The sequence below is a fragment of the Cydia strobilella genome, chromosome 5 (genome assembly GCF_947568885.1).
Source record: "Cydia strobilella chromosome 5, ilCydStro3.1, whole genome shotgun sequence".
Classification (NCBI taxonomy): Eukaryota; Metazoa; Arthropoda; class Insecta; order Lepidoptera; family Tortricidae; genus Cydia; species Cydia strobilella.
The window spans coordinates 21,865,119-22,111,372 of NC_086045.1; the positions used below are offsets into that span (position 1 = coordinate 21,865,119).

The following is a 246,254-nucleotide window of genomic DNA, read 5'->3' on the forward strand; positions in this document are numbered from 1 at the left end:
ATTTTGGAAAAAAATGAAAAATAAAAATTTATTTAATTTTTTTCTGATTATTTTCCAAAAATTTTCTTATTTTAATATACACACAAAAAATAAAAAATAAACATGAAATAGCCCCATTGTTCCTCATTATAACAAGTATACACATGCCATATTTATTTTAAAAAATGTGGACAAAAGAAAATAAAATTTAGACCTACCTTACTTTCGACCACAAGTTCACTGAATAGAATACAACGATGTGATTTACAGCTTACAGCTATAAGAATTACGGCGTTTGATGATGATGAGATACCCTTCAGCATAGTGAGTCATTAGAACCCTTAGATCATTTTAGGAAGGGGAGCCACCTAGATTTTTGGTGCGTTACGTATGAATTTAGCATCCCTGAGTTATACGAAAATAATATCAAGCTCGACCATATAGCAAAACTTTATTTTTTACAAATAGCTAGCCATACACGCACGGATTTGCCCGTCGGATCTGCCTGAAAGATGTGTCTGGCGGACAAATCCGTCAATGTGTGGCGAGAAATAGACACAGATTGGTCCGCAGGCAGATCCGACGGGCAAATCCGTGCGTGTATGGCTAGCTAATTTCGGGGGCACCCCTTCCTAAATTAATCTGTGAGTCAAAAGGAGCAACTGTGCAAAAGGAAATTCCATCATCATCATTTATTTATCATCAATTGTTTTGTTTTTATTTCTGTCATTGTTAATTGTCATTTATTTCTGCTCCATTAGCAGAAATAAATGACAATAAAAGTTCTTTCATCTTTCAAATTCATCGCTGCACTTATAGTAAGACCAAGATAAGTTTGCAACGATTTTGATAAAACACGCAGTGCAAGTGTTGATTTAAACATCAAATTTCTATGAAATGATGACGTATAAATAACACTTGCACTCCGTGTGCTATCAAAATCGTTGCAGTCTTATCTTGGTCTAATGACTTTGCGATAAGGTTCCAAACTGTCAGTTAATTTAATAGTGGAACGATGGTACAGTCGCCATCAGATATATCGGAGCGGCCGAGGTGCTCAAAAATATCTGAACACGCACTCTAGCGCCTTGACAATAGAGGCGTGCTCAGATTTTTGTGAGCGCCTTGGCCGCTCCGATGGCGACTATTAAAGACATTTGGGAGAACGCGTACACTCGTACAGTCGCCATCAGATATATTCGAGAGGCCAAGGTGCTCACAAATATTTGAACACGCCTCTATTTTGATTGACGTGTTCAGATATTTTTGAGCACCTCAGCCGCTCCGATATATCTGATGGCGACTGTACTTGCAAATTCGGAGGTCGCGATCTCCGCAGGTCGTAGAACTTGAGGCGAGGACAGTGAATGCGTCACACGTGTCGCTGTCGGACGAGTAAAATGGCAAATAGCGATAATTTTAATTACTCTCCCAAGATCCTTTGTCAATAAACCGTTCGAACAATTATCGCATTAAGTGAAGTGCCAAGGGGGAACTTGAGAATAATTAATAGGAGAATGAAGATTAATTAAAAAAACCGGACAAGTGCGGGTCGTACTCGCCCACCGAGGGTTCCGTACTAATTTAATTTTTAGTATTTGTCGCAAGCGATTGTCTCCTTGGCTCGGCACTATGAAACTAAAATCAATCGCTGTACGGAATTTCTCGTAGACGGACTTGACCGCATTAACCTCACATATTTCTATACATTTGGGGCATTTTCTATGAAAAGGGACCTTATTGTCGATGGCGCTTACGCCGCACAGCGTCGCGCGGCATTGTATTTATATCGGAGCATCGTTAATAATGGCGTAAGCCCCTTAGACAATAAGGTCCCTTTTTATAGAAAATACCACATTTTATTTTAAGACAAATAATAAAATGTGACACATAAGATAATGTGATTCCGGTTCGTCACAGCCAAATATCATAATAACGTGTTCCTAGAGAATGTCAAAACAGATTATTTTCATAATGTCTATAGCTCGAAATGACTTACGCCTACTTCATAAATTACCGTACTCTTAATAAATAAATAATAAAAATGTTTATTGAGCTCGCACTCTTAATATGACTATAATTCATTTAGAGTCTATCGCGTTTTGATGACTTTTCAATTATACCATTTCCCAAAATGTCTAAAACTTGATCATGTTTTGATGAATTTTCAATTAAACCATTTCCCAAAATGTCTAAAACCCAAATTAACTATCTGGTCAAGCAAATCTTGTCAGTAGAAAAAGGCGGCAAATTTGAAAAATGTAGGCGCGAAGGGTTATCGTCCCATAGAAAATGTTCGAAAATTCTCGGAAATCCCAATATTCCGTCTTGTTATTATTTTTTCACCTCAGCGGCTCGAACAAGCCTACTTTCGTGAGTGAGGAAAGTGCGACTTGCCTCACTCCAGGGAGTGAAACAATGTAACTTTTTAATTTAGTGAAGGCCATGAACTTCATACTACGGTACGGTCGGTACGGTACGGTACGGTACGGTCCGGTATCGTATCGTATCGTATCGTATCTTATCGTATCGTACATATTATAATACTTTTTTTTTCCTGTTTATTCTGTGTACTGAGGTGAAAAATTATGTGTTGCACAAATAACTATTATTCTGTACAATTACATTTTAGGTATTATGAGGCAGTGTCATTTTGATCTTTGGGCCTGTCAACAAAAGGCATTTTTGAATTTTGGTAATTATGAAACTAATGCATATTCACTTTATAATAATTCATTGTTTGAAGTTATTGTTCATTTTACCAACTATAAAATTTGGATATCGGATGTAATGTGTAAATGTTATTATACAGGGTGGGCCAGTGATAAATGCATTTAAAAAAAAACATAAATAATCAATTTTTGTTTTTAAATAAAAATTATAATTAGAATTTGGGATAAAGAAATAAATTTTACGTTTTAAAAATTAAATCATCAAGATGTCGTCCGTAGCGGTTGCGGCAACTTCTAACGAAAGTCTTTCAAAATTTACAAGCAAGACTGGAAGAGTGCCGCAACCGCTACGGACGACATCTTGATGATTTAATTTTTAAAACATAAAATTTATTTCTTTATCCCAAATTCTAATTATATTTTTTATTTAAAAACATAAAAATTTATTATTTATTATTATTTTTTTAAATGCATTTATCACTGGCCCACCCTGTATATGGCATTTTATGATTTTATTGACAAAACTTCCGTGAAACACAGACATATTAAATATACGTAAGTGACCCGTTATTAATATATTTAATATGAATTTTTATTGTTTTGAAAATAAGTCAATTTGGGAATTTAGGTATTTTGGAACTAAGACAAATTAATCCCCCACTTGGCGGTGCGGTATCGGTGCAGTACGCAGTATTTCTTCCTGACGTGACGCGCCCGCGTGTCCGCGCTAATCAGGAAGAAGTACTGCGTACTGCACCGATACCGCACCGCCAAATGGGGAAGCGGCCTTAGTAAAATATGTAAAAGGGCATTATTAATGAATGAATGATAATGATAATGTTAGGTCCCGTTTCTGCCACGACTCTTCTTTCCGCACAGACTATTAGCTACCTTCGCAGGTGGATTGATTGAAACTCGTCAGCCACAGCTACACAGGACCATACATAAAGGTGGTACATCGCGGTTGCGACACAGTCTTCGCACGGACATCATTCGTTGTTGTTGTTCCGAGTGACATTGGCACGATGATCGCGTACAGAATAGTGTTTTTGGTTGCGGCATTTTGCAACGTAAACGGCGAAGACGCGTATTTGCGTAAGTAATTTTGATATTCAATGATATGCGTGTTAGAATTAACTTTAGTGTAGATAAGACAAATAACATTTTACAATGACTATAATCAAGATCTAAATGGTGGTAGGTAAAGAAATCTCAAATCACAAACCTTACTTTACAATAGCAATAGGGTATTCCACAATTTTTTATTAATGGTATCAGGCGATCAGGTTTGTTTTGAGAATCAAATGTCGGTATGGGACTCATTGTCTTAAAGCAATACAAAAGTCATAAATGATAGTCAAAGTCTGACACCCGCACTTTACTGACGAAACGCTTCTAACAAATTGGCATTACATGGTGCCGTCAGCATGTAACGTCGCTATAGATTGCTTAGAAGCCGTGGAAAACAAGGAAATTGCGATTTTGTCGGTGAAATATTGCGTTTATGTATATTGTTGCAATACAATATAATTTTTGATAACATGTAAGGAATCGAATGGTTCCATTATTTTTTTCCTATTGGGAAGCAATTTTTTTTTTAAACTGAAGTCTTGTATTTATTTATTATTCCCATATATTTTTCATTTTTTAAGTTTCCAATTTATTGTGATAAATTGCCCATTTTCTATTTATATAACTAGATTTTGACGACCGGTCTGGCCTAGTGGGTAGTGACCCTGCCTGTGAATCCGATGGTCCTGGGTTCGAATCCCGGTTAGGGCATTAATTTGTGTGTTGAGCACAGATATTAGTTCCTGAGTCATGGGTGTTTTCTATGAATTTAAATATTTATATATTATATATATCGTTGTCTGGGTACCCACATCACAAGCCTTATTAGTTATTGAGCTTACCGTGGGACTTAGTAAATTTGTGTAAGAATATGTCCTACTGTAAATGTGATTTAATATGTGTTCAAAACGCGAAAGTTTTAAATGTTATAATGTCCTATAATATTTATTTATTTATTTTATTTTATTTATTTAGTTATGAAATTGAACATGTGGAAACAACGGGGTCCCTTGTTTGACATAATTATTGATAGTCATAATGTAATAATTGTCATATTATCATTAGTCATAATTCAAAAACTTAACTTTTCAGGATTTTCCTCGGGTTATCCTATAGATAGGTTAGGTAATAATTCTGTTTTTTTATTCCGTAGACTAAAATGACATGTGGTACTAAGAAATGTCATGTCTTACACATGAATCCATCCATCCATCGCCATCGCCCTACGCGAAAACATTACCATCCTCACCACTTAGATGGTTGGCAGTCCTCAACTGTACGTTTCTCTAGAAACTTCCTGCCTCGCACAGCTAAACTGTGGAATGAACTGTCGCCTGCGGTATTTCCGGACCGATATGACCTTCAAACCTTCAAGAAAAGAGCGTATTCCCATCTTAAAGGCCGGCAACGCACTTACAACCCCTCTGGTGTTGCGGGTGTCCATGGGCGGCGGTAATCGCTTTCCATCAGGTGATCCGTCTGCTCGTTTGCCTCCTATTTCATAAAAAAAAAAAAAAAAAATGAAACGTCATTTTAGTCTACGGAATAAAAAACAGACTCTAGGTTAGGTTTGTTTTATGGCAATCCTGAAAAGTTACGCGTTTCTGAAAAAAACCGAATTATGACTAATGATAATATGACAATCATTACATTATGACTTTCAATAATTATGTCAAACAATAGAGAGCCGGAAACAAAACCCTATTAGTTCATATTGCAAAGCACGTCTCTTCTTTAGACATATACAAAGTTAAGGGCTGATAAATCTAATTTTCTGATTAAACCCTTATCCCTTATGAGGGTACCTACTCATTTTGTGAATAACAATAATTGTGCCATTTTCAACCAAAAGGGCATTGTCGCTTGTCAGTAAGGCGCTTTTTCCATATAGCTTCAATTAGAAATCAACCTTATGGACAAGCGACAATGTGGTACCTTTTGGTTGAAAACGTCACAATTATTCTCAGCAGTGACAACTATTGTTTAAAAATCTGTGTATGAAACGATATACCATTTAATCCTCTACGTTAATTTCAAAATACAAAATATAAATACAAAATGTTTATTTCAGAAATATAATATATAATAGTGTTTCATTACACTTATGCTGTCTCTCACACTAGGGTACAGGGCATGGCTTTTCCTGTGGGAGAAATAATACCTACGGGTACATTAATACCTACGGGTACATTAATACCTACGGGTACATTAATACCTACGGGTACATTAATACCTACGGGTACATTAATACCTACGGGTACATTAATACCCACGGGTACATTAATACCTACGAGTACATTAAAAATAATATCGGTTAGTGGAAACAATGTGGTTTGAAAAAAAAAAGTAATTATTTAGTCAAAAAATATAAAATTTAAAAGAGGTTCAGAGTCCGGCTAACTCCAGGAGTTGAAAGAAAACCATTGTTTTACTTGTAATTGTAAAGTTTAAAAAAAAACGGCCAAGTTAGAGTCGGACTTGCCCACCGAGGGTTCCGTACTTTTAGTATTTGTTTTTATAGCGGCAACAGAAATACATCATCTGTGAAAATTTCAACTGTCTAACTATCACAGTTCATGAGATACAGCCTGCTGACAGACAGACGGACAGCGGAGTCTTAGTAATAGGGTCCCGTTTTTACCCTTTGGGTACGGAACCCTTAAAATCGGTAACTATTTGACATAATGTGCCTAAGTATGTATAGTACCTACTTATAAATATTATTAAATATCTCCCCTGACGCAGCGTCTTACGTAAGCGAACAACTCGCGAACGCGAAGCGAAGCGTTTTTTAGAACCATAGGTAGGCTCTTAAACCTACATATCTACGCTACGCTAGTAGATGAGCTATGGGCGATTTCTGAAATACCTATTTCATAAATTGTGGTATTTTCTATAAAAAGGGACCTTATTGTCGACGCCATTATTAGCGATGCTCCGATATAAATACAATGCCGCGCGAAGCTGGGCGGCGTAAGCGCCATCGACAATAAGGTCTCTTTTAATAGAAAATGCCCCAGTTAATTAAATACCTAACTGAAATGTTTTAAGTTTCCAAAGGCAACATTCGATATTGTTTTTATAAATATACGATATTCAAATAATTGTTAATAACGATATTTAGGTAATAATAGTACAATGTTTTATATTTGCAAAACAATACAATGTGTACAATGTTGTATGAAGTGGGTTCAATAATAATAACAAAATCCATTCTAGCAAATAAAAGCAAAAAAAAACACGTCTTCATAATATCAATGTCATAATGTCACAGAATTAATAATATAAAAGTTTCGAATTCCTTACTTGTTGTTTTCTTATTTTTTCGCAACTGTATTAAAAAACGTCGTTCGATACACGTGCGGAAATGTCATTCTTCACTTGTCCCGAGTCTTGCCACTCGCCTACAGCTTGTGGCAAGATATCTCGGTACTCGTGAAGTATTGACATACTTTCCGCACTAGCATCGAAATGTACTATTAAACACGGAGGCCACTTATGATAAATGAGAAAATTAAAGAATAAAGTTTTTCAAGCTATATCGCTTTACATATCAAATGAAAGAGCTCACTGTGAGAATTTCAAACATATCATCTTCCTCGCGTTATCCCGGCATTTTGCCACGCCTCCTGGGAGCCTGGGGTCCGCTTGGCAACTAATCCCGAGAATTGGCGTAGGCACTAGTTTTTACGAAAGCGACTGCCATCTGACCTTCCAACCCAGAGGGGAATCTAGGCCTTATTGGGATTAGTCCGGTTTCCTCACGATGTTTTCCTTCACCGAAAACCGACTGGTGAACATCAAATGATATTTCGTACATAAGTTGCGAAAAACTCATTGGTACGAGCCGGGGTTTGAACCCGCAACCTCCGGATTGAAAGTCGCACGCTCTTACCGCTAGGCCACCAGCGCTTTCGAGAATTTCAAACATATTTTTTTTTGTGATTTTAAAATAATCAGTTTTGAAATTATTTAAGCAAATAGGCAAAAAATTACCATTCCCCCCTTTATCTCAGAAACTACAGTCTAAAATTTTGAAAAAAATACACAAAATAGTTATTTACCTATAGATGACAGGAAAACCTATTAGAAATATGCAGTCAAGCGTGAGTCAGACTTAATTACTAAGTCTTTGACCCGACCCCCTACGCTTTTAAAAAAAATGTTTTCTCCGAAACTACTTGACCAATTAAGTTTAAATTTGGTACACGTATGTAAGTTTGTGACCCAAAGACGGGCATTTAACGCAAACAAATGAATTTTAAACATGGAGGCCACTTTTGGGGGGTAAATGAGAAAATTAAAAAATTAAGTTTTTCAAACTATATCGTGTTAGTTTTACATATCAAATGAAAGAGCACACTGTGAGACTTACAAATATATATTTTTGGTAATTTTAAAATAATTAGTTTTGAAATTATTTAAGAAAATGGCCAAAAAATGACCATTCCCCCTTTCACTAGACTTATATTGACCGGGATATAGACCGTGATTACCTTTTGAATCATTCAAAACTCATTCCCCCTTTATCTCCGAAACCACTGTCTAATTTTTTTTTTATATATACAAAATAGTTCTTTACCTATAGATGACAGGAAAACCTATTAGAAATGTGCAGTCATCACACAAATAAATGTCCTTACCGGGATTCGAACCCAGGACCATCGGCTTCACAGGCAGGGTCACTACCTACTAGGCCAGACCGTGACGAGCGTCGCGTTATGTCTGTTTTTGTATGGCATTTGGGACAGCGCGCCAAGCGGGACGTTTTGGAAACTTAAAATCCCATACAAAATGACGCTTAACGCAAATACATAGACGCCTATCTTAAATACATAGACGAGAGGTTAATAAAACTTGGCTATTAGGTACCTACTTAATTTAAAAAAACTCACACGTCTCATTACGCGATGGGTGATGGATGACAATGAGATGGAAATCGATTTCCTCGTAGTCAGTCAAGGTTTCAGTTCCCGTCTCGTCGTGGGGCTATATGGAACCCGTGGGGGTATTTAAAATGTTACACACATATATAGGTATAAATCCTCTATTATATATATATATTATATATATATAAAAACCGCAAATTACGGCCAGCATAAAGATACAAATTTCTTATCCTTAAAATAGTTATTTGTGCAACAAGAGAGGAAAGTTGGTTTTTCTTGCGTGTCCCGAGAAAGCGAAAGATTCTATGTTAGAATCTTGAACGTAGCGAGGGACTCAAAAACACGAGATGTAAAATAACTTTGCTCTCGTGTTGCACACATAATTTTTCACCTCAGTAGTGAGAACATATTAAAGGTTAAAATGTATTTCGAATTAAACGGAATAATACATAGAAAAAAAATGAAGTGGCAGTTCATGGCCTTCACTAAATTAAAAAGCTACTTTGTTTCACTCCCTGGAGTGAGTTTCCTTGCTCCCTGGAGTGAGTTTCCTGTGACGAAAGTAGGTTTGTTCGAACTGCTGAGGTGAAAATGTTATTATTTCGTAACAATGACGTTGATATCGAGTTTATACTCACTACACCTTTTAAAACAAAGTCCCCTCCGCGTCTATCTGTTTGTATGTATGTATGTTCGCGATAAACTTGAAAACTAGTGAACGAATTTTCATGCGGTTTTCACCTATCAATAGAGTGATGCTTGAGGAAGGTGTATAATTTGTTAAGGTTTTGTGTAACCCGTGCGAAGCCGGGGCGGGTCGCTAGTGATATTTTAATTTCGTACATCTCTGAAAAACAAAGGAATTAGATGTAAGCTTATTTCTAGTATCAGTCGAAATTAAATGTCAATAGGGAATATTACGCGAAACTATGCGCAGGTGCCGCCACTACCACAATCTGAAGGTCTATCGCGAAACAAGAAAATCCAATTTTCGTTATCTAACATCTCTGTCACTCTTGCACATTAGAGCGATAAAGGAAATTTCGGATTCGTGTTTCCCGGTAGATCCTCTGTAAACAAACCGCCTTGATTCCAAAAATGTCATATTTTATTATCTCTGAAAACTTGTCAAAAACCTGTTAAAGGTACAGTATGTATAAGTTACTTTATGATTTACTTAACAGGCTAGTGTTGCACTCTGGTGGCAAAAGCAGAACATTACAATCATATCCCCTATTGCAAACAGTGTGCATATTTGAATAGGTACCTATAAATATAACATTTCTCGGAAACTATTGTACGTACTTTATTACAAGTAAATCGTAAAAATCATTACCATACTACAAAGTTCAAGCAATGATCATAAATAGCAATTGCATGTGAACTTGTAGGTAATAGCCAATTATTGTAAACTATATAGTAGGACTTATGATATATGTACCTACTTGGATTGACTCAATTTGGTAGATAATGTATTTCCTAATGTGGGTTTTTCTATAAAAATGAGTTCTTAAATAAACGCCCTACGAACAACACCGTGTCACAGATTATATAATAGTTCTTACGAACAGATACTTATCTCTCAAAGAATACGCAAATACCTACCGTTTTGATACCTACACAAAAATACTAGGTTTTCCCGAGGGGCTACAGTATGGGGTTCTTCAAAAAAGGAGTGTACAGGTTTTTAAAGGGTCGGTAATATCTCTGGTGTTGCAGGCGTTCATAGGCTACGGTAACTGCTTACCATCAGGCGGGCCGTATGCTTGATTGCCACCGACGTGGTATAAAAAAAAAAAAAAAAAAAATACAATGGAGTGACATTCAGCGCGCGACTCCTCACACCCCACACCGCGCGCACCGGGACAACTAAATTCATTCATTTACAATTGTTTTACTTTTATGTACTTAATGTATGATTTTTTTTTTCCTTCTCTAAGGGATCTGTTACCAAACTTGATTGTGGCTGGTTTTAGTGTAGGTTTTAGGTTATTTGAATGCCTCTTTTGCGACAGTAGGTATTGCGATTATAGATTCTATAGAAGATACCTACCCACTTAAATACAAGTACCTATAAATTTTAATTCTTGTGAAGACCGGTCCTCTCTAATTCGATTGATCAAACTAACATTAGAACTTGCCATAAGGTAGGTATAGGTAGGTAACAGCATATCGTAAAATAGCTACATATAAGCATGTTTGAAGTTGCAATAATTATAATATTCCGTTTATGCGTTAGTGTTTGCGAAAATATTTAAAAGATGTCCCTGCAGTAACCGCAGTGTTTACGCCGTTTTATAAACCGCGCAATGAACCCAGCAAGAATTAGTTTTAAAACTTCGTGTATTTTTAAACCAGATAGAGATGATTGTTACACAATAAAGAAAAATTATAGAGAACCCATGAATAGGTACACGTAGATATCTAACTACAAATTTGTCGTAATAAACACTAAATGTTTAATTAAAGAAATTCAATAGTAAATACCTACGTAACTTGAAATTAGTTGAAATTATCATAAAAATTGCCAGTGCGGCGCGCGGTGACGTGCGTGCGTGAGCGCGTGTGACTTGTGTTTATTTGTTTTAGCGTTGGGACGTTGGGAGGGTGGGAAAATTAATTTGCATGTAAAAAATACGCAAGTGTATAACGGGTTAGCTCTGATTAACTAGCACGTTATCGTTTCGCGGCGCAAAGTTATATTTTTGTATTAATTATTTAGAAATATTATGTATGAGAAAAAAATTGAAGACTTAACGACTACCTTTGATATGATTCCAGCGTCGTACATCAAACAATGCGGCTACAACGACCCCGACTTCGCGTCTTGCGTGCAGCAGCAGGTGGTGCTGTCGCTCCCGCAGTTCACTAAGGGCATCCCGGAGCTTGGGGTGCCTTCGATAGACCCCATCAACCTGGACGACATCATCATAGACGGCAACGGGCTGAAGCTGTCCTTGAGAAAGGCGCAGATGCATGGCCTTAGCACCGTCCACGTAACTGATCTCAAGTAAGGATATTTTTATATATGTGACGTTTTCAACCAAAAGGTACCACATTGTCGGTTGTCGTTAAGGTTGATTTCTAATTGAAGCTATATAGAAATAGCGCCTTACTGACAAGCGACAATAAGTATCCTTTTGATTGAAAATGGCACATAATTATGTATGTTTGATGCTGGTAAACCCAATCCACTCATTAGAAATAAATTATTGTCGCTATCAATTTTAAAAAATTGGAAAAGTAAAAAGCACCAGTTCGCGAAAACTATCTTTCCGCACGTTAAACAGCTACGTAAAGTAGCACTTTTTGAGCAACTGTATTAAAAAAGAATGTTTCCTTTAAGCAGAATGAGCTAACTTAAGGTTTTGAGGTACTTTCCCTCCAGGGCCCATTTACTAAGACTCCGCTGTCCGTCTGTCCGTCTGTCTGTCACCAGGCTGTATATCATCAACCGTGATAGCTAGACAGTTGAAATTTTCACAGATGATGTATTTCTGTTGCCGCTATAACAACAAATACTAAAAAATACGGAACCCTCGGTGCGCGAGTCCGATACTGTATGTAAAGTTTCATAGTAAACCGTTGATAAGGTTCAGTCGCTCAAATGTGGTTGGCGCAATTTAGCAACTGGCCCTTAAACACGCAGTGGTAACTTAATAAATTTACTATATATAGTACAGTCACCATCAGATATATCGGAGCCGCCAAGGTGCTCACAAATATCTGAACACGCCTCTATTGTCAGGGCGTTAGAGTGCGTGTTCAGATATTTTTGAGAACTTCGGCCGCTCCGATATATCTGATGGCGACTGTACTTATATATAGTAAATTACTATATATAAGTACTAGATACTTACTCTGTAGTTTGTATGGTTCACATCATATTATATCTTCACAAATCAACATAAACCAAATAATTTAACCTCGTAAGGTAATGTGCACTACAATGTACACTGTTTCAATTTAATTTGAACCTTACGCTAACTAAATTAAGTAGCATTTCTTTTGTTTCAATGTTTTCTAAAACAAACGAAAGTCACCCTAATCTTCTATACGACAAGGTTCAAATTCAAAATAGGGAAACTTTGTATAGTGGGCCTTACGAGGTTAATAAGGGGCAGTTCTTAGCAGCATGAGCATTATCTACAGTGCAGATACAATGTAAAAAAAAAAATAAAAAAAAAAATCATTTATTCAGACGAAATAAACCCTATCTTACATTAATTTCTTCTGCCAAACTGCATGACAGTTTGTTGGCAGAGGGGACTCCCTTAAAACAGGTGGGTAGTCTTATCTAATTACATACTATAGGTAAGTTAAACATAGCCTACTTAGGTACATCTTAGTGTTTACGGTAACTTCAATTTAACTTTGTCTAACAGAAACATTTTTATTTTACGCTTAAACATCCTAAATGACTTACATTCCCTTATATCATACGGTATATCATTATACAATTTGGGGACCAGGTACTTCCTACTTCTTTTTCCATAATAATTATTACCACACGCCGGAACCTCTAACATTTTTTTACTCATTGTTCTTGTTAATCTAGGGCGATTTATATAGGTTTTAAACTCATCTTTACCGAACTGCTCCAGCGCCAGCAACCTCCCCACCTCCTCATGCACCGGCAACATACGGCATTCCACAAATAATTCTTCATAGTCGCTTTTTTTGCAGCGAGTTTTAGTTTTTTTATCGACTAATAGTTTCATAAAGCGTATTTGTAATGATTTAATCCTGTCTAGATAAGTTTTAAATGTCCTACCATAGCATGCCAGGCCATAAGAAAACAGAGAGTCTGCCAGCGCATAGTATAAGGTAAACATCGTGGCCCTGTCCAATACATATTTTAACTGGTGCAGTTTTACTAGTACAGTTCTTAATTTGTCACATAATTTATTGATTAGTATGTAGTACATTGTAGTGCACATTACCTAACGAGGTTAAATTATTTGGTTTATGTTGATTTGTGAAGATATAATATGATGTGAACCATACAAACTACAGAGTAAGTATCTAGTACTTATATATAGTAACTTACTATATATAAGTACTATATATAGTAAATTTATTAAGTTACCACTGCGTGTTTAAGGGCCAGTTGCTCCATTGCGCCAACCACATTTGAGCGACTGAACCTTATCAACGGTTTACTATGAAACTTTACATACAGTATCGGACTCGCGCACCGAGGGTTCCGTATTTTTAATACATCATCTGTGAAAATTTCAACTGTCTAGCTATCACGGTTGATGATACAGCCTGGTGACAGACGGACAGCGGAGTCTTAGTAAATGGGCCCTGGAGGGAAAGTACCTCAAAACCTTAAGTTAGCTCATTCTGCTACATACTATGTAGTATGGGTAAAATTGATAATAATAACATATTTTAGAGGTGTAGTGAGAAATTCCCAGTAATCTTTGTCTGTAAATATGTATTATTATTTGGCGACTCGTAATAACCCGCCTGTACTTAACCTTTTGATGACTATGTACCTTCAGAAATTCAGAACCTACTCAATTACTTTAAAATTAGGGTGTATTTTCCTCGATACAACAGTGTTGTAAATTATAGACAATTAATGAGCTCAAGAGCAAGTAGCTACTATAATTAGATGCAGCAAACTGAACATTGATTTCAGTTCCCGTTAGCTATTCATGAAATATAAACAATTTAACGAATTAAATCGCTTATAATGAATATAAAATATATCCCGACGTTTCGGACCCTTTACAGCGTTCGTGGTAAACGGATAGAACTGGTTTATTTTTTATTACAGCAGTTTTATTGTTCATTCTTGCCTTTCTCATAGCCGTAGCGCATGCTTAAATGATATAGGAACGTAACCGCAAAAATTTAAGATCTAGAATGATATCATGATTACGAGGGCTGCCTTTTAAGTTGTGTCGTTTGGAAAAACTAAAGACAATTTAAGTGTTCAATGGTATTTATTGTTTTTCAAAGTAATCACCGTGATATGTAATACACTTTTTCATTCGATCGAACCAGTTTTCGAAACACTTATTCCAGTCCGACGTCGGGGACTCCAAAATGGCCATTTTGTATGCCTCAACCGCTTCTTCACGCGTCTGGTACCGTTGACCACGAAGTCGTTGCTTGATTTTTGGAAAAGTAAAAAAATCGTTAGGGCTAAGTCTGGACTGTACGGCGGGGGTGTTCCAGAATTTCGACGTTTTGCTCTTTTAAAAACGCAATTGTTTGCCGGGCGGTGTGCGAGCTCGCATTATCGTGGTGCAGTCTTATACGACGTCTTGGGTTATTTTTTCGAAACTCGCCGATGACTTCTGGTAAACAGACAGTGGTATACCAGTCAGCATTAACCGTTTTACGATCCTCGAGCACGATGGTGGCAACGTGGCCACTTTTCGCCACAAACGTGGCCACCATTTTTTTCGAAGTGCTCCGTGAGCGTATTACTTTGGTCGGTTTTGGCTCATCTTGGAACACCCAAACAGTCGACTGCTGTTTAGAATCGGGATCGTAAGCATATATCCAAGATTCGTCACCACTGATAATGTCGTAAACATGTTTCGAGTTTCCTCGGTTGAATTGCCGCAGAGTTTTGCGACACCATCGAACGCGAGCCGTTTTTTGGTCTTCACTGAGTAAATGTGGTATCCAGCGTGAGATCAACTTAATATTGTATTGAATCGATAGTATATTTAAAATGAGTTGTTTAGCTTGCGACTTGAAAATTGAGAGAGGAGAACTATTGAGTTGCTCAAAATGTAAAGATTGTTATCACTTTAAATGTTTCAACTACACCTCGGCCTTTTTAAGGGAGCATGGAAATGAGTTGAGAAAGATTTGGACATGCCCTAAATGTGATAACATAACGCGCAGGCGTCGCGACGATAACACACCTGCGTCCCCTGCCGGCCTCGCCGGTCTGAGACAACATATGCATGCTTTAGAAGATACAAATATGTCATTGGATGAAAGTAACGTTTCATGTTTGGGGGACACATTGCCTACCGACATCGTGCATAAGGAGATGTTGATGGAAAGCGGCCTGCAAAGCAAATATGAAAATTTCGACAATAAAAGTTGCAAAATATCAAACCAAAACGAAATAACAGCAACTATTCTTACAGAACTTAGAAGCTTTCGCTCTCAAATCACAGTCAAACTAGAACAACAGGAGCAAAAGTTCACCAGTCTCATTCATAAAATAGAAACTAGTATATACGAATTAAACGATAAATATACGACCTTGAAAAATGACATCGACAACATTAAAACCATCACGGACCAAAATAATATAGAAACGGGCAATATTCGACTGTTAACAACCACGAATATAAATGACACAAACACAAAAATCACAATTTTACAAAAAGACTTGGTATCTTTAAAAGAGCATACTCATAAGCTAGAACAACGCATCAACAACCCTGCTACCTATTCCAATGTTCTTAAATCAAATGTTGCAGTTGAAAATAATATCTCATCTAATAATATAAGCATACATTCCGAACGCCCGAAACAATTACTTAAGCCAAGTAGCGCTAATTATTCGGAAAGCGCAAGGCGACTTGTCCTGTATGGTTTAAATGAATTTGATCATGAATCGGAATCTACATTAATCGACCGAATTGTAAGAGTCTTTTATGATATTTATAATATTGATTTATCACTACAAATCGAAGAAGCTCGACGAATGGGGCGCAGAGGCCCAAGGCGACCAGTTGTTATGGAGCTTTTAAGTAAAAGAACTACAAAATATATTATAGAAAATGCTATCTACTTTAGAAACACAGGTTTATATGTGTCGCAATTCTTAGACCCAGAGAGCTTGCGAAGCAAGAAAATACTTAGAGAGAAAATGCAAGAAGCTAGGCGAAGCGGACAAAGAGCAATGCTGAGAAATAATAAATTATACATAAATGGAAGAGAAGTTACAGTGCCACCCCTAAGAAATGACATACAGAGAGAATCCCAAAGTATATCATTAAATACACAAAACGTAACCTGCAACGACTACAACGCAGAACCGGTACTCCAGAGCCACGTCGAAGAAGAGCCACAACAAACACCACTAACAACCCACTCGCAACCACCAGCGCCATCTGTCAAAACTTTTCGTCCATAAACCGAACCAATCAGCGATACTGTACCAAAATATGTGTAGTGTGCGAAACAAAATTCACCAAATTGAGTCTCTTATAGATGATAAGCCGTCCATTGAAGCTTTTTGTATATCTGAAACCTGGATAACTATGTCAAAACTTGATTTATTAAAAGTAGAGGGCTATAATCTAGCGAGTTCTTACTGTAGGTCAACCCACGAAGGAGGTGGAGTATGTATATTTTTAAAGGATACTGTAGAGTACATAGAGTTAGCAGATATAAGAAAGTTATCCGTAGAATGTATTTTTGAAACTTGTGCAATTGAAATTCGTAACCCAAATTTAATATTAATTGTTGTATATTGGCCTAACAATTCAAGAAAACCCGACATATTTTTTGAACAACTAGATAAGCTCTTACAACTCGTAAATATAAAATACAGTAAAAAAAAGGTTATTATCGGAGGAGACCTAAACATTGACGTTCTAAAAACAACAACCCTATCTCAAAACTTATTAAATCTCTTTCGAAACGCAAATTTTCACCAAAACGTAACAGAACATACTAGAATAACGCCAAATTCACAAACATGCTTAGATATTCTATTTACAAATTTTGGTATAAAAGATACTGAAATTGAGGTAGTTGAGCTAGGTTTTTCGGACCATCGAGGAGTTTTAGTAACCTTGCAAAGCATATCGGATAAGACAAAAGCTCAGCGAAGTCAATACTCATATGTATCCCGTCTTTATACTGAAAATAACATTAATAAATTTAAAACAGAACTACAAAATACAGATTTTGCATCTTTATTTAACCCTCAAAGTACCATAAACGAAAACTTTGACCGATTCCATGCAAAAATTAAAAACCTACTTGATCAATGCATTCCAAAAAAACCGTTCAAACCAAAACTCAAACCTAAAAGGCAATGGTTAACCCGGGGATTGAAAGTTTCATCAGAACACAAACGCCAACTAAAAATATTAATCAATCAAGGAGGCGACCCAGTTTTAAAACAGCATTTTAAAACATATGATAAAATTCTAAAACGAGCAGTATATATATCAAAAAAAATTAACAATATTAATAAAATTAATAAATCCAGAAATAAGGTAAAAACAGTGTGGCAAATTATTGGCGAACAAACTAATAAAGCCAAAATAAAAAAAAAAGAAAATATGAGTCTGAACATAAATGGTAGTATTATAAACGATCCGCAACTAGTGACGAAAACATTTAATAATTTTTTTGCTTCCGTAGGATCAACTACTGCTAATAGTACACCGCGCGGCCGCCCGGTCATTAACCAAACCACCAACACATTTTTCCTGTCGCCGGTACATCCCTGCGAGACATTTAAATGTATTAAACATTTAAAGAATAAGAACAGCTATGGAATTGATGAAATTCCCCCTTCACTTGTCAAATTATGTGCCACCGAGTTAACAAATCCTCTTACAGACTTGATAAATCAGTCATTTTCCTCAGGAATATTCCCAGAGAGCCTTAAAACCTCACTAATAAAACCAATACACAAAAAAGGAGACCACTCAGACACCCAAAATTATCGACCCATTGCCTTGCTCAATACTTTTTCAAAGATTTTTGAATCCATTATGGCGAATCGACTCACATCATTTTGCAACAAATTCAACGTGTTTGATGAACGACAATACGGATTTAGGAAACAAAGATCTACTACCCTAACAGTATATAAATTTGTTCAAGAAGCCTTAACATTAATTGACAATAAAAAATATGCGTTCGGGTTGCTCCTAGATATGAGCAAAGCATATGATCGAGTCCGACATGATATACTTATAAATAAACTATACGGAGTAGGTATTCGTGGTACTGCGTATGAATGGTTCAAGTCTTACCTCAGGAACCGCCAACAAATAGTCGAAATAGAGTTCTACAATGACAATACTAAAACATTATCTAAAGTACGATCATCCACTATAAAAACAAGTTGCTCTATCCCACAAGGTAGCGTATTAGGTTGCATCTTATTTATACTATATATAAATGACTTACCTAAATTACTTGACACTATTAATATCAAATCCCTACTCTATGCAGATGACATCTCTATCATATTCCCTAGCACGAATTCCACTGAAGTTATTAATACCCTAGATACCATATTTAATACTGTTTTACCTTGGCTTGAAGAACATAACCTAATTATAAATCTGCAAAAAACGAACTTAGTTCAATTTAGACCCCACCAAAGATTAGCGTTACAAATTAATTATTCATACCAATCACAAAATCTTGAACTCACCAGCACCTGCCCACTACTCGGCTTGAGCATCGATGAAAACCTTAACTGGAAAGCCCACATTGATAAAATCTCGGCCAAAGTATCAAGTTTTGCGTATGCGCTCAAGCAAATATTATTAAGCACCAATCTAAAAACTGCTGTATCTGCGTACCATGCTTTTGCCCAGTCATGGCTCCAATATGGCATAATTTTGTGGGGAAATAGTGTAAACGTTAGTGACCTATTTTTACTACAAAAAAGATGCATACGAGTTCTAGCCAAGACAACAAGTGAAGAAAGTTGCAGACCACATTTCGCGAAATTAAAAATACTCACCCTCACATCCTTATACATCTTGGAAACTTGTAAATTTGTGCGAAAATACGAAGACTTATTTAAAATCCAAAACCCCAAACCACGACTACATAACTTACGTAATCGAAATATTTAAACTTGTGCAAGCAAATCCAGCTAACCTCCAAATGTTCAGTAAAGGCCCTTACTCAATGTCCATTCGAATTTATAACCACGTCCCTCAGTTTATAAGAAATGAAACCAAATATTATAATTTTGTAAACAAGCTCAAGAGCTACCTTCTAACTGAATGCCCATACACCCTACAAGAATTTATGAATAATTAGACAAATAATAATAATAATAATGTACTTAATAAAAATGGAGCATGATAAATGTAATAGTGATATAATAATATAGACAATGTATGATTTTAATTATTGTAATACTATAAATATTTGATTTTAATTATCTATTCTATTTGTTATTATTGTTTATAGATTTATTTTATAAGACTACCTTAGAAATAAGTAGATATAAAATGTTGCTACGCCCTAGTAGGGTCCATGATTGTACTCACTTTATTTTAAGAACATCTGTAATACCATGGTTGCAACGAATAAATGAAATGAAATGAAATGAACTTTTTTACGCCTAATTGATCATGCAAAATACTGTGAACACTGGTCCCTGAAATACTCAAGGAAGCTTCTATCTCACGGTATGTCGCATGGCGATCTTCGACGATCAGTTGCCGTACAGCATCAATGTTCTCCTGGGTTACGGCTGTTTTTGGTCGACCTTCACGATGTCTATCACCAAGACTAGAGCAACCACGTTGAAATTCTAAATACCAGCGTTCCACAGTCCGGAGGCATGGTGCTTTATCATTGAAAACCGTAGTCAACTCTTCGAAGCACTGAAGTCGCGTTAAGCCCCTTTTGAAGTTGTAAAAAATTATCGCACGTAAATTTTCCTTCGAAATTTCCATTTTCACAACTGACTTGTCAACTTTGAACGAACGCTGTACTAAAACGGTTGGGCCGATTTCGAGTCATTCTTTTGTTTTGGAATTCTAAATTCAAATATTTTAAGAAGACACTAGTTCTTTTTTATGCAATCACGGGAGGTTTGCAAACGACAGAACTTAAAAGGCAGCCCTCGTAATTGTTGACTGTTTGTCTTCTTATCCTTGCTTGTGGTTGCGCAAACTATCGATTCCACATGATTCACAAACAATGAGTCAATCATATAGATATCGACGTAGATGCTCCACTCCAGTATGCTCATTGTATGCAAATAATTGCTCTGTATTGTTGTTACGTTAGTAAGTAAGCATTAAGAGTAACTCGTGTACCTCGATCTGTAAGTGATCCAGAAGGCTTAAACTACATGAAAACCATAGAGTAACTTAAGATATAACTGATGGAAACTATGTATATATATTGCGTTGAATGATGTCCCTATAACAGTTTCTTCAAAATATTTAGATCAGTATGGTACTCACTATTTAAAACCGTACTAATCTAAATATTTTGAAATATGTCTAAAGGGGCCCACTGACTATCAGTCCGCCTGACGATATCGGCCTGTCATTTGTTCGGAACTGTCAAATTTTTGTTCTGACAGGCCGATATCGTCCGGCGGACTGATAGTCAGTGGGCCCCTTTAGTAATGTTAGTAAAAAGACACGTCATGATAGTTTACCTTTTTTCTAATGCTAAAAAAACCGAACTATAAAATACCGCTCAATAGTTTAGGCACCAGAACAAAATATATGATTTAATATTCTGTGTCCCCTTTAGTTTCTTCGAGTCTCTTTTGGTTGGACTTAATTTATAGGATAATTGAAGAAATATTATTTCGCTGTATTTTTTTTTATTTTTCCCATTTTCTACAACTATGCCAAAATACGCTTATACACGAATTATTTCCCCCTATTGGCAATTTTTGGTTTTCGGTTGGTGAGCTATAATAGTTCAAATTTTCGATTGTCAGAAAATGACAATTTGTTGTTGTTCCTTAATCTACCAACGGAGCGGCAGCTGGCGTTAGCGTACCTAGCGTCATAATATGCCTCCTTTAACCACTTTACGAGATATGACCTGCCCGCGCAGCATGGTTTCCCCTATCACTAAGTCCGTCACTTTCACACACATACCTGTTAGAACATGACAGGCATGGTGATAAGCGTACCGTGCTACGACTCCTGGAAAGAAATTGGTCATAAATATCTGTTTTTTTCTTGCTGTTCATATGTAATCGAGTAAATTCAAGTTTTTAACAAGCTTATTATTAACTTGCAATGTACCTTACCTATGTACTGTCCGCGCGCCAATTCCGTGCATTCGGAGGTCGAGGAAGTGGGGGGGTGTGCGCCGCGCCCGTACGTACAAAATGACACCACTCTGTCATGACGCCCAACATTCCTAACATTCCTCAGCCGTGCACGGAATTCGCGCGCGGACAGTACGGGTCAAATCTTGCAAGTAAAATTTGCATTGACCCATTTTCCTACTTCCAATGAAGCTGAAAATTTGCATACATATGTAAGTCGGATGACAGTGCAATATTATGGTACCATCGAGCTGATCTGATGATGGAGACAGGAGGTGGCCATAGGAACTCTGTGATAAAACGACGTAAACTGTGTTTGGGGTTTTTACAAATTTCTCGATGAGTATTACCTAGTTACTTGTAGGCCGAGCACATGATTGGCGCGACAGTATCTCGCCGCGAGATAGACTACCCGTCTTTTACTACTGTATGAATTAAAGAGGGACTGGCAGTCTATGTCGCGGCGAGAGAGAGCCCCGCTGTGTAAAGAAAAGTACAGTCAGCGATAAAAGCTTATACCAAAAATGAAATTATTGCCAAAAAGTTATTTAAATATATTTATCTCTTTTGTTTCAGAGTAAACTTAAAAGACGAGAGTTTTAACCTGACATTTGTTGCTAATATGAGTGTCTCAGGCGTATACAACATCGATGGGCGCATCCTCGTGTTGCCCATTAAGGGAGATGGGGATTGTTTGATATTAGCCGGTAAGAGAGCCGGTGCAAGACGTTGGTTTCACCATTACCAAACTAAAATGGAGTTGGGCGGGACATGTTGCTAGGCAGAGTGATGGCAGGTGGACTAAAATGTTAACGGAATGGTGGCCGCTTTCGAATGAAAGAAGCCCCTGGCGTCCGTCGGCTCGTTGGGTGGACGACATCCGGAAGATTGCGGGTCACTTCTGGTTGAGATTAGCTCAGGACCGGGACAAGTGGCGCACTGGAAGAGAGGCCTATGCTCAGCAGTGGGTGATAAAGGGCTGGTATGATGATGATGAAGAGTAATTGTTAACAGCTAGCTAGTCTCCTAACCCACAGACCTCATTAGTGGAAGAGTGAGTCGTGGAATTTATGGGAACCGACACATTCTATGACCAGTCTTACCGCACACTCTATAAAAAAAATTAAAAAAAAAAAGTTTATTTCGGACAATTTGGAATCCATATATCACAATTCACATATCAAATATAAAATATTAAAATTCAAACAACTTTAGAAACCTAATCCCTAATTACTTAATAGCAACAAATAACTTACTTTATATCACGTCATAATATTTTCTGTAATTAATAAACGTGAAATGGCGAAATAACAATTTTTACAGTACATCTGGTGCTCCATTACGACACCCTATGCTTAATAAGCACATTACGTAAATACGTCGAAAATTAAAAGGCCATTATGTACTGCAAAACGTTGTACGATACACGTGCGAATAGGCTAACAACTCAAAATATTTAATAAAATAATTTGATTTGTTTCCAAAGTTGTGTATTAGATGGCAGCACCAGTCTCTCTCGCTGTATCTTAATTCCGTAAGGAATTCGTATAGGAGGTGCAAGCGCGCACTGCTTGTCCTTAGAGCTGGTCAAAGGCGCCTAGTCTTAGTTATATGGCATATAGTCGAGAAATTGGGACGGGTTCCGCCGTGGCGAGGTGGCCTAGGGGTTCAAGGCGTTAGCCCGGATTGCTAAAGACCGGCCGGGTCGAATCCGGCCTTCACCACTGGAGGGCTTCGTCACTTTTTCTTTAATATATGACATTTATTACAGTTTTTAATTGCTATAATTGAATAGCCTATTTAACGCTGATTCTAACGATATGTGATTTAATATATACTTTCAAACAAAGATAAGCTTAATCAACGATTTTGTAAAATTCTCTTAATCTGCGCTGACCACCCATCGGGGCCCCGCCACGTGACTGTTTTTGCGCAAATCCGCGGCGCCACTTGACTACTTTTAGTTTAGTAGGTACTTTCCGCGTTTTCGCTGGCGCCACTTGAAAGTTTAAAGAATTATATTCCTCGGTCACAACTATCAATTATTTTAGTTAAAGTATATAGTTTAAATTTATATTTTACAGATGCTAATTCTTTACTCCTACAGATAACACTGAAGTAGAAATAAGCAGCAAATTGACTTTTGTAAAGGGCAAGAACGGGGAACACTTGAAACTAGTCACCCCGAACTACAAGTACCAGATAGAGAAGACCACCTTCCAGTTCGAGAACCTGTTTAACGGCAACAAGGAATTATGTAAGTATAGTCATATGTAGTCCAGCGATGCCAGAGCACTGAAAACTAAAATACGACCCCGATCTAAAAAAGGTACGATTTTACCAAAAAAAGTACAATTTCATTTTTTGTTCCAAAAAACAATATAAACAGCAAAAGCGTTTTAGAAACGGGTGATTTTTTGAAACTGATAATTCACGAAAACTACATTAGTACGCAAAAAAGTAAGGTACAAAAATACCAAAACAAAAAAGTCACAAATTTTTACGCAAATAAATCGTACTTTTTTGGTCTGTCACTATTATTTCTACGCTATTTTGGCATATTTTTGAACCGCTCATACGAAAAGTACGTAAAATCGTACTAAAATGTACGGTTTAGCCAAAAAGTACGATTTTAGTACGGTTTTGGGCGGGGTACGTTTTAAGTACGCATGCTATTCAAAAAGTACGTAAAATCGTACTAAAAGATACGATCTGGCAACACTGATGTAGTCTGTGATTGGACGCACGCCGCCGCCGCCATCGTCCAAAACAGAGGAAAATAGGGACTACGGTTGTATACTCATACTCATACTTTATTGGTAATATAAATTACAGTTCAAGATAGAGAAGCGAAGCGAAGAGTGTATAGAGAAATGGCCGTCTCCTTTCTAAATGTTTGGAGATAACCTTCGTTATTTAGCCTCATTTACTGCGGGCTAAGTACCTACTTGCTCGATTAACTTCTCAACAGATTGTGGATTGTAAACAATAATACTTCTAGTAGGAAAACGGTAATACTTCTATTAGGAAACGTCATTGTCATCTGCTTATTAGGTACCTATTGTACCTAGAGGGCCTATTACCGCGAACGCGAACCACGTTCGACGTGTTGCCTCCCTGTCACACTTACGTACGAATTTCGCACACAGAGAGGCAACACGTCGAACGTGGCTCGCGGTAGGCTCTCTGATCATTATTTCTATTGTTTAGTGCGTGTAGGTATAGGTACTGAAATTAATGGTTACGATTACGACATAAAAATGGGGCATTTTCTATGGAAAGGGACCTTATTGTCGATGGTGCTTACGCCGCACAGCGTCGCGCGGCATTGTATTTATATCGGAGCATCGTTAATAATGGCGTAAGCCCCATCGACAATAAGGTCCCGTTTTATAGAAAATACCACAAATCATCACAGAATTATTTTTTTTATGCAAACGTCCGTAATTTTTTCAATATAGGAATTGTATATATGTTATTTCTACTCAGAATTATGTTCTTTTTCTCGTTCTACCTATTTATTCTCATGTCGAGTTAAATTTTTTTCCAAATAGTATGGTAATTAAATATGGTGATTTAACACTCAAAAAAATATTTATTCAAGTAGGCCTAGCAACAAGCACTTAAATATAGTCCTACGTCCTATACCAATATATAATCTTAATCAGAGCAATTTGTGCTATTTTCTATAAAAAAGGACCTTATTGTCGATAGCGCTAACGCCATTATAAACGATGCTCCGATATAAATACAATGCCGCGCGACGCTGTGCGGCGTAAGCGCCATCGACAATAAGGTCCCTTTTCATAGAAAATGCCCCAAATATCGGCAATATTAATAAGAAATTGGGGATACTTATAAATAGTTGTTCTTTCAATAAATGTTCTTAAACTGACGTGACGTTATGCATTTGTTTTCTAGGCTCTATACTTCTCTCATTTATGTTTTATTTGACCTTACAGTAGGTAATTTAGCGGCCAGACAGCATTAATTATAGTCCATTAAGAATTAACAATTTGCGATGAGACAAAATTATTGATGCGGAAATCATTTCGTATAAGCTCAAGCGCATAAAGAACCAAGGCAGTCTTGGTGCTTAATGCGTTATTTTTTAAAAGACGAATTGTGTCCTGACCGGTTGCTGATTGTGTTTTAATAATCTGAAATGGTTTTCCTCTAATTTTAATACGACCTTCAGTCGTGTCAAGTCATATCGTAGGTACCATTTTTGAATCTGCATAACATGCTCAATAGCTTGACGTTATTTGCTCATTACTTTTCTAGTCCATTAATTGCCAAACCAAAATGCTGGGATATAAATGATATACTGGCTACCATAAAATTAAATATGGCCGACGGAGTTGGTTCCTATCAAAAACTTAAAGCTATGGACTTCGGTTACCGCGATAGTTACTCATGAAATAAAACTATGAAAACGGATTATATCGCGTATATTGAATTTATAATACATCCCGACGTTTCGAACTCTTTACAGCGTTCGTGGTCAACGGGTGACTGAGGAAAAATTACAAAATGCAAAAATACCCACATACTAAAATAATGAACAATCATAGACTACAAACTTTAAGGCTGGTTGTACATGCAAAATCGGTTCATAAGGCTAGTTATACACTATAATTATTTTTCAAGTAAAGATATATATATATACGCGATAAAAAAACTATGCCGGCTCCAACCCTACACCACGGACCCGAGAAGATTTAATTCCCTCCTAAATTGTAGGAGGGTATCCCAATATGGGACCGGCAACAAACTCGGCGGGACACATCTTTTCAAAACATCAGAATGTCCAGCATCATCCAACACTACGGTCTCACAGTCTATGTCTCGCTTGCTCCTTTATCAGGTGGACTACAGGATCCCAAGCTGGTGGTAGAGAAAAGCCATCTTCCCTATTAAAGTTTGGATATTTCTTAATCTCAATGGCCTCGCGCAGCATTCTGGGTATGTAACGCTTCTCCTTGGCAAGAACCAGAGGCTTATCAAACTTGATTGAGTGATTGGCTTTATCCATGACATGCTCACAGACAGCAGACCTAGGTCGACGGTGCTTGACATCAGCTATGTGTTCCTTCACCCGAGTGGAAATGCTCCGTTTCGTCTGCCCGACATATGATAGGCCACACTCACAGTCCAGCCTGTACACTCCTGCAGTCTGTAGAGGGGTATTGCATTTTACAGGCCTCAGGAATTGTGACATCTTCTTCATTGGCTTGAAATATGTTTTTATGATTGTTCATTATTTTAGTATGTGGGTATTTTTGCATTTTGTAATTTTTCCTCAGTCACCCGTTGACCACGAACGCTGTAAAGAGTTCGAAACGTCGGGATGTATTATAAATTCAATATACGCGATATAATCCGTTTTCATAGTTTTATTTTAAAGCTATGGACCTAACAAGTACGTAGGCTACGGTAACTGCTTACCATCAGGCGGGCCGTATACTTGATTTCCACCGACGGTATAAAAAAAAAAGTACCTCAAAAAAATTGGTGCTTTTGTCCAGCGTGTTCACATTTACGACAATGCGAGTACTGCCCCATTATAATAGGTAGTTTGTTTTTTATACTTAGGTTCTTTTTTTCTTTCTTTATACTTATTCTATTTGTCTTGTCAACAGCGGACTCCATGCATCAGTTTGCGAACGCGAACTGGAAACAGCTTATGGACGACCTCGCCCCGCCGGTCATCAAGCAAATCGTGCGCACGGGCGTCAAGGCCATCAACAAATTCTTCAACAAAGTCACCGCTCAACAACTCATTAATGATTATCCGCATAATTAATTTATTATTAGGTATAAAAAGGAGGATCCGTCAGATCTTTCAAAGTTCAAAGCGTTTTTGTTTCGTCTTCGCAGTGTCTACATTTGTTGAGGGCGTCAGGAACCTGGCGCTTGCACAGAGCGGGCGTATCTACGCACGCGGTTGCTATTGTAGTAGACCGCGAGCCAGGAACAGATTTCCATGACCAATCGCCTCCCGGGCGATAACTCGTATAGTGGTTAACGGCTATGATGAACCCTCGTGGACGTCAGCTGCCGCTCCGTTGGTGGGTTGAGCGATGGCAGCCACCGAAATACGTAAAAAAAATTGTCATTGCCTCCCGTGTGATACTTTGTCAAATGATAGTTTAGATGCTATTGTGAATAAAAAAAATCGTCTGCCGGTTGTATCGCGGTGGAAACTACGTCAGCTGGTGACCTGGACATGTAAAAAAATCTTATAATAGTAATACTACACTTATGAAACTTTGATTGTAGCATTTCATCAGGGTTTCAATAGTTTCAATTATCGGATTACGCATTAATACTTTGCGGATATAAAATGGTAGGGTGCGTATTTTTTACAAGTTCATGTGGACAGATGACGGTTTTTCCACCGCGATACAACCGGCTGACGGTATTTTAAAAATAGCATTAAACTATCATGACAGAATATCAATCGTGAGGGGGTGACTGAAAAAAATTTTTTTTTACTTGTTCATGTCATCAACAGTCTTTCCACCGCGATACAACCGGCTGTCATTTTTTTTAATTCACAATAGCATCTAAACAAACAAACACAAAGTATCAGCCGGGAGGCGATGACTGACGATATATGTTCCTGGCCCGCGGTCTATTGGTAAAACTTCACACCTATACTCTGATTTGTAATTAGATTCCAAAAAACTAACCTCACTTTTTCTCTTTTGCGTATGTTTTAAGAAACTAAACAAAGCTAAAAGGATACATCTATATTTATTTTAAATGCTAGAGTATGCAAAAGGGAAATTTGAGTTTACTTCATTACATATTTTCCATTATTACGAAAGAAAAAGGATCTGAGTGAGGTTAGTTTTTTGGAATCTAATTACAAATCAGAGTATATAAATCGTTTTTTAAGGATTCAGGAAGGTTGTATTTGTTTCAAAAATATAAATAATAAGTAGGTATAGTTTGTCAAAGGACTGTCTCATTTATTTCAAACATAGACAAAGAGAATCATACTATATTTGTCTTACTGTCTGTGTGGGTAGTACTAGCACCCAAAAGAAAAGGATGAGTATAGTTTTTTTTGTTCTTATTAACTGACAAGATTTGCTATACCAACTATACTTATTATATTATTAATTACAAAAATATTCTTTTTTTTATGTACATAAACCTAAAAAGCCTGGAGACTATATTAAAAAGTAGGCGAGCTGACCGTGACGTCACTATACTCGTATTCATATAAAATCCATATTAGGCCTGCATATACCTATATATAATATCTGTTAAAAATAATATCCCGCACACATATCAATGTGATTCAGTAAGATTGCGGACTGAAAATCAGCGCTGTGCGGTCAATTCCTAATGAAGTGGCTGGCGCAGCATATGCGAAGCCCGTTCCTTTTGTCGCGCATGCCAATTTTTAACCTTATTTGTAAATATATTCCTGTAATTTCTCTTTTGTTGTGTGACAATAAATGTTTTCTTATTCTTATTATTATTCACTATGTTCTTTGCGAGGTTACTGTAGGCAAATCTAAATCTTCCAACACACTGCTGTTCGAAGACCCGCTGCTAGTGGTTGATATATTACGCAGACTGAACCCAACTGTCTGGTCCGTGGATCTGTCGGACATCTTGGGGGGGAACAAGGAGTGCCGTTTGTACCATACGACACCCCCTAATGCGGCGAGCACAGCTGCTAGGCCTATCACCATGCCCGCTATGCCGGCTTGAGAGAGGGTCCGAGCGTTGAACGCTGAAGCTGGTAAAGATAAAGAATAGTCAGAAACCGGCCAAGGTAGGTATTACATGAGCTGTCTCGTACAAAAGTTATTTGTGCAACAAGAGAGGAAAGTGAAAGAGAGGAAAGAGAAAGCGAAAGATTCTATAATTGAAGTTATTCTAAGTTAGAATCTTGAGCGTAGCGAGGGACTCAAAAACACGAGATGTAAAATAACTTTGCTCTCATGTTGCTCACATAATTTTTCACCTCAGTAGTGAGAACATATAATGAACATAAGGTTAAAATGTATTTCGAATTACACAGAATAATACAGAGAAAAAAAACAAAAACGTATGAAGTGGCAGTTTATGGCCTTCACTAAATTAAAAAGCTACTTTGTTTCACTCCCTGCATGGAGTGAGGAGAGTCGCACTTTCTTCACTCCCTGGAGTGACGAAAGTAGGCTTGTTCGAGCTGCTGAGGTGAAAATACATTTTATTTTACATTCATTGTGGCAGAAGAAAAATCTCATTAACTTGCAAATCGTCAGAAAATTCGCGTTGTACGGGACAACGGTAGATTTTTTCGTGGAATGCTTCCCAACGCAAGTGAAAGTTGCACTGTTTTATGTAATAAAATAACACATCTTTGTACGTTACAATGTTCTCTTTAAGGCTCACTCTACCTATAACGAATATATCGGTTCATGGGATTGGGCGGACATCGTATATTTAGTAATAGCGGCCTATGGAACTCTCCGCGCGAGCTCGGATTTATACCTACGAATCGCCTCCCGTTCACGGTAGAAAAGCAAGCCAGTTGGTTGCCACACGCGCTCACGCACACACGTCACCGCGCGCCGCACTTGCCATTTTTACGATAGTTACAAGCTACGTAGGTACTTACTATTGAATTTCTTTCATTAAACATGTAGTGTTTATTATGACAAATTTATAGTTACAAAGTAAAACAGTTGTAAATGAATGAATGAATAACTAAAATACATAATTTAAGATGTACATTCATATTATTTCAATCCGCTGTTAGAAATGAAAATACCTATTGGTATTTATAATTTCTAATGATTCTTATAATAAATACCTATTGGTGTTTATCATTTCTAAGCGTCGGCAACCCTAGCGTTGTGCCGGTGCGGGCGGTGCGGGGAGCGGCCCGCCGAAGGTTACTGCATTGTATTTTTGTGTAGGTACCAAAACGGTAGGTATTTGCGTTTTCTTTGAGAGATAAGTATCTGTTCGTAAGAACTATTATATAATCTGTGGTAATAGTAGATATAAGAACAAGAAGATCCGGCAGGAACACTGCGAGGAATCATCTATTGCTAAGATTAGATATTAAAATTATCTGTTTACTTTTCAATTTTCACGCAAATGTTATATCGACGTAGGTATCATGATTTGTGCGTGATGGAGATCGATAATACTTAATAATACAGACGGAATCTTTACCTGATAAGTGTTCCGAAATATCTGCCGTTAATTGTTGATGATTGTAATTATAAATAATAATAAATAATCGCCCAAGAGCATGTCGGGCCATGCTCAGTGTAGGGTTTCGTAGTTAGTAGTTACTATTCTGTCAAAATAGGCCAAAAGGGGGCTATTAGTAACATTTACATTACAAGCAGGGACCTTTGCAGCGCTTTGTACGTTTATTTACTAAGAAAAGAAGGTTTTTTGCAATAAGTCCTAAACTACCGATCATGTTCGCTATAGTTTTCATTGAAAGTATTTATAAGCTTTCGTTTCACGATTTTTTTTATATTCTTTGGCCCCGTGGTTCAAACATTGGAGGTGGGGGGGGGACATATTTTAGAATTAAAAAAATTGTATGTGAGGTATCCTACATATAGTTTTTATATAGTTTGTCAAGGGACTGTCTCATTTCGGGCGTAGACGGAGAGTCATACTGTCTTTGTCTTGCACTGGTGCTGGCGCCCAGAAGAAGAGGATGAGTGTAGTTTTTGTTGTTCTTATTTACTGACAAGATTTGCTTGACCAACTATAGTTCTTATTTTACCGTTCTATCGTAATGCATGATTTATGTATCCATGCCAAATTGCAGCTTTCTAGCACTATAACGATCACGGAGCAAAGCCTCGGACAGACAGACAGACAGACATGGCGAAACTATAAGGGTTTCTAGGTGACTAGGACCTAAAAACGTTTAATTAGGAAAGAAAACTAAAAATTAGCTGTCAGCGTGTTTTTGCGCCGCCCTGTAAAAGGCCGAATGAAGCGTCCATTTTATGAAAAAAGGCCGGTTATTCATGTCCAAGCAAGAGCAGCTTAGGTCCGTATAGTCATCATAGTGATAAAAAAATGCATACTTACTTACTTAAGTACTTACAACCAATAAAAACCTAAAAATTACTTGTCACGACGCTGCGAGAAACGCGCGCTCAAGGTCACTTTGCATGTTTGAGAAAAAACTAATTAGGGTCAGTTGCACCAAAGAGTATATAATAAGATAGAGCGGTACTGTCATAGTAAATTTTGTAACCACTGTAAATTCACTGCCATCTATCGACACACCTTAAAACTAAAAATGAAGATTTATAAAAATACGATAAAATGTATTTAAATATGGATAAATGATTTTTTTGTTTGCATTCATTATTTTTATGATTTTGACCCATGTTCTTTCACTGATATGCGTTAAAATTGTTAAATAACAAACGAAACCGTCAACGCCATCTATACGACAGTAGGCCAAAGCTAGTAGCGTCCTCTGATCGAGAATCAAATTTTCTTGATTTTCGAGGCACGTTTTTTCCTTAGACTATATTTATCTATTACGGAGTTATATCTATCTTTGGTTGCACCAACTGTTTGTGATCGTTAAAGAGTTCGCTAAATTTTATTGTATGGAAAGTTTCATAGTAAACCGCCGCGGCGCGCCAGGTGACGTTGATCAGTCTGTCAATATCTGTCAAATCTGTCAAAATCTTATAAACTCACCGCTAACATACAGAGTGACGGTGTCCCTCGCTTCTTCGGTGTCCCCGTCGACCACGGCAGCGCATGTCCATACTCCTATGTCCTCGTACCGCACAGAGCTGATGGTCAGCGAGCAGTCCCCATGGTTCAGCTCGCGGCCAGGGGTGAAGTAGAAGCGATTCAGTATCGCGCTATAAGTAATACAAGTAGATAGATAGATAGATAAGACATTTATTTGTTTGCTGCAAACACACACAATTTTCGAAATCAATCGACAAACATTAATAGTGGTATTTTCTATAAAAAGGGACCTTATTGTCGATGGCGCTTACGTCATTATTAACGATGCTCCGATATCAATACAATGCCGCGCGACGCTGTGCGGCGTAAGCGCCATCGACAATAAGGTCCCTTTTCATAGAAAATGCCCCAGTATATAATACACACTTAACAAAATAAACAATTAGTAGGTACTTAATACAAAATATAAAAGAAAACAAATTATACATAATAGAGACATGAGTAACAGAATAATTTGTAGAAGGTACACTGTGTGCATTGCAGCAAAAAAAAAAGGGTGCCGACGTATATATATATGTATATTTTTGACAAAATCGATTTCGACTGGCAAATCATGTTACTTTTTGGCAATCGGGTTTTTTAACCTAATTTGACCCCGCTGAATTTTAATTTGTCGGTTGCCCGATCGAAATCTTGACCGGAAGTGAGATATTCAAGATGGCGGCCATTATTACCGACCCTAATGTGTTCCTTGTATGGAGACCCATATTTTTTTAATATATTTTTTTTAAATTATTATTGCAGAAAATAGCAGTAATAATAACACGTATTTTCTGAAAGTTTGGAGTACCCATCTGCCATGGTTCCAAATATACAGCCCTTTAAAGATTAAACAAAAGCTTTTTTCAGTTTTTCGTAAATAACTCTTAAACGGTGGCGCATAGCAAAAAATATTCTTCTACACAAGTAATCTACATAAAATTACCTACAAGAAATATTTCGCACAATTTTTCGCGAGACCAATATTCAGAGAGATATTAACGCGGGAAAGTTAATTACAATCAATTCTGTCCCTTTTGTAGGTTTTCGTAAATAACTCGTAAATAAAATTGGCTACAAGAAAGATTCCGTACAATTTTTGATAGGATTAATATTCAGAGAGATATTAACACGGTAATTATAATCAATTCTAAGGTCCCTTTTTTTCAGGTTTTCGTAAATAACTTAAACGGTGGCGCATAGCAAAAAATGTTCTTCTACACAAGTAATCTGCATAAAATTTTAACAAACTCTGTTTTAACTCACCTCGGTCTCCCCTTTATACGATTAAGTCGCTTCACGGCCGCACGGACGGCCGCTTCTTCATACAAACGTAGTTCCCATTTTCCTCTCTGGATATTGACATTATGGTAATTATTTTTACATAATTTCATGTATTACCCTAGCTATAACGTAGGAGAACTTTGACTTTTTAAAATTTTTTGATTATTGTAAAAATTAGGAGCGTTAAACAGATTTCATACAAATTTTTAAATGCTCGTAACTCTTATAATAATTTAAAATTCGAATAAAATCAAACGTAGGGGCATAGCTGTGGTTCATATACAACTAATTATGTCAAAATATAACAGTTAGCTAGTAACTTGAGCTCATAAATAATAGAAAAGGTAATCACGGTCTATATCCCGATCACTGATTTAAACTTTCACGATTTTTACTCATTATTATTTATCTCCACGGCCCCAACCGACCTACCTACCTACCACCTACGGCCTAGAAGATGTTGATGTCAACTTTAGCCAGTCTTCTCCGAGACCACGGGGACAACGCCGTCCTCGAAACGTCGGAGGTACATTTTAAAACTATTTTACGCGATTATATCCCGATCAATATAAGTCTAGAAAAAACTCTAATATGTCAAAATATTTTCAATAATGTTCACATCCAGAGAGGAAAATGAGGACTACGCATGTATGAAAAGGCGATCTCACTTCACTTTCGTCCAAGTCCAGTAAATAATAATACTTAGATACTTACTTTTCTTAGCAAGAGGAGGCTCGGAACTGAAGGTGGCAGGACCGGAGCCAATCCTACCTCTGCCATATGCCTGGCTCCGGAACATGCTGCGACACAACACCAAGGTAAAACACCAACAGTACTGGACTAACCTAGGTACTTGCAGACAGGCGAAGGAAGCCCTCCCGACGATCAACCCAGGTCTGTCACGGAGGCTGTGACTGCTGAAGAGGCCACAGCTCCGGCTACTAACTGGAGCCATAACTGGCCACGCCCCACTAAACAAGCACTTACTAACCATGCGTGTTACAGATAGCCCCCTTTGCAGGGCATGCATGGAGGCAGAAGAGACAGCCGCCCACGTCATCCTCGAATGTCCAGGGGTGGCACAATACCGGGCACAATACCTCGGTTCGCCGGGGTCTCTCCCAGAAGTCGTCGGCAACATCAAGGGTCTGCTAGGCTTCCTGGAAGAGTTGGGTTGGCAAGAGTAGTGCCGTCAACCCATCACGCAAAATAGGCGCAATATATGACGTCGAGTTGCGGAAACCAAGCCCGCGAAAACCTACTTACTTTTCTTCCGTAATTGTTTCATCCACGCTGAGCCCGACAAAACTGGGCGTCATGAACCGACAATAGTCTAGTGGTCGGACACCGTTCGACGTACGGCAATACACAGTGACAGTATCTCCTACTACGGTCCCTATCTGCTGATAGTTGGCCGCCAGGGGCCCCGTGACCCTCACGTTGAGTTGGTCGGTGACTTCCAAGCCAACTTGGTCGCTGGGCCCCATGTGGCACGTCCACAGGCCGGCGTCTCCTTCTGTGGCGTGAGAGAATGTTATTCCGCAGTCGCCCGCTTGAAAGTTCTCGCCGGTATACCTGTTGTGAAAAAAAAAAAAACGGAAAATTGATGGGCGTTTTCTAAAATAAAAACTGATTCTCACAGATCCTGGTATTTTTGGGTTCTTTCAACTCAATCACTAGCATATTCAATCCTCGCACTTAAACTCCTGATGATAAAAAAAAATGTCCCAAAAATTTGAATGAAAATTGTACATTCAACTACGTCACGCACATACAGGAAAAAACACACTAAAACGTGACGTAATGGAATGGACATTTTGGGACATCTTTTTTTTATGGCAGGGTGGAGAATTCTGTCGATTCTGGACTAGACCGAACTATTCCCTAATGATTCTGCTCTTAGTACGTTTTAGTACACTACACGCAAACGAAACAGAATGGGAGCGAGGACCGAGGAGTGACAATGACAGCAAAGCAATCCGAGTGATCCGACTCATCCGGCCGAACTAAAACTAAACGTCGACTCTCTGTACTAAAAGAACCGAACTAGTACAGTTGTTAGATTGTACTAGCTGGAAGCGATCTTTTCAGTGAACGAGCATGCATAACTCTAGTCAGGAAGGAAGAGGTTCGCTCCTTCTGCTCTACCGACCTACTTTAAATGGAGTATGTATACAAACGCAATTAAAAGCGACGAAAGATCTTGTAGACCTTTGACGGTCTTACCCACATTTACCTTATCTAGAGAACTTATAAGAAGCGCTGGTGGCCTAGCGGGAGCGTGCGACTTTCAATCCGGAGGTTGAGGGTTCAAACCCCGGCTCGTACCAATGAGTTTTTCGAAACTTATGTACGAAATATCATTTGATATTTAACAGTTGCTTTTCGGTGAAGGAAAACATCGTGAGGAAACCGGACTAATCCCAATAAGGCCTTGTTTCCCCTCTGGGTTGGAAGGTCAGATGGCAGTCGCTTTCGTAAAAACTAGCCTACGTCAATTCTTGGGATTAGTTGTCAAGCAGACCCCAGGCTCCCATGAGCCGTGGCAAAATGGGATAACGCGAGGAAGAAGAATAGAACTTACCAAAACTGTTGGTTTACAAAAGCAAGCGGCAGTGGCGTGTACTGCGTCCCGTTAGGATGCTGAAACCAGCAGTAACGCAGCGCGCGATCCGCACGGCACATTACCGTGAACTCTTTGTCCACTTGTGTGAACACGGTCTGTACCTCTGTCTCCTCGAGAGGACGTGCTGTAAATATCGATAAATCCTGTAATACGGATGATGATTATATATGGCACATCTTAACCTTTCGTATGCTTAGGAGCAGATGTGCTCCATATATTCAACTTAAACATGAAGTTGTCACGATTGCTATTTATATGGCAATTTTTTGACATGCGCATACGAAAGGTTAAGTATATATATCGTAATAAAGTGGAAATTAAAAAAACAGTTTCAAAAATTTTAAGAAATTTTTACTTTTACCTAAATAAGCCGCCACTAATAAGCGGATGTGCGTTTTTCAGGCGGGCCGTATGCTTGATTGCCACCGACGTGGTATAAATAAAATATTCGAAATTAACTATCGTGAGATATATTTAAAAATATTTAGATCACTACGGTTATGCTAAAAATACTAGTGAGTGCAACTGTAGCGACCTAAATATTTTAAATAAAATATATATATTTTATAAATATAGGTAAATTACCCAAAACCCAAATCCGCCCAAATTGCCCAGATCGTAGTCAATGGAAAAACAAGATTCGAGCCCTACACCCCAGCAGGGGGTAACAGGAAATGAAGAGGAGATAAGAAGATAAATAAATTATTTTATGTCAAAGGTAATGTTATATTTCAATCGAAACAGCATATTTCTTGTTCTTCCATACATTACGACGACTTCGGCTTCGTAGAGTAAAATAGGCGCACGCCCCACCTATGCTTCCTTTAGATTGAATGAATGTTTATTTGCATTAAACAAGCTTATATATTATATACAGGTGTTGCATTTATGTTTTCAAACAATCCTTATTTTGCCATGACTGGCGTACAAATATTGTTATTATACTAAATTGACTATGTACAAGATACTATAAATCTACAGACTACGATTAGTAAGAAGCGTTTCGAGGATCGAATTGGAATTCTCCTCTTTCTAAGGTTTTTGAACCATTATCAAAAGCCGTCCTACCTACCTTTGTCCTGAGTCGTCTGTGACACGATGGGTGTACCTACCCTGCCAAACAGTGTACTTACAGATTCTATTATTCGATGAGACACTGATGAGAGCCTGCAGAGGGGTCTGTTGCTCGATTAAGGCACCCACCCACGCCTGTACGCCCACAGTGCAGCGCCACGTGCCAAAGTCTTGAGCTGTCGGCTCCTCAATGGTCATACCGCAGTGGCGTTGGTCGAATCCTTCCCCGTAATAACTAAATGACGATATGAAACGTATCTATAATGATGGTCAATTTGAAGAGGACACATATTTTATTGGAACTTTTAATAAGATAAAAAGAGCAGGAAAACTCAAATGTTAGCAACCGGGAGATATAATCTGATACAATGCAGCAATGTTAACACATCCCCTACAACATTATAGTATAAATTACGAATGTACTATGATACCAACCCAGGTAGCATTTATACGTCATTACGACGTCCGTTACGTCTTTATGACGTATAAATGACGTCATTATGACGTCGATGACGTCACTTTGCTACCTGGGAATAGAGGGTACGCTCACAGCTTGACTATCAGGCGTATTTGAGTTTTAGTTATTAGATCTGTTTCCGATATGACACTGACAGATCAGTATCATATCAAAAACAGATCGAATAACTAAAACTCGTATTGGCCTATATGTCTATTGGGTCCACTGACCCCTAGAGTTAGACCAAGATAAGTCTGCAACGATTTTGTTAGCACACGCAGTGCAAATGTTATTTTAAACGTCAAACTTCTACGAAATTATGACGTAGGTATGAATAACACTGCACTGCGTGTGCTAGCAAAATCGTTGCAGACTTATCTTGGTCTAACTCTAATTGGACCCGGGTATGTCCTTAAACTACGTCCAAAAGAGAGGTATGGGCACTGTGAATGACATCTCGCTTTGTGTGGTAGGGCACAGGACAGCGGATGTCATTCCAGATCTAGAGCAGAGACCAACTGGGGAGGTACCTCCACCTTACAGAAAACCGCAGCCAAATAACACTAGACCCTCTACTAATAGTGTTGTGTTCCTGCCGGTGAGTAAGGTTGCCAGAGCTCGAGGGAGAGGAGTGTTAGGGTCGGCAACGCGCATGTAACTCCTCTGGAGTTGCAGGCGTACATAGGCTACGGAGACTGCTTAATATCAGGCGGGCCGTATGCTTGTTTGCCACCGACGTAGTATAAAAAAAATTGGTTTTATTGTCTGTGTTGGTTCCCATAGATTAGTATATGTTATTACTTGGGTCCTACGTCCTACGTCTTTGTGTAACACCAAAGATAGATATAACTCCGTAATAGATGGATACAGTCTAAGGAAAAAACGTGACTCGAAAATCACGAAAATTTGAATCTCGATCAGATGCTGTCTGCTTTTGGCCTACTCTCGTATAGAGAGTGTTGACTGTTTCGTTTGTTATTTAACAATTTTAACGCATATCAGTGAAAGAACATGGGTGAAAATCATATAAAAATAATTAATGCAAATAAAAAAAATCATTAATCCATATTTAAATACATTTTATCGTATTTTTATATTTTTTATAAATCTTCATTTTTAGTTTTAAAGAATGTCGATAGATGGCAGTGAATTTACTGTGATTACAAAATTTACTATGACAGTACCGCTTTATCCTATTATATCCTTTTTGGTAACACTTATTTACAGGATTTCTGGTCTAGGTTTCATTATTGGTGCTACTGCCACGTCCACTACAGGGGTGTTTACCTTACCCAAGGGCCTGACACTCTTTGATAGATAAAGATAGTCTTATTGCGATTCCTATAAGAGGAAAGAGAATATAGTGCCATGCTTTGTCCTTATCACCGACCGGGTTTTTTTTCATGGTCGGGTTATGGCAGCATAGGAAGGAGGCGATGGCGAAATACCGTTTTTTTTTTTAAAAAAATTATACTACGTCGGTGGCAAACAAGCATACGGCCCGCCTGATGCTAAGCAGTCTCCGTAGCCTATGTACGCCTGCAACTCCAGAGGAGTTACATGCGCGTTGCCGACCCTAACACTCCAACACTCGAAACACTCAAAATTTATATGTGAAAGAGAAAAAGGATTATGCTGTCAATACATGAATATGTCTTTCTCTTACGCCTGGTCGCTCGGTTTCATGCATGGACATAGTATATCCCAGGTAGCAAAATGACGTCAGCGACGTCATAATGACGGCATTATTACGTCATAATGACGTCTCTGACGTCATAATGACGTATAAATGCTACTGGGGATACAACGATTTATTTGAGTCCTATGTCTTTGTGTTAAACACTTAGGTAATTTATACGATTTCTGGTTTAGATTTTATAATTGGTACCACGTGGTACCACAGTGTTTACCATACCTATGTTCGCCATCACCCAGCCCATCCATAACGTTGTAGCCAGATGCAGCATTAGTTCTTTGGAAGCGACAGAAGGTGATGTTTTTCTCGGTGACCATGATGTTACAGTACAAATGGATTTTGTTAGCATTCGAGTCGTGGATGAAGCCGACATCTAGACGCTCCGCTAAAAAATAAACAATTGGGGCATTTTCTATGAAAAGGGACCTTATTGTCGATGGCGCTTACGCCGCACAGCGTCGCGCGGCATTGTATTTATATCGGAGCATCGTTAATAATGGCTTAAGCCCCATCTACAATAAGGTCCCTTTTTATAGAAAATACCACAATTTATTAATACTGCACTGGCTGTTGCCCGCAACGTTTTTCGCGTGGAAACTTTATGCTCTACCGGCGTCTAAGTAGTTTGCAAAACACTGATTTAAACTCACGACTCATTATTATTTACAACGACGGGACTTAATCGCGTAAAATAAGTTTTAAATTTACCTCCGACGTTTCGAGGACGGCGTTGTCCGCGTGGTCTCGGAGAAGACTGGCTAAAGTTGACATCAACATCTAGACGCGCGAGTTTTTCGAACTACCCGCACTTGGTCTTGTTTATTAACTTGATCGTTTTTCGCACTAGGGATGTCACCGGGTCGACACACAACACTTATTTGAGCGACTAAGTCCCGTTTGTAGTATATTAGTTAAGGGTATTTGTAAAATCTACACCGTCGTTGTGAATAATAAATATAATAATGTCTAAGTAGTTCTTAATAAATTATTTAAGGACTATATAATTTGAGAACCTAAGATAAGATAAGATAAGATATTTCTTTATTGTACAACCGTGTTACAGAGGTGTTATGTGGTGTGATACATGTGAGTTTCAACGGTAACCCAATTCGGGTATACAATGGACACTTAAAACTAAATTAAAACTAAGAAACACTTAACTATTATACACGTTGTAAAGATGGGACCCAAGACAGAAGTAAAACACAAGACTGTCGGTTAAATACTGAAGATATAATGCCTTAATTTAAAAATACAATCCTTTATATACTAAATTATCTAGGTTAACTATGAATCACACTACTTGGGAGGTCTACACGTGAAAGGTGTCAAATGGTTGTTAGAGAGTCATCTTACATTACTTTCCGTATATGGATTACATTCCTAACCTAATATGGGGAAGAGTCATCTTACATGACTCTCCGTATATGGTACCGCTAAGCTATATGATCCTTATGATCTAATTACATGTTATTCGAATCCTTACCTAATATTCTATACCTACACTTCATCTCCCTCCTTCTGGAAAAGGAAAAATATATTATTGAATATATTTTTTCTTTTTTTTCACATTTTTTATATTATTTTTTTTATATATATTTTTTTTACATTCTCTTTTCTTTTTCTTTTTTTTCACATTTTTTTTTATAATTATTTATCCATAACACAAAAATAATATTCATATGTCTTCCACTATAATAAGTATGGTTCATAATTATGCTAACATAAAATTTTACTTACATGTTAAAATAAAACCATTAATAATACAAAAATCTCTTATCTTAATAAAATTAAACTTATTTGATAACAAAGTAATTCTTAATTCAATCTCCTTTTCTATTAATTCTCTTATTTCTCATTGTCATTGTCATTGATTAATACGCGTATTTGTCACAATCCTAGGTACCTTAAATTACACAGGTTTTTTTTCATATTGTCAGTATGCATAACTTTTCATAGTATCGTCTTTCCTATTTACTTGCAAGAAAATAATGTTTCACAATTTATTTATGTATCTCTTTCTCTTTTATGACGTCTTCACATGCTTATTATGTTTATTATTTGTGTTCATACAATTTCTTTTATAAAGCATGCACTGTATGCGATTCTCATTGCAAGGGTATACAGCATAATTATCTATTCTGTAGCGCTACAATATCTCTTCAATATATCATATATTCACTCATTTATTATTTTATTCATTATTTCTTTCAGGATACAAGGTATATTATTATTATTATTTATTTCTTTTTTGCGCATATATTATTTATACCATTAATTATTACTTAACAGGCAGTTCTTTTAACACTTCCTTTCTTTAACAAACATACCACGTGTCCAAGGACCTTCACGAAAGGTAGCTCGACCGAATCATGATCAGGTAACAAGGATTTCGTGCCTGCCCTTGTATCCCGGTGTACCTTGCTACATTGTTTTAATTCGCACAACAGTTCCCTTCGGGCCACTGAAGCTAACGAATATCATTATTACCGCTCTCATTATTCTCATATAATCTCTTTTAAAATAATTAATTTTCCTCATAATCTAAAAACAATTATTATCCGCTTCATATTACTCACAAACCATCAAAACTACTACATATAGGTATTTAATTCGCTTTTAGGTGATCAGGCTAATTGCATCATAAAAACTTATCTGCTTAGCTTTGCCATCTTTAACACAACTTTATAATCCTCACAATTTTAACCTTCTATCTTCGCGAATTTTCTCTTTAAACCAGTCCTTTACATTATAATAACTTCATTTTCTAAAATAATCATTTAACTTCACTTTACAAAATGTTACCTACGAACATTTAATTTTCCATATCCCATAGTAAAATAATATCAAGTTTTATTTCATAGACATATCATAATATTGAACCTTTTTTCGTTTAATCTTTGTTACATATATGTATTCCACGTTTAATTTTTCTATATATATATATCACTTATTTTCTTCCTCGTTATTTGTTTATTATGCATCAAGTCCGTGTTAACAAAGTAAAATCCGGTAAAAAAATTTTCTTAATATAAAGTGCAAGTTAAATATCCACATGTACACTTACAAAAATAATTAAAATCTCGAACACAATTATTGAGTGTACCTTAATATTATAAGTCCATTTCTTCTTGGATATTTGAGTCCACGTAGAGTCATCCAGCCGCGCCCATAGCTTTCGTTGCTGGCTAGCAATGACCGTCATCACATACACATGCAGTCTTAATTCGCGGATATGCACAGTACTTTATTTATCCGAATAGTTGAATCTTAATTTCACATTCACGTCGATAGCTGATAGATTGTCATAAGCATAGTTTTATTTACTTTATATTGACAAACCGGCGCTGGTATATCACTCGCCTTCTTGTCCACATACATGTCTTGTTTTATTTAATTTTACGTATGTTTATCACTAGAGTCCACTTTCCCACACATTATTTTAGTTTATTTAAATTATTGTTTGTTTTTCACTTTCAGTTTTTGCTTTTTGATATTTTAGTTTTTCACTGTTTTTTTTTTTCTTGCGAATGTCCACATATTAAGAGTTTTAAATTATTTTCTTGAATTTTTGCCATTGAAGCGCGCCCTGCCAGTGCAGACCATCTACTGCACCGGCAGGCGCCATATGGCGTAGACTTTACGCCACTGGCAGGATCGCCATGTAAGGATGGGACCCAAGACAGAAGTAAAACACAAGACTGTCGGTTAAATACTGAAGATATAATGCCTTAATTTAAAAATACAATCCTTTATATACTAAATTATCTAGGTTAACTATGAATCACACTACTTGGGAGGTCTACACGTGAAAGGTGTCAAATGGTTGTTAGAGAGTCATCTTACATTACTTTCCGTATATGGATTACATTCCTAACCTAATATGGGGAAGAGTCATCTTACATGACTCTCCGTATATGGTACCGCTAAGCTATATGATCCTTATGATCTAATTACATGTTATTCGAATCCTTACCTAATATTCTATACCTACACTTCAACGTACATAGCATAGCTATCTGTACAGGGGACACAGTATCATAAAGAATATAATTCAAAGAAATCCTTTAGTGAATAGAATTCATTCTTAATAAGCCTAAAGAGTAAAAGAGCGTTGATAGTCTGACGCAAACCATAAAGCGTGAAACTTTCAAACCGTAGGTCGCTGGTTCGAACCCAGGCTCGTAAATAATATGAGTTTTTCAGTAGGACCCCAGGCTCTTTTAGTAAGCAACATGCCGAGACAACGAGGATGATGATGTTCAATCGCTCCTGTCAAAACGGACTCATTCTTAGTGGTTTTAGAAAGATCAACAGTTTTGAAATTTATTCGAGGTGAAATTTTGTCATGCCCACCTTCAACAGCGACCTGTCTCTGCACATGCAGCTCGTTAATCTTCCCCGGGAGGGCCAGGAAAACGTCCCAGTTGCCTTTAACAGCGCGAGTAATGCGGTCTAAAGTCACTTCACAATGGCCGGCAACCAGCGAGCTCTCGGAGGCCGGCTGGGCAACCATACAGTACAGGTTGTCTAGAGTAGTGAGCTCAACGTTCGCGTGTATTTGGCCGTCTTGCAGCGAAATGGGTGACGCGGGGTAGGATGTTGTGTCATCTAAAATAAAATAAATGTACGTAGTTTTAAATCAAAAACAACCTGCCATTATATATACGTATCGATTTACACATAATGTAGAGTAGCCAAAAGGGCTTATCTATGTGAGGGAGAAGGGTGCAGGGAGCCTCACTCAGCTCACTCTATACGGAGTGTTGGAAATGAAATCCCATCAAAAACATTACATGTAAAAAGATGCAAGTCTCGCTGTTCTTCTACTTCTACTACAAAAAAGTCTACACTGACTAAAGAAACCAAGTCGGTTATTTTAGTCAGTGGCAAGGGGTGTTAAAATCGTATCAATATTAGACATCTTTCTTTTTTATTTAATATAATGACTTGGTCATCGCATGGCTGCATAATGCATAAAGAGAGACGCACCGTGTCGCGCCTGAACTCTCCGCTGCTCCGTGCCCTCACACAGTTGAATGCTCTCTTGGCATCAGCAACCGAGTGCGACCTGTTTGCGTGGCGATGGGCGTCTGTGAGAAATGAATGCCTGAGATTCTGTGAGGTGATGGATGCGAGGCCTACATCCGTGAAAGTTTAATTAGTAATAGTTATTTGTAATTGTGTTATTTGTAAATATTTGTTTGTACCTTATTGTTATTTTTAATAACCTGTTTGTTTAATGTTAATTTTAAGTTTCATGGCGCATTGGATTTCTGTAAAGTCATGTAACATATTTTCAAATAAAATAAAATAAAATAGTGATATAAGGATCATCGTCAAATTAAAAATAATCCTAATTGAACATTGCGCTAGCCCTAATCAATATTTGAGCAATACACAAACGAGTATAAGTAAAACATTGTGTGCGATTGCTAAGTCATTATCTCTAACGTATTAAAAATAAAGATATCTAATCTAATATTGATACGGTTTTAACACCCCTGGCACTGAGTAAAATAACCGACTTGGTTTCGCATTACATCTCAACACTTTTTTTGTATCGGAATCGTCTCCGGCGGCAGCGCTGAGCCTCCAGCGACCCTCGTCGGCCAACACCACGTTTCAGACTAGAACACCGCAGCTCACTCCAGCTCTCAAAGCTTACCTTCGATGTACACCTCGATCCACCCTGAGATGGAATCGTCCCCGGCGGCAGCGCTGAGGCTCCAGCGACCCTCGTCGGCCAACACCACGTTTCAGACTAGAACACCGCAGCTCACTCCAGCTCTCAAAGCTTACCTTCGACGTACACCTCGATCCACCCTGAGATGGAATCGTCTCCGGCGGTAGCGGTGAGCCTCCAGCGACCCTCGTCCGCTAACACCACGTTTCGGACTCGAACACCACAGCTATCACTCCAGCTTTCAAACCTGATTACAATGAGGATTTTTTAGGCAATTGCTTTGTCATCGTCTGACTACTGCATATTTTCATACACGTAGGTAAAGAGTTAGGCCCGACGCCCACTACCGGTACGGGTACGGCACGGTAAGAGATCATTCAGCGGCTTCAGCATATTGCCGAGGCATCCTCAGGCACGCAAGCACTCGCCGCAGCCCGACATTGTCCTATATCGGATCGGATGTGAAAACGCTCCAGACAGATGGAGATAGAAATTTGTGACGCGCGACTGCTGTCTCTCGCGGCGCGAGTTATCCCGCGTGTTAATCATGTGCTATAGTAAGCCGTGCAGAGTATCTTAATCCAATACTGGTTAACAGCAACAATTACCTGTTATTGGGTGGGGTCCGAACATCGAAAGTCACTCCCATAGGTGTAGTGACCGTACATGTGTAAGGATTAGGCACTACCCTGCGAAGTTTCATCAGTGCCTCGTGACCTGTAGCCACCTGCAGCGAATGCGGCAAACCCAGTCCTTGCTGCATCGATAGGAGATTATCCAAATGTATATCGATTTCGTCCTGTGCCAATGCATTTTGTATATTGAAAGCTGCAAAATCAGTTTAGTGGTAAATCGAAACTTGTCCCAAACGCGTTAACATTGTACTTAAATGATGATGTGCTCGTCTCATGAACCGTGAACCGTGATGCGAAACGTCAGATACTTAAGTAAATCCGGCAAATTCCTCCGACAATAATTATACTTAAATTAGTTCTGGTCAACTTTACTGCCCACATAAGAATCTTTAATTCGGCTTTGTATTACGCCATATCAGATACGCTCGAACTGAGCCAGGGTCGGCGTTGCTGGTGACGGCTTGGATAACTCTATTTATATGTCGTGGCCAGATAACAGAATTTGATCATTAGTTTTTTTTTGAGTGGGAAATGCATTTACGCACCGTCCCCGGCCGCGGGAAGGCCATTGATGGGGGGGGGGGGGACTCGCCGCTCCTGTCCTCTCTCAGCTGGCGAGAGGGGAGGGAGAACTTGGCCCTACCCACTAAACCCACTCCGGCGTTTCACCATCTTCGCCATGGGATCGAGTACATTTCACTCCACCATGACCATAGTAAACGCTTAGGTGACAAACTGAAAGCCAATCGCCTAGCACAGTAGTCAGTAACTGACGAGCATGTACCTATATGTCATGCAGAGATGAGTGTCATGTCATGAATCGTTTTAGCAAATGGTGGACGGACCATGTGAGAGACTATAAAAAAAAAGGAAACAAGTGACAAGATGACAGGCGATAGAGGTACACTAGCAGTTCAGCACCAAATAGTAGCGGCGTAGATAGTCAAATATATCTGCCGGAACAGTATTTAAGTTAGTAGAAAAGGTTTTGCGATATAAGTACCTCTATTACGTAGTAATATGATAGTGTTAGTTGCTGTAATATATCTGATGCTGACTGATGACTTATGAAAAAAAATTAGAGTCCGACCGAAGTTTCGGTCTTTCGGTTTCGGCAAGGTTTCATCATAAAATCGTGTGTAGCCTAGCTGTTTGTGTTCTTTAATAATGTATGCTGCAGGCTACATTAGGGCCACCACACACTAGCGTCGTTTGAAGATTTTATTACACTATCTTAATTTAGTGACTAACAAGAGGGACGCCGCTATACGTGAGAAACGATAGGATGAATCTCTTAATGCGTCTCACGTATAGCGGCGTCCCTCTTGTTAGTCACTAAATTTAGCAAAGTGTAATAAGCCCTTGAGCGTGGGCGTCTAGTCAGCGATATGGATAATGGCGTCGCTGCGCAGCGGCACCAAAGTTGCAAGCAACAGGGGCCCGTTTCTCAAAAGCTGGCTTGTAATACAAGTGGAAGTCCCTTTCTAACAAAAGCTGTCAAAAAGTGACATCCGATTGTATTATAAGTTACAAGCTTTTGAGAAACGGGCCCCAGGCCAACAGCCAGATTAAAAAACCTTCTCCGAAATGTAACAAACACTTTTCTGAAAACAGCATCAAAATCGGTTCAGCCAAACGCGAGATAATCGCGAACAAACATAGATACATACGGGTTAAACTGAGAACCTCCTTTTTTTTTGAAGGCGGTTAAAAACAAAGATCATGCGAAATAATCAGATGATACAACGCCCTAATCAACTTTTAGATTTAAAGGGCATTTATACCCTAATGAAAATAGTACCAAATTAATTAAAATACATACCGCCAAAGAATAAGCTTAACACAAGTACTTTCGTAGACATTGTAAAAGATCGTAAATGATTCAAAACACTAAAACATGTAATGCGAACTGCAGTCCTAATTTCCGGGAGAGGTGCGAGCGCGACGGACTGACTAATGATATTCTAATTTGATATCTTTATCGAACATTAAGATTGATTGATTTACTTATTGTTCCTTTATCAACTGATTAAGCAGTATGTACTTATCTGGTACTTGCCACAAGATGTCCGATTATGAAAATAAGCAGCGTTTTAGCACAGAATAACTAATAGTAGATACGTTTTAGTTACGCGCTGGCATAGACTAATAACACTAGCTAGACCACCAATCCCATTGGCCAGCGCGTAACGTAACCAAAAAGCGGCAAGTAGCGGATTTATCAGTACTATACTACTCTACTCTACTTGACACTAAATCAAAAGCATGTAGCTTGTAATACAAGCGGAACTCCCTTTTTGACAGCTTTTGTTAGACAGGGACTTCCACTTGTATTACAAGCTACAAGCTTTTGATAAACGGGCCCTAGATGTCGCGACGAACGAAAAGTCTTACTCAACAATAGGGATGTTGACAATTTTGAGCTTTTCATTTTATAGGCACGTAATTATTACAAAAATAATTATCCAATCTGTATATCTGTATTAAAAAAAAAATTCATAATCTTTTATATATATTCGACGGACTTTATAGTTCCTGATTATTGTACCGTATAAACACACTTTGAAAACCAGCAAACAGCAATCCCATCATACTCTGTCCGTCTGTCTGTTACCTCTTCACGCGACCGCTAGTGATTTAGATGGAATAAAACTATGAAAACGGATTATATCGCGTATATTTAATTTATAATACATCCCGACGTTTCGAACCCTTTACAGCGTTCGTGGTCAACGGGTGACGTCGGGATGTATTATAAATTCAATATACGCGATATAATCCGTTTTCATAGTTTTATTTCATGAGTAACTATCGCGGTAACCGAAGACAATATTATGATTTAGATGGAATTTTGTATGCTGATAATTTGAGACCCGTGGAAGGACAAAGAGTCATCATTCGACGTAGACGAAGCCTCAACTTAATAACTTTATGCCACCTAAATATTCGTTTGACTTTTTTTTAGGGTCCCGTACCCAAAGGGTAAAAACGGGACCCTATTACTAAGACTCCGCTGTCCGTCTGTCTGTCACCAGGCTGTATCTCATGAACCGTGATAGCTAGACAGTTGAAATTTTCACAGATGATGTATTTCTGTTGCCGCTATAACAACAAATACTAAAAACAGAATAATATAAATATTTAAATGGGGCTCTCATACAACAAACGTGATTTTTTTTGCTGTTTTTTCCGTAATGGTATGGATCGTGCGCGAGTCCGACTCGCACTTGGCCGGTTTTTTTATGATATAGGAGGCAAACGAGCAGACGGATCACCTGATGGTAAGCGATCACCGCCGCCCATGGACATTCGCAACACCAGAGGCGTTGTAAGTGCGTCGCCGGCCTTTAAGATGGGAGTACGCTCTTTCCTTGAAGGTTTGAAGGTCGTATCGGTCCGGAAATACCGCAGGCGACAGTTCATTCCATAGTTTATCTGTTCGAGGCAGGAAGACTATTACTTATGAACATCAACAGTATGCCAAAATATGTGCCATTTTCAACCATAAGGGTACTTATTGTCGCTTGTCAGTAAGGCGCTATTTCTATATAGCTTCAATTAGAAATCAACCTTATCGACAAGCGACAATGGTACCTTTTGATTGAAAACGTCACATATGGTTCTGGATTATAAAACTCTGGGAAGTGATTGTATGCTAGATGATACTATGCGAAAGGTAATTATGCCAAACGACATTTCTGCCAACTAACATTATGAAATATAAAAATATGTCAAAAAACTTTCTGCAACACAATAGGGAACCGGGGAAAACAGATGTAATGACGTTTTTATACTAGACATACGCACTTTATTACATAACTTATAATACAAAAAAAAAATATTTACTAAATTTTTACTCATGAAATAAAACTATGAAAACGGATTATATCGCGTATATTGAATTTATAATACATCCCGATGTTTCGTTTCGATATAATCCCTAAACCGGCAAGCGTGTATGAGGAATGTTATGAAAGTGAAGGAAGCGAAAGAGGTATGTCAGGATCGTAGCAAGTGGAAATCCGTTGTCTCTGCCTACCCCTCCGGGAAATAGGCGTGATTATATGTATGTATGTATAATCCCTTTTCATAGTTTTATTTCATGAGTAACTATCGCGGTAACCGAAGACAATATAAAATTTTTACTGTTAATGGATAAGTTTGTATAAAAATATTGTTATTAACTACAATTCGAGTCTGAATGAACTATCAGTTTGTGAAGAGTCCTCTCTTTAACTGGAAGAAATTGAGTAACATCGTCTGCCTCCTTCATCTGTGATGTGGGAATCTGAAAATTAAATAAAAGTCGGTTATTAAAACGTCCGTGGCAAATAAGCATATAAACCGAGTGATGGATAGCTAGCTGTTACCGGTATTGAAGGACCACTAGATCTTGTTAATTATACAGCCTCAGCGTTCGTGGGAGAAAATTCCTTTTAAAATAATTCTAATTCGATATAAATGAGGTTATATAAAAGGACCTTTTATAGCATTTTTTCAAACTCGATGAGTGTCATCCATACTTTCCATACTAATATTATAAATTCGAAAGTCTGTCTGTCGGTCTGGTCTGTCTGTCTGTCTGTCTGTCTGTGTGTTCCCTCTTCACGACTAAACCGCTGAATCGATTTAGATGAAATTTGGCATAGAGATAGGTTGAGTCCCTGAGAAGGACATAGGATAGTTTTTATCCCGAAAATCATCCCTTAAGAAAGTAAAAAGCGAGGTGGTATTGAGATAATTAATGAAGTGTCTGCTAATTTGTGTGCATAATATGCTCAAATTGAATAATTGCTATAAGATTTTCTCCAGGCGCTATTCTTACTCTAGCTGGGGTTACTAAGTCCACGCAGACGAAGTCGCGGGCAAAAGCTAGTTTCTTTATAACCTGGTCGCTATACTTCGTTTTATTTAGCACTAGCTTTTGCCCGATGCAGGGGCAAAATGGGCAAAAGGCAGCAGCAGGGAAACTTTTGTCAGTCGTCAGGAGGCGCAAATTTGGTGACTGACCCGGGCGCTATATCCTCTAGCTACGCCCCTACCGCCAAACCCATAGTGAAGCCCTATTTTGTAGAAAACTTCTGGGCCATAAATAAACGATTTTTTTACGCGATTAAGTCCTGTGTTAGTTTAAAATTATGAGTGAAAATCGTGTTAGTTTAAATCAGGGACCGGACAACCCTTTCCGCGATAAAACCCTTTCAATGGGCGACACTTAAACACGGCTAACACATTGAAAGACTTTCCCTTTTGAACTGCAAGCCCATTCATACCCTTACCTTTGACTAACCCTTACCGAAAAGCTAACCAAAAATAAGGCTAGCTCTTAATAAGGGTTACCCTTATCTTTAAGCGCTTTTTATAAAGGTTTCCCTTTGCGTGAAAGAGACAGGATTGGTATATATCTACGGTAGTGTATGAAAAGGAAAGAAAATACGCGCCTAGTCAAAGAACGCCGCCGTCACCGCCGACGATCGCTCGGATTCGAAGTAATGTGTGTTTTATAAACAAGGTAGACGACTTAAATTAGCACGCTTATATGCTAAAAGGGAAGCCCTTTATAAGGCTAACCCTTATAAGCAATATGCAAGGTGTTGGTGAGCGGATGATAAGGGTTTTGTAAGGGTATTTGGGCTACCGATTACTCAAATGTGGTAGCTTTATATAAGGGTTTTTAAAAGCAATACAAAGGGTTTCGTCTGGCAAAGGGTATGGTGAGTTAAGCCTTATGCAATACCCTTATAAAACCCCGATAAGGGATAGCGGGCCGGTCCCTGGTTTAAATGTTTAAATCAATACAAACTTCTGGGAGTTTCATGAAGCCTTGTTATACAACATTCGAAAAGAAGTAAAAAGAAACTTTGAATTATTTAGATTTTGAGTTGCTTAAATAAGTTGGCTGGTAGAATGGACTTTTATATGATGATTTTGAATGATAAATATTTGTGGTATTTTCTATAAAAAGGGACCTTATTGTCAATGGCGCTTACGCCATTATTAACGATGCTCCGATATGAATACAATGCCGCGCGCGTTTAGCCATCGACAATAAGGTCCCTTTTCATAGAAAATGCCCCATTTGATAACGTTCATTTGGATTTGATTTTTGACGAGTGGCCTGGCTTAGTGGGTAGTGTGTAAACTTAAGCGCTTGCTAGACGGTCGCCGACAAGCCCCTCGGACCGCGTGGCCTTGGTCTGGACGGACCGTGTGGACAGTTGTTTCCAAATTTTGTTGGACATACAAACATTACCAAGATCAGACCGTCTAGCACACGCTTTAAACAGACCGGTCTCCAGCAGCACACGTTCACGAGTATGAGCAGTATGTCGCGTCTCAGCCATCGTCTCCAACCTTCATTCGGGAAAGTGGGGACCCGATCAACGACACCACCGTAAGCAGACTTAAACGCACTTACAACCCCAGAGGGGTAGCGGGTGTCCATGGCCAAAGGTAATCGCTTAATATCAGGCCATTCGGCTGCTCGTTTGCCTCCTATATCCTTTTATAAGTCATAAGGGTATCATAAATTATGCAAAATTGAGCCCTATCACTTTGGAACAAGGTTCAAAGTTATGTGGGAAATATATTCCGTCTACCTTATCTTCTTCTTCCTCGGTCCCTCATTGCTGAGGATCGCGACCATGTATGCTCCGTCTCCATAGTGTGCGGTCATAAGCCACATGAGTCACGCACTGCATGTTGCCGCCAACCACCCTCTTCACACCATCAGACCATCTCGTGGGTGCTTTTCCTCGCCCGCGCTTGCCATCCATTACCTAAAACCCTACCCCCTACCCTACCTTATAAAGGCTTAAAAAAGCTTAGAAATATTACCTGTAAATCTTCAGCTTTCGATTCCTTTGCCGTGTATTCTCGTATGACATAGTTAGTGTTTGACATGTGAAACATTCTAGTTTCGTGAGATCTCACCATGACGTCATCAACTCTTAGGAAGTATCTGAGTAGTACGAACCAGTAGCTTGGCATCACTCTCTGAAACATATTAAACAAGGTAGACATATTTATTTTCACCTCAGCATGCAGCTCGAACAAGCCTACTTCGTCACTCCCTGCACTCCAGGGAGTGACGAAAGTGCGGTTTCCCTCACTCCAGGGAGTAAAACAAAGTAGCTTTTTAATTTAGTGAAGGCCATGCACTGCCACTTCATACTTCTATTACAAATTAGTTTTTTTTTTCTCTGTATTATTCTGTGTAATTCGAAATATGTACATTTTAACCTTTAATGTGTGCCATTCTCAATCAAAAGGGTACTTATTGTCGGTTGTCAATAAGGCGCTATTTCCGTATAGCTTCAATTTGAAATCAAACTTATTACAAGCGACAATGTGGTACCTTTTGTTTGAAAATGTCACATATGTTTTTTGTAGGTTTTTTTTTGGGCACGTATGAGATGGTTGAACGCTATGAAGAGGTCGGCTTACGGCAGTCTGCACGCGGCTTATGACCGCACATAATGGAGACAAATCACATGTGGTCGCGATCCTCAGCCAGGGGGGGTGTCACTACGCAGTTTAGGTACACTTGGCCGGCGCGCCTCCCGGGCAGGCGTATGGCAGTGGGCTGCCGCTCGGCTCGCACGCGATAGTCGTGTCACGTGTCGCTCGCGCAAAATTGAAAACACACAATGGCTTCGAAACCTAAATCTCGATCTAATCCGTATAAAACTTTCCTTTATTTATTGAATATTGGTTGCCTAGAAATAATATTAGGAACTGACTGACATAGTTTCAAAGGAATACGGCAGTGGCATACCTACGGATAAAATTTTTATGTTTACAGAATCAACGCTTGTAATTCCTACATATTTATCTTAAAAATAATAAATCAGTAGGTAGGTATAGGTACAAAAACTTGTGGCGTCACAACCCCGTGCCGACACTCACAGCTCGGTCATAAAACTGCGGCGCGCAAAGAACATTCACAGTTCGTGTGCGGTTATAAGTTTCAATTTTGCTTGCAGGCGGCGAGTGTAGGTATAATTTTATACCTAAATCTTACTTTTGTGAAGGAGTGAATTTTCTGTACGGTAGTACTATTAGTTATTCTGTGCCTCAGCAATGAGGGTACGAGGAAGAAGAGAGAAGAGATTTATTTTTAAAGTAGTAGAAACATTAGTGTGGACTTGTTTTTACCAATTTTAAACATAATATATGGTTCAACAAGTCAGCCCCTTAGAGCCACTTGCACCATTCCACTAACCCGGGGTTCACCGGTTAAACCTGGCGTTACCATGGTGCCCGCGTAGGCGAAAGATTCCAAAAAAACAGGTACCTACCCTACCCAATTACATTTGCTGCAGATTTTGTGCAGTCTTGGGCCTCCCATATCCAGTTGGCATAATATAAAAAATATATACAATATTAAAAAATCATAGAAGGTTGCTTACAATTTTGACAGATAGCTTGGATATGCCATGGTCGTGCAATTCATCCTCAAACAGTGTAAGGTCATGGTAGAACAGTATCTGGTCTTTCTGTTTCAGTAACTCGTAGTTGATGTTCTCGTCGGTGGGTTCAATACTGATGTTGTCGGTGAGGGTGCCCTTGTAGTCGGTGGAGAACGTCCAATCGAAATTTCTCTTCTTCTTTGTTGCATCTGGTCTATATAACAAAAGAAAAATATCAATATTCGACGTGAAGAGTCCATCTAACATAACTCTGCTCTAATTTGAACAGAATAAAAAACCGGCCAAGTGCGAGTCGGACTCGCGCACGAAGGGCTCCGTACCATTACGTAAAAAAACGGCAAAAAAATCACGTTTGTTGTATGGGAGCCCCATTTAAATATTTATTTTATTCTGTTTTTAGTATTCGTTGTTATAACGGCAACAGAAATACATCATCTGTGAAAATTTCAACTGTGTAATTATCACGGTTCATGAGATACAGCCTGGTGACAGTATTAGTAATAGGGTCCCGTTTTTACCCTTTGGGTACGGAACCCTAAAAAAGGAATGTTGTTATATAGAAATTAGCAATTAATTAAGACATTGCCACACTTTGTCATTGCAAATAGTTTCGGTTTAAAATGTGATGAAACAAAACAAAAACATCTCTGTTCCATTTAATAATGATTTAAATTTTAAAGGAGAATGAAGAATTTAGTACACTGAGCGAGCAGGTCAGCAATGTATATGTGTGTGCGATAGAGATAGGAACAGGAAGGTTAGTGTAGGAACGTATTTGTGGTTAAGCGGGATTTACATTACGAAATTAGTGTCATGCATTTTGAAATCAGTTTTGAGGGACCAACTGAAGAAGATGCGAAAGTAATTTCGTGAAATAATTAGTCATAAAATTCACAGTATCGCAGCGACCATGGCCCATCAGCATCGAAGCTACACGTCTGCATAGCGTAGGCACTTTAGCGACACTAGTTTTCACGTCGCGTTTACACTACGAAATTACGAAAGTAGAGAAAAATTGCGCAGGGCACTAATTTGATTTGATTTCATGAAATTAATGCATGCATTACGAAAACATTAGCCCATCACTGTGCACACTATCGCCACTGCTAAATAATTGTGACTATTTAAATTTAGCGATAGATACTTACATAGCGGCCTCCTTTTTTAAATATCTGTCGTTAAATTAAAATAATCACAATTATTTAGCAGTGGCGCTAGTGAGCACAGTGATGGGCTCTTAAACTACACATGAAACTTGGTAAAACTAATATCATGAAATCAATTTCACGCCACTAATTTCGTAATGTAAATCCGGCTTTAGCGTCTTTACTTAAGGATACAACACCCACCTTGCAACCTGCCAAGCTTCTGCACAGGACACTTCTATAGCTTCAGTAGTACAGGCTACTAGTTTTAAAGCATCCAGCGGGTTAAAACTGATTTTAGCTCCATTATTATGTGTCAATGATAAAATATTCTTTGGAAACACCATATCAGGAAAATGTGGAATTGTCAGCTCTTTGCAGTATCTGAAATTAACATGATGATTGATGATTATACATGGGGCATTCTATGAAAAGGGACCTTATTGTCGATGGCGCTTACGCCGCACAGCGTCGCGCGGCATTGTATTTATATCGGAGCATCGTAAATAATGGCATAAGCGCCATAGACAATAAGGTCCCTTTTTATATTTTATTAGAAAATACGACACATATATAGTTGGTCAAACTAATTTGTCAGTCAGTAACAACCAAGAAAATTGTACTCATCCCTTTCTTTTGGGCGCTAGTACTAGTGTAAGACAAAGATAGTATGATTCTCTCTGTCTATGTTTGAAATGAGTGTGAGACAAACTATAAGTGGTTATATTGAAACTATCAGAAGTAAATATAAATATATAGTAAGATTTTGCCTGAGCGGATGGTATTATCCTGTTTTTCCCTATTTACTTACACGCAAAATTGACAAAACTGATCATCATCCCTCTCGCAAACAACCTTTGTAGAGCAGACGCTGGGTAATATACAGCTTATATCGTAGGATATATGCCATGGTCCAAATTCTATAGACTTCGAGTTACTAGTGAATCGCCGGGCGTCGACTCGAGACTCCTGCAAACCAAGCGTTTACGCTATAGATTTGTTTTGTACCGTAGATTACCGCAAGGAGACAACTTTCAATACAAACCTCTAAAGTCAGCATTATTAGGATTTGAGAAACACAAAAAATATTGTGAACAAGTATTTAAAAAGAGATAATAATCCTATAGATGTAAAACAAGAAATCGAAGACCATTGACCCAAGGGCCAAGCCAAAGTTTGACAGTATTTGACACTTCATTGTGCATAGAATAGACATTGAATTGCAGGTAACGTTCATAAATCACAATGTACGATTCCTTGTTGAGCGACATCAAATAATATAATACTAGCGACATATATAATAACGCTTGACTATTCAATATTGTATGTAAATGTGTTCAGTTTTTATTTTATTTCTAGTTTTATCTTTTTATCACTTTGATTTATAATATTTTATAATAGTTAAAATATGCAATAAATGTTTTTTTTTTATCGGCCTTCTGGACAGGCGGACAGGCTAAGACCATAGGCCATACTGCCTGCAATAAATGTTAATAATTTTGAACGACCTCTTATCAATTTGACAATGACAGTAATATTTCAATTCACGCATAATAATATACTTGGTCAAACATGAAATGAGACAATCCTTTGACAAACTATAGATTGTAGACTGGCAAAAAAGAGTAGAAATTAAATAGTGGCAACACTGTAGCGTCGTCCCTTTCAAATCAATCTAAGAAAAACGGGAGGACACTACAGTGTTGCCACTTTTTAATTTCTACTCTTTTTGCCAGACTGTAGCATCGTGTGAGATATTCGCTCAGAATAATGACTAAAGCATAGAAGTCGGGCAAAAATGCTTCGCAAATATGTATACCCGTACTTTACTTCCTTACGAATTAGATAATGTGCCGAAAAGAGATGCATATATGCTTGTTATTTCTCATTTACGTACGGTGTCATAAGTTTGATAATTTGCTAGGGATGTAACTGTGTCGACTTCTTATATCGATAAATTATGCATAAGTTTATGTGCCGTTTAAAATAATAATCACGAAATTGGCAAATTGATAATAGTCTGGCTAATGAAAGTTGAACCTGAAAAAACGCGGCAATTTTAAGAAATCTGTAGCAGGCGGCTCGTTGAAATGAAATGCGTGGAATACAAGGATTGCATAACATTTACACTTTTTATAATTTTCATATTCTAAAAATCATTAAAAAGTATAAAAATTATGCAATCCTTGGAATCAAAGAGCCGCCTGATATGAGGATTAATGCATGTACCTAATATAGCTTTTATCTCATTTGCAGTCTACCACTCAGAACCGTCTAACTATACCTCTCGTTTTTTTATCATTAGAAAGAAGGCGAGCGATCTTAACGTGTCGTTTTATCGAAAAACACTTTGAAAATAAGTCACAACAAATATAATATACGATCATTTACATACTTTTGCTTTCATAAGTAAAATATTGTTATATTTATAAAAAAACTTGTCAATAAAAAGACACGTGGAAATGGTTTACCGTTTTTTCTAATGCTAAAAGACTAAGTATAGTTTCTAGTCATGTACAGTCAGCTGCAGAGAAAAGGCACCCCCTGCATACAAAGTTCTGTAAATTAGTATGGACGTGGGGTACCTTTTCTCTGCAGCTGACTGTACCAAATAGGAAATAATAAAAAAAAAACGTTCGTGTAATATTTTATTATTATTTAATAATAGGGAATATTACGCGAAACTCGGCGTAGGCGCCACTATCACAATCTGAGGGTCTATCGCGAAACAAGAAAATCGAACTTTCGTTATCTAACATCTCTGTCACTCTTGCGTATTCGAGCGATAAAGAGGCAGCTAGATAACGAAATTTCGGATTCGAGTTTTCCGGTAGGTCCCCTGAAAACTTGTCAAAAACCTGTTAAAGGTACAGTATGAATAAGTTACTCTACGGTGCACTAAAAAAGCTAGTGCTGCACTGGTGGCAGAACATTGCAGTAATATCCCCTATTCCTCGTCCTTTCGAAATCTGAAATAAAAAGTTGAGTTTTGTGACCAACAATATTAATAAAAGGAACATTCATCAATGATCATTAATGTCTTTTTTATTAGGGTTCCGTACCCAAAGGGTAAAAACGGGACCCTATTACTAATACTTCGCTGTCCGTCTGTGTGTCACCAGGCTGTATCTCATGAACCGTGATAGCTAGACAGTTGAAATTTTCACAGATGATGTATTTCTGTTGCCGCTATAACAACAAATACTAAAAAGTACGATCCCCTTGGTGCGCGCGTCCGACCCGCACTTGACCGGTTTTTAGTATTAAACTATAGTCTGGCAAACACAATCTGTCAGTAAGTAAGAACAAAGAAAACTATAGGTACAGTCGAAGGCAAAAATATCGATCCAGACAAATGGCTTAAAAATATGTGAACACGATTTTATTGTCTGAGCGTACACATATTTTTGAGACTTTGGGAATGTATATATATTTATGCCCTTGACTGTACTCATCAATTAAAATGAGACAGTCCTGGGCCAAACTATAAGAAAGCTGTAAATGTCGATAGGTTATTGATCTGAGGTCGATACATCACTATGCCAAAAATATAACCTTTCATACTTAGCAGAAAAGTTCGAAAATATATGCAAAAATCTATATAGACTTGAATGCAAGTAATAATTACATAAACAACATATCGATTTCTATGTTTAGGGTCAGGTCCTATAAATAAATTTCTTCAAAATTGAACAAAACTCACCGATTAAAGGTTATCGGTTCGTGCGTATTTTCTTTTCTTCCTGTATGCGATTTACAGCCCTCGATCACACAAGACATTATCACAAAGGGAACTTCAAACCATTACAAATAAAAACTCAGCACGATTTCCAACAATCTTTCAGGAATAGCAAAAATATAATTAAAATAAACCAAGATGACCGCTGAAACATCCCGAAATATTTCAACTAAAATAATACGACTATGTCAAGTTGTTACAGTTGACACCTACCTGTGAAATAACGAACATATATTTTATTTGGCTGGATTATATTATAGAACCACATAGGACCATTTGACATTTCCCTCAGTTTATCTTATGACAATACTTGAAAAAACGAAAGAACTTGCGGATTGTTGTCTCACTCACTCATAGACAAAAAGTAATAATGTGTTGTGAATACGATATCTTTTACCAAGCTTTTATTTTTGCCCGGCTTCTTTGCTTTAGTCATTATTCTGAGGATATTCGTAATAATGGTAATAATACACATTTTTTGCAACAGCAACCCTGATGTCAAATTTGGATTCTGGAATCAATATGGCCGATTTTTACCGGTCGTGTGTTATTGTATTTACGTAAAAGTTCGTTATTAATAATTTCGGCCCGTAAAGTTCTTAACATCACTCTATAATCGTATTTACTGCGTGTAAGAGAGCTGATAGACAATAATGGAAGCACTTATACCAGTTATCAATAAATTGCAAGATGTATTTAATACGGTCGGAGCAGATGCCATTCAGTTACCTCAAATCATAGTTTTAGGAACACAGGTAGATATTATTCTTATTGTTGCGTAACCATAAATTTGATGTTTTACTGAAGAAGTTATTGAAAAGAGCCATGAGCTACGGTGGCTAATAAATGGGTTATTATGTCACATAGAGTCTTTGTCCCCATTTCATTTCAGTGAACTGGGTAATCTGTCATTGACCATTGTCCAGTCTCATTAGCGGACGTAGTTTCTAACGTTACATGAAATTTGAACTTTCCCTGCATCGTATGTACAATGCAATTGCATTGGCAAAGCAATTGTATTGGCTAAGATTACATACATTACATAGGTAAATTTTATCTGTATCCTACAGAGTTCTGGCAAAAGTTCAGTGATAGAGAGTCTGGTCGGGCGTTCTTTCCTCCCCCGTGGTCCCGGCATCGTGACGCGACGCCCGCTGATTCTGCAGCTGGTGTACAGCCCCAAAGATAGCAAGGAGCATCGGTCTGCAGAAGAAGGTATGATTGCTTTTCCTTTCACTTAATAAAATGTATATGTTCACTTTTTAGGGTTCCGTACTTAAAGGTTAAAAACGGGACCCCATTACTAATACTCCGCTGTCCGTCTGTCTGTCACCAGGCTGTATCTCACGAACCATGATAGCTAGACAGTTGAAATTTTCACAGATGATGTATTTCTGTTGCCGCTATAACAACAAATACTAAAAAGTACGGAACCCTCGGTGCGCGAGTCCGACTCGCACTTGGCCGGTTTTTTATAAACTAATGTTGCACAGTATACTAAGTCCAGAAAATTGTGCCATTTACACAACATAAGTAAACTATTGTTCTTTAAGTCTAAGGAGAGACTGCCTCTTTGTGTGTGTTCTACCTCTGAAGAATTGTTTGATATGATGCCAACGGCCGCTTTCTATCACCGCACTGCTCTCGGTCAGCAGGGTGTTCAGTCTCACAACCTAGAACCTTAATGGTCGTGTAAGGTGAAGAGCTAAAGTTTAAGTCACTTATTTACTATTTTCTTGATTAACTTCTTAATTGTTTATCCTAAAATTATAACAAATATATATTTTATTTAAATTCTTACAAGGAGCTCAGTTTTCTCATTTACCCCCCAAAAGTGGCCCCCATGTTTAAAATTAATTTGTTCACGTTACATGTCTGTCTTTGGGTCAAAAACTTATTAGGTATACCAAATTTCAACTTAATTGGTCCAGTAGTTTCGGAGAAAATAGGCTATGACAGACGGACATACAGACAGACGCACGAGTGATCCTATAACGGTTCCGTTATATTCCTTTTGAGGTATGGAACCCTAAAAAGTAGTGTACAGGTTTTTGAAAGGTCTGCAACACGCATGTAACACCTCTGGAGTTGTAGGCATCCATAGTCTATGGTTACTGCCTATCATCAGGCGGGCCGTATGCTTGTTTGCCAACGACCGACAAAAAAAACTAACCTGGTGCCCTTAACAAGAATGCAAATCATGTTATACTTCACTAGTTTTGTTTACACTTTTTTTAGCATGCAACATTGGTTATTATCATTCCTTTGTAGTGAATCTTCAATGCCAACAATGATTATGCATTGATCATGCCATTGTGTGTAACAGCTTGCAATTTAATTGACCTCAATCTGTTGTGGGAAATCAGCATGTCAACAATCACTTGTTATTGTCACTGACTAAAATGATTTAATATTGTCTTCGGTTACCGCGATAGTTACTCATGAAATAAAACTATGAAAACGGATTATATCGCGTATATTGAATTTATGATACATCCCGACGTTTCGAACCCTTTACAGCGTTTCAGCTAGGGAATTAAATCTTCTCGGGTCCGAGGTGTATGGTTGGAGCCGGCGTAGTTTTTATCGCGTATATTTATATCTTTACTTGAAAATAGTTGTATTGTATAACTAGCCTTATTAACCGATTTTACATGTACAACCAGCCTTATTAACCGATTTTGCATGTACAACCAGCCTTAAAGTTTATAGTCTATGATGGTTCATTATTTTTAGTATAGATATTTGATTAACAAAGAATTACACTCATTTTATTTTATTTTTTATTGTTTTAGACTATTATTATTACTATTTGTAGAATTTCATGACAAATTAATCTGTATAATTATTCATTATTATTGTAATCGAAATGACCTCATCAATTTTAATTTATTGGGTATTTATTTTATTTTAAACTTTATTGCACAATATAACAAATAAAGTACAAATGGCGGACTTAATGCCTAAAGGCATTCTCTACCAGTCAACCACCAGGCTAAACAGAAACAGTGATAGGTGCAGGCATTGAACAAAAAAAAAGCAGAATAGGTAACTTAAAACAAAAAATATAGCGATAAATAATACACACTACCGAAAATAAACTTACATATACCTATACATACTATAATTAAATAAACTTACATATATATTACTTCATTTTATGTACCCAGTGCAAATAATACTATGCCTACGATGGACAACTAACCAGTGAGCTTGTCGAAAAAATGCTTGCGTAACATGCGCTTAAACGAGAGCTTGGTTGGAGCCTGTCTGATGTTGAGTGGGAGTGGGAGATCATTCCAAAGCCGGATCGCGTGAAGGGTGAAGGAGTTAGAGACAAAACCGGTGCGATGAGAAGGAACAGTAAGCTTGAGACTACGGGACTCACGGAGGGTGCAACCTGATCGGGCGGTTATAAAATTAAATTTCGAACTAAGATAGCCGGGCGCTTTCCGATCAAATAAAATAGAATATAGTGTGCACAGAATACGCAAGGACCTCCGTTCTCGAATAGGGAGCCCGTTAAGTCGGCGGCGATATGCAGATATGTGGTCATATTTACGGAGTCCGAAAATAAATCTGATGCTGTTATTAAGAAGCCGATCTAGTTTGCTCAGAGAGACTTCTGTGATATTCGTGTAACACACATCAGCATAGTCTACAATAGGTAATACAAGAGCTTGAACAAGGAGAACTTTAGTGCCAGTCGGAAGGAAATGTTTAAGCCGGTATAGGGCTCTTAGTGTGTTAGGGTATCTATATTTTTCACATGTATAAAATTAATAAATAAATAAAATAAAAATACAATAAAATAAAAAGCATTTTTATTCCATAACTACTAATAAAACATTTACAATCTTAAAAAAATATATTTAACCTTACATACTATAGTGTTAGGACCCCTGTCGGGTATAGGCCTCCTCCAACCTCTTCCACCGTTCTCGGTCTTGTGCCTCCGAAAGCCAGTTGTGGGATATCTTTTCAATATCGTCTGCCCAGCGCGCGCGCGGGCGCCCTGCTCCGCGCTTGCCTCCTGGGCCGAGCCAAGTAGTGGTTCGCTTTGTCCATTTTATATCGGTCATCCTTGCGACGTGTCCGGCCCACTGCCATTTTTGTTTGAGTGAGTGCTCGAGAGCATCTATCACTTTAGTTTTTGCTCTTATGTTTGTGTGGCGTATTTTATCCATCAGTTTGATTTTTAATATTTTTCTCTCTATTGCCCTTTGACAAACTTTAATTTTCTGTTGTATGTTGCTTGTGTATTTCCATGTCTGACATTCGTAATTCAATGTGGGGAGAAGACAAGAATCGAGCACTTTTCGTTTCAGATATAGTGGAAGAGTGCTCAAAAGGACATCTGCCATACTCCAAAACTTCTTCCATGTCTTGTTTATACGTCTCTCTACCTCTTCTTCGTTGTTTTCTGGCCTGAAGGATATTTGTTTCCCTAGGTAGATATATTCTTGTACATAATCTAATTTGATGTCATCTATAAATACGTCTCTTTCTATATTGTTAGTCATTATTTTGGTTTTTTGTAAATTCATTTCTAGACCAACTTTTTTACTAGCTGTGTTTAGAGTGCTAATTAAAAATTGCATCTCCTTCCAATTTTTAGATAGCAGTACTATATCATCTGCAAAAGCAAGATATGTAAGATATTTTCCTTGGATATATATTCCTCTATGTTCCCATTCTAAGTTCTTCATTACATAATGCAGGACGCTTATGAAAAGAGTTGGAGAAAGCGGGTCTCCTTGTCTGACTCCTCTTTCGATGCTTATATATCTGCCGGTGTTTTCTAGCTTGATTCTACTTCTGCAATTTGTGTATATGTGTTTTAGTATGTTTATGTAAGTTTCGTTTATCGTTGCTTCACTCAACGCTTTCCATATAAATTCGTGTTCTACAGAGTCAAACGCCTTCTGGTAGTCTATGAAAGCTATGTATAATGGTTTCCTGAATTCTCTATGCTTCTCTATGAGCTGCTCTACCGTTTGTAAATGGTCGATAGTACTAAACCCCTTACTGCATGGATTCGTCCTTATTAGCAATAAAGATATTGAGTATTGAGTATTCGAGTATGTGGGTATTTTTGCACTTTGTAGTTTTTCCTCAGTCACCCGTAGACCACGAACGCTGTAAAGGGTTCGAAACGTCGGGATGTATTATAAATTCAATATATGCGATACAATCTGTTTTCATAGTTTTATCTATTTACTTGTTGAGTAATTCTACCACATTGATAAGTTTCATACTATGAATGGCTTCACTACATAGTATAAAGCAAAGTCGCTTCCTGCTGTCTGTCTGTCCTTATATATGCTTAGATTGAAATAAATGTCACATACGAAGGAAAAAAATGACCAAAGCCTCCAGTGTCCAGAGCTGGAATCGAACCATCGTACCCCGTTTACCGGACAGGTGCCTGAACCGCTCGGCTATCCAATATCAAAGACAATATTTTCATAGAAAATAATTTAATTTGTTCTTAGAGTATGCTTAGATCTTTAAAACTACGCAACGGATTTTGATGCGGTTTTTTTATAGATAGAGTGATTCAAGAGAAAGGTTTATATGTATAATACATCAGCAGTGCTCCCGTGCGAAGCCGGGGCGGGTCGCTAGTTTACTATAAGGTGACAGACACAAAAATTGAATAATAGTTTCCATAGTAAGGACATGTTCCCTTAGTACACTATGTTTTTATCTTAGAATTATTGAATAAGCGGCCCTTTTAAATGTCATAGAGTTTCTGGCCACTAATTTTGATGCTTATACAATTACCAAAAATACTTTCCTATTTTATTAGGTAATGTTGAATTTTGTCACATGGAAAATAAATATAAAATTCGCTAGGAACCTCATACTATTGTCATTGTGACAAGGTACGAAATGGTAATTTAATTAAATTCCTTGACCATACTAGAATAAATACTTAATTTATTTCTATTAATTAATATACTTGCAGAAAATTATGATTTACTGTATGTTTACATATTAAAATTACTTTAAAACGGGTCACTCACGTATTATTAAGTCGAATATCTCGACATGTTTCGATCTAATTTACGAGGATCCTCTTCCCGGAGCAACGACACGTCTTCACGTGCAGGGCAGGGCGCGCCGTCGGTGTGCTGGATCGAAACATGTCGAGCGATTCGACTTAATAATACGTGAGTGACCCGTTATAAAATAATTTTAATATGTTTGAGTCTCACGGGAGTTTTATATGTAGTTAAAATTGTATGTTTACTTATTATATTTATACATAGAGCTAAGACAGCGGATACCAGTGCCAGCATCATGGAATCCAATATCTCAGCTATCAAACTCAATGTTTTCTTCAGGTTGGTACTTATTAGAAAAACAAATTTGGATGCTGTTTCCACTTATGGCTTGTATCTGCTATAATGTTATGTTTAATCAAATTTATTCAAGTGAAACTTCTTATGGGACTTCCAACTGACAGTTGCGTTTTAAACGTTTAAACGTTTAACGCTACCATAGATAATTTAACATTACGAAGTTTCACTTCTTCCGCGCGGAGGGACTCCACGCACTGTTTTTTTTTTTCATGTTACTAAATATTTGTTATCCTCTCCTATTGTTTATGCTTTGTATGCATTACATCTTACTATGTATTTACAATTTTCTTAATGAGTAGTTTAGTCTTTTCATATTGCCATTTTAAATTCTGACTGTATATTTATTTATTCATGATCATCCTTCACATGCTTATGTAAACTGTGCCTTTTTTTTTTTTGGAGTGGGAAATGCATTTACGCACCGTCCCCCCGGCCGCGGGAAGGCTATTGATGGGGGGGGGGACGACGACGACTCGCCGCTCCTGTCCTCTCTCGGCGAGAGGGGAGGGAAAACTTGGCCCTACCCACTAAACCCACTCCAGCCTTTCACCCTCTTAGCCGTTTGCGAGAGCGCCATGGGATCGAGCAAAGTAAACTGTGCCCGCGGCGTACTGGCAGCAATTGACACATTAGTCGTGTCCACATAGAACGAGTCGCCTGGTGTGGAAATTGCCGCGCGAGGCAGCTCGGTCTGTGTAGACTTGCCTCGGTTGCATTGACCGAGCTGCTTCGCGCGGCAATTACCTCTGTATGGACGTGGCCTATTGACGAAAATGTTTGAGAGTTAAAATGTACTTGAAGTAGGTTAGTTTCCTCACCAGTCAAATCAGCTACTCTTTATGGAATGTCAAAACAATATGTTACTATAAAGTCAAAAAAATGTACAGTCAGGCTGCAGAGATAATTGACGCAAACAAATTCATATACAGATTGGGTCAGTTATCTCTGCAGGTGACTACTATAAAGTACAATATAGTTTCTGAAATTAGTAGGTATAGGTATGTGTAATAGTAAAAATATCGAATATGTATTTTTTTATAGCAATATATCCAATAATTGATGTCATTACTATACACACAACATACGTGAAACACGTCAAAATCGGCTGGCTAGAAAATAAATATCGAAGAAATATCATATTTAGTTTTTTTTTCTACAAAAATATATGTATAAAGTTTTGGGGTCTAAAATTTTATCAAAAAAATTACAAGCCAATACTCGCTGGGGGCAGATTCACTTAGCCTATCCTGGCATGGCCTTTCATTAAACTTAATAAGTATGTACTATACAAATCTTCCGTGAGACACAGACATATTAAATATATTAATAACGGGTCACTCACGTATTTTAAGTCGAAAAACGCTCGATATGTTTCACTCCGTACCGAGCGTTTTTCGACTTAAAATACGTGAGTGACCCGTTATTAATATATTTAATATGTACCATAGGTAGGATTGTGAGTAGGAGGCTAGACTAACAATCCACCCACAAATATTGTTTCTCCATTGTTCCAGGGACTGTAAACTTAGAAGAATGGGGCAAGTTCCTGCACACGAAAGAAAAGATCTACACAGATTTCGACCAAATCAGGCAAGAGATAGAACGGGAGACGGACCGGATGGCGGGCAACAACAAGGGCATATGCCCGGAAGCCATCAACCTCAAGATTTACTCCACCAAAGTTGTCAACCTCACCCTCGTGGATTTACCTGGTATCACCAAAGTGAGTTGCTCTTTGAACTTTATATATCTTATTATTATTTGTGTCTCCTTGGATATCACGGGCCTATAAATCCCGGCCTTTTGATAGGCTTGCGTGGGGATATAGATCCAACACGTAGAGGCCCCTTGGAGAGCTTTAATGTCATGTAGAACGCCTGCTGGAACCCGTTCACAGACGCAACAATAGACACCCATGAACCGGTCGCAGCAGGCATTGGGACTATTGTAGAAAAAGTGAACAGTATACCGGTCTATGGATTGAAGCTTGGGTGGACAATGAGACTGGGCTATTGTAAAGAAGTCCGGACACCTGCCATAACAATGCTAACACACGTTATAACTTATTATTATTATTTATACGAACGAACAGGCAACTTAAAATAGCTGATACGTGCATATACTGCATATCAATGTTTTGCACTTGTGTGTGTCCATATTCTACAAATCAGTCACCTCCTGCCTCGCACATCTAAACTGTGGAATGAACAGTTGCCTACGGTCTTTCCGGACCGATACCACCTTCAAGAAAAGAGCGTACACCCATTTTAAATGCCGGCAACGCACTTACAACCCCTCTGGTGTTGCGGGTGTCCATGGGCGGCGGTAATCGCTTTCGGTAATTCGTCTGCTCGTTTGCTTTATACACGGTGGCTAAAAAAATAGGTGCATTCCCGTTGCCAGGGAGGTTTTGGGATTATACTGAGCAACTTTTACTATGGGACCAACCACGAAATCGCGAAAAAAATTATGATCTTTCATACATTTTGGCTAGTCCATTTTCTATGGGAGATGGGAGGTTAAATTTGTTTTACTATTTTTAACTACAAATACATGAAGTTGTTTCTTTTGATGTTAACAAAATCCTTCACGAGTGTATAAAACACGTAAAAATTATGGAGATGCAACATTGGTCACTCAGCACCAAACCAAAGTCGTTTTTTTAGGGTTCCGTACCCAAAGGTTAAAACGGGACCCTATTACTAAGACTCCGCTGTCTGTCTGTCCGTCTGTCACCAGGCTGTATCTCATGAACCGTGATAGTTAGACAGTTGAAATTTTCACAGATGATGTATTTCTGTTGCCGCTATAACAAGAAATACTAAAAAACAGAATAAAATACATATTTAAGGGGGCTCCCATACAACAAACGTGATTTTTTTGCCGTTTTTATAGATAATGGTGGATTCGTGCGCGAGTCCTACACGCACATGGTCGGTTTTTATATGAAATAGCTGTCAAGTAACATGCTTGTAGACATATTTTGGAAGTTTTGCACATTAAGCCCGGCAACGCACTTACAACCCCTCTGGTGTTGCGGGTGTTCATGGGCGGCGGTAATCGCTTACCATCAGGTGATCCGTCTGCTCGTTTGCCTCCTATTTCATAAAAATATATATATATATTTAGAAATGTTACATTTGAGTTGAGTAATAAAAACAGTAGGTATATACTGATTTAAACTAACACGATATTCACTCATAATTTAAAACGAATACGGGACTTAATCGCGTACAAACTTACGTTTATTTATGGCCTGACGTTTCGAACGTGACGTTACGTTCGTGGTCACAGGCAGACTGGCAAGGAATTGTATCAACATCTTGCCGCGCGGGTTTTGCGAACTACCCGCACTTGATTTTGATTATTAACTTGTACGCTAGGGTTGTCACTTTGCCTACACACAACACTCACGACATCCAATGGTATGTGGCGGGATGTTTTTTCCACCTTACATTTGCTAATTACTGGATTCCACGAAGACGAAATCCCCTGTCCCTCATTTTGATTGAAATAAACGCCATAAATGTAAGTTTGTACGCGATTAAGTCCCGTATTCGTTTTAAATTATGAGTGAAAATCGTGTTAGTTTAAATCAGTAAACTTTTTGGAAGTTTTGCACATTTATTTATTTAGAAATGTTACATTTGAGTTGAGTAATAGAAAACAGTAGGTATGTTTATCAAATAATTCTTATTCTATTTTTAGGTACCTATCGGTGACCAACCCGAGGATATAGAAAACCAAATCCGAAACCTGATAATGAAGTACATAGCTAATCCGAACTCGATAATTCTGGCCGTGACCGCAGCCAACACGGACATGGCAACCAGCGAGGCTATTAAAATGGCGAAGGATGTGGACCCGGATGGAAGACGGACCCTGGCTGTTGTAACTAAGCTTGATCTCATGGATGCCGGTGAGTATATAAATAATATAAACGACCGGTCTGGCCTAGTGGGTAGTGACCCTGCCTGTGAAGCCGATGGTCCTGGGTTTGAATCCCGGTAAGGGCATTTATTTGTGTGATGAGCACAGATATTTGTTCCCGAATCATGGGTGTTTTCTATGTATTTAAGTATTTATATATCATTGTCTGAGTACCCATAAAACAAGCCTCCTTGGGCTTACCGTGGGACTTAGTCAATCTGTGTAAGGATGTCCTATAATATTTATTTATTTATTATTCCTATAATATGTATTTATTATAAAATTCCTCTTGTTTCAGGAACCGACGCAATAGATATCCTATGCGGGCGTGTGATTCCCGTGAAACTCGGTATTATCGGCGTCGTTAACCGATCGCAGCAAGACATTATCGATAAGAAAACCATTACGGTAAAATTATCTTTTGATTTTGCCATTATAGCCATAGCACAGGGCGACTTTTTATATACTACATGGATCGATATAACATTCACTATTCTTTTACCTGCCGCATATAGTTTTTAGGGTTCCGTACGCAAAGGGTAAAAACGGGCCCCTATTACTTAAGACTCCGCTGTCTGTCTGGTAGTTAAAAACCCATAGGTAATGGGAGCAGAGTGGCAACGGACCGGAGAGAGTGGAGAAGGTTGAAGAGGCCTTTGCCGAAGGGCAAGCAGGCAGGGAATTCTAAAGATGGGAGATAATAGAGAGATAATGTGCAACTATTCCTTGTTCAGCAAATAAAGGCTATTTTATTTATTTATTTTTATATAATGGGACTGAATCGACCTACTTAGGAACTACAGTACTATACTGTACTGTTTGAACATTCATACAGAACAGCTTAATTAAGAGGACGTTCAATTTAGACTTAAATAAAAAGCAACTGGTAATACTCACAAAGTACTGCATCACTGCAAAAAAGTTGTGCATGGTTCTCAATCTTAAAACAAGTCTTGTTATTAACTTTTAACGACTTGTTATAGTGGAAAAATTACTGCCTTGGGTGAGACTTGAACTCACGGCCTCTGGATAGATACTCCAGCGCTCTGCCAACTGAGCCACCAAGACCTCATACATAGTCAGCAAATATTCCCACTATATGGGTCTAGGGGACCCTAGCGACATCTACCGTAAGAGCGTTATACTTCTTAAACGGCCACCGGAGTTCCAAGCAGGGATGTTGCGAATATTCGCATCCGCAATCGCGGAACCTCCGCATTATTTTCAACATCCGCATCCGCATAAAATCGATGCGGAGCTTAATGCGGATGCGGATGTGGAACAGGTAGGTACAGGAACGTCTTAGCGGCGGCGTAAGTGCTAGGTAATTTCGTCATTAGCCAATATAGGAATCTCGTTTCGTTTTTGTGATTCGTCGATCGAGCACTTTAGCCTATGACGGAAAGCGACAAGAAGTGAATAATTTGTTTTATTTGGACTTTAGTATAGTAATGCGATTGTGGGGCACCTATATTCTTGTTCAAATACTAAGTTTCGTTTTTTTAAATAAAAATTACTAAGTGTAATATTTGACGTTTTTTATGTGCCTAAATCAACATCCGCATCCGCATCCGCGGATGTGAGCCTTTAAAACCGCATCGGCGTCCGCGGATGTTAAAAAATCGGCATCCGCAACATCCCGGGTTCCAAGTCATATTGGAAACTCACCAGTTACGATGTGCTGCCCATTCTTAATACATTTTTAACAAGCAGAAACGTCTGCGAACGATGCTATTAATGCTATGCAGTGAGTTCAAGTCTCACCCAAGGCAGTAATTTTTTCCACTTATAAATCTAATCAAGTATTGTTATTAAAACATTTTAATCTATCAACACAGGATGCTCTAAAAGACGAAGCCACATATCTTCAAAGAAAGTACCCGACGATTGCGACGAGGAACGGAACGCCATACTTGGCCAAGACCTTAAACAGGCTGCTCATGCACCATATCAGAGATTGTCTGCCCGAACTCAAGGTAATCATGCTATTTATAACAATAATAAATACCTGTTACCACTGGTTATATTTTCCTGTGCATCGCATATTATGTCGTTATTGTTATACAGCAGTGTTGGGCGCAATTACTTACTTGTGTTATTTAATTACTAAATTAATTGCATGTATTTTAATTATTTTTTTCACTACATTAAAAATAAAATACAGAATTTGAGAAAATCTTAAAAAATAATATAGTTACATGTAAAAAATCCGTAAGGCAGGCTTCGTCAGGTGGCCACAAATACAAATCAGCAACATGCTTCGTCCCAAAAATACCAATGATGATAACCGCAACAGGCTTCGTCACTTTTTTTTTGTTTAAATAAAATAACCGTCACGAATCGCACCTGGCTCAAATGTCCCCATTACACTGGCAGCGTTACCGCGCTGAATGGCCAACGAGATCTGTTGGACCAGGTACGATCCGGACCAAGGGTCGCACCCCCTGTCCCTCAGCCGCCGACCCAAATCCCTCACACTGTAATTAAATTAATTGTAATTGAATTACATGGAAATTTAATTACATGTAATTAAATTTCCTATGTAATATGGAAATGCAATTACAACAATTATAAATTAAATTACTCAATTACTGAATGTTAACTTTTTTTCTAATTTACAAAGATGAACAAATGTACTACATTCACTCTTACATTTTATACATTAACTTAAACACGATGGTATAAAAATCTAACATTTTTATTCTTGAATTTCCCATACATAAAACTGTTTTTTATTTATTATGAATTTCCGCTTGTACAAAAACTTGCAAAAATACTCCTTTATGTTTTTTTTTTTAAATACAAAAAGTCAAATATTGTAAGGTTAGTCAAATTTAAAGCTCATCCATAATTTTGAATATGATTTTGGAAATGAAGATGATCGAAAACTTGTATCCAATAAAAGTAATTAAATTTAAGAGTAAAATAATTAATTTCTAATTTCAATTTCAAAATGTAATTAAAAATTGAATTGTAAATTGAAGGCGCAATTACTATTTACATGTAATTATTATTTTTTAATTTCCATTAACAATTGTAATTGCAATTGTTAATTAGTAATGAAATTACTTTTTGCCCAACACTGTTATACAGTGTGGAAAGAATGAATGGGCCCTAAAGGCTCATTAACTCATTTTGCTCAAAGGAAGCATTCTTTTATTTTTTTAAAGAAACAATACTGCATACAAATATACTTTGAAATTCGCCTGTTTCACCCGGGAATCGAACCGACTAATAATTCAAAAAATTAATCACGCTACTTTATTCTACTATTCGATACAGTTAATGTTAATGATAACATTTCTCCAAGAAACATTAGGCCTTACACTCGTCTGTCGTACAAAATATCCATAAAATCGAATATTTAGTATTCACGTATATTTTTAGACAAGCAAAATGGAAAAATAATGAAAACTCTTTGAATGCAGTTTTGTTTATTTGAGTATTTCGCAAACAGACGAGTTAGTGTCGCGTTCGCTAGATTAAAAAGCACTTAGGGTGCGGTCACACATATCGGGATTCGGCGAATATTCGTGATGGTGTCTCTTTCATTTCCCTTGGATAGCGAGAGACGCCATCACGAATTTTAGCCGAATCCCGATATGTGTGGCCGCAGTATTATTATATAGTGGACGACCGTTTCTCCATACATACGTAGTCCCCGTTTTCCTTTATGGATATTTATTTATTTATTTATTTATTTTTCGGAGAACCAACAGCTATCAATTATACAATAGTTATATAAGTAAATAACAAAAAGCCAATTCTATAATTGACCTATCAATAAGCCAATTCTATGATTGAACCTATGTTCCCACCAATAGCAACAAGTTAACACATAATTGGTGCACATATTAAAATTAAAGTAAAATATTTTTATCACTACATAGTAAAAAACAAAGACGCTTCCTGCTGTCTGTCTGTCCCTCCTTATGTATGCTTAGATCTTTAAAACTACGTGACGGATTTTGATGGTTTTTTAATTAGAGTGATTCAAGAGGAAAGTTTATATGTATAATACATCAGCATTGCACCCGTGCGAAGCCGGATCGGGTCGCTAGTACATTATAAACTGAAATAGATGTCATATTCATATTCATAAAAAAAAACATATACGGTAGCCGACTACCGTCCTCTTAAAGCAACATCGTCCGCTACACATTTTTAATACTCATCTACTGCATTAGGGCTACAGTATGGGGTTCTTCAAAACTCAAAAAAGGAGTGTACAGTTCTTTAACGGGTCGGCAACGCGCATGTAACATCTATGGATTTGCAGGCGTTTATAGGCTACGGTGACTGCTTACCATAATTGGGGCCGTGTGCTTGTTTGCCACCGACGTGGTATATTAAAAAAATCGTCTCGTTGTTCAGGTCCGCGTGAACGTAATGATCTCCCAGTTCCAAACCCTACTGAACTCGTACGGCGAGGACGTGTCGGACAAGTACCAGACGCTGCTGCAGATCATCACGAAGTTCGCGAGCGCCTACTGCTCCACCATCGAGGGCACGGCGCGCAACATCGAGACCACGGAGCTGTGCGGCGGCGCGAGGATATGCTACATATTCCACGAGACCTTTGGCAGAGTTCTGGATTCTATTCACCCGCTAGTAGGTGAGTTACCGAGCGTTAGCAAAGGTCTCCGTTGATCATCACACAGTTCGCGAGCGCCTACTGCTCCACCATCGAGGGCACGGCGCGCAACATCGAGACCACGGAGCTGTGCGGCGGCGCGAGGATATGCTACATATTCCACGAGACCTTTGGCAGAGTTCTGGATTCTATTCACCCGCTAGTAGGTGAGTTACCGAGCGTTAGCAAAGGTCTCCGTTGATCATCACACAGTTCGCGAGCGCCTACTGCTCCACCATCGAGGGCACGGCGCGCAACATCGAGACCACGGAGCTGTGCGGCGGCGCGAGGATATGCTACATATTCCACGAGACCTTTGGCAGAGTTCTGGATTCTATTCACCCGCTAGTAGGTGAGTTACCGAGTGTTAGCAAAGGTCTCCGTTGATCATCACACTGCTCCACCATCGAGGGCACATTATAGTTATAATATATTGCAGTGCCCAACAGGGTTCACAAAGACCTAGCTTATAAGTTTACCACCTGTACAACTACTTTGTGAATTTGCAATAGAATATTGAGTATTTTAAAAAAACGCTCTTAGGCGCTCATCCCCTCTTGACTTTGGCGCGTTGCACTTGCAGGCTTGACGCGCATGGACATCCTGACGGCGATCAGGAACGCGACGGGACCCCGGCCCGCGCTGTTCGTGCCCGAGGTGTCGTTCGAGCTGCTCGTGAAGCGCCAGATCCGCCGCCTCGAGGAGCCCTCGCAACGTTGCGTTGAACTGGTACGTTCAATTGAAATAGGTATAGTCGTCATCAGATATATCGCAGCGACCAAATATCTGAACACGCCTTTATGAGGGCTACCGTTTTTATGCTCACCAGTTGGCGTCACTGTAGATGTAGGTCCAGAAAAAACAGATCTCAAAATTCTTCTATGCTTATTTTTATAATATCAATACGTTCTAATATACACAAAAGTCTAACGTCTAAATGTGCCATTTTTTTCAACATGTTTAATTTTGCATATATTTTAGTTGGCACTGTTTTTAACACAAATCAAAAGATTTATAAAATGATTTGATTTGATTCCAAAGTCATATTTTCACTATCATTTTCATTACGGGGCAGAGTTATGACAAAACAGGGGCTCGAGTGGTTAATGGCAGTTTTCAGAAAATAGTGTACCCAATTAGCGTGAGTTGTTAAGAAAAGTTATCGCTGTCAGTTCAGTGACGATAATTAAGCATTAGATATCAATAAAAACTTGGTTTTGGTGTTCGTTTCATAAACTATAAGTAAAATAAATATTATAATGCAAAAAATGGCACAAAGTTGATTTCCATAAAGATTTCATTGTATGTTTAATTGTCGTCACAAAACTGACAGCGATTAACTTATCTTACCTACTCACGCTAATAATTGGGTACACTATTTTTTGAAAACCCCAATACAAATGAATGCAAGGGGGTCCCTTTGTTTGACATAATTATTGAAAGTCATAATGTAATGATTGTCATATTATCATTAGTCATAATTCTGAAACCGTTAACTTTTCAGGACTTTCCTTAGGTTATCTTATAGATAGGTTAAGTTTGTTTTATGGCAATCCTGAAAAGTTGCGCGTTTCTGAGAAAAACCAAATTATGACTAACGAAAATGTGGACAAACAATACATTATGACTTAAAACTATATGGGAAACAATAGAGACCCGAATGTAAGATTGTTTATGTGTAGGTGCACGAGGAGATGCAGCGGATAGTGCAACACTGCGGCACGGAGGTGCAGCAGGAGATGCTGCGCTTCCCGCGCCTGCACCAGCGCATCGTGGACGTGGTCACGCAGCTGCTGCGCACCAGGCTGCCCGCCACCAACGCCATGGTCAGTGTCGCATATAGTAAAGGAAAGTCTGCAGACACCCCCCCCCCCCCCTGCATACAAAGTTCTGTAAATTGGTATGGACGTGGGGTACCTTTTCTCTGCAGGTGCAGCAGGAGATGCTGCGCTTCCCGCGCGTAATTAAGACCAAAAGGGAACACAATAACGACACTTATTTCACGATATTTCTTGTTCGTTAAGTTTGCTCAGGAAGGAACGGCGAAGGCCTCCCCTCTCTTCCGCGGCCGGTCTCGATCGGTGCAACGCGATGTCCATTCGGGGGCCGATCGGGCCCATCGATCTGAGCGTATTCGGCAGAAAAGTATTTAAATGTGAATCATTTTGGCAGGTGGAAAACCTAGTGGCGATCGAGCTAGCGTACATCAACACCAAGCACCCGGACTTCCACCGCGAGGCGGCGCTGGTGTCGGGGCTGCTGCAGAGCACGGACGACGACGGCGCGGTGTTCCGGCACAAGGCCCGCGCCACGCCCTCGCCGGTATCCACCCTGTTCAAAGTAGATATACGCTTTTGTTTTTTGCATGTGGGGCTAATTCACTAATGTAAAGTAAGTAAATTCCCGAGGACTGTACGTTCAAAGTGGTTTGACCCTGGCGTACTGGAATAGGCGGGTCCGCACAGAATGGTGTTGATAACTGTCAAAGGTTTGCATGTATAGCGCCGGCATAGGTTTTACCTTTAATTTTGTACTATGAGATTTAGCTTAAAGGGCTAATCCGGGCCATAAAATTCGAAAAAAAAATTACACACATTTCTAGGTATTGTCAAGAAAACCTATGCCGGTGCCGTCTGTAAAATACTACGACCGGCTAAACCGATTGTCACCTCATTTAGCAAGCCGATTCTCTTGAACGTAGCTCTGACGTTGTATTCTTGTATTCCCTTGAAGATTCCCCGTTCGACTACTTTTAAGAAAATCACACAAATGCAAAGCGTGTGTGACTGACTTCATTCGAGGTCATGTAATATATTGACTCTCAAATTGCCTAGACGCGTCCAATTTGAGCGTAAGGTCCTAAGTGACTAATCATACTACTTGGTAATGGGTTTCGAGCAGTGTTGGGCGTAATTAATTACTTGTGTAATTTAATTACATGTAATGCAATTTGCTGTGTAAATTGCAATTGTAATTACATTAATTAGTAATTAAATTCTTTAATTACTTTTCGTTAACCTTTTATTAATTTGCAAAGATGAACAAATTTACTTGGAGTAATTATTAGAAAAAATATTTTTTATTCCACTATACCCTGGATAACGTTATAACATATTTTTTATCCCGGGAATCATCCCTTTAGAGGGTAAAATGTGACAAACCACGTCGAGGTACCTTATGGCGGTCGGCGCTTACGTTGCATAGCACCGCATACTAAAAGTATTGGGTCGCCGCGCCCCTAATAATGGCGTTAGTTCCGACCACCATAAGAACATGTAGTTCAATATTATGGTTAGAGTATTGCAACTGGGGGGGTTGTAGTAGGTACAATAACATGTCTGTTCTTGATCGCGGTTAACCTAAAACTCCTCCTCACTTCACTCGTCGTCGCACCTATCTTGCCTCTGTTACTTAAATTTAGTAAGTTCCTAAAGCCTTAAAAAATTGTCGATTACTACCCCGTCTATCTTCATAATGGTTGATCTTAGAGAAAAATGATACATAACAAAAGATACTTATTTTAACATTTCTTCCATAATGAAGTAATAAACAGTTGGTGTTACGTTCGAAAAAAAAATGACACTGACATTTTCTGTCCCAAGAACGGCCCGTTCTTGGTACTTAGAACTTAGACATAGGACTTAGACTTAGAAATTTGCTATACCCCAACCAAATTGAAAGCTCATTCAAAATTTTCATCTGATTTTGCAAATAAAGATGATCGAAAACTTGCATTCAATCGTAATTGAGTAAACTAATTAATTATAAATTTTAATTTCGAAATGTGATTAAATGCAATTGTTAATTGAATGCGTAATTACTTTTTACAAGTAATTAAAAAAACATTCCATTACTAATTGTAATTGCAATTAGTAATGGAAATTAAATTACTTTTTGCCCAACACTGGTTTTAAGAAGTATATTACTCCCGGGTATGGTTTTTGCCACCGTTCCATTTCGCTCGGCTGCTGCTTATACATTCATTTAAGAGGCCGGTGTCGATTTTAGTCGCAAAAATGTAAAATTGATAGATTTCTTCGATGAAATTGTACACCTTTTGTTACCAAATTGAAATAACAAGTACTGGTTTCTATTAGCACGTCTTCTTATCTTGCCTTTTATCAGATCAATTTTTTGAAAACAGACTCACTAAATTAGTAATGATTTTTTTTCTGAAGGACGTTTAGGTAAACGCGCGTAAAGCATTGATTTTGTCGGTCTTATTTGTAAATTTCGTAAAGTTTGGACTGCTAAAAATGGTAAATTTGTATTACACATATTCTGTACTTGGCCTTTATCAGATTACATTTTTGTTATATGACTTAGAGTTCGAGGAAATGAAAGTTAAACGAATTCAATTTTCTCCAGAAATTACTTCAAAACAAGTTACAATTTCTCTGAAAAATCGACTTAATTTCAACCTAATTTGGATACTTGAACAATCTACAACATTTGCTGAAACTATTCTTATACATCAATTTGTATAATTTACCACCATAATTTTTTAATGAATTTTTAAAAACTGCCCCTTCTCTTCACATATTACCGGTGACGCACGCTCGCGACCTCATTATTAAAAGGCAAGATGAGAAAACGTGCTAATAGAAACTAATACTTGTTATTTAGATATTACGTAACAAAACAAGTATAATTTCAAAGACTAAATGTATCAATTTAAAATTTTTGCTCCAAAATCGACTACGGCCTCTTAATCGGTATGGTTATAGAACGCTCGTGAGGCGTCCGACTCCCAAAACGAAGCTCGTCAGTTCGAACCTCGACTCATACAAATGACATTACATTAGTTCCAGACCTAATTTCAGCACTAAAATTTAGTCACATTAATTATATTAGTTCGCAACATAGTTTTTACCTTCATGCATTTGTAAACAAATGATAAATTCCAGCTTTCTACAAATTGGTAACTTTGTAATTGTAGTCTTAGTGCACATTTGCTTTATAAGTCGTTGCGTGTGTTTATTGTTGTTTGCGGACCTTTTAAACGCCAAAATTATGTCATTTGTCAGTTTACAACTAGCGACGTGACAATAGGGGATATTACTGCAATGCTCTACCATCTGGCCTCAATTTCACCACGGTGACAGGTGCGACAATTGTAAAACATCAATGTTGCTGACGTCACAGGCTTCCATGGGCTACGGTTACCGCTTACCATCGGGCGGGCTGTATTCCTGTTTGCCACCATCATTGTGATATTTAAAAAAACTTTATTATATCGGCAAAAAACAGGTACGTTTATGACGATGATGATGACAATTGTCACAAGATTTATAAGAATTTTCGGTAATTCTTGACAGGAAATAAGTTCTGTGTCGGAATTTTGCGACAATTGTCGTGTTTCTTGTGACAATTGTTTTTTTAATTATTAAAATGTTGGTGGCAAACAAGCACACAGCCCGTTCGATGGTAAGCGGTTACCGTAGCCTATGGAGGCATGTGACGTCAGTAATAGTGATTTCGACAATTGTCGCACCTGTCACCGTGGTGAAATTGGGGCCAGAAGCCATTTTAGTAAACCACTTAACTGTAACTTATACATACTGTACCTTTAACAGGTTTTTGACAAGTTTTCAGACAATAAAATATGACATTGATGCGTCAAGGCGGTTTGTTTACAGAGGACCTACCGGGCAACGCGAATCCGAAATTTCGCTATCTGCCTCTTTATCGCTCGAATATGCAAGAGCGACAGAGATGTTAGATAAAGACTTCTTATTTCACGACAGACCCTCAGATTGTGGTAGTGGCCTACGCAGAGTTTCGCGTAATATTCCCTATTGTGAATGATGTCGAGATAGCCTCCTAAGTCCCAGCTTTTTTTAAACGTCATAGCATAGAGTAACTTATACTAGAGCGGTACTGTCATAGTAAATTTTGTAACCCCAGTTCACTGCCATCTGTCGACACACTTTAAAACTAAAAGTAAATATTTATAAAAATACGATAAAATGTATTTAAATATGGATAAATGTTTTTTTTATTTGCATTAATTATTTTTATATGATTTTGACCCATGTTCTTTCACTGGTATGCGTTAAAATTATAAATAACAAACGAAACAGTCAACGCCCTCTATACGAGTGTAGGCCAAAACTAGTGGCGCCATCTGATCGAGAATCAAATTTTCGTGATTTTCGAGGCACGTTTTTTCCTTAGACTGTATCCATCTATTACGGAGTTATATCTATCTTTCGTCATAGTCCTAGAGGCCTCTTGTTCATTTTTTTGCACATAAAAAAAATTTTTTTTTATATATTTTTTAGTTTTTATATAAGAAATATTTGCTGTCAGTCCTGAACAGACTATATACAACTCTATGGACTGTCAGAATACTCCGCGCGAGCATTTAAATTTGAAAACGGGGGGCATCTAAACATTTTGTACCGAAATATGTACTATCGGTGTTCATTACTATAGTAATTTACTTAATGCTGGGACTGAAGGGTGACTTTTATTATGTACAAAGTTTGGTACCGCAGGACTTGGGAGGATAGGGCTGAGGCCGCGCGTCCGTGACGTCTCTGGCGGTCAAAGGGTTAACTGAAATCGTATTACTGTAACTTTTGATTTTTTGTAGCTGCTTCTCCGCCAAACGGGTGAAAGAGGGTCCATCCTAGTATTCATGACGAATATCTGGGATGCGTACAATCAGGTAAACTATAGCGTGTGAGCTAGGACATGTCCAAACTCATCATAGTAACACATTTCATGCCCGTGGCCATTGCTTGTGTAGAAATACTATGTGGGCTCTCTTTCAACCGGCATCTGTATAAAAGACTCGTTTCCTTAAAATATCCATTACTTTCCTAAGATCAATCACATACATCGTTATAATATTTTTGACCTACTCAGCACGTTTTACCGTCCCGATAAAGCAGTAGGCCTAGTAGACCTGTACCGCTGGCTATATTTTGACCCCTAGGTTATAAAAATATTAAAGTCAATTCTGTTTTCGCTTATGAATACTTTGTTAAGATGTAAATCTTACATTTTGTTTTGTGTCATATATATAATTTGCTTTTCTAGTAATTTGTTATTTTGTGGTAATTATTATTTATTTTGAATTATCTTGGAGAAAAAAATATTCGAGAGAAAACATGTAACTGTGTTGCATTTAGGATAGTGTTTTTAGTGTGAAAACATAGTTTGTGTCAATTACGTCCACTGCAATCTGATACTATGTCATAATATTCTAAATGACACAAAAAAAAATTAGAGTTAAAAAAAATTACTTAGGTCGAATTTAATCGTTTAAATAGGTCCATTAAATGATTTTGTGTCTTATTAAGGAATAGCTTCATAAGATATTTGATGATTTTGTTGTAACAGGCTGTCACCGTTACAAAAGAATATTAAAGATATTAGAGTTTACATCTTATTAATTTGAAATGCGGGATAAATAAGATGTATGAATTTGTGTCACTTGCATCCACTGCATAAACAAATATTACAAAAATATTATTTGCGTTCAAACGAAGCTCGCGGGCGGTCTGAATGGGCAACGGAGGCCGTGCAGGGTGGGGCCGCGGCGTGACCTTGCCGTACGCAACGCATGTTTACTTCGCCTGTGCGCCAAATTAACGCAACTTATTCAAAGAAGTTACGCAAACAACACAACAACAAGCAACAAGCAAGCAAAGAATGCGTCGAATTATCTTTTACCTATTTAAAACTCATAGATATTGTACAATGTCACCATTATGCAAAAGAACTGTAAGTACATGTTTGATTTGCGAGCGAGCTGGCAACATTGCGCAGGGAAATCTTAAAAATATCGCGTTTACGTGAACGCCACATACATTTGTGACAGTGATAGGGAAAAGGTACCACTAAAGTAAAATTTGGTTATTAATACCGTGACTTTCTTTCATTCTTTGATAAAAAAAATTGCTATTTATGCAACAAGTGCGGAAATCATCTTTACGCACGTGTATCATACAATGTTTTACTATGCATTGTGCGAGTAAATAAAAAAACATGTCATGGCAAATAAGTTTAATTATTAAAAGGAGTGTTTTAAATCGACACGAGTTGCGAGTTACCTATTCGCACGTGTATCGTACGTTTTACAGTACATATGGCCCTTTAAACTTTCGACATATGCACGGTAAGTGCTCTTTTCCGCACTAGTGCGAGAAAGTAGCACCATATGTACTGTAAAAAAAATTGAAAACAAAAAGCACTAGTGCGGAAAAGCAGTACTTTCCGCACGATATGGCTCCGTAGGAAACGCACTTTTCGAGCACATGCATTGTTAAAAAATATATAGGACTGTATCTCCTAAACCATGCGTCGTAGCGCAAAAATAACAAAATTTTCGTTCCCCTCTATGTAACCCAAAAGTAATACATGAAAAATACAATGAAAAAAAAGAAACAAAATCTTTATAGGGCTGTATTAGCTGTATCTCCTATATCGTGCATCGTAGCGCAAAAATAATCAAATTTTCGCTCCCCTTTAAGAAGCCCCTAATTAAGATTTAAAAACGCAAAAAAGAAAAAAAAAGAGGAAAAAATCTTTATAGGGCTGCATCTCCTACACCGTGCATCGTAGCGCAAAAATAATTAAAAAAAATCCCTTTAAGAAACCCCTAATTAAGATTGAAAAACGCAAAAAAGAAAGTGGAAAAAAAAATCATTTTAGGGCTGTATCTCCTAAACCGTGCGTCGTAGCGCAAAAATAATAAAATTTTCGTTCCCCTTTACGGAACCCCAAAATAATATACAAAAAACACAATGAAAAAAAAAAACAACAAAAAAAATCTTTATAGGGCTGCATCTCCTAAACCGTGCATCGTAGCACAAAAATAATCAAATTTTCGTTCCCCTTTAAGAAACCCTTAATTAAAACTTTAAAAAAAAACCAGGAAAAAAAACTTTATAGAGCTATTATAGCTATATATTAGAGATCCACGCCGCAGCCAAAAAACCCGGCGTCGCCGGCGTGAGGTAATTTTTTAGGAGGAATAATTTAAAAAAACATAACTATGCTAGGAATAAACATTTATTTCTTATCTCCATCAATCACTGACTAAAAATTGTTTACAGTACAGCTACAGTGGTTGTAATTATCGTGAATAAAAAATATTTTGTTCACCTTTGCCGGATTTAAGCGCGATCGCTTAGCAGTCAAAACCATCCCAGCTACAGAAAACACCCTTTCACTGGGTGTACTTGTAGCTGGAATGCTTAAAAGTGACCGCGCCAACCCTGCAAGCTAAGGAAACATTTTTTTTTGTTCCCAATACAATATCGCCTACCCTGTTCGTTCTGCATATCAATGATATGTTATTTACTAACAATATTCATTGCTATGCGGATGACAGCACTGGTGATAGCCGTTATACAGGTCGTGCAAACGCCCCCCCCTGAGCAGGTGTCGGAGTGCAGGATGCGACTTGTGTCTGAGATCGAGACGTCCCTTGAATAGGTCTCCGAATGGGGTAGACGTAACCTCGTCCAGTTCAACACTAGTAAGACACAAGTCTGCGCGTTTTCCGCCAAAAAAAAACCCATTTGTCACGGCGCCAAAGTTTCAGGGCATTCCCCTTACCACCGCTAAAAGTATCGCGATACTTGGTGTCGACATTACGAACGAAGTCCAGTTTCGTAGTCATCTGGAACAAAAAGCCAAACTAGCCTCAAAAAAACAGAGCCAAACAGTACTTCACACCGGGTCACCGACTTTTGTTATATAAAGTGCAGGTTCGACCTCATATGGAGTACTGTTCTCATCTCATCACTGGTCTGGCGCTCCACAATACCAGCTCCTTCCCCTTGACTCCATCCAACGGCGGGCAGTTCGTATTGTCGGCGATCCCGAACTTACTGTACAATGGGGAATGTTCCGAAGAACTTTTTGATCTGGTGTCATCGTCTCGTTTCTATCACCGCACGCACCTCCCGCCAAAGGAGCAAAACTCATCCTCACTTCTTAGACACATGGCACACCAAGAATAAGCGGGCATCTCGCTCGTTTCTTCCCAGAACGTGCAAAATGTGGAATGAGTTGCCTCCTGAGGTATTTCCTTTGCGCTTCGACATGGGATTCTTCACGAAGCGGGTATTTAGGGTTCTCAAGGGTCGGCAATGCTTAATGGCTCCTGTGTTGTTGCTTATGTCCATGGGCGACGATGACTGCTTCCCATCAGCCGGCTCGTCTGCTCGTTTGCTGACTATCACATAAAAAAACTAGTCAAGCCAAGCACTGCAATGAAGTGAGTGAGCCAGCGTTCGTTCTTTCACTTCACTCACGCGGCGTGATGGATAGATGATGCGGTGGGGATGGGGGTCAGTGGAGCGGGCGGGAGTGATGCATGCAGCGACCAGTCGCTACCGCACGGAATGGCGACAGCGCATTGTTTGTTTTGGTCGGTTTGTTCATCATATTTATTCGAATTTCGAGGTCGGCGCGAAATTTTGAACGAATATAATATCTCCTAAACCGTACGTGGTGGCGCAAAAATAATAAAATTTTCGTTCCCCTTTATGCAACCCATAATTTATATTTAAAAAAAAAAACGCAAAATTTAAAAAAAAAATCATTATAGGGCTGTATCTCTTAAACCATGCGTCGTAGCGCAAAAATAATTTAAAAAAACCCCTTTAAGAAACCCGTAATTAATACTTAAAAAAAAAAACAAAAAAAACAGGAAAAAAAACTTTAAAGAGCTGTATCTCCTAAACCGTGCGTGGTACCGCAAAAACAATAAAATTTTCGTTCCCCTTTATGCAACCCATAATTTATATTTAAAAAAAACGCAAAATTTAAAAAAAAAATCTTTATAGGGCTGTATCTCCTAAACCATGCGTCGTAGCGCAAAAATAATAAAATTTTCTTTCCCCTTTATGCAACCCATAATTTATATTTAAAAAAAACGCAAAATTAAAAAAAAAAAACATTATAGGGCTGTATCTCTTAAACCATGCGTCGTAGCGCAAAAATAATTTAAAAAACCCCTTTAAGAAACCCGTAATTAATACTTAAAAAAAAAACAAAAAAAAACCAGGAAAAAAAACTTTATAGAGCTGTATCTCCTATACCGTGCGTGGTACCGCAAAAATAATAAAATTTTCGTTCCCCTTTATGAAACCCGAAAGTAATATACAAAAAACACAATGTAAAAAAGAAAAAAAGAAAAAAAAACAATAAAAAAATCTTTATAGGGCTGTATCTCTTAAACCATGCGTCGTAGCGCAAAAATAATTTAAAAAACCTCTTTAAGAAACCCGTAATTAATACTTTAAAAAAAAAAACAAAAAAAAACAGGAAAAAAAACTTTATAGAGCTGTATCTCCTAAACCGTGCGTGGTACCGCAAAAATAATAAAATTTTCGTTCCCCTTTATGAAACCCCAAAGTAATATACAAAAAACACAATGTAAAAAAGAAAAAAAGAAAAAACAAAACAATAAAAAAATCTTTATAGGGCTGTATCTCTTAAACCATGCGTCGTAGCGCAAAAATAATTTAAAAAACCCCTTTCAGAAACCCGTAAATAATACTTTAAAAAAAAAACAAAAAAAACCCGGGAAAAAAACTTTATAGAGCTGTATCTCCTAAACCGTGCGTGGTACCGCAAAAACAATAAAATTTTCGTTCCCCTTTATGCAACCCATAATTTATATTTAAAAAAACGCAAAATTTTAAAAAAAAAATCTTTATAGGGCTGTATCTCCTAAACCATGCGTTGTAGCGCAAAAATAATAAAAATTTCGTTCCCCTTTATGAAGCCCCTAAATAATATACAAAAACACAAGAAAAAGAAAGAAAAAAATAATAACAAAAACACTTTATAGGGCTGTATCTCCTAAACCGTGCATCGTAGCGCAAAAATAATCAATATCCGTTCCCCTTTAAGAAGCCCCTAATTAAGATTTAAAAACGCAAAAAAGAAAGAGAAAAAAATCATTTTAGGGCTGTATCTCCTAAACCGTGCGTCGTAGCGCAAAAATAATAAAATTTTCGTTCCCTTTTATGAAATCCCAAAGTAATAACAAAAAACGCAATGACAAAAAAAAGAAAAAAAAAACAACAAAAAAAACTTTAGGGATGTATCTCCTAAACCGTGCATGGTAGCGAAAAAATAATCAACTTTTCGGTCCCCTTTATGTAACCATTAATTTATACAAAAAAAACGCAAAAAAAGTTTTTTTTTATAGGGCTTGATCTCCTAAACCATGCGTCGTAGCGCAAAAATAATTAAATTTTCGTTCCCCTTTATGAAACCCCAAAGTAATATACAAAAAACACAATGTAAAAAAGAAAAAAAGAAAAAAACAATAAAAAAAACTTTATAGGGCTGTATCTCCTAAACCGTGCGTCGTAGCGCAAAAATAATCAAATTTTCTTTCCTCTTTATTCAACCCTTAATTTATATTTAAAAAAAAAACGCTTTCACTAAACTGCTGTAACTCGGAAACTTAGAATCCACAAAGGGGACTTTACTAAATTATGACACATATTAAAGCCTGACCAGTAATATATGATCATTGTCAAGAGGGCGCTGTTCATTCTCATGTATAGGGTGACAGTTCAGTATAGTATGAAAAAATATTGTATTTAATGAACATCATCATCAATGTAATTAATGTTGCTTGCCACGCTTAAACATAACAAAAATCACAATAAATTGCGTCTTAAAATAAACTTAAAAAGTCTACTAAAAATCGAAACAAAAGTAATTTTTAAGTCGCTGTTGTGACATTCTCAATCAAAAGGTAGGTACCACTTTGTCGTTTACCATAAAGACGAAATTTGATTATATCTTTATACAAATAACCTGTCAGAGAAAGTGGTACCTTTTGATTAGGAACGTCACAAATGTTGGTCAGTATGAGGAGTGCAGCCTACAGTTTATTTTTAATTATATTTATATACCTACTACGGTAAGATTGATAAGACAATGTAATTATGCCTCCGAATGAAATAAATACACTGTATCGCAAAACTAAGTGGCGAGACAGCTCATAATGCCATCTCTTGGTTGGTCTTAACAAGGGTAAAGGAGATAGTATTAAGATCTCAGTCGCCAGCTGATATTGCGGCAAGTATAATAAGCACCCCACCCGCGTAGGTACCCTTCCCCGCGCACGCCCTTCTTGCTCAATTGAGTTTTATTTTGCCAGATAGTAAAAAAACCGTGGATCAAAATGACCCAAATTATGAATGATGTCTCAATGTGGTATTATAATATTGTAGACGTAAACTTAATAACATGAATTTTTTTTTGTGGCAGATACAGGGTGTTAATTAGAAAAAAAATTTTTTTAAATAAAAGCGGTGGATGAATTTGACACAGATTTGTTTGAATAACATATAACAATGTTCTGTAAAGTACAACACTTCACTTACCGACTCTAATATTTTTTTAGGCGTTTTAGGATCAATATTAGGTATTTATTAAATGCCATTATACCCGTGGATGAAAATGACACAAAATGCGTGTGTACGTCGGAAACCACTTTGCCTTTACAGGGAAACAAAGAATTTCGTCTCGAATATTTTTTTTACAGAATGCTGATTGAAAAAAGAAATACCTAAATTTCACAAAATATTATTTTTAGGTTTAGTATATGGTCTGGAAACTATATATAAAAAATAAGCAACATTAATATTCTTATAACCTCAGAAGTTATTGGTACAGGTCTATAGCACATAATTAGCCTCATGCATGAAGTTTATATTTGAACGAAATATGTTTTATTCGGATGTTTGTTACCGTTATATCATGTTACAAATGCATTTCCGTTTTTAAATTACCATTTAATTACTTAAAATTATAAATAAAAAGTACAAACATTTCCCCGCGAAAAGCTAGTGAGCGAAACGCTCGAAACGCCACGTGACGTCACGCGTTCGACAGATTAGTGTCATTAGTACCAAACGTCAGTTGGGCCGCCCAACGTGTGACGTCATCACGCTCTGTCGAATTCGCGCCAAAAATTATGAGCGTTTCAACCGCTCAAAAATTTTCAACATTTTAAATATTTTTTAATAAAATAATGTTAAGGTTTACAAAAGTATTTTTATCATTTCCGGTGTTCCAACGATATAAATTATGAATCCAAAAATAAAAATAAATTCATGCATGGAGCTAATTGCCGCGACAGTATCTCGCAGCGAGATAGACTACCCGCCTTTTTATAACTGTACTAGCTTTTGCCCGCGACTTCGTCTGCGTGGACTTAGTAACCCCAGCTAAAGTAAGAATAGCGCCTGGAGAAAGTCTTATAGCAATTATTCAATTTGAGCATATTATGCAAACAAATTAGCAGACACTTCATTAATTATCTCAATTCCACCCCGGTTTTTTCCTTTCTTAAGGGATGATTTTCGGGATAAAAACTATCCTATGTCCTTCTCAGGGACTCGACCTATCTCTATGCCAAATTTCATCTAAATCGATTCAGCGGTTTAAGCGTGAAGAGGGAACACACAGACAGATAGACAGACTTTCGCATTTATAATATTAGTATGGATTAATTAAAGAGGGACGGGTAGTCTTATCTCGCGTCGAGATACTGTCGCGCCAATCATGTGCTAGCCCGGCTGGGGTCCTAAAGATATAAGGGCCGCCACACACTAGCGTCTTTTGAGAGTCTGCGTTTAGTCAGGGCTATGGAATATGGCGTCGCTGCGCAGTTCGGGAGACGCTAGTGTGAGATTGCATGCTTTTAAACTACCTCTTATGCCGCTACAGTCTACGGTAAATTGAAATCACCTGCGTACAATATTATACATTTAGTACACCAGCTTTATCCAGTAATACGGACCGTGAATGTGGACAAAAAGCAATTACGAAACTAAAACGACCTGGTGCTAAAATCATTAACATTGCCTTGGTGAAATAGGGATGTTGACATGAATCGCGAATAATATAAAATGTTATGTTTTTACCATAGCAGAGAATATTAGAATGCTGAAAATCATATTTTGTAAGTGTAAATATGCGTAATAAATTAATTAAAAAATATTAAAAGTATTTAAAATAATGTCCAGCATCACGTGAATGCAAACGCAAATCGGAGCGCGTGATTATTTAGCGCGTAATTAGTAAGGTTGATCTTCTATGTTTTGGATATTTTATTAAACCAATCATCGGGCCCAAACGTTTCGACCATGTGATTGCTAATAATTTCATTAGAAATCATATTACTTTTGTGGTAAAATGCATGCGCTTCGCCATGTCGTCCTCTGCAGCGTTCCACGAAATTATCTACCGTTGTCCCGTACGAACTTAGGATTTGCAGGTATAGTATGCGGTCTATCTACTGAGCTCGTTCACTTACCTGTACTAACAATGGCATTCTGTTAAACAAAAGCCATTATTTCTGTTGTGCCTGAGCGCGTGGCCTTTGTGCCTGAGGCTCACACACAATGGCCACGCACTCAGGCACAAAGGCCACGCGCTCAGGCACAAAAGAAATAATGGCTTTTGTTTAACAGAATGCCATTGTCAGAACAGGTAAGTGAACGAGCTCAGTAGATAGACCGCATACTATATACAAGTTTCCTTTTCTGTGACAAATGGTCAAAAATATGCACAGAACAATAATCATCTCCTTTAAACTCCGAAAAATGTGCCATTTTCAACCAAAAGGGTACTTATTGTCGCTTGTCAGTAAGGCGCCATTTCTATATAGCTTCAATTAGAAATCAAACTTATTGACAAGCGACAATGTGGTACCTTTTGATTGAAAACGTCACAAATAAAGTCGCAACACAGGAAATAAAACGCGTTTGTACGGGATAACCCGTGGAATGCTCCCTCTGAGCACAGAGCGGTATTAAAACAGCTATATGCGGTTTCAGCACGTACCGGCCATCACGGACGGCCACGAGAACAAAACTCCGACACAAAATCATAACAGTGAATCTCCAGTCACACCCCAGGTAAACATTGGAACTAGCCTAACTAGATTTTGTCTGTTGTATGCACAGAAATAAAAAACGTATTAATAACGGAAATAAAACTATGAAAACGGATTATATCGCGTATATTGAATTTATAATACATCCCGACGTTTCGAACTCTTTACAGCGTTCGTGGTCAACGGGTGACTGAGGAAAAATTACAAAGTGCAAAAATTTTTTATCGCGTATATATAGGTATATATATCTTTACTTGGAAATAATTGTAGTGTATAACTAGCCTTATGAACCGATTTTGCATGTACAACCAGCCTTAAAGTTTGTAGTCTATGATTGTTCATTATTTTAGTATGTGGGTATTTTTGCACTTTGTAATTTTTCCTCAGTCACCCGTTGACCACGAACGCTGTGAAGAGTTCGAAACGTCGGGATGTATTATAAATTCAATATACGCGATATAATCCGTTTTCATAGTTTTATTTCATGAGTAACTATCGCGGTAACCGAAGACAATATTATGTATTAATAACGGGTCATTCACGTATTTTAAGTCGAAAAACGCTCGACATGTTCGACTTAAAATACGTGTTACCCGTTATTAATATGTTTAATATGTCTGTGTCTCACGGAAGTTTTATTAGAAATGAATATACCACGTTGTGCGCCCTTTTAGATTAATACTAAAAAAAATACTCGTAAAAACGCAAATTATCATGAAGTGGTTATTAGTTTATGTTTACAGTGTAAAACTTGACAGGCATTTCTTTCGATAGTATCGTAGTTCATTTGGTATTTTGCATTTGTGACGTTTTCAAATAAAAGGTACCACATTGTCGGTTGTCGATAAGGTTTGATTTCAAATGGAAACTTCATGAAAATAGCGCCTTATTGACAACCGACAATAAGTATCTTTTTGGTGCAAAGCGGCACATTTATTTACTTAATTCACTTAATAAGTATGTATTGTGTCTATTATCGTGTTTGTTGTGTGTCTCCATTAAATGTTAATCATGTCCACACAGAGCGAGCATACGCGCGAGGCAATTTCCTCGCGCACAAAACGGCCAGTGTAGACGTGCCACGGCCGAGGCACGTCCACACTGGCCGTTTTGTATGCTCGCTCTGTGTACCCGGCTTATAAACAAAATACTCAATACATCGTACTACCAATACTACCATCAGTAAATACAATACCAGAAGTTGTTTGGCTTTGATAATTGTGTTTGATTTGATGTGACTTTCATTTTCGTTTTGGCTACTAGCAGTTTTTGAGTAGTGCTTGTTAAAAGCTTGTTTTCAGATAAACTTTATTTATGTTAATGTGTCTATGTTGTTTTGGTTAGTAGTTGTTACCTATACTTAAGTATCGTTAAGCATGTGTAGTGTAGTCTAGTCTGTACAACAATATGCTTATGAAACGGATAATTTTTAAAATATTTAGATCAGTACGGTTTCACTCACTATTATTTTTAGTCGCTTTTGGCGACATGTTTCGGACTCTTCGGGAGTTCTTCCTCAGGCGCTCGTGTCCGCGGCGGCTGTACTCCGTGCACTGCCGGTATGTATGTATGTCGCCTGATCTAAATATTTTGAAATATGTCTCACGATAGTTTGTTCGTATAATTTTTGTATTTTTATTCTTATAATTACTGAGATCAATTCTAACGTGATTCTGACCGCAGAAATGTATATATCACTACACTTTATAAAACAAAGGTCATCCGCATCTGTTTGTGTGTGTATGTTCGCGATAAACTCGAAAACTACTGAACGGATTTTCATACCGTTTTCACCTATCAATAGTGATTCTTGAGGAAGGTTTAGGTGTATACTTTATTAAGGTTTTGTGTAACCCGTGCGAAGCCGGGGCGGGTCGCTAGTGTAGTATATAAAACCATACAAAATGACGCAGTTTTGTCAGCTAAAGTAGAACGCGCTGTATGGTGTTTTAAAGGAACGATATATTCAAACGATAGCGCGTTTACTGAACCCTACAGCACCAAGACTATAGTCTGTATCTTTAGGTATTTAACATTTTCGCAACCGGGCAAAATTTTGAACAATACCTAAGAAACCGGTCGTCTATAGCTGCGTATAAAACAACCCGCTCGGCGCAAAGTCTACGAGTGCCTACCAGGCGGGTTCTCGGTAGTCAAAAGTGTTAAAAGAATGTAAACAAACCACAATTAGGTATTTTATTGGGCAAGAAAATTCTTCATAATAATAATAAGTACTGATCATCTGTTTGACTATTTAATGGACTATGCCTTCATTTGATATGGCAATTCAATTTTTTTTTTTTTAATTTATAACTCGACATCTAATGGAATTTGTATGCAACATTGCAGTCCGGAGACTGCATTGTTTTTAACTTTTTAATTTTTGACTGATCGTAAACTACGCACTTCGCGACCTGTTTTTTAACCGGTAAAGTTGTGCCGTCCATTCTTGTGAAAATGAAATTTTTCCAATTTTATTTAAAGTTTCTGCAAGTCTACATTTAAAACTTTCGCGTTCTGAACACATATTTTTTTTTTTTTTTTTTGTGAATTTGTTTTGTTGTGTTGTGTTGTGTTGTTTTGTTTCTGCAAGTTGCAATAGTAACCGACATGTCCCATGTCCAGGTGAACGGTGGGACTCCGCCGGAAAAGGTGCTGACACCGCAGAAGCCGGTGAACCTGCTGCCCGAGGTGCCGAGCCAGCAGTCGCGCAAGCTCTCCGACAGAGAGCAGCACGACTGTGACGTCATAGGTACTCTACCCTTCTCTTTTACACACACACTACAAATGTCACATTCCTCATTATAACACTTTAAAGGATGCGGTCAGCGGTCAGGTTAAACCCGCATTATGTATGAACAACATTGTCAGCAACCTTTGAAGTTAAAGTTTGACCTGACCGTTGCCAAATCCTTAAACTATTACGTTTACTAGTAGTTTATGTGCCTGCTACATAATGAAAGGCATTAAAATACGAGTGTGGGTTTATGCAACGAACGAAATGAGTTTCATAAAAGGATTTTTATTTAATTTTCAAATGTCTATATTTGCAAAAGCAGTAGAATGAAAAATTGCGAGAACTTTCAACGATGAATTAACAGACATCTTTTTTCCCCTAGTTTGTATAATAGTGCTAAACATGTTGTAATGTTTCACGGTGACAGGTGGACGGAGCGACAAAACGGCAAACTATATATATTACTCAAAGATTGAAGGCATTAGCATGATGCACTTGAACTCTATGGGTGATTTAGTCGGTGAGGACAGCTGTAGTGGCTATGTGCAAGTTTCGTTTGCTACCTTTGCTATAGCTCGTTTGACACTTGTCTCGGGGGAGGTTACTTAAATGTCACACGACCCTAGCCGCCGCCCATACAATCTCAATTACGCTCTTTCAAACGACAGTGGAATAACATGAAATTATTAAGGTGCTCCCTGTCGCCAATGACCTTCGCTCTGAATCCCTTAGTTTTTTAATGTTGTTTTTAGCTTATCATATTAACAGCAACAGCTTTAAGCAATATAGTATCATATTTACTTCAAAGTTCATTGTCTTCGAGATATTTGGCATCAAAGTTGAATTTTAGGCCAAAAACTGGTCTTCTGGCCATAACCATAACTTTTGTGTTAATTAGTTTGAAATTTAAATCTCCGACCAGTTTTTAGAGACGTTAAAGACGAACCCAGATATGCAGATTTTTGAAATCAGAAATCAGAAATATTTATTTGCTTAGATACAGTAATGGGATGTTACATATTTATAAATGTACTGTGTATCTTGCCTGCATGCAAGTATATTTATTTATTTATAAAATTTTTGTATATATATATATATATATATATATATCTATGACAGAACCCCTAGTCTAAATTTCATCGACAGCGTGAGGGACGCACCTCACGCACGCGTTTGGGTTAAGTCTCATTTTGTATGGGATTTTGAACAGCGCCCCAAACGGGACGTTTTGGAAACTCAAAATCCCATACAGAATAATACCCGGAAATGATTCCCGGTAGGTCCTCTGTAAACAAACCGCCTTGGTGCATCAATGTCATATTTTATTATCTCTGAAAACTTGTCAAAAAACTGTTAAAGGCACAGTATGTACAAGTTACTCTATGGTTTACTAAAGGGGCTAGTGCTGCACTCTGGTGGCAGAACATTGCAGTAATGCCCCTTACTTACACTAGGGGTACTGGTACTAGTTTTCGTTACTAGAAATTGTAATACAAAGAAGTTAGAGCGATGATTTGTATGTAAAATGTAAAACCTCTACTCGGTCCATTTTCTTTGTATTTTTTTTTACCAGAGTGTGATTTTCATGTAATTTAAGCATGTCGTTTTAATATTAGAGCGTGATTTTGATTATATGGGAGCGGCTTTTTGGCGGTCCTGTGACTCTTAACACATTCACAGTTCACATGAGACTAAAAATGTTCTGTCTTACTAGACCGCGGGCCAGGAACATATTTCCATGACCAATCGCCTCCCGGGCGAAAACTCGTATAGTGGTTATCGGCTATTTATGATGAACCCTCGTGAACGTCAGCTACCGCTCCGTTGGTGGGTTGAGGAATGGCAGCAAATAAAGTCTATAAAAAAATGTAGTCATCGCCTCCCGCTTGATACTTTGTCAGATGATAGTTTAGATGCTATTGTGAATAAACAAAATCGTCAGGCAATTGTATTGCTGTGGAAGGACCGTCAGCTGGTCACTTGAACATTTAAAAAAGAAAATTATTTTCAGTCATCGGCGTCATCGCCTCCCGTTTGATACTTTGTCAGATGATAGTTTAGATGCTATTGTTAATAAAACAAATCGTCAGCCGGTTGTATCGCAGTGGAAAGACCGTGTTACGCGTTTCGGCGGCTGCCATTTCTCAACCCACCAACGGAGCGGCAGCTGACGTTCACGAGGGTTCATCATACATAGCCGTTAACCGCTATACGAGTTTTCGTCCGGGAGACGATGACTGACGAAATTTGCGCCTGGCTCGCGGTCCATACTATTTGATTACTGTCGTGTATCGGTGTCATTGGCTGAATTTAGCTCTTTAAACTCTCGCGTTTTGTACACATAATTAATGTAATTACCGGGTCTAACGCCACCCGGGGGTTTGCTGGGACCAGTCTTCCATGACCACAGCTAGTGCAACCTACTCTAAGAACAAATTAATTTATTATTTTCTATGAAAATATTTTAATTTGTGTTTTTTCAAGTAGACACACTATTATTTAAACTATAAACTGAAATGTCATATACGAAGGAAAAAATGACCAAAGCCTCCAGTGTCCAGAGCTGGAATCGAACCAGCGTCCCCCGTTTACCGGACAGGTGCCTGAACCGCTCGGCTCCGGTCACGGTGGCATGGGTCGAAATTTCCAAGTATATGACAATTTCCCGAAGGCTTGTGACGCCCCCTGGCCATCTCTAATCATCTTTTTTTCCTTCGTATATGATATTTATTTCAGTTTATAGTGCAACCTAGCTGAAACGTCGGAAAAAAGGTAAAATAATGAGATTTAATCGCGTTAGACCCTATAATGACATTAATTATGAATTTAGCTGTTTATCGTACAGACGATCATTTCCAAGAACAAGTGCCGAATAGAGCTGACTGTCGCTGAGCACATGCTTCACCCATCTTTCAGTAGTTTTCCGCCCACCTGCCATCTATCTGTTTGTGATCTTTGCCTTGACGTTGTATATCGCCGATATGCTTACTTAACCTCGTATTTGCAACACTCATGTGATGACAAAAACACCCGTATTCCGAATGAAAGAAAAGCGACATTTCCATCAAATGATTGTTGCAGATATGAGGTTGAGTAAGTATAGCGACGATATTCTACTTACGGTTAAGCGTCACTTGCACCGTCGCACTAACCCGGTATATACAGGTTAAACCGCTAACCCAGTGTCAAATTGTACTGGTAACCATGGTAACTCCAGGTTTAACCGGTTAACCCCGGGTTATTGAATGGTCCAAGTGGCCCTAAAGGAGATAATTATTTTTGTAAGCGAATGGGCGCAACATAAATTGTGACCCATATTATAGAAATGCATAGTAATTTAATTTAATAACTAACGGAATATTCACACCATCATCAGGTGGGATCGTGGTCAAACGCCTGTTTCAAACGCGCGTTTTAAGTCATATGAACGGGCGGGTCAATGTATAAAATTAATCGTGCCAAAGATAGATATAACTCCGTAATAGATGGATACAGTCTAAGAAAAAAACGTGCCTCTAAAATCAAGAAAATTTGATTCTCGTTCAGAGAGCGCTACTAGTTTTGGCCTACAGTCGTATAGATGGCGTTGACGGTTTCGTTTGTTATTTAACAATTTTAACGCATATCAGTGAAAGAACATGGGTCAAAATCATCAAAATAATTAATGCAAATAAAAAAAATCATTTATCTATATTTAAATACATTTTATCGTATTTTTATAAATATTTATTTTTAGTTTTAAAGTGTGTCGACAGATGGCAGTGAATTTACTGGGGTTACAAAATTTACTATGACAGTACCGCTCTAGTATAAGTTACTCTATGATCGTGCCTAGCGTCCTTGTACGTTAGTAATACCATAGAGTAACTTATACTAGAGCGGTACTGTCATAGTAAATTTTGTAACCCCAGTAAATTTACTGCCATCTGTCGACACAGTTTAAAACTAAAAATGAAGATTTATAAAAATACGATAAAATGTATTTAAATATGGATAAATGTTTTTTTTTTTATTTGCATTAATTATTTTTATGATTTTGACCCATGTTCTTTCACTGATATGCATTAAAATTGTTAAATAACAAACGAAACCGTCAACGCCATCTATACGACAGTAGGCCAAAGCTAGTAGCGCCTTCTGAACGAGAATCAAATTTTCTTGATTTTCGAGGCACGTTTTTTCCTTAGGTTGTATCCATCTATTACAGAGTTAGAATCTTTGGTAATACTGGGCATTCTCCGCAAATCGACAACCATTGTGCCTATTTTGCGTGTAACGAGGTAGCGCTACTCTAACTACCCCAGCTCCTCCACGAAGCCTAGCAAAGTCTTTATGTTGCTAGCTGCCTCCTTCAGTGTGCATAGGTTTCCTAGGTATTGGTCCTACCTGTTTGCAGTCTAGGAGAATATGTTTTGTCGTTTCTTCTTCCATGCACGCTCTGCACATGGGGCTGCCTGTTTTTCCCATATTATGTAGGTGTTTGTTTAGTTTGTTATGTTATTTCATTTCATTTATTTATTATCTCACAGTAATGTACCAAATCGCTTACACGGTAAACATTATGCATAATTAATTGACAAATACAAGATTCTGACACAAATAACACCATAGAATTAACAACTACATAAAAGGACAACAAAACACTAATTACGGTTAAACAACCAAGTGTACTGTAATTGTGCCATTTTAAATCAAAAGGGTTGGAATTGTCGGTTTTCAATAAGGCGCTATTTCCATACAGCTTCAATTTGAAATCAACCTTATTGACACTGTGGTACCTTTTGGTTGAAAATGTCACAATTAATCCTACTATTTTGCGTAGTTGGTGTCTATGTCTAAGTGTTTTCAGTAGTATTTTGTTGAGCTTGTAGTTTTGTTCCGGTAGTGATTGTTGATTTATTGGTAAGGATACTCCAAAATAAAACCTGCGATGTCAGCATGGTTACATTTTTATCACCTGTCACTATGCCTGTCACTTTCGCACTTACATACTTGTTAGAACGTGACAGGCGATAAAAATGCTACCGTGCTCAGCCCGCAGGAAATGGAGTTACCGTTTGCCGACCTGTCTCCACAAGTATTGGCTCGCCTTTCCTGTGGGAACGTGAAGACGAGAGGGTAATGCAGGCTCTGGGCATCCCTACGTTTCCTTAACCTTTTCAGTTCAGTTCATTTATTTTGTTAAACATAGGTTACATGAAGGATGGTGGATACATAAATATACGTTAGATTTCTATGTTTTATACCTAAGCAGGTGTACAAAATTGTCTCGTGCGGTTATCAAATAAACGCATGCTTATGTCTAACCTAATTGAAAACATTGATATTATAGGTAATACTACAAATTTACAAAATACAAATACAATGACAATGGGATTTTTTTTTATTAATAGTCTTACAATAAAACTATGAAAACGGATTATATCGCGTATATTGAATTTATAATACATCCCGACGTTTCGAACTCTTTACAGCGTTCGTGGTCAACGGGTGACGGGTGAGGTAGTTTTATTTCATGAGTAACTATCGCGGTAACCGAAGACAATAATAGTCTTACAATTCTAATACAAAATTTAAATAAAATAAAAATACAAACCCTTTATGTCATAAACAAAAACGTCACTGTCACGCCAAGATAACGGGCGATAGCGAATGTAAACTTGAAAGTGTCAAGGTAACTTTGACAGCGTCCGCCATGTTATAATGGTGATGAAGGAAAGACGAACTGACTTTCTTATATAATTTATTCTTATAATATATTTGTGGAGCTCAGTCTCAACACTTGTACAGCGACGCCATCTTGGGTAGAAGAGAGAGTTGCCATAGATAACACTAAATGTCAAACTAAACTAGTGATGTTATTACCAACCTAACATCCCTTTCCTTAAGTTTATATTATAATTACATTGATGACCAGTCTCTTATTGAACTCATCTTTACAATATGTTATGTTAAAGTCTTTCAGTTACCTAAGTATTAACAATTAAATAATCTTCACATTTAAACATGACAGTCTGTTCCTTTAACTGGTCTCTATGGTCATTACTAAAATCAATGTATTTATGTTTATAGTTAACAATAAAATATTCTACAAATTATGATACAGTCTTTCCATTAACTGGTCTTTACAGTTACACAATTTAGTTTACATTTTATGAAATAGCTTAATTGCAAAACTACATTTACATTCAGTTGACTTAATTAAATTATATTATATCTAAATTTCCGTTATATAACGCTTTGGAGGTTTAACAATACGTCCTGATCTCGTCACTCTGTGATCAGTTATTACTGGTGCTGGAGTACCCGTCTCCTGTCTTGCCTCTGCCACTTCCATACTTCTTTCCCTTCGTGGTGAGCAAGATCGCATGGGAGACGATTGTGTCAAGTCACTATTCAAGATACTATAGTTATGAATAAGATGAATCCTATTTCTTACATAAGTTACATCATTACTAGTTTTTATCACATATGACCTATTATTACTTAACCGTTTAACAATTACAGCCTTTTCCCAAGTACTGTGTGGATTTTTCTTATAATACACCTGGTCTCCTGGATACAAAATGGACATTGATTTAGCATTCCTATTATAATATCTAGACATATCTTCATTATTTTTAACAGCTGATTGTTTGTATTCCTTAAATGTCACAGCTTTAGGTCTGAGTTTGTTAAAGTTTACTGGTATCTTACTTCTTAATTTTCTAGACATTAATAACTCAGCCGGTGATAACATATGATTTTTAGCTGTATTTCTATACTGTAATAATGCTAAGTAAGGATCTGATCCATCTTCCTTACATTTTTTGAACATATTTTTTAAAATTTTCACAGCACTTTCAATTTGGCCATTAGAGTTTGAATGATAAGGAGCTGTTACTATATGTTCTATGTCCCATTCATATAGAAATGATTTAAATTCTGATGACTGAAAGGGAGGACCACCATCTGACACTAATGTCATAGGTATCCCATGTCTGGCAAATATTGACTTTAAATTTATTATGACATTTTGAGCCGTACTATTATTTTTTAACAATGCTGTCTCTATGTACTTTGAGTAATAATCAGTTACTACAATGTAGGTTAAGTTATCAAAGTGCATTAGATCAATGCCAACTCTTTGCCAAGGATATTTGCTAATTTCATAGTTTTTTAAGGGTTCCTTTTGATTACATTGCTTGAACTTGGCACAGGTGTCACATTGTTCCACTACATTTTTTATATCAGCAGACATGTTAGACCAATATAATGAATCTCTAGCTAATCTTAGACACTTATTTATCCCTTGATGACCTTCATGCAATTTATTTAATATTTCTTTTTGCATGGACTTTGGAACAATTAAATTTGACCCTTTGAACAATAAATCTCCTATGACATGAATTTCACCCTGCATGTTCCAATATGGCTTCACTAATAAATTGATTTTATCTTTACTACTTGGCCAACCTTCAAAATAATATTTTTTTAACAATTGAAGGGTTTCGTCATCAATGGTTGCCTGTTTTAATTTATTTTTGTACTCTTGACTGATCGCTAAATTTGACTCGACTAAATTGACATGGTAAGACATATCAGATTCATTTTCTGGAATAAAATGGTCTTTCATAGCTGCTCTAGACAAAGTATCAGATATATACATTTCTTTGCCAGGTATGTGAATAACTTCTAAATCATACTTCTGTAAAGTTAGCATCATACGCTGCAGTCTTGCTGGTACCTCATGCAAAGGCTTTTTAAACAGATAAACCAATGGTTTATGATCCGTGTGCACAATGACTTTACGTCCATAGACATATTGATTGAATTTACAACATCCGAACTGAATTGCAAATAGCTCTTTTTCAATTTGTGCAAAATTTTCTTGTGACTTAGTTAGTGTTTTTGAACTGTATGCAATTGGCTTATTATTCTGTAAAATTACAGCACCTATCGCTGACTTTGACGAGTCTACTGATAGAATCAGTGGCAAATTTACATCATAGTGTGCTAAAACTGGCGTGTTACATATTATTTCCTTTAATTCACAATATTCTTTTTCATAGTTACTGTCCCACTGCCAGGGCACGTCTTTTTTTAACAAAGTTCTCATGAGAGTGGTCTTTGCTGACAAATTATCAATGAAACATCCTACAAAATTTACCATCCCGAGAAATCTTTGTAATTCTTTAAGATTACTGGGACTTTGCATCTCTTTGATCGCCTTGACTCTTTCTTGACTGACTTTGACACCATCTCGGTTAAAAATATATCCTAAAAATTCTACCTCCGACACTCCAAATTTGCATTTCGACTTATTTAATTTTAAATTGACTTGTCTAGCCCTATCTAGCACTTTTTTAAGTCGTTGATTATGAATCTCTGGGGTCTCACCATAAACTAAAAAATCATCTACAAAAATGAGAACGCCCTCTATGTCACCAAATAACTCATTAATGACTCTATAAAAAATCTCTGTTGATGCATTTATGCCAAAAGGTAATCTAAGATATTTATATCTACCAAAGGGAGTTTGGAATGTGCAAAGTTCAGAACTCTCCTCATCAAGTTTCAAAGACCAAAAACCTGAGAACGCATCCAGATGTGAAAAACAAGTAGCACCTTTCAATTGCGACCTAATCTCATCAATATTTTTTAATGGATAATGTTCTCTCATAATATTTTTATTCAAATTTCTAGGATCTAGACATATTCTAAGCTGACCTGTTGACTTGACGGTGACTACTACAGAGTTGACCCATGCCGTTGGCTTGGTGACTTTTTCAATGACTTTCATGCTCTCCATGCGATCCAGCTCATCCCGTAGGTCCTTCAGTAGCGCAAATGGTACCTTCCTCGGAGGATCAATGCATGGCACAGCATCAGACTTCAGTTTCAGATGGCAGACAGGAGGTAGACACCCCAGACCCTGAAAAACATCATTATATTGTGTAAGAATTTGACAATTATTTTTTTCTATTACTTCCTCAGTTAGCTGATAAACACGTTTGACTATACCAATTCGATCACATGTATCTAGACCTAAAATGGTTTCACCATTTACAGTTGTCACTGCAAAGGTTATTTTCTCTACTCTGTTATTGAAATGACATTCCAATTCTGTTTCCCCTATTATTGGAAGTTCACACCTATATGCCTTAGCAGTAAGAGTGGTTTCAACTATATTGTTGAGCCCTAAAGTTTTGTAAGTTTGTAACGACATCAAATCAAGCTCGGCCCCAGTGTCTAAAAGGCAATTTATATCTCGACCATTGACATTGACATTTAAGTACCAAGACTTTTTATTTCTGTTTTTGTTCTGTACTTGCCCCACAAATAACCTCTCAGCGCAGTAAGCATTATCATCATCGAGGTTTTCTAGCTCTAATTGTCTTACATTTTTATTTTTAAAACAAAATTTTGCAAAGTGACCATAAGAGTTACATGACCTGCATTGTACGTTGACTGCTGGACACTTGAAGCGATGCACCTGCCCACAGCGCGTGCATGTAGATTGCTGACCTCTCTGCCATGGCCTCGACGGAGCTGACTGGGTGTAGTGTGGTCGACCCGATGACTGATATTCTGATGTTGACTGATTTCTTGACGTTGACTGATTTCTTGATGCTGACTGACTTCTTGACGGTGACTGACTTGACGTTGAATATCTTGACTTTGATCTGTGATGACTGTTACTGCGGTTGTTGCTTCTGCCCCTCAGTTGCAACACATTCTGTGTGCCGGTGCTCTCCTGTACTATTCTGTCCGAATCTTGTTGAGCCGCAATGACAGCTTTTGCAAGCTCACGCATCCTAGCATATGACAAATTGGGCTCTTGTAACAACCTTTGTCGAACATGTGACAGCTCAGAACTCATGTTTGCAATAAAAATATCCCTGATAAGAGACTCTCTCAGCTCTTTAAATTCACAATCTTTGCTCTTGTTCTCTAAATCAGTTAGGAAATCATCGATGTTTTCAGATTTACTCTGCTTCCGTGTGAAAAACATATAACGTGTCATGGTAAGATTTTTTTGAGGTTCAAAATGAGTGTCAAATTTCTTTTTGATTTCCTTTAATTGGCATTTGTCGAAGTCTACGTTGAAAGAATTAAAGATTTCCAAACCTTTAACGCCCATGGAGTGCAGCATGATTGCAATTTTTCTTTTGTCGTCCGCCTTGTCAAGTCCCGATGCCAATAAATATATGTCAAACCGCTGCCACCACCTCTTCCATTCTTCCGCATTATTATTTGTGGTGTCCGACGAGATCATGAGCTTCGGTAAAGATGTACCAAGTCCATGCGACTTGATTCCGACATCTTCACTTCCCTCCGCCATTTCCGTTGTTGGAGGTGCAAGTTCGGCGCGTGTGACTTTTTCTTGTTTCCGTTTGACTTCTGTCTGATCTTCTGAATCACTCATCACGACACTTCTGACACCATGTTATAATGGTGATGAAGGAAAGACGAACTGACTTTCTTATATAATTTATTCTTATAATATATTTGTGGAGCTCAGTCTCAACACTTGTACAGCGACGCCATCTTGGGTAGAAGAGAGAGTTGCCATAGATAACACTAAATGTCAAACTAAACTAGTGATGTTATTACCAACCTAACACGCCATAACCGCTATAGTGGTCCTCCGACTCCGTCCGACTAGTAAGGGTTTCAAAGGGTTAATTCCGTCCCAGGAGAGGAGAATGTCCGTGAAGTGAAACTCTGGTGTGTCTCCGGTTTTACACCATAAATCGTTTGCAATAGACACAATGACCAATGTTGATCATCAGTAAACATGTATTTCATTATTATTCACAACGACGGGACTTAATCGCGCAAAATAAGTTTTAAATTTACCTCCGACGTTTCGAGGACGGCGTTGTGCCCGTGGTCTCGGAGAAGACTGTCACAGGGACAACGCCGTCCTCGAAACGTCGGAGGTAAATTTAAAACTTATTTTGCGCGATTAAGTAAGTCCCGTCGTTGTGAATAATAATGAGTAAAAATCGTGAAAGTTTAAAACATGTATTTGTTTTGCATGTACACCCCAGGCCAAAAGTATGGAAACAAGCTTGTATTTCAATAGAAAAGTGTGATCTTTTAAGCGATGGATTTTATACTACTCATTGACAATTTGGTAAAAATAATAATAGAACATTTCAAAAGTAAATTACTCTGGCTGTGATAGTTGCCAATTCAACATTTTGTCATGTAATTAAAGGGTAGGTATAATTATGTAACTTTTTCCTACTTTATTTTTTTTAACTTTTTGACAATATTTTAGGATGTTTTGATATTAAGCGTGTATTTTTAATATTTTGGATTTGCCTTCATCCTTTAATCATGAGATATTAAAGAAAACAACGTTGTTTCCATACCTTTGGCCTGGGGTGTATTTATCAGTAGATTTGTAGAAAAAAGCATAAGCCGCTGCTTGCTCTATCTCATTCTTATCACAGGATTGTTGTAAAACAAATCAGCACAGACCTTTACATCATTTTTAATAGCATAGAATATGTAGGTGCTTTTATTGTTTTTAACTGTCGTGAGGCAAAACAAACCATTTAGTCAGTCTGTAAGAGCGTTCGTTTCCACGGCGTTTTTCTTCGCTGACAGTCCGTCATTCGGACTATGTTATAGATTTTTTAGTTTTGACCGACTACTTGGTTCGTTCGCTTGCTTGAGGCTCTCGCGAGTGCTGCCCACGACAAACCGTGACTATTTTTACTGAAGTTACAATGGTATAATAATAACAAGGTACTCTACACAAGCCTGCGTCATCATGCTGTTCACAGGTTCACGATGACGTAGGCTTGTGTCAGTCACGTAGTTCGCGAGTCTCGGAAGAGAGTACCAGGCGGACTATATGTGGTATTTTCTATAAAAAGGGACCTTATTGTCGATGGCGCTTAGGCCATTATAAACGATGCTCCGATATAAATACAATGCCGCGCGACGCTGTGCGGCGTAAGCGCCATCGACAATAAGGTCCCTTTTCATAGAAAATGCCGCATATTATTATACCATGGAAGTTACTTTATTATACATACACTGCTATTACATTATTATTATCTGTACCAAGGTTCTATTATGAACACGTTAATGTGCATGTTTAGATATTTTTGAGTACCTTGGCCGCTCCGATTTATCTGACGGCGACTGTATCCAAAACGTTAAAGAGAAAAAAAACCGTTACCAAAGAAACAACTTTGCTAGACCTTACCTTACCTTTGTTTATTTTTTCCAGAGCGACTTATAAAGTCATACTTCTACATCGTCCGCAAATCGATCCAAGACTCGGTCCCTAAGGCGGTGATGCACTTCCTGGTGAACTACGTGAAGGACAACCTGCAGTCGGAGCTGGTCACGCACCTGTACAAGTCGGACCAGGCCGACTCGCTGCTCAACGAGTCCGAGCACATCGCGCAGCGGCGCAAGGAGGCCGCCGACATGCTGCGGGTGAGTCCACACACACACACACACACACACACCACACGCCCACAGTACACACACACACACACACACACACCACACGCCCACAGTACACACACACACCACGCCCACAGTACACACACACACCACGCCCACAGTACACACCTACACCCACCCTACGCCCACAGTACACACACACCCACCCCACAGTACACACACACACACCACGCCCACAGTACACACACACACACCACGCCCACCCACACCCCACGCCCACAGTACACACACACACCCACCGCAAGTCCACGTTGTCTGATCCAACCCTACATCCACGATGTTGGGTCGCGGGGCGTACTTGTAACGCTGCGCCGTGCCGTGCCTACTTCAGTGTAGGGATGAAAATTCCGGAAAAAATCAAATGTTTTTTTCGGGAATTTTACAAAATTTCGTTTTTTTTTTTCGGTTTTTTTCCAGTTCTATTCAGAAAAAATAAATACGTCACACACAATGCCACTGATGAGTGATGACAGTGTCAATGCCATAAACAAACACATTAGACATTCAACCTTAACCTAATAATTAATTCCTTATTAAGTATGTTGTAAAAGCAACCTTAACCTACCTGTTTAAATTCCTTATTAAGTATATTGAAAAATAAATTGTTTTTTCGAAAGAAACTTGAAAAAAACGAGCCGTTTTGAATTTTTCCCAGTTTTTCCGGTTTTTTCAACGCTACTCCAGTGGAATACTACACCAAACATTATTCCTGACCAAGTCCATATACATTTAAAATACATATAATATTAAATAGTTTTATTTCAAAAACAATTAACAAAAACAAACATAACAAAACTTAACCTACAGGTAAAAAATTTGGCCTAAATATTAAATTAGGTATATAATACATTACATTTATTAGTAGCAGTATGAAATAAATTATTAGCCTTCCGACTAAGGTAAGTGAGTATACACAATTAGCCTCGTGCATGAAGTTTATATTTGAACGAAATATTTTTTATTCGGATGTTTGTTACCGTTATATCATGTTAAAAATGCATTTCCGTTATTAAATTATCATTTAATTACTTAAAATTATAAATAAAAAGTACAAAAATTTGCCCGCGACAAGCTAGTGAGCGAAACGCCACGTGACGTCACGCGTTCGACAGATTAGTGTCATTAGTAGCAAACGTCAGTTGGACCGTCCAACGTGTGACGTCATCACGCTCTGTCGAATTCGCGCCAGAAATTATGAGCGTTTCAACCGCACAAAATTTTTCAACATTTTAAATATTTTTTAATAAAATAATGTAAAGGTTTACAAAAGTGTTTTTATCATTTCCGATGTTCGAACTATATAAATTATGATTACAAAAATAAAAATAAATTCATGCATGGAGCTAATTGCGATCATACGATCTTACCCTCTATCCGATCTCACCCGGGTATACGTTAATAAGTTGTTAATGCATGTTTCCCAGGCTCTGCAGCGTGCGGGGCAGATCATCAGCGAGATCCGGGAGACGCACATGTGGTGATGTTTCGCCGACGGAGAGGACTAGTCTGAATTAGTTAAATGAGCTATGCTAGTGTGTTCCCAATAGTCCCCCGCCGAGGCACAGATGGGAATGTGTGTACTCAAAATCATTCCCACTGTCCCCGCTTCATGGGAGGGGGACAAATGGGAATACACCGCGATGCTCCGTACTCTGTACATACTCCTAGCGTAGGTGAACACGTGACGTGCATTAGGCTTCGTACATACAGATGCTTTTACTTCAATCACAATTTGTGTAGCTCTCTTTGCTAAATCATAAGTATTGTCACAATTGTGTTAGTGATGCTATCAGATGTCTACAAGTATTTGATTTGAAACCAAAAAAGGAAGTTTTTTTAACTAATTTTTAGACTGAATATTAGTCGTATTTATGTCCACTTATTGAATGTGACACTGTATGTCTGATAATGATAAATCCGAACTATTATTTGTTGAACAAATGTTTCAGATTATTGTTGATTGTTTGATACGTGCAGGTTGTTTCTGATCATTTTACGTAAATACGAGGATTGGGTGAATATTTTATACGCGTCTGTTATAGAAGTTCTAAGATGTAAAGTGCCAATAAAATTCGAGTTATTTAGTCCCGCTCGCAACAATATTTAAACTGAGTGATAATTCCTCCGTAGTAAACCAATTTTTAGTAACTTAAAACTGGTGATTAGTGATTTTGATTAATTCACACATCAATCGAATAAGTGTTTTAAGGGCGGTTGCAGACTAGCGTTATTTTTCTGCGCGTAAACGGTCTTTTCGGCGTTATAACGCGACGCGCGGTCTATACGCGCCCACACGCGCTTCCAAAAATGCGCTTATAGGCGCGTATAAAACGCGCGTCTGTAATCGGCCTAGATGTCTCTTTGATATACAATGTGTGGCCTGTAATAGGAGCAAAAAATTAAACTGTGGGCTATACTCCTCAAACTGACCAACATTTGTTCAGCGACTTTAAAAAAAAAAATGAAGACTAGACTTGGATGCCAATCTCTTATGGCATAATTGTTGCAAAAGTGACCGCTTTCAGCTTTAAATAATAGTTCCTAATCTCTCCGGTGGCGCTAGTTAGGCTCTGGGACATGAGTATAACATGAACCATATAAGGCAACAAATAACCCGACCAAATTACGTAGGTTGTTTTTGGTAGTATTTCGGTGTATGGTGGCGCCGCCTAATTACTGTTTTTTGATGGACACTTTTCATACATAGAGATTTGGCTCCTTTATATAGTCTCCATGCTTCGTATTTTTCATACAAAATAAATATTATCTTCAATGTACGCCATTATCATTGTGATTGACGTTGCCTGTCACACCTTAAACATAATAAAATTCGCAATATATTGCGTCTTGGAAAATACTTTAAAGTGTATTAAAAATCAAAACACAAGTTATTTTTAAGTCGCTGAACAAATGTTGGTTGGTATGAGCAAAGATAGATATAACTCCGTAATAGATGGATACAGTCTAAGGAAAAAACGTGCCTCGAAAATCAAGAAAATTTGATTCTCGTTCAGAGGGCGCTACTAGCTTTGGCCTACTGTCGTATAAATGGCGTTGACGGTTTCGTTTGTTATTTAACAATTTTAACGCATATCAGTGAAAGAACATGGGTCAAAATCATAAAAAATAATTAATGCAAATAAAAAAAATCATTTATCCATATTTAAATACATTTTATCGTATTTTTATAAATCTTCATTTTTAGTTTTAAAGTGTGTCGACAGATGGCAGTGAATTTACTGGGGTTACAAAATTTACTATGACAGTACCGCTCTAGTATAAGTTACTCTATGGTATGAGTACAGCCTACAGTTTAAATTTTTTGCTCTTATTACAGGCCACACATTGTATATATTAAATATGAATCGTAATACTAAAACTTTTATGCATTTTATTGCTATGCTATGATTGGCAAAGTAACCTTACCATTAATTAATAGTTATTTGCACAAATCGCTTTATCAGTTACCATATTTTGATCTACGCTAATATTGCTATAGTTATTTTCGATACAAGTGCGGAAAAGAGGAAATTCGGAACGAGTGGCGAATTACCTATTCGCACGTGTATCGAACAACGTTTTACAGTACATATGGCCCTTTAAACTTTCGACGTGTGCACGAAAAGTGCTCTTTACGCACTAGTGCGAGAATGTAACACCATGTGTACTGTAAATACATTAGGTAAATAAACATCAAGTTAATGTAATTAACTCATTGATTACAGTGATATTATGTACTAAATGTACTCGTATTTAGGCATGTATTGATATTTTTATTAGTGCTGATTGTTGATGAATTTTCGATAATTATTTTGCTATTGTGCGTGACCTTCCACATGTGGGTTTAGAATGACTTGTTTTGCATACAGGGTTAGTTTAGTGATGAGACATGTTGTTTTGATCATAAATGTATGAAGTTATTCTTTAAAATTAGTTCGTTTGTTACAATGAAGTGATATCGCACATGCTGTGCGAGCTCAACACGGTCGAGTCATTCGGTGTCATGTCTACACTATTAGTCATTTATTTGTTTAAGCATGGTATTCCACATTTGTTTCTTTGTCAAATGTGTATTGCGTCTCACATTTTACTTTGAGTGAAATGCAATTACATTATTGGATAGGAATACCATCCTTACTTAAATCGCCGCTATACAACCTCGTATCTGCAACACTCATTTGATGACAAAAACACCCGTATTCCGAATGAAAGAAAAGCGACATTTCCATCTAATGATTGTTGCAGATATGAGGTTGAGTAAGTATAGCGACGAAATGTAGCGTAGCAAATATTACACTGTATTTATTGTTATCTATAGACAAGTGTGATTTGCTTTATTACCGATAAACAATTTGAATGTTATGAGGTAAATTGTATTTAAAAGTCTGTTATACATAAAAATAGAATAATTTCAAGGTCCATCTGTTGTTTTATTGTGAATTCCACAGGTAAAAAAAACATACTTGAATGTATTAGTTTGGTTTATTAAAATGCCAACAAAGATGTGTATTTACATTTTACAATATGCAAGAATAAAACAAGAAAAACTTAGCTCAGTGATTCAAAATATTTGTTTCACACTAACTCTGGTTAGCACATGAATGCTGAAACAGCTTCAACTCCGAAATATTGCCGAGAAGACACTTTGACAGTAATACAAAAAAATACAATGAAATAAAATAAGACTAATATACATGGAGCATAGTGCTGCACTCTGGTGACAGACCCGGGGTATTATGTTGAGTATATAATATAGAAAGAGCATTAGCGTATCTAATAAATGTAAAGCAAATAAATGTAACGAGTACAAATCATAAAGGCTCGTTAAAAACTGGACCATAGTTGTACTTAAGGACTATAGTTAGTATAGTTTTTTGATTTCACAGTAATTACTTTCCTCGCATTGGTGTTGTGAATGATTTTGTGTCTCACCCTTTAGCAAAGTTTGTTTAACCCTTGTCCCTTGAAACCCTCGCAAGGCTCTAGACTCCAGTTTTCAATCTCGCTTGCTCGTATATCAATATTATCACGAGTGAGTGAACTATATTAATTTAGAGACAATAACCGAGATATACAATATACATCATACCAGATCATAAGATCACAATGGGAAAGAGACTAATAAGGCTAACGCGTATGAATTCGCCGCTAGGGGCGCTAGTGTAGATGGTGGTCTTTTCCATAGTTCGAAATGTCAAATGACACTTGTCACTTCAATAACTGACAGCTGTTCTTTAGTCTTTTGGACCACCATCAACAGAGGCGCCAACTGGTGAGCAAAAAAACGATAGCCCTCATTGTGCCCTTATTTTAAAGAATCAAAAATTAATGGAAAAAACCTTTTGAGCGCCACGATTATCCATACTAATATTATAAATGCGAAAGTCTGTCTGTCTGTCTGTGTGTTCCCTCTTCACGCCTACACCGCTGAACCGATTTAGATGAAATTTGGCATAAGAATAGGTTGAGACCCTGAGAAGGACATAGGATAGTTTTTATCCCGAAAATCATCCCTTAAGAAAGTAAAAAGCGGGGTGGAATTGAGATAATTAACGAAGTGCCTGCTAATTTGTGTGCATAATATGCTGAAATTTAGATTGCTATAAGAATTTTTCCAGGCGCTATTCTTACTCTAGCTGCGGTTACTAAGTCCACGCAGACGAAGTCGCGGGCAAAAGCTAGTTTTGAAATAACACACAAAAGTCCATCACCGGAATGAATGGAGGGTTATTTTAAACTACCCGTGGTTTGTGGCGGTCAAAAGGTGAGTGTATTCCCATTTGTCCTTGCCCCACGTCACCGCCGCTACATGCAGCAATGCTGCAGCAGCATACAGGGACAAATGGGAATACAGCAGTGGACATTACATTGAACACACGAATCTGGAAGAACATTTCACAACAGATCCATACGTTTATTACTTCTACTATCTAATGTCATGGCCTTTATTAAATATATTTAACAACTAGTACAATGGCAAGTTAATTTGTGACTTAGTTGATAACGTAATGATAGAATACTGAATTTAATATCAAAAATACTGTGAACGCTGTCAAATTGAAAATTCATTGTACCGATTACAATTCCCAAAATATGGACAAGACCAGGCCTCCTTCACTCTCTCAAGGCCACGCGCTATATGCCTACTGCTCAGCGTATCGTGGACGATATAACCGACCGAGGGCCGCCGAACGCCCGCCTGAGCGCTCGCACCGCACGTTTCCCGCGCCTACGCTTCGAAATTCCGAAACCACGTAATTTTTGTGCATTAGATGGGTGTAAAAGTAAAAAAACAAAGAAAAATTTGTCGTATTTACCGAGCAGTATTTTAAATCTATCTTTGTGAATTTTGTAACCATTTATTTCTTTGTACATAAGTAGGTAAATCGTAAATTAAGGAGTTTTTTGAGTCAGGTATTATACGTGTTGTTTTTAAATATTTGATTGACTAATAAAAAATATAGTTGATTCGCAACATTCGTTTTATTACAATAATAACATAAGTAACAGTTCAACCCTAGCGCATTCTTACGATGACGCGTTGGCACGTGACTCGCACGGCGAGCAAGGCAGTCTCGACTCTTTGTGCGCATACTTATGGTACATTTCTTCTCGTCCTGAGCAGCAGGTATTATTATTAAGATTTTGTAGGCTATTATAGCGTAGGTATTTTCGCTTTTGTATGGGAATGATGTATCTGTTACGTAGTAACTATTTATTAATCTGTGACAAGACCGTGAAAAACTATTGTTACTATAAAAATATTGCAATGATTGAGAGATTCTAATACGAATAATTTGTACTCATGTAACCAGTTAGTGTACCTACATTATTGCTAAAGTTATTAAATTTATGAAATTCAGTATTTTACATTTGACTATTATTTAGTTAATAATTGTAATATTAATATTAAACCGGACAAGTGCGAGTCGGACTCGCCTACCGAGGGTTCCGTAACTTTTAAGTATTAGTTATAGCGGCAACAGAAGTATATCATTTGTGAAAATTTCAACTGTCTAGAAGACTTGCTAAGACTCCGCTGTCCGTCTGTCTGTCACCAGGCTGTATCTCACGAAGCGTGATGGCTAGTTGAAATTTTCACACATGATGTATTTCTGTTGCCGCTATAACAACAAATACTAAAAAGTACGGAACCCTCGGTGCGCGAGTCCGACTCGCATTTGGCCGGTTTTTCACACTGCTGAGATAGATTTTATTATAACACATTGGACTACAAATACCGTCACTAAACTACCTACCGTTAATTTTAAAGTAAAATATTTTTTTATGTGACAATTTTAATTGGCACTGAATTTATATCGGACCTTTTTTTATAATTGGCTATTATAGTTAATATTGCCAACGACGCTGTTTCTGACATTTTACAAAATGTCCACTTGAACTTAAGACAAAGCTAGACCAAACCACAATCTCGGGTCTAACAATATACTTGTGATCTTGCCATGCGGACCCGTAGGCTACCACCGTATAGTTTGTAGATAAAGTGTTAGTCTCTCTAGCAAGTTGGTGAATGCAAGAAAATTCAGTATATTCCTATTAGTCTGCCTGCTTCGCACTAGGTAGACTGCGACGTAGTCTCGACCCGGCCAATGTCAGGAAGGCCTATTTTGGCTACGCCCATTCCTTACTTACATATGGTGTTGACCTGTGGGGGGATGCCGCTGACCGAATGAGCCCATTCCTTATGCAGAAACGCCCGATCCTTTGTATATCAGGGGTCCCATGGGACCATCCGGCTCGAGAGCTATTTAAAGCCCCTAAAATACTCGCATTACCGTGTGTATACATTCTCGAGGTGGCAAAGTACGTGCGACGTAATCTTTCGCACTTTCCTACACGCGGTGACACGCGAGGGGCGAATAGCAGGAGGTGCGACGAACTGCGACCTCCTCGAACACGGCTTGCCAAATCGAGAAAATGTCTACACACGATGGGACCCCAGATATACAATGCATTGCCACACGAGATAAGAAATGCTACAAGCTACTGCTCGTTTAAAAATAAACTTAAAAATAACCTAGTGCGTGAGGCCTACTACTCGTTGGACGCCTATTTTCGAGTGCCAGACTAAGTAATAAAGATTGGATCCTTATGACAAATAGAAACTGGTTAGTTAGCCAAGTAATTTTTAAGACATAATGACATGTAAAAATATTTTTTATCAATAAATGATCGTATCGTATCGTATCAGTATTAGAGTAAATTGACAGTTACTGGCGTGTGTTTAATAAGACTACTGCGTTAACGTTTAAATCTTATACTCTTTAGGACTTAATTACATAATTTATTTTTATTTACGTTGTTCCTGAATAAAAATATACTTTAACTAACTACTGTCAGTTTACTCTTCCTAATTTAAGATACCTATCAATTTTGTTGAATTTAGAGCTGCAAAAACTCCGGCAGTTATTCACACCTAAACGATCTGTACACAAACCACACACATTGTGTGGTTTAACATTAAAAAATTGGAAATTGCGCACTGTGACATACTTGTAAAAATTTTAATTGAATGACACTAGTCGAATGACAAAACTTTAAATACTCGGTGGCCTTTTGTGGTTTGTTCATTTTATTTAGCCTAATGTTATGTTTTCTCCGATTCCATGTAAAAAAATAAAGATATCATTAACATGTGTCAAATAGGGAATGTTTCCTCGACATCAGGCGCTCTAGTCGGTTCTTGCTTGTGGGGCGGCACAAAAATACTTCTTTATCTCCGAAACTACTGGCTCTAAAATTTTGAAAAAAAAATACACAAAATAGATCTTTACCTATAGATTACAGGAAAACCTATTAGAAATGTGCAGTCAAAAAATCCATTGTTTAAATTGTGTAATGTACGGAACCCTTGCAACGCGAGTCCGACTCGCACTTAGCCGGTTTTTTTTTTACTGCGACTTGTTGATAATTTTTACAAATACTTGCCTTTGTGTATCAAAAGGATAATATTGTAAAATAAGTTTTATTTAAATTCATGATTATAGTTTTTTTATAACGGCCTTTTAACCTAGTCAGTGGTGAACCTACGAAGCAGGACGTCCCGGGTTCAAATCCGGGTGAGGGCATTTATTTGTATTTTTTTTTACAGATATTTTGGTGAATTAACTTTTAAAACAACTTTTTGCTGAATTAACATTTCGTGTCCATAGACTAACTAGCAAAGAAAAGTCGATTTTTCAAAAACCATGTTAATTTTTTTACTTCTTTGTTTACACTGGCATTATTAGATCCATTAGTATTCATTTAACACATTCAAATTAACAACTTGATCAGATAAAAGTTACTGCTGTGCTGTTACCGTACAAAATGTAACTTTTATTTGATCAAGTTGTTAATTTTAGTGTGTTAATTAAATACTTATGTATCTAATAATGCCCGTGTAAACAAAAAAGTAAAAAAAAAACCCGGCCAAGTGCGAGTCGGACTCGCCCACCGAGGGTTCCATACTTTTTAGTATTTGTTGTTATAGCGGCAACAGAAATACATCATCTGTGAAAATTTCAACTGTCTAGCTATCACGGTTCATGAGATACAGCCTGGTGACAGACAGATAGACGGACAGCGGAGTCTTAGTAATAGGGTCCCGTTTTTACCCTTTGGGTACGGAACCCTAAAAATCAACATGGTTTTAAAAAATCGATTTTTCTTTGCTACGGAGTCTAAAACACGAAATCAGTGTTCTAAAAGTTTATTCACCATTTGTTCCTGAGTTATAAATGTTTTCTATGTTTTAAGTGTCTATCTATGGTATACAGGGTGTCCCTAGCCATTGGACAACGCCGAAATGTACATGTGCATTAGGGTATTTAGAACCGCCGTGGTGGAATGTTATCGATCCCAGTGCGCCCTCACGAACGGCAGAGGGTGAAACGCCGGAGTGGGTTTAGTGGGTAGGGCCAAATACTCCCCCCCTCTCGGCAAGAGAGGGGCAAGGAGCGGCGAGTCCCACACAATGGGAGTAAGTGCATTCCCACTCCGTCAAAAAAAAGTATCATAACAACTGGTGTAGCGGTTACGAAGAAATTAACAAATTACGATTTTTTTTTAATTTGGAGCAGCCTGTATGTGTTAATAGCTCCTGGGGTAATAAACAGTATGAAACCTTCTTCGACCTTATCGATTATCTTTTTTATTTATGACATTAAAAAGATTCTGACTTTTGACTAATGTCATCATTGCCGCACATTTTCGAACAAGTTGTCTATGGATGGTATAGAAAAGGATGCCAATCTCTTATGGCAGAATTGTTGCAAAAGTGACCGCTTTCAGCTTTAAATAATAGTTCCTAATCTCTCCGGTGGCGCTAGTTAGGCTCTGGGACATGAGTATAACATGAACCATATAAGGCAACAAATAACCCGACCAAATTACGTAGGTAGTTTTTGGTAGTATTTCGGTGTATGGTGGCGCCGCCTAATTACTGTTTTTTGATGGACACTTTTCATACATAGAGATTTGGCTCCTTTATATAGTCTCCATGATTCTGACTTTTGACTAATGTCATCATTGCCGCACATTTTCGAACAAGTTGTCTATGGATGGTATAGAAGTTCAGTGTAAACAAAGAAGTAAAAAAATTAACATGGTTTTTGAAAAATCGACTTTTCTTTGCTAGTTAGTCTATGGACACGAAATGTTAATTCACCAAAAAGTTGTTTTATATAGTCTCCATGAAGTTGTCAAAAACACTGCCAATGATTAATACAGTATGTTTCTTTTTGTTATTGATTATTAGAATTAATTTTTGTTTAAAAATTGCACTAGGTCTATGTGTGTAAGATTGTCCCATAATAAGTATAACGAGATTTTGTAAAAGATGTGTAAGAATATATTTAGTCAACGTATCTTTGGTCCACACGTAGCGCATGGCACACACTAAACACCCGTGTCACACACTACACCGGCGTGATGAGCTTGCTGTGCGAGCGCACGCGCACGCGCACGGCCTGATGCTAGGAGGCGGCCTTATCGCCGTCCAGCATCTTGTCGTCGCTCCAGAATTTCTCCAGCTGCTTCGCGTAGTATGTGTTGAAGTTCAATCTGGAAATATTTAGGATGTTATTTGCATGATGCGCTCATCATATGTGGCATTTTCAACCAAAATGGTACTTATTTCCGGTTGAATTTAAACTGTTGTGAGACATACTAACATTAAATCATTTTACGGTTTAGACTCACTTGTTTTAGTCACTCGCGCGACTGTTTCGGAGAGCCTAGGTCTACTTTCTCAAGCACTAATAGTGCGAGCAGCGTTTACGATGACCGTGTATTGCGTACTGCCGCTGCGCGCGCGCTGAGAAAACCGGTTGGGGGAGGTCTTGCGCTATCGTTGTAGGCGGGCACAGTGGTGTGTTTGGGTTTGGGTTAGGCTCTCCGAAACATGTCGCGCGAGTGACTAAAACAAGTGAGTCTAAACCGTAAAATGATTTATTGCCGGTTGTCAATAAGGCGCTATTTTCATCAATCAATTTGAAATCAACCTTATCGACAACCGACAATGTGATACCTTTTGGTTGAAAACGTCAAATCTCGTCTCGTTTTGATCTGATTTTAACTATATGACTGTATTTACTAACACTAAAGATAGATATAACTCCGTAATAGATGGATACAGTCTAAGGAAAAAACGTGCCTCGAAAATCAAGAAAATTTGATTCCCGTTCAGAGGGCGCTACTAGCTTTGGCTTACTGTCGTATAGATGGTGTTGACGGTTTCGTTTGTTATTTAACAATTTTAACGCATATCAGTGAAAGAACATGGGTCAAAATCATAAAAATAATTAATGCAAATAAAAAAAGTCATTTATCCATATTTAAATACATTTTATCGTATTTTTATAAATATTTATTTTTAGTTTTAAAGTGTGTCGACAGATGGCAGTGAATTTACTGGGGTTACAAAATTTACTATGACCGTACCGCTCTAGTATAAGTTACTCTATGCTAACACATAGCTATAATGATGATACAAGCGCCATCGACAATAAGGTCCCTTTTCATAGAAAATGCCCCACTTAATCGCTCGTGCTGATAGCCGAGCAAGCAAAATTGAATCGAAAAATGGAATCTTGAGCGTTGCGAGGGTGGACCTTGTTTCGTGCCTAGCTCGTTTTAGGGATAGATATACTGAAAGTTTACATAGGTATAGTTAACGCTATCTCTACTGAGCTCGTTCACTTACGTACTAACAATGGCATTTTCTTAAACAAAAGCCATTATTTCTTTGTGTGAGCGCGTGGCCTTTTTGTGCCTGAGGCTCACACACAATCGCCAAGCGCTCAGGCACAAAAGCCACGCGCTCACACAAAAGAAATAATGGCTTTTGTTTAACAGAATGCCATTATATTGTCTTCGGTTACCGCGATAGTTACTCATGAAATAAAACTATGAAAACGGATTATATCGCGTATATTGAATTTATAATACATCCCGACGTTTCGAATCCTTTACAGCGTTCGTGGTCAACGGGGGAATGCCATTGTTAGTACAGGTAAGTGAACGAGCTCAGTAGAGATAGCGTTAACTATACACTTCTTCTGGACCATACCTGGAGGAGATGTTGAGGAGTTTGTTGGCGTTCGTGTCGCGCACCATCTGATCGGTGATGGCGAGCACGGACAGCAGAGCGGCCGTGAAGCGGAGCGCGTAGCGCGCCACCGAGCGCGAGAACGAGTCCGCGCACCCCGCACCCCCCGCACCCGCACCCGCACCCCCGCCCACACCCCCGCCCGCACCCGCCCCGCACCCGGCCTCCTGCGACCGACCACATCCGTTACTATTGTGTTTCCAACTTTAAACTTCAAACTAAAAATAGATGTCACGTCGAAATGTGACCGGCCCTCCGGTGGCCGAGACCGGAAATGAACCGACGTCCTTCGGCTTACGCGGCTAAACGTGAGTGACCCGTTTTAATATATTCAATATGTCAGTGGTTCACGGAAGTTTTGTTATTAAAAATGAATTTATCTCTCAGGTTTTCAGAAAAAAAGTGAACAATTTACTTTTTTTCGAAAAACTATCAACAACTACGGTTAATACAATATTATGATATTTTATGAACATACCCCGGAGTTTTGGGTGCGGGAATGATGTCGTGTATCAACTTTGTTTATTGTAAAGTAGACAAAGTAGTTACCAAACTATGAATTCAAAATAGTAAGCTCTAAATGTTTCAACTATAAAACTCCCGTGAGACTCGAACATATTAAATTGTTTTAAACCGGGTCACTCACGTATTATTAAGTCGAATACACGACGCACGGTCGCACGCCCACCCTCACACACGCACGCCCTCGACCAGTGAAGACGTGTCGTGCTCCGTGAAGACGGTCCTCGTAAATTGGACCGAAACATGTCGAGCTATTCGACTTAATGATACGTGAGTGACCCGGTTTAAAATAATTCAATAAGATGTGCTTAGGATTGTTAAAATAATTTCTGTTTTTACAGTTTTTACCAATTTTTTAAACATTCCCGCACCCAAAACCCCGGGGTATGTTTATGAACATTAGTTGATGAACATGTTTATACAGGATGAGAGTAACGTGTGTTGTTTACATGTGTATATGTAGTATTTTCTATAAAAAGGGACCTTATTGTCGATGGACGCTTAGGCCATTATAAACGATGCTCCGATATAAATACAACGCCGCGCGACGCTGTGCGGCGTAAGCGCCATCGACAATAAGGTCCCTTTTCATAGAAAATGCCCCATATGGAATCTGAAATACTTACCGCAGATATCTAAAACAGAAAAGACATGAATGTATAACAAGCATGATTTCGACATCAATCACAAATACTACATGGAAGCATAACACGTGACAGAGCTCTAACAATTAAAAGTGAACACAGCCGCGAGTGGGTGTGAAATCGGAATCATAATTACAACTTTATAATATTATCAATACACTGTCTTCGCCTTGTTAAATAAGTAAAAAAAAAGTAAGAATAAGTTGGTAAACATTAAACATATATGTATAACATTTGGAGACAATACTGTAACCCTCACTGCACAACAATTTAAAAAGTATTTTATACAATCGTGAGAGAGCTTTTCAGTCGAGGACCGTGTTTAGGCAACGAACCTTGCTGAGTTGCCTAAGTGAGGTACGAGATTGAAAAGCTTGATTATATCACTATGGATACAATACGTTTTCTACGAGTCATCTATAATAATACTTTTTCTACTATAAAACCTAAATAATTAATGAAAATTGGTAAGTATCTCATACAAAATAGTCGCGCGTTTATGTATTTTCTATGGGAGCGCGGCGACACGTGATTGGTCAAATTATTTTATAGTTGACTACAGCTAGTTGTTTAATGTATATTTAATATCTAATGTAATGTGTAATTGTAAACCGACGGACGTATAAAATGTAAAATTTTATGAATAAATAATTGAATTGATTTGAATTGAACAGCGTATCGAAATTAATATTATAGTCGAGTTGGGAGCCCATACATTAAAAGTACCCAATTACAGTTTGGTATACAAAATCTTAATTCAACTATTATAGTCGAGTAGAAAATTTTTTTTTCGATTCTCAATTTCACACCGAACGGTACGAATTAAGTTTCGGCTGCGTTCACACACACTGTTGTCTCATGAAATGGTATTCCAAATCGAAACTCGTGTACAGATGTGCGTGTAACTGTCGAGTGCTAGTGACATTGGCAGTACCTCGCTAACCTCGCTACAGTCTGAACTGTCATACGATGATCCGAGCATACTGTTAAGCTCTGCGTCCACGAAGTACTTGTGCATCTCCTTGCCAATTTACGTGTATCGGTAGCGTTAAAGGAAAACACAAAGAAATATGTTAGAAACGGCATCTACGTAATGGGTGATAGACGTACGATATTCGAATTTTGGTGAATCAACTTTTAGAACACTTAATTTCGTGTCCCTAGACTCCCTAGCAAAGAATTTTTTTTCAAAAACCATGTTGATTTTTTTTTTACTTTTTTGTTTACACGGGCATTTTTAGATCTCCCTTTTTTGTGTAGGTACACGGGCATTATTAGATCTCTCTTTTATTTGTTTACACGGGCATTATTAGATCTCTCGTTTTTGTTTCCAAGGGCCATTATTAGATCTCTCGTTTTTGTTTCCAAGGGCCATTATTAGATCTCTCTTTTTTGTTTACACGGGCATTATTAGATCTCCCTTTTATGTTTAGGTACACGGGCATTATTAGATCTCTCTTTTATTTGTTTACACGGGCATTATTAGATCTCTCTTTTTTGTTTACAAGGGCCATTATTAGATCTCTCTTTTTTGTTTACACGGGCATTATTAGATCTCTCTTTTTTGTTTACACGGGCATTATTAGATCTCTCTTTTTGTTTACACGGGCATTATTAGATCTCTCTTATTTGTTTACACGGGCATTATTAGATCTCTCTTTTTTGTTTACACGGGCATTATTAGATCTCTCTTTTTGTTTACACGGGCATTATTAGATCTCTCTTTTTTGTTTACACGGGCATTATTAGATCTCTCTTTCTGTTTACACGGGCATTATTAGATCTCTCTTATTTGTTTACACGGGCATTATTAGATCTCTCTTTTTTGTTTACACGGGCATTATTAGATCTCTCTTTTTTGTTTACACGGGCATTATTAGATCTCTCTTTTTGTTTACACGGGCATTATTAGATCTCTCTTTTTTGTTTACACGGGCATTATTAGATCTCTCTTTCTGTTTACACGGGCATTATTAGATCTCTCTTATTTGTTTACACGGGCATTATTAGATCTCTCTTTTTTGTTTACACGGGCATTATTAGATTTCTCTCTTTTTTGTTTACACGGGCATTATTAGGTCTTCACCACATTGACCTTACTCGTACATCTATCATCCATTTAAGCGACTATAAAAATACACATAATAAATATTATAGTACAAGATAATTTTACTGTATAGAGACACAAAGGGATATTTCAAATTTACAAATACTGAAACAGAAACTAGGTAGCTGTTAGAAAAAAAAATGTGTACGTCACGTGTTAGGGCGGTTACAGACTAATATCATTGTGTATACCAAATCTAGGTTATTGTAACGCGCGTGTAAGCTAAGCGTAACGACCGCATACGCGCAGAATAATACGCTAGTCTGAAACCGCCCTTAAAGGAAACCTCACGGCCCGGCCACGACATCGCGCGGCGGCGGCAGCGGCGAGCGGCGGCCATAGGTGGGAACGAAAGGTCCGATCGCTGTGTCTCGCTCCAACCTATGGCCGCTGCTCGCCACAGCCGCCGCCGCGCGATGTCGTGGCCGGGACATTAGGGCAGTTGACGCTAACTCGTCCAAAATAAATAAAAGCGCGACTCTGTGTGATCTGAGAGCCTAGCAAAGATGACACTTGATACAAAGCGCCAATCTAAAGTTAAACAATACATGGAAATGATCACGTGACTTTTCGTTGCATTTGTCATCCCGATACAATTTTTCGTTTCGATCGGCGTTTGTTCACGTTCGATAATCATCATGGCTAGGCCACCTGAACTGTCCTAAAGCCCCTTTTGATATCCAATATCCACATATATATATATATATATATATATATATATATATATATATTATTATATATATTATGTACTTACTAATGAACCTCCAGGTCTGTTTTCTTAAGTATGTTAAGTACATTTGTACTTCAAACCCATTTGTATATGTGAGTGTTTGTGTTCTAAATAAAGTAAAAAAAATATATGATATGATAATTATATCCTATCATATGTATCAACACCGTGGGTTGGTGAAACCCGACATATTTTAAATAGACCAGGCAATGAATGCTCAAAAAAAGTTATAGAGGGAAATACTTGGAACACAATTTTTGACCTCGTAACTTTGTTTGGACTTTGGACTAGTTAGGAGGTGATGGGGTCGTCCAGAAATCTTGTGATCATATTTGGCCAATTTCCCCCCCCCCCTGGCTTTAATTTGGTGATTTTAACGCATCCCTGCCACAAGATCACGTGATAATTATGATGCTACCCGCATTATAATTATCACGTGATCTTGTCACGCTTTAGACGCTAAGCAAGTCAAATGTCATATCTCTCATGTCTACTGTATTGCGTGTATGTTCAAGATGCTATCTCTCAAAAACAGGCATCGTAAAAATCTGCTTCTCACTTATATACATACATACTTTCATATGTAAATATTCTGAAATATTCTGTTAGGTTAAGTTTCGCGGCGCATTGGTATTCATTCGTTTTTGATAGCAATGGCGGATGATTGAGGAAAAACGTCTCATAGCGCCCGCAAAATAGCATTAGTAATGTATATAGTACTTATAACTAAGTAAATAAACAAAGTTACTAAGTTAAAAATTGTGTTCAAAGCATTTCCCTCTATACCTTCTTGTTTCTTGACTAAAAGGTGTATTCTTGGCCGCATTTAGAGCTCTTGTAATCCAATTACGGCGTAATTAGAGTGACAGGGAAACATGCCCGCAATTTGCGAATTTCGGTGTTCGCGGTAGGCTCAGGTGACTGAGGTGTTTTCCACCGCGTGCGTCGTAAAGCTAGAAGCACAGCATACCTGTATGAAGGCGCAGAACTGCACGCAGACCTGGCAAAGCGTGGTGACGGCCTTGAGCAGCTGCGGGCTGGTGAGCATGCAGTCTCCGAGGCACTGTTCTAGGAAGTCGCTGTGCCGCTCCAGCACCTCGTCCACGTTGTTCACCTGTACATTAATAAATCAATATTATTGGACAATCATACGGGCACAGAATAAGTAATAGTATTATCATACAGAACGGCCAGGCACTGCCCCGCCCCGACTCGAATTACCTCGCCCCGCGACACCAGATTGACGGCCGCTCGGTACTATTTTTAAGCAACTTACTCACACTGTGACGCATGACGCGTGTACAGACGTGCCGTTCACACATAGAAACGCAAGTGCTTTTTGATGTATTGCGTGTCCGCCCTGTGACACGGGGTCCCTTTGTTTGACATAATTATTGAAAGTCATAATGTAATGATTGTCATATTATCATTAGTCATAATTCTGAAACCGTTAACTTTTCAGGATTTTCCTCAGGCTATCCTATAAATAGGTTAGGTTTGTTTTATGACAATCCTGAAAAGTTACGCGTTTCTGAGAAAAACCAAATTATGACTCACGAAAATGTGGACAAACGATACATTATGACTTAAAATCAGGATTTTCCTCAGGTTATCCTATAGCTAGGTTAGGTTAGGTTTGTTTTATGGCAATCCTGAAAAGTTACGCGTTTCTGAGACAAACCAAATTATGACTAACGAAAATGTGGACAAACGATAAATTATGACTTAAAACTATATGGGAAACAATAGAGACCCCAATCATATATATCATATCGACCTAGCCCCACAATAGACGACAGGGTGGAAAAAATTAATGAGCCCTGGAGGGAAAGTGCCTTAATACCTTAAGTTAGCTCATTTTACTTAAAAGAAACATTCTTTTATTTTTAAAAAGAAACAAAACTGCATTCAAAGATTTTTCATTTTTTTTTTCAATTTCGCTTGTCTTAGAAATATTCTTGAGTACTAAATATTCGATTTCGTGGATATTTTTTACGACAGACGAGTGTTTCTTGGAGAAATGTTATCATTAACATTAACTGTATCGACTAGTAGAATAAAATAGCGTTTTTTTTTTTTGGAATTTTTAGTCGGTTCGATTCCCGGGCGAGACAAGCTACTTTAATAAAATATTTACATGTAACACAATAAAGTTTATATGTCATAGATTTAATGTGAACTAATTACGTCCACAAAGTGCATTATTTATGTATGAACCGACGCTAAATAAATACGATGGTTGATGGACGGTCACCAGTGTTCGGAAATCGTCCTAGACAGCCTATGTCTCTTTCCAAAGACTGATTACTGTCAGAGATGCACGTTCAAAATTTATGAAAGTGGCACAGTTTGTTAGAAAAATGTTGTATGACATTATACTAACACACTTTGCAGATGGCCAATTGTGGAAATGGCTTATAATTACCACAAAATCTTAATATACCTTGTACCTATCGCCATTTGTGAATTGGTAATGAATCTGTGTTAATCACCGCTTCGGTTCTTATCACACGTAAGACAGACAGGCTCACTGGTTAATTTGAATAAACCAAGTATCTTGTAGAACAACTAGAACAAGCTTACAAAGATTCTCTGTTTATGTTAAGATAAGCATTCGACTTATTAATCCGTGCAATGAGTAACATAACCTTGTGGTCGTGACGCCACTGCCAGGGGTAACGCCTACGAATTAACAACAATACGCTCCGCCTACTGCAAAAACTAAGGTTCTAACTTTATGATATTGATATAATACAAGACAGAAATTTGACTGGCAAATAATGTCACTAAACCTTTCATTATAACCCTTGTTTATTATATGAAACAATAACAAGATTAACAAAGTACGTAACTAAGTAGTTTTTCATTTGCGAATAAGTTAGATATGGTAATTTTTGCTTTCAACAGTCAAATAAACATCTTAACATAACAAACTTTTTTGTTAATGAGTAAAGCTGACCATTAGCGAGGAGACGGTCATTAAAGCAGCATGGCCGGTAATTGGCGGCGGTGGCAGGATCAGCGCCCACGGCGCTCACTCCGACGAATCAGGCCGGCGCGCGCGCACCGCCATGCGAGCAAGTGAACATAGTGACCGAGTGATTGTGAACATTGAAATATTGTGAAAATTCAGGTGGGTTAGGAATTATAAAATACTTGACATACGTATAGAACGAAGTGGTGGTCACACAAAAAGTTTGTTCACGTATTATTATTTGTACATTGCAATTTGAAACCCTCGCTACCTAACTGTGCAGTGTTTATCAATTTGAATACTCAGGGTACCTATCAAATGTCATTCTAGAAACATCAGTTTATTGTTCTTAGAATTACGAGTTGCGAAATTCTCTCCATTTTAAATTTAGATAGATAACGTAAACGTTTTCATAAAGTGGACACGGGACATACGGACGACGGTATTAGTGAGTGAGGTATACGGAAAACTTACAGTTATTGGGTACTTGGATAATGCTACTTATTTTATGTTTTCGCAAGCTTATAAATGTCAATTCGATCAAAAAAGATTAAGAATTTAGGCCCTATTTGTCCATGTAATTTTGATGTTTAATCTCATGTAGACCTTACTCCAGATTAATCAAATCTAGTCTAAACGACAGGATAGACTAAACTAAATTATGTCTGTTGTGCCGTAAACACAATGTAGAGCCGTCCGATTTCGATGTAATCGGTCAAAACATAAAACATATTGTGGGTGTAAACACTCAAAAGAGTCCATCACATCACATGTGTACCGTCAAGCCCTCAGACAAGGTCGGCCAGGATGACGTCACACATAATGAGGACATGATGAGGACTCTGTACAGCACGGGAAGTTGTGTCACTATGAGAGTAATTGATAAATTGTCACAAGTTAAAATGTAACAGGCAGACGCATATCCGGTGAAGGCCTATATTTGTTTTCAAACAATGAACTAGGGACATTTCATTGAAGTGCGTGTTTAGCAATGCAAGCGTGTAGGTTGGATAGGTAGTGTTAGAACTGGTTTTCCTGTGAACGAAAGTCTGTATGTTGCAAACACTACCAGAGTTCGACTAGTCTAGGAACGTAATATTATGAACGCAAAAGTAGCTTTGTGTTGCTTTTAACTGCGTAACCATTTTAATTTATAATTTTATTAAATTGTCCCTGAGACGCACACAGGGCCCTTCAAAAAAAATATCGCTTAAATCAAAGATGGAAGTTTGTATAGCAAAAATTATGGAGACAAATCTCAAATATTATTGAACCAAAAAATATGAGTGACTAAGACCGATATTGAACAAATGCATTTAACTATTCATGTTAATGCTACGTAATAAAGCGTAGGTGAAACCGAGGTCATGTCTAGATTATTGATGGTCAGATGCACAAAAACTATTGAAAAACTGAAGTTGACGGACGCGATGCGACCCGCGGCGACCTCATGTGCAGGCGCATATCATCAATAAAAATCAGTTTAATCATATACCCGTTTACTGGTCAACCTCAAATACTGTTATCTAACGTGCTCAAACTGGTCGGCAGCCTGTTTGTTAAGTTTAAAACGAAAATTATGTGTGAAACTGCTATTAAAATATGCGTAGCAAATACCATAGTGGATGTACCATGCGTATCTAAAACGTAAGCACTCTACTTTTACTACCTTTTGTATTTCCAAGTTGACCGCACGACTGCAGTCCGGTTTTCGCGTCGCGGATTATATTAGTGGCGGGAAGGAAAGACAATCTGCATATTTCCATATTCAATAACTGTGGACTCTTATATCCAAACATTGGCGCCAATGTTGACAAAGTGATGACGACATTCGCATTCCCGGCGTCGTTCCGCCAAATAGGGACCTCCGGCTGACTCTTACACTCTTAATGTATGCACGCGGGTCCTTCAATAAATTATCGACTTCCATATACACTCGGCGAACAGTTTCTTGAATACGGACGTAATTTGGCACAAATTACTTATCGCCTCGTGACAAGGGACCAACTTGTATTGTTTTGGAAGTGTCAATTAGCCCGAAAATTTGAGTTCAATATAGTTAACAGTGTTATACTAACTATACTAAGTACTAGTAAAACAAGAAAGATAACGAACATATTTCAAATAGTTAACATTTTTTTAAATTATTAAATTTATAAACTGAAATAGTAAAACTGACAGACAGACAGACAGACGGACAGTGGAGTCTTAGTAATAGGGTCCCGTTTTTACCCTTTGGGTACGGAACCCTAAAAAGTGACGAAGCCTTCCAGTGGTGAAAGCCGTATTCGAACTCTTATAATTAAATAACTCTCTTTATAATTTGATTTGTTCCCAAAGTTGTATATTATTATAAACTTACTAAACCCGACCGTCCTACTAACAGTACTACACAATATAGATTAGAATATATGACGTTAACATCGATATAATTTTGAAGCGCTCGTGATTTAATTACAGAAACCTGTTTACAAAATCGACTTCACCGGGGTTGGATATGAACGATGCAAAAAGGTGATAATGTCAAATACCCGACGTGCGTAACAGCAGCCGTATCAGAAAGTGTTCTACTTCATAATAAGAATAAAACAGCAAAGATCAAGCAAAAACTGTTAATCACAAGTACCCGAGTAGCGCCGGTCCAGCGGTTCGAAATAGCTCAGAGTATTAACACTCTCTCGTACCTACTCCACTTCAGGTTGTCGTAAATGGAACTGCCGATTGCTCGATATACTTAGTACACTTGATTTGAAATAACGCCATTAATACAAGATTTCCGGTCTTACTATAAACATGTTTTAACTTTTTTCACATTCCAAATTTGAGTGTGTAAGTACTGTATATTCCGGAAATCGTTTTTTCCAGATTGCGATTTATACCATTCGCAATTTTTACCATTTTATTTTTTTCTCAATATGTAGCTTCCTTTCCCGAAAGCATTTCTAACCATTCGCATATTTGCCCATTATATTTATTTCTCAATAGCTAATTTTTATTATTGGTTTTCTAACCATTGGAAAATAAAATTAATGGTAAAATATGCGAATGGTTAGAAATGTTTTCGGTAAAGGAGAAAAAATAAAATGGTAAAAATTGCGAATGGTAAAAATAACAATCTGGAAAAACCGATTTTCGGAAAAAACAGTACACACTCCCAAATTGTATGCTTTTATTTGTAGTGTTAATGCTATTCTATACTTAGTAAAGAAAAACAATTTATACCTACATATCGCCGCTATACCTACTCAACCTCGTATCTGCAACACTCATTTCATGACAAAAGCACCCGTATTCCTAATGAAAGAAAAGCTACATGTCCTTCAAATGATTGTTGCAGATATGAGGTTGAGTAAGTATAGCGACGATATGGGTCCTTTCAATAAATAATTCGCTGAAATCTAGACTTTCAAAAATTAAACATTAAGTTACAGCAAACAGTAAACGGCTCAACTCTCTTTCAACTCTGTAAAGCAAACGAAGTACAAAAATATGACAAAAAGCCTCTTACATTTCCAAGTTGGTTATGCGTTTTGAAATGGAAATGTGTGGAACGGAAGGCTTTTTTCTGTTTAGTTGGTCAAGCACCGGATGTCTAGAAACGGTTACATGCATGCCGCTGATTCTCTATTACTATACTGACATACAATCTATATATTTCATCATAATAACACTCGCATTAAGATTTTGGCCTCATGGCTGATTGCATGTCATAAACATAAAGTCTTCTTTACGCATTATCATAGAGTAACTTATACTAGAGCGGTACTGTCATAGTAAATTTTGTAACCCCAGTAAATTCACTGCCATCTGTCGACACAATTTAAAACTAAAAATAAATATTTATAAAAATACGATAAAATGTATTTAAATATGGATAAATGATTTTTTTATTTGCATTAATTATTTTTATATGATTTTGACCCATGTTCTTTCACTGGTATGCGTTAAAATTATAAATAACAAACGAAACAGTCAACGCCCTCTATACGAGTGTAGGCCAAAACTAGTGGCGCCATCTGATCGAGAATCAAATTTTCGTGATTTTCGAGGCACGTTTTTTCCTTACACTGTATCCATCTATTACGGAGTTATATCTATCTTTGCGCATTATATTCCAAGAAAAGTATACGTGAAATTTTATGTTTTGCAACATTAAGGTTGTACCTCATTAATCCTTATGATTTATTTACATGGAAACTTTAACCATTAAAGTTAATGTAAACATAATTAAGAACATTAACGTAGACTAGTTTGGTGCTACTACTAATACTGACGACAATATTTTCTTTAAATGTACTTCGTAAAATCTTAGGGTATTTTTTTAGGGTTCCGTACCCAAAGGGTAAAAACGGGACCCTATTACTAGGACTCCACTGTCCGTCCGTCTGTCTGTCTGTCACCAGGCTGTATCTCATGAAGCGTTGAAATTTTACCAGATGATGTATTTCTGTTGCCGTTATAACAATAAATACTAAAAAGTACGGAACCCTCGGTGGGCGAGTCCGACTCACACTTGTCCGGTTTTTTAACTTGCAAGCGTCAATTCTTATGAAACAGGAAACCCATTGAAAAATAAACATCAAATATTATTGTGTACAATTATTTTCAATCGCAGCCTTACATCTAGTTGAACCCATCTCATCTAAAAAAGTGTATTTATTGTCCATCATTAGGAATCGGTTGTTAATTTTCGGCCAAATATTTGGTTTGTTTGCTTGCTTGAGACTAAGGTTATAGTCCCACCATGACTGTCTATAACCTATTTTTAGAAATTATTTACCCTATAAGTTACCTTATAAATAAACACATTTCAACAGTAAGGACTAAGATCTCCTTGCGCTCAGGTGTATTATAGCTAGTTATGTCATCATCAAGGCAATCTAGATGCAAGTTGACTCAGAGCACAATATTTGCACATACATAATGTTTCATTGATATCCAAAAAGCCGGTGTACCCACGCATGAATCACCGCCAGTCACCGTATCGATTCATTAGCAATCTGTGCAGCTTGCTAATCTTAAATTGTCACTTTTGAATCATAAAGATTACGGCCAGGGACCGGACAACCCTTTCCGCGATAAAACCCTTTCAATGGGCGACACTTAGACACGGCTAAAACATTGAGACTTTCCCTATTGAACTGCAAGCCCATTCATACCCTTACCTTTGACTAACCCTTACCGAAAAGCTAACCAAAAATAAGGCTAGCTCTTAATAAGGGTTACCCTTATCTTTAAGCGCTTTTTATAAAGGTTTCCCTTTGCGTGAAAGAGACAGGATTAGTATATATCTACGGTAGTGTATGAAAAGGAAAGAAAATACGTGTCTAGTCAAATAACGCCGCCGTTGCCGCCGACGATTGCTCGGATTCGAAGTAATGTGTGCTTTATGAACAAGGTAGACGACTTAAATTAGCACGCTTATGTGCTAAAAGGGAAGCCCTTTATAAGGCTAACCCTTATAAGCAATATGCAAGGTGTTGGTGAGCGGATGATAAGGGTTTTGTAAGGGTATTTGGGCTACCGATTACTCAAATGTGGTAGCTTTATATAAGGGTTTTTAAAACCAAAACAAAGGGTTTCGTCTGACAAAGGGTATGGTGAGTTAAGCCTTATGCAATACCCTTATAAAACCCCGATAAGGGATAGCGGGCCGGTCCCTGATTACGGCACATAGTAGACACGAGTTATATCAATAGGGTAAACAGTATTCTTACCACGAGTTTGACACTGACATACCTATTCGCTAGCAACTACGAGTACGTAAACTAACTAACAATGCATCTCCCTTGTACTAACATTGGTGCGGGCGAGAATTAAGCTCATCAACGATGGCTAATCGCCACTACGTTTGCAATAATAGTAGTTAAAAAACTGGGTGCCAATGACTGACTTTTATTAGTAGGCGCCATCAATGAATATTTTACAAAAGCCGTCGCAGTCAAAAATATCTATTTCAAATTTCAAAACTACAACTGTTACAAAAAAAAAGGAAGTAAAGGGTGTCCCAAAAAGGACGCAAGATTTGAAATTGATGAAAAACACTTTTTTTTTTTCGTTATAATACATTTGTATATACAATCTTGAAATACATAAAATAGGGTTATTTGTAGAATAATACGTCAGGTAAATGTCCTCCTAGGCTTTGCTGGCACATACGCACTCTTTTGTCAAAATTTTCTATGACCAATTTGCATAGATGCGGCTGAATTTCTCCGATGCAGCGTCGAATTTCCTCTTTTAAAGCATGAGTGGTTGTGGGCTTGTTGGCATAGACTTTAGACTGACTCCCACCCTAAAATAACCCTAAAAAGAAGTCTAAAGGCGTTAAATCGCAAGATCTAAGGGGCCAATTCTGATCACCGAATCGAGAGATCACACGACTAGGAATTTTCGAACCGTACCCGCCAAACTTTCATTACTTTTGAAATATTGTTCAATAATAAAAACGCGTTGATCTTTCGTATAACCCGCCATTTTTACAAACCCTAAACATTCAGCTGTACAATAATTTCTTTTTAGGGTTGCCAGCACTAAAATACAAAAATGGCGGCAAATTGAAATCTTGCGTCCTTTTTGGGACACCCGTTACATAGCTATCTGATTGACTGATAAAAAAGTGGCAAGATTGCTAATAACTAGGTATGTTGTGTGGTATAAAATCTACATAAACTCAAAATAATTAGATTTCATATTTGTGAAAAAAAAAATCATTTTGAGATCGTTTGTTTGTAAAGCTCTCTAGCTTTTATTATGTAACTTTAGCAAACAAAATATATGTACAGTTTATTATCGGTGTTTAGTCAAGTTACTTCATAATTATGTTGGTTACCAGTTCGGCGAAGGCGTAGTCACGGTCATTAAACGGTAGTCAACAAGCGGACAAAAGCCAGTAACGCACAGCTAATAGACTAACGAACCACGTTTGCTTACAAAGATGAGTCCATCCATTTGAACAAAATCAGTAGGTCTATATTACGAGCACGTTTGAGACATTTTCTCGTTTAGTTAGGGCTTGTGCACAAACAAAGAGATACAAAGAGAGTGTATAAGGGAGAGGTAGAAACGGGAGTTGGAAGGGGCAGACCTCGGCGGACTTTCTCTGATCAGATCGGGGGAATCCTGAAGAAAGGCCAGGTCAAGAGCACCCTAAACCGGCGAGCTTATGAAAGTGAAGGAAGCGAAAGAGGTATGTCAGGATCGTAGCAAGTGGAAATCCGTGGTCTCTGCCTACCCCTCCGGGAAATAGGCGTGATTATATGTATGTATGTGTGTTGTGCACAAATCACGCGAGGTTTTTTCGGCTACTTTTACACACAAACAAAACGTACCTATTACATTATCTTCAAAATATTCTCCTTTATCTTTAATAGACAAACGCAAACGTGTTTTAAAATTATTAACAACAAACCGCAGTAAAGAAAAATGTCAACATATTTTTGGGCCTCTGTTTGTTCTTTTTAAACCTTTTCTTTCTACTCAATATAATCTGCACATGCCTGATTCACATTAACAAACTTAGTAGTTGTAGTAAACTCTTTATTGTACAAAAATACATATTAAAAATTACATGGTACAAATAATAAGATGTACAAAGGCGAACTCATCCCTTTGAGTGATCTCTTCCAGTTAACCTTTGAGTAGATGAGAGGAGAAAGTGAAAAGAGGGTGACAAATGTGGCAAAATGTACAACAAGGTACCAGAAAGACAAAGGATATAAATACATACAAAATTAATACGATAAACATATAAAATATTACACAAAAAGGAATGGGGAAAATACACTAAACATTGAAAAGAAGTATTAATAGTAGCTGAAGTGCTGACAATAATATTAGTGTCAGCACTTCAGCTGCCGACTATAGAGTGTAGAGTGTAGGTAGGTACCTTTAGTTTTTGTTAATTCACAGAAGCAATTACAGAGCGGTTTCGAGGCGTGTTGGACAATTAGGGCGTAGCGCACAGACCGGTAGCAGAGATAAAACCCGCTCACCGATATCGTAGCGTAGAGAAACAACGGAAGAGCCTAATTCCATGTACCATTCAACTTTTTACGTACAACGAATTAACAAAGGGATCCAACGTAAAGAAAGTTGTAGTAATACAACACTTTTATTTTATGGGGGATAAATTGTGTTCCAAGCATTTCCCTCTATAACTTTTTTTGAGCATTCGTTTCCTTGCCTATATATCGTTTCTCTGTTACAGCAAATGCACTAAACCAGCTACTTGCTAATGACACCTAGTACCCATAAAACAAAATCTGCGGCCACTCATAGTTATAATATTTTTACAGCTTGGGTACGGTGATAGCTGTCATCTCCATACAATTTATAGGCTTAAAACTCAAAATTGTATTGAGATAATACGATTTAGGAGGATATCTAGCTAGCTCAACTTCGATGATCTAAGACAGATTGAATATAAAAAACCGGCCAAGTGCAAGTCGGACTCGCGCACCGAAAGTTCCGTACTTTTTAGTATTTGTTGTTATAGCGGCAACAGAAATACATCATCTGTTAAATTTTCAACTGTCTAGCTATCAATTCCGTGTTATGAAAAATACTCGTAAAAATCAACGTCAAAATATGTTAGGTTTATTTTTCTTCCCTTTTTCTTTTTACTATCGATTCTCTTTTTAGGGTTCCGTACCCAAAGGGTAATAAAAACGGGACCCTATTACTAAGACTCCGCTGTCCGTCTGACCGTCTGTCCGTCTGTCTGTCACCAGGCTGTATCTCATGAACCGCGGGAAAAAAAAAAACCTAACATATTTTGACGTTGATTTTTACGAGTATTTCTCATAACACGGAATTGAACATCGTTTAGACTGAGATAAATCAAACAACTATGACGTGTTATATAAACACGTTGGTCAAGCAAATGAAAGTGGCTACTGATAGATAAATATCGTTTGGACTAAGTACCAGCGAAGCCCCTTTTATTTATTTATAGTATGGACATATCAACGCATCTCTTTGTTATGGCGCTGCACTGCAGACGATACCTACTTGAGAAGCTTTGATGAATCATCACATCAAATCGAATAGAATAGTAAAGACGAAAGTTAGCGCAAGAGATAGATCATCATCATTATCATCATCATCATGTCAGCCGATAGACGTCCACTGCTGGACATAGGCCTCCCCCAAGGGTAGGCAAGGCAAGGCAAGAGATAGATAGGTGGTCAAAAACCGGTAGTTATTCGCTAAATGAAATGCTATGGTCACCTGTTACATGTCTTACAAGAAAGGGAATAAACCTTACTTACACTTCGGCCCTGTCCGATCGCTTGGGATGGTATCTACATAATAAATATTTAAAATTTTGGGTAAAAAAAAAATTACTTCTATAAGCGAATCTATAAGCGAATAACTATATAGACGTATAACCTGTTGTGGAGTAAATGAATCAGGCAAATCAATTTTAAACCACCTGGTGGTCATCAATTTAATTTGAAACTAAACATGACTTAAAAAATCTAAACAACGCAGCAAAAAGGTCAAATATGAGAGACCCGTGGTTAGCCTATGCTCCATTATTGAAAGACACGTTTAAATGCCTTTGGGACTTGCATAATCCATTTCAAATGCCATTACGGACAATTTGAGTAAGATTTTGATAGTATAACAAAGAGCGAATTTCTCAAGTGGAAGAATATTTGGCTCTAACAAATCCCATTAGCATATTGTTATCGACTTTATCGGCCGTTCACGTCATAATGCGCTGATAATCTATCCGCTTTATTGTATCTATTCATTACCATGTTTGGTTAGCAATTGTTCAGATGTTACTGAAATCTTGATAAGATAATCTCTGTGGAACGGAGCAATTCACATTCCAAAAGTCGCTACGACTCTATGTTCCCAACAAAAGCAATACAACAACAACTAATCAACAGAAAACTGTGTCACCAAAAATATTTTTAGCTCGTATAATTTTTTTATTGTATGTATGTTAGTTTGTAAGGTATGTATGTATCTATGGGCCTTAATTGCCTGAAAATAAATGATGATATTTTGATTTTGATTTGATTTGATTGAAGTTATATAAAAATATAACAGTCAGTAGTCAATTAAATATAGAGATGCACCGGATATTCGGTTACTATCCGGTATCCGGCCTATCCGGCCCTTATTTTAATATCCGGCCCAATACCGGATAGTGACTTACTATCCGGCCGGATACCGGATAGTAACTTTGCTTGATTTCGGAGTAAACAAATTGGATTTCAGAAACAGTCACGGTCATAATCGTACTCGTTTATTATTCTAAAACAATTTAAACATTCCACTCCACTCACTTGCACGCGCACTCATATCGAACCTAGAGATGAGTCCGCGCGAACGTTCACTAAGAAACTGTTCGAAACCTGCACAATGCGTATCCGAAAAACCGAAATTTAGGTATAGTTCCGCCGTCCGAATATTCGGCGGCCGGATACCGAATATTCGGCCGATGATCAGGAACATTCCGTATCCGGCCAAACAACTATCCGTTGAATCTCTAATTAAGTATATATATATATTATTATTTTTTTAACTTGAGACAGGTTTTCGTCGCGTCTGCAATTACCGAGTCTGATAAGCTATTTTAAATTACCAAATTGTTGTACCGGAGAGCATCAAATGGTGCGTGACGCAGTTGTAATACTATAAAACTATAAAATGATGGATTTATTGACACTCCCTGTAAGCCTTCCCTGAGAAGTCACATTATGAACAGTGACATTATTCGTGACGAGAAATCCAATTACGATTATCATTAAATTGTGATCAAGAGCCCTAGAGAGCCCGCATGTTTATTCAATCAGAACTTTCGACAGTTCGTCGTGGAATCACGAGCGTCTTCGCTACCACGGGAGTTATAATGAGAGGGCAATTGTTCCGAATTTCTCCTAGACCATTAAATTAATACTACTCACGTGCCTCTCGGTTGCTACTAACGAGTAATTGGACCGATTTACGCACAGCATTATGTTATTTTTTTTTACTATTACAAAGCACACGCAAACGTGAACCTTGAGAACAGGGGAACGAAAAAACAATTGGTAATTTTCGCTCGGACGGTTTAAATCGGTTAATTTGAATTTTATAGCAGTATAATTGTTGTTAGTTAAGCGTTGATGAATCGATGAGATAGTGTGTGCTCTGTTGTTTTACAAATTGCATACTGAACACCCACATGTGTGGTTGTAAAATTATACGTTCAATTTTTAATGGAAGTGATTTGTGCAGCTAAGGTGCTCATAAATATCTGAACACGCCTGTATTGTCAAAACACTAGAGTGCGTGTTCAGATATTAAAACCGCTTGTATATTAAAACCCCTAAAAACAAAACGGTGATTCACTTATCTTAAGTAATTTGTATTGTACGTATAAAACCGTGGTTAAAGATGCTGAGAATATTTTGCATAATCTTACTCCACGGTATTAATTCGCTACACTGGTCGCCTTTGTTAGGATAATATTTGTTTTCGGTTTTGCTGGGTTAAGTAGACAGTTGTTCGGTGACTAACCATTAATCTGGGATTACGTGGTGTTTCAAATATGAACACTGAAATAACATGGTACTAAAATCATAAACAAATATTACCCGTACAAGCAGCGAGCGAGCCAGGTACGAATAGTGTAGTTTTCATATTTTTTTTTTCTATTGTATTTTTGTTTGTTTGATATACTTACATACAGGTGATTTTGTTATGTCTGCTGACAATACTCTGAGGGGTGAATATTTAGGTCAATGCCTTTTACTGTGGGTGTGGGGCCAACACCGAAAACGCGAAAAAAAAATCTGCCGTTTCATACATTTCGGTGAATTACATATATTATGTCAATTTCGCGATTTCGTGGTGGGCCCCATAGCACATAGTAAACGTTGTTAAATTTGAGATACATAGTGGCCCTCAGAGTATGGTCAGACATAACAAAATTCTGTATTTTAAAAGAAGGAAAAAATAAAAATATAACGTAACCAAACAGTACGAAGTAAAAGGTGTTTTCGCTTCAACACGCCATATGGTTCAGAATGAAGATGAAATGAAAAGTTGAAAGAGGCAATAAGTGCCCGCTTCAAACAATACAAGTGCTCGGTCATCGTCGGATGAGGTGTTGCACATGTTAGCCGAACGGTGTTGCACTAAACGATCTCGAGTATAATAGGTACTTTTTAGGGTTCCGTACCCAAAGGGTAAAAACGGAACCCTATTACTAAGACTCCGCTGTCCGTCTGTCTGTCTGTCACCAGGCTGTGCTCATGAAGCGTGATAGTTAGATAGTTGAAATTTTCAGATGATGGATTTCTGTTGCCGCTATAACAACAAATACTAATAAAAACCGGCCAAGTGCGAGTCGGACTCGCGCACGAAGGGTTCCGTACCATTACGGAAAAAAACAGCAAAAAAAACCACGTTTGTTGTATGGGAGCCCCATTTAAATATTTATATTATTATGTTTTTAGTATTTGTTGTTATAGCGGCAACAGAAATACATCATCTGTGAAAATTTCAACTGTCTATCACGGTTCATGAGATACAACCTGGTGACAGACAGACGGACAGCGGAGTCTTAGTAATAGGGTCCCGTTTTTACCCTTTGGGTACGGAACCCTAAAAACAGAAAAATATAAATATTTAAATGGGGCTCCCATACAACGAACGTGATTTTTTTGCTGGTTTTTTCCGTAATGGTACGGAACCCTTCGTGCGCGAGTCCGACTCGCACTTGGTCGGTTTTTTAAAGAACCCCATACTGTAGCCCCTCGGGAAAACCTCCCAGCTCATTCCATAGCCGAAGGGTCCGCGGGAGGAAATAAAACTGTGATTTGGTATTCGAAAAACATGAATTTGACGACTCGAGTCCGATTTGACTCAACGGGAATAAGCATTGAACATGAGATTAAACGTCAATATTGCAAGGATATCCAAGGCCAGTTTTGGTCTAAGCGTAACGCCTGAATCTAAGTATAAGGAAGATTAAGATAGTCAGTTAGGTAAATAATATTAGAAGATATAACATTTAAAACTTTCGCGGTTTAAACACATATTAAATCACATTTAGAAACGGGTCTATCGCGAATTTATTTTGTTACCTTTATTTACCGACGTTTCGACACAGGTTTCACTGGTCGTGGTCGCGGCTAACTGACGTCCCAGCAAAATGTCAAAACAGAGATTTGTGTGACTACCCCACGCGAAATAAATTCGCGATAGACCCGTTTCTAAATGTGATTTAATAAATATTAGAAGATATTCGTGAATTTGACGCTAAAGTTAGCTGTGAAACAAATCAGAATCAAAGACTAAAACATTCAACTTATTTGACAATATTTTTAATTGATAAAAATTATAAACGAGAACCGAAATTATAAAGAAAAGTAAGTATACAGGGTGGATAAAAAATAAGTGCATTCCTGTTGCCAGTGAGGTTTTGGGATTATACTCAGCAACTTTTACTATGGGCCCAACCACGAAATCGCGAAAAAAAATTTACCCTCCCATAGAAAATGGACCAGCCAAAATGTATGAAACAGCCAATTTTTTTTCGCGATTTCGGGGTTGGTCCCGTAGTAAAAGTTGCTCAGTATAATCCCAAAACCTCCCTGGCAACGGGAATGCACTTATTTTTAGGCCATCCTGTATACACGTGTGAGTCTTGACCGTGTGATTGTAATTTGTACCATGTATAATTGTATAAATGTGACGTTTACAACCAAAAGGCACCACATTGTCGCTTGTCGATAAGGTTGATTTCTAATTGAAGCTATATAGAAATAGCGCCTTACTGACAAGCGACCCTTTTGGTTGAAAATGGCACAAATATGTGCCTTCAGTTACTTTCATCAGATTCATGCGAGAGATAAAATACTGCATTGTGTTCGGCGGTACACCTGCTCGTAGTCACGGCGGATAACTGACTTTTATACGATTGATTAATCACCAAGACCGGTCTGAGAATAAAACATGCGTTAATTTGCTGGAAGTAAGTCCATTTGTATTCGACCCGTTATTCGAGACGTTATAGTAGCCCGGCTAGTGTTGTTAAAAGACTAGTCTTTAAGACTTTTGAACCTTAAGGACTCGCGAACCTTTAAGGCTCAAGCTTTGAAAGCTAGAGCGTTAAAGGTTTGCTCACAAAGCAGTTTAGAACCTTAACGACTCAAACTTTTTATGACTTGTCAAAATGAAGTCTTTAAGACTCGGGCCTCATAGGGAACTCTAGCTTTTTAACTTAAGCTCAAGCCCCCGAACCTTAAAAGCTTGTGTCAAGCTTAGAGCTCATACGTTGAGCTCTCTTTGCAGAAATTATTTTTGTGTAGAGAATTTACGAATATTATAATATACCTATCTATATCGGAAGAGTAACTTAACATCAGTTAACGCATTTACTGCCTGCAACGTATACCATTGGACCATTTAGAACCGTGATTCCGTTGCGTATGTACATCCAGATACATTTTCTATGAAACTATATTTTAAAATTTTCCCGTTCCGTTCCGTCCTATATGAGTGAGTCATAAAATATAAAAATAAAAGTATTTAAAAAAATATTTATTACTTAATTAAGACTGGGTGGTTACTTAAAGATTTTTTTTTTTGTTTTTGCTCGAGCACTCTTTGTCAGCGTGTTCACATTTCACAACACATACCTATTCAATCCAAGTTTCAACTTTCTAGTACTAGTCACTGAGCCAACCCGCGGACTGACAGACAGACGAACGGACAGACATGGCGAAACTATAAGGGTTCCTAGTTGACTATACGGAACTCTAAAAACGCGATAAGTCATAATTATCTTTTTCTGTTTTTCCCTATTTCACAAAAACGTATTAAATTTCACCCTTCCCTATAGGGTAGGGTACCCTATACCCTATAGCATAGGTTGATCTTATTTGTTAAAAGCTTTTACTTTTTGCTCCAAACCTTTACTGCTAAAAACCTTACAGACTTAAACCTTCAAAGCTTAGGAGGCTTTAAAGCTTGAGGCCAAAAGACTCGAGATTTCTTTGCTCGTAAGCAGCAACACGAACTCTTAGTTCGAGTCGTTAAGGTTCCGAGGCTTTAAGGTTCGAGGCTTCAAGGCTCAGCAGTCGCGACTCAAGTCTTGTAGTTTAAGCCTCAAAGCTTAAATCTACAACACTAAGCCCGGCCCGTTCACGAAAAGTCTTCTAGAAATCGATTTTCACTCATGTCGTCTCGAATATGGGTATACACAAATATATGAGATGACAAGCGCGAAAGTGGTGGTGGTAGTTGCTGTGACGTCATAAAGTCAGCAGCACAAACTTTTTTATTAATTTTCTTTTAAACATATGGTTTGTATTTTTGTGGTATGTATTTTTGAATAATCCATTCAGTCATTATCAATTTAGAGCAGTTCAAAGTCAACTGTGGATTGTGAAATTTTTGAACGTTTTCTAATAACTTGTTAGACCAAGTACCTGTTACAGTATGTTATATATTTGTGATCTACTCACAAAGCTTTCATTTGGTACCCCACATGGTATGGTATGTTTAAAAGAAAAAAAGTTTGTACCGACTTTATGACGTCACAGCAACTACCCCCACCACTTTCGCGCTTGTAATCTCATATATTTGTGTTCAGGACATCACACTGAATGCATAGGTATTATATTTACCTATATCTGAGATGACATGAGCGAAAAGTAACCTCAAACCAGTTCGGCCGACCTACTGTCACTAAATAGTATAAAACAAAGTCGCTTCCTGCTGTCTGTCTGTCCCTATCTATGTATGTATCTTTAAAACTACGCAACCAATTTTGATGCGGTTTTTTTAATATATATATAGAGTGATTCAAGAGGAAGGTTTATATGTATAATACATCAGTATTGCACCCGTGCGAAACCGGGGCGGGTCGCTAGTTATTCATAAAAGCGTTACTGATCTGAATTAACTATGAATCGTTTGTCTTTATCTGTCATTTTGACTTATGTATTTGTAAGAATGGGATAAAACATAATTTAACTAAATCAGGCCCGTAAAGTTTTATGAATAAGGGGGAAAGTATACCTACAAATTTTTGGTGTTTTGTTCGCCGCCGATATTTTTAATGAGTCGAAATGGTTTTCATTAAAGCTAGTTCTATTTACAAGTGATTATTTTATATCTGCGATGTTTCTGAAATCGTTTGCATACCTCAATTAAGGCCGTTCCATCGGTTTGGCGTTGTCACTGTCACATTTCGCAAGAAAGAACGGGAAAGATCATGCACGCCAAGTGTCAATTTTGATCGAATTTTGTCGATTTTTATTTATTTTAAAAACGTTACGAAATTAATGTCTACGATCAGTATGCGGTATTACAACCATGGATTCATAAAGTTTAAAGAACGTGTGATAGATAAAATGATAGAAATGAATGGAATGGAAGGATTGAATGCAAACGAATGTTGGAACGAGATGGCAAATTATATACGAAGAGTAGCAAAAGATGTCTTGGGGGAGTCGAAAGGGAAAGGTGTGATAGATAAGGAAACGTGGTGGTGGAATGAGGAGGTACAGGGAGTATTAAAGAAAAAGAAGCAGGCATTTAAAGAATGGCAAAGTGTTGAAACTGGGCAGGAAGTTGAGAAGGAAATAAAGAGGACAGAGTATATAGAATGTAAGAAGAAAGCAAAGCGTGCAGTTGCTATAGCCAGAACCGCAGCACAGGACAATTTGTACGAGTCTTTAAATAGCCCTAAAGGCGAAAAGCAGCTGTACCGCCTAGCGAAAGCGAGAGAAAGAAGTTCTCGGGATATGGCTCATATAAAATGTGTGAAAGATGATGCAGGTAAGGTGATTACGAAAGATGAAGCGATAAAAGAACGTTGGAAAGTCTACTTCGAAAGGTTGATGAATGAAGAAAATGAATGGGGCAGGGTGCTAGAGCACAGGCTGATAAATATGGGTGCAGTGAAAGAAATATGTATGGATGAAGTAAGAACGGCTGTGAGAAGTATGAAAAATGGAAAATCTGTAGGACCAGATGATATACCAGGAGAGGTATGGAAGTTATTGCGTGAGGATGGATGTATGTGGCTGACTTTATTCTTCAATAAGTTGTTGCATGAAGAAACAATCCCCGACGAATGGTGTGACAGTTTGCTGGTGCCCATTTTTAAAAACAAAGGGGATGTACAGGAATGCAACAACTATAGAGGAATAAAGCTCATGTCACATAGCATGAAAATATGGGAAAAAGTGATAGAGAGACGCCTGAGAGATGAGAGTGATATAACAAAAAACCAGTTCGGGTTTATGCCGGGGAGAGGTACAACAGACGCCATTTTTGCACTTCGCCAAATGTGCGAAAAATACAGACATGCCAAAAAGAACCTGCATATGGTGTTTGTTGACCTCGAAAAAGCATACGATCGAGTACCCCGAGAGGTTTTGTGGTGGGCTCTGAAAGAGAAATGCGTGCCTGGGAAGTATGTGGAGCTAATCCGGTCAATGTACAACCGATGTTGTACACGCGTCCGGTCAGCCGCTGGCACCACCGACAGGTTCAGTGTCACAGTAGGCTTGCACCAGGGATCGGCTTTAAGCCCTTACCTCTTCCTGCTTGTTATGGACGCTCTGTCGTCGGACATACAGGAGGAGGCACCTTGGTGTATGCTGTTTGCTGATGACATTGTGCTTGTAGGTGAAAACGAACTAGAGGTGCAGAGCAGACTTGAGAAATGGCGGCAAAAATTGGAGAATGTTGGCCTAAAGATCAGCAGATCTAAAACAGAACACATGTTCTGCGATTTTGGCGGTCTCTCCAGTTTTGCTGCCATAGAACTCGATAGCGTTACATTGCCGGTCTGCTCCGACTTCAAGTACCTCGGTTCGCTCCTACAGTGCGATGGCGATATTGACCGTGACGTGAAAAACCGGATTAGCACAGGATGGATGAAATGGCGACAGGTTACGGGAACCATTTGTGACGCCCGTATGCCCCTTCGGTTGAAGGGTAAAATTTATAAAACGATCATAAGACCTGTCGTCATGTATGGATCAGAGTGTTGGGCCCTAAAGGTGAGGGATGAAAAGAGATTGCATGTAGCGGAGATGAGAATGTTAAGGTGGATGTGTGGCGTGACGAGAATGGATAGGATAAGGAATGAGTATATAAGAGGAAGCCTGAAAGTTGCACCCATAACAGAAAAAGTAAGGGCAAATCGCCTAGCATGGTACGGGCATGTGATGCGGAGGGATGAAAGTCATGTGTCAAGAAAGGTATTAAGAATGAATGTGGAGGGAAGTACGAGGAGAGGAAAACCGAGGAAAAGGTGGATGGACTGTGTGAAAGATGATATGAAACTAACGCAAGTGAATGATGAGATGACGGGTGACAGAGATGTATGGAAGAAAAAGACATGCTGCGCCGACCCCAAGTGAATGGGACAAGGGCAAGCGAATGATGATGGATTCATGTAAACCTCATTTTATAGAATTAAAAATACTGACAGTCCCTTGTTTATATGTGTATGAAATAGCAACCTATGTCAAATGTAATATGAATAAATTTACAAAATACAATAGCCTGCGTCATCAGGAAAAAAATAATTATAAGTCATCCAGAACCGCCTTTGTGTCTAAAAGCATAATTGGCATGACGCCCCGAATATTTAATAACTTACCATTAAGCATCCTAAAACTAGAAAACATTAAAGAATTTAAAACTGCATTGTATACCTTTTTAGCCTCTAAGGCATATTATACTATTCAAGAATATCTCAATGATATACATTTGTAATAGAGTAGGTATAAGTAATTTGAGCATGCAATACATATGACATTTAAAATATTTGCATTTCTTTGTGACAAAACATGTATAGTATAGTAGTTTTGATATCGCAAGTTAAAAATATTTGTAACCGTTTGAAAGATGTATATAATATAATATAATATGATGCATGGTCATTATAAGCAATGTATTAGGGATAGCTTTAAGCCATAGTAATTAAGTTAGATTTAAGTTATATTGCATTGCCCTACAGGGTTTCATAGCTGAACCAATAAATGTACCAACTTGTATACCTATGACAGCAATAAACACACTGATTACTGATTACTGGTTACCTTACAATATCGAAATTCGAAAGCTATGAAATTACTATTTAAGTTATGATTGTTTTTCTTCTTTTTTTGTTTATAGTGTCACATAATAAATAACCGAGTAAAGTTGGATTAAAAGTCCGAGTTAGAGGTTACTTTGAGAATTAATTGTATCGAGCGAAGTGTCATAATTCGTTAGCTATGTTATTAAAGATAATATAGTCAAGAACTACATATATCTTTTCCACGTCTACGAATATCAACGCCTCTTAGAAAAACATGATCATATAAGGAGATTTTTCACCTTCTGGCTCAGGGAACCGCCTTAACATTATAACAATTGACGTTTGCATTTCCAAGTAGGCAAACTAGAAAATAGTTCATAAAGTAACAACGAATATTTCAAAGAAGTGTTAATATTTAGTGTGCAGGCGTTGTTAGCACATTCTACAAAAGATTATAGACGACTAACGATACCGCCTCAGAACGTCACGGCCACTTCACATGAATGTTTGTACAATATTTTAGCGTTTTTCATTAAAACTCCGTTGAATCAACAAACTAACGAACCTTTAGTAAAGACTAAATATGGCAACGTATGTGAAAGTCTACCAGATGTGACGTGTCGAATTAAATTCAATTAAACAATCGGTGTAACGAGCGGTTGTACTATAGTATCGAAACAGTTTAGCTTAATGAGATAATAGTCGGATCAATTATTATATAAAGTTGTGTGTGTCGTTCCAGATGCCAGTGCGTGAGGCGTGAGGCATGACGCGAGACACGTACGAGATGAACTCCCGGCAGCTGTCCCGCGGGAGCTCGCTCTTCGGCACCGACCCGCAGACCCAGCTCCGGACGGCCCTGCGCACCAACGACTTCCCCACCTTCAAGAAACTAGTGAGTTACGGGGCCGTCGATCTCGAATTCGTAAACCCCTACCCCGACCACAAGACCTGTCTCGAGCTAGCTATAACGGAACAGAACAAGAACGAATTTGTTAAACTGTTACTTCAGCACGAAGTCCAAGTCAACAGAGTTAACGAAACCCATGCTTGTGCTCCTATACATTTCGCCGTTGAATATGGCAATATTGAAGCGCTGAAACTATTGTTGGACGACGACAGAATTGACGTCAACATCAGAAGCAAAGGTAATACGGCTTTGCTGATGGCAATAAAGAAAATAGAAGATTTAGAGGATGACCGCGAGCGAGACCTCGCCACCTACGAAGACATGATAGAGCTTCTACTAAAAGCGAAGTGCGACGCGAACGCTCCAGACCTTAAAGGAGTAACACCTGTATATTCGGCGGCGAAACAAGGACTGGAACGAGTCATCACTTTTATCATAGATTACGCACATCCCGTCGACATTGATACATACAAGGACAGACGCGGCAAAACAGCTCGTTATTTCTTAAAAGAAGCATTCCCGCATTTAGTTGATAAATTCGATACGGAGGTAGAAGTGATCAATGTTGACAAACTTTTCTCGTATTTAAGTCGACATGATGAAAACGGGTTTATTCGCGACTTTACAAAGCTCGTTAAAAGTAATGATCATCGCCAAGCATTAGCTTCTAATAATGGAATATTCACAATGTTACAGTTTGCAACAGACAAAGGGTTGGTCAGAACAGTCGAAACCTTGCTTAACGCAGGCGCAGACCCTAATGCCACGTGTTCGGGTGAGACCATGAGACCCGTAGCACTCGCTTGCAAAAATGGCTACTGTAAAATTCTAAAAATGTTTGTCGACAGCGAATCTACCTTATTTGAACCAGTCAACGGCGAGTCATTAGTACAAATCACGGTAAAGGGAATGAGATCGTATTCAAACAATCCTAAAGCAGATTTTAACGGATGTTTGGAACTATTACTTAAAAATCCTAAGATTAACATAAACGTCAACTATGCTGATAATAAAAATAACACGGCACTCCATTACGCCGCTAGAAATGGCGATAACGAGACAGTGTTGGAGCTGCTGCGGCACGGAGCGTGCGTCGGCCTGCGCAACGCCTTCAACGAACCGCCTCTAGCGGACATTAATGCGAAAACACTGGAAACATACCTGGACGAATGTATCACAACCAACGGGGAACGACCGAGCGACGACGACTACGAAATTCATATGAAATACAGCTTCTTAGTGTACCCTAACAACTCTGTCGAAAACGAACTCTGTAAAGTTCCTTTAATCGATACTTCGAACAATAACGTGAAAGAGTGTGACGCCATCCTGGCCCCCGAAACAGATGCACTCCTTTACATGACGAGAAACGAAGAACTGAGGCCGCTCCTGAAGCATCCAGTTATAACCAGTTTTCTCTACTTGAAGTGGCAAAGAATAAGCTGCCTTTTCTACGCCAACATAACGTTTTATTCTCTTCTATGGTTGTGCTTGATTCTCTATATCATACTAGGATATGGTGCGGAGAAAAAACAATCCGGTTCCATTGAAGTACTGAACGTCGTTACACATGTCGGCGCGGCTATTGGATTGATACTTTTGATCATACGAGAATTATTTCAATTGCTAGTATCACCGTCGAGATATTTGCAAAGCATAGAGAACTGGATGGAAATCTTCCTAATATTTGTTACAGCGGTGATCGTGTGCGATAACTCCGCCGCAGAATCAACGAAACAACAACTCTCTGCTGTAGCTATCTTACTGTCATCTGCGGAATTGGTCCTTCTAATCGGCCAGTTTCCGACGTTATCAACGAACATTGTCATGCTTAAGACAGTATCTTGGAATTTTTTCAAGTTTTTACTTTGGTACTGCATTTTGATTATTGCGTTTGCATTGAGTTTTTACACATTATTCAGGAACGAGGTGAAAGACGAAGACAAAGTAGCACCTGACCCAAATAAAACTGGCAAAGAAGACGAAGAAGAAGATTTCTTCGAAGATCCAGGAAGATCTCTGTTTAAAACTATTGTCATGTTGACAGGAGAATTTGATGCGGGTTCCATTAAATTCGGCCAATTCCCAATAACCAGCCATATTATATTTATGGTTTTCGTATTCATGATTCCGATTGTTCTATTTAATTTACTCAACGGTCTTGCCGTGAGTGACACACAAGAAATCAGAGCAAATGCCGAACTAGTAGGCCACGTTTCTAGAGTAAGATTAATATCTTACTTTGAGAGTGTACTGATCGGAAACACCAAGGCATACTCTAAGCCGTCCAGCTGCTTCGCTTGTCTGCCTGCTTGGATGCAGGATCTAAGCGTAATAACACCAAAGACACTATGCATGAGACCTTTTGCGAAACGCATATCTTTATTTCCGCACTTTTTGCCAAAATATAGGATACTGGTAAAGCCGAACAAAGATAATATAATTGAGATACCACACGCAGAGCTGCTAGGGAAAATCGGTGATGACTACGAAGACATCGAGGGTGGCGGTTGCTGTCTCGAGAAATGCCAGAATTACAGACTCGATAGGAAGATTGTGAAAAACGCAAAGATCGTGATAAGTAAGAAAAATGATGTCTCAGAAATTGATGCGTTGAAAACTAAAATAGATGAGCTACACAAATTGCTGAAAGAATCGTTGCAGAAACGCTAGTAATTGTAACTTTAGTACGTAACATGCTTCACATGAAATAACAACCATACTTTTTGTAGGCTGTATATTTTGTATTATAATTGTAATGCCTAATGGAGTATGTTATATTTAAGAGCTTGCTATATTTGTATTTTTATAAAACGACAGTGTCCTTAACAGTATAAAGTAACTTTACGAATCTCATATTTAAGCTGCCTTCCACTAAGAATAACTCTATATTTAAAATGAAATATAATATTTATAATGTATAACATTGTTTTTATTATACACCTAATAATTTATATCCTAATCTAAGTAAAAACTGGTCAGTAAAATAAACAGACAATATTATTATGTAGGTAAGAAAAAATGTTGTACCTCATTGTAATAACATGCTTAATAGATTCCATCCAGTCCATTATACTACAAAAAAAACCGGCCAAGTGCGAGTTGGACTCGCGCATGAAGGGTTCCGTACCATTACGCGAAAAACAGCAAAGAAAATTATGTTTGTTGTATATAACCACTTAAATATTTATTTTATTCTGTTTTTAGGATTTGTTGCTGTTCGTGTTTTTGAGTATATCATACTAGGATATGGTCATATAAACACTCGCAAGAAAAACCAACTTTCCTCTCTTGTTGCACAAATGACTATTGTTGCAGGATCTCCGGGTTGTAAATGGTACCACGAAAGATCTGCACTAAGTAGCATGCGAGTGCTAGATCCCTACGTGTTTCTAGTTTATTATAGCCCACCATGCCTATTACGAACAGTGTGGGATACATCAGCGGATAGAAAGGATACACTCCGTACAGTTTCCAATACATGTACCTTGTAAACTTATTTTGTATCCTTTCTATCATGACGTTGTACTTCGAATGTGGAGCCCATATTGCAGCATTGCATTCCAGTTGGCTTCGTACTAGGGCATTGTACAAAGCTGAAATGGGTTTACTGATGTTTCAGCGAAAATTACTTGACAAACTTTCAGTTCCCAAACTATTTATCCCATATTTTTAGTTGGGCGAAATTTCATTTCGCAAATTTACATAATCCAACCTAATCTAACGCAACCTAGTACGTCATTTTCATTTCGCAAGTATGGGGTTCGGAAATGAAATGGTTGCGAAGTAAGGTTATGCCAACGATTGGTTAGTCAAATGAAACTTTGGCGAAAAGTTGGTTGCCAAGTGAAATTTGGCGAGATGAATTTCGCCAAAAAGGAAGTACACCGTGTGATACACCTACCTTCTCCAGGCTGTGTATGAGCTGGCACCAGGAGGGCTCGATGACCTCGACGCACATGTAGTACTGCAGGTGTTGGATGCAGCTCAGCATGCACGTTGCTCTACTACGTGTGTGATACACCTACCTTCTCCAGGCTGTGTATGAGCTGGCACCAGGAGGGCTCGATGACCTCGACGCACATGTAGTACTGCAGGTGTTGGATGCAGCTCAGCATGCACGTTGCTCTACTACGTGTGTGATAAACCTACCTTCTCCAGGCTGTGTATGAGCTGGCACCAGGAGGGCTCGATGACCTCGACACACATGTAGTACTGCAGGTGTTGGATGCAGCTCAGCATGCACGTTGCTCTACTACGTGTGTGATACACCTACCTTCTCCAGGCTGTGTATGAGCTGGCACCAGGAGGGCTCGATGACCTCGACGCACATGTAGTACTGCAGGTGTTGGATGCAGCTCAGCATGCACGTTGCTCTACTACGTGTGTGATACACCTACCTTCTCCAGGCTGTGTATGAGCTGGCACCAGGAGGGCTCGATGACCTCGACGCACATGTAGTACTGCAGGTGTTGGATGCAGCTCAGCATGCACGTTGCTCTACTACGTGTGTGATACACCTACCTTCTCCAGGCTGTGTATGAGCTGGCACCAGGAGGGCTCGATGACCTCGACGCACATGTAGTACTGCAGGTGTTGGATGCAGCTCAGCATGCACGTTGCTCTACTACGTGTGTGATACACCTACCTTCTCCAGGCTGTGTATGAGCTGGCACCAGGAGGGCTCGATGACCTCGACGCACATGTAGTACTGCAGGTGTTGGATGCAGCTCAGCATGCACGTTGCTCTACTACGTGTGTGATACACCTACCTTCTCCAGGCTGTGTATGAGCTGGCACCAGGAGGGCTCGATGACCTCGACGCACATGTAGTACTGCAGGTGTTGGATGCAGCTCAGCATGCACGTTGCTCTACTACGTGTGTGATACACCTACCTTCTCCAGGCTGTGTATGAGCTGGCACCAGGAGGGCTCGATGACCTCGACGCACATGTAGTACTGCAGGTGTTGGATGCAGCTCAGCATGCACGTTGCTCTACTACGTGTGTGATACACCTACCTTCTCCAGGCTGTGTATGAGCTGGCACCAGGAGGGCTCGATGACCTCGACGCACATGTAGTACTGCAGGTGTTGGATGCAGCTCAGCATGCACGTTGCTCTACTACGTGTGTGATACACCTACCTTCTCCAGGCTGTGTATGAGCTGGCACCAGGAGGGCTCGATGACCTCGACGCACATGTAGTACTGCAGGTGTTGGATGCAGCTCAGCATGCACGTTGCTCTACTACGTGTGTGATACACCTACCTTCTCCAGGCTGTGTATGAGCTGGCACCAGGAGGGCTCGATGACCTCGACACACATGTAGTACTGCAGGTGTTGGATGCAGCTCAGCATGCACGTTGCTCTACTACGTGTGTGATACACCTACCTTCTCCAGGCTGTGTATGAGCTGGCACCAGGAGGGCTCGATGACCTCGACGCACATGTAGTACTGCAGGTGTTGGATGCAGCTCAGCATGCACGTTGCTCTACTACGTGTGTGATACACCTACCTTCTCCAGGCTGTGTATGAGCTGGCACCAGGAGGGCTCGATGACCTCGACGCACATGTAGTACTGCAGGTGTTGGATGCAGCTCAGCATGCACGTTGCTCTACTACGTGTGTGATACACCTACCTTCTCCAGGCTGTGTATGAGCTGGCACCAGGAGGGCTCGATGACCTCGACGCACATGTAGTACTGCAGGTGTTGGATGCAGCTCAGCATGCACGTTGCTCTACTACGTGTGTGATACACCTACCTTCTCCAGGCTGTGTATGAGCTGGCACCAGGAGGGCTCGATGACCTCGACGCACATGTAGTACTGCAGGTGTTGGATGCAGCTCAGCATGCACGTTGCTCTACTACGTGTGTGATACACCTACCTTCTCCAGGCTGTGTATGAGCTGGCACCAGGAGGGCTCGATGACCTCGACGCACATGTAGTACTGCAGGTGTTGGATGCAGCTCAGCATGCACGTTGCTCTACTACGTGTGTGATACACCTACCTTCTCCAGGCTGTGTATGAGCTGGCACCAGGAGGGCTCGATGACCTCGACGCACATGTAGTACTGCAGGTGTTGGATGCAGCTCAGCATGCACGTTGCTCTACTACGTGTGTGATACACCTACCTTCTCCAGGCTGTGTATGAGCTGGCACCAGGAGGGCTCGATGACCTCGACGCACATGTAGTACTGCAGGTGTTGGATGCAGCTCAGCATGCACGTTGCTCTACTACGTGTGTGATACACCTACCTTCTCCAGGCTGTGTATGAGCTGGCACCAGGAGGGCTCGATGACCTCGACGCACATGTAGTACTGCAGGTGTTGGATGCAGCTCAGCATGCACGTTGCTCTACTACGTGTGTGATACACCTACCTTCTCCAGGCTGTGTATGAGCTGGCACCAGGAGGGCTCGATGACCTCGACGCACATGTAGTACTGCAGGTGTTGGATGCAGCTCAGCATGCACGTTGCTCTACTACGTGTGTGATACACCTACCTTCTCCAGGCTGTGTATGAGCTGGCACCAGGAGGGCTCGATGACCTCGACGCACATGTAGTACTGCAGGTGTTGGATGCAGCTCAGCATGCACGTTGCTCTACTACGTGTGTGATACACCTACCTTCTCCAGGCTGTGTATGAGCTGGCACCAGGAGGGCTCGATGACCTCGACGCACATGTAGTACTGCAGGTGTTGGATGCAGCTCAGCATGCACGTTGCTCTACTACGTGTGTGATACACCTACCTTCTCCAGGCTGTGTATGAGCTGGCACCAGGAGGGCTCGATGACCTCGACGCACATGTAGTACTGCAGGTGTTGGATGCAGCTCAGCATGCACGTTGCTCTACTACGTGTGTGATACACCTACCTTCTCCAGGCTGTGTATGAGCTGGCACCAGGAGGGCTCGATGACCTCGACGCACATGTAGTACTGCAGGTGTTGGATGCAGCTCAGCATGCACGTTGCTCTACTACGTGTGTGATACACCTACCTTCTCCAGGCTGTGTATGAGCTGGCACCAGGAGGGCTCGATGACCTCGACGCACATGTAGTACTGCAGGTGTTGGATGCAGCTCAGCATGCACGTTGCTCTACTACGTGTGTGATACACCTACCTTCTCCAGGCTGTGTATGAGCTGGCACCAGGAGGGCTCGATGACCTCGACGCACATGTAGTACTGCAGGTGTTGGATGCAGCTCAGCATGCACGTTGCTCTACTACGTGTGTGATACACCTACCTTCTCCAGGCTGTGTATGAGCTGGCACCAGGAGGGCTCGATGACCTCGACGCACATGTAGTACTGCAGGTGTTGGATGCAGCTCAGCATGCACGTTGCTCTACTACGTGTGTGATACACCTACCTTCTCCAGGCTGTGTATGAGCTGGCACCAGGAGGGCTCGATGACCTCGACGCACATGTAGTACTGCAGGTGTTGGATGCAGCTCAGCATGCACGTTGCTCTACTACGTGTGTGATACACCTACCTTCTCCAGGCTGTGTATGAGCTGGCACCAGGAGGGCTCGATGACCTCGACGCACATGTAGTACTGCAGGTGTTGGATGCAGCTCAGCATGCACGTTGCTCTACTACGTGTGTGATACACCTACCTTCTCCAGGCTGTGTATGAGCTGGCACCAGGAGGGCTCGATGACCTCGACACACATGTAGTACTGCAGGTGTTGGATGCAGCTCAGCATGCACGTTGCTCTACTACGTGTGTGATACACCTACCTTCTCCAGGCTGTGTATGAGCTGGCACCAGGAGGGCTCGATGACCTCGACGCACATGTAGTACTGCAGGTGTTGGATGCAGCTCAGCATGCACGTTGCTCTACTACGTGTGTGATACACCTACCTTCTCCAGGCTGTGTATGAGCTGGCACCAGGAGGGCTCGATGACCTCGACGCACATGTAGTACTGCAGGTGTTGGATGCAGCTCAGCATGCACGTTGCTCTACTACGTGTGTGATACACCTACCTTCTCCAGGCTGTGTATGAGCTGGCACCAGGAGGGCTCGATGACCTCGACGCACATGTAGTACTGCAGGTGTTGGATGCAGCTCAGCATGCACGTTGCTCTACTACGTGTGTGATACACCTACCTTCTCCAGGCTGTGTATGAGCTGGCACCAGGAGGGCTCGATGACCTCGACGCACATGTAGTACTGCAGGTGTTGGATGCAGCTCAGCATGCACGTTGCTCTACTACGTGTGTGATACACCTACCTTCTCCAGGCTGTGTATGAGCTGGCACCAGGAGGGCTCGATGACCTCGACGCACATGTAGTACTGCAGGTGTTGGATGCAGCTCAGCATGCACGTTGCTCTACTACGTGTGTGATACACCTACCTTCTCCAGGCTGTGTATGAGCTGGCACCAGGAGGGCTCGATGACCTCGACGCACATGTAGTACTGCAGGTGTTGGATGCAGCTCAGCATGCACGTTGCTCTACTACGTGTGTGATACACCTACCTTCTCCAGGCTGTGTATGAGCTGGCACCAGGAGGGCTCGATGACCTCGACGCACATGTAGTACTGCAGGTGTTGGATGCAGCTCAGCATGCACGTTGCTCTACTACGTGTGTGATACACCTACCTTCTCCAGGCTGTGTATGAGCTGGCACCAGGAGGGCTCGATGACCTCGACGCACATGTAGTACTGCAGGTGTTGGATGCAGCTCAGCATGCACGTTGCTCTACTACGTGTGTGATACACCTACCTTCTCCAGGCTGTGTATGAGCTGGCACCAGGAGGGCTCGATGACCTCGACGCACATGTAGTACTGCAGGTGTTGGATGCAGCTCAGCATGCACGTTGCTCTACTACGTGTGTGATACACCTACCTTCTCCAGGCTGTGTATGAGCTGGCACCAGGAGGGCTCGATGACCTCGACGCACATGTAGTACTGCAGGTGTTGGATGCAGCTCAGCATGCACGTTGCTCTACTACGTGTGTGATACACCTACCTTCTCCAGGCTGTGTATGAGCTGGCACCAGGAGGGCTCGATGACCTCGACGCACATGTAGTACTGCAGGTGTTGGATGCAGCTCAGCATGCACGTTGCTCTACTACGTGTGTGATACACCAACCTTCTCCAGGCTGTGTATGAGCTGGCACCAGGAGGGCTCGATGACCTCGACGCACATGTAGTACTGCAGGTGTTGGATGCAGCTCAGCATGCACGTTGCTCTACTACGTGTGTGATACACCTACCTTCTCCAGGCTGTGTATGAGCTGGCACCAGGAGGGCTCGATGACCTCGACGCACATGTAGTACTGCAGGTGTTGGATGCAGCTCAGCATGCACGTTGCTCTACTACGTGTGTGATACACCTACCTTCTCCAGGCTGTGTATGAGCTGGCACCAGGAGGGCTCGATGACCTCGACGCACATGTAGTACTGCAGGTGTTGGATGCAGCTCAGCATGCACGTTGCTCTACTACGTGTGTGATACACCTACCTTCTCCAGGCTGTGTATGAGCTGGCACCAGGAGGGCTCGATGACCTCGACGCACATGTAGTACTGCAGGTGTTGGATGCAGCTCAGCATGCACGTTGCTCTACTACGTGTGTGATACACCTACCTTCTCCAGGCTGTGTATGAGCTGGCACCAGGAGGGCTCGATGACCTCGACGCACATGTAGTACTGCAGGTGTTGGATGCAGCTCAGCATGCACGTTGCTCTACTACGTGTGTGATACACCTACCTTCTCCAGGCTGTGTATGAGCTGGCACCAGGAGGGCTCGATGACCTCGACGCACATGTAGTACTGCAGGTGTTGGATGCAGCTCAGCATGCACGTTGCTCTACTACGTGTGTGATACACCTACCTTCTCCAGGCTGTGTATGAGCTGGCACCAGGAGGGCTCGATGACCTCGACGCACATGTAGTACTGCAGGTGTTGGATGCAGCTCAGCATGCACGTTGCTCTACTACGTGTGTGATACACCTACCTTCTCCAGGCTGTGTATGAGCTGGCACCAGGAGGGCTCGATGACCTCGACGCACATGTAGTACTGCAGGTGTTGGATGCAGCTCAGCATGCACGTTGCTCTACTACGTGTGTGATACACCTACCTTCTCCAGGCTGTGTATGAGCTGGCACCAGGAGGGCTCGATGACCTCGACGCACATGTAGTACTGCAGGTGTTGGATGCAGCTCAGCATGCGCTGGCGCAGTGCGAACGCGTCCGCGTAGAGCCGCGCCTCCGAGAACCGCTTCACCACCTTGTTGTAGAGCCACACTCTGAAAATAACGAACAATTGAGTGTCGCGCTCACAACACCCTGTGCAAAGACTTACTTAATTTAATATGTACTATGTACATATTTTTTAAGTACATTAAAAAAATAATTAAAAGTATGTGCAGTCGCCATTACATATATCGGAGCGCCCAAGATGCTCAAATATCTGAACAGACACTCTAGCGCCTTGACAATAGAGGCGTGTTCAGATATTTGTAAACACCTTGGCCGCTCAGATATATCTGACGGGATTCATCCTGAACTTTTGGTATCGCCACAATTTGAATTCTAATTGTTTTGTGGTGTCAACTCGCGACATTTAGCAAGGAAACGTTTTGGCCAAAGCCTGTCGAGTTCCGGCAGTAGCGCTGCCACTGACACCGCAGGGTTGCGCAACAAATGTAAGAGTGCTCACTCCATAATATGAAAAAACCGGAAAAACCGGGTTTACAGCCAATTGCAAAGATCGGGTTTTAACTTTGATAAAACCGGCTATTTCGAGTTTTTCGATTTTACACTTTTATATAGGTACGTAGATTAATTATTTTGATGAGTAATAAGTACTCCTGGTCATGCCCTCCTGGCCTCCTTGGTGGCCAGTTTGTTGAACAGGTGAAAGCAGGACACCTGCTCTGTCTTGGAGGTGCTGAGGCATAATAGGCACCAGGAGAGATAGTCACCCAGGTCAGAAATCAGTTGTAAAGAAGATCCTGATGCTGATGCGGGAATTTTATAGTTAAAATCCTGATGGCCTGATCCTGTGGTTGATGTAATTTGAATTCACGTTGACCTGGACAGTAGGGAAGACCGGGCGTATGTCGTAGTTCCATATTGTTCAAGGTATTGGCCACTGCCAAATGAAATCTCGGTATTTAACCTCGTTTAGCGACTTGGGCATCATCAGCGGTGTGTGTTTCCTAAAGGAAGAATATATCAACACCGTTGTCATGTAATATTTTGCTTAGGCATTCTTCCACTGCAATTTTTTTGATGAAATTTGATGGTATTGGTAAAAGATAAATAGAAAATGTTGTCGTTGAAAACTGAATATTAAAGCATTGATATTCTAAAAATGCTTGCTCATTTTCAAATTGTACGTAAAATCGATATCACCGTAAAACCGGTTTTCTGAAATACGCAATGCACACAAGTGCGACCCCTAGTGGTATGGTCAAATTTATTGTTAATATAATAAGACAAATTCGCTTAAAACTTAATACTTATTCAGCATAAATCTTTATTCTACATAAGTTTTCGCAAATCTCGCTTAAAACTTATTATATAAATAGGTTTTTATCTATGTATGGAATGAGTACTCTAAGTTCTGGGGCCACGGCAGTGCCCCCGCCAAGACGAGCCAAGCGAAGCGCAAGGGCACTAGGTACCTACATTTTCTCGAAGCGCTTCGTCGTTTTTTTGAACCCTCATAACTTGGGTTTGGATTATAGACTAAATATTCGGGATATGATGTCGATAGTGGAGCACTCACTTACTGATGATCCTCAAAATTCTAGGGTACTTCCTGAAGTCCTAGAAAGCTGAAATTTGGTACGTAAGCTAGTATTAGTACAGAAACAACAAAAAAAAAACTAAAACTTGGAACTTTTATCCCCCAACCCCTTAAACTAGGGGATGAAAGTTTGTATGAGACTTCTGCAAATTTTGATGCTAGAAGTCTGAAAATTGATATAGGGACTCCTTGTTATAAATAATAAAATACATATTTCAGGATTTTTAGTAAATACGCTATCGTCACATGTGCGTAAGGTGAAAAATGTATTTACTGTTCATTACTTTTTTGTCATAAGTAGGTACAATAGTTCTTGTAGTAACGAAAAGGCCAAACCACATATTTTGACCAAGGTGTAGAGTTTGTGAAGTTAGGGCTTGTATAGTTAAGCTTGGCTCTACATGAGATCTGATAACGTTTTTACAGTGCGAGCCTTATGGTTTCGTCTTGGCAACATTTTACCTGAAAATGTTTTTGGTGGGATAGGTTATTACGTATGGTGTAAGCCAGCGGTCGGCAACAGGCGGCCCGCAACCCTCCCTGCCCATTTTGTATGTATTTTCAAAGAGGATATAATAGGATAGAGCGGTACTGTCATAGTAAATTTTGTAACCACAGTAAATTCACTACCATCTATCGACACACTTTAAAACTAAAAATGAAGATTTGTAAAAGACGATAAAATGTATTTAAATATGGATATTTTTTTTTTATTTGCATTAATTATTTTTATGATTTTGACCCTGTCTTTCACTGCGTGCGTTAAAATTGTTAAATAACAAACATAACTGTCAACGCCCTCTATACGAGAGTAGGTCAAAGGTAGTGGCGCAATCTATCGAGAATCAAATTTTCGTGATTTTCGAGGCATGTTTTTTCCTTAGACTGTATCCATCTATTACGGAGTTATATTTATCTTTGGTAAACGACAATGTCTGATAAAGTCACAAATATTAACAAAGTGCGGCATGGTCAACTTCGTCAACTACTATGTGGCCCTTGGCCGCTAAAAGGTTGCCGACCGCTGGTCTAAGCTAACTCTGCACCGACTTTGATTTTATAAACTTTTTAAACAACTTTTTATACTACATTTTTTAAACTAAACTTTGTAAACTTTTTTTTCAACTGTTTTTTTTTCATGCCATGCAGAATTAGCTCGGTCCGTCTCTAAAAACGCCTCTATATCCTTGTTCTGTTTGTCTTCTAGAGCTACCTTGGTTCGCTTGTGTCGAGCAATCTCTCGCTTGACGCAGAGATCAACTCCCGCATCGGCAGAGCAGCCACTACGTTCGGGAGGCTCCGTGCAAGGGCTTGGGACAACAATCATCTCAAGGTAAAAACGAAAATGCTTATTTACCAAGCGTGTGTCCTAAGCACACTTCTGTACGGAGCCGAATCCTGGACGACTTACGCAAAACAAGAACGCCGGCTGAACACCTTTCATATGCGCTGTCTGCGGAGCATACTTGGCATCACGTGGAGGGACCGCGTGACAAACGAGTCCGTTTTAGGCGAGGCACAGCTCCCTAGTATCACGGCCACACTAAAGAAAAGACGACTGAGGTGGCTTGGGCATGTGTATCGAATGGAGCGGACTCGTTTGCCACGTCAAATCTTGCTAGGAGAGGTTGCAGACGCAAAAAGACCAGCCGGGCCAATGCTGCGCTTTAAGGATTGTGCGAAACGTGACATGGTTGCCTTTAACATCCCATGCAACCAATGGCAGAAGCTGGCTGAAGACCGACCCACGTGGCGTCGTGTTATTCATGATGGTCAATCCAAGCACGACGATGTCTGGTTCTCCTTACTAAAAGAGAAACGCATGAGGCGCCACGAGCAGGCCTCCAACCCCCGCCCACCTGGGGGAGCATACACCTGCTGCGTGTGGCCGAGGGATCCTCTCTCGTATAGGGCTTTACAGCCACGAACGCAAGTGTCGTAACACTCGTAACCGCGATGCTGCTTGAAACATCTGACACAGATGACGAAGGCCTATTTATTATTATTATTGTATTCTAGAATAAAACAAAACTACTTACTTGCAAAGGAGTCTCTCGACGTGTTTGCAGTAGAACAGGTGTCGGAATATCATCTGGTAGCAGGCGATGGCCTTGTGGTTGAGTATGAGCGACACCGGCCACTTAACCTCCAGCCCAAACGTGAACGTCTCTATGCCCGTCAGCGGCAGACTGTCTTTGTTCTGTTTGTATTCTACAATTTAAAAAAAATATACGTTAGAAATTCATTCATTCGTTAAACGATTCGGTGCGGATGGCGCGACAGGCGTGGCATCAATCATTTCCTCATCATATTCTATGGCGTAAGGCACGCCTGTCACTCGTGTCATGAAATAATAGGGTAAATGACAAATTTTCATATTTTTTTTTATTGGAGTGTAGTTTTATGGGTGTGCCGGTATTTTCATTAATGGTATCATTCGATCAGGTTTGTTTTTAGGATCAAATGTCTATATGGGACCCATTGCATTAAAGCAATACAAACAGCTACAGCACTACTAGACAGCTAGGATACACTCACAGAAATAAATATACCATAGAAGACGCAAATGCATGTACTTCGCGTGTCCGAACCCCGACCAAGCGTCGAGGTTGACCGTCGCTCTTTACAGTCCACGCGCGTCAGTTGTTGCAGCCGGACGTCCGTGAAAATTTAAAAAATGCTTCGTTGCATGATAATTAACTGCAACAGCCCAAAAATTGCGAGCAGCCAAAGGCAAGAACATATTTTTTTTGCATCAATAAATAAATAAATATTTCCTATCACAGATAAGTAATTTTAAAATTATATTATGCGTAAATTTTGTATGAAAAAGTCGGTACGCTTGGTTTCAATACAAATCGTAGTATTTGCGTCATCTAGCGTATATATTAAATCTGTGGTTGCACTAGTGTGTTGTGTGGTGCACTAGCTGTGGTGGTGGTGTGGTTTAAAGTGTTATCAAACTTATCCAGTACCTTGCTCGTCTTCAGTGTCTATGTAGAGAATCTTGAACATTTGGAACTGAAGGTCGTACGGGAGCAATTCTACTCGCATGTCTTCGTTATAAGGGTCATGGCTGGCCGCCGAAAGCCTGAAATTTTCAGAATAACTTACTGGATGTACTATTACATACCTGTCGAACCAACACCTTAAATTAATTTTAATTCTAATTCTTATATTCCTTGCTCCGACGAGGCATATAGTTAAAAAAAAAACGCGATTTCGGGCTTAGTCCCATAGTAAAAGTTGCTCAGTATAATTCCAAAACCTCTCTGGCAACGTGAATGCACTTATTTTTCAGCCACTGTGTACATACTGTGCCTTTAACAGTTTTATTGACAAGTTTTCAGAGATAATAAAATATGACATTGATGCATCAAAACGGTTTGTTTACAGAGGACCTACCGGGAAACGCGAATGCGAAATTTTACTATCTGGCTCTTTATCGCTCAAATATGCAAGAGTGACAGAGATAATTGAACTGACTGAAATTTTCAAAATAACTTTCTGGGTGTATTATTACAAACAACACCTGTCGAACCAACACCTTAATTATTAATTTTAATACTAATTTTATTTTATATTCATGGCTCCGACGAGGCATATAAAGTCGGCGTCAATAGAACTTGCAAATATTGTAAACAAATATGACGGATTTTGTTAGCGTTTGACACATAACCTAACGTTTCTACGAAGGTTAGTTTCCCCGGAATATTAATAAATAAAATAAAAACCTTTATTTAAAAGACAACATAGGTCCACACATCACAATGTAAAAATAATAATAATAAGCCCGCAGAGCAGCTTGTGGCGAGCTGTTGGGGAGTGACGACCCCACGGACCCGAGTGCTCCAGAGTCGGTCAGGGTCTCCGTCTCCGGCGTGTCTTCGTCGGTCGGAGTGGACCCCAAGGGGACCCGCAGGGCTCTCAGCTCTGGCTTGCCTTCATTGGCTGTCCAGAGGGGAGTCGTAAGAGCTATATGCTCCATGGGTGGAAGTGAAAGATGCATAAGACGCGAGTTGGCACAGTGGCTGTTAACAGCCACTGGGTAGCGGCGCGGCGCACACCTCTCGACACCCCTGAGCCGCTCACACCGGTGTTGCTCCTGGTCGTCTTCACGACGGCAGTTTCAGGGGCCCATCTAGTCGGCGGCGAGTCACCACCTGCCTCGATAACGTGTACAGACATTGTTATGGCAGGTGTCTGGACCTCTCAGCAATAGCCCAATCTTTTGACCAGCCAAACTTCAATCCATAAACCGGTATACTGTTCACTTTTTCTACAATAGTCCCAATGCCTGCTGCGACCGGTTCATGGGTGTCTATTGTTGCACCTGTGAACGGGTTCCAGCAGGCATTCTACATGACATTAAAGCTCTCCAAGGGGCCTCTACGTGTTAGATCTATATCCCCACGCGAGCCTATCAAAAGACCGGGATTTATAGGCCCGTGAAATCCAGAAGGAGATACAAATAATAATAATAATTAACATTTAATTTAACTAAATATGTAAATAAATAAAATATTTAAATATACAGACTGTTAATAAGGTCATGGTTGTCCTTTTAAAGAGCGAGATTACGAAGTAATGAAGGTAAAATGGTTTACTTACATTATTTGCAAGTTCTATTGATAGATACTCCCCCTATCTAAACTGTACATAATTAGGCCTTAAAAGACTCGTGTGATTCTATTATGAAACTCGCTAACGCTCGTTTCATAAAACCACACTTGTGTTTTGAGGCCTCTCATTATGTATCAGTTGCATAAACTACTATTATTTAACTGACATCAACTGTCAAAAATCTAAATGTATCCCATGTTCGCCAAGGCCGTCACGCACAGAGCGCATAGCAAACCTGGAAAGAACATTAGGGAATATTACGCGAAACTCTGCGCAGGGGGCGCCACTACCACAATCTGAGGGTCTATCGCTAAACAAGAAAATTAAAACTTCGTTATCTCTGTCACTCTTGCATATTCGAGCGATAAAGAGGCAGATAGCGATTCGGATTCACGTTTCCCGGTAGGTCCTCTGTAAGCAAACCGCCTTGATGCATCAATGACATATTTTATTATCTCTGAAAACTTGTCAATAAAACTGTTAAAGGTACAATATGTATAAGTTACTCTATGGTTTACTAAAAAGGCTAGTCCTGCACTCTGGTGGCAGAACATTGCAGTAATATCCCGTAAGTTATAGACGCGCCACCGAGCGACCGGGGGTAAGAGAAAGAATATTCATATAAAATTTGGGCAGCATAGGATTTTTTCTCTTTCACTCTTATAAATTTCGGTATTTCGCCATCACCTCCTACCTATGATGCCACCCGGTCGGTGACAAGGACAAAGCACGGCACTATTTTCTCTTTCCTTTTATAGGAATCGCAATAAGACTATCTTTCTCTATCAAAGAGTGTCAGGCCCTTGATCTTACCTTAAGCAAAGCCCCAGTAAGGACTCCAATTTGGACGGAATGATGTCATCTATCTTCTTCGACAGTTCTTGCTCAGTCGCATCCATGAATTGTACGATAAAGTCTCCCTGACACATGAAGAAATAGTTCTTTACCGATTTCAGACGACCCATTAGATCGTATTCTTTAAGCAATAGTTCCAGGAGGGATTTACTGGCGAATGCGAACGCTTTTTGAACGACGCCGCTGTAATTTTGTTCTATTAGAGAGTACTTTATTTCTTCTACGTTGGTCTTCATTATTGCGTTGCCTGTGAATCGATAAATAGCAAGTTAGTAATAACTGAACTGAGACACAGTTTTTTCACTATTATCAAAGAGGCAGGGGTCGGAAACCGGTATTTGCTCCATACAACAATACCGTTATTATTACGTTCCTTTTCGTTCTTTTGTTTATAATTTCATTTTTAATGGGACATTTTAATAATGCAAAATTGTTTTCTAAACACGTGATTCAGTCCTACGTAATGAGCATAAAATAATTCAAAATATTGGCCTATTTCAGGGTTTTTTTTAAAAACCGATTCCGAGCCCTGCATAGAGGATATAATAGAATAGAGCGGTACTGTCAAGTGTCATAGTAAATTTTGTAACCATAGTAAATTCACTGCCATTTATTGACACACTTTAAAACTCAAAATGAAGATTTATAAAATACGATAAAATGTATTTAAATGTGCGTTAAAAATGTTAAATAACAAACAAAACCGTCAACGCCCTCTATACGAGAGTAGGCCAAAGGCTCCATCTGATCGAGAATCAAATTTTCGTGATTTTCGAGGCACGTTTTTTCCTTAGACTGTATCCATCTATTACGGAGTTATATCTATCTTTGCTATTATAGAAATAGCTAACAATTTGACTTTGATCAGACATCTAAACGCAGAAATTTAAATCCTTAAATCCTTAAGTTGGCTCATTTTACTTAAAGGAGACATTCCTTTATTTTTAAAAAGAAACAAAACTGCACAGATTTTTATTTATTTTTTTAATTTTGCTTGATTTAAATTATTTTTGAGTACTAAATATTCGATTTTATGGATATTTTGTACGACAGACGAGTGTAACACCTAATGGTTCTTGGAGAAATTTTATCATTAACATCAACTGTATCGACTAGTAGAATAAAATAGTGTTTATTTTTTTGAATTTTTAGTCGGTTCGATTCCCAGGCGAGACAAGCTAATGTCAAAAAATCTTTAAATGCAGTTTTGTTTCTTTTTCAAAATAAAGGAATGTCTCCTTTAAGTAAAATGAGGCCACTTAAGGATTTAAGGTAGTTTCCCTACATGGCCCGACTTATCTTTCCACACTGTATATCGTTGTCTAAGTAGAATCATCGCATTTATTCAAATCATATGTCAAAATTCATGAAAAACCTTAATTTGGCAATAACTTGAAACCCGGGTCACTTTTACTGGGGTCATGTTAAGTTGGTTTGAGTCCTCTTGGCCTGGTCTACCTCCAGTGTCACTGTGACGTGTCACTTATGGAACACCCTGTATAAACTGAAATAAATGTCATATACTAAGCAAAAATGACCAAGGCCTCCAGTGCCCCAGGCTGGAATCGAACCAGCGTCCTCTGCTATCGCGGCAGGTGCCTGTGCCATTCGGCCACTGGGCGACAGCGGCATAGGTGGAAATTTTCCAAGTATATGCACTTGTTACTGAAGGCTAAGGCGCCCCCTGGCCATCCCTAAGATAGAACAGTATGGTTCGACCTTCTAACTGAATCATCCATGTGATAGCAGAGGACGCTGGTTCGATTCCAGCCTGGGGCACTGGAGGCCTTGGTCACTTTTTCTTAGTATATGACATTTATTTCAGTTTATAATTTATATAGTAGTTCAAAACAAATTAAAGTATTTTCTGTAAATAATTGAATTTGTTCTAATACTTGTAACAGTAGTTGTATATAGTATGTGTATGCTTACCACATTGGCTGATGACATTCAAGTATTTCCCGGTGCGCAGTATGATGTCGGTGTACTTGTAACAGTAGTTGTATATAGTATGTGTATGCTTACCACACTGGCTGATGACATTCAAGTATTTCCCGGTGCGCAGTATGATGTCGGTGTACTGGTAACAGTAGTTGTATATAGTATGTGTATGCTTACCACACTGGCTGATGACATTCAAGTATTTCCCGGTGCGCAGTATGATGTCGGTGTACTGGTAACAGTAGTTGTATATAGTATGTGTATGCTTACCACACTGGCTGATGACATTCAAGTATTTCCCGGTGCGCAGTATGATGTCGGTGTACTGGTAACAGTAGTTGTATATAGTATGTGTATGCTTACCACACTGGCTGATGACATTCAAGTATTTCCCGGTGCGCAGTATGATGTCGGTGTACTGGTAACAGTAGTTGTATATAGTATGTGTATGCTTACCACACTGGCTGATGACATTCAAGTATTTCCCGGTGCGCAGTATGATGTCGGTGTACTGGTAACAGTAGTTGTATATAGTATGTGTATGCTTACCACACTGGCTGATGACATTCAAGTATTTCCCGGTGCGCAGTATGATGTCGGTGTACTGGTAACAGTAGTTGTATATAGTATGTGTATGCTTACCACACTGGCTGATGACATTCAAGTATTTCCCGGTGCGCAGTATGATGTCGGTGTACTGGTAACAGTAGTTGTATATAGTATGTGTATGCTTACCACACTGGCTGATGACATTCAAGTATTTCCCGGTGCGCAGTATGATGTCGGTGTACTGGTAACAGTAATTGTATATAGTATGTGTATGCTTACCACACTGGCTGATGACATTCAAGTATTTCCCGGTGCGCAGTATGATGTCGGTGTACTGGTAACAGTAGTTGTATATAGTATGTGTATGCTTACCACACTGGCTGATGACATTCAAGTATTTCCCGGTGCGCAGTATGATGTCGGTGTACTGGTAACAGTAGTTGTATATAGTATGTGTATGCTTACCACACTGGCTGATGACATTCAAGTATTTCCCGGTGCGCAGTATGATGTCGGTGTACTGGTAACAGTAGTTGTATATAGTATGTGTATGCTTACCACACTGGCTGATGACATTCAAGTATTTCCCGGTGCGCAGTATGATGTCGGTGTACTTGTAACAGTAGTTGTATATAGTATGTGTATGCTTACCACACTGGCTGATGACATTCAAGTATTTCCCGGTGCGCAGTATGATGTCGGTGTACTTGTAACAGTAGTTGTATATAGTATGTGTATGCTTACCACACTGGCTGATGACATTCAAGTATTTCCCGGTGCGCAGTATGATGTCGGTGTACTGGTAACAGTAGTTGTATATAGTATGTGTATGCTTACCACACTGGCTGATGACATTCAAGTATTTCCCGGTGCGCAGTATGATGTCGGTGTACTTGTAACAGTAGTTGTATATAGTATGTGTATGCTTACCACACTGGCTGATGACATTCAAGTATTTCCCGGTGCGCAGTATGATGTCGGTGTACTTGTCCAGGAACCTGGGCACGCGGTCGCGCTGCACGCTGTAGCGCTTCTCCCAGTAGTCGGCCGAGTAGTCCACCGGGAGCTCCTCCTTGTTCACCAGCTCGTTGTCTTCTATCATGAACTCCTGGGAAGTTACCAATGTTTAGATCAGGGTCATTCCAAAGTGACGGGTGGGACATTTTTACTCCTTTTTTAGGGTTCCGTACCTCAAAAGGAAAAAAACGGAACCCTTATAGGCTCACTCGTGCGTCTGTGTGTCTGTCTGTCTGTCCGTTTGTCACAGCCTATTTTCTCCGAAACTACTAGACCAATTAAGTTGAAGTTTGGTGTACATATGTAAGTTTGTGACCCAAAGACGGACATGTAACGTAAATAAAATGAATTTTAAACATGGGGGCCACTTTTGGGGGGTAAATGAGAAAATTAAAAATAAATTAAAAAATAAAGTTTGTCAAACTATATCGTGTTGAAAGAGCTCATTGTGAGAATCTCAAATATCTTTTTTTTATAATTTAAACAGTTTAGAAGTTATTCAAGAAAATAGGCAAAAAATGACCATCTCCCCCCCCCCCCCCCCCCCTTTATCTCCGAAACTACTGAGTGATGACTTTTGAAAAAATACACAAAATAGAACTTTACCTAAAGATCACCGGAAAACCTATTAGAAATGTGCAGTCAAGCGTGAGTCGGACTTAAATACTTAGTTTTTGATCCGACCCCTACGGGTTTTTTTAATAAATGTCTTAAACTCACGTTTCACATAAAAAATATTTTTTGACATCCGCAGACGCGGATGCGGATGTCGAGATTAGGCACATAAAAAACGTCAAATGATACACTTTAATCATTTTTATTTTAAAAAAATCGAAACTTTTAGTATTTGAACAAGAATATAGGTGCCCCAAAATCGCATTACTACACTAAAGTCCAAATAAAACAAACTTTTCACTTCTTGTCGCTGTCCGTCATAGGCTTCAAAGTGCCGTCAAAGTGCTCGATCGACGAATCAGAAAAACGAAACGAGATTCTTATTGGCTAATGACGAAATTACCTAGCACTTACGCCGCCGCTAAGACGTTCCTGTACCTACCTGTTCCACATCCGCATCCGCATTAAGCTCCGCATCGATTTTATGCGGATGCGGATGTTGAAAAGTTTCGCGGTTGCGGATGCGGATGCGAATATTCGCAACATCCCTGGTTGGTATGCTAGGTGAGGAACAACGATATCCCTGACAAGTATCGCCCAGTAGCTCGGTGTAGGACTGTCAGTACAAGTGTACTAACCTGAAACGGGTCCACAATGACCCCCTTATGGATCCACTGGTCCAGAATACAGAAGAAGGGTTTACAGGCCCGCTCGGTGAGGAAGAGCGAGATCTCCTGCGCACGCGTGTCGCCGAGTAGCTTGTTGGTGTTGTCGTGGAGCGCCGTCAGCACGCTGCCGCCGCGGAGTGAGCTCTGAGGACAACATTGCTATTTCATTTCATTTCATTTTATTAATTTTCCACATATAAGCTGTTTGTGGAGACCAGTCTGTTTAAGTTTACACGGGCTTCATTTTACCTATGTAACTTTACTTTTGAGTGGCATTAACGTGAGGCACTTCATTCGGTTCTTGTCTGTTTGTCTGATTTAATATCTTGTCTTTTTATTAATTATATAACAATTCAAGTCTTGGAGACCCTTTACATCTCTGGATAATTTGATGATCTTTTTTATTATTATATATATTTTATCTCTGACACCTAGAGACTTTTACATCTCTAAACAATTTTAGTACTTCTGTTGTTTGTATATTTTTTATTAGTTTTTTTTTGTGTAATTTGACATTTATATTTATGTAATTGTTTTTTGTAATTTTGGGTTAATTTTATTGTTTGTAAAAATTGACATGTAAAAGTGCCCCTGTGGCCTATTTGGTGAATAAATGTTTGATGTTGATGTTGACAGTATTCACCAAAACGCTTACACGGTATACAACAAAAAAAAAACTTAAAACTAAACAGTTGCGCATAATAGGCATACAATATTTAGACACATTAAGTTGAGGATAACATGTTATTACAAAAATGTCGGCAAAATTATCAGTATTGTTAAGTCACAGGACTCATAATCAATAAGTCAGTAAAACATAAATAAAATAAAAAATAAGTCAATAAAAAATTATAACAATACATTTCAATTATGCAGAATCAAGAACAGGCATGACAGCTTTTAAGGAAATTGCCTAACTGGTTAGCAAAGACGTCGGCATCCGGGACCTGCATCAGTACATTATTTATAAGTGCGATGGCTATATCAACATCTGTACATTCAAACGTAACAATAGGGTATTGGACTACTAGTGAAATCAGCTTCATTTTTCGAATTGTCAAAACGATTTTGCTACTATGGAATTTATATGAAACACTAGCATGTGACGTCACAATCAAATCTGTCTACGTTTTTCTATTAATCTTCTGGTGCTTTATTTCATACATGGTGTAAAATAATTTATTTTAAATACAGTCAAATACCCTATTATCTTACTGCTGGCAATGATACTTGTGATATTGTACAGTTTGCTTTTAGTCGCTGGACTTTTAACTATGACACGCAACTGACAAACTTAACTTTTCTATTTTCCTAAATGATAAAATAAGGGATTATGCATGGTGCATGGTGGGCAGCACGAAGTACCACAGCTTCTGCAGCATCAGGCCACCCGACATGTGCTCCATCTCCAGCTGGCCAGCATTGTCCAGCACTACTCACCTGGCCGATGTTTGTCACGATGGCCGCCAGCACCTGCATGGTGTGCATGGTGGGCAGCACGAAGTACCACAGCTTCTGCAGCATCAGGCCACCCGACATGTGCTCCGTCTCCAGCTGGCCAGCATTGTCCAGCACTACTCACCTGGCCGATGTTTGTCACGATGGCCGCCAGCACCTGCATGGTGTGCATGGTGGGCAGCACGAAGTACCACAGCTTCTGCAGTGTCAGGCCACCCGACATGTGCTCCGTCTCCAGCTGGTCAGCATTGTCCAGCACTACTCACCCGGCCGATGTTTGTCACGATGGCCGCCAGCACCTGCATGGTGTGCATGGTGGGCAGCACAAAGTACCACAGCTTCTGCAGTGTCAGGCCACCCGACATGTGCTCCGTCTCCAGCTGGCCAGCATTGTCCAGCACTACTCACCAGGCCGATGTTTGTCACGATGGCCGCCAGCACCTGCATGGTGTGCATGGTGGGCAGCACGAAGTACCAAAGCTTCTGCAGCATCAGGCCACCCGACATGTGCTCCGTCTCCAGCTGGCCAGCATTGTCCAGCACTACTCACCTGGCCGATGTTTGTCACGATGGCCGCCAGCACCTGCATGGTGTGCATGGTGGGCAGCACGAAGTACCACAGCTTCTGCAGCGTCAGGCCACCCGACATGTGCTCCGTCTCCAACTGGGCTAGCATTGTCTGAAATGTCAACAATTAATTCGGCATAGGCTCACACCCTGGAACTTAATGGGTTTTTATATACTACGTCGGTGGCAAACAAGCCTACGGCCCGCCATCAGGCTGCTTACCATTAGGTAAGCAGTCTCCGTAGCCTATGGACGCCTGCAACTCCCAAGATGTTATATGCGTGTTGCCGGGCCTAACACTACGCACCCTCGTTGATCGCTGAGAACTTTTTTTATTATTATCATCATAATACCACCCAACCAATTATGTGAAACCAATTATGTGTTAACCAATTATGTGTTAACTTGTTGCTATTGGTGGGAACCTATAATTGGCTTTTTGTTATTTACTTATATAACTATTGTATAATTGATAGCTGTTGGTTCTCCGAAAAATAAATAAATAAATAATAGGATTGGAACCTTTTAAATTAGGATACAGAACAAACATCTTGTTGACGAATTAAAATCGGGTCAAAAAGGTTCCACAAAACTGGCATTTTTCCTGTACACATTATAAGAAAAATTAAATTTGAGTACCTACATTTTAACACTACTTACTTACTTTCGTAAGTAGAAAGTTTAAAATTTCACCTTTTAAGAAGTATAAGGTTTGAAAGTGAATTCAAGGGTCCAGCGGGATAATTAGGCTTTAATAGTACATTGTGCAACATGGGGCGTAAGTTAAATATTGCAAACGAGAGTATAGTTAAATCCCGACGGCTTGCCGGAGCGAGCGGACTCGACTGACTCGAGTTTGCAATATTATTATGCCCCGAGTTACACACAATGTTTTTCATCACACTTGCGATACAAAAATGAAGTATCATCATCATATCAGCGCCTCTTATCGCCCATTCCTGAGCATAGGCCTCTCTTTGAAAATGAAGTACAGAGACGAAAAACGGTTAACTATAATACTAGAAACTTCATAACACCCTAGGGAAAACGTTTTTTCTATAGTTCCCGCTAAGCCTGCGTGCAATTCCACATTTACTGAGCGAGTGTGATAAAAACCGGCCAAGTGTGAGTCGGACTCGCACACCGACGGTTCCTTTTTAGTATTTGTTGTTATAGCGGCAACAGAAATACATCATCTGTGAAAATTTTTACTGTCTAGCTATCACGGTTCATGAGATACAGCCTGGTGACAGACAGACGGACAGCGGAGTCTTAGTAATAGGGTACCGTTTTTACCCTTTGGGTACGGAACCCTAAAAAGTGTATTTATTGCATGATGTGTGAAGCATAACTCTGACTCATAATAATAAAGTTTTTGACCCATAAATGTTTCGAAACTAACCAACTACCGCCAGAAATAATCAACCAAACCAACTGGCAACAAAGTACTTACATAATAATCTTTCAACAGTATCTCAATAGCAGCAACTAGAGCATGCAGCACTTGTCCCGACCACATATCACAGTGCTCAATGAATCTCCTCACTATTGAATAATTCGACGCAAGGGGCAACATCTGTTGCACTATCTGCTTTAAAGCATCATCCAAGTCCTCAGATATGGTGAAGTTTCGTGGCTCATAGATGCCTTTTGTTGGCTGGTGGACTATGTAGTTACCGGGCACCCCGGAGAATACATACAGGAGGTCATCTATTATCATGTTCTCTTGTGAAGCCAGAGGAATGCCAGCTGAAAATTTAAGAAACATGTGTAGGGTGATTTAAACTTTCACGATTTTTACTCATAATTGTTCACAACGACGGGACTTAATCGGAGGCAAATTTAAAACTTATTTTACGCGATTAAGTGCCAGTTGCACCAAACCATCTGTCACCGTTAAAACGTTCGTTACATTTTATTGTATGGGAAGTTTCATAGTTCACTGCTGAGTGACGTTGATCAGTCTGTCAAATGTGGTTGGTGCAACTGGCCCTAAGTCACGTCGTTGTGAATAATAATAATATGAAGGGTGGTTCAAAAAACGGTTTTTCTTCAGAATATTGTCTTCGGTTACCGCGATAGTTACTCATGAAATAAAACTATGAAAACGATTGTATCATGGATAATATTACTGAAAACACCAAGAAGCCAACTAGGTGAAATAGTAGGATTAATAACGGGACATAACACACTAAACAAACGCCTACATAATACGGGTAAAACTGACAACCCCATGTGCAGAGCGTGCATGGAAGAAGAAGAAACGACAAAACATATTCTCCTAGACTGTAAACAGGTAGAAGTATATAGGAGCAAATACCTGGGGAATCCATGCACACTAAAGGAGGCAACTAGCAACCTGAATACTTTGCTAGGCTTCGTGGAGGAGCTGGGGTGGTTAGAGTAGCGCTACCTCTTTTCACGCAAAATAGGCACATTGGATGTCGATTTGCGGAAAATGCCCAGCAAAACTAACTAACTAACTATATCACGTATATTGAATTTATAATACATCCCGACGTTTCGAACCCTTTACAGCGTACATGGTCAACGGGTGTATTATAAATTCAATATACGCGATATAATCCGTTTTCATAATTTTATTCCAATTTTTCTTCAGATTTTTTGAATAGCTGATATGTTCACCTAGTGTCCAAAGCCTCAATAAAAACCCGATAAAAAAAAAGAGCTAGCTGTGGCGCTAGGTAGATTTGACAGAAATCTTACCTAACGAAGCAGTGATCGCGACGGGCTCCTTGGGGAAGTCCCACGACATGGCAGGATGGTCCTTCTGCCAGTTGGGCAGGTCCAGGTTGTTGTACCAGTTTGGTCGCAGCCGCGCCTCTTTCTCTTCAAATGACTTCATCACATACTTTTTACTTTCATCTACTGCTTTGAGTAGCTTGTCTTTGATCTGTAATGATAACTTTGCTTAGTAATTAAAAGCAGTGGCATATTTGTGACGTTTTCAAACAAAAGGTACTACATTGTCGCTTGTTGATAAGGTTGATTTTCAATTGAAGCTATATGGAAATAGCGCCTTACTGACAAGCGGCAATAAGTACCCTTTTGATTGAAAATGGCACATTTTAAGATTTGAAGTCTGGAAGCCTATAGTTGTGTCACTCTACCAAATTACACACGAAGTTTAGCTTGTGCCGCCCCTCAATCTCAACTTGTCATATTTTAAACTCCACTATGGTTTCTATACTGAAGACAGGCAGGAAAAATGGAGCAAAATAGTATCGGATTGGTATCCAAGAGGTTGTACACGGAGCCAGAGGAGACCTCGAACAAGATGGGAGGATGAACTCAAACTCACAGCGGGCCCGAACTGGAGAAGAGTGGCCCACGACAGACCTCGATGGAAAGAGCTAGAGGAGGCCTTTGCCAAGCGGCACACTGAGCTATGAGACATACTCTAACTCAGAATAAAAGGGCTATATAGATAGATAGGTTTCTATATAATCAGGGCTTCAATAATCAGCAGTAATCGGAATAGCCAGAGTATAAATACCTAAACTTGGTAGAACGAAGTCATTTTGTATTGGACAAAAATGTTTTTTACTGTAGGTATTTAAGACAGTATTATTTACTTAGTACGTTTCAGGACGGTACGGACTTCAGTCCCGGAAAAAACGCAAGGCAGTCTTCACTTTATGACTGTTCTACCAAGTTTAGGTATTTATACTCTGCCTATTACGATCATTGATAATCATACACAAGATCGACAGTAACATAACATGCGTGAAGTTACCTGAGGAAGGTCTTCTTTGGTGATTTGGTGTTTATTATCGCCTATTATAGGCTTTGGCGCTACCTTTGGCTTTGAACCCTTAGTCCGTTTCTCATCAAATACCAGTTTGTAGAACAGCAAGATAATATCTGGTAAATTATCAGTGCTGAAATTATAAATAAAAAGCGTAGAATCGTGAAGTAAATAACGAATACACAATTAAACCAAGGCTCAGACGTATGATGCCTGCAATATGGCCACATCTCAATTTTTTTAAAGGATACTTTATTTTTAATTAGGGCCCAATCTCAAAATTCTAATATTTGCAGCCGTACTGCAGACACCATACGAGAGGATCAAGAGCATTACTTTCGATTCTTGAGCTCTTCATACTTCTTGATGAAAGCTTTTGAAGTGGAAGCTTTCAGAGCTAATCTCTGAGCGTACTCGTTCACTTGTTTGGATGAGAGATTGCTGTTGCCATAGTTAGGATCGTTCTGAATGTACTCGAGCACCGTGTCGGCGTCTAAACTACATCTGTAAACAAATAACAAACGTTAACATTCGTATAAGCTAATATTATGAATCGCACTCAAAGCACCAGTTTATTCATACCCAAGGGCGTCAAGAAGCTCCTTGATGGTAGTAAGCATTTTTTCTTTGGGGAGAATCCAATTGTGATACATTTATGACTATGTGAAAATAATTTAAAATTACAGGCTCGGGGGCATTATTAAGCAGTGACGCAGATATGACAGCATTGACAGCTGACATTTATAAATTTAAAAAAAAGACAGGGTCCTAAACACGATGTAGTTATCTTTTCTACATGTTTAGGATTTAAATTAAAAAAACATTAGCTTTGTTCAATGTTTTCCAATTTAAATTTTAAGTTTATCAATTAAATAATAAATTAATTTTATATTCTTATAAATATTGTCTGCGGACCGTTACAGCGCTCATGTTATATGTTCTACGTTTTACTACTCACCGCTAGATGTCGTCAAGTACGCTTTTACACGAAATCGCAAGTCGTTGCTGTGTACTTCTGGTACTTCTAACTTCAAAACAACTTCAAAATAAGTTTCCTAGTCTAGCGAATATTTCTTTCTCTGAGATATTATTATATTATCCTATGTATTCATGTTTGTAAGTATATTATGTATATAATTGCCTTGTACCCATAGTACTTTGCTTAGTTTGAAGCTAGGTCGAGCCGTGTGAGATTGTCCCCAAATATCATTATGGATCTTGTTATCTAAATAAATAAACGTTTTATTATTATTTATTAATCAACCACAGGTCATCAAATTAATAGATGGCGCTGACTCACTGGGAACCAATGGGAACCAAGGGAACAACAAAGTCCGAATGATGGACTACTAATGCTACTAGTAAGTACACACTGAGACAAAGCACGTCTTATAGAAGTTTTTTTTTCTGGATGGAATGGGTTTAGAGTGGTTTAGATGTATAGTTTTGATTGGATAGGCAAGATACTAAATCACAATCATAGTACACAATTGTATTTCTTTCATAGGGTTTTATAAGAATTTCTGCGAGTCAGTAAAAAAGCCGTTTTTCATGATATATTTTTTTTCTTCCAATATTATTTAAGTATAGGTTACAGTTAATTTTGAAACAATGTCAAGGTATGTAGAAGAATTATAAAAAAAGGTCCAATATAATCGATGTATAAAGTTATAGTTTTCACCTAATTTTCATGTCTAATAGGGTCCAGAGGGTCTACCGCGAACCACGTTCGACGTGTCGCCTCTCTGTCGCACTTGTAAATGCGTACGTAAGTGTGACAGGGAGGAAACACGTCGAACGTGGTTCGCGGTAGGCGCTTAGCTTGGAGCTTATAGTAGGAAGACTATAAGCTCCAATGGTGTTTCAAAGTAAGGATAGGATGTGGATACGATAGAGATAGAAACAGGCGGGTGGGTCAAGTCAATGTATGAAATTATTCGTGCGTAGCGTCCTTATTACTTTAGGCCACAGGTAGAGATGGGTAGGGGTGAGTAAATACTGAGTATTTACTCGGTATTTACTCAAAGCATACAGTAAATACTAGTATTTACTCATTTTGGTGAGTAAAAACGATTAATAACAAAATTTCAATATTTTGGTGAGATTTAAGTACGAAATTGGTTTTTTTTAATTGCGTTAACGTGTATTAATAATATTTATGTTATAAGAAGCTTATTACGCTTAGTTTTTGGCAAAAAGGTGATTATCAGTGAGAGGTAATTTGGAATTTAGCGGATATTGACGTGATAAAGTATAGTTAACAATTTTGTTTTAAATAAGAAGGTACTTAATTACTTTCAAAGTTACTTAATTACTTACGTTCTACATAAGTGCATGTTGCAAGCTGATTCACATTTACACAGTTTTTAACAAGTTGTTTATTAAAATAAAACTACGACGAAAATACTTTACAATATTATAGCTCTATTAGTATGTATAGTAGTTCTTACGGCTAACTCTTTGTCTAAATAGTAAGTAAAACCGCACGTGCTACTACCTGCAAAAAAGGTTCGGTCATTGGCATATAATTCTAAATAGGGTATTTAACTACTAGTCAAATCAGTTTCTTTTTTCGAACTGTCAAAACGATTTAGCTACTATGGAATTTATATGAAACACTAGCATGTGACGTCACAATCAAATTACCTACTGTTTATAGTTTTATACGGGCTTTAAAATAGAAATTGTGTCTAAAAATAACTGCTGTCCACGTTTCTTTATTAATCTTCTGGTGCTTTATTTCATGCATGGTGTAAAATAATTAATTTGAAATACAGTCAAATAAGCTATTGGCTTATCAATATTCGGGAATCTTAAATATTAAACACGAACTTTCATTGGTCATATAATAATATAATTTGGCTGTGTATTAATATTTTAGCGCCAATAATTTATATAAGCCTCAAATATATAGCCGTTTTCTTTTTAAAATGTGGTCTCCTCCTACTCCTTGCATCGGTTTCCTCATCACTGAGGGTCGTGGTCACTTCTAGGTAACTTCTAGCTTCTCTTAGATAATTTGCCGCCACTTCTTTCTGTCTGTCGCCGAGTGTGGGGCACCGTGGAGTGTTACATCAAGGGCTGAGCGAATTTGGTCTGTCCACCGCATTGGGCTCCTGCGCCTCGGCTTATCGCCTTCGATTTTCCAGTGATTACCAGCTTTTCCAGGTTATCACTGTCTTTCCTGGCAATGTGGCCAAAATTCATAAAAATACAACTCATATTGATTAATTTAAGGCTCCGTTTTTGTTGCCAATTTATTAATTTTAGTACAAATGGCCAAAATCGTTACTGAGCCCACGAAACACCATAGACGGTGCAGGCCGGGGTTCAGGCAGACCGAAAAGGAGATGGCGGGTCGACTTGGACGCATTCTACCCCAAATGGTGGGAAAATGCCGATGACAGGGTCGAATGGAAAAAACGAGGAGAGGCCTTTGCCCAGCAGTGGGACACCAAAGTAGGTTAATAAAAAATAAAGAAGTACCCATTTCTATTTTTTTAAACTACTCAAATTCGATTAATTAGTTTACCGGTTAAATATGTGCCAATTACAATGGAAAACTATTAATTACGTCCCACGTTTAGGGGGGTCTAGAAAATGTGACATGTTGTTGTTTTATTTATAATGGAAACTGCAGACTTGTTATATTAGGTAGTTTATTTCAGGAAGCCATCTTCAGAATGCTTACAAGATTCTCAATACAAATCTAATCATAGACACATATAAAACTATAAAACCATAGACAATACGGCCAGTATGAATCATGCCCCTTTTTAATAAAAATAAAACGCCTCATATTGACGTTGACGTAACAGGTGACATCTGACATGACTGGTCATACTGTAACATAAATTTTACAAGTTATTTTTAATCGAAACAACCCTTATAATTAATACATCTGTGAATAAATGTTAACACAAGTTATGTTAAATATGAGATCAGTGGAAAAGTACTAAGTGTAAATCATACCATTGTTATTGGACAGCAAATCAGTGTTATATGATGTACAAACTATTATTATTGTAATTCCTATTAAAGTTATAAATAGTATATCATTAAAGTTATAAATCTAACCGTTTTGGTTTTATTATTTGCCTTCCTGATCTAGTAGTATAATTACCAGTAGGCACTCTACGTAAAACAGTGTTAGTTACAGGAATATTAGGAGTTGAACTATCGGCACAATTTGGTGTTGAAGATAGAAACGACTGTTGATTATTTGAACTATTGGCTAGATTGGGTGTTGAACATAGTAAAGAGTGTTGATTTTCGTTAGGATCAAAAGCATAAGACTCATGGTTATCATTATTCTCAATCTCTTCATTATTAGTGTCACTTATACACTCACTGCCAGAGTCAAAAGGATAAGAATAATAGTTATGATTATTCTCAACATCTTTAGTATTAGTGTCACTTATACACTCACTGTTCTGGGGACAATAAATATGTTGCTGATTGCGTCTATATAAAACATTATCACTATCTTTTATGACATATGAACGAGGATAATTAGCCTTAGATACTATTCTACCTTTATGCCAGTTCTTGTCAGTAGGTTTCTTTTTGAAATAGACAAAATCATTAGGATTCAAAGGGACAGACATCCTAGCATGTTGATTATAGTGAAATCTAGTTTTATCTAAATTTACCTTCTTATATTCCAAATGTTCCTTAAAGTTTACAACTTTGGGCTTTAAAATAATGGCTTTAACTGGTAATTTAGTTCTTAGTTGTCGTGACATAAGTAATTGAGCAGGAGAACTAAGATTTCCTCTCGGGGAATTCCTATATTGTAACAGACCAATATAAGGATCCGTTCCTGACTCCTCACATTTTCTGAATATATTTTTGACAATCCTAACACTAACCTCAGCGAGACCATTAGATCTTGACAAGTATGGACTTGAAGTAATATGTTCAAATTCCCAATTGATTGAAAAAGCTTTGAAAGCTTGAGAATTGAATGGTGGACCATTATCAGAAAGAAGTTGTAATGGAACACCATGACGAGCAAAAATAGACTTTAAGTTAGCAATAACAGCATTACTATCACTGCTTTTCTGTAAATGAGCAACTTCAATGTAATTGGAATAAAAATCCACAACAAGTAAGTATTTTTTGGACTTATAGTCAAACAAATCTGTAGCTACCTTTTCCCAAGGATATATAGGTTGTTCATGCGACATCATTGGATCTTTGGGCTTATTATTCATGAACATCAGGCAATATTCACATTGTTTTATTTTGGACTCTATATCACTATTGATGTTGGGCCAGTAGACTGTACCTCTAGCCTGACCTTTGGTTTTCTCAATACCTAAATGACCTTCATGTAAAATAGAGAGCATTTCAGATCTCAAAGGCATAGGAATGACAACACTTTGACCTTTAAAAACTAAGTTATTAATGACATGAATTTCATCTCTTATGTTCCAATATGGAGAAACAATAGGATCAATTTCCTTTTTAGAATTAGGCCATCCATTCTTGAAATAAAGTTTCAGTTTTTGTAAAGATTCATCTTTATTAGTGTGTTCAAGAATTCTATTTAACTTGTCTTTTGTAATAGCTAAATGCGAAGTTAATAAATTGACATGAATTTCTACATCTTTTTCTAAATCATTGAAATTGAATTCACAATTAGACTCATTTTGTATAGGAGCACGAGATAAGGTATCAGAAATATACATCTGTGATCCTTTAGTATAAGATACTACTAAATGATATGCTTGTAAGGCAATCATCATGCGTTGTAGTCTAGCAGGAACCTCGGCTAATGGTTTTTTGAATAAGGTCACCAGCGGTTGGTGATCAGTTTCGACATGAACAATGTTACCATATAAATATTGGTGGAATTTCTTAGCACCAAATAGGATAGCAAAAAGCTCTTTTTCTATTTGTGCATAGTTTTCTTGAGACTTGGTAAGGGATTTAGACGCATAAGCTATTGGATTTTTTCCATGAAAAATCACAGCACCGACGGCAGACTTTGAAGCGTCAACTGACATCCTTATCGGCTTCTTTAAATCAAAATGGGTAAGGACTGGTGCTTTACAAATTAATGACTTTAGCTTAACAAATTGTTTTTCATGAGATTCTGACCATTGCCAAAGATTTTCTTTCTTTATCAAATCTCTAAGAATGCTAGTTTCCTCAGCCAAATTCTGAATGTATTGACCTAAATAATTCACCATTCCTAGGAATCTTTGCAGTTCCTTGACATTTGTTGGACTAGGCATTTCAGTAATTGCTCTTATTTTTGACTTATCAGGAGAAATGCCATCTTTGTTAAACATATGACCTACATAATACACTTCAGACATATTAAATTGACATTTTGACCTATTAAACTTGATGTTAACTTCCTGTGCTCTTTTGAAAAGATTGGCTAATCGTTCGTCATGTTCAGCTTGCGTTTTGCCAAACACTAATAAATCATCTATAAATATCTGAACACCAGGTAAGTCACCAAATAATTGAACCATAGTTCTGTGAAAGATTTCTGAACTTGAATTAATTCCGAAAGGCAAACGAAGGAATTTATACCTGCCAAATGGGGTATTAAATGTACATAGATCGCTACTTTCCTCGTCTAAAGGTATTGTCCAGAATCCTGAGCTCGCATCTAATTTGCTGAAAACTGTTGCTCCAGCTATATTTGATCGAAGATCGTTAAATGTAGGAAACGTATAGTGAGGCCTTTTTATAGCTTCATTCAAGCTTCGTGGATCTAAACAGACTCGAAGGGTACCATTTGCTTTTTCGACTAGGACAATAGAGTTGACCCAATCAGTAGGCTTTTCAATTTTTTCAATGACATTTAATTTTTCCATTTTATTTAATTCTTCTTTTAGACGCGTTTGTAAAGCAAAAGGTATTCTTCTAGTGGCACTAATCTTAGGTTTAATACTGGGATCCACATCTAAATGAGCTTTTACGGGTAGACAACCTAGACCTTCAAATAAGTTGGCATATTTGTCAACGATATTGGGTACTGACCTTAATTTTGAAGATTTTAGACATGACTTTTTAGGATTTTGACTGACCTTTTGTTCTTCAATGTTTAATACCCTTTTAACTATCCCAAATTCATCAATGGTTTGTTGTCCAATAATAGTTCGACTTACAATATCTGCTACCACAAAATAGACCGTTGCTGTTTCATTGTTGGAAAATGTGCATTTTAAGTAGCATCCTCCAACAATGGGTATTTTGTTACCTGTGTAAGAATAAAGTTTATGATTAGCACTGACAATAGGTACATTTTTATCCGTGTCTTCTAATACAAATCTGGATATAACATTAATTTCCGCACCTGTATCTATCTTACATGGCAAAGTTTTATTATTCACTTTTATGTTCATTGTCCATTTACTATTATAGGAAGGATTATCAATGCTTGCTATGATATATATATCATTATCCCTGCGGATGCTTACCATGTCGACATTCTTGTTGAAGTAGCAGCACTTTTCGTAGTGGTTCTTTCGCTTGCAAATTCTGCACGTGACTCCTTTAGCTGGACACCTAAACCGATGTATTTGCCCACAACGTGTGCATGTGCCCGTACGCGTGTTGCTAGAATTCCTATCTTGACGATGGTAGTTGGTGCTGGGACTTTTGTCTTGACGGTGGTAGTTGTTGTTGCGTGACATTCCTTGAGATTGTGACCTGCTTCTCCCTGTTGTGCTTGATCGACGATGCTGACGGTACGAATTCGAAACTGCATCGACAGTTTGATTATCATTTTTGCTTTGTATTTTAGCAGACCTTTCATGAGATAATTTCATGCTTTTCGCAATTTTGAGGCATTTATCAATAGTTAAGTTGTCTTCTTGTAAAAGTCGTTGCTTAACTTTTTTATCGGATATTCCGATGACAAATTTATCTTTTATTAGACTTTCTTTTAATGTGCTAAATTCGCAGGAGTTGCTTAGGTTGGTTATCGCCGTAACATACTCTTCAAATTCCTCATCGGAATTTTGTTGTCGCGAAAAGAAATTATACCTTTCAACGGATAAGTTTTTTAATGAGTTAAATTTAGCATCAAATTTATCAATTACTTCTTTGAGAGTGGCAGTCTTTCTATCTACTGAGAAAGAATTAAATATTGTCAAACCTTGATCTCCTAGTAAATTAAGGAATATGGCCACCTTTCTCGTCTCTGGGAAGTCGTCTAACTTGTTGGCTTCAGTATAAATTTCAAATTTTTGCTTCCAGATCTTCCATCTTTCTGGAACTTGACTGTCAATTTTTAGCGGTTTTATGGACCCAATAATGGAAACTTCTTTTTCGTGGCGTTCTTCGTCTTCAGACTTATCACCATCTTCTGACACCATGTTTTATTTATAATGGAAACTGCAGACTTGTTATATTAGGTAGTTTATTTCAGGAAGCCATCTTCAGAATGCTTACAAGATTCTCAATACAAATCTAATCATAGACACATATAAAACTATAAAACCATAGACAATACGGCCAGTATGAATCAGTTGTGACATGGGGGAGAGGAGGAGTTACAAACTTTGTGACGTCACTTTAACTTCACTTGTAGTCGAAAATTGTTTTGATTGTTTGTATTCGCGAAACAACTAAATAAGCTAGTTTTTGACACGATATATCGTATCGGTTTCGTGTCATAAAATTTCTAATATTCCTATTATTTAAAATATTTTTATTAAAATAACTATATTTCATTCAATTTGCTAATTTCGTTGAAAACAAAATTGTCAAATATGTGAAGTCACACGAGGGGGAACGGGATTGCCAAATGTGAAATCACTAAATTCTTGTGATGTAATATGTAATTTATGGATAACCCCCTAGGCCAATGCTCAAAAACCAGTGTGAGTGCGCTCTCCGATATATATACATTTTATATCGGATAACGCGCCTTTGTTACACATCTCGTTGACACATTTTAGACTGGTTCTGTAGCGTTCGACTCGCCGAAACTCAGTAACCGTAGAGGGACCTCACACAGCCTCGCAATTTTTCCGTAGTTCATTTTGAATCTTATTGCAAGTTCCATAGAAATTGTAATTCAATATCGGTTAAATTAACCGAACCGTTTTTTATTGAGTGAGTAGCACGTGCGGTTTTACTTACAATAGACAAAGAGTTAACCGAAAGGGCCAGCCTGAAAACTAACGACTATAATTAAATCATATTTTAACCACACTAAATACATAGTTACGGTATACGGCAAATACGGGTATTTTAGGTAAATATTTGGTGGGTTTTTACTAACTACCCATCTAGTTGCGGTCAACTGCTGCTTAGAAAGCGTCGTTCCACGCTGGGTTCCACTCTCCCATTAAATTAGTGACTGAGGACTGGAATAGAATCCACAGGTCCGCCTTTTAGAATCCTGAATCCCCGTACACGTCAAATTACGTGTTTACGCGGCACTTACGTCCTTTTATGAAGAGATTTTTAATGAAAACTCAAAAATGACCCGAACGATCATGTTTAAAATATTTTTACCTCAGTGTTTTCTACGGTCTATTCTCCCGATATTTTTTCATATTTTATTAAACTTTGTTCCAAAAGTTATAGAGGGATGAACATTATTTTGACCTTTGGAAACGGTTTTTTCCCAAAAGTATTAAATTTATCGAAAAAAGTGCATGTTGCAATGTTATTCATTGAAGTTATTTTTAAAGACCAATTTAATGATGTGCCACACGTTGGTGGTTTCAGTTTTTTTTATTGTTACACTTAGTTACATGTATGGAAAGCCCCTCTTTAAATATATTTTTTACTAATTGAACTACTAAATCCAGTACAAAATACACCTTTATTTCAGATTTCTATACCCTGTCAGCAGTGTCAGCACTCTAAATAGTTTATACCCACCAAATTGGGTATAAACGAGTAAATACGGGTAAATTGAGTAAATACTGAGTATTTACTCGGTATTTACTCTTGAGTATTTACTCACTACCCATCTCTAGCCACAGGCATAGGTTTCACAAAAGTTAAGTGGCCGATAAGTATGAGAAAGTGCCTTAAAACCTTAAGTTAGCTCATTTTACTTAAAGGATTTTTTTTTTTTTAAAGAAACTACACTGCATTCAAAGGTTTTTTGCCTAAAAATTCCAAAAAATAAACACTACCTAGTTATTTTATTCTACTAGTCGATACAGTTAATGTTAATGATAACATTTCTTTAAGAAACATTAGGTCTTACACTCGTATGTCGTACAAAATATCCATAAAATCGAATATTTAGTACCTACATATTTACTTAAGAATATTTTTAAACGAAATTAAAAAAAAATGAAAAATCTTTGAATGCAGTTTTGTTCCTTTTTTTAAATAAAATAATTACTAAGTAATAATTTAAACTTAAGGTTTTAAGGCACTTTCCCTCCAGGATTCATGATTTTTAGGGTTCCGTACCCAAAGGGTAAAAACGAGACCCTATTACTAAGACTCCGCTGTCCGTCTGTCCGTCCGTCTGTCTGCCACCAGGCTGTATCTCGCATGAACCGTGATAGCTAGACAGTTGAAATTTTCACAGATGATGTATTTCTGTTGCCGCTATAACAACAAATACTAAAAAGTACGGACTACGGAACCCTCGGTGGGCGAGTCCGACTCGCACTTGGCCTTCCCCCTTTACCCCGCCTTTTATACTCTTAACGAAATGATGGAATTGCTACTGACTATGTAATAATTTTATTTTTTTACTCAGAAAAACTGACATTACTATGCTGTGTATATTTCGTACTTATGTACCTACTCTGTAATGTGGAATTGGTATGTTTATTGTACAAAACTGTATTTGACGTGTATTAGTATGCTACCAATAAAGATTATCTTATCTTATCTTATCTTGGCCTGTGTTTTTTTTTGATCCTGTATACCTATTTAAAATGATATGCACACTGACTCGCTAACGACTTCTGCGGATCGCTCCCAAACCTCCTCAAACTACCTCTGCCCAATCCAACTGTCATTTTAGTATGGACATTTGACCAATTTAGAATGTATCTAGGATTTAAAAAAAAACATGGCTCAGTTGGCGTTACCCATTTAAAATAATAGTAACTACAGAATTCCGCGACAACGTAAAATGGTAGGCACCACTACTTGAAGAGAAATTGCACAAAAGATTTTTTCATCGATAATCCGATTTTATAAAGAATTATAACAAACCGAAACGTATAGGAAATGGCGTAAAAAAGTGGTTTCTCACAGTAGATAAATGTTGTGTCATAAGCACACAAGTTTTTTCAGTGTCGTCGGCACCACGTCGGCAGTTTACAAAAGACCAACAAAAGTTAGGCGGCCGTTTGTAGCCGAAGCTACTCGAACTCTGTTGTGATTGTTTGATAGGAAAACCAAAGATTTGGCGCTTTTATACAATGTCGATTGATGATAGAAATAATAATGTTGTGATTGTGTTGTCAAACAAAGCAGTCGCCATGTGTGAAATACGAACCATTCTTTGGGGCTCTAATATCAGATGTAGCATGGTGGTAGTGAAAATCAATCCATGATTGGCAGTTAGTTTTTAGTGCAAGTGCGAGTCGGACTCGCGTACGAAGGGTACCGTACCATTACGCAAAAAACGGCAAAAAATCACGTTTGGGTTTGTTGTATGGGAGCCCCACTTAAATATTTATTGTATTTAGGTTTTAGTATTTGTTGTTATAGCGGCAACAGAAATACATCATCTGTGAAAATTTCAATCGACAGACAGCTAGACGGACAGACAGACAGCGGAGTCTTAGTAATAGGGTCCCGTTTTTACCCTTTGGGTACGGAACCCTTATAGGATCACTCGTGCGTCTGTCTGTCTGATTTATTAGTTTTCTTTCTTAGGGTATTACGTTTTTTTTACAATATTGTATATAAAAATAAAATACAAAAAGGTATACAAAACCATATTATTAAAGAAATTTAGGTTGCCGCCAGGGGCCCATTTCTTGAACGATATTCTACTAATATTATTAGTGCGTTGCTATGGAAACTTATATGATTTGACAGGGGCCCGTTTCTCAAAAGCTTGTAACTTGTAATACAAGCGGATGTCACTTTTTGACAGCTTTTGTTAAAAAGGGACTTCCACTTGCATTACAAGTTACAAGCTTTTGAGAAACGGGCCCAGTTCGTGTACTAATAATATTAGTCTAATACCTTTCGAGAAATGGGCTCCAGCAGTGTGGCATATTGGAAGAGCTACGCATAAAACGCCGGTTGTCAACAATATGCCAGGACCTAATACTCATATACTTCGGACACCTCTCACGTCGCTCCTCGGATAGCCTGGAGAATGTTATAATGACGGGTAAAGTTGAAGGCACCAGACCTCAGGGCCCTCCTCCTACTAGATGGTGTGCTCCAATCACTGCACTTATGCAATTAAAACTGCACGAGGCTATGCGCTTGGCGAAGAATAGAAGCCTATGGAGGAACCTGATCTTCAACAGAAGGACATGATGTCACGATCCTCAGCATTGAGGGACCGACTGAAGAAGAAGTGTGGCAGGGCCCAAGAGCTCACGGTGGTCAGGGCCGTAGAGTGAGGAACTGACGTATTACGCGCTGTGTCCAAGATTACCGCCTTCTGCATCAGACCCTTGATCCAGACACCTAGCAATGGTCTCGACTCTTCGCTATGAGACCGTTCGCTGAAACGACGGGACAATAATCGTCATTCCAATAGTAGGTAACTACTATACTATGTCTATGTGCCAATAGTCATACAATCAACACCCCACGTGGCGGTTAGGTTTATCTTAGGTATAATACGTATATATACTTATTATTGACAATTAAAACAATAGTTATTTGTGCAACAAGAGATAGAAAAGTTGGTTTTTCTTGCGAGTGTTTATTTTGAGTCCCGAGAAAGCGAAAGATTCTATAATTGAATCACGAGCGAAGCAAGTGATTCTAAGTTAGAATCTTGAGCGTAGCGAGGGACTCAAAAACACGAGATGTAAAACAACTTTGCTCTCGTGTTGCACACATATTTTTTCGCCTCAGCAATCAGAACATAATAAAGGTTAAAATGTTTCGAATTACACACATAATACAGAGAAAAAAAACATTTAATAAAAGTATGAAGTGGCAGTTCGTGGCCTTCACTAAATTAAAAAGCTACTTTGTTTCACTCCCTGGAGTGAGGAAAGTCGCACTTTCCTCACTCCAGGGAGTGACGAAAGTAGGCTTGTTCGAGCTGCTGAGGTGAAAATAAATATAGATAGCAGTTAAAAATAGATGCCTCTCCATCTAACTAGGTAACCTTTTTTTTAATAAAAAAAAAAACAAAAAAATGACGTCTCCCATAAACACCTGAGTTTATGGACCGAATGAAAAACGATGTCTTAGAAATCCGCTCTCTGATGTCGGCCAGGGATCGGTCCATTCTTTTGCCTCAGATTTATGTGTTTTAGACGGCCAGTCTATAAATGCCGCATTTTTATTAGCCGCCAGACGTTTACTGATTAATAAAGTGGGTTGAAGACGCGGAAGAAACGACAGCGCTTCCTAGAAGAGGCAGATCATCTCTTTGGAGAGCTTTTAAAACTGTATATAGAAGTTTTCCTCTTAACTAGATCTAAATAGAATGAAACGACAAGCCGTTCTGTTAATTTATTCTTTCTTGATTTTCGAGGCACGTTTTTTCCTTAGACTGTATCCATCTATTACGGAGTTATATCTATCTTTGACCCCAGTAAATTCACTGCCATCTGTCGACACACTTTAAAACTGAAATGAAGGTTTATAAAAATACGATAAAATGTATTTAAATATGGATAAATGATTTTTTTTATTTGCATTAATTATTTTTATATGATTTTGACCCATGTTCTTTCACTGATATGCGTTAAAATTGTTAATTAACAAACGAAACCGTCAACGCCATCTATACGACAGTAGGCCAAAGCTAGTAGCGCCCTCTGAACAAGAATCAAATTTTCTTGATTTTCGAGGCACGTTTTTTCCTTAGACTGTATCCATCTATTACGGAGTTATATCTATCTTTGATTTATTCAAATACAGAGGCTTTTTCAGAAGCCAGAAGCGGTTATATATTATATGGTATAAGTACGTAGGTTTAGTTTATCAGTACCTAAGCAGTCAAACTTTGTATGTTAAAATGAGCCGAAGCATCCGCGTTGTCACATGCCGAGCCGTGCGTTTCGACATCCAATCTGAATTACAATGTACGGAATTTACCGAGTCCAGCCGTTCCCTGCCGGAGCCTCCGTGTCCGAGCGGAATAAGAAGCAGCTATACAGTTATTTTATTGTTCAGGAACATACCGAACAATGTATTTTTGCCCAATATGGAGACGCGATTATGTCAACGAGTGTGTTTTGTTTTTAAATAATGACCCCTGTCGCGCGCATCGGGCATTTAGAATCGCGCAGGGAAGCTATATATGCTTTCAGCATTTTAAGTAAGTTTTATGCTGGTAAGATAACTTATTCCATTTGATCATCGACTAGTAAGGTATATTCAGAACCCGCGCTTGCATTCCTTTCTTATAGTTATACCTACCGACCTCTATTATTTCTACCATCACGAAATAAACTCGATCTAAGAAAAATGTCACTACTGATATGATTATGACTTTTGTTAGGGCAAAGACAGATATAACTCTGTAAAGATGGATACAGTCTAAGGAAAAAACGTGCCTCGAAAATCAAGAAAATTTGATTCTCAATCAGATGGCGCCACCACTACCTTTGGCCTACTCTCGTATAGAAGGCTTTGACGGTTTTGTTTGTTATTTAATAATTTTCACGCATAACAGTGAAAGAACATGGGTCAAAATCATATAAAAATAATTAATGCAAATAAAAAAACATTTACCCATATTTAAATACATTTTATCGTATTTTTAGTTTTAAAGTGTGTCGATAGATGGCACTGAATTTACTGTGGTTACAAAATTTACTATGACAGTACTACTCTATCCAATTATATCCTCTTTGGGTAGGGTTAACCTGTTGTGACAGTTAAACATTATAAACAGGAAGACAAATCCCAAAGCTCTTTGTTAGTAAACATTAACTATGCAGTCTATTTTATACGTTTCCCAGCGCATCAGAGTCCGCGGGTGATATATTGGAGATTAAAAATAAACATGGAGTCATTTGTAAGCTTTATGATGCATGCGTACATTAGACAGCCGTTTGTTATTCGTGTTTAGAACCATGTAGTAGTATAATTATTTCCGCATTGGCCTGTATCGCTGTCGGGCGTCAGCTGACAGTATTTAGTGTGTCGGCAGTAGGAGCAGCTTGATATTGCGTCAGCGGAAAGTTGCGGAACTTGAGGTTACATCGGCTTTACCCAACGCCACCGCCGTTTAAACGGAGGAGGCAGTAAGGATGTATGAAAAAGACGGATAAAATGTCTATTACCGTTGCTCGGCGAACGGTTACCCAACCCGAAGCTCGGCGGGTTCCCACTTGCACTCGGCGAGAGCAAACAGTAACAGTGTTGCGTGCGCTTGCAAGTACCTACTTATTTAACATGTATTTAAGTTTTTAATGCGATTGAGCTTTCCAAGCGTTAACAGCTACACTATCTACCTACTTGCGTATCGTAGTATCATAGAGTAACTTATACTAGAGCGGTACTGTCATAGTAAATTTTGTAACCCCAGTAAATTCACTGCCATCTGTCGACACACTTTAAAACTAAAAATGAAGATTTATAAAAATACGATAAAATGTATTTAAATATGGATAAATGATTTTTTTTATTTGCATTAATTATTTTTATGATTCTGACCCATGTTCTTTTACTGATATGCGTTTAAATTGTTAAATAACAAACGAAACCGTCAACGCCATCTATACGACAGTAAGCCAAAGGTAGTAGCGCCCTCTGAACGAGAATCAAATTTTCTTGATTTTCGAGTCACGTTTTTTCCTTAGACTGTATCCATCTATTACGGAGTTTTATACTCACTCAGAAATTACCCTAGTAGAGTAAATCGTCTATTACTGATGGCCACCTTCCAATAACTGGGCACATTATATTACCTTACTAAAAACGATCCTGTTTAATATTCACACAATCAAAGTAAATTTTCTAACCGAATCTGTAATTAATAAAAGGTAAGGTGACCAGAATCGTAAACTACGTTAACGGATTGGATTCATCCGACAAAGATAGTTTAAATATAGAAGAGATAAAGTTGAGATGTGCCGACTTATCTACGCAAATGGAGAAGTTCGATCAAGTTCAACAGGCAATTGAGCTCTTAGAACAAGACGAGAAGAAAGCCGACGAGGAACGATCGATCATGGAGTCCAGATATTACCATACTAGAGCGCTCATTAACAAACTGTTGGAGAGAAAAGAAGAGGACGTCAAAGCGAAAAGTCATCCGGCTCGAAGGACCAAAAATGATGTGGTTTATGTATATATATATTGAAATCTATTGATTTAAATACATATTTTCCAATGCTTCTTTATTAATATCAAATAACGTGCTTCAGTACAAAATGAATCGGAAAAGTGACATAATTTTTAACATGTCATTGTTTTAAGTAGAAAACGAATAACATAAGGCGCGTGAAGGTTTTAATACCAAACAGATATCATATATTAAAGAAAAAGTGACGAAGCCCTCCAGTGACACAAATCAAAATGTTTAATAAAATAATTTGATTTGTTCCCAAACTTGTTTCTGAACGAATGTTATTCGGTTTACTTGAAATGTGTGAATGAGGTGTGAATAAATAAATAGAATTCTTATTTTAGCCATTTTAATATAAGGCCCTGTACAGTCAATGGACTGTGGACAGTACATAACTATATATATATATATATATATTTCGGGGATCTCGGAAACGGCTTTAACGATTTCGATGAAACTTGCTATATGGGGGTTTTCGGGGGCGAAAAATCGATCTAGCTAATTGTTATCTCTAGGAAAACGCGCATTTTTGAGTTTTTATGTTTACCGAGCAAGGCTCGGTCTCCCAGATATTCTACTATTATATTACCTACCTTCAATATGCAGAGTGGAAAGACCCCCAACTGAGTAACGAAGGTCTAATTAGCTTTTAGCCAGTAAGTAAATAAAAGTTAATTAGAGTTAATTAGCTTAGCTGAAGCTGAAGCTGAAGGAAGAGCGGCGCCACCCAACACAGGTATTTTTGCTTACCGGGTGGCTCCATCACCTTATATTATGAACTAAGGTAGTCTTACGCAATAGTTTTTTTTTTTTTAATTTTTTTGAAGGTATCGCACGATGGTCGTTGTTTAGTTCCGTTGAAGTTTTTGTCCAACAGAACAGAACACGTAGATAACATCTTTACGCTGGTATGATGATGATGAAGTTAGAAGATGATGATGATGAGGTTAGGGAAACTGAGTAACGAAGGTCTAATTAACTTTTAGCCAGTAAGTAAATAAAAGTTAATTAGAGTTAATTAGCTTAGCTGAAGCTGAAGCTGAAGGAAGAGCGGCGCCACCCAACACAGGCATTTTTGCTTACCGGGTGGCTCCATCACCTTATATTATGAACTAAGGTAGTCTTACGCAATAAAGTTTTTTTTTTTTAATTTTTTTTGAAGGTATCGCACGATGATGGTTGTTTAGTTCCGTTGAAGTTTTTGTCCAACATAACAGAACACGTAGATAACATCTTTACGCTGGTATGATGATGATGAAGTTAGAAGATGATGATGATGAGGTTAGGGAAACTGAGTAACGAAGGTCTAATTAACTTTTAGCCAGTAAGTAAATAAAAGTTAATTAGAGTTAATTAGCTTAGCTGAAGCTGAAACTGAAGGAAGAGCGGCGCCACCCAACACAGGCATTTTTGCTTACCGGGTGGCTCCATCACCTTATATTATAAACTAAGGTAGTCTTACGCAATAAAGTTTGTTTTTTTTTGAATTTTTTTTTGAAGGTATCGCACGATGATCGTTGTTTAGTTCCGTTGAAGTTTTTGTCCAACAGAACAGAACACGTAGATAACATCTTTACGTCGGTATGATGATGATGAAGTTAGAAGATGATGATGATGTTAGGGAAACTGAGTAACGAAGGTCTAATTAACTTTTAGCCAGTAAGTAAATAAAAGTTAATTAGAGTTAATTAGCTTAGCTGAAGCTGAAACTGAAGGAAGAGCGGCGCCACCCAACACAGGCATTTTTGCTTACCGGGTGGCTCCATCACCTTATATTATGAACTAAGGTAGTCTTACGCAATAGTTTTTTTTTTTTTTTTTTTGAAGGTATCGCACGATGGTCGTTGTTAGTTCCGTTGAAGTTTTTGTCCAACAGAACAGAACACGTAGATAACATCTTTACGCTGGTATGATGATGATGAAGTTAGAAGATGATGATGATGAGGTTAGGGAAACTGAGTAACGAAGGTCTAATTAACTTTTAGCCAGTAAGTAAATAAAAGTTAATTAGAGTTAATTAGCTTAGCTGAAGCTGAAACTGAAGGAAGAGCGGCGCCACCCAACACAGGCATTTTTGCTTACCGGGTGGCTCCATCACCTTATATTATGAACTAAGGTAGTCTTACGCAATAGTTTTTTTTTTTTTTGAAGGTATCGCACGATGGTCGTTGTTTAGTTCCGTTGAAGTTTTTGTCCAACATAACAGAACACGTAGATAACATCTTTACGCTGGTATGATGATGATGAAGTTAGAAGATGATGATGATGAGGTTAGGGAAACTGAGTAACGAAGGTCTAATTAACTTTTAGCCAGTAAGTAAATAAAAGTTAATTAGAGTTAATTAGCTTAGCTGAAGCTGAAACTGAAGGAAGAGCGGCGCCACCCAACACAGGCATTTTTGCTTACCGGGTGGCTCCATCACCTTATATTATGAACTAAGGTAGTCTTACGCAACAGTTTTTTTTTTTGATTTTTTTTTGAAGGTATCGCACGATGGTCGTTGTTTAGTTCCGTTGAAGCGGTTGAAGTTTTTGTCCAACAGAACAGAAGACGGTGTGACAGAAACTGGTATGATGATGATGAAGTTAGTATCTATATTCTATAGGAACCTATACATATTATAGGAGAGAAACATGTATGGACGTAGAGCAAGAATAGGCACATAAAGTACTTTTTTTACTCGTTTCCGTCCGTTTAATTCTATCCATACGAGCGCAAAACGTTTACTGATAAGCATTTCGGGTTAAAAACACTCGTAAAATAAGAATGTGGCGAGTTCCGGTAGCTTCGGCGAAATATCCATTTTCGCAGTAGCGCCCGCACGTGTCGGCGCCCGGCGGTGCGCGGTGCGCGGTGGCGAGGCGAGTCGCTGACCGCGGCGCCTTGCAAGCGACCTTTGTATGCCATACAATGGTAGCGTGTGTAGAAAAGACAAGACATATCAGTTTATGTTTTACACATTTCTAATGTCTAAGTAACAGATAACGGCCTAAATTTTTATTTTTATTTTTTAACAATCAGAAACGTCTGCGAACGATGGTATTAAGCTTGAAATAAATTTGAATGTGGTAAAATTACTGCCTTGGGTGAGACTTGAACTCACGGCCTCTGGATCAATACTCCAGCGCTCTGCCAACTAAGCCACCAAGACCTCATACATAGTCAACAAATCTTCCCACTACTTTTATTTTCTGTAGGTTTGTTTTGTTTGTTTTCCTTGTCCCATAGTTCCTCTTACACCATCTAACCTTGCAGTGTTTTCGAAAAAGTTAACAAGGTTTTTTTTTATACCACGTCGGTGACAAACAAGCATACGGTCCGTCTGATGGTAAGCAGTCACCGTAGCTTATGGACGCCTGCAACACCAGAGTTATTACATGCGCGTTGCTGACCCTTTAAAATCCTGTACACTCCTTTTTTGAAGAACCCCATACTGTAGCCCCTCGGGAAAACCTTGGCAGGGAGCTCATTCCACAGCCGAAGCGTCCGCGGGAGGAAATTCCTCTTAAACCGCGCAGTACGCGACCATTTAGGTTCTAGGGTGCATGTGAGGATGAACACCCTGCCAATGGCGAGCGGTGCGGTGATAGAAAGTTTCATGTCTATGAGCTTTTATTCTTTTGCCATAGAGCACAACTGGCAAGAATGGCGCGAGACTATTATTCGATGTTGACACTCCTCGAATAGGTACAGGTGCTTGTTAACAATTGACTTTTTTCGCCATTGTCGTATGTATTCATGAGCGCCCCTTAAAAGTTCTATGAAACTATTTACTATTCCATTCGTGAGTGTAATTAAATTCATTCATAGGTATTTTATCGACTAGATTACAAGCGAATACGAAGTTACTTTAAAGGATGACTTACGTTAGAACGGGCTGACGCGTTTTACCCATCAGTTTTCTATAGAAACTCTCACGTGATCACACGTCATAGAAAACAAAGTATCGGAAGCCTCGGCCCGGACCCGGATCGATCTAAAGTGTGATTTAATATTCCAGATACCTACTAAAATGACAGTTCGAATGGCTAATCTGCTTCCCAAGCTGTCTGGTTTTGTTACTAAGTTAAAATGACAGTTGGATTGGCAATAGTAAGATTGGCCAATCGAACTGTAATTTTAGTGACTGAAATATAAAAAAACCGGCCAAGTGCGAGTCGGGTCGCGCACCGAGGGTTCCGTACTTTTTAGTATTTGTTGTTATAGCGGCAACAGAAATACATCATCTATGAAAATTTCAACTGTCTAGCTATCACGGTTCATGAGATACAGCTTGGTGACAGACAGACAGACGGACAGCGGAGTCTTAGTAATAGGGTCCCGTGTTTACCCTTTCGGTACGGAACCCTAAAAATCACTTGCATTTCTATGTGTAAACGGCACGTCTGTACACAGAGAAATGCAAGTACTGCAAACAGTACTGAGCGGTCGGCAAAAGGTCGTCAATCTGCTGTCGCGGGGCGAGGTAATTCGAATCGGGGCGGGGCGGTGCGTGGCCGTTCTGTATGATAATTCTTCTTCTGTGCCTAAGTTCATTCTGTGTGCTTACTGAGTTACTGTGCTATGGCGGATCGCTAAGCGACAACGGAAGCTATTTTTTTATACTACGTCGATGGCAAACAAGCATACGGCCCGCCTGATGTTAAGCAGTCTCCGTAGCCTATGTACGCCTGCAACTCCAGACACAGAGAGAGATTTACTATAAAACAAAATCACGCAAATTAACTGCGTATAAGAAAATTACGTTCCCAAAGGAAATTCTAACAACCTACTTCTTAGATTGTCCATTAAACCGTACACACAATTTAACGTCCTCCGTTGACATGCGCCGCAAATGTAAAGTGAGGTTTGTCGCGATTACTCAAAGCATAGAGTAACTTATACTAGAGCGGTACTGTCATAGTAAATTTTGTAACCACAGTAAATTCACTGCCATCTATCGACACACTTTAAAACTAAAAATGAAGATTTATAAAAATACGACTAAATGTATTTAAATATGGATAAATGATTTTTTTTATTTGCATTAATTATTTTTATGATTATGACCCATGTCCTTTCACTGATATGCGTTTAAATTGTTAAATAACAAACGAAACCGTCAACGCCATCTATACGACAGTAGGCCAAAGCTAGTAGCGCCCTCTGAACGAGAATCAAATTTTCTTGATTTTCCAGGCACGTTTTTTCCTTAGACTGTATCCATCTATTACGGAGTTATATCTATCTTTGTTCCACCCATGACCCATGTTCTTTCACTGATATGCGTTAAAATTGTTAAATAACAAACGAAACCGTCAACGCCCTCTTTGCGAGAGTAGGCCAAAACTAGTGGCGCAATCTGATCGAGAATCAAATTTTCGTGATTTTCGAGGCACATTTTTTCCTTAAGCGAGGTTTAGACTAGCAAGAACTGCAGCAGCTGCAGCATGCAGCAATTTTCGTTACATTGCGGTATCTGATCAACTTTTGAATACAGTTTACTTTAGTAGTCGGCAATGTAACTTAAATTGCATGCAAGTTCTTGCCAGTCTAAACCTCACTTTAGACTGTATCCATCTATTACGGAGTTATATCTATCTTTGCTCAAAGCGACAAATCGCAGTATCTGTATGCGGCAGTCGCACTCGCTTCCTGCTGGCCGCGTTCCCGCAGCCGCTATGGTAATTTAATTGTATAATACCTATGCTACGAATGAACGAAGTAAGTTACAGCTAACTGTGGAAGGGGTAATCCCGCAAGCTTAGGTTTTACGCGATTAATTTTTCCTTGAAAGACGGTGGGCGGAAAATGTTTTGCTAAACTGCATAGCTTCGATGTCGATCGTCCCAACAGATATAAATTTAAACTTGCAGCACCATTTTACCACCTAGTATGTAGCCAAAAACATGTATATTATATGTGCATCAAAATTTATAACAACCTGCCATCAGAATTCAAAGAAGACTGCCTCAATATCTTGAAGAAAAAAGTGACAAAATGGCTTCAACTAAATTGTTTCTATTTTTTTTAAGTAGTCACACTACTATATATAAATTAAAAACTGTAATATATGACATCTATTACAGTTTTTAATTTATATATAGTAGTGTGACTACTTAAAAAAAAAACAAATCAAAATATTTAATAAAATAATTTGATTTGTTCCCAAACTTGTTCATAGATTGCAGCAGCAGTCTCTCTCGCTACAACGTAAATCCGTAAGGAGTTCGTTTAGGAGGTGCAAGCGCGCACTGCTTGCCCTTAGAGCTGGTCAAAGACGCCTAGTCTTACTAAGATGGCATATAAATTGTTTCTATTTTGATTTTGATTATAATGCAAATTAATTATTGAATGAATATTTATATTATTATATGTGATTCAAAATTTGACATTCTACTAATTGAATTATATAATGTTACTTTATTTTACAATACTAGGCTTTCTGGAATTCTGATAATTGACATTTGTGTAATAATATCATCTTCTTAGGTACTTAAAAATATTTGTCATTTAGTTTAGTCTAAGCCATCTTTGCATGCTTTGTTAAGCAGAATGTATTGGACATCTTTATATTGTAAGAACTTGTTTTGTGTACTACATTCTTGCAAATGAATAAATGATTGATTGATTGATTGATTGATGATAGCCGCCGTGGCAGTGACATTATAATAGGTATGGATAGGTGCCCCCGATCACAATAATATTTGGCTAGAACGACTAGATAAAGTATAACTACAATCATGCTCACAGCTTTACAGTGCAGCATATTAAATATATTATTTTTCAGTAAGTTAGTTGTATGCACCCATATTTTTACACTTGACTGTACATCATAGGTAGTATTTATTGCAGTAATGTAGCATTAATTTATAAGACTTATTAGATTAATTTAACTGTTAGTTTTACAGTCCTGACGCAAGACATTTATTTTATCTAATTTCTTCTTGACGCTTTGAGAGCCATTACATCTCCAAGTCTTATAAGTATGTACTACTCTAATCTTACTATGTGCTAGTATTTTCTCTGACATTGGGGATATTTTACATTTTATATTTTAATGTTTTAGTAACCATAGAGACTAAGGTATACATCTCTGTTTTATTGTAGTAGGTAATTATTTATTTCAAGATTATTATCACGTAATTAACCTGAGTATCGGTTATGGGCTGTTGTATTTATAAATACTCCTATGTATTTTTCATGACACATAATATATGATGTAGGTAATTAACTATAACTATGTTGAATTGACTTGTAAAATCTATTTACAGAATAGCGCGCACAAGTTGTTTGCAGAAATCGCGAAGCGTCTGGTTGACGTTACTGGTGACCGAAGAGCTGGCGGCTTCCTCGCACAACGTATCAGCATTGCGATACAGCGAGGAAATGCCGCCAGCATCCTTGGTACAATGCCTCAAGGGCCTATTTTAGATTTAAGCTAGTTATTAATTTCGTTTACGTAGTACCACTGTATATATCTTGTATGTAAATAGTGTTTTCTCAAAAATGGACGGCAAAGTCGACGTTGCCGGTTAAAAAGTAGGTCGCGAAGTGCGTAGTTTATGGTCCGTCAAAAAATTAAAAAGTTAAAAACATTGCAGTCTCGATCACAGATTATTAACTAGTTACGTCTCGATTTCGGGACTGCAATGTTCCATACAAATTCCATTATTTGTCGAGTTCCAAACTTTTTAAAAGTTGAAGTGGCCATATCAAATGAAGGCATAGGTCCATTAAACAGCCAAACAGATGATCAGTACTTATTATTATAACGTTGGTACCGCGACTATTTAGGTGTCTCAAATAGGTTGGCGTATTTTCAGCAGAAAAATACACCTCTATTTTTAATTTAAAAAAAAAGGCGGCAAAGCATATCTTTTTACTTTTTTCTGTGAAAATATATACATAAGAGCGTTGCTTCTGTAAAATATTTATATTATATTTGTTATTATTGCACCATTTTTGAGAAAAGCACTATATATGACTCGGCTGGAAGGCTACTTGCTGGCTTCGGATTCAATTAAACGGACTCCCAAGGTCGTCCGTTTAAAACGAATCCTCAGCCAGCAAGTAGCTACTTCCGAGCCTCGACAATAATGTACTATTATTCCATTTACAGAATACATTTTAGAATTTTTTAAGAAAACATTAATTCGGGCTAAATTAACTCCATTTTATTTAAACGTTACTAAATTGATGTGTTACTTACCTACTTGTATAATATATATCGCATCTTATATGTTTTTAATTTTAATTTAATTTTACTTTCCTTTTAATAATATTCTAATAACATAGTTCTTAAGTAAAGAGTTACTAACCATATTATGGAACCTATGTTTTCTGAATTAAATGATTTGTATTTTTATTTATTTATAATATAAGAGTAAGTCTGGAACTTGATCTGATCTTGAACTTAATCTGACAATTCGGTTTAGTTTTTATGCGTCGAAAATATTCTGGAAGCATTCCTTATGAACTTGAGCAAAATAGCAGGGGCCCGTTTCTCAAAAGCTTGACGCTTGTATGCAAGTGGAAGTCCCTTTCTAACAAAAGCTGTCAAAAAGTGATATCCGCTTGTATTACAAGTTACAAGCTTTTGAGAAACGGGCCCCAGGTTTCCAAAGGAATTTATCTGGGCGTCAAACTGGGTTTCCCCAGGTGACGTGACAAGCCCTCCGACTCGAGTCAACGACCCCGGGCCGGTGCCAAATGTGAATAATAACTATGTAAGGAGCATGGTAGCATGTGATGCCGGCAATGCCGCACAGGTACTTCTATTCTTACAGGCATTTGTATTGTATCCTTGTATGACGATTGAATTCAAATGCGCTTATGGTACTCGTAAAAACTATTTATACGTTACGGAGAAATGTTGACGAAACTTTTCAACGCGTTTGTTACGTTATTATTTACAGAATGTTTATAAAATAAAATTTGGCGCTTATTTTAGAGATGGTATTCCAATTTTTGAGAGTATAACCCGTCGAGTGATTCCTACCACAATTATTGTCTTTAAAAATGAGGTAAGTACTTATTGTGTGGTACCTATTGTTTACACCAAACTAGGAAGCCCATAATTATATTTTTAGGACTATTACCGCATAGCTTAATGTGTAGGTGCCTATGCCTGGTCACCCAAATCCAACAGAGATTAGCATTCAAATTTATAACGCTTGGATATCTCTGATCGTCATATTTGGAACTAAAAACAATAGTAACACTTAGCAGTTCAATATACTCCCGTTGAAAAGGAATGTGAAGTGACTAACTCTATATCCGTTCTTATAGTGGTCAACATAATAGGGGTAAAAATTTGCATACCTAATAAAAACAATTTGCATAGCAGGCATAGCTGCAGGGGCCGACGCAAATAGGATTACAAACATCAAGCGAATGTTTTTAAGCGCATAACGACACCTACTTCACCATCGTTTTAAGTTTACCTTTGAGCAGAGAGAACTAGTTAATTACTTGAGAGGAATTACCTATATATGTCATAACTTCCTGTCAAGCCGTTAAAATGTATGTCACGTCAACGTTACGTAGTAGCTTAGCTGTTGCCCGCGACTTGTTATTGTCTTAGTGCCACTTGCACCACCCCACTAACCCGGGGTTAAGCAGTTAAACCGTTAACCCAGTGTCAAATTGTACTAGTAATCATGATAACTCCAGCTTTAACCGGTTAACCCCGGGTTATCCCTCTAACCCGGTGTTAAAAGGTTAATTAGACCGTTAACCCAGTGTCAAATTGTACTGGTAATCATGGCAACTTTAGGTTTAACCGCTTAACACTGAGTTAGTGTGATGATGCATGTGGCCCTGAGTTATTTGCATTTGTGATAGATTCTGCAACTTCTAACCATATATTTCCAACCCTGCACCAAAGATAGATATAACTCCGTAATAGATGGATACAGTCTAAGGAAAAAACGTGCCTCGAAAATCAAGAAAATTTGATTCTCGCTCAGAGGGCGCTACTAGTTTTGGCCTACTGTCGTATAGATGGCGTTGACGGTTTCGTTTGTTATTTAACAATTTTAACGCATATCAGTGAAAGAACATGGGTCAAAATCATAAAAATAATTAATGCAAATAAAAAAAAATCATTTATCCATATTTAAATACATTTTATCGCATTTTTATAAATCTTCATTTTTAGTTTTAAAGTGTGTCGACAGATGGCAGTGAATTTACTGGGGTTACAAAATTTACTATGACAGTACCGCTCTAGTATAAGTTACTCTATTACTCTATGGTAGTAGTAGGTAGTAGTAGTAAACACTTTATTGCACAAAACAAGTACATAACACAGAGAGAATACAGTAAATGTGTACTTTGTTGCCTGATAATAAATTATTTTTATTTGATTTGATTAAATATATATCCATCCAAGTAGCACAAGCCAGCTAAGATCTGTATATAAGTACATATGCGTTTGAAGTAAAATACCCTAGATAGAGTACGTACCCTAGTAGCTTTTGGTACGACAAAATGCCCACCAAAATGCTATGGGTAGCGAGTGTATAAATACGAGTATGTATTTAGGTACATACCTACCAATATTTTACACCTCTGAATATCATCACGTATGCGCGGTATGCGTATGTTGTGTGAAATTCGTATAGTAATGTTATCGGAATTTTGAATAGCATCGTAATTGCTTCCGGTCACGTAGTTCCTTGAAATTAACACATGCGCCTACCTATTTGTTGTCATATCAGTCTGTTTATTCATATAGATAATAAGCTAACTTATCTTATAAATCCTTCTTGATTACGCTATAAGATTACGTTTACAATTTTTGTTTTGACGTATGCAACAACTCGCCATATTTTACTGTGTCTCCTACTTGCCGCTAGATGGCGTTACATGTACCTACCAACATAGAGTAATACGATGCTCTATTAAAAATCTCATCTCGAGAACATCATACCAAAGAGGATATAATATTATAGAGCGGTACTGTCATAGTAAATTTTGTAACCACAGTAAATTCACTGCCATCTATCGCAACACTTTAAAACTAAAAATGAAGATTTATAAAAATAAGATAAAATGTATTTAAATATGGGTAAATGATTTTATTTATTTGCATTAATAATTTTTATGATTTTGACCCATGTTCTTTCACTGATATGCGTTAAAATTGTTAAATAACAAACGAAACCGTCAGCGCCCTCTATACGAGAGTAGGCCAAAGGTAGTGGCGCCATCGATCGAGAATCAAATTTTCGTGATTTTTGAGCCACGTTTTTTCCTTAGACTGTATCCATCTATTACGGAGTTATATCTATCTTTGATGGTATACTGATTCTAAATACCCTAATGCATATGTACATTTCGGCTTTGTCCAATGGCTAAGGACACCCTGTATATGTACTTAGATTCCCACGTTAGGAATTGGGTGCGTAGACCAAAATTGTCATTAGTATTCTGATCAGCGGCGTAGTACAAAATGACATAGCTATTCGCTCCTTGCTATGCATGCAAGTGTCACCGCCGGTGGCCTTTCGGGTTTCGAGATTATTTTAGGTATTAAATATATTAATAACGGGTCACTCACGTATAGTCGAAAAACGCTCGACATGTTTCACCCCGGACTTAAATACGCGAGTGACCCGTTAATATGTCTTTAATATGTATGTCGTAGTTAATATGTCTGTGTCTCACGGAAGTTTTGTTATTAAAATTATTTTAGGTCTCCAAACGAGCCGCTAATAGACAGAGATTAGCACAAAAAAACCGGACAAGTGCGAGTCGGACTCCCCCACCGAGGGATCCGTACTTTTTAGTATTTGCTGTTATAGCGGTAACAGAAATACATTATCTGTGAAAATTTCAACTGTCTAGCTATCACGGTTCATGAGATACAGCCTGGTGACAGACAGACGGACAGACGGACAGCGGAGTCTTAGTAATAGGATCCCGTTTTTACCCTTTGGGTACGGAACCCTAAAAAATCAAGTCGGTGACTAATTGGACCACAAGTTCCTTCACCTGTTTATGACGATTGTTCCAACTCAAAAGGGTTTTCGAGCATAATCGGCTTGCTTACTTCAACTATCCACAGACAGTTCAAGTGGCTCGCTACGGGCACATTGTTCCCCGATCCCCGACATGCCTCAATGCGCCCCCAAAGGGACTGTAGACTTAATTTTTTATTTGTTTATTGAGATATTACAAAATACAAGCAGGAAAAACTCAAAAGGTTGGCTTGTTAACAAAAAATATCGTAACTTGGGTCAAATCTATTGACCCAAGCAGTGACCGGTACCTTAATAAATCACCTGAATTTTCAATGTTATTGCACTTTCTCAATATGTGGTATTTTCTATAAAAAGGGACCTTAGAGTTTTGAATGATTCACGGTTAGTTTCACTAGACTTATATTGACCGGGATATAGACCGTGATTACCTTTTGTATTATTTGTGAGCTCCCGATATTTCGACGCAGTTACATGCATCATGTCACCCGTGAACATCATCGTCAAAAGGTAATCACGGTCTATATCCCGGTCAATATAAGTCTAGTGAAAAGGGACCTTATTGTCGATGGCGGTTACGCCATTAAAAACGATGCTCCGATATAAATACAATGCCGCGCGACGCTGTGCGGCGTAAGCGCCATCGACAATAAGGTCCCTTTTCATAGAAAATGCCCCATATAACCTCCTATATTGACACGTTTCAAACATTTCTTTATAATACTTAATGCAAAATATAACGCAGATGGTACACACATATGTGAAGTGTAATGTAAATATTAGTCCTCCAAGGAGGAGCTTCGTTAAAACTGTTAAAAGTATTATTAAGCCCCGGCCTTGAAAAGCCGGATACGCCGCCATAGAGATAGGTATAAGATACAATATACAGAGGGCGTTAGGGTCATCTCCGCTCCACGCCGATGTTATGCGTTGCCGTTAAAATATTTTAATAGCTTGCTTGACATTTTCTAAATGTTGCTAAACATGCAAAACTAAAGGTGACATTAGACTTATATTGACCGGGATATAGACCGTGATTACCTTTTCCTTCGGGAGCTCACAAATAATACAAAAGGTAATCACGGTCTATATCCCGGTCAATATAAGTCTAGTGAAACTAACCGTGAATCATTCAAAACTCTAAAGGTGACATTCCATTTCCGACTGCAGCTACACTAGTTGCGTTCGCATTGCAACTAACTGACAGTTACAGCGGCCGGCCGCTTCCACGCCGCAGTTAAGGCACATGCAATGAGGGCTACTGCGTTTAATTTCGCCGCTAGGGGCGCTAGTGTAGATGGAGGTCTTTCACAGTCAAATGCATAGAAGTTTTGGGGGTTTCAAGCTTTTTTATCGGGAATTTTCACTCCTTATTAAAAATTGTGGTAAATCTTTGTCCATCTTTGATTAATCATGGTAAACAATAGATATAGCTCAATAAATGTTAGTGTTAGACCATAGAGTAACTTATGTAATAATAAAAATAAATAAAAAACATTTTTTGCAGATCATAACAATCATAGATTTTGTTGTTTATCTTAAACTAAGTACCTAATAACTACAAAAAATATATACAGGGTGACCTTAGCCATTGGACAAACCCTGAAATCCCACGTAGGGTTCCTTCTCAGGAATGTTCTAACGTTAATATTTTCTTAATTAGAATAAAAAATAAAAATTTCAAAGAAAAATTAATTCCAATGATCGTCAACAAAAAGAAACATGCTGTATAGTAAGCATTGGCATTGTTTTTGACAACTTGTTCGAAAATGTGCGGCAATGATGACATCTGTCATAAGTCAGGATCTTATTAATGACATAAATAAAAAAGATAATCAATAAGGTCGAAGAAGGTTTCATACTATTTATTACATCAGGAGCTATTAACATACAGGCTGCTCCAAAGTAAAAAATCGTAATTTGTTAATTTCTTCGTAACCGCTACACCGGTTGTTATGATACTTGGTATACTGATTCTAAATACCCTAATGTATATGTACATTATGTACATTTCGGCTTTGTCCTAAAATGGCTAAGGACACCTGTATATATAAATATATAAAATATGACATTGATGCATCAAGGCGGTTTGTTTACGGAGGATTCGGATGTCTCTTCATCGCTCGAATGTGCAAGTGACAGAGATGTTAACGAAATTTCGATTTTCTTGTTTCGCGATAGACCCTTCCCAGGTAGCAAAATGACGTCAGCGACGTCATAGTGACGGCATTATTACGTCATAATGACGTCGCTGACGTCATAATGACGTATAAATGCTACTGGGGTTAGATTGTGGCAGTGGCGCCCCCTACGCAGAGTTTCGCGTAATATTCCCTCTTAAATCACATTTACAATCGGGTCTATCGCGAATTTATTTTGTTACTGTTACCTTTATTCACCGACGTTTAACGAAATATACGTAGTAACAAAATAAATTCGCGATAGATCCGATTGTAAATGTGATTTAATATGTGTTCGAAACGCGAAGTTTTAAATGTTATATTCCCTCTTGTCTGTAATAAGCAACATAGAAGCATTAAAGGTCAAAAGCCGTTGTGGTAACCCTAAACCCGGGCAGGTACGCAATGCAGGGAGCTCACTTCCTAGTGAACGCTGGGCTGCACTAAATGTCAAGGTCATTCATTTACTTCCTCGCTCGGTCCTCGGCGCGGTGGCACTTAAGTAATAATAATAAGCGTCGCGTACTTGGTCGTAATCCTTCATATTCATACAGAGTAACTTATACTAGAGCGGTACTGTCATAGTAAATTTTGTAACCCCAGTATATTCACTGCCATCTGTCGACACACTTTAACACTAAAATTGAAGATTTGTAAAAATACGATAAAATGTATTAAAATATAGATAAATGATTTTTTTATTTGCATTAATTATTTTGATGATTTTGACCCATGTTCTTTCACTGATATGCGTTAAAATTGTTAAATAACAAACGAAACCGTCAACGCCATCTATACGACTGTAGGCCAAAACTAGTAGCGCCCTCTGAACGAGAATCAAATTTTCTTGATTTTCGAGGCACGTTTTTTCCTTAGACTGTATCCATCTATTACGGAGTTATATCTATCTTTGTTCATACACATTTTGCCATGGAGACTATATAAAGGAGCCAAATCTCTATGTATGAAAAGTGTCCAACAAAAAACAGTAATTAGGCGGCGCCACCATACACCGAAATACTACCAAAAACAACCTACGTAATTTGGTCGGGTTATTTGTTGCCTGATATGGTTCATGTTATACTCATGTCCCAGAGCCTAACTAGCGCCACTGGAGAGATTACGAACTATTATTTAAAGCTGAAAGCGGTCACTTTCGCAACAGTTCTGCCATAAGAGATTGGCATCCTTTCTATACCATCCATACATTTTGCGTTCTATGCGCGTGGTTGTCATTTCATCATGATTGATACAGAAGCACAAATGTATGGATGGTATAGAAAGGATGCCAATCTCTTATGGCAGAATTGTTGCAAAAGTGACCGCTTTCAGCTTTAAATAATAGTTCCTAATCTCTCCGGTGGCGCTAGTTAGGCTCTGGGACATGAGTATAACATGACCCATATAAGGCAACAAATAACCCGACCAAATTACGTAGGTTATTTTTGGTAGTATTTCGGTGTATGGTGGCGCCGCCTAATTACTGTTTTTTGATCGACACTTTTCATACATAGAGATTTGGCTCCTTTATATAGTCTCCATGCACAAATGTATCCCGTTTTGAGAGCTACCTTGTACAACAAAGTATGAAGGTTTAACTACTAAGAATATTAATGAGTTCGAAAAACAGACTATAGCTAACTTATTTTTTTGAATACAAAAGCAAATAAAATTATGTACTACTTACAGCCCTCCAATAATGAATACATATTCTATTGCAATCGTGAGATCGATATGTAGAGTATCGACATATTCGATAAATTTTTACCGAAAAAAAAAATTTACCTGTGTTGTGCTTGTGCCTAAGCGTGATATCCTGTCTTAATTATATTTTCTGACATGTTTCCCATAGGTCAATCGAATTTTGGTAATTGTATTTTAATTGTATTCTTAATTTTTAATTTTAATGTTTCACAGCTTTTATGGGCCATGTTGCTTGATAAATAAAGTATATAAATACATATTTAACTATATCTTAATAGAGGTTTCTTACTATCCAACAATTGCAAACCCTAAATGTTCAACCCTTCAAGTTGTCAACACGTATCTTTTATCAAATTGAAAGCCTTTTGTGAATGCCTTTGTCCCGTACAGGGGTCGACACAGTGACTAGTGTCAGATGGCCCGAGTCGCTACAAAATCGGTTACTACTTGCTTAGCGAGTGGAGGACAACAATTTCGTACTGGCCAGCGTACGTCCGGTCTCCGATACCTGAGGGCCTAGCCAACATGACAATCGTTTATCGCCAAACGCCATACGAAAAAAATGTACCTACCCTAACAGCATTTATACGTCATAATTACGTCATTATTACGTCACTTTGCTGCCTGGGTATCGGGATGACAGATCCTACGAAAACTCGTGACTAATTCCTTACATTACTTTAAGATTGACGTTTTCTATCGTACGATTATCATCTTAGATTGGCCCGGTGAAGCTGTTATTCTTTTATGCGTAACGGGCAGACGAGCCGCCTGATGGACAGTGTTCATCGTTCGTTGCCCATAGACATAAGCAACATCAAGAGAGCCAATGCGCTGCGGACCCCAGGTAGCAGTGACCTCAGCGACGTCATAATGACGTATAAAAGCTACCTGGGTTGAGAACCGAAAACCCTGAACTCGCTTCTTAAAAAGCTCCATTCGTAGCGCAAACGAAATACCCATTCCACATTCTGCATGTTCTGGGGGCCTAGCCAACACGACAATCGCACATTGCCAAACGCCAAACGAAATGAAAAAATGTATCGGCATGACAAATTCTACGAAAAGTCACGTGACTATTTCCATTCTTAGATTAATATATGAGCATTATAATCTTGGCTTGGCCTCCTGTGAAGAAACGAGCAACAAGCCCATTCATGTGTGTATATTTATTATTTTATTTATTAATTCATTTATTCATATAAAACAATTACACAGATATATACTATAAATGCGCCAAACTGGAGTAACCAGTTTATTGGCGCGCCGCGCTCAACTCTTACTTAATTAAATAAATAAATAAATTAGGTATAAATTATTATTATTTTTGAAAATTTACGTTGAGGTTCCAGTTATTCTGGTGTCCGGATTAGAGTGCTCAGTTAGTGGTACCATGGCATGGGCTGGCGTAACGACGGCGCCAATGGAGCGCGGTTCCCGTCCCTTTCTTATTATGCTGTGATTTTTGAATAGCGAAAGCAGTGGAGACGCAAAGGGAGCACATAGCAAAATTATAGCTGATTTTGCTGAGCTTAGCCGGTTTTTGGCGGTTTAACGTGGCTTTTAGCTCATTGCGTTTGTCGTATAGTCTATATCTAATCGTATCTAGTTAGACATTAGCTATTGCTTTGACGTGATATTTTATCCAGTTTTGATAATCACAAACCAGTGAATAGGTACTTAACTAATTAAAACTAGAATTTCAAATTTATTTAAGGAAACAGAATTTGATTAAGTAAGCAATTCAACATATGTTTAATACTTGATAGAAATAATGTAAAAAACGTTTAAATACTTCCGTCCGCTTATTACTAAAAGCATTAACGGTCATCATTTATACAATCACTTTGGTGACATTCCAGCGTGAGCACGATATTACCAACATTTGACCTTGAATTCGTAATTATGCAATAATGTTTAGGTACATGCAATGACTGGTCTTAAGAACTTACAGCATTATCTAATGCAAAACGAAGCGTCATTGTAAGATAATGAGCGGCTGCCGGCTTCTATGGACATGCCAAGGAAGTCTACTTACGGAAAACGGAAATGAATTATACGAACTACGGCTGGATTGGACGGTATTGTTTCTTGATGTTGATGTCATTCTGATAGCCCGCTCTTGGTCAAAGCAATTATAATTTCACAATTTTTACATCAATTTTTTGTTCCTGAGGGTAATAAAAAGGCCTGTAGCTCCTCAGGTTTCTAGCCTTTTTGGGTAGGTAACTTACCTTTTGTCAAACAATAGCTTTCTTGGTTTTCTGTTACAATTTATTAAGTTTTCTGGGTACAATACCTCCATTTTCTTTATAAGAAATGGGACACAAACAAAAATTTTAATTCCCTTGAGAGTGTCGAAATATAATTCCTTTTTTTTCCAGCATAAACGGCCGTATCTTTTTTTCACGTTAACTGAGTACCTACCTATGTAGTTTGATGTTTTCACAGCTTCAAGGGGCCGTAGACCTGAGTATATGGTAAATTTCAACTCAATACCTCCACGCGTTCCTGAGATAAAGGGTGTTGACAGACAGACGGACGGACGGACAACAAAGTGTTTGCACCTATATACAAAAAACGTTCTGACGCGATCGTCCATATTGAAAATATACACAACATTTTAGATTGTATCTTCTCAGAAAAAAAAATAGGAAGCTCCACAGCAGACATGGGGAAACGCGTTACATTTTGATATCAGTGACTGACGATCCCGTTCCAAAAAAGTCACAGTGAAAAGTCATCGTGACTTTGTCACGCCTGTTACCCGTGTCACTGCATGATATTTGTGGTAGCGCCTCAGGCGTCATCCAATGTTCGCCACTTCCGAACACTCCCGACTGAGCCCGATTAGAGCCGTTACAGTCACAGCGTCAGTAGCGTCACGCTCCGCGTTTGTCGTGATATGAGTAACAGAGACTGCGCCCCATGCCCCCATGTCTACTCCACAGATCCCTAAGGCCTAAGTCTGTTTTCGTGGTCGACGAAGCGGCAACTGCCCGACGCCCACACTTTCCCACCGCTCCCGGCAGCAGCCCGTCACCCGAAGCCTTATTAGCGACTAATTAACTCACGCAATGTTGATCAATCTGTTTACAGAATGCTTGCCCATTAATTTTGTTTCTTGGTCGAGTTTCTGCGGAATCGTTTTTCCTCCGGATTGATGTTTAGGGGTAGGTCGTCTGCGATAAAGAGTAGATTGTGTGGGGTAATTAATGAGTACTAGGTATGGAATACTGAAAACAAAGTGTTCAGAGGAAATGATTCTGCTCGTAAATATGATTATATGATGATGGATTCGTCGATACAAGTAGGTAACGTAAATTGGTAAAGGCAAAGATAGATATAAGTCCGTAATAGATGGATGCAGTCTAAGGAAAAGAATTTGATTCTCGATCAGATAGCGCCACTACCTTTGGCCTACTCTCGTATATGAATGAATGAACTGTCGCCTGCGGTATTTCCAGATTGCGGTATTTCAAGAAAAGAGCGTACTCCCATCTTAAAGGCCGGCAACGCACTTACAACCCCTCTGGTGTTGCGGGTGTCCATGGGCGGCGGTAATCGCTTACCATCAGGTGATCCGTCTGCTCGTTTGCCTCCTATTTCATAAAAAAAAAATAGGGGGCGTTGACGGTTTCGTTTGTTATTTAACAATTTTAACGCATATCAGTGAAAGAAAATGGGTCAAAATCATATAAAAATAATTAATGCAAATAAAAAAAATCATTTATCCATATTTAAATACATTTTATCGTATTTTTATAAATCTTCATTATTTAGTTTTTAAGTGTGTCGATAGATGGCAGTGAATTTACTGTGGTTACAAAATTTACTATGATGTAAAAGTTGCTCAGTATAATCCCAAACCCTCCCTGGCAACGGGAATGCACTTATTTTCTTGACACTGTGTATTAGAATTAGAATTATAGGTATATCTTATTGTTATTATTTTCTTGATGAATTTGAATTATCGAAATGTTGACATTATTAATTTATAGTTGTGTGCATTTTAAAAATATTGACATGTGAATCTAAATTTATTATCATTTTGTAAGTAATTATTGTTATGTAACTGATAGTGTATGATTAATACCAATAAAATGATATTCTATTCTATAAAAATATTAACATTTCAATAAAGCTACAATATTTCAAAAGTTCTCCGTAAAGTTCTATGAGACTGAGATCTTTGGTTGTTTCCAACACTACCTACATCAAAAATCATAATACACATACGAGGGAAGTTCAACATTTCGTCCGTGGTCTTCATCATCAGTAGCCTTACCACGAGTTTGACATTGATATATTTGCTATCGTGTGCGTAATTTACTGTTTATGCATCTCGCGCTCGTACTGGCATATTAGTGTACAAAGTAAGTTACTCGTTGTTAGGCTACAGTTGCACTACATCAAATTGGTGGTTTTTGGGAGGAAATGCTTGAGTTAATTTAGAAAACACCGAAATCACCATACACGTGCCTTTAAAAATTGAGGAGTTCCCTTTAAGTTCTATGTAAAAGGAAGTAATTTAATTAGTATCTATGGTTGCTGTAGTTTAGAGTAAGCGTAATTTGTGTAACGTTTTATTTTATTGTTGTGTTGTATAATAATGTACTGTAATTTTAATTAATAAATAGTTTATTTGGAGGTTGTGTGTTTTTACAATTCTCAACTGCTAGCAAAAGTTAAGAGTGTAATTGTACTAATGTAGAACACATCAGCTAGAATTGTTATCAGAGATTTGCATTTGACTAGACTTCGAATTAGCTTCGAATGTTCATTTAATTCTAAGATTTGAGTATATTAATATACCGATTCTAAATAAATAAATAGTTGACCTGAAATAAACTGAAATAAATGTCATATACGAAGGAAAAAATGACCAAAGCCTCCAGTGTCCAGAGCTAATAATATATATATTAATTTAATTTGTTCTTAGAGAAATAAATAGTTGAATTGAATTGAATTGAAAAGGTCAGTGTTTTTTTAATGGGCCGCCCCAGAATGCAGGAGAAACTATCGATTGCATCAAACTGCAGCGATGCAGCCGCCAGCGCCACCGATGCATGCGCAGCGAGAGCGCATTCCCAGTATTGTGGGTATTGTGGCGATTGACAATGACGGAGAATCTTCGCTTTCCAAGTTCATTGACAACGAAAGTGTGTTGCGCATGCGTGAAAACTCGCGCCAATTAGAAGACAGCGCAGGCGCAGCCGCGGCAGCGGCAGGTGCAAGCGGAGCTCGCCGTTTACGGTTCCGTGCCTTTTTTGGAATTTATTTCTAAGATTTTTTTAAAGAAAGAGCTTTAATTAATGTCTACCGGGTCTAATGCGATTAAATTTCATTTTTCCCGACGTTTCAACTAAGTTGCACTAGCTGTGGTCACGGAAGACTGACGTCCCAGCAAATGTCAATTAAGATATTGGTAAACAACACTAAACTACCCACCTACCTACCTACCTATTATGACATTAAGTATGTGTACAAAACGAGAGATTGACAGAGCTTTGTCACTAAGTAAAGATGCCGCTTATGTATATGCTACATAAATCTTATCGTCTACTTAGGCCTACATTTACCAGATTATAAACGTAACGCAGCGTCTCGCAGCGAACAACTCGCGAACGCTAAGCGAAGTGGCGTTCGCATTCCCAACGAGGTCGCCCACGTAGGACAGTTCTTTAGGTATCAAAGGATTGATTCACCCCGCGCCGCATCGCTTCGCGTTCGCGTGTTATTTGCCTACGTACGCTGCGTAACCCTAAAAGCCGGCGGGCGTTGGCTGCCTGCGCGCGCGCCGCCCGGCTGCGCCTCACTGCCAAGGCCGGTGCTTTCTCCGCTCTAGCGTCGCGTGCCCCGTCTTGTATAATCATTACTAAGCTGATGTAATTCTGTTTTGAGATGAGCTTCGGACCTGGTTGTAAGAGCTAATTGAGAGCAAAACTGCTGGAGCACGAACGGATTCTTATAAAACGACGTTGATTTGATACTATGGAATGCTTGTAATTTACAGAGACGATTTCATTACTTTTACAGTTAAGAATCGACATAGACATCAGAAAATATATAGGTAGAGCATCTAAATACTTATTCTCGTAATCTATTGGGCTCTTTAGATCCCGATTTAGATATTTGGCCACTCTTGGCGGGTCAACTGGAACCGGAGCGTAGAGCAAGCAAGTTGACCTTATTTAGAAACCTCTTCTACCGTTTAGATGCGTCCTGTCCTGTAAATAGATTGAATATCATATAGTATACTTGCGAACGTAACGAGGTTATGATGATTAGATTTCATACTGCTTTATCGTTGATTCGAACCAGTCAGGCCTATAGATAATGTCCGACAAGAAAATGTAGAAATTAAATACTGGCAATGTAGTGTCGTCCCGTTTTCTTAGATTGATTTGAAAGGGACGACACTACAGTATTGCCACTTTTTTTGTACAATTTCTTGCCACACTTTACTTTACATAACGAGTTGCGTCAGTATGATGGGTACTGGTCGATCTTGACCCACTCTATGGTGTCATTTACATGCACTTTACATGGCTTCCGTATTGCCCCTTATTTAAACTTTTTAGGGTTCCGTACCCAAAGGGTAAAAACGGGACCCTATTACTAAGACTCCGCTGTCCGTCTGTCTGTCACCGGGCTGTATCTCATGAACCGTGATAGCTGGACAGTTGAAATTTTCACAGATGATGTATTTCTGTTGCCGCTATAACAACAAATACTAAAAAGTACGGAACCCTCGGTGCGCGAGCCCGACTCGCACTTGGCCGGTTTTTTACTAAAACAAGCTTGTTACTTAAACAAAATTTCAATTTTTTCCTATTTTGCAAAACTTTTCCCTTTAGGTTTGTTGTCGTCTTTACCAATGTCAGTTACGTAAGGCCTGAGATACACTTGTAAGTTTTACTTACGTAAGTAGGGACAAAGCTATTTGTTAGAATAAGAACGATATTCATATCTCATTCTGTAGTAGGGTGCGTTTGGGTAAGATTAAACGGGTTTTCATGAGGGATAAGACAAAAAAAATTTATCTTACCCCGCATGAAAAACCCGTTCAATCTTACCCCAACGCACTCTAATAGCTGTGTCCCTACTTACGTAAAACTTAGTGTATATATCTCAGGCGAAACTTAAGGGAAACGAAACTTCGTCCGCTTAGGCTTAGTGATGATTTCCGTGGTAAAAACCATCCTATGTCCTTCTCCAGACCTCCAACTATCTCCGTACTAAATTTTCAAAATTGGTTCAGCGGCATAGACATAGTTATATACAAGTAGTTATAGACGCGCCACCGAGCGACCGGGGGTAAGAAAAAGAATAATATATTCATATAAAATTTGAGCAGCATAGGAATTTTTCTCTTTTATAAATTTCGGTATTTCGCCAATTTCGCCATCGCATCCTACCTATGATGCCACCCGGTCGGTGATAAGGATAAAGCACGGCACTATTTTCAAGACTGTCTTTCTCTATCAAAGAGTGTCAGGCCCTTGTGTGAAAGTGGACCAAAAGGGTCAATTTTACTCTACTGTAAATGTATTTATTTGCTGACATGTCCCATAATTACTCAGTTTAATTAAGTTATAAGCATGTATGTAATTAGTTCGCAAGATTTCTAACATCACAATGCATTATTGTTAAAGAAATAAATAAATAAATACTCGATTTTGTTATGTTAGTTTACCTTGTTTTGCAGAAAATTGTTTCATAGAGTGTAATGTTTCGCAGAATTTTCATTTCATAGAAACTTTTTTTTTTCAAAATCCGTTAACTTGGAGGCAACACGTCGAACGTAGTTCGCGGTAGACCCTCAGGGCTATAACCGCGAAAATCGAAGTTCGCAAATTGCGGGCATTTTTCTTTGTCACTCTAATTACGCCTGCTTTGGAGTAAAAGAGAAAGATCCCCGCAATTTGAGAACTTCGGTTTTCGCTGTAGCCCCTCAGATGTATGATTCATCATGTATAGATCTGAACACGCTTCTATTGTCAAGGCGTTAGAGTGCTTGTTCAGATATTTTTGAGCACCTCGGCCGCTCCGATATATCTGATGGCGACTGTAACACATTTTGTAGTTTAAATTTCATGTAAAATGCTCGATGGTTTAATAATTTTAAACATGAGTAAATATTTTTATAATGTTGATGTAATCAACATTTTTTATTAGTCACGGATAACTCCGAACAATACGATAATATTTATTTTCTAATAGTCAATCAGGATCGCACAAGACATATTACCTAATTGTATGATGGGATTTCCTCTTACCAAAGATAGATATAACTCCGTAATAGATGGATACAGTCTAAGGAAAAAACGTGCCTCGAAAATCAAGAAAATTTGATTCTCGTTCAGAGGGCGCTACTAGTTTTGGCCTACAGTCGTATAGATGGCGCTGACGGTTTCGTTTGTTATTTAACAATTTTAACGCATATCAGTAAAAGAACATGGGTCAAAATCATAAAAATAATTAATGCAAATAAAAAAAATCATTGATCCATATTCAAATACATTTTATCGTATTTTTATAAATATTTATTTTTAGTTTTAAAGTGTGTCGACAGATGGCAGTGAATTTACTGGGGTTACAAAATTTACTATGACAGTACCGCTCTAGTATAAGTTACTCTATGCTCTTACGTACTGATTTTACGATTGATGATTACCAAAGACTATGTAACTCCGTATTCTTTTCTTAACTAAGTAGATGGATAGTTTAAGGAAAAAACGTGCCTCGAAAATCAAGAAATTTCTCGAACTTCCCCTCGAATAGATGGCGTTGACAGTTTCGTTTGTTATTTAACAATTTTTTTTTACTACAAAAAGGCAAGCATTTGACCGCAATCTCAGTGAAAGAACATGGCAACATGGGTCAACATCATATAAAAATAATTAATTAATGCAAATAAAAAAACATTATCCATATATAAATACATTTTTTGATATTTTTATTTTTAGTTTTAATCACGTGTCAATATGATAGCAGTGAATTTACTGTGGCCACAAAATTTACTATGACAGTACCGCTCTATCCTATTATATCCTCTTTGATGATTACTTACGAGGCATCGACCTTGAGAAAATATGTGGTATTTTCTATACAAAGGGACCTTATTGTCGATGGCGCTTACGCCATTATTAACGATGCTCTGATATAAATACAATGCCGCGCGACGCTGTGCAGCGTAAGCCGCATCGACAATAAGGTCCCTTTTCATAGAAAATGCCTCATATGATGTTGCAACAGATTTGTTATGTCATATGTATAAGAGTTAGATCATACCTACATATAAAATTTGTTAATAATAATAACCTTAAAAATAATATTTTATTAAATTGTAGATACAGAAGAGAGCCAAAACTTAGATGGATCACTTAGATGGTTTGCAGCCCTCAGTTTCTCCAGAAACTTCCTGCCTCGCACAGCTAAACTGTGGAATGAACTGTCGCCTGCGGTATTTCCGGACCGACACTGGACACGACCTTCAAGAAAAGAGCGTATTCCCATCTTAAATGCCGGCAACGTACTTACAACCCCTCTGGTGTAGCGGGTGTCCATGGGCGGCGGTGATCGCTTACCATCAGGTGATCCCTCTGCTCGTTTGCCTCCTATATCATAAAAAAAAACTAAACAAGCAAATGTCGTTTTTAGGCATAGTGCAGTATGTCATACTTTTACTTAAGTTATTCATATATGTACATGATTCGTACGAGTACATGATCCGTACCTAAGTACTGTACGTGGTACGTGGTACGTGGTTAAGTACTATATTTTGCGCACAAATAGATAAAAAACCGGCCAAGTGCGAGTCCGACTCGCCCACTGAGGGTTCCGTACTTTTTAGTATTTGTTGTTATAGCGGCAACAGAAATACATCATCTGTTAAAATTTTAACTGTCTATAGCTATCACGGTTCATGAGATACAGCCTCGTGACAGACAGACAGACAGACAGACGGACAGCGGAGTCTTAGTAATAGGGTCCCGTTTTTACCCTTTGGGTACGGAACCCTAAAAATTAAATCCTCGCTTGCGGATGCCCTGGGTAGTAGAGCACACGAAACGGTCATTTATTAAGAGCCAACAGGAGCCGAGACCAAACTCAATTTTGAGATTTGAAAGAGAATATCGTCGTCGCGCTGACGGGGGCGGTACCGCGTACCGAGGGACTATCCCAGTGTGTGTGGTGCACGCACACCGACGCGCACGTTATTTGCGCTCCTCGCCGGCCTCACGCCGCTCGCGTTTTTAGTAACTAAATTCAATATCCTTCTACAACCTGCAATCTAATTAACATTTCGAGTTACAGAATAGTAAAAAAACATAACATGGACATACAAGAAAACATTGTTGTATAAAAACATACAAGATAACGGCTGTTAAATTAATCCAATTAAATATTTTTAAATATGATAAACAAAAATATTAAATTATAGTCGTGAGTATTTTAAAAGTAAAACTCCCTTATACCTTGATTTTAAACAAAGTATTTTACTTATAACTTACTTGGTTCGTATGAATTAGTGACATACCTAATTAAAAAAGAAAGCTATAACTCCCGCGGGAACAATATAGGCCTTTTCCCTTCAGTACACCTGCATGAAATAAGATCTTTTCGAGCAAGCGTCTTGAAAAACAAATTTGCCGCTCTCCGGCTCCGTTGAATAGAAAAAAAGAAAGCCTCAGGTTAGATAAAATTATCATAATAAAGAAACATGTGACATGTGATATTTCTTACTTTGATGTAATTATACAGTTTTATTGATGGTCCGTTTTTTTATTTATGTGTCAGATTTTGATAAAAATAGGTATAAATTGAAGAGCTCCTAATTCTGATCGGAATAAATATGAAACCCAATAAATAAATAAATAATAATAAATATTAAATCAATATTATAGGACATTCTTACACAGATTGACTAAGTCCCACGGTAAGCCCAAGGAGGCTTGTGTTATGGGTACTCAGACAACGATATACATAATATATAAATACTTAAATACAAATAGAAAACACCCATGACTCAGGAACAAATATCTGTGCTCATCATATCATATCATCGAACCCAGGACCATCGGCTTCACAGGCAGGGTCACTACCTCCTAGGCCAGACGACCGGTCGTCGCCCAATATTTTGGGACAATAGTCTAGTCTACAAAAGGTTCAAGGTGGTGAAAAAAATAGTGTAAGCTGTTCGCATAAAAAAACCGCAAATCGATGTACAGGTTAGCCGTTTGGTACACGTATATACTAGTCAAAACAAAAATTTTGACCCGCAGTTCCTAAAAAAAACTCCCTTAGGAGGGGAGTGCTGAAACCTTTTTTTGTATAAAAAAAAAGACTTTTTTTTTAAACCTATCGTATACTTCTCATCTATCATACGAAAGGGCTTTTTGAAGCGATTCTGAAAATATACCACATCATTGCATTTTAGCCATTTTTAGGGTTCCGTAGCCAAATGGCAAAAAACGGAACCCTTATGGATTCGTCATGTCTGTCTGTCTGTCGTCCGTCCGTATGTCACAGCCACTTCTTTCCGAAACTATAAGAACTGTTGAAACTTGGTAAGTAGATGTATTCTGTGAACCGCATTAAGATTTTCACTCAAAAATAGGAAAAAAAAAATTTTAGGGGTTCCCCATACTTAGAACTGAAACCCAAAATTTTTTTTTTTCATCAAACCCTATAGTTATCTAGTTAATAGTGGTATCTATGGATAGGTCTTCAAAAATGATATTGAGGTTTCTCATATATTTTTTTTCTAAACTGAATAGTTTGCGCGAGACCGAGAGACACTTCCAAAGTGGTAAAATGTGTAACCCCCCCTCTAACTTCTAAAATAAGAGAATGATAAAACTGAAAAAATATATGATGTACATTACCTTGCCAACTTTTACCGAGAACTGGTTTGAACGAGATCTAGTTAGTAGTTTTTTTTTAATACGTTATAAATCGTAAACCGCAATTTACCTTTCACTCACGTTTCACATAAAAATACATTGTTTAAATTGTGTAATGTACGGAACCCTCGGCGCCCGATTCCGATTCGCACTTGGCCGGTTTTTTCTTAAATTGAAAGAAAAAGAATTTTCAAAACATACCAAGTTTGGGCTCCTCCAGATACGATATGGCTGATTTTTTTTTGTACAAATGATACGTGATATCCTCATATGTAACCCCAAAAAAGCAATAAAAAAATTATTTAGTTTTTTTTTTTTCAATACAAAGTGACACAGTTCTACTTAACCCTTTAACTTGACCCCAAACTTGGTGTGTTTTGAAAATTCTATTTGTTTTAATTTACAAAAAAATGGCTAAAATGTAATGATGTGGTATAATTTTAGAATCGCCTCAAAAAGCCCTTTCGTATGATACCACACACGATAGGTTTTTGGAAAAAAATATGTTTTTTTTTTCATACAAAAAAAATGTTTCAGCATACCCCTCCTAAGGGATATTTAGTATGCGTGTGCCAAACGGCTAACCTGTACATCGATTTGCGGTTTTTCTTTGAAATTGGGCTTGTACGGCTGCCACTAATAGAGATACTAACTCCTAAAAATACGTATGATACCTCATTGGATTCAGAATGATGTCTAGAAAAATGTATTCGAAGCGTTTATTCCCACATAAAAAAAGTTCAAAGCTATTAACAAAAAACGGCCAAGTGCGAGTCGGTTCCGTACCATTACGCAAAAAACGGCAAAAATCCCGTTTGTTGTTTGGGAGCCCCACTTAAAAAAATATTTTATTCTGTTTTTAGTATTTGTTGTTAACAGAAATACATCATCCGTAAATATTGCAACTTTTTAGCTATCACGGTTCACGAGATACAGCCTGGTGACAGACGGACAGGCAGATTGACAGACAGACAGACAGATATTATTTTAAAGGTATTAAATATTCTTTTAAAAATTAGGAAATAATATGGTGTATTTAAAACATATCATGGAATATACTACGGTTATAAATTGATATTATGTAAAGTAATTTTTTCAACAAGTTAGGCAATTATTAAGTAACCACATTTTTTTCGAACTTTCGTCTTTGTTGTAAATTAAAAAAAAAGAAAATAATTGGCGTAAAAAGTATTTCTCCTCGTGGAGCCCCTTTCATGAGATCACGTCACAAAAGTTTTAATAAAATTAATACTTTGTTTAAAATAAATTTTTGAATAATAGTGAAAATTGTAAAATATAAAGCAATATAATAATACGTACTTAGAACTGATACTTTTCTAAATAAAGAATGAATAAACTAAATTGTGTAATTAATTTTTAGTGCAAATCACCACAATTTGCTTCTAAAGAGCAAATCTGTGACCAAAAATTATATATAGTTTTAATTTTTCGTTCGTATATTCAGATTTGTGTATGAAAATGTGAAACTATTATTTCTAAAATAAATTATTCGTCCCTAATTTACACAAAATTTATACCAAATTTGATCTCATATCAAGAGATAGGTAGAAATAGAGGCAAACTGGACCGCAGAAGCCGACTTTTCCCCTCCCTTTTTGGGGGGTAGCCAGGACTTAATCTCGTAGCTAGTGCGTCAGCTCAGCTTTGTATGAACCAAGGAATAATAAATAGTGTTAAACGATATCCCCTGAGGCCAAAGTGCATACTCACTTTACTTACTTCGCCTACTAAGAGGCAAATCGCGACTTTGTTATGGTTTATCGATAACTTATCACATCACTAGATTATCGACTTTCAATGTCGACTATTGCCCATCACTTTTCTATCCGTGTACGTATTTAGAAACTTGACCCCGCCCCTAAAATTAGTGCGATAAGGACAACTGCAGCTTAGGCGAAAAATCCTGCGTAAAAATCTCAAAAATCGAGGTTTCGTACTCGACTGTTTCCTCCTCCAAAACTTAAGCAATCGTAACCAAATTTGGAAATGTAAATGATAATGAAGTTGTCTGTGTCGGACTGTTTTGATTTTTTGGCTAATTGATACCAGTTTTGAATACCACGCCTCTCATTGCAGCATAGTCAGTGAGGCCATTTTTGGCCATGTTTGAAGGGCTCTAGCGCCTTAAAAAACAAAAATATCAAAAAAAGCAAAACACACCGACACAGATATTGACAATATTAATCTGTGTTGAAAAAATCATTCCTCTAGCTTCAAAAACCAGGGAGGAAACAGTCGAGTACGTTTGTATGGAGAAATGACCACTCCTGTTGGCTCTTAAGTCGACGTCGGGTAAACATTATGTATAGGTATTAGGTACTTGAAATATAAAGTCTGGAAAATGCTAAAGATCTGTATAGGACTTTCAAAAAACCAGACAAGTGCGAGTCGGACTCGCCCACCAAGGGTTCCATACAATTTAATTTTTTATTTATTTTAGAAATTACATATTTTACAGATTTTTTCCCTGTATTTATTTATTTAAACTTTATTGCACAATATAATAAATAAGGTACACATAGCGAACTTAAGGCGGTTCCCTGAGCCAGAAGGCGAAAAATCTCCTTATATGATCATGTTTTTCTAAAAGGCGTTGATAATCGTAGACGTGGAAAAAATATATGTAGTTCTTGACTATATTATCTTTAACTACATAGCTTCCGATACACGAATTATGACACTTCGCTCGATACTATTAATTCCCAAAGTAACCTCTAACTCGGACTTTTAATCCTACTTTACTCGGTTATTTATTATGTGATACTATAAACAAAAAAAAGAAGAAAAAACAATCTTAACACAAATAGTAATTTCATAGCTTTAGAATTTCGATATTGTAAGGTAACGTTTTTAAAATAAATAAAAACTGACTAAATTCGATCAAAATTGTCACTTGGCGCGTATGTTCTTTCCCGTTCTTTCTTGCGAAATGTGACAAAGACAGCGGCAAACCGATGGAACGGCCTTAATGCCTAAAGGCATTCTCTACCAGACGACTATCAGGTTAAACGTAACGTAAGGTCAGGTGTAACGTGATAAAATGTGCCATTTTCAACCAAAATGGTACTTATTGTCGCTTCATCGCTTGTCAGTAAGGCGCTATTCCCATATAGCTTCAATTAGGAATCAACCTTATCAACAAGCGACAATGTGGTACCGTTTGGTTGAAAACGTCACAAATATGGGTTTTAAGACCTGAAATAAAAGATTTTTTTTAAACAGAAACAGTAGATACTTGTAGTATAAGAAACAAGACAATATTACTTGGCTTTCATAGTTCTAGAATCTAGGTCAACAGAAAGTACCCTATATATACATTTTGATTCCGTTGAGTGTCGAAATATACGTTTTTGCGGCATAAGTAAACGGCCGTATCTTTTTTAGGGTTCCGTAGCCAAATGGCAAAAAACGGGACCCTTTATAGATTCGTCATGTCTGTCTGTCCGTCCGTCCGTATGTCACAGCCACTTTTCTCTGAAACTATAAGAACTATTACTGTTGAAACTTGGTAAGTAGATGTATTCTGTGAACCGCATTAAGATTTTCACACAAAAATAGAAGAAAAAAAACAATACATTTTTGGGGTTCCCCATACTTGGAACTGAAACCCATTTTTTTTAATCAAACCCATACGTGTGGGGCTGTGGGGTATCTAATGGATAGGTTTTCAAAAATGATATTGAGGTTTCTAATACCATTTTTTTCTAAACCGAATAGTTTGCGCGAGAGACACTTCCAAATTGGTAAAATGTGTGTTGTGTGTCCCCTCCCTGGAACCCTCGGTGCGCGAGTCCGACTCGCACTTGGCCGGTTATTTACTTTACCTTAGAAGTTTGATTTCACTGCTTCAAGGGACTGGGAACTGAGTTCGGCCATAAGTACCGTACCCAAGTCTCATGGCGAGTACTTTTCCGGAAATGAGAGGCTGCCGGGCAAATCAATTCAAGGTTAAGGCTGTGACGTAAGAAATCACTTAACTTGCTCCAGAGAGTAAAGAGAAAAAATAAATTGATCTGATGTCGGCTCCGTTCATGTGTGACACCGCCTGTCTCACACGCGCTTGTAAAAGCATCTCGTGACAATGTTTTGAGGACATTTTGTTTTGAATATTAGGTTTCAGGATGGCAAGTGTGTAATGCTGTGCATGCCACAATTTGCTACCCTGTCTTATAAGTAGATGTAAGTAGGTATATACCTATAAGACACTCACTAAAACTCCAAATTAGTTTACAATAGATTATTTATTTTGAGTTTTCTATAATTAAAGCAATACAAATCTCTTATCCAACAACTTGCGTTTTTCTCTCTGTTTTAACTTAATCCCCTGTCAATGTCATTATTGTCCAAAACCGCGGCAAACCATCTGTCACTTGTCAGATATTTAAAAATAAAACTAAAAGACCCTTTTGAGATATCCTCAACATCTAACATTCGGCCATCCTGACAATCTAGGAGTTTGTCCTCAAACTCACTCTAGGATTTAACTTTTCACAACCTTCTTGTCCAATGTACCACACGACTCTTATTACATTTCAATATTAACTTATTTTAACATTTTTACTTATCACAGATTAGTCTAGTCTCGTAAAGAATTTGTTTCATTAGCCTTATTTACATTACGTGACATGTCGACCTTTACCACACTAGTCTCTAATGCGACAAATATTCACCTGATGTGACATTTCACTCCGCACCACATTAGGCTCTATTTGCGGCCGTGGGAACGTACCCACTGAGTCCATAACATTCAAAATAATAGCCTGAAGTGACATTTCACTCCGTACCACATTAGTCTCTACTTACGGTCGTGTGAACCTACCCACTCAGTCTTAAACATTAAGAATATTCACCCGATGTGACATTCCACTCCGTACCACATCAGTCTCTAATGCGGCCGTGTGAACCTACCCACTCGGTCTAGAAAATTATTAACATTCACCTGATGTGACATTCCACTACGCACCACATTAGTCTCTACTTGCGGCCGTGGGAACCTACCCACTCAGTCCATAACATTTAAAATAATAGCCTGATGTGACATTTCACTCCGTACCACATTAGTCTCTACTTGCGGCCGTGTGAACCTACCCACTCAGTCTTAAACATTAAGAATATTCACCCGATGTGACATTCCACTCCGTACCACATTAGCCTCCAATGCGGCCGTGCGAACCTACCCACTCGGTCTAGAACATTATTAACATTCACCTGATGTGACATTCCACTCCGTACCATATTAGTCTCTACTTGCGGCCGTGTGAACCTACCCACTCAGTCTATACCTAACATCAACAATTATAGCCTGATGTGACATTTCACTCCGTACCACATTAGTCTCTACTTGCGGCCGTGTGAACCTACCCACTCAGTCTTGAATATTAAGAATATTCACCCGATGTGACATTCCACTCCGTACCACATTAGCCTCCAATGCGGCCGTGTGAACCTACACACTCGGTCTAGAACATTATCAACATTCACCTGATGTGACATTCCACTCCGTACCATATTAGTCTCTACTTGTGGCCGTGTGAACCTACCCACTCAGTCTATACCTAACATCAAAAATTATAGCCTGATGTGACATTTCACTCCGTACCACATTAGTCTATACTTGCGGCCGTGTGAACCTACCCACTCAGTCTTGAATATTCAAAATATTCACCCGATGTGACATTCCACTCCGTACCACATTAGCCTCCAATGCGGCCGTGTGAACCTACCCACTCGGTCTAGAACATTATTAACATTCACCTGATGTGGCATTCCACTCCGTACCATATTAGTCTCTACTTGCGGCCGTGTGAACCTACCCACTCAGTCTATACCTAACATCAACAATTATAGCCTGATGTGACATTTCACTCCGTACCACATTAGTCTCTACTTGCGGCCGTGTGAACCTACCCACTCAGTCTTGAATATTAAGAATATTCACCCGATGTGACATTCCACTCCGTACCACATTAGCCTCCAATGCGGCCGTGTGAACCTACACACTCGGTCTAGAACATTATCAACATTCACCTGATGTGACATTCCACTCCGTACCATGTTAGTCTCTACTTGTGGCCGTGTGAACCTACCCACTCAGTCTATACCTAACATCAAAAATTATAGCCTGATGTGACATTTCACTCCGTACCACATTAGTCTCTACTTGCGGCCGTGTGAACCTACCCACTCAGTCTTGAATATTCAAAATATTCACCCGATGTGACATTCCACTCCGTACCACATTAGCCTCCAATGCGGCCGTGTGAACCTACCCACTCGGTTTAGAACATTATTAACATTCACCTGATGTGGCATTCCACTCCGTACCATATTAGTCTCTACTTGCGGCCGTGTGAACCTACCCACTCAGTCTATACCTAACATTAAAAATTATAGCCTGATGTGACATTTCACTCCGTACCACATTAGTCTCTACTTGCGGCCGTGTGAACCTACCCACTCAGTCTTGAATATTAAGAATATTCACCCGATGTGACATTCCACTCCGTACCACATTAGCCTCCAATGCGGCCGTGTGAACCTACCCACTCGGTCTAAAACATTATTAATATTCACCTGATGTGACATTCCACTCCGTACCATATTAGTCTCTACTTACGGCAGTGCGAACCTAGCCACTCAGTCTATAACATTAAAAATATGCACCTGAAGTGACATTTCACTCCGCACCACACTAGGGCCGGGTGAACCTGGTCACTCAGTCTAAACATTAACAATATTCACCTGAGGTGCCATTTCACTCCGCACCACACTAGGGCCGGGTGAACCTGGTCACTCAGTCTAAACATTAACTGATTAACAATATTCACCTGAGGTGACATTTCACTCCGCACCACACTAGGGCCGGATGAACCTGGTCACTCAGTCTAAAACATTAACAGTATTCACCTGAGAAGGCATTTTGCTCTGCACCACACCACTCACCAGTGTGGCTGGGTGAACCTGCTCATTTGTTTAGTATAATTATCCATATTTGCAACAAATAACAATCTCAGCGGCAAAAAGGCAACATTATAACCTTTAGTATTCATCTAAAGGCAGTAAGCATTATCATAATTAAATATATGTTCACATATATAAACATGACTTTCATAAACAACAATCATTTTCTTTGACTTTCATTTTTCCTTACTATTTACATCACGTTACTTAGGTGGAATAGCTTCTTTCTCACCCAAATAATTATATTTTACTAATTATTCTCTTTTCGCTATCTGTTACTTTGTTTCAGATATCCTAATACCATAATATCGTACAATTCATAATATTTTATGTAAAAGTCAATCATATTTTAATGAATCTACCGAACCTGAATCATCAACATATCATATCAATCATCTCAATCTTGTACTATTGACATGCATGACTGTATACAATTATTAACCTAGACATTTTTTTTTCTGAGATGTCACAAGCGTTTAGTAGTGTTAAAGAAGAAACACCATACATGTATCATTAAATAACGGATTAACCATTAGATATTATATTATATTTCTCAGTGTATTAGTTCGCTGTAATGCTGTGTAAATTTTTTGAATTAATAAAATAAAAATAAAAATAAATAAATATTAGGATAAGCATTAGTTTAGGTAGACCACATAATGACGCCAGCAATGATGGGCAATGCTCTGGCCACAACAGTATATAGTGATCAGACCATCTGCAACATTGAACATAGGGCTGCACTGCACTCGAGCAAGCGTCATAATCAGTTATCAGTTCGACCTCATGATGAAAAGCCTTCGCCCAATAAGGTCAGCAAGCAGCACTTCAGAACCTCTACACCTCGTGCGCCTTCTAAATCGCATCAGGAGATTTGCGACGTAGCTAAGTTGGTCCTCAGCGACTCCACTGACCCCGATGACTGTGCACTGCTTAGGCCTGCAGACTCGCACCGCCACACAGGCGCACACACTCGCACCGCCGCTTAGACGTATAGCCTAGCACTTCCGCTCAAGTATGCAGACTCGCACCTCCGCTTAAGTGCGCAGACTCGCACCGCCGCTCAAGTGCGCAGACTCTTGCCAGTACATTCTGCAATCATAATTCAGGGCAATAACTATATTCGTCATGTTAAAGCATGTTTGGATTCAACATTTCAAATTTCGGTTCAACTATTCTTGACTCACTAACATTTTTCTAATAATTTATCAAAATAATGTTTGATCAGAAGGATTAAATATGACCTTGCGGAGAAGACCTGTGCCCAGCACTGGGACATCATCTGTTATTAATGATGAAGGCTTCAATTACATCAACAATATCAACATGCACTAAGATGTACACTTACAAAACAAGTCAAATACTCTATTGAGGTTCTTGATTAGGTAACTCTATCCCTCATATTATAAAAAATTTTGGCAAATATTTCATTTTTGGTTCAAGCTTTTATCGCTGACTGTACTTTTCTTTTCACAGACAACTAATACTTAGACAATTCCAATAATCCCAAACACGGTTTGGTTTGCAAATTAGGTTGCCTTGTTTTATCACCGAGTTCCTATGGACACCTCCTGTCTCTATCATCAGATCAGCTGGATGGTACCATAATATTGCATTGTCACGCAACTTACTTATTCAAATTCAAATTCAAATTATTTCGGAAACAATGTCCATAGTTGTTAGTAAAAAAAAAAAAGTTTACTTAGAGCTAGTATTAGTAGGCACCTTAAATTAATATATACATAATAACACACTCAAGAACAATCATACATAACCTAGCGAGCAATGCAATAGGTTCCAGTGCTTCTGGAAGCGCCCCTCACATCGCTCTGCAATGGTGTTCAGTATGCTGTTTGGGCTGCCCCGCAACCTCTTCACTAAGGATGCCACTCTTTTGCGCAAAATAGCTGCAAAGCTGTCCAACTTGTTGTGGCACTTAAGTGTGCCAATTTTTAGCTTCATCGGAAACCAGAAAGTGGGTCCAGTTTAGCTTGCAAGATTTGACCCGTGCAAACATACATAGTTATATAGATACATTGCAAGTAAATAAAAAATAAAAAACTTGTAAAAATAAGTTTTATAAGCATTCAGTAATATCAATAAAACATGTGATCAAAATATTGATCTAAGGTGTAGGTCCAATACTGTAACCTGTGCTATAGTTTTTGTACCACGTGTTTACGAAGCGTTACACTATCAACCTTCATACTATTTCCGGCACATAACATTCTAAATTCCCCTTTTCTTAGTTTTAATTTTGAGTTTAATACAAAATTTTGATCAGTAAATATCAACATTTTCTTACATAGTTTTCTAAGTCTATATTTTATATTGTGATGTGATCCAAATAGTAAATCCATTAAGAACATACATATGACCTCTTGTAACCAGTCCACCTCTAAATATCCTTGTTCCTGGTTCCTGCCTTTAACAACACCCTGTTGAGTGAGGCTCCATCTATCTCTCCTCTCACACTGGCACCAACATGCTCAAACCCGGACCAAGACCAGAGACCAGCCCTAAGCCACTGCGCAGCCCGTTCTTGACAACTAGTACCTGCTCCTCTACCTAACACTCCACTACTCCGGCCCCTCCTCCAATGTTCCTGTTCTTAATCAAGATTTTTTTTTTTTTATTCTGATGGATTGTAGTAGACCTTACCCAAATTACGGAATAATTGCTCGGTCTAATATCATATTATTATTTTTTACCTTTTAACCAACTATTTTATCTAACCCTCGACTTTTGATCAAAAACTCAACCTCTAAATTTACTCCCTTCTTAAATAACTATAAATCGCCCATTTACCATCCTCATATACTAATCTCTTATTTTATTTCTCTTGTATGCCAGCATCCTACACTTTTCATAACACCTCTATACACAACACTTAACCCAGTGATAACTCACACATATATCTCATACAGTTACACGATCCACGATTTCCACTGAAGTCTCACAAATTGGTCTCAACCTTAAGTGTCTGACACTGAAGTGTGAGCCAATACTGACTTATGGCAGTACTGTTGGAGAACTTCAAATATCATACTATCTTGCATCTTTATTGCAAACCGAATAGTAAAGGCTTGGAACAAATTACCCTCTGAAGTTGTGAACTCTACAAGTGTGAATCAATTTAAAAATAGACTAGACAAACTATCAAAACTGTGAAATCATGCTAAGTGAACTATGATTTAGACGTACGTAGCTGCCTGTCTAAAACAAAATAATAATAATATCCTTCACCTGATTAGATAAGTATACCCTTAAGCCAACAGCCAACACACAAAGAACTTGTGTAGAGAATACTTAACTTTTGTCATAGTAGCAAATGCAGTATCCACTTGGTAACTTTTGACATAATAGTTAGCTGCAGTCATCTCTCACCTCTCATTTTCTTTTGCCAATGCTCTTTGCTTTCGCTGAAAAAAAAAATCCTTGTGCACAATTTGGTGAAGATTCCCATCAAGCAGCTGCAGTGATCATTGGGAAAGATTTTGACATTTTCATTCAATCTTATATGGCTGATTATATTTCATAAACCTTTTATATATGGCGATATAGCACATTGCAATAATTCATTATAATTCTTCAACAATTAGGCCTTTGTGGATATCCAAACACCCAAACTATCATCATCTGTGCATGTAGTTCTCAATTTCGTTACTTTTCATCTTAGAATAGTTAAAATATTTATCAACATGAAGCAATTACTCAACATTATATAAATAACCAAACTTTTATTATACACATTTCTTTTCATGTTTTAAGGTTAGCATAACCTTGTCACTAAGGTTGTCATTGTTGTTGAGTTGTTGACATGCGTATATGCCATCATAGCTAAGAATGTAGGCTGTAAAATGTTTGCATATGTGCAATACTCAATATTCAAGATTTTGCACTAAAGCATTCAGTTTGCTCAGTCAGTAGGTTTCACTTTTATATCATTTGTTCTTTGACATTTAAGGCCCATTCTTCAACGTTCTTGCCACTTCTGATATAAGACACTCACTAAAACTCCAAATTAGTTTACAATAGATTATTTATTTTGAGTTTTCTATAATTAAAGCAATACAAATCTCTTATCCAACAACTTGCGTTTTTCTCTCTGTTTTAACTTAATCCCCTGTCAATGTCATTATTGTCCAAAACCGCGGCAAACCATCTGTCACTTGTCAGATATTTAAAAATAAAACTAAAAGACCCTTTTGAGATATCCTCAACATCTAACATACCTATCTTATGAGAAAAGTAGCCGATCAAGTGTGACACGAGTAGGTACGAATTTAAAATGTCTCTTTAAAACACCGTTAACTCTCACTGCGTGTTCACGCCAAATATTTTTTGCCTCAGGTTCATTTTAAAGTTAAACTTTGGCAAGAAAAAAGATTGAATTTTGAGTCTCAATAAAGAACGACATAACTAAGCTTACCCACTCTTACCCCTGACCGTGAGAGTAAATTGAAAATGTCAAAAGTCTTCATCAAAACTATCAACATACTTCGATTTTGTTTTTTGCTTTCCAGCAAATACAAGTCGAAAAATCTTAGTAGGTACGCAATCTTAGCTTTATTTGATCAGAGACTTTATTAGAAATAGTTTTTGCATCTACTTAATAACGATTATTAACAATCTTGCCGATACAGTCAAATGCCGTAACAAAAGGAGTTTATTAGATGCATTTCAAGGAGTATAGCCTGCATTGGTAGTATTGGTACTCACTACCTACACTACAAGTGTTTGTGAGTCGCTCAATGGTGCGCGAGAGCACTGAACCGGGAAGTGTCGTCACCGACACGTACAGGCATTGAATTATGTTGAATCCTGGATTATGTTACTGAACGTCCGTATTGTAATCAACATATAATGCACACTTGATGATTTCTTCTTTTCTTGCTGTTGTTGTCTTTACATGTTCGTACTTAAGTTGTGATCGTCACGAATAAATATCTTTTATCTTTAATTTCTACCTGTACTTTACTTCAATTAAAATTGTTTGACGAATCCTAAAATGAGCTGTGTAAGATTACGAAGTGTTGTGGATCTGAAGGTTTAAAATTGTTAGAACCTCTTTCACGAAGTCGTGATCCTTTAACTTTTATTTCATCCTCGTGTCTTAAAACCCTTTCCAGAGGTCGTGTCTCCCCCGTAATAATACTCCCAAGTTGTTCAGTGTTATAATATTATTTACCTGGATCATTACTAATATGACATGGGACCTGACTGTAAGGCTTGTGTATATAGGAAATTATCATAAGAATTATTACGTCCGCGTGGTAAGACTTCCAGTATATTCGTAAGTACTTACAATAGGAAGTGGTAATTAGAGGTTTAGTTTCGACTCTGACGCAAGCGGTGTGGGCGTCCGTATTAGCTTCCGTCTTACTCTCAAGCACGGCGCAGCCGCAGCCTCTCGCACCCACGATTCCGACTCGCTAAATAATGTATTTGATGTACGACAATGACACACCAAGTAGACGCGACGAACCGCCAGTTTCGTTACGGAATTGCACAAAATATTCCATCCATGTTTATGCAAACTTGCATACATAGCAACTGATGCGAGATTATCTTGACGTGGATTCAATAGTTCCGAACTTTATTAAAGGCTATTTCCAAGTCTGCTAGTGAATGTAAATGTAGGTACCCATTATTGAATTCGACTGCGATGTGACTGGGTGTGTTCCATTCAGAAAGTGTGGGTGATTGCGCACTGATGCGCATTGAGCCTTCGGATGTAAAAGGAGGCATAAAAAGTGCTGCAAGCGTACGAAAGTCGGACACCCACGTCGCGAATTCTTGGCCATTATCACTGCAAACTGCAATCCCACGGGCTCGTGTGACGAACAGAAGCCAATGCCGGTCGCTGCTCCGTTGCAGAGATTTAATTTTTGAGAAAAAATGCTCTTGCTCTGATTACGCAAAAAAGCGAACACCACTCGCCTGTCAGCGTTTAAAAAAAATGTATTTAATTGAACAGTTACTCGTATGTTCTATAGTCAGGTATCTGTTTTGTTTACCATAAAAACTTAAATTTGCCGGCAAACCAGCCCTCGGAAAGTACCTATTTTACATGAGTTTTATATAGCGGTTACTTCATTAAACGTAAAGTAGTTAGTAACCTGAACTCCTCAGCGATCCTTCCATCGTAAACCGCGCTAGTCATAATAATATAAGATAAATAACGCCGTGTTATTGTTTATGGACCACCAGCAAGGCACGAGATAGGCTCGCTCGTCCCCCGCGAACACTGTAATCTCTATTACCACCTACATTAGTTGTTGAATATTATTTTTGAAAGTTTTAAACAGAAGTGCACCACATGTGCCATCTGCACCTGACCCCGAAAGTTCCCACGCCGAGTATTCCTGAGCCCACGAAACAAAAACGTCGTTAACATAGTCACTCAAACAGATTTCTCGTAAGCTCGTAAGTCGTAACCTGAAACACGTTGAACAGCGTTTTAAAAACTACCGGGTTTGTTTTCGGGAGCAAAACATCTCGCCCGTAGCGAAGCTTAAACTTTTTTCTGTTTACTCAAATGATCTTGGTGATTGTTTTTTAATTTATTTTGTCGTTCCGCGGCGTCATGTGGTTCCAATCAGAGTTAGTCGAGGCTTTTAATTTTTTCAAAGAACATCTAAGTTTTAAGTGAATGGTAATCTGGAGTTTTTAGGTATTATAGTGTTTGAACTATAATAAAACTAGTATTTTCTAATAATTTTCTAAAAAAAGAAACGTAAGTATTTGGAAACCATACAAGCTGAATATGAAAGCGAGATCAGCTAAGCCCACAATAGCTTAATGAAGCCATTAACAATGGCTACGATCCGTGCCCCACCCAAAGGCGAAGGGTTAACAACCAAAATAATGTGAATGGGCGCCAATTGCGCACGGCAGTCGGCAGCACAGTCAATCAACGGACTCGGCTCGGACGTCCCGTCGCGCGCACCCTTATGCCAACATCTGTCGTCAAAATGCAACTCCTAATCACAATTTATGTAGATACTTTTATAGCGAATGTTTGCAGATTTACTCGTACGAAAACCTAGGTTGTTTTGGATTATCTTGCGCTGATTAGCGAACTAGACTCCAGACTCGCGTTCGCGGCTTCGCGCCGCGATTCGCGCACGAGTGTGGAGGGCCCTTAAGAGTTCTCACGAACCCGCCGCGCCGCCAAAAAGCCGCTTTCATACAATTAAAGGTATACGCTCTCATTTTAAAACAACATGCTTAAAAAATTACATAAAACTTAATTGGCAGGAACATTTACCCGACATACTTATATGTGTATGTCTGGTACTAGTATTCTTTGCTAAAAATTGTTATACAATAGAAGTTTGGTAAGTATGTAAAACACTACATGTGTCCCTGTCTGTTCGTTCGCGTTTGCTAATTTGGATGTCAATTGGTTTCCGGTTTTAGGGGAAAGCAGTGTAGTACCGGAATGCTAAGGGAAATAGTTGAATAAAAATCATATTTGTAGAAAAATCTACGCACGTTACTAGTATCCGTTTAATTGCCTTAATTAACTACATATTAGTGAGATCACTATTTACATTATCACAGGTTGAAAAAACAATCAACTTTAAAATTTCTATTTTGTCTGGTTTTACCCCATGCCTTGTCCGAAACCGGGTATACCATACCCGATACCCGATTTTGCCCCTTACTAAAAAATAGCAATGGATTTCGTCAAGTTCTTCAGGTTCCCAACCAGTACGGCCTTCAGGGCTCATTTTTTACACTTGAGACATTGTACACAAGCATCGTTTTTCCGTGTATTATTCAAAAAAAGACACTTGTACAAAACCGGGACTACACGGTTTTATCCCGTCCGGTTTTGACCCGAACGTACCTACGAGAAACTAAAAAATCTGCTGACCTAAAATCGTAATGTAATAACAATCAAAGTAATGTTTGTTGATCCTTAATACATACATAATTGCATAAAAAAATAATTATTATATAAGGCACCGCTAAAAACGTTTTTCTTATTTAATTTCCGTAAGCCGGCACGCACGTCATTCAACGTTGACAAACTTACCAGGATGGTATAGTTAACGCTATCTCTACTGAGCTCGTTCACTTACGTACTAACAATGGCATTCTGTTAAACAAAAGCCATTATTTCTTTTGTGTGAGCGCGTGTGGCCTTTGTGCCTGAGGCTCACACACAATGGCCACGCGCTCAGGCACAAAGGCCACGCGCTCGCCTAAAAGAAATAATGGCTTTTGTTTAACAGAATGCCATTGTTAGTACAGGTAAGTGAACGAGCTCAATAGAGATAGCGTTAACTATAGACAGCAGTGACCAAAGCGTTTGTCAATCTGAAATTATCTAAGTAGCCATACTGCCGTGTCCTGGTTTTACCCCGTGTCACGGTTTTGGACTAATCTCCCCTACTAATCGAGATTCGTAGCAAATAATTGCTGTTCTTCTGGTAGAGTAGGAAAAAACCAGCTAATACTTAGAAAAAGTTCCTGCTAAGATTTTTATGTCCTTGAACTTTGTTAACAGTACTAACCTAACCTAATCTAACTAAGGTTGTCGTTGTCGTTTAAGTACCTACCTAACCTACACAACATTCAGCGAGATAGAACTTCGTCCCATCCCGACTTGCGACTACTTATACTCTGATTTGTAATTAAATTCCAAAAAACTAACCTCACTCAGATTCTTTTTCTTTCGTAACAATGGAAAATATGTAAAGAAGTAAACTCAAATTTCCCTTTTACTTCCCTTCCTTTTTTTTTCCCCCTCTTGCTTTAGCTTTGTTTAGTTTCTTAAAACATACGGAAAAGAGAAAAAGTGAGGTTAGATTATTGGAATTTAATTATGAATCAGTTTAGTATATTGCATAGAAATACGTTTTTAGGGTTGCGTACTCAACTAACCCTTATAGTTTCAGCCATGTCTATCTGTCTGTCCGCGGCTATGCTCCGTGATCGTTAGTGCTAGAAAGCTGAAATTTGGCATATATATTTTTGAGCACCTTGGCCGTCTTTACCGTTTAGAAAAAGGAGGATTTGTTCAGATATTTGTGTACAGCTTGGCTGCTCCTATCCTCCTGAGACCCAGAAGCATTTTTGTTTTTGAATTTGGAACCCTTAGTTACTCAACAATAGTTCAAAATAGGTTTTGGAATATGTACAAAAATTTGTACCCGGGTCTTAGGAGGCTATATATCTAACGGTGGCTGTACAATAGTTATATTCACCTCAGCAGCTCGAACAAGCCTACTTTCGTCACTCCCTGGAGTGAGGAAAGTGCGACTTTCCTCACTCCAGGGAGTGAAACAATGTAGCTTTTTAATTTAGTGAAGGCCATGAACTTCATACTTTTATTACATTTTTTTATGGTACGGTACGGTACGGTACGGTACGGTACGGTACGGTCCGGTACGGTCCGGTCCGGTCCGGTCTCGTCTCGTCTCGTATCGTATCTTATCGTATCGTACATATTATAATACTTTTTTTTTCTGTTTATTCTGTGTAATTCGAAATACATTTTAACCTTTAATATGTTCTCACTACTGAGGTGAAAAATTATGTGTGCAACACGAGAGCAAAGTTATTTTACATCTCGTGTTTTTGAGTCCCTCGCTACCCTCAAGATTCTACCTTAGAATCACTCGCTTCGCTCGTGGTTCAATTATAGAATCTTTCGCTTTCTCGGGACTCAAAATAAACACTCGCAAGAAAAACCAACTTTCCTCTCTTGTTGCACAAATAACTATTGTGCAACAAGAGAGGAAAGTTGGTTTTTCTTGCGAGTGTTTATTTTGAGTCCCGAGAAAGCGAAAGATTCTATAACTATTGTGCAACAAGAGAGGAAAGTTGGTTTTTCTTGCGAGTGTTTATTTTGAGTCCCGAGAAAGCGAAAGATTCTAAGGTAGAATCTTGAGCGTAGCGAGGGACTCAAAAACACGAGATGTAAAATAACTTTGCTCTCGTGTTGCACACATAATTTTTCACCTCAGTAGTGAGAACATATTAAAGGTAAAAATGTATTTCGAATTACACAGAATAAACAGAAAAAAAAGTATTATAATATGTACCATACCATACCACACCATACCATACCATACGATACCATACGATACGATACGATACGATACAATACGATACGATACGATACGATACCACACCAGACCAGACCATATCATACCATACCATACCATACCATAAAAAAAATGTAATAAAAGTATGAAGTTCATGGCCTTCACTAAATTAAAAAGCTACATTGTTTCACTCCCTGGAGTGAGGAAAGTCGCACTTTCCTCACTCCAGGGAGTAACGAAAGTAGGTTTGTTCGAGCTGCTGAGGTGAAAAATGATTATCTAAATAACTGAATAACCTGAGTTATTCAATCGGATCAGGAAGCATCGCCGCGGGCGGCGGCGGGCGGCGCGACGAGTGACGTCACAAACTGAATTAACCCGATTCCGAGAATTCGACGCAGGAGGGCCGATCGCGTTTTAACAATTTGATACGGTTTTCATCTTATTTTGATACGACCTTGAGTACCGCGAACACCGAAGTTACAAACTTCCGGCATCTTTCTCCTTTACTCCAATTAAGGCGTAATTAGAGCGACAGAGACTCGAAATTTACGATTTTAAATTTTCCCGGTTATAATAGCCCAGGCATTTCACGCCAAACAATAAGAGCGCGTTTTCAAACTCATCTTGATCTGTAATTTATTTTTAATCATCTCTGCATCTCGACCGCGCTTTAGTACATTACCATACAAGTGCGAAAAATTGGACATTCACAACGAGTGGCGATAAATTAAAACACTAGCGAAGGTGTAACGTTACGGGCAGTTATGTCCCTAAGTTGGTAGGGAAAGTAAATAAGTAATTACCAACTCGTTAACAAATTAATTTATTTAAAAAAAACAACTAAAACTGAATAGGGTCGTGGGTGGTCAAGGCCCGTCTAAATTTGCACCCGAGATCCGGTACTGCCCTGGCTGGCCGAAGGTCCGGAACCGGAGCAGGTAGTTCCCACTCGGCAGCGCTTTAGAGGAACAGGGGGGCGACGGCGGGCGAACGACTATGGCTCCAACCCTGCCGTCGAGGTGGTAGGTGGCGTGTTTGTTGTCGGCCGACGGTCTTCTTGTAATTATAACGACGCACCCTGTGAATTTCCAGACGTCTTAGAAATGTGTTCCTGCTCGCTCTGCTTTTGTGAACACCCTGTGATGATGATGATGATGGGACCATGGGAAAGCCGGTGCACCATGAGCAGAAAGCGTGTTTGTGTTCACAAGCAGAGCGGAGTTACAAAAGCGAAGGAAAAGCACAGAGTAAAGAAAGTAAGAAGAACAAAGAAGTGAACTTTAAATAAGTTGGGGGGTACGCATACATACTTAGTCGTACCCGCCACTATAGAACAAAGGAATTTGCAATATCTTGCTGGCAAAGGCATTTAGCATAAAATGGGAATGTATGATTTAAAACGTTAAAGACTGAATAATAAGTGAATTACAAGAGAGCTACTTTATCCTAAAACTAAACTATTTATCCTAATATTAAAACGTTCAACACTTTTCACTTACCAGTACGTGGGTGCGGGAATACACTTATAACGAAAACGTCGCAAATGAAAATTATAATTAATAGGTGTCCGCGCCCACCTGAATTAAATTAAAAGAATTTAAATTCGTACGGCGCGCTAGACGACACGGAGGCCCGTGTGCGCGGCGATACGTGCGTATGCAAAGGTGGGTGGCGCGGACTCACTGGCCCGCGGACGACGGCGCGGAGGCAGCGATCGACAGACCGGCTTCTCGATCTTTCCATGACGTCACTCAATAAACCAGTCGCGAGTATAGTCAGTACGGATAAAGTGCGAACGCCCGAAAACATGCAATACCTAATCATCATGTTTTCCTAATCTTACTTTACTATAGTAAAGTAGAATAAGACCATTAATGTAAATATAAAATTTGATTAATAAAATTGTATAAATAAATAATTAATTGATGTAAATAATTAATAAAAATAATAATTGATTAGGATTAAAATAAAATAATAATTCATGCAATAATAATTTAAAATCTGTTTTAATTAAGTTAAATCCTAAAATTTTAGTAATTTAAAATGTAAAAATAAAATAATTAAAGCTTATAATTAAAACATGTACGTGCAACGTTACATTACCCCCTCGCGCCGGAAAAAGGATTTTGTTCCTCAGAATAAAATCCGCGCAATATACGTTTGCGTATTTGCATTTACTATTTCAATCTATCTATCTATCATACATCACGCAGTCGTAAAAAACATTAGTATCTAGTATTTTAACTATAGATGCTAATGCGCCCAGACTTTTGTAGGTAACCAGTTATCGTTCAACCGGAAACCAAAACAAATACATTTTGTGCACTGAGATAGGTGTTAAGAGCGCGATTTGGGAATCAATGCAACAATTTATTGATTACAATGTATTATTTATTCAAACCTGTTATTTTTAAATCTTTTATGTGCCAAGTCCCTAAATTCTTTCCGGACATGTCCTCTAAAACATATACCAAAGGTGACTTCTTTTCAAGAATACGACACTGTAAAAACTTCGGAGCTAGTTTTTTACTGAAGTACTTATCTTTGTCACTTAAAACATAAGCACGTTTCATGACTATATCTCCTACATTAAATTCGACATGTTTACGACGTAAATTGTAATGAGCGGTATTCTTTGCATGAGCTTGATATAACTTTGCCTGTACATTATCAAATATTTCGGACATGCAACCTAGATTTTCGGCGTAAATGTCACGTGGTAAAAATATTAAGTCTCTACCGAGGTCATTATCCACGTAATGCGTACCACAAGTCACAAGGTCTCTGCCATATACAAGGAACGAAGGAGTGTAACCTGTTACTTCATTTGCAGAGTTATTAATGGCAAATTGTACTTTTGGTATAAACAAGTCCCAGGTCCTGTGATCTTCATTGACAAATGTTGATAAGCAAGTGACAATTGTTCGATTCTGACGCTCGACGGGATTAACTTGCGGTGTGTATCTAGGCGTATAGAATACATTGGGTACATTATATTTTTTAAACAAATCTACAGTCATGCCGCTAGTAAATTGACTACCGTTGTCGAGAAAAATCGTTTGAGGAACCCCATGAACTAAAAAAAGTTGGTCCTCAATAATTTTTGTGATTATAGTTGAAGTCGCATTACGAATAGGGTAAATTAAACAAAATTTTGAAAAACAGCAAGTTATGACCAGGATATATTGGTTTTGTTTTCGAGTGATAGGCAGAGGGCCCATGAGGTCAATCGAAACCATTTGAAGAGGTCGACAACATTGTTTGGGACGACCCATTTCACCAAGCACCTGATGGTTTTGATGTTTATACTCTAAACACTTATTACACGAGCCTACGAATTTTACGACGTCTTTATGCATCCCTGGCCAGAAGTATCTCAACGCCAATCGACGATACGTTTTAAAGATACCTAGATGTCCAGCCATGGGTTCAGAATGATTTTGTTTCAAAACATCGTGACGAAATTCGCTCGGGACGACTTCCTTCCACGAGAACTCGGAGGTTTGCTCGTGTTTATTTTTACATAATCTATACAAAGAACCGTTCTTAATAACAAAATTAGGAAAATTTTGAGGCTTTGTTAGGCAAGAGTTATAAATATTTTTATACCATGCATCTGACGTATTAAGGTAAGAATTTGACAAATCGATAGCGCTTATAGGGACAGCTCTGGAAAGAGCGTCGGGAATCACATTATCCACGCCTCGACGATGTTTCAGCTCGAAGTTAAAACACGACAAACGCACTCCCCAGCGAGCCAGACGACCAGTAGGGTTACTTAGAGAGAGGAACCATTTTAAAGCACTGTGGTCTGTAATGACAGTGAACGGCTGTCCATTCTCCAAGTAACATCTCCAATGCTCAAGAGCTATGATCACTGCAAGTGTTTCACGCTCCGTTATGCTGTAATTACGTTCAGCCGGTGTCAACGATTTGCTCATGTAAGCTACCGGGTGCTCCTTACCGTCAATTGTTTGTGTCAGCATTCCTCCTACGCCATAATTACTCGCATCCGTATGTACTTCGAATGGCTTGCTGTAATCAGGGCAAGACAACACTGGAGCTGAAACTAAGCATTCTTTCAGCTTACTAAAGGCAGCATCGGCTTCAGGAGTCCACTTGAAAGGCGGTCTACCCTTCCTAGAGGATGTGAGCTGATTAAGAGGACCCGCTATCGTACTAAACTGTGGCACAAACCGGCGGTACCAGGTGGCAGTTCCTAAAAATTTCTTGATGTCTTTCACACTAGTAGGTGTCGGATAGTTTACGATGGCGTCTACCTTACCTGGGTCCGTCCGAAGACCTTGGCTGTCAACAACGTATCCTAAGTATTTGAGTTGACCTCTGAAGAATTGACACTTTTCCAAGTTCACAGTCAGGTTTGCTTGGCGAAGTTTGTCTAATACCCGGAGAAGAAGAGACACATGAGAATTAAAGTCCTCGGAAATTATAATTATGTCATCTAAGTAGGCAAAGACTTTTAAGTCAAATTCTCTGAAGAGAAGATCAACTAAACGTTGCTGCGTTGCTGGCGCATTTGTGAGGCCAAATGCGGTTCTTTTAAAGCGGAATGTACCACGACCAGGGACATAAAATGCAGTTTTGTCTCTATCCTCGACAGCAATTGGTATCTGCCAAAAGGCCTTGGACAAATCGATACTCGTAAGGTAACGAGCGTCACGCAGGTTGTCCAATATTTCCGTTACATAAGGTAAATTATACGCATCCTTTCGAGTAACGGAATTCAGCTTGCGACTGTCGAGGCAGAAACGAGGCTGACCATTCTTCTTTGTGACTAGCAGGACAGGTGAAGACCAGGCGCTTTCGCAGGGCTCGATAACGTCGAGACTAAGCATTTCGTCAACCTGTTCGACGAGGATCCGTTGTTTCTCCGGTGACATACGATAATACCGTTGCCGGATCGGCTGCGCATCCCCGGTATCCAGACGGTGTTCTATGAGACTGGTCTTACCTAAACCTTTGCGTTCGGCAGAAATATCCTCGAACTGTGCAATGATGTTGTCAGCAATGGACTTCTCCGAAACGCTTAAATGATCATATCCATGAATAAACGTAGGGTTATTTGGCTTTGGTTCCTCTTCAACTACTGTGGCTTTAGCAAAAGTAATGCTACTTAAGTTAGGAAGAATATTAAATTTACGCCAAAAATCTATGCCTAATATGAAATCCGTGTTTACATCTGGTACGATATGAGCGGTAATGAAACGGAACTTATCTTGAAAATGTACAGGCAAGACAATGTAACCCCTGCTCCGCATAACACGCTTGCCGGCGCCTATGGCTGAAATAAATTGGTCCTTATGAATAGGTAAACCTTGGAGCGCTTGATGAGCCTCACTTTTTAACACAGATATAGCAGCACCAGAATCGAGTAAACCTGTCATATTAATACCATTAACTTGTACCGTTACGTAAGGACGATTATCAATACTGGGATCATCATTCAGAATTGCGTCGATCTTATACGAACTGAAAAAGAAGTTAATAGTTTTCAGCCAATTGCTCCAATCTACAGGATCAAAATGATTAACTAGATGGTAGGCACAATTCTGTTTATTTAGTTTTTTTGAGGTGGAGGGCTTAACCTTTTTGCAATTAGGGCAATCTGGAGACCTAACACCTTTATGGCCACACTTAAAACAATAAACTTCATCCTTACTAGCTGGGCATTGACGCAAGTTATGGCTATTGTTGCGACATCTAGGGCAAAACAAGGGTTTGGAAGAGGGTGTAGAAGTAACTGCATGTACCTGTTTCATGTTGTTGTTATATTTATTAAAATTATGGGTATTAGTAAAAGACTTATTATTGTTATTGTGATTAGAATTAAATTGATTATACTGTTTGTTGCTGTTATTCCTGAATGTGAAATTCTTGTTATTATTGTTGTTATTACTTTTGTTATAACTATTACTAGTATAGGCAAACTCAGGTGCCAAGGTGTCAGCTGTCCGCCTGGGTGGTTCGCGAAAGTCAGCAAGACGTGCCTGGATACTTTCGTAGTTACGACAGTGATTACGTAACGTATCTATGTCAGTAATCGCGGCCGCTGACGCTAAAGTACTGGCATAGCAAGGCCTGATGTTATGGAGGAGGATCTCTAATTTCTCGTCCTCCGGTAAAGGTTTTGAGAGACGTGAGAATAAACCAGCCATGATTGATAGGTACACGGTAATGTTTTCAGATTCACCCTGCGTGCGTGACCGAATCTCATTACCCAGCCTATAATCATAGTCCTTATGACCAAAATCTTGTTTAAGCAACGTGGCGAGTTCAACCCAGCTTGACACCTGACCCTTAATATTTCGGTACCAGTGTAGTGCATCACCAGTAAAAATCTCTGTGGCATACGACAAAAGTTTTGAGTCCGAAATAGACCTAGCCTCACAAAATTCCGTTATGCGTACCACAAAAGCACGGACGCAAGACTTGCCATCAAACTTGATCTTGCAAAGCTCATTGTGACTACCACGGTCGCAAGTAACATTAACGCTTATCGGCGCCGTGCCAACAACAGGTTCTGCGTTCGGAGCACGCAAAACGGTCGCGGCAGCCGTGTCCTTGATGGAATTAAATCTAGCTGTAAGAGCTCGAAATTCCTGGTCGCAAACTTCATACATGGGCTTGGTCGATTCATCACATACTATTCGGTTGAGGCGGTGATGCAAATGATTTAAAAGGTTTTGTGTGCGAAGCAAAGCGTTCCTATCTGGTCGTGAATCTAAATTCGACTGAACTTTAGCGAGAGCATCACTGACACCCTTCAAGTCGGCGGAGACCGAGAAATTGCTTTCTAAAATGTCCTCGGAAGGAAACAAAAGCCCTAATTTCGCAATTTGTTTCCGCAAGTCCTGGACAGTGGAAGCCGGCGTGTCACCACGTATGCTAACTTCATACTCCAACTCCGGTTTTGTAAGTGACAAAAATTTCACGGGAAATTCCATTTTGTTTAAACTTAAATAAAAAAATAAAGAAAAATTACCTAATAATAATAACGTGCAAAATGGCAACCGTGTAAAGTGTTGAACGCTTGGTTTTAAATAACACTACTCCGCCTGTTACAATAATAAACTACGTAACGTTCTGGTTGGCAAAAAAAAACAAACGCAAATTAAAAATAAAAATAACAAGCACAAAAATAAAAATAAAACGTTAAATATTTGCAACTAGTGTGTACCACAAAACTACAAAATAAATTATTGCACAATAAAAAAATATTTATAAATTATTTGATTGACTGTACTAGTTACACTGCACTAGCACAGGGTGATATAAAAATTCAGAATAAATTAAAACACAGAATAAATTAAATTATTATAGAATATTAAAATTACAATTTGATTATTAATAAATAATTAAAATTATTATTATTATTGGGGTACACCTTAGTTACATGCAACCAAAAAAAAACAACGTTTCACAAAAATAAAAACAGCAAACACACATAATTCTGCGGGGCAAATTTAGACCATTTAGACCACGTTTAAGGCGCCAATGTAACGTTACGGGCAGTTATGTCCCTAAGTTGGTAGGGAAAGTAAATAAGTAATTACCAACTCGTTAACAAATTAATTTATTTAAAAAAAACAACTAAAACTGAATAGGGTCGTGGGTGGTCAAGGCCCGTCTAAATTTGCACCCGAGATCCGGTACTGCCCTGGCTGGCCGAAGGTCCGGAACCGGAGCAGGTAGTTCCCACTCGGCAGCGCTTTAGAGGAACAGGGGGGCGACGGCGGGCGAACGACTATGGCTCCAACCCTGCCGTCGAGGTGGTAGGTGGCGTGTTTGTTGTCGGCCGACGGTCTTCTTGTAATTATAACGACGCACCCTGTGAATTTCCAGACGTCTTAGAAATGTGTTCCTGCTCGCTCTGCTTTTGTGAACACCCTGTGATGATGATGATGGGACCATGGGAAAGCCGGTGCACCATGAGCAGAAAGCGTGTTTGTGTTCACAAGCAGAGCGGAGTTACAAAAGCGAAGGAAAAGCACAGAGTAAAGAAAGTAAGAAGAACAAAGAAGTGAACTTTAAATAAGTTGGGGGGTACGCATACATACTTAGTCGTACCCGCCACTATAGAACAAAGGAATTTGCAATATCTTGCTGGCAAAGGCATTTAGCATAAAATGGGAATGTATGATTTAAAACGTTAAAGACTGAATAATAAGTGAATTACAAGAGAGCTACTTTATCCTAAAACTAAACTATTTATCCTAATATTAAAACGTTCAACACTTTTCACTTACCAGTACGTGGGTGCGGGAATACACTTATAACGAAAACGTCGCAAATGAAAATTATAATTAATAGGTGTCCGCGCCCACCTGAATTAAATTAAAAGAATTTAAATTCGTACGGCGCGCTAGACGACACGGAGGCCCGTGTGCGCGGCGATACGTGCGTATGCAAAGGTGGGTGGCGCGGACTCACTGGCCCGCGGACGACGGCGCGGAGGCAGCGATCGACAGACCGGCTTCTCGATCTTTCCATGACGTCACTCAATAAACCAGTCGCGAGTATAGTCAGTACGGATAAAGTGCGAACGCCCGAAAACATGCAATACCTAATCATCATGTTTTCCTAATCTTACTTTACTATAGTAAAGTAGAATAAGACCATTAATGTAAATATAAAATTTGATTAATAAAATTGTATAAATAAATAATTAATTGATGTAAATAATTAATAAAAATAATAATTGATTAGGATTAAAATAAAATAATAATTCATGCAATAATAATTTAAAATCTGTTTTAATTAAGTTAAATCCTAAAATTTTAGTAATTTAAAATGTAAAAATAAAATAATTAAAGCTTATAATTAAAACATGTACGTGCAACGTTACAAAGGGAGTGTTTTAAACAGACACGAGTTGCGAATTACCTTTGCACATGTATCGTTCAACGTTTTACAGTACATATGATCCTTCAAATTTTCGACAAAGTTACGTAATGTGCTCATTATAGCACTAGTGCGGTAAAGTAGCACCATATGTACTGTAAAATATATTAATGCGAGTACGATGCCATTAATATTCTAGTCTATATTATTTTGAATCTGACATATTAATTATTATTATTATATTCATTATTCAAATTTATTGGATTGTGATTTCATTGTTGAAAGTTTTGTTTTTATTTTTAATGTATTTACTAATACATAGCTATAACGATGGTACTAATAATATTGTACGGAATTTTGAACGTTCCGAAATAAAGATATTTTTTTATTAACAGAACGACAACAGGTTATGATAAGATTTTCGAAGTGCGAATTGGCCTCCGGGTTTACTTGTTGCATTTTGCATTGCAACTGGTAATATATGGTTGGTACTTGGTACAGCCAGCCGCAATAGTTTATCGGATAGGTCCTCGCGTGAGAATCAAATGTAAACAAAGTAGAGGCACAGGGCAGACACGCTATACATCAAAAATCACTTGCGTTTCTATGTGTGAACGGCTGAACGGCACGTCTGTAATCTGTACACGCGTCATGCATCATAGTGTGACTGTGTATCTATAAGTGGATCTATCGATACACTTTAAAACTAAAAATGAAGATTTATACAAATACGATAAAATGTATTTAAATATGGATAAATGTTTTTTTTATTTGCATTAATTATTTTTATATGATTTGACCCATGTCCTTTAACTGTTATGCGTTAAAATTGTTAAATAACAAACGAAACTGTCAACGCCCTCTATACGAGAGTAGGCCAAAGGTAGTGGCGCCATCTGATCGAGAATCAAATTTTCGTGATTTTTAGGCACGTTTTTTCCAGACTATATCCATCTATTACGGAGTTATATCTATCTTTGATAGTACTGAGCGGCCGGCAAACGGCCGTCAATCTGCTGTCGCGGGGCGAGGTCATTCGAGTCAGGGCGGGGCGGTGCGTGGCTGTTCTGTATGATAATACTATTACTTATTCTGTGGTAGAGGCATGAAGGAGGAGGGACGATGGGGACCTTTTACATCTCCAAATGATAACTAACCAATTAACCAAATATACATCTTTGTTATATTGTAGCAATTATTTTTATTATTATTTATCGAACGAGCGAAGTTCTTACATTCAACTTGGAGCACGCGACTTTTCTTGGTCCAACTATGTATTTTTCATGTCACTATATGATTTCACTGTAAATATTGTATTGAGTTGTGAAAGAGCCCTTGAGCCCTCTACTTACAGCATTTTAGAGTTTTTAATTTTTGTAATATCTGACGTTTTCAATCAAAAGCACAGAATAACTAATATGTCAAAAGGTAAGGTACCACATTATCGCTTAATAAGGACGAAAATTGCTTGTATCTTTATACGAAAAACCTGTCAAAGCGTCGCACTTAAACTATCGTGAGACATATTTCAAAATATTTATCAGTACGGTTTTTACTCACTATTATTTTTAGTCGCTTTGGGCGACATGTTTCGGATTCTTTGGGAATCCATCCTCAGGCACGAGTGTCCGCGGCGGTTGTACGTCGTGCACTGAGGATGGATTCCCAAAGAATCCGAAACATGTCGCCAAAAGCGACTAAAAATAATAGTGAGTAAAAACCGTACTGATAAATATTCTGTCAAAGCGTCCTTATGGCAAGCGACAATGTGGTACCTTTTGCTTGAAAACGACACTTATAATTTATAAATATACAATGAATAATATTGCAGCTTACAGTACGCTTGTCCTGATCGACGGCGCACGTGTGGACACTCGTACAAAGTTATGTTTAGTCTGCACTTTATTTTCGTCCATGTGTGGACTCGAGGCCGTTATTGGTCATTTATGAACAGTCTCCGTTCAATTCTGGTCAGCTTAATCAAGAACGGCTCTTTCTAATTGGTGTAGAATGTTATTTGAATTAACGATCGTTAGCGTTGGTTTAGAAAACTAGAAGAAAAACAGCTTACTTCGGACATATCTATAGAAATAGTAAATACCAAATATTTAGGAGAATAATAGAAGGAAAAATATAAGGTAAAATATTAGGGCTTGGACCGGTACCAAGGACGTCGCCACTCTTTCCAGAACTGAATAGATTGAAATAGAATTCACACTTGGTGTCTTTATTTGTACAAATATTATTTTTATACACCTATCACCATCATCATCATCATCATCATCATCATCATCTGATATAAGAGGGGGCGTAGCCAGGACGGAAGATATGGCAATCGCGTGGGGTTTTACTTTTCTTAACCGCCGTCCATTGCTAGTGCTAGGCATACCCCGAGGAGCAAACCGTTCAGTCCATCTTGATTCTTGACCAGATCGTCGGCCAACCCGCAGTTCGTCTCGTCCTTTTACTGCCGAAAATTAATAACCCAGCGACCATCCGTTCTACTCTACCGTTGTATCTCTAATCTGGAATCTCTATTAGAGTCTAATTTTAAGGTCACTGGCAGTTGTTAACCCTAATTTAAGTTTTAGATTGTGCAAAAATAAGAACAAATTATCTACTCCAGATTTGTTCACACTAACGAATTCTAAAACGAATCGGGAGTAAAAAAAGATTGATTGTTTAGCAGCAAGCGTTAGGGTAATTACTTATTTGCTGTTTTCCGGGGAGTATCAGTGAACAAATCATTAGGTAGACAGTTTTTATTGTAAACGTACTTTATTTACTAGGTATTTGATTATGATTAATATTACGTCATCTTCACTGATTAAATAATGTACACAAGTAATGAATTTATTTAATACTTTAATATTTTAGAATACCTAACTTCAAACGCGTGGTACCACGAAACTTACTGAATGAACTTTGTGGTACTGAATGAAACTTTTCATGTTTTGGCAACACTTACGGTACCGAATGCAACTTTATCATCTGACTTACTACAAATTGCTATTATTGGTACATTAGAAAGTGCTTATGGTTCCGATTATGATATTTTCTAAATTATCCCGTTTCGAAATTTCGAAAAGCTCTGGGCGTTTTCTAAAATAAATATAGAAAACCTGATTCTCACAGATCCTGGTGTTCTTGGGTTCTTTCAACTCAGAATCACTAGCATATTCAATCCTGATGATAAAAATAAAGTCCTAAAAATTTGTATGAAGATTTTACATTCCACTACGTCACGCACAGTATACAAGTGAAAAAAATCACACTAAAACGTGACGTAATGGAATGGACATTTTGGAACATCGTTTTTTAATGGCAGGATGGAGAATGCTATCGATTCTCAGTAGAATGAGCCCAAGAATGTCCAGATTTGAAGGAATCAGGTTTTCTATTAATATTTGTTTTAGAAAACGCTCCTCTACTTAAGCACTTTAATTTTTGTGACTACGTGACATTAACAAACGGAGTCTAACCGTCACTGCCTGTAACATATCGCCACTATACTTACTCAACCTCGTATCTGCAACACTCATTTGATGACAAAAATACCCGTAGTCCGGATGTAAGAAAAGCGACATTTCCATCAAATGATTGTTGCTGATATGAGGTTAAGTAAGTAT

At 38.4% G+C, this 246,254-nt stretch overlaps 7 protein-coding genes, 2 long non-coding RNA genes and 1 other non-coding gene across 11 annotated transcripts; 4 read left to right on the plus strand and 6 right to left on the minus strand.

Moving 5' to 3' along the window:
- The first annotated feature begins 3,591 nt into the window (after positions 1-3,591).
- On the plus strand, positions 3,592-29,100 carry LOC134741630 (circadian clock-controlled protein daywake-like). Its single transcript, XM_063674483.1, has 5 exons — positions 3,592-3,746; positions 11,393-11,621; positions 22,188-22,318; positions 23,719-23,868; positions 27,254-29,100. The coding sequence occupies exons 1-5, from the start codon at positions 3,677-3,679 to the stop codon at positions 27,415-27,417; spliced, it is 744 nt and encodes a 247-aa protein (XP_063530553.1). The 5' UTR covers positions 3,592-3,676; the 3' UTR covers positions 27,418-29,100.
- On the minus strand, positions 14,550-20,059 carry LOC134741642 (uncharacterized). Its single transcript, XR_010127893.1, has 2 exons — positions 19,919-20,059; positions 14,550-15,274 (listed from the first exon to the last, which is right to left on the minus strand). It is a non-coding gene; the product is annotated as an uncharacterized LOC134741642 (long non-coding RNA).
- Positions 29,096-46,015, minus strand: LOC134741641 (uncharacterized; the record flags this gene model as incomplete). Its single annotated transcript, XM_063674496.1, has 9 exons — positions 29,096-29,370; positions 32,313-32,482; positions 34,902-35,210; positions 36,220-36,385; positions 37,395-37,570; positions 39,708-39,873; positions 43,845-44,099; positions 45,291-45,421; positions 45,783-46,015. Coding segments are annotated over 9 exons (1,866 nt in total), but the record flags the coding sequence as incomplete, so codon positions are not given.
- A 3,654-nt stretch (positions 46,016-49,669) lies between these two features.
- Positions 49,670-56,562, minus strand: LOC134741627 (TIP41-like protein). The gene is made up of 6 exons (XM_063674481.1): positions 56,432-56,562; positions 56,198-56,355; positions 55,591-55,770; positions 54,221-54,434; positions 52,647-52,805; positions 49,670-50,097 (listed from the first exon to the last, which is right to left on the minus strand). Exons 1-6 carry the CDS (start codon positions 56,444-56,446, stop codon positions 49,990-49,992), a joined length of 834 nt encoding a protein of 277 aa, XP_063530551.1. The 5' UTR covers positions 56,447-56,562; the 3' UTR covers positions 49,670-49,989.
- Positions 56,563-59,641: 3,079 nt separating this feature from the next.
- LOC134741639 (dynamin-1-like protein) lies at positions 59,642-107,508 on the plus strand. 2 transcript variants are annotated; one of them, XM_063674492.1, is made up of 15 exons: positions 59,642-59,880; positions 60,196-60,340; positions 67,008-67,216; positions 69,202-69,412; positions 69,722-69,831; positions 71,262-71,399; positions 73,798-74,038; positions 74,640-74,785; positions 75,739-75,882; positions 76,229-76,396; positions 80,655-80,729; positions 89,890-89,970; positions 92,574-92,700; positions 104,918-105,129; positions 106,584-107,508. In XM_063674492.1, the coding sequence occupies exons 1-15, from the start codon at positions 59,779-59,781 to the stop codon at positions 106,638-106,640; spliced, it is 2,166 nt and encodes a 721-aa protein (XP_063530562.1). In that variant the 5' UTR covers positions 59,642-59,778; the 3' UTR covers positions 106,641-107,508. The 2 variants fall into 2 exon arrangements, with proteins under 2 accessions (XP_063530562.1, XP_063530563.1); XM_063674493.1 differs by lacking the exon at positions 80,655-80,729.
- Positions 107,509-107,641: 133 nt separating this feature from the next.
- Positions 107,642-109,578, plus strand: LOC134741607 (uncharacterized). The gene is made up of 2 exons (XR_010127889.1): positions 107,642-109,188; positions 109,422-109,578. It is a non-coding gene; the product is annotated as an uncharacterized LOC134741607 (long non-coding RNA).
- A 6,267-nt stretch (positions 109,579-115,845) lies between these two features.
- Positions 115,846-119,352, minus strand: LOC134741806 (homeobox even-skipped homolog protein 2-like). Its single transcript, XM_063674702.1, has 4 exons — positions 119,332-119,352; positions 118,918-118,926; positions 117,731-117,936; positions 115,846-116,223 (listed from the first exon to the last, which is right to left on the minus strand). Exons 1-4 carry the CDS (start codon positions 119,350-119,352, stop codon positions 116,136-116,138), a joined length of 324 nt encoding a protein of 107 aa, XP_063530772.1. The 3' UTR covers positions 115,846-116,135.
- On the minus strand, positions 119,178-148,948 carry LOC134741635 (gamma-tubulin complex component 2 homolog). The gene is made up of 3 exons (XM_063674489.1): positions 148,863-148,948; positions 122,743-122,886; positions 119,178-119,956 (listed from the first exon to the last, which is right to left on the minus strand). Exons 1-3 carry the CDS (start codon positions 148,917-148,919, stop codon positions 119,792-119,794), a joined length of 366 nt encoding a protein of 121 aa, XP_063530559.1. The 5' UTR covers positions 148,920-148,948; the 3' UTR covers positions 119,178-119,791.
- LOC134741614 (transient receptor potential cation channel protein painless) lies at positions 124,750-147,627 on the plus strand. The gene is made up of 2 exons (XM_063674465.1): positions 124,750-124,905; positions 144,543-147,627. The coding sequence occupies exon 2, from the start codon at positions 144,567-144,569 to the stop codon at positions 147,381-147,383; it is 2,817 nt and encodes a 938-aa protein (XP_063530535.1). The 5' UTR covers positions 124,750-124,905; positions 144,543-144,566; the 3' UTR covers positions 147,384-147,627.
- Positions 148,949-192,031: 43,083 nt separating the features above from the next.
- Trnan-auu (transfer RNA asparagine (anticodon AUU)) lies at positions 192,032-192,104 on the minus strand. Its single transcript has one exon. It is a non-coding gene; the product is annotated as a tRNA-Asn (tRNA).
- Between the last annotated feature and the right edge of the window lie 54,150 nt (positions 192,105-246,254).

What these genes read in the sequence shown, in the direction of transcription:
- LOC134741806 (XM_063674702.1), bottom strand. Translation starts at nt 119,352, where the DNA reads ATGACTCGTAGAAAACGTATT. An exon ending in CTCCTCAACATCTCCTCCAG is followed by an intron (nt 116,224 to 117,730) that starts GTATGGTCCAGA and finishes AAATATTTCCAG; the next exon opens with ATTGAACTTCAACACATACT.
- LOC134741639 (XM_063674492.1), top strand. Translation starts at nt 59,779, where the DNA reads ATGGAAGCACTTATACCAGTTATCAATAAATTGCAAGATGTATTTAAT. An exon ending in TCGATAAGAAAACCATTACG is followed by an intron (nt 69,832 to 71,261) that starts GTAAAATTATCT and finishes CTATCAACACAG; the next exon opens with GATGCTCTAAAAGACGAAGC. An exon ending in TCTGGGATGCGTACAATCAG is followed by an intron (nt 80,730 to 89,889) that starts GTAAACTATAGC and finishes ATGCGGTTTCAG; the next exon opens with CACGTACCGGCCATCACGGA.
- LOC134741627 (XM_063674481.1), bottom strand. An exon ending in CCAAGCTATCTGTCAAAATT is followed by an intron (nt 52,806 to 54,220) that starts GTAAGCAACCTT and finishes AATATGTTTCAG; the next exon opens with AGAGTGATGCCAAGCTACTG. An exon ending in CGAAAGCTGAAGATTTACAG is followed by an intron (nt 50,098 to 52,646) that starts GTAATATTTCTA and finishes TTTAATTTTCAG; the next exon opens with ATTCCCACATCACAGATGAA.
- LOC134741614 (XM_063674465.1), top strand. Translation starts at nt 144,567, where the DNA reads ATGACGCGAGACACGTACGAGATGAACTCCCGGCAGCTGTCCCGCGGG.
- LOC134741635 (XM_063674489.1), bottom strand. Translation starts at nt 148,919, where the DNA reads ATGTGTGTCGAGGTCATCGAGCCCTCCTGGTGCCAGCTCATACACAGC. An exon ending in TCATACACAGCCTGGAGAAG is followed by an intron (nt 122,887 to 148,862) that starts GTAGGTTTATCA and finishes ATTAATGTACAG; the next exon opens with GTGAACAACGTGGACGAGGT. An exon ending in AGTTCTGCGCCTTCATACAG is followed by an intron (nt 119,957 to 122,742) that starts GTATGCTGTGCT and finishes TAAATTGGCAAG; the next exon opens with GAGATGCACAAGTACTTCGT.
- LOC134741630 (XM_063674483.1), top strand. Translation starts at nt 3,677, where the DNA reads ATGATCGCGTACAGAATAGTGTTTTTGGTTGCGGCATTTTGCAACGTA. An exon ending in CGGCGAAGACGCGTATTTGC is followed by an intron (nt 3,747 to 11,392) that starts GTAAGTAATTTT and finishes ATATGATTCCAG; the next exon opens with CGTCGTACATCAAACAATGC. An exon ending in GGATTGTTTGATATTAGCCG is followed by an intron (nt 22,319 to 23,718) that starts GTAAGAGAGCCG and finishes TTACTCCTACAG; the next exon opens with ATAACACTGAAGTAGAAATA.